This window comes from Pan paniscus, chromosome 7, assembly GCF_029289425.2.
Source record: "Pan paniscus chromosome 7, NHGRI_mPanPan1-v2.0_pri, whole genome shotgun sequence".
Lineage (NCBI taxonomy): Eukaryota > Metazoa > Chordata > Mammalia > Primates > Hominidae > Pan > Pan paniscus.
This window is the reverse complement of record NC_073256.2, coordinates 29,625,174-29,913,531: the sequence shown is the minus strand read 5'-3', so window position 1 is coordinate 29,913,531 and position 288,358 is coordinate 29,625,174. Positions and strand designations below refer to the sequence as shown.

The following is a 288,358-nucleotide window of genomic DNA, read 5'->3' as shown; positions in this document are numbered from 1 at the left end:
CACCTGCTATGTTCAATATAAGAAATACTGGAAAGACTTGGTCGCCAGGACCCAAGGAACCCAAATTGCATCTGATGGTTTGAAGGGTCTTCTGTTTGAAGTGAGTCTTGCTGATTTGCAGAATGATGAAGTTGCATTTAGAAAATTCAAGCTGATTACTGAAGATGTTCAGGACAAAAACTGCCTGACTAACTTCTATGGCATGGGTCTTACCTGTGACAAAATATGTTCCAAGGTTGAAAAATGTTCAACAATGATTGAAGCTCATGTTGATGTCAACACTACCGATGGTTACTTCTTTCTTTTGTTTTGTGTTGGTTTTACTAAAAAACACAACAATCAGATACTGAAGACCTCTTATGCTCAGCAACAGCAGTCTGCCAAATCCAGAAGAAGATGATGGAAATCATGACCTGAGAGGTGCAGACAAATGACTTGAAAGAAGTGGTCAATAAATTGATTCCAGACAACATTGGAAAAGATATAGAAAAGGCTTGCCAATCTATCCTCTCCATGATGTCTTCATTAGAAAACTAAAAATGCTGGAGAACCGTGGATTTGAAAGGCATGGAGCTTCATGGTGACGGTAGTAGTTCTGGAAAAGCCACTAGGGACGAGACACACACATGCTAATGTTGAATGAGGTGATGGATATGAACCACCAGTCCAAGAATCCGTTTAAAGTTCAGACTTAAAACAGTAGCAAATAAGAAGTCCTATTTGTGAAAAACAAACAAGAAACAACAATGAAAGAGCAAAATTAGGCTGGTGTGGTGGTGTATGCCTGTAATCCTAGCTACTCAGGAGGCTGAGGCATGAGAATCACTTGAACCCGGGAGACAGAGGTTGCAGTGAGCCAAGATTGCACCATTGCACTCCAGCCTGTGCAACAGAGTGAGACTCTCTCCAAAAGGAAGAAAAAAAAAAAAAAAGTATCCGGGCTTGGTGGCATGCGCCTGTAGTCTCAGCTACTCTGAAGGCTGAGACGGGAGGATGGATTGAGGCCAGGAGTAATTTGAGGCTGCAGTGAACTATGATTGTGACACTGCACTCCAGCCTGGACTGCAGAGCGGGACCCTGTCTCTTGTACATACACACACACACACACACACACACACATACATACATACATACATACATACATACCCAGGTTCTACCTCTGGTGATTCTGACTCAGTAGGGTGGGATATCCCCTAGGGATCCTGCTGTTCAGCCTGGTCTGGGATCCACTTTTCATTGGGAACTGAGACACTGGCTGTGAGCCTTTCTGTCCTGAGATGTAGAGGTCATGGCGATGCAGGTTCAAGCTTAAGGAGACCTGACTGTGCGTTAGGTATTGTGCTGAACATCATCTCTTACTCTCACAGCAACATCCTTAGAAGGTTAATGATGTATCCGTGCTCTACAGATGAGGAACTGATCTTTCAGAGGAGTTTAGCTTGTTTAAAACTTATTCTTCCTATTGGAAACTTCGTACCCTTTGACCAGTGTCTCCCATCCCCTCCCTTTCCTTCACCCCAGCCCCTGATAACCACTGTCCTACTCTCTATTTCTGTGAGTTCAACTTCTTTAGATTCCACATATAAGTAAAACCATGCAGTATCTGTCTTTCTGTGCCTGGCTTATTTCACTTAACACAATGTCTTTCAAGTTCATCTGTGTTGTTGAAAATGACAGGATTTCTTTCTTTTTTAAGGGTTAATAGTATTCCGTTGTGTGTATATAGTACATTGGCTTTATCCTTTCATCCACTGATGGACACTTAGGTTGATTCTATATCTTGGGTATTGTGAATAGAGCTGCAGTGAACATAGGAATGTAGGGATCCCTTCGACATATTGATTTTGATTTTTTTTTTTTTTGGTCTATATCCAGAAGTTGGGTTGCTGGATTATATGTTTTGAAATCTATAGCACAGCAGCGTGACTATAGTCAATAATAATGTATCTTTCAAAATAACTAAGTGGGCACATTTCAAATGTCGCATCATGAAAATTGTCGGTAAATTAGGGGATGGATGTGTTCATTAGTTTGATCTAATCATCCCACATTGTATACACGTACCAAAACATCACATACATGGGTACAATTATGATTTGTCAATTAAAATAACTTTAGTTAAAAAAATAACTTGTTCAAAGCCCCAGTTGGGATTGATGGAGCTTGGACATGCACCAAGGCTGTTGCTCTCAGGCCCACACAGTCATTTGTCCACGAATGTTGAAGCCCTACCTGAGATTTCTACTGAGATCAGTGTAGGGATTCAATGTCTCAGAATCATCCCATCCTCCAGGGCCCACAAGTCCATGACCGCTGCCTCTACCCCCGACCCTACTGACCTGAAATGTGGCCCCTGCTTTCATTTCCAGGAGCATACAACACTTACACCAAGCATTGATGGGTTTTGTTGATTTCATTTGAGATGTGGGGCCGTGGAGAGGGTCCCATGATCCTTGCTTGGTGTTGGCCAACTCATTGACTTCTCTCCTTTGACTTCACCCTTCCCTTTTCTACTCACCTCCTCTGTCATGGATTGCTCTGGGAATTCTGAGCCGTGGTTCCTTTATTTTGCAGATAACCTTCATTCTTCTCTGCAATGAATCCCAAAAGTGAGTAGTTGAGCTGACTGCAAGGTGCTTGACACGCAAGAGAATTTACAAATGGGATTCGGCCTCTGGAAAGTGGTGGTAGTTCCAGATTTATGTGGATGTTACTTTGTTTTTCCCTATAAGATCTATTCTTCAAACTATCAAGCTCTTGGCTCCTGGCTGCAGTCGTTTGCTGGTGGCAGTGGGCTGGGAACTGCCTCCGTGGAGAAATGCTGCCCACTTAGAGAAAGGGAAACTGGTTCTCTTTAAGAGGCATAGGGAGGTTTCCAGTGCCAGTTTGTTTGGAGGCAAAATGGCTGTTGTATTAAAATTTCCCAAACTTGGGCTGGTGCCTTGTGTGTTTAGAGCTCAAAGCCACGATTGTTTTCTTTTCTTTTTTTTTTTTTTTTTTTTTTTGGTGGTTGGTTTTCCATCTTTTTGCTTGGCAGGTTTCTGCTAATAGCTTCAACCTCAAGAGTCCCATTATACAGACACTAATAGCACCTACTATGTGTCAGTCTGTAGTGCCTACTATGTGCCAGGCATTGGAGATAATATAATGATGAACAAGATAAACATGGCATTTGGAAAAGAGAGTCTAGTTCCCACTCTCAGCCCACCCCAAAGAGAGGCCAGAATTGGGCTTCCAAAGATCTCAGATGCCCTTGCAGCACCTCCCTGAAGAGGACGGGTGAGGCTTTGGTGTCTGCAGAGAATTTGGCTGGACAATCCCTCAGTTTTGGAACGATGGGAAGGAGCTGCCATCTGTGTTTAAGATGAGAAGTGGGGGAGTGGCTGGATATCAGAGGAAGCCAAGATGAAGAGAAGGTTTTTGTGAGTTCCTATGCATAGTGGAGACCTGTTCTAGTGAGGGTCCCTGGGGCTGAGCCTGTGGGTCAGTGGAATGATGCTGTGAGGAGGGTCTTGCTATAGCAGGTGGCCCAAAGAAGGTTGATGGATCATGAGCAGCTGGAAGAATGGAGAGTTCGGGGGATGTAGTTCCTACTTGGCTTTCCAACAGTGTGTAAGCCCAGAATTCTTACATAAGCCCATGGAGAAGAAAAAGGAATGCTGGTAACGACAAGATTGAATTCTCCACCTGCCAGGCATCCAGGGACTCAGAGCAGATTTAACTGAAGTTACAGAAATAGGAATGTGACATTTCCTACATCCGGGTGTGCTAGAGCAAATGGATTCCCTCTCTGGTTTGTGGGGAAGGAGAATGCTAACATACAAGACTCCAGGTTTTCGCTCTTAAACCTGGTGCCTAGAGATGCATTTTCTACTGGATGCAGACAGAAGCTCCATATAGACATATCCATCGCTGCATCTCTCATGCCTTGTGTTCTCCCTAATTTTCCCTTTTTAACCCACAGAGGAAGAAAGTTCCAGCATCACTTCTGGCCTTTCAAGAGTGAGTTAGGTGGCCAGGTGGGGTTATTCATGCCTGTAATCTCATACTGAAGGGGTGGCCTGCCCCTCCACACCTGTGGGTATTTCTTGTCGGGTGGGATGAGAAACAGAAAAGAAATCAGACACAGAGACAAAGTACAGAGAAACAACAGTGGGCCCAGGGGACCGGCGCTTAGCATACTAAGGACCTGCACTGGCACCAGCCTCTGAGTTCCCTCAGTTTTTTATTGATTATTATCTTCATTGTTTCAGCAAAAAGGAATGTAGTAGGAGGGCAGGGTGATAATAAGGAGAAAGTCAGCAACAAACATGTGAGCAATAGAATCTATGTCATAATGGAGTTCAAGGGAAGGTACTATGACTGGACGTGCATGTAAGCCAGATTTCTGTTTCTCTCCACTCAAACATCTCAGTGGAGTAAAGAATAACAAGGCAGCATTGCTGTAAACATGTCTCGCCTCCCACCATAGGGCGGTTTTTCTCCCATCTCAAAATTGAACAAATGTACAATCGTGTTTTATACCGAGACATTCAGTTCCCAGGGGCAGTCAGGAGACAGTGGCCTTCCTCTATCTCAACGGCAAGAGTCTTTCCTCTTTGACTAATCCACCTCAGCACAGACCTTTTATGGGTGTCGCGCTGGGGGACCGTCAGGTCTTTCTCATCCCACGAGGCCATATTTCAGACTATCACATGGGGAGAGACTTTGGACAATACCCAGCTTTCAAGGGCAGAGGTCCCTGCGGCTTTCCACAGTGCATTGTGACCCTGGTTTATTGAGACGAGAGAATGGTGATGACTTTTACTAAGTATACTGCTTGCAAACATTTGGTTAACAAGACACATCCTGCACAGCCCTACATGCCTTAAACCTTGATTTCATACAACACATGTTTTTGTGAGCTCCAGATTGGGTCAAAGTGGTTGGGGCAAAGTGGCTGGGGCAAAGCTACAGATTAACAACATCTCAGCAAAGCAATTGTTTAAAGTACAGGTCTTTTCCAAAATGGAGTCTCTTATGTCTTCCCTTTCTATGTAGACACAGTAACAGTCTGATCTCTCTTTCTTTTCCCTACATATCCCCATTTTCGTTTTGACAAAACCACCACCATCATCATGGCCCCTTCTCGCTGGTCGCTGTCTCTCTGGAGCTGCTGAATACACCTGTAGACTAAAAATAGAAAGTACAGACATACAAGGATTAATACAAAATTTGCAATAGTGGAATTTCCGGTGGTTTTAACCCAAGTGACGGGGGCAAGAGGACGGTGTGGGTGCTGCGGCACCCGGGCAGTCTCCCACCTCCTTTGTGTCTTAGTTGCTGTTTCTCCTAGTTTTCAGTCTTTCTCCTCACCTGCTCACTCGCACCTTTTATCTCTTTGTCTCCCTTCTCTTACGGTCTCTCTCTCTCTCTTTAACACTATCTCTCTCCCCAGTCTCACTTTCTGTGTCTCTCTCTGATCTCTGTCTCTTTTTCTTTCCCTTCCTATCTCTGGCTCTCCACATATGCCGTTTCCTTGGTGGATTGTAACTTCATCTGTTCTGATATCACCATTTTGTTCACCCTGCGAGTCGATGATGCTCGATTGCGGATTTTCTGTCTCTGCAGAGGCACTTTCATTTGCATCTCTGATGGGTTCATTGTAGAACTTCAAATGTCTAGTGGGTATCCAAACAGGAAGCTGATTTTCTCCGGGTGAAACACAAGCAAAACCTCTCCCCCATGTTATCACCTTACCGATTTCCCATGTTTTGTTTTTGTTGTCTTTCCACCAAATCAGTTTTCCCTCATGTGGTCTATTCTTTTTACCAGTAAAATGTTCTGCAGAAGTAGTGGTCTGATTTCTATGTATGTCTAGAAAATCTAAAGTATAGAGTGTTAGATTAAGTTGCATCTGGGGAGTGCTATACTCCTTATTGTCTTTTTCCTTTTTTTGTTTAACCAATTGAGCTTTGAGTGTTCTAAGCAGGACAGGTAAGATTTGCGTCTGGCACAGTCAGCCAGGTCTCCTTACCCTGTGCTTCCCTTTCTGCCTGTGACTGAATGGGCATGTCAGGGTCGAGTAGGGGATCCAGGAGGAGGAAGCCTCATTAACTTCTATTCTGCAGCAATTGATGGACACCCAACTTGAACAGTGGGGGCTTATCACCTCATGTACTAAGACCAGAGATAGCTGATGCCAAGGTTGGCTAAATTAGTAGCTTGAGATGTTAGGTTTTTCATTTGAGGTTTCTATGCTGCTGTTGTCTTCTGCTCTTGGTCACAGAGGCTGCCACAATCCGCATGTCAAGTCCTCATGTGACAATATCCAGACACAGCAAGGAAGAGGTACAGTGTATTCCTGCATGTTTCTTAAAAAAATGTTTTTGATAGAGAATAATTGTACACATTTATGGGGTCCATGTGAGATTCTGGTACATGCATGCAATGTGTAATGATCAAATCAGGGTCTTTAGGATATTAATCACCTCAAACATTGATCATTTCTTTGTGTTGGGAATATTTCAAATCTTATTGCTATTTAGAAATACACAATAAATCTATTTATCAGGATACAAAATCTATGTACACATATCAGTAGCAGTGCTATACACCAACATCTACCAGGCTGAGAATCAAATCAAACCCTTTTATAATAGCTGTAAAAATAAAATACTTAGGAATATACCTAACCAAGGAGGTGAAAGACCCCTACAATGAAAACTACAAAACACTGTTGAAAGAAATCATAGATGACACAAGCAAATGGAAACACATTCCATGCTCATGGATGGGTAGACTCAATATTGTGAAAATGACCATACTGCCAAAAGCAGTCTACAAATTCAATGCAGTTCCTATCAATGTACCATCATCATTCTTTATAGAACTAGAAAAAAAGAATGCCAAAATTCATTTGGAACTAAAAAAGAGTCTGCAAAGCCAAAGCAAAACTAAGCAAAAAGAACCAATCTAGAGGCATCACATTACCCAACTTCAAACTATATTACAAAGCTATAGTCACCAAAACAGCATGGTGCTGGTATAAAAATAGGCACATGACCAATGGGACACAGTAGAGAACCTAGAAATAAAGCCAAATACTTAACAGCCAACTGATCTTCGACAAAGTAAACAAAAACAAAGTAAGAAAAGTACACCCTATACAACAAATAGTGCTGGGATAATTGGCAAGCCACATGTAGAAGAATAAAACTGGATCCTTATCTCTCAACTTATACAAAAATCAACACAAGATGGATCAAAGACTTAAATCTAAGGTCTGAAACCATAAAAATTCTAGAAGATAACGTTGGAAAATGCTTCTACACATTGGCTTAGGCAAAGAGTTAATGACCAAGAACCCAAAAGCAAATGCAACAGAAACAAAGATAAATAGATGGGACTTAATTAAACTAAAAGCCTCCTGCACAGCATAGGAAATAATCAGCAGAGTAAACAGAGCACCCACAGAGTGGGAGAAAATTTTCACAAACTGCATTTGACAAAGGACTAATGTCCAGAATCTACAGGGAACTCTAATCAGCAAGAAAAAAATAATCTCATCAAAAAATGTGCCAAGGACATGAATAGACAATTCTCAAAAGAAGATATACAAATGGCCAACAAACATATGAAAAAATGCTCAACATCACTAATTACCAGGGAAATGCAAATCAAAACCACAATGCAATACCACGTGTAAAATAAACAAAAAGAGGGCCGGGCGCGGTGGCTCACGCCTGTAATCCTAGCACTTTGGGAGGCCAAGGTGGGCCTATCACGAGGTCAGGAGTTTGAGACCAGCCTGACCAACATGGTGAAATCCAGTCTCTACTGAAAATACAAAAATTAGCCGGGGATGGTGGCAGTTGCCTGTAATCCCAGTTACTCAGGAGGCTGAGGCAGGAAAATTGCTTGAACCCGGGAGGCAGAGGTTGCAGTGAGCTGATATGGCACCATTGTACTCCAGCCTGGGTGACAGAGTGAGACTCCATCTCAAAAAAAACAAAAAACAAAAGACAAAACAAAACAAAAAAAAACAAAAATTGATGTTGGCATGGATGTGGTGAAATACAACGTTTTTACACTGATGGTGGGAATGTAAGCTAGTACCAGCACTATGGAAAACAATATGGAGATTCCTTAAAGAACTAGAAGTACATCTACCTTTTGATCCAGCAATCCCACTGTTAGGTATCTACCCAGAGGAAAAGAAGTTAATATATGAAAAAGATACTTTTGCACAGGTTTACAGCAGCAGAATTCACAGTTGCAAAACTATAGAACCAGCCCAAAATGCCCATCAATCAATTTGTGGATAAAGAAAATGTGTTATATATATGTATACCATAGAATACTACTTAGCCTTAAAAAGGAATAAAATAATGGCATTCATAACAACCTGGATGGAGTTGGAGACCATTATTTCAAATGAAGTAACTCAGGAATGGAAAACCAAACATTGCATGTTCTCACTCGTAAGTGGGAGCTAAGCTATGATGATGCGAAGGCACAAGAATGAAACAGTGGACTTTGGAGGCTCAGGGGGAAGGTGGGAGGGGGTGAGAGATAAAAGACTATACATTGGGTAAACGGCTTTGCTGATGGGTATGCCAAAATTTCAGAGATCACCCCTAAGGGACTTATCCATGTAACCAAATACCACCTGTTCCCTAAAAACTATTGAAATTAAAAAAAAGAAATATACAATAAATTGTTGTAGTCACTTTCTGTGATAATAAACACTAGATCTCATTCCTTCTATTATATATTTTTATACCTATTAATCAACCTCTTTTCAAACCCCTCCTATTCCCACCCTCTGGTAACTATCATTCTACTCTTTATCTCCATGATATCAATTTTATAGAGCTCCAGGTCACACAAGTCCATAACTGTGGTCTCTATCCCTGACCCTACTGACCTGAAACATGGCCCCGCTTTGATTTCCAGGAGCATAAGCTGCTCATATAAGTGAGAACATGCAATAGTTTTCTTTCTGTGCATGGCCTAGTTCACCTGACGTTATGACCTTTAGTTCCATCCATTTAGCTGAAAATGACAGGATTTCATTCTTTTTTATGGCTAAATACTATTCTATTGTGTGTATATTCCCATTTTCTTTATCCATTCATCCATTGATTGACATTTAGATTGATTCCATATCTTGGCTATTGTAAATAGTGCTGCAGTAAATATGGGGGTACAGGTATCCCGTTGATACACTGATATCTTTTTTTGGATATATACCCAGGAGTGGGATTGCTGGATCATATGGTAGATCTGTTCTTAGTTTTTTGAGAAATCTCTGTACTTTTTTTCGTAATGGCTGTACCAATTTACATTCCCACCAACAATATACAATAATTTTCCTTTCTTCACATGCTTGCCAGCATTTGTTGTGCTTTGTCTTTTTAATACCCATTCTAACAAGTGTGAGATGATATCTCATTGTGGTTTTGATTTGCATTTCCGTGATTATTAGTGATGTTGAATATTTTTTCATAAACTTGGTGATTTGTAGATTTTCTTTTGAGAAATGTCTGTTTATTTTTTCATAGTTTCTTTTGCTGTGCAGAAGCTCTTTCATTTAATTAGATCCCATTTGTCAAGTTTTGCTTTTGTGGCAATTGCGTTTGGCATCTTCACCATGAACTCTTTGCCCATCACTATGTACCGGGTGGTATTGCCTAGGTTGTCTTCAGCGTTTTTATAGTTATGAGTTTTACATTTAAGTCTGTAGGACATCTTGAGTTAATTTTTGTGTATGGTGTAAGGGAGAGGTGTTGTCTTTTCACTCTGTTGATTGTTTTATTTGATATGCAGAAGGTATTTAGTTTAATATAATCCCATTTGTCTGTTTTTGTTGCTTGTACTTTTTAAGTGTTAGCCATACAATCTTTGTTCTCAAGCGTTTCTCCTGTGGTTATTTCTAGTAGTTTTATAGTTGTGGCTGTTACATTTAAGTCTTTAATTGATTTTGAGTTTATTTTTGTAAGTGATGAGAGACAAGGGTATAGTTTTATTCTTCTGTGTTTGGATATCTAGTTTTCCTGGCACCATTTAATGAAGAGGGTGTCCTTTATTCAATGCATATTCTTGACAGCTTTCTTGAAAATCAGTTAGCTGTAAATATGTGGATTCATTTCTGGATTCTTTAGTCTGTTTCCTTTGTTTTTGTGTCTGTTTTAATACCAATACACGCTGTTTTGGTTACTATAGCTTTGTAATATATATATATGCATATATATATATATATATACACACACACACATATACTTATATATATACGTGTATATATACATATATACGTGTATATACACATATATACGTGTATATATACATATATGTGCATATACACATATATACATATATACGTATATACATACATATATACGTATATATACATATCTACGTATATACATACGTATATACCTATATACATACGTATATACGTATATACATACATATCTACGTATATACATACGTATATACGTATATACATACATATCTACGTATATACATACGTATATACGTATATACATACATATCTACGTATATACATACGTATATACGTATAACATACATATCTACGTATATACATACATATATACGTATAACATACATATATACATATATACATATATACACATATATATATTTTATTTATATATATATATATATATATATTTTTTTTTTTTTCTTTTTGAGATGGAGTCTTGCTCTGTCACCCAGGCTGGAGTGCAGTGGCGTGATCTCTGCTCACTGCAAGCTCTTCCTCACAGGTTCATGCCATTCTCCTGCCTCAGCCTCCCGAGTAGCTGCTGGGACTACAGATCTACAGATGCCCGCCACCACGCCTGGCTAATTTTTTTTTTTTTTTTTTTTTTTTTTTTTTTTTTTTTTTTTTTTTTTTTTTTTTAGAGACGGGGTTTCTCCGTGTTAGCCAGGATGGTCTCGTTCTCCTGACCTTGTGATCCACCCGCCTTGGCCTCCCAAAGTGCTGGGATATAGGCTTTAGCCACCTCGCCCGGCCTCTTTGCAGTATATTTTTAAATCAGGTAGTGTGAGGCTTCTAGCTTTGTTCTTTTTGCTCAGTATTGCTCTGGCTATTTGGGGTCTTCTGTGGTTCCATATGAATTTCAGGGTTTTTTTTTTTTTCCTGTTTCTGTGAAGAATATAATTGATAGGGATTATACTGAATCTCTAGATTGCTTCGGGTAGTATGGTCATTTTAACAGTATTAGTTATTCCAACCCACGAGCATAAGATGCCTTTCCATTTGTTTGTGTCCTTCTCAATTTATTTTATCAGTGTTTTGTGGTTTTCATTGTAGAAGTTTTTTGGGTTTTTTTTTTTCCTCATCCTTGGTTAAGTTTATTCCTAGGTATTTTATTTTTGTAGCTATTATAAATAGAATTTCTTCCTTGATTTCTATTTTAGCTAGTTTGTTACTGGTATATAGAAACATTACTGATTTTTGTATGTTGATTTTGTGTCCTGAAGCTTTACTGAATTATACATCCATTTTTAAAAATGTTTTTTATTTTTTATTTTTTGAGAGAGTCTCACTCTGTTTTCCAGGCTGGAGTGCAGTGGTGCAATCTTGGCTCACTGCAACCTCCACCTCTCAGGTTCAAGCGATTCTCCTGCTTCAGCCTCCCAAGTAGCTGGGATTACAGGCACCTACCACCATGCCTGGCTAATTGTATTTTTGGTAGAGACAGGGTTTCACCATGTTGGCCAGGCTGGTCTCAAACCCCCAACCTCAGGTGATCCATCCACCTTGGCCTCCCAAAGTGCTGGGATTACAGGCATGAGCTACCATGCCCAGCCTAATTTATTTTAAGAGTTTTTTGGTAGAGTCTTTAGGTTTTTCTGTTTACAGGTATAAGATTATGTCATTTGCAAAGTGAGACAATTGGACTTCCTTTTGTCCATTTGAATGCCTTTTATTTCTTTATCTTGTCTGATCACTCTGGCTTGGATGTCCCATACTGTGTTGAATAAGAGTGGTGAAAGTGGGCATCCTTCCCTTGTTCCAGTTCTTAGAGGAAAGGCTTTTCAATTTTTTCCCAGTGAGTAGGATGTTAGCTGTAGATTTGTCATATACGCCTTTTCTTAGGTTGAAGTGTTCCTTCTGTGCCTAATTTGTTGAGAGTTTTCATCATGAAGGAATGGTAAGTTTTACTGAGTGATTTTTCTGCATCTGCTGAGATGATCAGATAGTTTTTGCCTCTCATCTTGTCGATGTGATGTATCACATGTATTGATTTGTGTATGTTGAGCCATCTTTGTATTCCTGGGATAAATCCCAATTGATCATGGTATATTATCTTTTTCATTCATCATTAGATTTGGCTTGGTAGTATTATGCCGAGAATTTTACCATCTGTGTTCATTAGGAATATTGGTCTGTAGTTTTCTCCTTTTGTTGTGTCCTTGTCTTGATTGGATATCAGGGTAATGCTGGCCTTATACAATGAGTTAGGAAGAATTCCTTCCTCTTCAATTTTTGGGAATAGTTTGAGAAGAATTGGTGTTTGTTTTTCTTTATAAATTGGGTAGAAATCAGCATAAAAGCCTAGTCTAGGACTTTTCTCTTTTGGGAGACTTTTTATTACTGATTCAAACCTGCTATTCATTTTGGGTCAGTTCACATTTTTCTGTTTCTTCCTAGTTCAATCTTGGTAGGCTGTGTATGTCTGGGAATTTATCCCTTTCCTCTAGGTTTTCCAATTTGTTAGCATATGATTGTTCATAATAGCCTCTAATGATTCTTTTTATTTCTTTGGTAACAGTTATAATGTCTCCTTTTTCATTTCTGATTGTATTTATTTGGGTCTCTTTTTTTTTTTTTTTTTTTTTTTTTTTTTTTTGGTTAGCCTCACTAGTGGTTTATCAATTTTGTTTAACTTTTCAAAAAACCAACTTTTATCTTGTTGATTCTTTGCATTTTTTTGTCTCTGTTGCATTTGGTTCTGCTATGTTATTTATATTTTTTTCTTTCTACTAATTGTGTGTTTGATTTGTTCTTGCTTTTTGAGTTCCTTGAGGTGCATCATTAGGTTGTTTATTTGAAATCTTTCTACTTTTTTCGTGTAGGCATTTATTGCTATAAACTTTCCTCTTAGTATTGCTTTTGCTGTATCCCATAGGTTTTGCATGATGTGTTTCCATTTTCGGTTTAAAAAAAATTTTTGATGTCCATCTTAATTTCTTCATTGACCCAATGATTATTCAATAGCATGTTTAATGTCCATGTATTTGTACAGTTTCTAAATTTCTTCTTCTTATTGATTTCAAGTATTATTCCATTGTGGTCTGAGAAGACACTTGATATGATTTTAGTTTTTTAAATTTTATTGAGCCTTGTTCTGTGTCCTAACCTATGGTCTATCCTGGAGAATGTTCCATGTGTTGATGAGATGATTGTATATTCTGCTGCTGCTGGATGAAATATTCTGAAAATAACTGTTAGGTCCATTTGGTCTAAAGTGCAGCTGAAATCTAATGTTTCTTTGTTGATTTTATGTCTAGATGAACTGTCCAATGCTGAGAGTAGGATGTTGAAGTTCTCAACTATCATTGTATTGGACTCTATCTCTCCATGTAGATTTAATAATATTTGCTATATGTCTCTGGATGCGCTTGTGTTGGTTGCATGCATATTTGGAATTGTTATACTTTGTTGCCGAATTGATCCCTTTATTACCATATAATGACCTTCTTTGTCCTTTTTACAGTTTTTGACTTAAAGTCTGTTTTATCTGGTGTAAGTTTAGCTACTCCTGATTATTTTTTATTTCTGTTTGTGTGGTGTATCTTTTTCCATCCCTTCACTTTCAGTCTGTGTGTGTCTTTACAAGTGAAGTGAGTTTCTTGTAGATGTTGTGGGTCATTTTTTATCCATTAAGCCTGTCTCTATCTTTTAGGTAGGTAATTTAACCCATATTCGAAGTTATTATTGATAGGTGAGGACTTATTCCTGTCATTTTGTTCATTGTTTTCTGGTTATTTTGTATATCCTTTTGATATGGTTTGGCTGTGTCCCCACTCAGATCTCATCTTGAATTCCCATGTGTTGTGGGAGGGACCCAGTGGGAAGTAGTTGAATCATGGAGGCAGGTATTTCCCATGCTATTCTTTTAATAGTGAATAAGTCTCATGAGATCTGATGGTTTTAAAAGGAGGAGTTTCCCTGCTCAAGATCTCTCTTTGCCTGCTGCCATCCCTGTAAGATGTGACTTGCCTCTCCTTGACTTCCGCAATGATTTTGAAGCCTACCCAGCAATGTACAACTGTAAGCCCATTAAGCCTCTTTCTTTTGTAAATTTCCCAGTCTTGAATGTGTCTTTATCAGCTGTGTGAAAATGAACTAATACAGTAAATTAGTACCAGAAGTGGGGTGTTGCTAAAAGATACCTGAATATGTGGAAGTGACTTTGGAACTGGGAAACAGGCAGAGGTTGGAACAGTTTGGAGGGCTCAGAAGGAAACAGGAAAATGTGGGAAAATTTGGAAAAGATTTTCTAGAGACTTGCCCAAAATGCTGATTGTTATATGGACAATAAAGTCTAGGCTTAGGTTGTCTCAGATGGAAATGAGGAACTTGTTAGGAACTGGCACAATGGTGACTCCTGTTATGTTTTAGCAAAGAGACTGGTGGCTTTTTGCCCCTGCTGTAGAGATTTGTGGAATTTTGAACTTGAGAGAGATGATTTAGGGTATCTGATAGGGTATTTGAACTTGAGATATAGGGTATCTGATAGAAATTTCTAAGCAGCAAAGCATTCAAGAGATGACTTGGTTGCTGTTAAAGGCCTTCAGTTTTATAAGGGAAGCAGAGCATGAAAGTTTGGAAAATCTGCAGCCTGACAATGCAATAGAAAAGAAAATCCCATTTTTTCAAGAAAAATTCGATCTGGCTGCAGAAGTTTGTTTAAGTAACGAGGAGTCAAATGTGAATCCCCAAGACAATGGGGAAAATGTCTCCAGGGCATGTCACAGGTCTTCATGGCAGCCCCTCCCATCAAAGGTCCAGAGGCCTAGGAAGAAAAGATGGTTTTGTGGGCTGGACCCAGGGACCCCTGTTGTGAGCAGCCTACGGTGCCTGAGTCCTAGCCACGCCAGCTGCAGCTAAAAGGCACCAAGGCACAACGTGGGCTGTGGCTTCAGAGGGTGCAAGCCCCAAGCCTTAGCAGCTTCCACATAGTGTTGAGCCTGTGGGTGCACAGAAGTCAAAAATTGAGGTTTGGGAACTGCTGCCTAGATTTCAGAAGTTGTATGGAAATGCCTAGATATCCAGGCAGGAGTTTGCTGCAGGGGCAGGGCACTCATGGAGAAACTCTACTAGGGCAGTGCAGAAGGGAAATGTGGGGTCTGAGCCCCTACATAGAGTCCCTACTGCAGCGCCACCTAGTGGAGCTTTGAGAAGAGGGCCACCATCCTCCAGACCCCAGAATGCTGGATTCACTGACAGCTTGCACTGTGTGCCTTGAAAAGCTGCAGACACTCAATGCCAACCCGTGAAAGGAGCCAGTAGGGGGTCTAAACCATACAAAGCCACAGGAGTGGAGCTGTGGCCTTTTTTCTCCCAAGGCCATGGGAGCCCACCTCTTACATCAGCATGACCTGCATGTGAGACATGGAGTCAAAGGAGATCATTTTGGAGCTTTGAGATTTCACTGCCCCACTGGATTTTGGGCTTGCATGGGTCCTGTAGCCCCTTTGTTTTGGCAATTTTCTGCCATTTGGAATGACTGTATTTACCCAGTGCCTATACCCCCATTGTATCTAGGAAGTAACTAACTTGTTTTTGATTTTACATGCTCATAGGCAGAAGGGATTTGCCTTGTCTCAAATGAGACTTTGGACTGTGGACTTTTGAATTAATGCTGAACTTAGTTAAGACTTTGGGGGACTGTTGGGAAGGCATGATTGGTTTTGAAATGTGAGGATATGACATTTGGGAAGGGCCAGGGGCAGAATGATATGGTTTGGTTGTGTCCCCACCCAAGTCTCATCTTGAATTCCCACATGTTGTGGGAGGGACCTGGTGGGAAGTAATTGAGTCATGGGGTCAGGTCTTTCCCATGCTGTTCTCATGATAGTGAATACGTCTCACAAGGTCTGATGGTTTTGAAAAGGGTAGTTTCTCTGCAGAAGCTCTATCTTTGATTGCTGCCATCCATGTGAGACATGACTTGCTTCTTGCCTTCCAACGTGATTCTTAGGCTTCCTCAGCTATGTGGAAGTGTAAGTCCATTAAACCTCTTTCTTTCGTAAGTTGCCCAGTCTCAGTCAGGTATGTCTTTATCAGTAGTGTGAAAACAGACTAATACACCTTTGTTCCTTTTTTCTCTCATTATTTATGGTTGCAGTTTGGTGGTTTTCTTTAGTGGTGATGTTTGAATCCTTTGTTCTTTTTGTGTCTGAACTACCAGTGAGTTTTATAGTTTCATGTATTTTCATGATGGTAGATATTGTTCTTTCACTTCCCAATGTAGGACTCCCTTAAACATTTCTTGTAGGACCGCAACAAACAAGACACAAACAAACAGTCTTTTGCTTATCTGGGAAATACTTTTTTCTCTTTTATTATTACTATTTTTTTTTTAGCAATGGAGTCTCACTCTGTCACCCAGGCTGGAGTCCAGTGACATGATCATAGCTCACTGCAGCCTTGAACTCCTGGGATCAAATGGTCCTACTGCCTCAGCCTTCTGAGTCTCTGGAATTGCAGATGTGAACCACTATGCCAGTCTCCTTCATTTGTGAAGGATAGCTTTGCTGGGTATAGTATTTTTGGCTTACATTTTTTTATTTTTATTTTTTACTTGTAATATACATCCCCTTTTCTCCTAGCCTGTAAGGTTTCTGCTGAGAAATTCCCTGTTAGCCTGATGGAGATTCTCTTATAAGTGACTTGATACCTTTCTCTTCCTGTTTTTAGCATTTTCTCTTTGTCTTTTGACAATTTTACCATAATGTGCCTTGGAGAAGACCTTTTTGAGTTGTATTTACTTGGTAATCTTTGAGCTTCCTGCATTTGGAAGCATTCAGGAAGTTTTCAGTTACTATTTCATTAAATAGGTTTTCTATGCCTTTACCAATCGCATCTCCATCCAGAACTCCCAGAATTTCAGTTTTTTGTCACATATGTTTCCCATATGTCATGTAGCCTTGCTTCATTCTTTTTTCTTTCTTTTTGTCTGACTGGATTATTTTAAAAGACCAGTCTTCACGTTCAGAAATTCTTTGTTTTGCTTGATCTAGTCTATTGTTAAAGCTGTCAATTATCTTTTGTATTTATTTCAATGATTTATTCTCTTCCAGGATTTGTGTTTGGCTCTTTGTTATGCTGTCTATCTCTGTTGAATTTGTGATTCAGATCATGAATTGTTTTCCTGTTTTCTTTTTCTTTCTTTTTTTTTTTTTTGTATTCATTATCTGTGTTCTCTTGTATCTCCGTGAGTTTCTTTAATAACATTATTCTGAAATTTTTTCAGGCATTTCATAGATTTTCTTTTCATTGGATCTGTTGCTGGAGAATTATTGTGCTTCTTTGGAGATGTTATGTTTCCTTTTTCATATTTCTTGCATCCTTATGTGACTATCTGTGCCTCTGACATAACAGTCATTTCTTCCAATTTTATGGATTGGCTTTTATATGGGAAAGACCTTTTCTTACAGCTGTATCTACAGTGTTCATTGGATATCACACTTTGGCTTTGATTCTGGGTGGGTACAGTGGTATAGTCTGCACATGATTCCTTCAGCTGTAATTGGCATGAGTGGTGCCTGTGAGTCATTCAGTGGCTTAGACTGCAGTGTTTTTTTTTTTTTTTTTTTTTTTTTTTTTTTTTTTTTTTGGTTGTTGAGATGGAGTCTAACTCTGTCACCAGGCTGGAGTGCAGTGGCACAATCTCAGCTCACCGCAACCTCTGCCTCCCGTGTTCAAGCAATTCTCCTGCCTCAGTCTCCTGAGTAGCTGGGACTATAGGCACATGCAACCATGACCAGCTAATTTTTGTATTTTTAGTAGAGACGGGGTTTCACCATGTTGGCCAAGCTGCTCTCGAACTCCTGACCTCGTGATCTACCCGCCTCGGCCTCTCAAAGTGCTGGTATTACAGGCGTGAGCCACCACACTTGGCCAGACGGCAGTTGTTATTGGAGGCTGTGGTGAGGCTTTGCTGAGGATGGGGATGCCAGGAAGTCTTGTCCTTCAGCATCAGTGGTAGTGGCGGTGGACCAGGTGTGTCAATACTAGGGACCATGGGCAGCGTTTGTGGGCACTGATGATAGCCTGTCTGTGTGAGCCAATCCCTGGGCCTCCAGGTGGCTTCTTTGGTTGCTGGCAGTGGCAGCACTGGGCCAGGTGGGCAGGTGCACCACTGGGCTCCTGGGTGGTGTGTGTGGCAGGCTGATCTCTAGTTCTCCAGGTGACCTATGCAGGTTCTGGTGGTGGGTAGGCAGGTGTTTCCGCAGGCCTCTCAGTAGTAAGTGTGAGCACCAGCTGTGGAGGCAGGGGAGTCAATCTCCAGGCCCCCGGATGGTACATTCAGGCACCAGCATATTCCTATGCATTTCTAGATAAAAGTATTTTTCAGAAAACCTGAGCGTATGTCCTATTAATACAACTTACCCTCATCAGCTCTGCATGAGAAGAAGGGGGAATTCCCTCAGTAGAACAGTCAGAATGGAATTACAGACTTGTTTTGAGCCAGTCACTGGTGAGGGTGGGTAGGATAAAATGATAAGCTCAGAATCTAAACCTCAGATAGGGAATGGCAAACTTTCTCCATAAAGAGGCAAACGGTAATATTTTAGGCTTTTGGTCTAAATAACCTCTGTTGTAGTGACGCAGTGGTGCCATCGTAGCCTAAAAGCGTATGTAGACAATGGATAAATCAACGGACCTGGTTTTATTCCAGTAAAAGTTAATTTATACAGTCAGAGGGCCAGATTTGGCCCTTGGTCTATAGTTGTTTAGAGCAGTCAAAATTTATTCCCTGGGGCTGGGCCAACTTTTTCTTAAAAAAAAAAAAAAGAAAGAAAGAAACCCACTGTCAGAATAAAATAAAGTTTCTATTTAAAAAGAAGAAGAGGCTGGGTGTGGTGGCTCATGCCTATAATCCTAGCACTTTGGAAGGGTGAGGCAGGAGGACTGCTTGAGGCCAGGAGTTTGAAACCAACTTGGGCAGTATAGTGAGACCCTCTCTCTGCAAAGAATAAAAAAATTAGCCAGGCATGGTGGCACATGTCTGTAGTCTTAGCTACATAGGAGGCTGAAGGGGAAGATCACTTGAGCCCAGGATTTTGAGGCTACAGTGAGCTCTGACTGTACCATTTGTACTCTTGCCTAGGCAAAGAGGGAGAACCCAAAAACAAACAAACAAACAAAAGGTTGGTTGGGGCAGGTTGGAGAAGAAAGTATTTCTGAATTTCTGGGTAGGTTACTGGTAGTGTCAGGCCAAACTAGCTCTACAGTCATATTCATTATAAATAAAGGCAACTAGAAGATCTCCATCTAGCTATTAAAATTGGTTAAAATCTACAGAGATAAAGGACAGTGACCCTTGTGTCAGTTAGTTGTTTTCACAAAATGCTGCATAACAAGTCACTCCAAATCTCAGTGGCTTAATACAACAATCGTTTATTTTCATGGATCTATGGGTCAGCTGAGGATTGGTCAATCTAGCATGAGCATGTCTGGGAAGCTCGACTTTGCTCTTGGTGTCTCTTATCTTCTGCTGGAAGCAGCAGTCTGGCCTGGGCTTGTTGTCATGGTGATAGCAGGAGTGAGTGAGCACAAATGAATGCACACTTTCCAAGTTTTTGGTCATACAGATTAATATTCCAGTGGCCAAAGCTAGACACATTACAAAACCCAACATTAGGGACTGGAGAAATATACTCCGATTCTTCAGTGGGAGGAACTGCAGAGACAAATGGCAGAGTCTTGGATACTGGGAGGACATGGATCCATTAATGTACCTTAATCAATTGCAACCCTCTAACCACCAGTACAATTAAATAAGTATTTGTTGAATGCACTTGTGCCTGAATGCTTCTGGTTGCAGCCCAGGCAATGGGGGCCTGACTGGGGAGGGACCATAGCAGGAACTCGATATCATGCAGGTCTGCATGTAATTGTGCACGGCCGACTCCACATTGGTCATAGCGGACTTGCTTTATCCTGCGTCCCCAAGGGGCAACGATTGGCTGACTATATTTCTGAACAATTTTGACAAAGTTGTTTTCAGGAGCCCAGGAAGCAAATCAGTTGTAGATTTGAATTTTTCAGGGGATCAGAATTGTTGAATATATATATAGTCTTTTACATGCTGATAATTATTTCCACATCACAGAGAAGGCTGGCTATTAGGAGGCTGCTGTTCAATTCCTTTGCCCCGTGAACTCATGAGCTGTGTCTATGTGGGGGGCACTCAGTTGTTAGAGCTGTTTCCCTTCATAACAACATCAGCCAACATTCTAAATAAATGCAGGAAATTAAATAGTCTTCCCCAGACAGGTACTTTACCCTTCTAAAGTGAATTACACATTCTAAAATAAAACACAGTCACATTAAAAAAACAAAAGGTCTTTGTGTCAGGTTGGTCTGGCTTCAGTAAAGATAATATTTGCCTCCAGAGTAGAAGATCCATGAAATCCACGGTATTGCATATGGCAGCCCCACATCTTCTTTCCTTTTCTTTTTTTGTTTTTAACTGAAAGAGTTGTCAATTTTATTTTCACATTTCCCAATACAAATGAAAACTGCATCTTTTTTGGTCCCACTTCTCCCCTCCAAAACTATTCTCTTTGATAGGGCAAGGGGGCAAGTCTTCCTTACGCTGTTAAGAAAACCCGACATCACAGCAGCATGATCTCCTGGTGAAGGGAACAGGTAAATATAAAATTCATATAGTCCAGGCGCAGTGGCTCACACCTTTAATCCCAGCACTTTCAGAGGCTGAGGCGAGCGGGTCACGAGGTCAGGAGATTGAGACCATCCTGGCCAACATGGTGAAACCCCGTTTCTACTAAAATAAAAAAAATTAGCCGGGCATGGTGAACACGCCTGTAGTCCCACACTACTCAGGAGGCTGAGGCAGGGGAATCGCTTGAACCCGGGAGGTGGAGGTTTCAGTGAGCTCAGATCATGCCACTGCCCTCCAGCTTGGGCGGCAGAGGAAGACTCTGTCTCAAAAACAAAACAAAACATTACAAACAAAAAAAACACAACAATAACAACAACAAAACAATACTGATGCAATGAGGCCTCCCCTCTATCCTTATCTGTCTGGTCGAGTCATTCTGGGCTGACTGGGCACCATCATGAGACGGGCAGGAGGTCTTATCATTGGGCACCCAGGCATCACAGGCATGTGGCCTCCCATGGGCGGCCTCATTGCAGGAGCAGGTCCCACTGGCATCATCCCAGGAGCAGGAAGGCCCATCATTGGCATCATGGGCGGGCCCCCCATATGGGCTGCTGCCATCATTCTGAAATGTGCGAGAAGTGTCAAATACACATTAGATTGTGAGGACTTAATATAAAATGAAAGCAAAGTATTTTGTTATTGTTAAAAAATTTTATACATGTAGACCTGGTATTTTGGATAGATTTGTTTACATCTGTGATATTATTCCAATTACCTTCACTTCTTTTGTTTTACTTTTAAAAATGTGGTTGTTACAAAATGCAAATGTAAATATGTGGCTTGCATCATATTTCATCACATTTAGTGTGGACCCTGAGGATCTAGGGGAGTTATGAGCCTTAAGTTGAGGGTGACCCAGGTCAACGTGAATTGCTCTGAAAGAGAAGCAAAGGGCTTAAAGAGAACATATAAATGGAGAGAGGGAGCTCAGTCTCACAGGGTGAGGAAAGGCTTTCTTTCTTACACAGTCTGGCACTTCTTCAAAAGCTTAAACACAGAGTTCTATGACCCAGCACTTCCACTCCAGTTTATGAAAGAAATGAACATATATGTCCGTCCAGAAACTTGTACACAAATGCTCATAGCAGCATTATTCATAATAGCGCCAAAGTGAAAACAACACAAATGCTTGTCTACTGATGAGTGGAGAAATAGAACATGGTTTGACTATGCAATGGAATATTATTCAGTCATCAAAAGGAATGAAGTACTAACACGGGCTACAACACGGATGAACTATGAGAATATTAAGCTAAGTGGAAGAAACCAGTCACAAAAGGTCACATATTCTAAGATGTCATTTATATGAAGTGTCCAGAACACGCAAATCTACGAAGATAGAAACCCTGACTCTACTAAAAATACAAAATTAGATGGGCATGGTGGCACATCTCTGTAATCCCAGCTACTCGGGAGGCAGGAGAATTGCTTGAACCCGGGAGGCGGAGGTTGCAGTGAGCCGAGATTGTGCCACTGCACTCCAGCCTGTGACAGAGACTCTATCTCAAAAAAAGTAGATTGTCAGGGCTTAGTGGGAGGAGGAAATGGCAGGTACCTGCTCATGGATACAGGGTTTCCTTTTGGGGTGATGAAAATGTTTTAAAATTGATCATAATGGTGGTTGCCGAGCTCTGTGAATGCACTGAAACCACTGATTTGTTCACTTTAAATGGGCAAATGATACGGTACCTGAATTATATTTTAATAGTTATATTAAAAAAGTAAAATCTTCCTTGAAGTGATGACACTTAAGGAAAGGCCTAGGGTGTGGGATGAGTTCACTATGTAGAGAAATGAGGAACAGCATTTCAGGGTGAGAAACAGCATAGTGAAGTCCCTGAGGTTGATAGGCATAGAGCAGATTTAAGGGACTTTTTTTGTTGAGACGGACTTTCACTCTTGACGCCCAGGCTTGGGTGGAGTGGTGCGATCTTGGCTCACGGCAACCTCTGCCTACCGAGTCCAAGCGACTTTCCTGCCTCAGTCTCCCGAGTAGCTGAGATTACAGGTGCCATCCACCACACCTGTCTAATTTTGGGATATTTAGTAGAGATGGGGTTCCACCATGTTGACCAGGCTGGTCTCGAACTCCTGATCTCAGGTGATCCAGCCGCCTCAGCTTCCCAAAGTGCTGAGATTACAGGTGTGAGCCACTGCGCTCAGCCAGATTTAAGGGACTTTCAAGAAGTTTGTGTGGCTGAGGCCTGCAGGCCAAGCGAGAGAATCAGGAAATGAGGCTGGAGAAAGAGAGGGGCTAGGTCATGGAGGGTCTCACATTACTGTGTGGAAACTTCACACGAGTGGTCCCACCTTGGGCATCCCACCTAACTACTCTGTGTCCCAGCTTCCCCACTGGTGAAATAAAGGACTGATGTAGGGATGGAATGAGATAGGGTGGGCTCAGTAAAGGTGACCTTTTATCATTTTTTTTTTTCTTTTTTTTGAGATGGAGTCTCACTCTGTCGCCCAGGCCGGAGTGCAGTGGCGCGATCTCGGCTCACTGCAAGCTCCACCTCCCGCGTTCACGCCATTCTCCTGCCTCAGTCTCCCAAGTAGCTGCGACTACAGGCGCCCGCCACCACGCCCAGCTAAAATTTTTGTATTTTTAGTAGAGGCGGGGTTTCACCGTGTTAGGGAGAATGGTCTGGATCTCCTAACGTAATGATCCGACCGGAGTGCAGATTGTCACAGGACCAGGGGAAGACAGAGGCCAGTGAGGAGGCATTTGCAGTCAAACAGTTGGAGGTGATGGTGGCTTGGTTTTTGGTGGTGTCAGGAGAGTGGCTGAGCAGTGAACGGATCTGAAAAGATATAGGAGGTAAAACCCACGTGACTTGGTCACTGAATGTGGGTTGGGTTGGCTGGAGGGAAGGTAAGAAAGAATGAGAAGAAAAACATACTCAAGTGGGCCATCCAGCCTAAGGTTACTTGAGGTCCCTTTGTGAAGAGGAATGTTTGTGTTTATGATGAAGATGTCTAGACTTTCAAAGGCCATTTGCAGTATTTTTTTTTAACAGCCAACAACTCCTCCTTCCCTATGCCCTAAACATATGAATTTTTTTTTTTGCCCTAACTTATCACAGAGGGATGGATGTTTATTTGCTTTAATGAAAAATGCAGAATGCCAATAAGAAAGCATATTAAATTAATCTGGATTGCTGGGAGTGAGTTAAAGCTGTTTAGATGTGCACCAGTGTTACTATACTAGTTTGGTCTAAACCCATTTCTGGCCTGCGGTTGCAGGAGGTTGACTCCCAGCTTGCTTTCATTTGAAAGATCCCAGCAACAAGTACACTTGGCATTTCCAGCCAAACCCACTTTGTGCAGCGAAGGAAAAGTTGAGGAGTGCCTCTGTTGTTTTCCCCCAAATCATTTGGCAGAAATGTGGCTGGGAGCTTCATTGCTGATTTTTTCAGTTTTAATATTGCTGTGGAAAGCCTGTACCAACACTCAGCCATGCTATTCATCCACAGCTCCAGTCTGGGCTGTGATTTGTTTTTCGTTTGAGTGACACAACCTTTTTTTCCATTAAGACTCAATGAAAATAGACACTCAGGCACCATCACCATAACTCCCCCTGATTGGCGGAGGGAAGTCAGTGGAATGATTCTAGTTTGGTGCTCATATCGGAGGGTTTTATTTATCTATGTTGAGACGGAATCTCTCCTTGTCGCCAGGCTGGAGTGCAGTGGCGCGATCTCGGCTCACTGCAACCTCTGACTCCCTGGTTCAAGCGATTCTCCTGCCTCAGCCTCCCTAGTAGCTGGGCTTTCAGGCAAGTGCCACCATGCCCGGCTAATTTTTTGTATTTTTAGTAGACACGGGGTTTCACCATGTTGGCCAGGATGGTCTTGATCTCCTGACCACGTGATCCGTCCGCCTCAGCTTCCCAAAGTGCTAGGATTACACGCGTGAGCCACTGCGCCTGGCCTGGAGTTGTTTTTAAAAGCATATTTCTCTCAAATTAACTCCGGGGTGTCCCACTGTGACTTGGGAAAAGGTTGGATTTTCTGGAGGTGGAAAGTCAAACTTCAAATACAATTTGGAGGCTGCCACTGTGGCTCATGCCTGTAATCCCAGTACTATGGGAGGCTGAGGTGGGTGGATCATTTAAGGCCAGAAGTTCGAGACCAACCTGGGCAACATGACGAGACCTCGTTTCTACTAAAAATACAAAAATTAGCCAGGCGTGGTGATACATGCCTGTAATCCCAGCTACTTAAGAGGCTGAGGCAGGTGTTATTGCTTGAACCTGGGAGGCAGAGTTGTCCTGTGTCCAAACCCCATGAGGCATATCAGCTGGCTGAAGATAAAATCGGTCACGCAGTGTTGGGATTGGGGTTGCTGTTATCATACCTCATCCCCATCCCTGCTAGGCATCCACAAATAATCATCTTCAATGAGACGTCCCTCCTGCCCCTGGCTGCCTTATTTCATCTGCACCCAATCATATCCATTGCTTGTCAGGGGGTCTCAACCTTGGCTGCATCTTGGAATCTCCTGGGGAGAAGAGACAATACCAAGGCTCTCTCTCACTTAGCATGATGTTTCCAAGGTCCATCCACATGTAGTAGGCACCAATATTTCCATTGTATAGATACAGCACATATTGTTTGTTCATTCGTCAACCAAATGGCCATCTTGGTTGTTGTTACCTTTTGGTTATTATATATATTGCATGATTCCATTTATGTGAAAGGCCCAGAATAGGCAAATCTATAGAGGCAGAAAGCAGGTAAGTGGTTGCCAGGAGCTGGGGGAAAGGGGAGGGGATGGAGAGTGCTTGATGGATGCAGGGTTATTTTTTTGGGGGGCGGGGGTGTTAATGAAAACGTTTTGGAACTAGACAGAGATGATGATTGCTTAATATTGTGAATGTATTTAATGATACTGAAGTGTATGGTTTCATACAGGGACTTTATGTTATGTGAATTTTGCCTCATTAAAAAAATACTGCTAGGAGCAATGGCTCGTGCCTGTAATCCCAGCACTGTGTGAGGCCAAGGCGGGCAGATCACCTGAGGCTGGGAGTTCGAGACCTGCCTGGGCAGCATGGTGAAACCCTATCTCTATTAAAAAAACAAAAATTAGCCAGGCTTGGGGGTGCACACCTGTGATCCCAGCTACTTGGGAGGCTGAGGTAGGAAAATGGGTTGAACCCGGGAGGCAGAGGTAGCAGTGAGCTGAGATCGCACCACTGCACTTCAGCCTGGGTGACAGAACAAGATTCCGTCTCAAACACACACACACACACACAAACCAAAAATACTGATGCCCATGTTTCATCCCCAAGAGATTCTGTAATAATTGATATGGGCTGCAGAGCCCGGGCACTGGGGTTTTAAAATCTCCCCAGGTGATTCTGATGTGCAGCTGTCATTGAGAATCTCCTTCAGGAATGAACTTGTTCATGTTTTACTTGTGTTGTTTTCTAGCCTGCCAATGTCTTTCTGTTTCCCTTCACATCTTTGGGTTGTAATTTTTACAATTCAGTCTTAACAACCAGCTGCCTCAAAATGCACTGTGATCCCTCGTAACCAGGTAGCTCCCCATCTCTAACTCTGACCTGCCAAGACAGAATCATGTGCGTGGGGCCCAGGACTGTACATATTGAAACAGGCAATGACCTGGGAACTATCTCTGAACACCCCTAGGTTTCCCCTGTGTTTGCCCTTTCCTTTCACATTTGGACCCCTTTGTGTGCTGACAACTGGGCTGTTTCACATGGACATAACATAAAAAAGACAGGCCAGGTGCATTGGCTCATGCCTGTAATCCCAGCACTTTGGTAGGCCGAGGTAGGTGAATCGCTTGAGGCCAGGAGTTCAAGATCTGCCTGGCCAACATGAGTAAACCCCGTCTCTACCAAAAATATGAAATTAGCTGGGTGCGGTGATGCACACCTTTGATCCCACCTACTCAGGAGGCTGAGGCTGGAGAATCCCTTGAGCCCAGGAGGCAGAGACTGCAGTGAGCCGAGATCGCACCACTACACTCCAGCCTGGGTGAGAGTGAGACTCTTAAAAAAAAAAAAAAAAAAAAGAGACAGAGATGATCCTTCCTTTATGGAGCTCTCAGTAAAACAAGAAAGCTCACGATGTCCTGGCATTTGTCAGAAATACATTTGGTATATGTAGCTGGGGTCACATGCTTGACATGCCTATTGAAAGCTTCTGGGTAGGAAGAGAACAATCATCACAGCATCACAGCCTGGCATAACTGTCTCCCAGGACAGGTCTCCCTGGGGAGACTGAGACCACAACTCTGAAATCAGAGCTTAAATCCAGGTCCTACATTTCACTCAGTAATGTACATGATGTAGGACAGTTTTTATATTAGTTATCTATTGCTGTGCAACAATATTACGGCAAATTTTGTGGCTTGAGACAGCACACAGTTATCACTACGTGGTTTCTGTGGGTCAGGAATCCAGGCGTGACTCAGCTGGGTTCAGTGCAAGGCTGCAACCATAATGTCAGCCAGGGCTCAGTTCTCATCTGGAGGCTTGACTGGTGATTGATCTGCTTCCCGTCTCATCTGGTTGTTGGCAGCATTCAGTTCCTTGCAGGCTGCTGGAATCAGGGCCCCAGGTTCTTGCTGTCCTCAGCTTCTTGCCACATGGGCCTCTCCATCTGGCCACTCATGACATGGCAGCTCACATCTTCAAAGCCAGCAAGATAACCTCCTACCAAGACAACTTAACATCCTATCTAACATAATCACTACATCCCATCACCTCTGCCATATTCTCTTGGTTATAAGAAAGTCATAGGTCCCTTTGTCAGACGAGTTGATTGCAAAAATTTTCTCCCATTCTGTAGGTTACCTGTTCACTCTGCTGGTAGTTTCTTTTGCCGTGCAGAAGCTCTTGAGTTTAATTAGGTCCCATTTGTCAATTTTGGCTTTTGTTGCCATTGCTTTTGGTGTTTTAGACATGAAGTCCTTGCCCATGCCTATGTCCTGAATGGTATTGCCTAGGTTTTCTTCTAGGGTTTTTATGGTTTTAGGTCTAACATTTAAGTCTTTAATCCATCTTGAATTGATTTTTGTATAAGGTGTAAGGAAGAGATCCAGTTTCAGCTTTCTACATATGGCTAGCCAGTTTTTCCAGCACCATTTATTAAATAGGGAATCCTTTCCCCATTTCTTGCTTTTGCCAGGTTTGTCAAAGATCAGATAGTTGTAGATAATGCGGCATTATTTCTGAGGCCTCTGTTCTGTTCCATTGGTCTATATCTCTGTTTTGGTACCAGTACCATGCTGTTTTGGTTACTGTACCTTGTAGTATAGTTTGAAGTCAGGTAGCCTGATTCCTCCAGCTTTGTTCTTTTGGCTTAGGATTGACTTGGTAATGCCAGCTCTTTTTTGGTTCCATATGAACTTTAAAGTAGTTTTTTTCCAATTCTGTGAAGAAAGTCATTGGTAGCTTGATGGGGATGGCATTGAAACTATAAATTACCTTGGGCAGTATGGCCATTTTCACGATATTGATTCTTCCTACCCATGAGCATGGAATGTTCTTCCATTTGTTTGTATCCTCTTTTATTTCGTTGAGCAGTGGTTTATAGTTCTCCTTGAAGAGGTCCTTCACATCCCTTGTAAGTTGGATTCCTAGGTATTTTATTCTCTTTGAAGCAATTGTGAATGGGAGTTCACTCATGATTTGGCTCTCTGTTTGTTATTGGTGTATACGAATGCTTGTGATGTTTGCACATTGATTTTTATCCTGAGACTTTGCTGAATTTTGCTATTTTAGTAGAGATGGGGTTTGCTGAATGCAGCCCCCAGTCACGTACTCCCTTCTTTGTCAATCGATCACGACTCTCTCATGATCACGACCCTCTCATGTGGACCCCCTTAGGGTTGTGAGCCCTTAAAACGGACAGGAATTGCTCACTTGGGGAGCTGGGTTGTTAGAGACGTGTGCCACCACTCCCAGCTAATTTTTGCATTTTGATTAGAGATGGGGTTTCCCCATGTTGGTTGGCCAGGATAGTCTCGATCTCTTGACCTCGTGATCCGCCCACCTCGGCCTCCCATAGTGGTGGGATTACAGGTGTGAGCCACTCCACCCAGCCCAGAGAAGGCTTTTCATACTTGCTTGTCAGCCTCCTGCATCCTACTCCAGCACCTGGTGCTCACAACCTGTGGGCTGCTCTCATCCGTGATCATCTCTCCCCAGGCCTGCTGTTCCTCGAGAAAGGAAGTTGTAATGGGCAGAGTTCTAGGACAGCCCCCAAGAGAACCACTCCCTTATATCTGCTCCCTGTATCATCTCTTCTTGAGTGTGTGCAGAGCTTGTGATTTGGCCAAGGGGAAGGAATTTTGCAAATGTGATTATGGTCACGCTTGCTTTGTTAAGCACATTTGCTCAGCTGACTTTGAGTTCATCCAAAGCAGGATGATCTTAGGTGGGCCAGACCTAATCAGGTGAGTCTTTTAAAGGTGAAGTTTCAGAGATTCAACCCTTAGCCTCCAAGGAGACATAAATGGCCATGCTGTGAACTGTCTTTGGAGGTGGCAGCTCTAGGAGCTGAGGGCCTTCGTTCAACAATTGCAAGAAATTGAATTCAGTCCACAAACTGAATCAGCTTGGAAGAGGACACTGAGCATCTGATGAGACCCCAGCTGACACTCTGTTTGCAGTATTGTGACCCTGAATAGAAGACCCAGTTAAACCCTGCCCAGACCCTTGGCTCATGGAAACAGATAATAACTGGGTGGTGTTTTAAGCTGCTCAGTTTGCACTGGGAAATCCACCAACAGGAAAGTAATATAGAAGTTAAATGGGCCAGGCATGGTGGCTCATGCCTGTAATTCCAACACTTTGGGAGGCTAAGGTGGGTGGATCACAAGGTCAGGAGGTCGAGACCATCCTGGCCAACATGGTAAAACCACGTCTCTACTAAAAATAGAAAAATTAGCCAGGCGTGGTGGCACGCACCTGTAGTCCCAGCTACGCAGGAGACTGAGGCAAGGGAATCACTTGAACCCAGGAGGTGGAGGTTGCAGTGACCCGGGACCATGCCACTGCACTCCAACCTGGGCAACAGAGAGAGACTCCATCTCAAAAAAAAAAAAAAAAAAAAGAAGTTAAATGAATACTTTTGACCATTGATGGAAGTTGCTTTCATTCCCTCTTACTTAATCATCTTTATGAAAGAGGGATGCTTTAACCCCATTTGTAACAAGTGAGGCTGAGGCTCAGGAAAGTGATAGAATTTAGCAAAGTCCACCTTGCTACCTGGTGGCCCCAGCTAGAACTCTGCCCCAGGTCCATATACCTAAAGTCATTACAGCGTCCACTAAAATTTTGCCCCTCTCTCGATGCCTTCCTCTTTAGAAGCCTGTTCCTTCAGGGATAGATCCCAACTCAGTGTTACAAGGTACTGAACTCTGATTTTCACAAAATATAATAACTGCCCCCCAAAATTAATAATAGTATTTTTGAGCTGGGCACGGCGGTTCATACCTGTAAACCCAGCACTTTGGGAGGCTGAGGTGTGCGGATCATGAGGTCAAGAGATCGAGAGCGTCCTGGACAACATGGTGAAACCCCGTCTCTACTAAAAATACAAAAATTAACTGGGAGTGGTAGCAGGCATCTGTAATCCCAGCTACTCGGGAGGCTGAGGCAGGAGAATCGCTTGAACCCAGCAGGCAGAGGTTGCAGTGAGCCGAGATTGCACCACTGCACTCCAGCCTGGCAACAGAGCAAGACTCCATCTCAAAAAAAAAAAAAAAAAAAAAAAAGTATGTTTGAGTCCTTATGTGTCAACCACTGGGCTATCCCAACACCAATAGCTATTATGATTATGATTAGTTTTTCCATTTTATTAATGAGGAAACCAACACATAGAAAGGTAAAGGAACTTGCCAAAAGTAACGGTCACACAGCCAAAGAGCTGTAGAAGCAGCACAGGAATCCCAGCAAACTCACAGCCAAGCTCTGCTTTTCACCTTCCCATCATACAGTCCTCAGACTAAAACCCTAACTCTGAACTTCCAAATCAAAAATCATACTCAAGGCCAGGCGCGGCGGCTCACGCCTGTCATCTCAGCACTTTGGGAGGCCGAGGCAGGTGGATCACCTCAGGTCAGGAGTTCCAGACCAGCCAGGCCAACATGGTGAAACCCCATCTCTACTAAAAATACAAAACTTAGCCAGGCGTTGTTGTGGGTGTCTGTAATCCCAGCATTTTGGGAGGCTGACGCATGAAAATCACTTGAACCCAGGAGGCAGAAGTTGCAGCGATCCATGATCATGCCACTGCACTCCAGCCTGGACAAGAGGGTGAGACTCTGTCTCAAAAAAAAAAAAAAAAGAAAAAAAATTGTGCTTAATAATAGCTTGGAAGTGCACATATCTTCTGTGAAGTTTGATGGACTACAATTAGCTTCAAAACACAAATAAGTAACTGTGTTTAAATGAGGCCTTCTGTGTAATATCTAGGGAAAATCAATGTGGCTATTCATATTTTGTTTCCCCTTCCAGGCACAGAGAAGTTGCCCATGACTCTGTGATCCGTTTTATCCAATGAACCATGAGCAGCAGCAACTTGAGTCACCTCCAGGTGGAAGTGTTAAGAGGCTCTATGATCCACCACATTCCCTTTCCCCTGAAGTGGTGATCAAGGACACATGCAGAGATGGGGCTTTTGTCAGCCTGGATCCCTGAGTGAACACAATGAACAGACCACCCCACAATGCCCTAACACAGCCCAGACATGCAACGTGACCAAGAATAAGCCTCACTGTGGCCAGGCATGGTGGCTCATGCCTGTCATCCCAGCACTTTGGCAGGCTAAGGCGGGTGGATCATTTGAGGTCAGGAGTTCAAGACCAACCTGGCTAACATGGTGAAATCCTGTCTCTACTAAGTACAAAAATTAGCCAGACAGTGGTGGCATAGGCCTGTAATCCCAGCTACTCAGGAGGCAGGAGAATCACTTGAGTTTGGGAGGCAGAGGTTGCAGTGAGCTGAGATTGCACCACTGCACTCTAGTCTGGGTGACAGAGTGAGACCCTGTCTCAAAAACAAACAAACAAATACCTCACTGCATGAGGCCACTGAGATTTGGGGATTGCTGTTACTGCACCAGAACGCAAATCATCCTGACCGCTAGGGTGTCCTAACTAGGGTTTCTTACCAAAAGCAAAGGCATTTTTAAAGTTTGTGACATTTAAACAAAAGAGCAAATACCAATATCTACCACTTTGTCAGGCTAACAAACCCAAAGCCAACAGCCAGAAGTTAAAATAAACAGATCATTAGGTTGAAAATAGAACTGTCAAAACAGGAACAATTGAATTCATTTAGTGATTGCAAAGAACATCAGGCAAGACACAGGTATGGTCATCATAACATTTATCACATGCTTAATTGGACATGTTTGACTAAGAAAAACACAAAGTATTTAAGCTCATCTGTAGTTCAAAGTGCCTATCCGTGTATTTATCTATTCATCCTGATTTATTTATTGAGCAACTCTTTTGTGCCAGTCACTGTGCTGTGTTGCGGGAAGTCAGGGACCCCAAACGGAGGTACCAGCTGAAGCCATGACAGAAGAACGTGGATTATGAAGATTTTATGGACATTTATTAGTTCCCCAAATTAATACTTTTGTAATTTCTTATGCCTGTCTTTACTGCAATCTCTAAACATAAATTGTAAAGATTTCATGGACACTTATCACTTCCCCAATCAATACTCTTATGATTTCCTGTGCCTGTCATTACTTTAATCTCTTAATCCTGTCAGTCGAGAAGGATGTATATCGTCTCAGGACCTGTAATAATTGCGTTAAGTACATAAATTGTACAGCATGTGTGTTTGAGCAATATGAAATGTGGGCACCCTGAAAAAAGAACAGGATAACAGCAATTGTTCAGGGAATTAGAGAGATAACCTTAAACTCTGACCGCCGGTGAGCCGGGCAGAACAGAACCATATTTCTCTTCTTTCAAAAGCAAATGGGAGAAATATCACTGAATTCCTTTTCTCAGCATGGAACGTCCCTGAGAAAGAGAATGCGCACCTAGGGGTAGGTCTCTGAACTGGCCCCCCGGGGCGTACCTGTCTCTTATGGTCGAGATTGCAGAGGTGAAATAAACTCCAGTCTCCCATAGCACTCCCAGGCTTATTAGGAAGAGAAAATTCCCGCCTAATAATCCTTGGTCAGACGGGTTGATCTCAAAACCCTGTCTCCTGATAAGATGTTATCAATGACAATGGTGCCAAAACTTCATTAGCAATTTTAATTTCACTTCGGTCCTGTGGTCTCGCCCTGTCTCCACTTGCCTTGTGATATTCTATTACCCTGTTAAGTACTTGATGTCTGTCACCCACACCTATTCATATGCTCCCTCCCCTTTTGAAACTCCCTAACAAAAACTTGCTGGTTTTTGTGGCTTGTGGGGCATCACAGATCCTACCAATGTGTGATGTCTCCCCCAGATGCCCAGCTTTAAAATTTCTCTCTTTTGTACTCTGTCCTTTTATTTCTCAAGCCAGTCGACGCTTAAGAAAATAGAAAAGAACTTACGTGATTATCGGGGCAGGTCCCCCGATATCTGGCGCCCACGTGGTCTTTCTTTTTTCCTAAGTGCATGAGGGAACCGGATTCGCTTTGGTAGGTGCGGTGTAACGTCAATCGGCTTGGTCCACAGATAAGCGTGTTCGACTCCCCGACGAGTGGTGAGTAATCTGTGTAAGGTCTGGGTTAACTATAGGTCATGTGTAATCTAACAAACTCCTGTTAAAACCGGTAACCATGAAAAATATGATCACTCTATTCAAGGCAGTAGAAAAATACTGTTCTTGGTTTCCTGAAAAAGGAACGGTGTGTATAAAATTGTGTGATTGTGTCCGTAAAGCATTCCGAAAACTGGTCTCGGCCGGGTATTATGTTCCCATCACTGTTTGGGGTGCTTGGTGCGTGCCATCTTCGTGGCTTGCCAATCTCGTGAATCCCTGCAGTTGCCGCAGTTTTCTGCCTTTTCCTCAGTTTCTCTGCCTTTTTCTCAACCTTCCTCTCCCACATGGCCTTCGTTCAGACTCTCCCTTCAGCTACTCCTCCCCACCCTAACGATTCTGAAAATTTGATTTCTAACTGGTAACTTTGGCTTAAAGTTTCCCCCTACTTTTCTTACTTCTTCTCACGAAAAGCCAGTACTTCAAACTCCTGCGGCTGTGACTCACAAAGCCCGGTACCATAAATATGCTAATTCTTCTCTCTTCAAACCTCCAGCATCAAATAATGGCTCTGGGACCAAACTACAATTTACCTGTCATTCTCCAGGCCCTCCCCCATCCACTACAGCCCCTCACCCTCCTGTCATTTCAGTTCCTCAACCAGTCTGCGTCGATATGCGCCGCTCAATCTTACCTTTTTAAAAACAATTTAAGGATGCTTGTACTCAGTATGGTCCTACGTTTCCTTATGTTCAAATGGTATTGCACACTTTTTATACTGAGGTCGTTTTGCTTCCTTCAGACTGTGATATTTTGGCAAAAAGCTGTTCTAAGTCCATCTCAGCCTGGTGGTCAGAGGAGGCCTGTTTACAGGCTCAGCTAAATCGGAGTAATGACATTCTAATTACTCAGGTTCAGCTCACAGGCTCCGATAGTTTCTCTGATGCTTATGCCCAATTAAACTTTGATACTCTTACCACAGAACAAGTAACAAAAGTGTGTATGAGAGCTTGGGATAAATTACACTCCCCAGCCCAAGCTCCTGTTTCTTTTACTACTGTTAAACAAGCTCAATTGCTTTTACTACCTAATATCCTTTTAAACAAAGGAGATAAGACAAGTGGCCCTGGGATTCAGCAGTGGCCGCTTTCTAAAGAAAAACTGGAGGCTTTAAATCAATTGGTTTCTGAGCAGTTACAACTTGGAAATGTGGAACCTTCTCTTTCCCCTTGGAATTCTCCTGTGTTTCTAGTAAAAAAGAAATCAGGCAAATGGCGGAAGGTAACCGATTTAAGGGCCATTAATGCTGTAATTAAACCTATGGGGGCCATCCAACCCGGCATGCCTGCCCCTGCTTTAATACCTAAAGTTTGGCCTCTCATACTTATTGATCTTAAAGAGTTTTTTTTTCATATAGCTTTATATAAATCGGATTGTGAAAAATTTGCTTTTACTGTACCATCTATCAGTAATCAGGAGCCTGTAGCTCATTATCAATGGAAAGTACTTCCTCAGGGAATGCTAAATAGCCCTACAATCTGCCAGCTTTATGTTGGACAAGTGCTTTCACCAGTTTGAGCCCGATTTCCCGAGGCCTCTATTCTTCATTATATTGATGATATTTTAATTTCTGCCCCCACTGATAAAAAATTAATTGACTGTTACCAAATTTTGAGCCGCTGTGTTACAGAGGCTGGGTTATACATTACTCAGGATAAAATTCAACAGACCACTCCTGTTCAATATTTAGGAATGGTGGTCGATAAACAATGTATTCAACCTCAAAAAATTCAAATTAGGAGAGATTCTTTAAAAATTTTAAATGACTTCCAAAAACTTTTGGGTAACATTAATTATTTAAGACCTACTTTAGGCATTCCGACCTATGTACTGGATCTGGAATTTGTAGAGGAAACAATCCAGACTGCCCAGTTATCTAGAGTACAGACATTTCAGCCTTTTCAGCTTCTGGTTTTTGCTTCATTACACTCTCCTACTGGACTAATAGTTCAACATAATGATTTAGTGGAATGGTGTTTTCTTCCTCATTCTGTGTCAAAAACTTTATCTAGACCAAATAGCCATATTAATTGGACAGGTTCACTGCAGAATACTTCAAATTTCTGGATTTGATCCAAGTGTAATTGTAGTTCCTTTAAATCAGCTCGAAGTTCAAGCTGCCTTTCAACATTCTGTACTGTGGCAAATTCACTTGGCTGATTTTATTGGTGTTATTGACAATCATTATCCAAAAAAACAAATTGTTTGATTTTATAAAAACAACGTCTTGGGTGGTTCCTCCATTAACCAAAAATCAACCCATTCCTGAGGCCGTTACAGTATTCACTGATGGCTCTGGTAATGGCAATGCTGGCTATATAGGTCCTGCAGACAAACTTCTTTCTACCTCTTATACTTCTGTTCAAAAGGCGGAGTTAATTGCTGTGATTACTGCCTTACAGGACTTCCCCAAACCTTTAAATATTGTCTCTTATTCTACTTAACGTGGGGAAGAGGATATGCTTGTGTTTCACCAGGAGATCATCAATCCCCTGTCTGGGTACCCACCAGAAGACTCAAGCTTCTTGTGAATACTGACAATCAAAACCACAGTGAAGAGACGTCTGTGTCAGAGACTGCCTTCAGATGTGGTGAGATCTGTGCCGACTCCTCAGAAACAGGCACACCAAATCACAATGGGTGTAAATCAATCCTCCCTGATGACAGTGGAGACCCATCTAACTAATCACACTTCTCCTGATTACCTTTCTTTTTCTCCTTACAAACCTAAATATCTCACCATTTCTATTAGCCTGAAAATAACATCCCTCTGTTCTTCTCTTTCTCCTTCAGCACTCCATCTCGCTTACACTCGGTTTTATTTAATGATTCTCCTCCTAATACTTTCTGTCTCACGAGTTTCCTCTCACACTGATTTACCTGCTACACACAATTATTCTTCTTGGGCTTAGGTGCCTTTTCCTCCACTTATTCGCCCTCTCACCTGGATAGATGCTCCCGCAGAAATCTACACTAACGATAGTGTGTGGATGCCTGGAGCCATAGACGACCCTTACCCTGCTCAACCAGGAGAAGAAGGCACTGCATTTAATGTTACCATGGGTTATAAATACCCCCCTCTGTGCCTCGGACATGCACCTGGTTGCATCCATCTAGAAACTCAGTTCTGGGCTGCTTATCTTTCAGAAACATCAGCTACAGATAAAATGGGACATTTGGTCTGTGGCCTCTCCCTTTCTCCTTTACAACAAATGAAAGGAGGAGTAATGGGAGGTACCCCATACTTTCAATATAAACCTGCAGGAAAACCATGCCCTAAACATTTTGAGGGCCCATCTAAAACTTTAATTTGGGAAGACTGTGTTAACTCACATGCAGTAATATTAAAAAATGACTTATATGGTTTAGTAATAGACTGGGCACCAAAGGGCTATTTAAAAAACAATTGCTCCTCTGTGGAAGGGAATGCCTGGAGGCTACTTATTTTATTTCTTATCAGGAGAAAGAGAATCATCATTCTACTTTGCATACCAGATCAGCTCATTCTTTCCCTTAAAATGGGAAGATAAAGGCATTACCCCCCCCACCAGGCCTCCTATGATACTCCCTATTCTGAGCCCAGAACACCCAGAACTTTGGAAATTGGCTATTGCCGTGTCTGGACTGCGAGTATGGGAAGGAAAAACTATTTTGACTGTTTTTCCCACTACCGTCCCACTCTCTCAGTATCAACGTAGACCCAGACATTCTGCTTTACTTATCTCCAACCTGACTGTTCCCATACAGAGTTGTGTTAAGCCTCCTTACATGCTATTGGTAGGAAATATCAAAATTTGGATGAATAATCAAACTGTCCAATGCGTCAATTGTCATCTATACACTTGTATTAACTCCCATTTTGACTCGAGGAAAAGTGCAATGTTGGTTCGAGCTCGAGAAGGAATCTGGATTCTGATAATTTTACCTAGACCTTGGGAATCCTCCCCCTCAATACATTTAATTAATGAAGTGGTACAATGAATTCTAAAAGGACCTAAGATATTTGTTTTCACTTTAGTCGCTGTTATCATGGGCCTAATTACAGTCACTGCAATGGCCACCACTGCCGGAATGGCATTACACCAGTCTATTCAAACGGCTCATTTTGTTAATGATTGGCAAGCCAATTCCACCCAAATGTGGAATTCTCAACAAGGCATCGATCAAAAATTGGCAAATCAAATTAATGATTTAAGACAGTCTGTTATTTGGCTTGGAGATCGGGTAGTGAGTCTAGAACATCGCATGCAAATGCAGTGCGATTGGAATACTGTGGATTTCTGCATCACCCCTATTCCTATAACGAGACTGATCATTCATGGGAAATGGTCAAAGGACACCTTCTAGGTAGAAAAGATAGTTTAACATTGAAAACAACTAAATTAAAAAAACAAATTTTTGAAGCCTCCCAAGCTCACTTATCCATCGTGCCTGGAGCTCAGGCGTTAGATCAGGTGGCAGAAAAGCTTTATGGATTAAACCCCACAACTTGAATTAAGTCTATTGGGGGCTCCACTGTAGTAAATTTTGGAATTATGTTTCTCTGCTTAATCGGCAGGCTTTCAGTGTGCCGTACCAGTCAAATAATCCTGTATCAAAATCGAGAGAATGAACAAGCCTTCATCGCCATGGCACATTTATATAAAAAGAGAGGAAGAGAGGTTGCGGGAAGTCAGGACCCCAAACGGAGGGACTGGCTGAAGCCATGACAGAAGAACGTGGATTATGAAGATTTTATGGACATTTATTGGTTCCCCAAATTAATACTTTTGTAATTTCTTATGCCTGTCTTTACTGCAATCTCTAAACATAAATTGTGAAGATTTCATGGACACATCACTTCCCCAATCAATACCCTTGTGATTTCCTATGCCTGTCATTACTTTAATCTCTTAATCCTGTCAGTCGAGAAGGATGTATATCGTCTCAGGACCTGTAATAATTGCGTTAACTATACAAATTGTACAACATGTGTGTTTGAGCAATATGAAATGTGGGCACCCTGAAAAAAGAACAGGATAACAGCAATTGTTCAGGAAATTAGAGACACAACCTTAAACTCTGACCGCAGGTGAGCCGGGCAGAACAGAACCATATTTCTCTTCTTTCAAAAGCAAATGGGAGAAATATCACTGAATTCCTTTTCTCAGCGTGGAAGGTCCCTGAGAAAGAGAATGCGCACCTAGGGGTAGGTCTCTGAACTGGCCCCCGGGGCGTACCTGTCTCTTATGGTCGAGATTGCAGAGGTGAAATAAACTCCAGTCTCCCATAGCACTCCCAGGCTTATTAGGAAGAGAAAATTCCCGCCTAATAAACTTTGGTCAGACGGGTTGATCTCAAAACCCTATCTCCTGATAAGATGTTATCAATGACAATGGTGCCAAAACTTCATTAGCAATTTTAATTTCACTTCCATCCTGTGGTCCTGTGATCTCACCCTGTCTCCACTTGCCTTGGATATTCTATTACCCTGTTAAGTACTTGATGTCTGTCACCCACACCTATTCGTATACTACCTCCCCTTTTGAAACTCCCTAATAAAAACTTGCTGGTTTTTGTGGCTTGTGGGGCATCACAGATCCTACCAATGTGTGATGTCTCCCCCGGATGCCCAGATTTAAAATTTCTCTCTTTTGTACTCTGTCCTTTTATTTCTCAAGCCAGTCGACGCTTAGGAAAATAGAAAAGAACCTACCTGATTATCAGGGCAGGTCCCCCGATAGTGTTGGGTGGTGGTAATGCAATGATGAAGATGGCAGGCCTGCCTCTGCCCTCCAGGAGTTTCTAGGATACAGAGGGGGACAAATAAAAAATAAGTAAATCCATGAAAGAAGTATAGGTGGAACCTGCCCTCAATATTTCAATGTAGGTTCTTTCTATTTTCCATAAGTGTCAGCCAGCTGAGAAATAAAGAGAGACACTACAAAGAGAGGAATTTTACAGCTGGGCTGCTGCGGGTGACATTACACATCAGTAGGACCGTGATTCCCCCTGAGTCTCAGATGAGCAAGTTTTTATTAAGGGCTTCAAAAGGGAAGGGGGTGTAAGAACAGGGAGTAGGTACAAAGGTCACATGCTTCAAAGGGTAAAAAGCAGAACTACTACTAAGGGTCTAACAAAGATCACATGCTTCTGAGGGAACAGGACAAAGGACAAAAGCACAACTACTGATAAGTGTCCAGCAAAGATCACAAAGCAAAGGGCAAAAGCAGAACCACTGATAAGGGTCTATGTTCATTCACGCATGTATTGTCTTGATAAACATCTTAAACAACAGAAAACAGGGTTCAAGAGCAGAGAACCAGCCTGACCACAGATATATCAGGGTGGAGTTTTTCTCCACCCTAGTAAGCCTTTGGGTACTGCAGGAGACCAGGGCGTATCTCAGTCCTTATCTCAACCGCATAAGACAGACATTCCCAGTGCGGCCATTTATAGACCTTCCCCCAGGAATGCATTCCTTTCCCAGGGTATTACTATTAATATTCCTTGCTAGGGAAAGAATTTAGTGATATCTCTCCTACTTGCACATCGGTTTATAGACTCTCTGCAAGAAGAAACATATGGCTCTTTTTGCCCAAACCTGCAGGCAGTCAGACCTTATGGTTGTCTTCCTTTGTTCCCTAAAAATTGCTGTTATTCTCTTTTTCAAGGTGCACTGATTTCATATTGTTGAAACACACATGTTTTACAATCAATTTGTACAGTTAACACAATTATCACAGTGGTCCTGAGGTGATGTACATCCTTAGCTTATGAACATAACAGAATTAAGAGATTAAAGACAGGCATAAGAAATTATAAAAGTATTATTTGGGAACTGATAAATGTCCATGAAATCTTCACCATTTATGTTCCTCTGCCATGGCTCCAGCCAGTCCCTCTCCATTTGGGGTCCCTGACTTCCCACAACAAGAAACAATAAGGTTAAGGTGGAGAAGAGCAGGGAAGTCCACTTCGTAAAAGGGTCAGGGAAGAACTGTCTGTGGAAGCACCATTTTAGCTAACACCTAAAGGATGGCCTAATTTGGGGAGGTGCAGAGGAATATCATTCCAGGCTGAAGCAGCAAGTGCAAAGGCCATGTTGTGGAAAAAAGTTTGAAAGTCCAAGAAAACAAAAGGAGGCCATAGTGGCTGAAATAGAGTAGGCCAAGGGCAGGAGATAGGAGAGGGCTGGAGAGGTGGCAGGAACAGGCAGAAGACTCGGGGTCTCGATTTTATTCTATGTACCATGGGCAGGAAAGACAGGGATGAGACTCAATGGACGCCTTAAGATCACTGAAGCTGCCAGGTAGGAAATGGATTGCTGAGCATGGAGAGCAGGTGCAGAATACCAGTTAAGACCAGTTAGGAGGTTGCTGTAGCCCAGCTGAGATAGCAGTGTCCTAGGCAAAGATAATGACAGTGAAGCTACAGAGAGTGGACAAGTTGGATAAAGTTTAGAATCACAGGACTTGCTGACTGGAGAAGAGGGCAAAAGCAGAGTTAGCACAACACATAAGTTATGACCACCTTTAGCAGCTCAGCAGGGGTGGTGCCATTTACAGAACAGAGATGGCATGGACAGAGCCCATGGAGAAGGAGGAGGAAAAAGAGAGTTTGGCTTTGGGTTTTTTTTTAAGACAGGGTCTTTGGATGTGTCACCTAGGCTGGAGTGCATTGGTGCAATCATAGCTCTTTGCAGCCTCAAACTCCTGGGCTCAAGTGATCCTCCTGCCTCAGCCTGCCATGTAGCAGGACTACAGATCCTACAGATGCATATCACCATGCCTAGCTTTTTTTTTTTTTTTTTTTTTGTAGATAGGGAGTCTCACTGTGTTTTCCAGGCTGGCTTCAAACTCCTGGCCTCAAGTAATCCTCCCACCTCAGCCTCCCATAGCACTAGGATTACAGCCATCACCTACCACTCCAAGCCATGAGTTTGGCTTTGGATGTAACAAGGTTGAGGTGTTCATGAGTTGACAAGTGGAAAAAACAAGAAAGAAGTTGAGTGTTTAAGACTGCTGTTTCAAAGAGAAGTCTAGCCTCAAGACAAAAGTTCAGGACTCATTAGCTGAGAAATGGCACTGAAAATTATGTAAATGGATGAGCTCAGCTAGCAAACAAGTCCAGAGAGAGCAGCACTGGGCTATGCACCTGGCCTAATGCCACCCCGCTCCTCCCAATCCCTGTGTAATGCTGGAGAGGGTTCAGCCTCTGGTGAGTTTCACCAAACCCCCACATCTCTTTCTTCTGAGACCTTCTCTAAAATCCCCTCTTTTATACTTAGTGAAATGGGATTCTCTTTTTCCCATCCAGCTTAAGCAAAAACTTTTGACTATGAGAAGAATGAGGATGCATTTAGTGTCTGTTCTGCATGGCTAATTCCATCAAAGATTTCTCATTATTCAGGCCTGGCAGTCTCATTTTCTTCTTTTGCCTCTAAGAGCACAGTCGTAGCCATACTTACTGACATTTTCACTCTTCTAATACCAGCGATTTCCCCCATCTCGGTTCTCAGGAAGTTCTGTTCACAGAATTATCTCCTGAATCCTCATCTGGAGATAGAAATTGTTCTCTGTGGCCATTTCTTCCCCCTCTAATTCTTATCAAAAAACTCAGTGATCTCTGTTCATCAAATATTAAACTCAAGCTCAACAGATCATGATTCTGGCTTGTCTCTCTCTCCGGCCTGTGGGTTAACAGGTATGCAACCTTTGCAGAGGAGACACCAAATTCTCAGGAGGCCAGAGTTTCCAAAGGTAGTGGTCACTCTTGCTCTCTTTCTCCTGCTCAAAATTCAGCACTAGAGAGTGTTACACCATTGCACCTGCAGAGGAGTTCATCTGACGTTAGGGACTACAGAGGAGAGAGATGGACAAACTAACAGGCATTCAGAAAATGACTACCACAATGGGGAAGAAAATGAAAGTCAAACCAAATAAGCAATGGTCAAAAAAAAAAAAAAAACCTAGAGGGCAGCTGCAGTGGCTCACACGTGTAATCTCAGCGTTTTGTGAGGGCGAGGCAGGTGGATCACTTGAGATCAGGAGTTCGAGACCAGCCAGGGCAACATAGTGAAACCACATCTCTACTAAAAATACAAAAATTAGCCAGGTGTGGTGGCAGGTGCCTGTAATCCCAGCTACTTGGGAGGCTGAGGCAGGAGAATTGCTTGAACACAGGAGGCACAGGTTGTGGTGAGCAAAGATTGCACCACTGCACTCCAGCCTGGGCAAGAGTGAGACTTTGTCTCAAAAAAAAAAAAAAAAAAACCTAGAGATGTCCATCCAGGCTGAACAGAATATTCCAGAGCAGACGCTGGGACACTATGGCCCATGGGCCAAATCTGACCTGCTTGCAGATGTGTTTGTCAATAAAGTTTTATTGAAACCCAGCCATGCACATTTGCTACATATTGTCTATGGCTGCTGGATTTGGCTGCTCTCATGCTATAAAGAAATACCTGAGACTGGGCAATATATAAAGAAAAGAGGTTTAATTGGCTCACAGTTTTGTAGGCTATACAGGGAGCATGACACTGACATCTGCTGAGCTTCTGTGGAGGCCTCAGGAAACTTACAATGATGGCAGAAGGTGAAGCGGGAGCAAGAGAGTAAGGAGGGAGGTGCTACACACTCGTAAACAACCTGATCTTGCAAGAACTCACTCACTATTGCAAGGACAGGACCAAAAGGATGATGCTAAATCATTCATGAGAAATCCACCCCCATGATCCAATCTCTTCCCATCAGGCCCCACCTCTAACACCGGGGACAGCTTTTATCTTGGCTTTTTCACTGGCAGCCCCTTCCTCAAGGACTTAACTTGTGCAAGCTGACTCTTAGCACATCGAAGAATGCAATTAACTGATAAGATACTGCGGGGCGAGCAATATCCGCAGTTCCCAGGAATTTGTCCGATTGATAATGTCTAAAGCCCCACGTCTATCACTTTGTAATAGTCTTAAAGTCCTTAGACCTAGAACTGTTTACTCTCCTGTAACAATTTATCCTTTTAACTTTTTTGCCTACTTTACTTCTGTAAAATTCTTTTAACTAGACCCGTTTCCCCTTTCTAAACTGAAGTATAAAAGAAAATCTAGCCCCTTCTTCGGGGCCAAGAGAACTTTAAGAGTTAGCCATTTCTTGGCCACCAGCTAAATAAGCAGACTCTTAATTCATGTGAAAGTGTGGCATTTTCTCTAACTCATTCAAGTACAACACTTGGAGGCCCCAGCGAGAAACGCCATCAGGCGAGACCCGGGCTCCCTCTGGGCTCACGGCCGGCTTGTAGGGGGGTGCCACCTAAAAAAAAATTTTCAGGTCCTCGAAAGGTGACCGTCTTCCAGAGGAGAGCTTATCGACAACCGTGTGGGTGCCCATAAAAATTCCACCTCTGAGTCCTCGACTTCTGACCCTGAGGTCACGTAGGTCAGATTTGACTTCAGTTCTAGTAAGAGGGAAGCGGCCCTGATGAGGGTGTCCCTCTTTCCACTCTACCTGTTTCTCTAGGACGCTAGAAGGTAGAGCCCTGGTTTTCTGTTAGGCACCTCTGTGTTTCTTTCTAGGAGGGAAGTGGCCCTGACAGGGGCCCTCCCTTGACTCAGTTCACATCCCAGGATGCTGGAGGACTGAGTCCTGGTTTCTGGCAGACCGGTCACTCTCTGTCTCTCTTTTTCTATCTCTCATCTTTCTCTTATTCAAGTTTCTTGAAGAATCTCCAAGAAAGAAAAAAAAAACTGTTATATACTCTGTGTGAATAATGAATGAATGAGGGATGACAAGGGCTTGCGCTTGTCCTGCAGTTTGTAGCTCCACCGCGAAAGCTACGGAGTTCAAGTGGGCCCTCACCTGCGGTTCTGTGGCGACCTCATAAGGCTTAAGGCAGCATCAGGCATAGCTTGATCTGAGCCGGAAGTTTATACCGGCCTGCCAATGCTAAGAGGAGCCCAAGTCCCCTCAGGGGGAGCGGCCAGGCAGGCACCTGACTGATCCCATCACAGGAAACCCGCCCCTTGTCTGTCTAAAAAAAAAAACAAACAAAGAAAGAAATTGTCATAACTGTTTACATGCCCTAAAGTCAATTGTTTGTTTTATATTGATTGTTCTGTTCAGTGTCTATTGTCTTGTTAGTAGTTGTCAAAGTTTTGCATGTCAAGACGTTGATATTGCCCAAGACGTCTAAGTAAAAACTTCTTCTAAGTCCTTAGTGCTGATTTTTTGTCACAGGAGGTTAAATTTCTCATCAATCTTTTAGGCTGGCCACCACAGTCTTGTCTTTTCTGCCAGAAGCAAGTCAAGTGTTGTTACAAGAGCAAGTGTGAAAAACATTTGCCTGATTAAGATTTCTAGCACCATGAAAGTTGTAAGTATTTAGATCGTCATACTCCACGTCCAAGTGATTAGACCTCCTCTAAGTTAAACCAGTAGTGAGTTCAAAACAGCCACCCTGCAGATTTCCTTGCTCACCTCTCTTGTCATTCTGTAACTTTTCCAGTGCCCTTAAGTAGAACACTGTGTAAAGAAATGTACGCCCGTACTGCTTTACTTCATTTAGATTCTTACTCTGTTCCTCTGTGGCTACTGTCCAATCTTAAAAATGATCCGAGTAGTCCTTTTCCGCCTTGTCCCTGCCCCCTATCCCGCACATCTCGTTTTACGGTGCGACAGCAAGTTTACCGTCTCCAGGACTTGGCTCTGCTCTTACTCTTTAAACCCTTAAAAGTAAAAGCTAAGTTTAAGCTATTTGCGTTTAAGTCATAAAGACACCAAAAGTATTTAAAGTACAGATCTAGAAGAAGAAGAAGAATGCCTAGATCAAACTGACCCAGAAGATCTCAGGCTGGCTCTAGTCCTCCTCCCTCAATCTTAAAGCTACAGCAATGTAGCAAGTAGTATTAGCTGTTGTAAGTTTTTCTGCTCTTTCTAGTCATATTGATTCTGTTCTTTCACTACGCCAGTCCCCCAAGAAATAAGTTTCTCTGTCCATGCTAAGTTTAATATCTATGCTCATATCTTATTAAATTGCCTTCAAAAAAAATAAAATAAAATAAGAAACACTTCCTCCCAGCCTTGTAAAGTTAAAGCCCTCTCCAATGTATGCTGCAGAATTTTTCTCTCAGTTCAGAGGATTATAAAGTCCGCCTTAAAAAAGGCAAGATCCAGACACTGTGCAAAATAAAATGGCCAAAGTTTAAAGTCAAGTGACCCCTGAAGGGTCATTGAACCTCACAATTGTTCAAGCTGTGTGGCAGGTTGTTACAGAAACTCCTAGCCACCCTGATCAGTTTCCCTACATTAGCTACGTTTAGTCAGGATCCACTCTCCATGGCTCCATTCATGCGCCATTCATGATTCTACCTCCAAGGTCCTCCTAAGCCAGACCGCGTTTTCGCCTCGACCCTCAGCCGGTTCAGCTCCCCTGTACTGCCTCCCTCTGAAGAAGAGGGGGTCTCCCTCACCCAGTCCCACCGCCTTACAACCAGCCTTCTCCCTTAAAGTTATACCATGTCTCCTCGACGACGTCCCCTGTAGGCTCGCCACCCATTGCCTCTCAATCATGACCGTGGTAGGAAGAAGTAGCCCCTCTACTACCACTGAGAGAGGCACAAGTCCCTCCAAGTGACGAGCGCTCAGCACCCTTCTTAGTTTGTGTCCCTTTTTCTACTTCTGACTTATATAATTAGAAAACCCATAATCCTCCCTTCTCTGAAAAGCCCCAGGCTTTGACCTCTCTGACAGAGTCTGTACTCCGGACCCACCCGCCCACCTAAGATGATTGCCAACAGCTGCTTTTAACCCTTTTCACCTCTGAAAAGAAGGAACGTATCCAAAAAGAAGCCAAAAACTACTTCCTCACATCAGCCAATGGACCGGAAGAAGAAGCTAGAGACCTCCTTGAGGATGTCTTTCCCTCTACCCGGCCTAACCAGGACTCACATTCCTCAAGTAGAAAGAGAGCTTTAGACGATTTTCACCGGTATCTCCTGTCAGAAACCCATTGAAAGAGCCTCTCAGAAACCCATAAACTTGTCTAAGACGACCGACGTTGTCCAAAGGCCCGATAAGTCACCAAAACGTTTTTAGAGCGCCTCCAGGAGGCTTATCGGATTTACACCCCTTTTGACCCGGCAGCTCCCGAAAATAGCCTTGCTCTTAATTTAGCATTTGTGGCTCAGGCAGCCTAAGATATTAAAAAGAACCTCCAAAAACTAAAAAGATTTTCTAGAATAAATATCAGTCAGCTTTTAGAAATAGCCCAAAAAGTTTTTGATAATCAAAAGCTTAAAAAAAAAAACAAGCAACACAGGCAGCTGAAAAGGCCGCTGTAAAGCATTCAAAAGACAGACAAAAATTTTAGTGGCAGCTATCCAAGAAGTATGGAATGAAATAGCCCATTAATTTAGCATTAACTGAAGCCCCTGCTTTAGCCCTCCCTAATATCTCCATAAAAGCCAAGGAGTTGCTAAAGTCGTGCTCACTCAGACTCTAAGACCCTAAAGCCGCCCAGTGGCCTATTTGTCTAAGAGGCGAGATCCTGTGGCCTCTAGATGACCAAGTTGTCTGTGAGCCGTAGCGGCTACAGCAAGCCTGGCCCAAGAAGAAGATAAGTTAACTCTAAGCCAAAATTTAACCCTTACAGCTCCTCATTCCGTAAAGACCTTACTACAAAATGCTTCTGGCAAATAGATGTCAAATGCTCGCATCTTGCAGTATCGAAGTTTACTGTTAGATCAGCCTCGTTTGACTTTCTCTTCCACAAAGTGTTTCAATCCAGCTACACTACTTCCTGACTCAGATTCCACTATTCCTGCTCATGACTGTCAAGAACTGTTAGAAACTATCGAAACTGGCCTATCTTATCTTCAAGCTGTGCCCCTAGAAAAGGCAGATGCTGCCATGTTCACAGACAGTAGCAGCTTCCTCAAGCAGGAAATATGAAGAGCCAGTGCAGCTGTTACCACGGAGACACATGGGTTATAAGCTCAAGGTTTACCAGCAAACACCTCAGCACAAAAGGCTGAATTGATCGCCCTCACTCAGGCTCTCCGATAAAGTAAGAATAAACGTATTAACATTTACACTGACAGCAAGTACGCCTTTGCTACTGTGCATGTACATAAAGCCATCTACCAGGAAAGCAGGCTACTCACCTCAGCAGGTAGCTGTGATCCACCGCAAAGGACATCAAAAAGAAAACACGGCCGTTGCCCATAGTAATCAGAAAGCTGATTCAGCAGCTCAGGTCGCAGCGAGACTTTCAGTCACGCCTCTAAACTTGCTGCCCACAGTCTCCTTTCCACAGCCAGATCTGCCTGACAATCCCGTATACTCAACAACAACAACAACAACAACAACAACAACAACAACAACAACAACGGGCTTCGGATCTGAGAGCCAATAAAAATCAGGAAAGTTAGTAGATTCTTCCTGACTCTAGAATCTTCATACCCTGAACTCTTAAAGAAACTTTAATCAGTTACGTACAGTCTACCACCCATTTAAGAAGAGCAAAGCTACCTCAGCTCCTCCAGAGCCATTTTAAGATCCCCCATCTTCAAAGCCTAACAAATTAAGGAGCTCTCCAGTGCACAACCTGCGCCCAAGTAAATGCCAAACAAAGTCCTAAACCCAGTCCAGGCCACTGTCTCTGAAAAAAGTCGCCAAGAAAAAAGTAAGAAATTGACTTTACGGAAGTCAAACCACACCAGGCTAAGTACACATACCTTCTAGTACTAGTAGACACCCTCTCCAGATAGACTAAGGCATTTGCTACCGAAAATGAAACCACCAACATAGTAGTTAAGTTTTTACTCAATGAAATCATCCCTCAATATAGGCTGCCTGCTGCCATAAAGTCTGATAATAGAGCAGCCTTCACCTCGCCTATAGCTCAGTCAGTCAGTAAGGCGTTAAACATTTAATAGAAGCTTCATTGTGCCTATCAACCCCAGAGCTCCAGGCAAGTAGAACGCATGAACCACACCCTAAAAAACACTCTTACAAAATTAATCTTAAAAAATCAGTGTAAATTAAGTAAATCTCCTTCCTTTAGCCCTACTTAAAGTAAGGTGCACCCCTTACCAGGCTAATTTCTCACCTTTTGAAATCATGTATAATAAGGCACCGCCTATCTTGCCTAAGCTAACAGATGCCAAATTAGCAGAAATATCACCAACTAATTGATTACAGTACCTAAAGTCTCTCCAACAGGTACAAGATATTCTCCTGACACTTGTTCCAGGAGCCCATCCCAATCCAATTCCTGACCAAAGTCCTGCCATTCGTTCCAGCCAGGAGACCTAGTGTTTGTTAAAAAGTTCCAAAAAGAAAGACTCACTCCTGCTTAGAAAAGACCTCACACCGGCATCCTCACGATGCCAAGTGCTCTGAAAGTAGACGGCATTCCTGCTTACATTCATCACTCCCGCATCAAAAAGGCCAAAAGAGCCCAGCTAAAAACATAAGTCGCCAGGTCTAAGTCAGTCCCCTTAAAACTGCACCTAAGTTAGGTGAAGCCATTAGATTCATTCTTTTTATCTACCCCACTTATTTGTTTTTGCCCGTTACATCCTCTGTGCCTTCCTACTCCTTTCTCCTCACCTCTTTCACAACAGGACGTGTATTTGCAAACACCACTTAGAAGGCCAGTACCTCCAAGGAAGTCTCCTTTGCAGTTGACTTATTTGTACTGTCCCCAAAGCCAGCCCATACCCATGAAAAGCAACACAATCTGCCAGTTCCAGGAGCAGGAAGTGTCGACCTTTCAGCAAGATTCAGACACTCCAACAGCCAAACTAAGTGTAGAAGCTCCAAAAGTGCAGAAAAAAGACTCCAAAATATTGACTTTTACCTCTGTCCTGGAAATCACCCTGATGCTAGCTGTCAAGATACTTATCAGTTTTTCTGCCCTGATTAGACATGTGTAACTTTAGCCACCTACTCTAAAAGATCAACCAGATCTTCAACTCTTTCCATAAGTCATGCTTCTCATCCTAAATTATATACTAGAAAAAATTGTAATCCTCTTACTATAACTGGCCATGACCTTAATTTAACTCAATAGTATCATGGCATGTCATGAAGATTAAGATTTTATATCCCAGGATTTAATGTTAAGTCTATGTTCACCATCCAAAAAAAACCCTAGTCTCATAAAGCCCACCCAAGCCAATCAGGCCTTTAACTGATCTAAGTAACCCTATGTTCCAGAAACACCCTGACAAAGTTGATTTAACTGTTCCTCCACCATTCTTAGTCATAAAAGATACACTCCAGAAAGTGCAAGAAAATCTAGATAAGCGCCAACAAGAACAAGAAAATAACATCCCCCAGTATCAAAACATGTTCAACTAGAACCCAGAGCTAACTATTCTAATTACTAAGTTAGACAGACCCCCTCCCCGTCCTACTATTAAGTTTTAATTTTTGGACCTTGTATATTAAATTAGTTTCTTAATTTTGTAAAACAACGCATAGCTTCTGTCAAACTTATGTATCTTAAGACTCAATATAACCCCCTTGTTATAACTGAAAAATCAACGATTTGATTCCCCAAAAACACAAGTGAGGAATGTAATGCCCAACCTTATTTTTACTAACCCTGTTCTTAGACTCTCCCTTTCTTTGAATCACCTAGCATTGTTTCCATCTGAATTGACTCTCCCTTAGCTAAGAGAGCCAGAGAGACTCCATCTTGGCTCTTTCACTGGCAGCCCCTTCCTCAAGGACTTAACTTGTGCAAGCTGACTCCCAGCACATCGAAGAATGCAATTAACTGATAAGATACTGTGGCGAGCAATATCCGCAGTTCCCAGGAATTCGTCCAATTGATAGCGCCCAAAGCCCCGCTTTTATCACCTCATAATAGTCTTAAAGCCCCTAGAACTAGAATTCTTTACTTTCCTGCAACAATTTATCCTTTTAACTTTTTTGCCTACTTCTGTAAAATTGTTTTAACTAGACCCCCCTCCCCTTTCTAAACCAAAGTATAAAAGAAAATCTATCCCCTTCTTCGAGGCCGAGAGAACTTAAAACGTTAGCCATTTCTTAGCCGTCGGCTAAATGAACAGACAATTTGTCTCAAAGTGTGGCATTTTCTCTAACTCGTTCAAGTACAACACATCCAGCAGGCATGCAATCCACTCTAAAATGCCATCCTGAGGTAGTGAAGATGATGTTGCTGGAAATATCCTGAAATGGCATGTGGATGAGTACCCCCAGAGGCATACATGTTGAGCTAAGTACTTTGCTGATGAAGGGTACAAGGTGAAGGGGTTTTGAAAGGCAGAGTGAGGTTCCCCAGAAGGCTGTTGCTACAGAAAGCCAGGAGGAGAAATTACATGGCCAGACAGAGTGGCATGACCATTGGATAAGAGCTTTTTGTTTGTTGGTTTTTGAGATGGAGATTTACTCTTGTTGCCCAGGCTGGAGTGCAATAGCACGATCTCAGCTCACCGCAACTTACATCTCCCAGGTTCAAGCGATTCTCCTGCCTCAGCCTCCTTAGTAGCTGGGAACACAGGCATGTGCCACCACGCCCGGCTAATTGTGTATTTTTGGTAAAGATGGGGTTTCTCCATGTTGGTCAGGCTGGTCTTGAACTCCCGACCTCAGGTGATCCACCCGCCTTGGCCTCCCAAATTGCTGGGATTACAGGCGTGAGTCACCGTGCCCAGCCTGGATGAGGGTCTTTAGCAAAGATGGAAGTTTTGGTACCTTGCAGTTTAATCTCTTCATTTATGTCCTCCTGAAATCTTCAGGAATAGCACTATTTTGTCAATACTTCTGGGGTCGTACTTAGGGGGACTTAAAGGAGATGTGATGTGGCAGCCTTTGGCTCAAGGGAGTATCATCGTAGCTCAAAGAGATCTGGGTACATGCCAGTTGAACCAACTCTTCTGAGGATGGGATAGATCCTGGGAGGCCACTCTGATCCTGCCAATCTTGAGGCCAGATGAGTCTTTGAAGAACATGGTTTGGCTTAATACCAGCACTTAGTCTAATACCCACCATGAATCTTGCTGAAGTGAAGCTATACAAATACCTTTTCAAAAGATTTTTCTTTTCATTCCAGATCCTTCTTAGAAATTCCTAAGGCTCAATACTGTGTGGAAGATTCTGAGAAAGAAAATAGTTTCCGATCTTTGGGATTCCCGAGATGGTCCAATCTGCAAAAGTTCATTGCCATTTCCATCAAGGACACTGAGAACAGGAGTCTTATCTGGATTGGATCCTGGGAAATGAGAAGCTTCAGCAGGTGGGAAATGCACCCTCCACAGGCTCACACCCTTGTGGGTTGTTTCAGTTACGTATTGCACCTAAAATTAGAAACTTTAAACCACCACAAGCCATTATTGCTCAGGACCCTGTGAGTTGCATGGGGACTTCCTGGCTGGTTTAACCTGGGCTCATTTGTGTGGCTACCTGCAGCTGGAGGGCCAGCTGGGCGGAGCATCCAGGACGGCCTCATGCATGTGCCTGTCAGTTGGTGCTGGTTGTCAGCCGGGGAACCTTGTTTTCCTCCATGTGGCCCCTTGCCCTCCAGAACCCCTCTCCAAATGTCCCTTTAAGCAGGATAGCCAAGGTTTGCTTGGTGCCAGCATCCAAGAGGGCAAAAATATAGAAACTACGAGAGGGCTCTCAAGGCCTAAGATTATTTGCACCCCAGAAATCTGAGGTCTCAGTTAATTCAGAAAGTTCGTTTTGCCAAGGTTGAGGACGCATGCCTGTGACACAGCCTCGGGAGGTCCTGACAATATGTGCTTAAGGTGGTAGGGACACAGCTTGGTTTGATACATTTTAGAGAGACATGAAACATCAATCAATATGTGTAAGATATACATTGGTTCAGTCTGGAAAGGCGGGACAACTCCAGGTGAAGGTGAAGGTGAGACAAAGGGAAGGGGTTTCCAGCTCATAGGTAGTTAAGAGACAAATGGTTGCATTCTTTTGAGTTCTTGATTAGCCTCTCCAAATGAGGCAATCACATATACGTTTATCTCAGTGAGCAAAGGGGTGACTGAATAGAATGGGAGGCAGGTTTCCCCTAAGCAGTTCCCAGCTTGACTTTTCTCTTTAGCTTAGTAACTTTTTTTTGGGAGGGGGGACAGAGTCTCGCTCTGTTGCCCAGGCTGGAGTGCAGTGGTACGATCTCGGCTCACTGCAATGTCCAACTCCAGGGTTCAAACAATTTCCCTGCCTCAGCCTCCCAAGTAGCTGGGATTACAGGCGCCTGCCACCACGCCTGGCTAATTTTCATATTTTTTAGTAGAGACGGGGTTTTGTCATGTTGGCCAGGCTGGTCTTGAACTCCTGACCTCAGGTGATCTGCCCGCCTCAGCTTCCCAAAGTGCTGGGATTGCAGACGTGAGCCACCGAGCCCAGCCTAGCTTACTGATCTTGAGGCCCCAAGGTTTATTTTCCTTTCACGGCTAGAAGTTGTTCACCATCACTTTGGCAGCATTCCACTGGCCAAAGCAAGTCATAGGCAGCCCAGATTCTTGTAGAGGAGTATAAACTCTACCTCTTAAAGGAAAGATTGGTTCAATTATACTGCACGAGCATTTGCAGAAAGTTGTACCCATCTTTGGAAACTACCACACACACACACACACACAGCTTTACATGCAACCCTCCCTTGAGGTGCATCTACTTCCAGGCAGAACCAAAACTTGACAGTACTCGACAGAAGAAAATTAGTGTCCTAAATGCCAGTTCTCTTCTTACTCAACTTCAGCCTCATTATAAGCAGATTCTAACAGTTTATGTGTCTTGAGAAACATTTTAATTAATCTTTGGAATTTAAGAATTTCAATTCATAGCAGTAGCCTGTGCATAGGAAATACGCATATTGTAAGTTTTTCCTTTCTGATAAATCATGCTGAGGGAACTACAATGTAACTTTTTTTTTTTTTTTTTTGAGGAGTCTCACTCTGTTGCCCAGGCTGGAGGGCAGTGGCATGATCTCAGCTCACAGAAACCTCCGCCTCCCTGGTTCAAGCAATTCTCCTGCCTCAGCCTCCTGAGTAGATGGGATTACAGGTGCACAAGACGTGGTTTCACCATGTTGGTCAGGTTGGTCTCGAACTCCTGACCTCTGATCTGCCCACCTTAACCTCCCAAAGTGCAGGGATTATAGGCGTGAGCCACCGGCTCACATATACTGTGACAGTATATTGAAAGTTTCTCTTTTTTTCAAATAATTAACAGGTTTAACAGAATGTATCTCCTGATCTATTCCTTTCACTGCAGACATCTATTGCCTTTTCAGCCTAGCAGCCCTCTCCTCTATAGAGACTCACACTTCCTACTCCAGTCATGTGGCTCTCATGGGGGCTGCCATGTTCTCAAATGACTCCACCCCTCTGTCCTCAGTTGATTGGTTCAGGGATGAGCATCTGACCTAAATTGGCCAATCAGAATTCTTTCCTTGAATATTTTTCGAAACTGAAACTAGACCAAGTTAATCATTCTCTGTGATGACAGGAATTGTGTGTAGTGAGAAATACAGGAGCTTTTGTGGCCACGTTTCCCGCCTTATGGAGAAAAGGCTTGAGTAAGAAGACATTAAGCCAGTATGCAGACAAAGCTAGAGACAGAGATAGAGAGAGAGATCTTGTGGTAAGCCCCTTGGTTTTCATCATTCTAGTACATGCTTGCTACTGCATACAACCAAGACTTTCACCTGAGGGCTTTCTCAAAGTCAGGCATAGAGTATGTCAGAAAAGCCACAGAAGCCAGGCGCAGGGGCTCACTCCTGTAATCCCAACAATGGGAGGCTGAGGCAGGTGGATCAAGAGGTCTGGAGTTCGAGACCAGCCTGACCAACATGGCAAAACCCCGTCTCTACAAAAAATAAAAAAAATTAGTGAGGCATGGTGGCAGGCACCTGTAATCCCAGCTACTCAGGAATACGAGGCAAGAGAATCGTTTGAACCTGGGAGGCAGATGTTGCAGTGAGCCGAGATCATGCCATTGCAGTCCAGCCTGGGTGACAGAGCAAGACTATGTCTCAAAAAAAAAGAAAGAAAGAAGAAGAAGAAAGCAAAGCCAGAGAGTTGATGCCCAGGGACCAGTCCACAGCCAGTGACGGATGGGAGCCAGGCTCTAAATGTTTCAATATCTTTGCCCCCTGGATGGAACAACTTTGAAATGTATTCCACATCACCTCCCAGAGGTCCCCAGTGGGGTCAAATCCTAGTTGCCTGGAGTGGTAAGCTGCTCATTGAAGCCCCCTGTGTGGCCTCCTGCCTTTCCATGAATCAATTCCTCCCTCCCCTATTGGTGATCCCTGGAATCATCTCCTAAATAATCCACTTGCAATCCTGTCCCTCTTTCAGGATCTGCTTGGGGTTGGGGTTGGGGAATGCAGAGAAAAACATGATCCCTTTTCCACTCCAGACTAGTAAGACGAGTTTCTGTCACTGACAACCAAGAGTTCTGACTATTACCTCCTTCTGAGATAATTCCTAAAAGGTATTTGGGAATTTCCCCACCTCCACCCTACTGCATATGTCATCAATATGTAGATTTCTTAACAAAGTTTAATGGTATTCTTTGATCAACCTCAAATTTCACAAAACACACTGCACTTTCATAAGGGCTCCCCATGACTGACAGATCAGCCGTTCAAAAGAAGGGAAGTGTCAGAGATGGCTCTCCTAGACTCGCGTATTTTTCAGTAGAATCTGGGTCAGGATGTTGTGGTCGGGAGATGCTTCTGGAGCTCTGGGACCCACAAGCCTGCGTGTCATGGTGGAGTATTAGGACAACTTGAAAACATAGTGGCAGGAGGAGGCTTCCTCTCTCCCCTTCAGTTCATCCTCCACCACACCCAATGTGCTCAATAGATACTGGTTAAATGAATAATGGGGCCGGGCATGGTGGCTCACGCCTGTAATCCCAGCACTTTGGGAGGCTGAGGCAGGTGGATCACCTGAGGTCAGGAGTTCAAGACCAGCCTGGCCATAGAGGCAGAAGAAGCACTTGAACCTGGGAGGCAGAGTTTACAGCACGCTGAGATGGCACCACTGCACTCCAGCCTGGGTGACAGAGCAAGACTCAAAAAGAAAAAAAAAAAATGGATTTATTCCTTCCAAACTGCAACTCACCAAAAGAAGACCAATACGTATCACAATGTTGTGGCCATAATCACCACAGTGACAATAATAAATATAATCAACTCTCGAGCCAGCCACCTCCACTAAACCTAGTGGATCACATCTAGTGTTTACTTTGGGGATATTTTAGTGGTCATGGTAGATTGTCGCCTGACTGCTGGCTTTTTCTACCATGTTTCAGGAATATAGAGATGTGTACAGATGGCCCCTAAAATTAATTAGTATGCAATTCTCAGAGCCAAACTGTACCCCAAAAGCTACTGGAATGAAAAAAAAAAGTTTTAATTCTCAAAGAGACAAACTAGATAGTAGAAGCATTTATGTTCCCTTGGAGAATCTTCCCACCAAGGACTCAAAGTTGTCTCCAGACCAGGGAATGCCTGGGGCCTTGGACTTTCCCAATTCTGGTATCACCTCCCATTCTCCTTTAGGTCCAGTTTTCTCAGAGGGTCATGCATTGCTCATTGCCACCAAGGGTATCCAAGGACACAAACTGAAGATAATAGTGCCTTATTGTCTCTCAGTCATCTTTCTCTCCCACATGCTGGAAGGAGAGCCGAGTCCAATTTATCCAATTACAAAATAGCAACATTGGCATCATGAGATCAGCTAATAAAACTTTCGAGGCAATCTAGCTTCCTACCGAAAGTAACCAACATCTGTGGAGCACTTACCATGACTAAGGGTCAACATAAGTGGTTTGCATGCTGCATGCATCAGGATGGACTAGGTTATGCTGCAGTAACAAATTAACCCCAGAGTCTCAGCAGCTTAGCAATCAAGGTTGATTTCTTACATTCCATGTCCACAATGGGTTGGCTGGGTATGGTGTGCTCCATATGACCACTCAAAGACCTAGAATGATGGAAATTCTACCATCTTAATGTAAGGATTCTCCCATAGTTACTGCACCAGGAGATGAAAGAATGAGATGGTTATTCCCAAGCCCTCAAAAGCTGAAGAGTAGAGGTGATATCAGTGACCTCCACTTATAGAGCATTGGACCCTGGCATGGATCCATCTAACTACAGGGGGCCTGGGGAATACGGGGAGCAGATGGAAATCCCATGAGCAGTAACCATTCCTGCCAGCATGCATTATTTCATCTGAACCTCACAACCCTATGGAATAGAGAACAGAGGCTTGGAGAGTTATGGGACCTGCCCCAAGGCATCATAGATAATGAGTTGCAGAGCTGAGATATGACCCTCGGCCTGGCAGGATTCAAACCACTATGCTGCATACTCATCACAAAATTCTATGAAATTCCTCATACAGCAAAACACCACACCAAGTAAAAAGAAAGCCAAGTTGTGCAAATACAAAATAGAACTCACCTGACACTTCACCTCCTCCCCAACCCCAACCCCACCGAAAGAATCAACCTACGCAAATAACTGGAATGAAATTCTCAGGCAATTTCAGCAGGGGAAATGGGGTTATCTCATCTGGGTCTCATCCGACCTCGTCAAGACAAGACCTTCCCTACACTTCACCTGAACACCTGGACCACCGTCATGTCTTGCCACTTCTTGTTACTGGAAATCCAATGATGATGTCTTTATACAATTTATAGGTCTTTCTATAAGTGCCAAGATAAACGTCATCTCTGTACCTGCATATCATTCAGAGATAGGCAAGCTTCTATGTAAAGTACTAGATAGTAAATATTATAAACTTTGCAGGACTCATCTGATCTCCATCCTATATATTTTTTTGTTTTTGTTTTTGTTTCACAATTTTTTTTTCTTTTTAGATAGGGTCTAAAAAGAAAATAAAACTTATCCATGTTGTGATATGGATGAACGCTGAAAATATGCTCAGTGAAAGAAGCAGACATGAAAGGTCATATATTGTAGAATTCCATTTATATGCAATGTTCAGACTAAGCCAATCGACAGAGATAAAAGTAGACGAGAGGTTTCCAAGGGCTGCAGGAGGGGGTATGCAGAGTGACTGCTGAATGGATATGAGGCTTCCAACTGAGGTGTTGAAAAAGCCCTGAAACTAGGTAGTGGTGATAATTGCACAACATGATAAATGTACAAAATGTCCCTGAATTGTACACTTTCAGATGCACAAAATGATAAATGTTGCATATATTATACCACAATTTTATTCATTTATTTTAGAGATAGAGTCTCACTCCATCACCCAGACTGCAGTGCAATGGCACAATCATAGCTCACTGCTGCCTTTACCGCCTGGGCTCAAGCAATCCTCCCACCTAGTCTTCCAAGTAGCTGGGACTACAGGTGAACCCTACCACACCCAGCTTTTTTAATTTTTTTATAGAGTTGCATTCTCGCTTTATTGCCCAGACAGGCCCAAACTCCTGGCTTCAAGTGATTCTCTCATCTCAGCCTCCCAAAGTGCTGGGATAACAGGTGTAAGCCATCAGGCCAGGCAATTTTTAATTCTTATGCAAAATTTTCAACTAATTCCTAGGATTAAAAAAAATGTCGATCAACATGCGGATTAGAGGAAAAAATAATTTTAAACAAGAGAAAAAGTTAAATGAGATGATGTATATGTATACAGTGCCTGGCCTCATGATCACCGAGTCCACTGCAGCTTTTAATTTTTTTTTTCCATACAGGGTCTCACTCTGTCACCCAGGCTGAGTACAGTGGCATAATCATGGCTTACTGCAGCCTCAACCTCCTGGGCACAAGTAATCCTCCCACCTCAGCCTCTCAAGTAGCTGGGACTACAGATGCACACAAACACACCTAGCTATTTTTGTTGTTGTCATTGTATTTTTTGGTAGTGTCAGGGTCTCACCATGTTGCCCAGGCTGGCATCTTGAACTCCTGGGCTCAAGCGATCCTCCCACCTCAGCTTCCCAAAGTGCTGGGATTACAGGTGTGAGCCACCATGCCTATCCTGTTGTAGCTATTTTAATAGTGCTGGTGAGCAATAATTTGCTCTCCCTCTAAAAACAGAACATACTAAGCCAAGGAAAGCACCAATCTAGTTTGTTCTCCCCAGATCTTCAAAATGTTGGAATTAGTATAAGAGTCCAAAATATTTCATGTGGTTTATTTATTTATTTATTTATTTATTTATTTATTTTGGAGATGCAGTCTCGTTCCATCGTCCAGGTTGGAATGCAGTGGCACAATCTCTGCTCACTGCAACCTCCGCCTCCCGGGTTCAAGCAATTCTCCTGCCTCAGCCTCCCAAGTAGCTGGGATTACAGACATGAACCACCACGCCTGGCTAATTTTTGCATTTTTAGTAGAGATGGGATTTCTCCATGTTGGCCACTCTGGTCTTGAACTCCTGATCTCAAATGATCTACCCGCCTTGACCTCCCAAAGTGCTGGGATTACAGGTGTAAGCCACCATGCCCGGCCAATTTGATTTTTTATTGTTGTAAAATACATACAAAATCTATTATTTTAGCCATTTTCAAAGGAAAAATTCAGTGGTGTCAAGTGCATCCACCACACTCTACAGCCATATCCCCCATCCATCCCCAGAATGCTTTCATACTGTCCTGCAAATATGCAGCACCTTGCTACACTCCAGGTTGTTGTCCCACAACAGAGCTGGGTTGAATTATTAATGTGGACTTTGTTCAACAACGGACTAAAGAGGGAGAAACCCAAGAACTCTGTGAGGAGTGCATGACAGGTGCTCGTGGGATGACATGGCTCGGTGCCCTCCAGCTGCTGCTGCCACCACCTGTCCTGCTGGGCGGCCACCCCCTCCCAGGGAAGAAGAGCACTCACAACTGCTGCCGATCTCCTTCCAGGGCTTCCGCTGGGACTACGATCAGGATGTGGACACCCCCAACAGGGACCGTCTGGCCGGGGAGGGCGTCAAGGCCAAGTACCTCATGCCGCCCCTTGTCACAATGACCTCCCCGTCCCACTTCACTGCCATGCCAGGTAAGCGTCACTCTGCCCATTTCACCCGATGCCCATCAAAGCCCCAGCGTCCGTCATTCCCTGTGATAAGAAGCAAAAACTCGGTCAGCTTTAGGGAGGCTGGGGCGGCTCCGGGGTCTCACTCTGTTGCCCAGGCTGTAGCTCAGTGGCATAATCACAGCTCAGTGGAGCCTCAAACTCCTGGTCTCAAGCAGTCCTCCCTAGCTCAGGCTCCCCAGTAGCTGGGGATACAGAGAAGCTACTATGCCTAATTTTCTCATTTTCTTAGAAATTGGGGCAGGGGGTGTCTCACTATGTTGCCTGGGCTAGTTTTGAACTCCTGGCCTCAAGTGATCATCCCGCCTCAGCCTCCCAAAGTGCTGAGATTGGAGACATGAGCTACCGTGCCTGGCCTGATCTTTTTTAAAAAAGTAAATAAGGCCGAGCATGGTGACTCACCCCTGTAATCCCAGCACTTTGGGTGGCTGAGGCGGGTGGATCACCTGAGGTCAGGAGTTCAAGACCAGCTTGGCCAACATGGTAAAACGTCGCCTATCCTAAAAATACAAAAATAAGCTGGGCGTGGTGGCAGATGCTTATAACGACAGCTACTCGGGAGTCTGATATAGGAGAATCACTTGAACCCAAAAGGTGGAAGTTGAAGTGAGCCGAGATCATGCCATTGCACTCCAGTTTGGGCTACAGAGCAAGATTTTGTCTCAAAAAAAGAAAAAGTAATAAAAATAAAAATGTAAATAACTAAAATCACTTTTAAATAATTGTATAAAAATAATAAAACATTGACATTTACAGAGCTCAGTTAGATGAGGTGACTCATACCCTCCAATGGTGTCCTGGTTCTCTTACATAAGAATTGAAATGTCGTTCTGTAGCCCAAAAGATCCCACACAGCCTGGCCCCTGGCCCATCTTCTGTCAGCCTCTCTCATCTCTCTCCCTCTCCTTCACTTCCTTCCGGATCACAAAGGCCTTTTGCCTGTGCCTTCTGCCCTGCTCCCTCCAGCCCCAGGGCCTTGGCCTGTGCTAGTCCAGTCCCTCCAGCTCACCAGGAGCATGCAGTCCAGTCGGGGAGACAGACACCAGACACCCAAACTGGCACATACATCCCGTGACAACTCAGGAGGCATCAAGGAGGAAAACAAGTTTTTCAGGCACAGACTACAGGGGTAAACTGCCTTCAAACTAGAGAGGGAGAAAGGGGGTCTCTGAGCATGGGGCAGTTGAGCTGAAAAAGATCTCAGGGGACCAGAGCAAGGAAAAGTGTTCCAGGCAGAGGGAAGAGCATGTGTGAGGTCTCTGAGACAAAGACCTGGTCGTTTCAGAATCCCAGTGGCCACTAAAATAGAGGGATTCCAACCTAAAATGGAGGAAGAGGAGGCTGCTGGAAAGCAAAGGACTCTGTGTAAGAATCATAATAGCGGGGGTGGAGCCAAGATGGCCGAATAGGAACAGCTCCAGTCTACAACTCCTGGCGTGAGCGATGCAGAAGACAGGTGATTTCTGCATTTCCAACTGAGGTACTGGGTTCATCTCACTGGGGAATGTCAGAAAGTGGGTGCAGGACACCTGGTGCAGTGCATCGAGCATGAGCCCAAGCAGGGTGAGGCATTGCCTCACCCTAGGAAGTGCAAGGGGTCAGAGAATTACCTTCCCTAGTCAAAGAAACGGGTGACAGATGGCACCTGGAAAATCGGGTCACTCCCACCCTAATACTGCACTTTTCCAAGGGTCTTAGCAAACGGCACACCAGGAGATTATATCTCACGCATGGCTCAGAGGGTCCTAAACCCATGGAGCCTCACTCATTGCTACCACAGCAGTCTGAGATCAAACTGCAAGGTGGCAGCAAGACTGGGGGAAGGGCGCCCACCATTGCCTAGGCTTCAGTAGGTAAACAAAGCAGCTGGGAAGCTCCAACTGGGTGGAGCCCACCACAGCTCAAGGAGGCCTGCCTGGTTCTGTAGACTCTACCTCTGGGGGCAGGGCATTGGCAAACAAAAGGCAGTAGAATCCTCTGCAGACTTAAATATCCCTCTCTGACAGCTTTGAAGAGAATAGTGGTTCTCCCAGCACGCAGCTGGAGACCTGAGAATGGACAGACTGCCTCCTCAAGTGGGTCCCTGACCCCCGAGTTGCCTAACTGGAGGCACCCCCCTGTAGGGGCAGACTGACACCTAACATGGCCGGGTACTCCTCTGAGACAAAACTTACAGAGGAACAATCAGGCAGCAACATTTGCTGCTCACCAATATCTGCTGTTCTGCAGCCTCCACTGCTGACACCCAGACAAACTCCAACAGACCTGCAGCTGAGGGTCCTGACTCTTAGAAGGAAAACTAACAAACAGGAAAGGCATCCACACTAAAACCCCATCTGTACGTCACCATCATCAAAGACCAAAGGTAGATAAAACCACAAAGATGGGGAAAAAACAGAGCAGAAAAACTGGAAACTCTAAAAATCAGAGTGCCTCTCCTCCTCCAAAGGAATGCAGCTCCTCACCAGCAATGGAACAAAGCTGGACAGAAAATGACTTTGATGAGTTGAGAGAAGAAGGCTTCAGATGATTAAATTACTCCGAGCTAAAGGAGGAAGTTCGAACCCATGGCAAAGAAGTCAAAAACCTTGGGAAAAAAATTAGACGAATGCCTAGCTAGAATAACCAATGCAGAGAAGTCCTTAAAGGACCTGATGGAGCTGAAAACCAAGGCACGAGAACTACGTGACAAATGCACAAGCCTCAGTAGCCGATTCAATCAACTGGAAGAAAGGGTATCAGTGATGGAAGATAAAATGAATGAAATTTAGCAAGAAGAGAAGTTTAGAGAAAAAAGAATAAAAAGAAATGAACAAAGCCTCAAAAAATATGGGACTATGTGAAAAGACCAAATCTACATCTGATTGGTGTACCTGAAAGTGGCAGGGAGAAGGGAACCAAGTTGGAAAACACTCTGCGGGATATTATGCAGGAGAACTTCCCCAACCTAGAAAGGCAGGCCAACATTCAAATTCAGGAAATACAGAGAACACCACAAAGATACTCCTCAAGAAGAGCAACTCCAAGACACATAATTGTCAGATTCACCAAAGTTAAAATGAAGGAAAAAATGTTAAGGGCAGCCAGAGAGAAAGGTCAGATTACCCACAAAGGGAAGCCCATCAGACTAACAGCTGATCTGTTGGCAGAAACTCTAGGAGCCAGAAGAGAGTGGGGGCCAATATTCAACATTCTTAAAGAAAAAAATTTTCAACTCAGAATTTCAAATCCAGCCAAACTAAGCTTCATAAGTGAAGGAGAAATAAAATACTTTACAGACAAGCAAATGCTGAGAGATTTTGTCACCACCAGTCCTGCCCTACAAGAGCTCCTGAAGGAAGCGCTAAACATTGAAAGGAACAATCATTACCAGCCACTGCAAAAACACGCCAAATTGTAAAGACCATCAAGGCTAGGAAGACACTGCATTAACTAATGAGCAAAATAACCAGCAAACGTCTTAATGACAGGATCAAATTCACACATAACTATATGAACCTTAAATGTCAATGGGCTAAATTCTCCGATTAAAAGACAGACTGGCAAATTGGATAAAGAGTCAAGACCCATCAGTGTGCTGTATTCAGGAAACCCATCTCATGTGCAGAGACACACATAGGCTCAAAATAAAGGGATGGAGGAAGATCTACCAAGCAAATGGAAAACAACAAAAAAAGGCAGGTGTTGCAATCCTACTCTCTGATAAAACAGACTTTAAACCAACAAAGATCAAAAGAGACAAAGAAGGCCATTACATAATGGTAAAGGGATCAATTCAACAAGAAGAGCTAACTATCTTAAATATATATGCACCCAATACAGGAGCACCCAGATTCAAAAAGCAAGTCCTTAGAGACCTACAAAGAGACTTAGACTCCCACACAATAATAATGGGAGACTTTAACACCCCACTGTCAACATTAGACAGATCAACGAGACAGAAAGTTAACAAGGATATTCAGGAATTGAACTCAGCTCTGCACCAAGCGGACCTAATAGACATCTAAAGAACTCTCCACCAGAAATCAACAGAATATACATTCTTCTCAGCACCACACCACACTTATTCCAAAATTGACCACATATTTGGAAGTGAAGCACTCTTCAGCAAATGTAAAACAACAGAAATTATAACGAACTGTCTCTCAGACAACAGTGCAATCAAACTAGAACTCAGGATTAAGAAACTCACTCAAAACTACTCAACTACATGAAAACTGAACAACATGCTCCTGAATGACTACTGGGTACATAATGAAATGAAGGCAGAAATAAAGGTGTTCTTTGAAATCAACGAGAACAAAGACAAAACGTACCAGAATCTCTCAGACACATGCAAAGCAGTGTGTAGAGGGAAATTTATAGCACTAAATGCCCACAAAAGAAAGCAGGAAAGATCTAAAATTGACACCCTAACATCACAATTAAAAGAACTACAGAAGCATAGAGCAAACACATTCAAAAGCTAGCAGAAGGCAAGAAATAACTAAGATCAGAGCAGAACTGAAGGAAATAGAGACACCAAAAACCCTTCAAAATATCAATGAATCCAGGAGCTGGTTTTCTGAAAAGATCAACAAAATTGATAGACCGCTAGCCAGACTAATAAAGAAGAAAAGACAGAAGAATCAAATAGACACAATAAAAAATTGATAAAGGGGATATCACCACCAATCCCACAAAAATACAAACTATCATCAGAGAATAGTATAAACACCTCTATGCAAATAAACTAGAAAATCTAGAAGAAATGAATAAATTCCTCGACACGTACACCCTCCCAAGGCTAAACCAGGAAGAAGTTGAATCTCTGAATAGACCAATAACAGGCTCTGAAATTGAGGCAATAATTAATAGCTTACCAACCAAAAAAAGTCCAGGACCAGATGGATTCACAGCCGAATTCTAACAGGGTACAAGGAGGAGCTGGAACCATTCCTTCTGAAACTATTCCAAAAAATAGAAAAAGAGGGAATCCTACCTAACTCATTTTATGAGGCCAGCATCATCTTGATACCAAAGCCCAGCAGAGACACAACCAAAAGGAGAATTTTAGACCAATATCCCTGATGAACATCGATGCAAAAATCCTCTATAAAATACTGGCAAACCGAATCCAGCAGCATATCAAAAACTGATCCACCATGATCAAGTGGGCTTCCTCCCTGGGATGCAAGATTGGTTCAACATATTCAAATCAGTAAACATAATCCAGCATATAAACAGAACCAATGACAAAAACCATACGATTATCTCATTAGATGCAGAAAAGGCCTGTGACAAAATTCAACAACCTTCATGCTAAAAACTCTCAATAAATTAAGTATTGATGGGACATATCTCAAAATAATAAGAGCTATCTATGACAAACCCACAGCCAATATCATAGTGAATGGGCAAAAACTGGAAGCATTCCCTTTGAAAACTGGCACAAGACAGGGATGCCCTCTCTCACCACTCCTATTCAACATAGTGTTGGAATTTCTGGCCAGGGCAATCAGGCAAGAGAAGGAAATAAAGGGTATTCAATTAAGAAAAGAGGAAGTCAAATTGTCCCTGTTTACAGATGGCATGATTGTATATCTAGAAAACCCCATTGTCTCAGCCCAAAATCTCCTTAAGCTCATAGGCAACTTCAGCAAAGTCTCAGGATACAAAATCAATGTGCAAAAATCACAAGCATTCTTATACACCAATACAGACAAACAGAGAGCCAAATCTGAGTGAACTCCCATTCACAATTGCTTCAAAGAGAACAAAATACCTATGAATCCAACTTACAAAGGATGTGAAGGACCTCTTCAAGGAGAACTATAAACCACTGCTCAACGAAATAAAAGAGGACAAAAACAAATGGAAGAACATTCCATGCTCATGGGTAGGTAGAATCAATATCGTGAAAATGGCCATACTGCCCAAGGTAATTTATAGATTCAATGCAATCCCCATCAAGTTACAAATGACTTTCTTCACAGAATTGGAAAAAACTGCTTTAAAGTTCATGTGGAACCAAAAAAGAGCCCACATTGCCAAGTCAATCCTAAGCCAAAAAAACAAAGCTAGAGGCATCATGCTACCTGACTTCAAACTATACTACAAGGCTACAGTAATCAAAACAACATGATACTGGTACAAAAACAGAGATATAGACAACTGGAACAGAAGAGAGCCCTCAGAAATAATGCCACATATCTACAACCATCTGATCTTTGACAAACCTGACAAAAACAAGCAATGGGGAAAGGATTCCCTATTTAATAAATGGTGCTGGGAAAACTGGCTAGCCATATGGAGAAAGCTGAAACTGGATCCCTTCCTTACACCTTATACAAAAATTAATTCAAGATGGATTAAAGACTTAAATGTTAGACCTAAAACCATAAAAACCCTAGAAGAAAACCTCAGCAATACCATTCAGGACATAGGCATGGGCAAGGACTTCATGTCTAAAACACCAAAAGCAATAGCAAGAAAAGCCAAAATTAACAAATGGGATCTAATTAAACTCAAGGGCTTCTGCACAGCAAAAGAAACTACCATCAGAGTGAACAGGCAACCTACAGAATGGGAGAAAATTTTTGCAATCTACTCATCTGACAAAGGGCTAATATCAAGAATCTACAATGAGCTCCAATAAATTTACAAGAAAAAAACAAACAATCCCATCAAAAAGTGGGCAAAGGATATGAACAGACACTTCTCAAAAGAAGACATTTATGCAGCCAAAAGACACGTGAAAAAAATGCTCATCATCCCTGGCCAGAGAAATGCAAGTCAAAACAACAATGAGATACCATCTCACACCAGTTAGAATGGCGATCATTAACAAGTCAGGAAACAACAGGTGCTGGAGAGAATGTGGAGAAATAGGAACACTTTTACACTGTTGGTGGGACTGTAAACTAGTTCAACCATTGTGGAAGTCAGTGTGGCGATTCCTCAGGGATCTAGAACTAGAAATACCATTTGACCCAGCCATCCCATTACTGGGTATATACCCAAAGGATTATAAATCATGCTGCTATAAAGACACACGCACACGTATGTTTATAATGGCACTATTCACAATAGCAAATACTTGTTACCAAGCCAAATATCCAACAACGATAGACTGGATTAAGAAAATGTGGCACATATACACCATGGAATCCTATGCAGCCATAAAAAATGATGAGTTTATGTCCTTTGTAGGGACATGGACGAAGCTGGAAACCATCATTCTCAGCAAACTATTGCAAGGACAAAAAACCAAACACCGCATGTTCTCACTCATAGGTAGGAATTAAACAATGAGAACACATGGACACAGGAAGGGAAACATCACACACTGGGGCCTGTTGTGGGGTCGGGGGAAGGGGGAGGGATAGCATTAAGAGATATACCTAATGTTAAATGACGAGTTAATGGGTACAGCACACCAACATGGCACTTGTGTACATATGTAACAAACCTGCACGTTGTGCACATGTACCCTAAAACTTAAAGTATAATAAAAAATAAAAAATAAAATAAAAACTTTGGCTGTTGACTCCAAATATCCTGCTTCATCATCTCTCCACTCCAGAAACTTTTCACATGCTTACAAAGGGTGTTCGTTTCTCCTCTAAGTATTTGCTCGCCAGCCCCACCTGCAAGAAGGTGGAAGTAGGGCCTCTGCCTGGGATGGTAACTCTCAAATGTAAGGCAAGACCTGTCTCTCCACCAATATCCCCAGGACTGAAGGACTGTGAAAGTCTGCATATTGATCAAGCTTCTCCCTCCCTTATCTGAAGGGACTTACTTCCTTCAAGACTCTTTTCCTCTTCTCACCTAGCTCCATGCCCCCATCCAGTCATCTTCCAACCCATCTCTCCCCACCTGCATGCCACACAAGAGGGGCGTGACCACAGCACCTGGAAGTTCCTTAAAGTTGAATGGTGTGTCAGGCCGGGTGCGGTGGCTCATGTTAGTAACCCCAGCACTTTGGGAGGCTGAGGCAGGCAGGTCACTTGAGGTCAGGAGTTTGAGACCAGCCTGGCCAAAATGGTGAAACTCCATCTCCACTAAAAATATAAAAATTAGCTGGGTGTGGTTGTGCTTGCCTGTAGTCCCAGCTACTTGGGGGGCTGAGGCAAGGGAATCACTTGAACCTGGGAGGCAGAGGTTACAGTGAGCCAAGATTGCGCCATTGCACTCCAGTCTGGGCGACAGAGTGAGACTCTGTATAAAAAAAAAAAAAAAAAAAAAAAAGATATCGAATGGTGTGATTAGCTTATGATTTTTAAAAAATGGAATGATGTATTCATCTTCTAAGCTGCATAACAAATCAACACACATTTAGCAGCTTAAAACACCCATCTATTACGTCTCCTTTCCTGTGGGTCAGGAGTCTGGGGGTGCAGCTTTAGCTGTGTCCTCTTGTCAGGTTCTTACAAGGTTGTGATCAAGGTGTCGGCTGGAATTAGTGTCTCATATGAGGCTTGGGGTCTTCTCCCAACCTCACATGGTTGTTGGCAGAATTTATTTCCATGCAACTGTGGAACTCATGTGGCTGGCTTCGTCAAAACCAGCCAGGCATGGTGGCTCACGCCTGTAATCCCAGCACTTTCGGAGGCCGAGGCAGGTGGATCACCTGATGTCAGCAGTTCGAGACCAGCCTGGCCAATATGGTGAAACCCCGTCTCTACATAACTTAGCCGGGCATGATGGCGCACGCCTGTAATCCCAGCTACTTTGGAGGCTGAGGCAGGAGAATCACTTGAACCCAGAAGGCAGAGTTTGCAGTAAGCCGAGATCGTGCCACTGCACTCCAGGCTGGGCAACAGAGTGAGACTCCATGTCAAAAACAAACAAACAAAAACCAAAAACCAGGAGGAAGGAGTCTCTCTCCTCCAGACCTTCATTGAAGATCTCACCTGAAGATGTCAGGCCCACCCTGAATAATCTCCCTTTTGATTAACTCAAAGTGAATGGATTCGGAGCTTAGTTACATCTGCAAAATCCCTTCAACTTTTCCATAGGTATAGATTAGAAGCAAGCCACGGGTCCTGCCTACACTCCAGGGGAGAGGAGATTACACCTGGCATTTATCCAGGGCAAGAACCTAAGGGGTCATCTCAGAATTCTGCCTTCCAAATAGATCCTCGGTGGAGCTTACATGCCTGGGCGAGCACCAGCCTTTGTTTAAAGGCAACGGAGAATGGTGTCCTGGCTCAGATCTCCCGCAAGCCTCCACAATGATGGTCCAGTATCTGAAGCCAGGGCCAAGGCAGCAGGAGCTTTGGGTGCACATGGGGGCTTCCCCCACTTTGAAGTGAGTCATCACATCCGTATTAGACCCTAGCTGTTGCTTAGGCGAAAATGATGATTTAGAAGAAGATGGAGAGAAGAGGAGAGTTAATTTAAAAGTACTTATATTCGGCCGGGCGTGGTGGCTCACGCCTGTAATCCCAGCACTTTGGGAGACTGAGGCAGGCGGATCATGAGGTCAGGAGATGGAGACCATCCTGGCTAACACGGTGAAATCTTGTCTCTATTAAAAATACAAAAAATTAGCTGGGCGTGGTGGCCGGCGCCTGTAGTCCCAGCTACTCAGGAGGCTGAGGCAGGAGAATGGCGTGAACCCAGGAGGCGGAGCCTGCAGTGAGCCAAGATCACGCCACTGCACTCCAGCCTGGGCAACAGAGCGAGACTCCACCTCAAAAAAAGAAAAAAAAGAGAAAGTACTTATATTCATTCCCTAGGGCTGCCACAACCAAGTACCAAAACTGGGTGACTTGAAACCAGAGAAATTGATTGTCTTGTGGCTCTGGTGGCCAGCAGTCTGAAACAGAGGTGCCAGCAGGGCCACGCTCCCTCCTGCACTTGTCGGGGAGTCCTGCCTTGCCTCTTCCTAGCTTCCTGTGGTCTCCTGGCAGTCTTCAGTGTTTCTTGGTTTGCATACGCATCAGTCCAATCTGCCGTCCAATCCGTGGTCTTCTTCCCTGTGTCTCTGTGACTTGGCGTGTCCTCTCCTCTTTTATAAGGACACCAGTCATTGACTTAGGCCCTCCCTACTCCAGGATGACTTCATCCTAATCAATCGCATCTGCAATAACCCTATTTCTTTTTCTTTCTTTCCTTCTTTCTTTCTTTCTCTTTCTTTCTTTCTTTCTTTCTTTCTTTCTTTCTTTCTTTCTTTCTTTCTTTCTTTCTTTCTTTATTTCTCTGTCTGTCTTCCTTCCCTCCTGCCTTCTTTCTTCCTTTCTTCCTTTCTTTCTTTCGAGACGGAGTTTCACTCTTGTTGCCCAGGCTGGAGTGCAATAGCACGATCTCAGCTCAATGCAACCTCCGTCTCCTGACTTCAAGCAATTCTCCTGCCTCAGCCTCCCGAGTAGCTGGGATTACAGGTATGCACCACCACACCCAGGTAATTTTGAATTTTTAGTAGAGAAGGGGTTTCTCCATGTTGGTCAGGCTGGTCTCAAACTCCTGACCTCAGGTGATCCGCCCGCCTTGGCCTCCCAAAGTGCTGGGATTACAGGCATGAGCCACCACGCCCGGCCCGCAATAACTCTATTTCTAAATAAGGTCACATTCTGAGCTACTAGAATTTAGGATTTCAACATGTTTTGAGGTGGACTCAATTTAACCCATAAGAATACTATGTGGGCCACACATGCTGCTTCACATCTGTTATCCCAGCATTTTGGGAGGTTGAAGCAGGAGGATCATTGGTCAGGGCGTAGGGGGACACCAGGAGCATAAGTCCATGGCGTTGACTGGTGTGGGGGCTCACACCTGCATGTTTGGGAAGCTAAGGCAGGGCGATCACTTGAGCCCAGGAGTTTGAGGCCAGCCTGGGTGACATAGTGAAATCTCACTTCTAAAAAAAAAAAATTAATTAGCTGGGCATGTTGGTACCCACCTACAGTCCCAGCTACTCAGGAGGCTGAAGCAGGAGGGTCGCTTCAGTCCAGAATATCAAGGCTGTGGCGAGCTGTGATTCCACCACTGCACTCCAGCCTGGGCAACAGAGCAAGCACTGTCTCAAACAAACAAACAAATAAAAAAATCATCTCCCTTTTCTTCTGATTCCCTGAGCTGTCATAGAAAGGAAGTGAAGCAGTGAAAGCATCCCCCCCAAAAGGGAGTTTTCAAAACCAGCCTAAGCAACATAGCAAGACCTTGACTTTAGAAAGTATTTAAAGTTGAAGGAAAAAAAAAAAAAAAAAGCAATACTATGGCACAGAGTTGACAGCTACAGGTGTGGCTACATCCAGGTCCTAAAACTATATCATCAGAATGACCCCTCACCCTCCCCCCGCTTTCCATTTTACTTTCTTAAGCATGAACATGAAATTTCCAAGACTGTTTCTCCTTTGGCTAATCTGCTTCTCAGACCCAATCACTGTGGCCAGGGTGGTGGAAGGATACTAACATCCAGGCTGGGACCACATGTCCCAGCTCCACATCAGGGTGGGGAATGGCCAGTCGCACACATGTCGTGGGGGACTAGTGACTCCTCGGTGGAAAATCGGGGACTGTCATTGGAAAGGAGCGATAGAAGAAAGGCTGAAGCAGTGCAATGTATCTCCTGCACCAGCCTGGGCCTCGATGTCTTGAGTACTGATGACCCAGTACTCAGTCTAGGGCAATCCCAACTCCATCTGTGGGGCTGCCCACAGTACATGGACCCCTCACTGGATTTGCTGACCACACGTGCAAACAGCCACTTCCCAGCCCCACTCCCCGCAGTCCCCCTGAACCCTGTCAAAATTCCCCTCAGTTCTCACCAAGATTAAAAGCAGTTCTGAGGGTGAGCGGCTCATTCTGCTAGTTTAACTCTCTCGATTCCTTTCCTCTCCAGAACTCTGTACTTACTGCTCCGTCACTGGTAATGACAATGAACATCTTCACAATCTCAGGTTTTATTGCAAAGTGATTGAGGACCAGTTAGAATAAGTTATGCTACAGAAACTAAAGAAATCCCGTCAAGCAAATTGTGTGTCATAGAAAGTCTTAGGGCAGCCATGTATATTTTCTCCCCCAATGAATCAATTGAAAATGAGAAGCTGTTACCGCCATGTTCCGGGCAGAAGCTATCAAAAGTATAAGCCATGATATTATAATTTGATTTTTCATCCGTCAAATGGATATGGCCCAGGGGTGAAAAGTGGATGCTCTGTAACTAGATGATGGTCAAGAGTTATAAAAATGAGGTCCTCTCTGTTCAACATTTCTCCTTTCTTGAAAGGATACTCAATGTCATGCTCAGGGCCTCCAATGGCCAGAAATAAAGTTCCTCCCAGTTCCAGAGCACCCCAGGACAACCCCAAAACCAGAACAACTGCTTATTGCCATGTAGACTATGTACTGTGCAATTCCTGGGGTGGCATTTTCATATATATGTGGGTGGCGCCCCCTGGAGGTATGCAACGCACAACTTGCACAAATGGTAAGTCATCGTATCCCAAAGTCCACAAAGAAGAGGTAAACAAAATTCCCATCGATGTTGCCATCAGTCATGAGTCTGCCTTTTCTTCATGGGACAGTAGCAAAAACAATTTGGCCAAGTGTGCTTGGATGATCTCTAAGATGGAATCAGGGTCTCTCACTTTCAGCACTATAGACATTTGGGGCTGGATCATTATTTTGTCTTAGTGGGAGTTGTCCGGGGCATTGTAGGGTGTTTAGCAGCATCCCTGGCCTCTACCCATTAGCTGCCAGTAGCACCACCTCCTCCAGCGGCAACAACCAAAATTATCTCCAGACATGGCCACATGTTGTCTGGGGGACAAAGTCACCCCCTGGTTGAGAAGCCCTGAAGAAAAGACATAATATGCAGATCACATGTAAGTAAGAGAGCCTAAGGGCCACACAGGTGATGCTGTACCCATGACAAAGACAGAGTCTTAAAGAGGTTAGAGAGGTGGAGAAAGAGAAAAGAAATGAAGTCCCAGCTGCCGAGAGCAACAGATGCTGACTAGATGTTGTTGATAGTCATCTTTAAACTGAGTTAAAAGATGCTGAGAAGCCATCAGCTCCCATCCTGCTCTCCAGGAACAACGCTCCTGAAAAAGGCCTGGAGATCAACAAAGCCCCAAACACAGGTGCACTGAGCAAAGAAACCAGAGATTGAGACAAAAAAGACATTCCCTCAAAGACTACTCATTTCCAAGAGGGGAGAAAAAAGTGGAGTCATGAAAAACAGTTGAGGCTGGGTAGAGTGACTCGCACCTGTAATCCCAGCACTTTGGGATTACTCCCAGGCTGAGATGGGAAGATTGCTTGAACTCAGGAGTTCAAGACCAGCCTGGGCAAAATAGCAAGACCTTACCTCTAGAAAAAGGGAAAAAATTAGCCAGGTGTGGTGATACATGCCTCTGGTCTCAGCTACTCAGGAGGCTGAGGTGGGAGGATCGCTTGAACCCAGGAGGTAGAGGCTGCAGTGAGCAGGAATCGTACCACTGCACTCCAGCCTGGGCTACAGATCCTCTCTCAAAAAAGAAAAAAAATAAACAAAATTAAGGCCGGGCACGATGGCTCATGCCTGTAATCCCAGCACTTTGGGAGCCCAAGGTGGGCAGATCACGAGGTGAGGAGATTGAGACCATCCTGGCTAACACGGTGAAACCCCATCTCTACTAAAAATACAAACAATTAGCCGGATATGGTGCTGGGTGCCTATAGTCCCAGCTACTCTGGAGGCTGAGGCAGAAGAATGGAGTGACCTCGGGAGGTGGAGCTTGCAGTGAGCCAAGATCACACCACTACACTCCAGCCTGGGCAAAAGAGCAAGACCCCATCTCAAAAAAAAAAAAAGAAAATTAAAAATTTCTTTGAGACCAAGTCTCACTCTGTCACCCAGGCTGGAGTGAAATGGTGCGATCTTGGCTCACTGCAACCTCCGCCTCCTGGGTTCAAGTCATTCTCATGTCTCAACCTTGTGCCTCAACATGACTACAGGCATGTTGTCACCATGCCTAATTTTTGCATTTTTAGTAGAGATGGGGTTTCACCATGTTGTCCAGGATGGTCTTGAACTCCTAGGTTCAAGCAATCTACCCACCTCAGCCTCCCAAAATGCTGAGATTACAGGCATGAGCCACCGTGTCCGATCTCTAACTTTTCATTATGGAAATTTCCCATATACACAAAAAGCAGGGAGAGAATTATACCATGAATCCCCATGCACCCATCATCCCACTGGAAGAACTTGTCAACATTTCTCCAATCTCATTCCAGTTCCCACTTTTCTTTTCCTTCTTGCTATTTTAGGATATTTTAAAGCAAATTCCAGACATTTCATTTCACCCACATCCATAACACACCAGGGTGCATTCTTGATGTAAGGATTTTGTTTTGTTTTATAATCCCCATGCCATTGCCACAGTTAATAGATTTAACATGAAGAAACTAAGATTCTTGCAGGTGGAGAAAAGATCTAATTACCACCTTAAAGCCTCTCCTACTAGCACTTCTCAGATCTGAACATGTATGCAAATAACCTGGGCATCTTGTTAAAATGCAGATTCTGGCCCAGAAGGTCCTTCCGGGTGAGCCCTGAGAGTCTTCAATTCCAAAAGCTCCCAGGTGATGCAATGCTAAGGGTCCATGAATCACACAAGAGGAAGGGTCGGCCAAACACCCACAACAACTGGGTGCAAAGTCCTGACTGTTCCTGACTGCAGGGCCTTCAGTGAACGGGGAAGCTGGGGACCATTTGGGAAAGAAGGGAGGTTTTTCGTATCAGCTCCAGGCCTTGTAGAACTGCCAGGGAATAACAGACAAAAGGTCAGCAAAGTCTAACCAACGGCACGAGTGCATTCATTTTCCACAACCACTGCAGCAAAGAACCATGAAATGGGTGGTTTCAAACAATGTCTGGGCCGGGTGCCGTGGCTCACACCTAAATAATCTCAGGACTTTGGGAAGCTGAGGTGGGTGGATCACTTGAGGCCAGGAATTCGAGACCAGCCTGGCCAATATGGCAAAACCTCATCTCTACTAAAAATACAAAAATTAGCCATGCATGGTGGCAGGCACCTGTAGTCCCCACTTCTTGGGAGGCTGAAGCAAGAGAATGGCTTGAGCCTGGGAGGTGGATGTTGCAGTGAACTGAGATCGTGCCACTGCACTCCAGACTGGGCAACAGAGCAAGCCTCTGTCTAAAAAAAAAAAAAAAAAAAAAAAAAATTGTCTGGAGGCCAGAAGTCCAAAATCAATCAAAGGTCAGCAGGAGCATGCTCCTTCAGAGGTTCTAGGGGAGAATCCATTCCTTGCATCTTCCAGCTTATAGAGGCTACTAGAATTCCACAACTTCTGGCTGCATGATCCAATCTCTGCCTCTGTGATCACCTTGCCTCATCTTCTGTCTGGGTCTCCTCCTCTGGAGGAAGAATGTCAGGACTCTGAGCCCAAAGCTAAGCCATCATATCCCCTGTGACCTGCATGTACACATCCAGATGGCCAGTTCCTGCCTTAACTGATGACATTATCTTGTGAAATTCCTTCTCCTTGCTCATCCTGGCTCAAAAGCTCCCCTACTGAGCACCTTGTGACCCCCACTCCTGCCTGCCAGAGAACAACCCCCCTTTCTCATTTACCTACCCAAATCCTATAAAATCGCCCCACACCATCTCCCTTCACTGACTCTCTTTTCGGACTCAGCCCACCTGAACCCAGGTGAAATAAACAGCTTTACTGCCCACACAAAGCCTGTTTGGTGGTCTCTTCACATGGATGCATGTGAAATTTGGTGCCATGACTCAGATTGGGGGACCTCCCTTGGGAGATCAATCCCCTGTCCTCCTGCTCTTTGCTCTGTGTGAAAGATCCACCTACAACCTCAGGTCCTCAGACTGACCAGCCCAAGAAACAACTCACCAATTTCAAATCTGGGAAGCAGCTTCTTTTTACTCTCTTCTCCAACCTCCCTCTCTATCCTTCAACCTTTCTCCTTTCAATCTTGGCACCACACTTCAATCTCTCCTTTCTCTTAATTTCAATCCCTTTCATTTTCCGGTAGAGACCAAGGAGACACGTTTTATCCGTGGACTCAAAACTCTGGTGCGGGTCACGGACTAGGGAAGGCAGCCTTCCCTCGGCATTTAATCATTGCAGGGATGCCTCTCTGATTATTCGCCAAGGTTTCAGAGGTGTCAGACCATGCAGGGATGCCTGCCTTGCTCCTTCAACCTTAGCAGCAAGTCCTGCTTTTCTGGGGGAGAAGCAAGAACCCCTCAACCCCATATCCTTCACCCTTAGCAGCAAGTCCCACTTTTCTAGGGGAGGCACAGGTACCCCGACCTCTTATCTCTGCACCCCGATCCCTTATTTCCATGCCCCGCCTCTTTTCTCTGTGCCCTGATCCCTTATTTCCACAACCTGACCTCCTATCTCTGCACCCCAACCCTTTATTTCTGTGCCCCAACCCATTTCCTGCTTTTCTGGAAGGCAAGACCACCCCACCCCTTCTCTTTGTGTCTCTACTCTCTCTTTTCTCTAGGCTTGCCTCCTTCACTATGGGCAAGCTTCCACCCCCCATTCCCCTTTCTTCTCCCTTAGCCTGTCTTCTTCAAAACCTAAAACCTCTTCAACTCACACCTGACCTAAAACCTAAATGCCTTATTTTCTTCTACATTGCCGCTTGAACCCAATACAAACTCAACAGTGGTTCCAAGTAGCCAGAAAATGGCAATTTCAATTTTTCCATCCTACAAGATCTAGATAATTCTTGTCATAAGATGGGCAAATGGTCTGAGGTGCCTGACGTCCAGGCATTCTTTTACACATTGGTCCCTCCCTAGACTCTGTTCCCAATGCAACTCATGCCAAATCTTCTTTCTTTCCCTCCCACCTGTCCCCTCAGTCCCAACTCCAAGTGTCAGTGAGTCTTTCTAATCTTCCTTTTCTACAGACCCATCTGACCTCTCCCCTCCTCGCCAGGCTGAGCTAGGTCCCAATTCTTCCTCAGCCTCTGCTCCTCCACCCTATAATCCTTTTATCACCTCCCCTCCTTACACTGGGTCCTGCTTACAGTTTCATTCCATGACTAGCCCTCCCCAACCTGCCCAGCAATTTACTCTTAAAAAGGTGGCTGGAGATAAAGGCATAGTCAAGGTTAATGCTCCTTTTTCTTTATCCCAAATCAGGTAAGATTTAGGCTCTTTTTCATCAAATATAAAAATCCACCCCAGTTCATGGCTCGTTTGGCAGCAACCTTGAGATGATTCACAGCCCTAGACCCTAAAAGGTCAAAAGGCCGTCTTATTCTCAATATACATTTTATTACCCAATCTGCTCCCGACATTAAATAAAACTCCAAAAATTAAATTCCGGCCCTCAAACTCCACAGCAGGACTTAATTAACCTCGCCTTCAAGGTGTACAATAATAGAGTAGAGGCAGCCAAGTAGCAACATATTTCTCAGTTGCAATTTCTTGCCTCCACTGTGAGACAAACCCCAGCCACATCTCCAGCACAAGAGTTTCCAAACGCCTAAAGCGCAGTGGCCAGGCATTCTTACAGAACTGCCTCTCCCAGGAGCTTGCTACAAGTGCCAGAAATCCGGCCACAAGGCCAAGGAATGCCTGCAGCCTGGGATTCCTCCTAAGCCATGTCCCATCTGTGTGGGACCCCACTAGAAATCGGACTTTTCGACTCACCTGGCAGCCACTCCTAGAGCCCCTGCAACTCCAGCCCAAGGCTCTCTGACTGACTCCTTCCCAGATCTTCTTGGCTTAGCAGCAGCAGACCGACACTGCCAGATCGATCACCTCGGAAGCCTACAGGACCATCACAGACGCTCTAGGTTACTCTCACAGTGGAGCGTAAGTCCATCCCCTTCTTAATCAATACAGAGGCTACCCACTCCACATTACCTTCTTTTCAAGGGCCTGTTTCCCTTGCCTCCATAACTGTTGTGGGTATTGACGGCCAGGCTTCTAAACCTCTTAAAACAACCCAACTCTGGTGCCAACTTAGACAATACTCTTTTAAGCACTCCTTTTTAGTTATCCCCACCTGCCCAGTTCCCTTATTAGGCCGAGACACTTCAACTAAATTATCTGCTTCCTTGACTATTCCTGGACTACAGATACATCTCATTGCCACCCACCTTAACCCACAAGTAGAAGATACCTCTACTCCCTCCTTGGCGACCTATCATGCACTCCTTACCATCTCATTAAAACCTAATCACCCTTACCCTGCTCAATGCCAATATCTCATCCCACAGCATGCTTTGAAAGGATTAAAGTCTGTTATCACACATCTGCTACAGCATGGCCTTTTAAAGCCTATAAGCTCTCCTTACAATTTCCCCATCTTACCTGTCCTAAAACCAGACAAGCCTTACAAGTTAGTTCAGGATCTATGACTTATCAAATTGTTTTGCCTATCCACCTCAAGGTGCCAAACACATATACTCTCCTATCCTCAATTCCTCCTTCCACAACCCCTTATTCTGTTCTGGATCTCAAACATGCTTTCTTTACTATTCTTTTGCACCCCACATCCCAGCCACTCTTCGCTTTCACTTGGACTGACCCTGACACCCATCAGGCTCAGCAAGTTACCTGGGCTGTACTGCCGCAAAGCTTCACAGACAGCCCCCATTACTTCAGTCAAGCCCAAATTTCTTCCTTATCTGTTACCTATCTCCGCATAATTCTCAGAAAAATCCACGTGCTCTCCCTGCTGATCGTGTGTGACTAATCTCTCAAACCCCAACCCCTTCTACAAAACAACAACTCCTTTCCTTCCTGGGCATGGTTGGATACTTTCATCTTTAGGTATCTGGTTTTGCCATCCTAACAAAACCATTATATAAACTCACAAAAGGAAACCTAGCTGACCCCATAGATCCCAAATCCTCTCCCCTCTCCTCTGTTCCTTGAAGACAGCTTCAAAGACTGTCCCCCGCCCCCAGTCTTGGTTCCCTGACCGGGAAGTGAGGTAATTGATGGAAAGTCGAGGCAGCCCGTTAGGTGGCTTAGGCCTGCCCTGTGGAGCATCCCTGCGGGGGACTCCGGCCAGCTTGAGAGACGCGGATCCTGAGAGCTCTCCCGGGTAGGCAACTGCCCCGGAGGAATGCCTCGTCAGAGCACTGTGTGGTAGGCCCCCATGGAAGATCAACACAGTGGCTGAACACAGGTAAGGAAGAGGCACTTGGAGTCTGGACATTTGAAACTTGGTAAAACTGGTCTTTGGAACTTGCCCACTCCATTTGAGTGGAAGCGTGGCCTGATCACCCACGGCTTGCCTGTACTGGCACTTTGGTTTGTGTTTTTGACTTGACTTGAATTGCTTGATACTTTGGTTTTGGATTGACCTGGCTTGGATTTCTGGATACTCTGATTTTGGTATTGATTCTGGTTTGGTGAAAACTGAAAAAGTGTATGTGTGCCCTTTTGACCCATTATTTGTTCTGTGGTGTGAGCTTGGTGTTTTGTCTCGAGGAAACGTGGGTCAGATACAAAGTAAGCCTACTCCGCTAGGAACTATGTTGAAAAATTTTAAGAAAGGATTTAATGGAGACTTTGGGGAACTTAGAACTTTGTGTGAAATAGATTGGCCAACATTAGAAGTAGGGTGGCCATCAGAAGGAAGCCTGGACAGGTCTCTTGTTTCTAAGGTATGGCACAAGGTAACTGGTAAGTCAGGACACTCAGACCAGTTTCCATACATAGACACTTGGTTACGGCTGATGCTAAACCCCCCACAGTGGCTAAGAGGGCAGGCAGCAGCAGTGCTAGTAGCAAAGTGACAGACAGCCAAGGAAGGATGCCGCTCCACCCACCGAGGGAAATCAACTCCTGAAGTTCTGTTCGACCCAACATCAGAAGATCCATTGCAGGAGATGGCACCAGTGATCCCAGTGGTGCCCTCTCCTTGCCAGGGAGGCAGGCTCCCCACTTTTGAGTCCACAGTGCTTGCGCCTCCACAAGACAAACATATCCCCAGGCCACCCAGAGTACACAAGAGAGGAGGTGAGGACTCGGTAGAAACCCTCCTTGGCAGCTCGTTTAAGACCCAAAACGGGGACACAAATGCCCCTGAGAGAGCAGCGGTATACTGGGATAGATGAGGATGGTCACGTGGTGGGGAGGCGTATTTTTGGGTACCAGCCCTTCACCTCTGCCCACCTTCTCATCTGGAAAAACAATACCCTGTCCTGTACCGAAAAGCCACAAGCTCTGATTGATTTGCTCCAAACTATTATGCAGACCCATAACCCCACCTGGGCTGATTGCCACCAGTTGCTCATGTTCCTCTTTAACACAGATGAAAGGCGGAGAGTGCTCCAAGCAGCAACTAAGTGGCCAGAGGAACATGTACCAGCTGATTATCAAAGCCCCCAAGAGTATGGAAGGACCCAGTTACCAGGAACTGACCCCCAGTGAGACCCACATGAAAGAGAGGATATGCAAAGGCTAAACAGAGACAGGGAAGCTCTCTTGGAAGGATTAAAGAGGGGAGCCCAGAAGGCCACAAATGTTAACAAAGTCTCTGAGGTCATTCAGAGAAAAGAAGAAAGTCCAGCACAATTGTAGGAGACACTGTGTGACGCCTATTGTATGTATACTCCCTTTGATCCCGATAGCCCTGAAAATCAAGGCATGATTAACATGGCTTTAGTTAGTCAAAGCGCAGAAGACATTAAAAGAAAACTGCAGAAACAGGCTGAGTTTGCAGGGATGAACACATACAGTTATTAGAAATAGCTAACCAGGCGTTTGTAAACGGGGATGCAGTAAGCCATAAGGAAAACCACAGAGACAATGAACGTCAGGCCCAGCGAAACACCGACCTGTTAGCGGCAGCAATCAGAGGGGTCCCCCCAAAGAGGCAAGGGAAGGGGGGCCCCGGGAAGGAAACTCAGCCTGGCTGCCAGAGCTTGCAGCGTAATCAGTGTGCTTATTGTAAAGAAATAGGACATTGGAAAAACAAATGCCCTCAGCTAAAAAGAAAACCAGATGACTCAGAGCAGGAGGCCCCAGACAAGGATGAAGGGCCCTGCTCAACCTGGCAGAAGGGTTATTGGACAGAGGGGGACCGGGCTCAAGGACCCCCAAAGAGCCTATGGTCAGGATGACAGTTTGGGGTAAAGACATTGATTTTCTTGTAGATACCGGTGTTAAACATTCGATAGTAACCGCCCCGGCCGCCCCATTACCCAAAAAGTTTATTGACATCATCGGAGCCACGGGAGTTTCAGCAAAGCAAGCTTTCTGCTTGCATCGGACTTGTACTGTAGGAGGACATAAAGTGATTCAGCAGTTTTTGTACACACCTGACTGTCCCTTGCGCTTGTTGGGAAGGGACTTACTCAGCAAACTGAGAGCCACTATCTCTTTTACAGAGCATGGCTCTTTGCTGCTAAAGTCACCAAGAACGGGAGTCATTATGACCCTTACGGTCACCCGAGAGGAAGAATGGAGACTTTTCTTAACTGAGTGGGGCAAAGAGATAAGACCAGCTCTGGCTAAGCGGTGGCCAAGAGTGTGGGCGGAAGACAACCCTCCAGGGTTTGCAGTCAACCAAGCCCCCGTACTTATAGAAGTTAAGCCTAGGGCCCAGCCGGTTAGCAAAAACAGGAGCCGGTCCCCAGAGAAGCTCTTGAAGGTATCCAGGTCCATCTCAAGCACCTAAGAACTTTTGGAATTAGAGTTCCTTGTCAGTCTCCATAGAACACTCCCCTCCTGCCTGTTCCCAAGCCTAAGACCAAGGACTACTGGCCGGTACAGGATTTGTGCTTGGTTAATCAGGCTACAGTGACTTTACATCCAGCAGTACCTAACCCGTACACATTGCTGGGGTTGCTGCCAGCTGAGGACAGCTGCTTCACCTGCTTGGACCTGAAAGATGCTTTCTTTAGCATCAGATTAGCCCCTGAGAGGAAGAAGCTGTTTGCCTTTCAGTGGGAAGATCCGGAGTCAGGTGTCACTACTCAGTACACTTGGACCGGGCTTCCCCAAGGGTTCAAGAACTCCCCCACCATCTTCGGGGAGGCATTGCCTCGAGACCTCCAGAAGTCTCCCACCAGAGACCTAGACTGCGTGTTGCTCCAGTACGTTGAAGACCTTTTGCTGGGACACCCCACGGCAGTCGGGTGCACCAAAGGAACAGATGCTCTACTCCGGCACCTGGAGGACTGTGGGTATAAGATGTCCAAGAAAAAAGCTTAGATCTGCCGACAGCAGGTACATTACTTAGGATTTACTATCGGAAAGGGGGAGAGCAGCCTAAGATCAGAAAGAAAGCATGTCATTTGCGATCTACCGGAGCCTAAGACCAGAAGGCAGGTGAGAGAATTCTTAAGGGCTGTGGGGTTTTGCAGACTGTAGATCCCAAACTTTGCAGTATAAGCCAAGACTTTGTATGAGGTCACAAAGGGGGGGGGGGGCGGAAACGTTTTGAATGGGGATCCCAGCAACAGCAAGCCTTTCATGAGATAAAGGAAAGATTTATATCAGCCCCAGCCCTGGGGCTACCCGATCTAACAAAGCCTTTTCTATCGTATGTGTCAGAGAGAGAAAAGATGGCAGTTGGAGTTTTAATCCAAACTGTGGGTCCCTGGCCGAGCCCGGTGGCCTACCCCTCTAAACAACTAGACGGGGTTTCTAAAGGATGGCCCCCGTGTTTAAGGGCCTTGGCAGCAACTGCCGTGCTAGTACAAGAAGCAGATAAGCTGACTCTTGGACAAAACCTGAACATAAAGGCCCCCCATGCTGTGGTGACTTTACGGAATACTAAAGGACACCATTGGCTAATGAATGCTAGACTCACCAAGTACCAAAGTTTGCTCTGTGAAAATCTCCATATAACCATTGAAGTTTGTAACACCCTGAACCCCGCTACCTTGCTCCCAGTATCCGAGAGCCCTGTCGAGCATGACTGTATAGAAGTGTTGGACTCAGTTTACTCTAGCAGACCTAACCTCCAGGACCAGCCTTAGGCATCAGTAGACTAGGAACTATACGTGGCTGGGAGCAGCTTCATCCACCCACAAGGAGAGAGATGTGCAAGCTATGCGGTGGTAACTCTGGACACTGTTGCTGAAGCCAGATCGTTTCCCCAGGGCACTTCAGCTCAGAAAGCTGAACTCATTGCTTTCATTCGGGCCTTAGAACTCAGTGAAGCTAAGAATGTCAACATTTACACTGACTCTCAATATGCCTTTTCAACCCTTCAAGTGCATGGAACATTATATAAAGAAAAGGGCCTATTGAACTCTGGGGGAAAAGACATAAAACATCAAGAACAAATCTTGCAATTATTACAAGCAGTATGGAGACCCCACAAGGTGGCAGTTATGCATTGCAGAGGACAGCAGCGAGCTTCCACCTTGGTGGGTTTAGGGAATTCCCACGCTGACTTAGAGGCTCGAAAAGCAGCATCTGCCCCCTTCCGGACATCAGTCACAGCCCCCATGCTCCCTTCAAGCATCTGATCTTGTACCTACTTATTCTACAGAAGAAAAGGACTTTCTCCAGGCTGAGAGAGCACAAGTGATGGAGGAAGGATGAATTCGGTTACCGGATGGGAGAGTAGCTGTGCCGCAGCTGCTAGGAGCTGCAGTTGTACTGGCTGTGCATGAAACCACCCATCGAGGTCAGGAATCACTTGAAAAGTTGTTAGGCTGGTATTTCTACATCTCGCATTTGTCAGCCCTTGCCAAAACGGTGACACAGTGGTGTGTTACCTGCCGACAGCATGATGCGAGGCAATGTCCAGCCGTTCCACCCGGCATACAAGCTTATGGAGCAGGCCCCTTTGAAGATCTCCAGGTGGACTTCACAGAGATGCCAAAGTGTAGAGGTAACAAGTATTTACTAGTTCTTGGGTGTACCTACTCTGGGTGGCTGGAGGCTTATCCAACACGAACTGAGAAAGCTCGTGAAGTAACTCGTGTGCTTCTTCGAGATCTTATTCCTAGATTTGGACTGCCCTTATGGATCAGCTCAGATAATGGGTCGGCGTTTGTGGCTGACTTAGTACAGAAGGCGGCAAAGGTATTGGGGATCACACGGAAACTGCATGCTGCCTCCCAGCCTCAGAGTTCCGGAAAGGTGGAGCGAATGAATCAAACTATCAAAAATAGTTTAGGGAAAGTATGTCAGGAAACAGGATTAAAATGGATACAGGCTCTCCCTATGGTATTATTTAAAATTAGATATACCCTTTCTAAAAGAACAGGATATTCCCCTTATGAAATATTATATCATAGGCCCCCTCCTATATTGCGGGGACTTCCAGGCACTCCCTGAGAGTTAGGTGAAATTGAGTTACAGCGACAGCTACAGGCTTTAGGAAAAATTACACAGACAATCTCAGCCTGGGTAAATGAGAGATGCCCTGTTAGTTTATTCTCCCCAGTTCACCCTTTCTCCCCAGATGATCGAGTGTGGATCAAGGACTGGAACGTAGCCTCTTTGTGTCCACGGTGGAAAGGACCCCAGACTGTCGTCCTGACCACTCCCACCGCTGTGAAGGTAGAAGGAATCCCAGCCTGGAACCACCACAGGTGTGTAAAACCTGCAGCCCCTGAAACCTGGGAGGCAAGACCAAGCCCAGACAACCCTTGCAGAGTGACACTGAAGAAGACGACAAGCCCTGGTCCAGTCACACCCGGAAGCTGACTGGTCCACGCATGGCCGAAGCATGAGGAAGCTCATCGTTAGATTCATTTTTCTTAAATTTTGGACTTACACAGTAAGGGCTTCAACTGACCTTACTCAAAATGGGGACTGTTCCCAGTGTATTCATCAGGTCACCGAAGTAGGACAGCAAATTAAAACAATCTTTCTGTTCTATAGTTATTATGAATGTATGGAAACATTAAAAGAAACTTGTTTGTGTAATGCCACTCAGTACAAGGTATGTAGCCCAAGAAATGACCGACCTGATGTGTGTTATGACCCATCTGAGCCCTCTGCAACCACCGTTTTTCAAATAAGAACTGGCCTTTTGCTAGGTGATACAAGTAAAATAATAACTAGAACAGAAGAAAAAGAAATCCCCAAGCAAATCATTTTAAGATTTGATGCTTGTGCAGCCATTAACAGTAAAAAGCTAGAAATAGGATGTGGTTCTCTTAACTGAGAAAGGAGCTAAAGAGTAGAAAATAAATATGTTTGTCATGAGTCAGGGGTTTGTAAAAATTGTGCCTATTGGACATGTGTTATTCAGGCTACTTAAAAAAAGAACAAAAAGGACTCGGTTTATCTTCAGAAGGGAGAAGCCAACCCCTCCTGTGCTGCCGGTCACTGTAACCCACTAGAACTAATAATTACCAATCCCCTAGATCCCCTTTGGAAAAAGGGAGAAAGTGTAACCCTGGGGATCAATAGGACAGGTTTAAACCCTCAAGTTGCCATTTTAATTAGAGGGGAGGTCCACAAGTGCTCTCCCAAACCAGTATTTCAAACCTTTTATGAGGAGCTGAATCTGCCAGCACCAGAACTTCTGAAAAAGACAAAAAAATTGTTTCTCCAATTAGCAGAAAATGTAATTTTCTTACTAAATGTTACTTCTTGTTATGTACGCGGAGGAACCACTATCGGAGACAGATGGCCTTGGGAAGCCCGAGAGTTGGTGCCTACTGATCCAGCTCCTGATATAATTCCAGTTCAGAAGGCCGAAGCTAGCAACTTCTAGGTCCTAAAAACCTCAATTATTAGACAATACTGTATAGCTGGAGAAGGGAAAGACGTTATCATCCCTGTAGGAAAGCTTAATTGTATAGGACAGAAGTTGTATAACAACACAACAAAGACAATTACTTAGTAGGACCTAAACCACACTGAAAAGAATCCATTTAGTAAATTTTCTAAATTAAAAACTGATTAGGCTCATCCAGAATCTCATCAGGACTGGACGGTTCCCGCTGGACTATACTAGATACGTAGGCACAGAGCCTACATTCGGTTACCTAATAAATGGGCAGGCAGTTGTGTTATTGGCACTATTAAGCCATCCTTTTTCTTATTACCCATAAAAATGGGTGAGCTACTAGGTTTCCCTCTCTACGCCGCCCGAGAAAAGAAAGGCATAGTTATAGGAAACTGGAAAGAGAATGAGTGGCCCCCTGATAGGATCATTCAGTATTATGGGCCTGCCACATGGTCACAAGATGGCTCATGGGGATACCGAACCCCCATCTGCATGCTCAATTGGATCATACGGTTGCAGGCCATCTTACAAATAATTACTAATGAAACTGGCAGAGCTTTGACTGTTTTAGCTTGGAAAGAAACCCAAATGAGGAATGCTATCTATCAGAATAGACTGGCCTTAGACTACTTGCTAGTAGCTGAAGGAGGAGTTTGTGGAAAATTTAACTTAACCAATTGCTGCCTACAAATAAATGATCAAGGACAGGTGGTTAAAAACATAGTCAGGGACATGACAAAGGTGGCACACGTGCCTGTACAGGTTTGGCACGAGTTTAATCCTGAGTCTTTATTTGAAAAATGGTTTCAAGCTATAGGAGGATTTAAAACCCTCATTGTAGGTGTATTGCTAGTGATAGGAAACTGCTTTCTGCTCCCCTGTGTATTACTCTTGCTTTTTCAAATGATAAAAGGTTTTGTAGCTACTTTGGTTCATCAGAAAACTTCAGCACAAGTGTGTTATATAAATCAGTATCGCTCTATCTCACAAAGAGACTCAAAAAGTAAAGATGAGAGTGAGAACTCCCACTAAAAAGTGAAAATGCTCAAAGGGGGGAAATATGGTATGAGACCACCACTTCTCCTGTTGTCCTTCCCAGTTTCTCCCCAACCTCCCCTTTTCCCTAGTTTGTAAGACAGCAAAAAATGGAGAAAGCAAAAAGTTGGAAAAAACAGAAGTAAAATAAATAGCTAGACGACCTTGGTGCCACCACCTGGCCCTGGTGGTTAAAATAACAATATTAACCCCTGACCAAAACTACTGGTGTTATCTGTAAATCCCAGACATTGTATGAGAAAGCACTGTAAAAACTTTTTGTTCTGTTAGCTGATGTATGTAGCCCCCAGTCACGTTCCTCAGGCTTACTTGATCTATTATGACTTTTTCACGTAGACCCCTTAGAGTTGTCAGCCCTTAAAAGGGCTAGGAATTTCTTTTTCAGGGAGCTCGGCTCTTAAGACACGAGTCTGCCGACGCTCCCGGCCAAATGAAAAAGCCTCTTCCTTCTTTTTTTTTTTTTTTTTTAAATTTTCATTTTTATTTTTATTGATCATTCTTGGGTGTTTCTCACAGAGGGGGATTTGGCAGGGTCATAGGACAATAGTGGAGGGAAGGTCAGCAGATAAACAAGTGAACAAAGGTCTCTGGTTTTCCTAGGCAGAGGACCCTGAGGCCTTCTGCAGTGTTTGTGTCCCTGGGTACTTGAGATTAAGGAGTGGTGATGACTCTTAACGAGCATGCTGCCTTCAAGCATCTGTTTAACAAAGCACATCTTGCACCGCCCTTAATCCATTTAACCCTGAGTGGACACAGCACATGTTTCAGAGAGCACAGGGTTGGGGGGTAAGGTCACAGATCAACAGGATCCCAAGGCAGAAGAATTTTTCTTAGTACAGTGCAGTGGCGTGATCTCGGCTCGCTACAACCTCCACCTCCCAGCCTCTTCCTTCTTTAATCCGGTGTCTGAGGAGTTTTGTCTGGAACTCGTCCTGCTACACTAGCTCTCCGTGACTCATCCCAACCCTTTTCATTACACACAGCCGAAGTGGAGCGCTGTGCAGTTGAAATTCTTACACAAGGACCAGGATCGCATCCTGTAGCCTTTTTGTCCAAACAACTTGACCTTATTGTTTTAGGTTGGCTGTTATGTCTCTGTGCAGCAGCTGCTGCCACCCTAATATTTTCAAAGGCCCTTAAAATCGCAAACTATGCTCAACTCACTCTCTACAGCTCTCATAATTTCCAAAATGTATTTTCTTCCTCATACCTGCCACATATACATTCTGCTCCCCGGCTTCTTCTGCTGTACTCACTCTTTGTTGAGTCTACCAGAATTACCATTGTTCCTGGCCCAGACTTCAATCCGGCCTCCCCCATTATTCCTGATACCACACCTGACCCTCATGACTGCATCTCTCTGATCCACCTGACATTTACCCTATTTTCCCACATTTCCTTCTTCCCTGTTTCTCACCCTGACCACACTTAGTTTATTGATGTCAGTTCCACCAGGCCTAATTGCTACACACCAGCAAAAGCAGACTATGCTATAGTACAAGCCACTAGCCCGCCTCTTAGAACCTCTCATTTCCTTTCCATCGTGGAAATCTATCCTCAAGGAAATAACTTCTCAGTGTTCCATCTGCTATTCTACTGCTCCTCAGGGATTCTTCAGGCCCCCTCCCTTCCCTACACATCAAGCTCAGGGATTTGCCCCCACCCAGGACTGGCAAATCAGCTTTACTCAACGTGCCCTGAGTCAGGAAACTAAAATACCTCTTGGTCTAGGTAGACACTTTCACTGGATAGGTAGAGGCCTTTCCCACAGGGTCTAAGAAGGCCACCAGGGTCATTTCTTCCCTTCTATCAGACATAATTCCTCAGTTTGGCCTTCCCACCTCTATACAGTCCGATAGCAGACCGGCCTTTATTAATCAAGTCAGCCAAGCATTTTTTCAGCCTCTTAGTGTTCAGTGAAACCTTTATATCCCTTACAGTCCTCAGTCTTCAGGAAAGGTAGAACAGACTAATGGTCTTTTAAAAACACACCTTACCAAGCTCAGCCACCAACTTAAAAAGGACTGGACAATACTTTTACCACTTTTCTTTCTCAGAATTCAGGCCTGTCCTCGGAATGCTACAAGGTACAGCCCATTTGTTGCGGGAAGTCAGGGACCCCAAACGGAGGGACTGGCTGAAGCCATGGCAGAAGAACGTGGATTGTGAAGATTTTATGGACATTTATTAGTTCCCCAAATTAATACTTTTTTAATTTCTTATGCCTGCCTTTACTGCAATCTCTAAACATAAATTGTAAAGATTTCATGGACACTTATCACTTCCCCAATCAATATCCTTGTGATTTCCTATGCCTGTCTTTGCTTTAATCTCTTAATCCTGTCAGCCGAGAAGGATGTATATCGTCTCAGGACCCTGTAATAATTGCGTTAACTACACAAATTGTACAGCATGTGTGTTTGAGCAATATGAAATGTGGGCATCCTGAAAAAAGAATAGGATAACCGCAATCGTTCAGGGAATAAGAGAGATAACCTTAAACTCTGACCGCTGGTGAGCCCGGCAGAACAGAGCCATATTTCTCTTCTTTCAAAAGCAAATGGGAGAAATATCACTGAATTCCTTTCTCAGCATGGAACGTCCCTGAGAAAGAGAATGCGCACCTAGGGGTTGATCTCTGAACTGGCCCCCCGGGGCGTACCTGTCTCTTATGGTTGAGATTGCAGAGGTGAAATAAACTCCAGTCTCCCACAGCGCTCCCAGGCTTATTAGGAAGAGGAAATTCCCGCCTAATAAACTTTGGTCAGACCGGTTGATCTCAAAACCCTGTCTCCTGATAAGATGTTATCAATGACAATGGTGCCAAAACTTCATTAGCAATTTTAATTTCACTTCGGTCCTGTGGTCCTGTGATCTCGCCCTGTCTCCATTTGCCTTGTGTTATTCTATTACCCTGTTAAGTACTTGATGTCTGTCACCCACACCTATTCGTATACTCCCTCCCCTTTTGAAACTCCCTAATAAAAACTTGCTGGTTTTTGTGGCTTGTGGGGCATCACGGATCCTACCAATGTGTGATGTCTCCCCCGGATGCCCAGCTTTAAAATTTCTCTCTTTTGTACTCTGTCCTTTTATTTCTCAAGCCAGTCGACGCTTAGGAAAATAGAAAAGAACCTACGTGATTATCGGGGCAGGTCCCCCGAAACCCATTGGATCTCCTGTATAGACGCTCCTTTTTGATAGGCTCCAGTCTCATTCCAGACACAAGACCAACTTGGACTCTGCCCCCAAAAAATTGTCATCCCTACTATCTTCTGTCTAGCCATACTCCTATTCACTGTTCTCAACTACTCATATATGCCCTGCTCTTGTTTACACTGGTGGTTTACACTGTTTCTCCAAGCCATCACAGCTGATATCTCCTGGTGCTATCCCCAAACCACCACGCTTAACTCTTAAATAATCTTTGCTGACAAGGCTATGCTGAACCTCCTTAGGCACTCTCTAATTAGATGTCCTAGGTCCTCCCAATTCTTAGTCCTTTAATACCTGTTTTTCTCCTTCTCTTATTCCGTTTAGTTTTTCAATTCATACAAAACTGTATCCAGGCCATCACCATAATTCTAAATGACAAAAGTTTCTTCTAACAACCCCACAATATCAGCCCTTACCACAAAACCTTCTTTCAGCTTAATCTCTCCTACTCTAGGTTCCCATGCCACCCCAATCCCGCTCGAAGCAGCCCTGAGAAACATCGCCCATTGTCTCTCCATACCACCCCCAAAGAATTTTCACCATCCCAATACTTTACCACTATTTCATTTTATTTTTCTTATTAATATAAGAAGACAGGAACGACAGGCCTCTGAGCCCAAGCTAAGCCATCATATCCCCTGTGACCTGCATGTACACATCCAGATGGCCAGTTCCTGCCTCAATTGATGACATTCCACCACAAAATAAATGAAAATGGCCTGTTCCTGCCTTAACTGATGACATTATCTTGTGAAATTCCTTCTCCTTGCTCATCCTGGCTCAAAAGCTACCCTACTGAGCACCTTGTGACCCCCACTCCTGCCTGCCAGAGAACCCCCCTTTTTCCTTTACCTACCCAAATCCTATAAAATGGCCCCACCCCTATCTCCCTTCGCTGACTCTTTTTGGACTCAGCCCACCTGCATCCAGGTGAAATAAACAGCTTTATTGCTCACAAAAAGCCTGTTTTGTGGTCTCTTCACACGGACGCGCATGAAAAAGGGTGTCCTTTTTTTTTTTTTTGAGATGAAGTTTCACTCTTGTTGACCAGGCTGGAGTGCAATGCCATGCCCTCAGCTCACTGCCACTTCCTCCTCCTGGGTTCAAGCAACTCTCTTGCCTCAGCCTCCCCAGTAGCTGGGATTGCAGGCATGCGCCAACATGCCCGGCTAATTTTGTATTTTTAGTAGAGATGGGGTTTCTCCATGTTGGTCAGGCTGGTCTCAAACTCCTGACCTGAGGTGATCCACCCGCCTCGGCCTCCCAAAGTGCTGGGATTACAGGCATGAGCCACTGCGCCCAGACAAAAGTGTCCTCTTATAAGGACACTTGTCTTTAGATGTGCAGCCTACCTAAATTACTCCAGGATAATCTCGAGATTCTCAACTTAATTACATCTGCAAAGACCCTTTTTCCAAATAATGCCACCTCCACAGATTCTAGGCACAAGGATCTGGATATATCTTGTGCAAAGCCACCATTCAGCTCACTACACTAGAAAGAGGAAAAACAACGAAGTAACAAAAGGCGCAGAAGAAAGAACAGATGCAGCTTGTGTGGCAGTGGCCATCAAGGCAGGCTGGGGTAAAACTGTGTTAACAGAACCCCCAGATGGAACTCAAGTGTGGCCGTCTACTCCCAGCTACTCACAGAGTACGTTTCTGTTTCTGACAGCAGAGTAAGAGAAGGGGTGGGAAGAGAGATAGCCCATTCTCTGTTGGCCTAATTCCTAAGGAATTGTGCCTCTGCCTTCGGGTCATTCTCAAGTCTTGTTCAAGGATAAAATGATTTATTGATGGCCATAAAAAGCAATGCCAACAGAAGCAGCCTCAACATTTTTCATTTGTACTTACACATGAGCGAGAGCAGTTTAGGGAAACGGGTGTCTTCAGGTTCTGTTTTCTCCATCTAGAAAAGGGCTGCCTTCGTGGAATGCTGGTCCTGGGGAGAAGCCTCATTTCTATAGCAGGAATTGATAGAGTTTTAAATTCCGATTGGTACACGGAGCTACCCGTCCTCATTTCAAGCACTTCTGGTTTGTTCTGGGTTCAGTGGGTGAGCAATGAGTAGAACTCTGGGGAGGAGGATTTGGAGTGAGCGTGGTTTTGATCCCCAGAGGGAGCTGTTTTTCCATCAATGTCTTGACTGTGATTCAGAATAGGCTTCTCCGCTCAAGATGGGATTACTGGGCTGATTTAAGGCAGGTGATTGACTTGATTTGGTGGCTACTTTTATACTAGCTGGTTAACGAGCTGTTTTCGTCATTAGTTTCAGGCATATGAGCGTAATGAAGCATTGGACCTCCCAAATTACAAGGAAAATACAGACATAGCTTATGTGGTAGGTTGAAAGGAGTTAGTGAACAAACACAGTAGGGACACAAATTATTGTTAAAGACATGAATGTATGAAAGTGTATCTATGTCCAAATGGACTCTCTGCAAGCATACTGTTCCATCTGAAAAATAGTAGATCGAAATTCAGCAAATGCTTGGACAGGGGATACTCTCAGAAGTATTCTGACTAAATAGCATGGTTTATTTTCATATCACTAAAGTAATTTCTTCTCAAATTGACTCTGGACTAAATCTTATGATACCTACTTATTCCGATTGTACTTAGCCACCTGCAAATAAGGTGGGGGCAGTGGTAAGAGGAGCTGTTGAATGAAACTAAACATTTGTTGGATGCCTGCTGAAGATAAAGCCCTATGCTTTGTGCCAGGGAGATTCCAGAGTAAATGAGGCACAGACCGACTCTCAGGAATCTTTTGCAAACTAATGGAGAAAACACATCTGCAGGCAATGACTTATGGTATAAGAGGAAATGGGGCCAGGTACGGTGACTCACACCTGTAATCCCAGCACTTTGGGAGGCAGAGGTAGGTGGATCACTTGAGGTCAGGAGTTCAAGACCAGCCTGGCCAACATGGCGAAACCCTGTCTCTACTAAAAGTACAAAAAAAAAAAAAAAAGAGCCAGGCTTGATGATGTGCACCTGCAATCCCAGCTACGTGGGAGGCTGAGGCACAAGAATCACTTAAACCTGGGAGGTGGAGACTGTAGTGAGCCGAGATCCCACCACTGCACTCCAGCCTAGAAGACAGAGCAAGACTCTGTCAAAAAAAAAAAAAAAAAAAAAAAAAAAGGAAATAAGATTGGTGTTGAATGGGAAATCTAAGCAGGATGGAATGACAGGAGAGCGCCCACTTGCCCAGCTCCAATAACACTTTTGACAGCCATGACAATATTGCAGGGACACCCATTCCTCATGGTATCTGAAGTCCCATGAAAGATTGAGTCTGGAGGCTGGTTCAGTCTTGACTTTAAGATAAGGGGATACAAGGAATGATTTTCATCTATCCCAAGCCAATTGTCCAGCCAAAAATCTAGGTCTGAGATGATGAGAAAAAGCAAGTCATCAACCATGTCAGCCATTTCATCATCATCATCATCATCATCCTCATCATCATCATCAAAAACAAAAGACAGACCTGTAACCGTCTTGTGTGCCTGGCTCTCATCTTAGTACAAAATATAGAAGTAAATTCTATGGCCAGCGAACAATGACCAAAATAGCTATCACTCTTGTCTGCCACCATGTAAGACATTCCTTTTGCCTTCCACCATGATTTCGAGACTTCTTCAGCCACATGGAACTGTGAGCCCATTAAACCTCTTTTTCTTTATAAATTACCCAGTCTTGAGTAATAAAATAGTGGTTTGCCCACAACATCAATGAACGATGCTGTTACCTGTTCCAAACACATATCATTTAAGAGGTTTGGATAAACAACAACCTAAAATAAATAAGCAGTAAGCAAACTCAGGGCTACATAATCCCTGTGGTGAGGTAACTCACAATGGGTACAACTGGGACACTTTACCGTTAAATCACCTCTATCTACACGTGCCCAAGCAGTGAGATACTTGGTTTTAATCCTAAAAAATCATGGTGCACGTTTACTCCTGCCTTCCAACTGGGCTCTAACGTCACCTCCTCAGAGAAGCCCGCTTTTCTGTGCTTCCACTCTGCTTTTTTTCAGCATTTAGTAGAGCATCAGTCACCATCCATATCTGGGAACAATGATTGTAAGTAACAGAAACCCATTTGCATGAACTTGAGGACAAGGAACACACCTTATCTCTAACAGGCAAACTCATGGGCACAAGAAACAAATGAGAGGCCATGAGAGAATGGAAACTGCAGTTACAGAAACCAAAATTCCTCTTTCTTGCTCTCAGAAGCCCATGGTCTCTTTTTTTTTCTTTTTTTCTTTTTTTTTTTTTTGAGACGCAGTCTCGCTCTGTCGCTCAGGCTGGAGTGCAGTGGTGTAATCTCAGTTCACTGCAAGCTGCACCTCCTGAGGTTAACGCCATTCTCCCACCTCAGCCTCCCAATTAGCTGGGGCTACAGGCACCCGCCACCACACCAAGCTAATTTTTGTATTTTTAGTAGAGATGGGCTTTCACCGTGTGAGCCAGGATGGTCTCGATCTCCTGACCTTGTGATCTGGCCATCCTGGTCTCCCAAAGTGCTGGGATTACAGGCGTGAACCACCGCACCTGGAAGCCCATGGTCTTTCTTATCAGCCCTGTGGACTTTCTTATATCTTCTTCTCACTCACAACCAATTTTCCCTTTTTGCTGGTGGCCCATCATGGCAGCCAGCAGAACCCACCACCAGCTGATCAGTCAGTTACTGGATATCTTGGAGAGGGAGGGAGGGAGGGAGGGAGGGAGGGAGAGAGGGAGAGGGAGAGAGAGAGAGAGAGAATGACAATTGCGCTTCTGGCCAACCAATTGAGTATAGGAAGGGGAAGTACCATGGTACAAATATGGCTCCAAGACCTGCTTTCCATCATGGCCAGTGAATAGGGAAATTGAGGGAAGGTACCTGCAGACACAGCAGACATCTCAGAACATGCTCTCTGTTCTTAGTTCTCTCTCCTGCCTTCTCCTAGATTGTAAATATCACAAGACAATCTAGGATAGTACCTGGCTCAAAATATTTGAGAAAGAGGAAAAGGAAGACATTGCATCAAACTGTAAACTACATGGTTTCCTAAATTCACTCTGCAAGTTTTTGGGTTTTTTTGTTTTTTGAGACAGAGTCTCGCTCTGCTGCCCAGGCTGGAGTGCAATGGCATAATCTTGGCTCACTGCAACCTCCACCTCCCAGGTTCAAGCAAATCCCCTGCCTCAGCCTCCTGAGTAGCTGGGATTACAGGCACACACAGCTACACCAGTTAATTTTTGTATTTTTAGTAGAGACGGGGTTTCAGCATGTTGGCCAGGCTGGTCTCGAACTCGACCTCATGATCCACCCACCTCGGCTGCCCAAAGTGCTGGGATTACAGGTGTGGGCCACCACACCTGGCCGACTCTGCAAGTATTTAAGTGAATGAATGTCAGTCCCTGAGAATCAGAATTTCTTCTGATTTAACGGCATTAAATCTCCGTTAGGTTTAATCCTGGTCAGCAGCTGTGGGGTGTCCTGGGTTTGGGATCAGTGGGATGAGGAACAAGCAGGTTCTCCAAAGCACCACTCAGGGAGGGGAGGTGTTAACTAGGCCAAAGATGATGGGTGGGGTATATGCCTGGGTTTCAAACAGCTTATGCCAGGCCTAAAAAACGACGCTGAGGAAGAAACTGTGTTAAGCAAATTGATGACACAATGGAGGAGGTCAAAAAGTTTAATATTGCTAAGAAGGTACAAATATTGATCATGCAATATGTTATTGTTATCACACCATCTCCTGCTACACGCCAGCTTTCCTTTACAATGAGATACAAGAGATTTGTGGATCTGACCTAACCCTCCAAATTATAAGGTCCCTGAGAGTGGGCTCATGACATTCATGTTTAATAAATGTGGCATAAAGGTTAATGCAGGCTGCCATGTGACCCAATGCCAGTTTGATGCTGCATTCAAAGAACCATCATTCCAGCATGCAGCACACTTAAAGGCAATTGAAATGTTTACCGCCGTCCCTCAAGACAAACACCAAATAAAAATTATTTTCAAAATGCGTAGCAACACTTCTTAAAATCTTATTTTCCCATCTCTTTCTCTCTCTCTACCACATTCCCAGGAGTTTCCCAGGAGCAAAACTGTCATAAAGACCCAGGAGCAAAATGATTAGTGACTTCACGATATCTGATTCTGATTTAGTTGGTTTAGAGTGGTGTCCGGGCATACGTATTTTTTTAAAATCTTTTTGGGCACAGTGGCACACACCTGTAGTCTCAGCTACTCAGGAGGCTGAGGCAGAAGAATCACCTGAGCCCAGGAATTTGAGTCCAGCCTGGGCAACATAGCAAGACCCTGTCTCTGAAAAAAAAGAAAAAAAAAGCAAAAACAAATCTCTCTCAGCTTCAGTCAGGGTTGATAACTAGTTGATCAAAAAATTGTGGTAACCATCCTTCACAATGGACCTTAATATTCCCACCTCCTGGTGTTATTCATTGTGGAATCTGTCTTATCTAGTCCTCAATTGGGTCTGGTATCCAGGCTTCACCTTGAGAGTCTAGTCCCACCTCCTACCCCACATATGGTTTTACACTTACTTTCAAGACTGGCCTAAAAATGTAAAATGTATTTGTTTTGACCTTGTTTCCAATGAAACAACTGTTCTAAACATTCATTTAGGATGGTTAGGGAAATTTGAACACTGGCTAAATACTAGAAGATATTTGTTTCAAAATAACCCAGATTGGTAATGAGATGATGGCAGCTGAGGCTGGTGATAGGCACACAGGGCTTCATTATCAAATAGAAACAGGTGGAAAAAACAGAACTTTTCCATAATACAAATATAAGGTAAACACGAAAATGTATTGAGTGCATAAAAAGAATCTATGGTCTCACAGGCATTCGCTTATAATTTGAACATCAAAAATAAAAGTGACGGCCAGGTGCAGTGGCTGATGCCTGTTATCCCAGCACTTTGGGAGACGGAGGTGGGTGGATCACTTGAGCCCAGGAATTTGAGACCAGCCTGAGCAACATAGTGAGACCCCCATCTCTAAAATAAATAAATACAAATAAAAGTGACTAGAATTGATTATAGAACATCAACTCGATTTGAGTCTATAAAGATTACTGGTGGAGGGGGGCAATGGGGAGAAGGAGGTGAAAAGAGCCGGGCGCATTCCTCAGCCCCGGGCTCAAAACAAACAAGCCCAGTACAAACACATCCCATCCTCCCATCCCACCACATATCACCATATATCTCTTAAACTTCCCCCGGGCTCAAAACAAAGAAGCCCAGTACAAACACCACCAGGAAAGTCTCCGATAAGGGGACAGATGAGGGGACAGCCGTTCAAAGTTTTACTGAAAGAGCGGGAACCAAAAGAATTCCTTTGTTCCCCTGTAACTTTCAGGCTATAAAAAGCAAACACTCGCATTGTTCAGGGCCCTCTTGTATGCTGTGGAATGGAGGGACCAGGTTCGAACTTGTAGTAAAGATCCTTGCCGCTTGGCTTTGACTCTGGACTCTGGTGGTCTTCTTTGGGGAACTAACGGTCTGGGCATAACAGAGGAAGAGAATATATTTGTGACCTAGATTATTTTCTTTAGTTTTGAGAGAATCTTCGGGTCTCCTGGGTCTTCTAGCCCAGTATTTATTTTTATTTTTTATTTATTTGTGTATTTATTTTTTTATTTTTTTAGATGGAGTCTCACTCTGCCACCAGACTTCAGTGCAGTGGTGCGATCTCGGGCCACTGCAACTTCCGCCTCCCAGGTTCAATCTATTCTCCTCTCTCAGCCCCCAAGTAGGTGGGACTACAGGTACCTGCCACTTCACCCAGATAATTTTTTTTTTTTTTTTTTTTTTTTTTGAGACAGAGTCTGGCTCTGCTGCCCAGGCTGGAGTGCAGTGGTGCAATCTCGGCTCACTGCAAGCTCCTCCGCGAGGTTCATGCCATTTTCCTCCCTCAGCCTCCCGAGTAGTTGGGACTACAGGCACCTGCCACCACGCCTGGCTAATTTTTTTGTGTTTTTAGTAAAGACAGGGTTTCATCGTGTTAGCCAGGATGGTCTCGATCTCCTGACCTCGTGATCTGCCCGCGTCGGACTCCCAAAGTGCTGGGAATACAGGCATGAGCCACTGTGCCCAGCCGCACCCAGCTAATTTTTGTATTTTTTGTAGAGATGGTGTTTCACCATGTTGATCCAGGCTGGTCTCAAACTCCTTACCTCAGGTGATCCGCCGGCCTTGACATCCCAAAATACAAGGATTACAGGCATGAGTCACCACACCCTACCTATTTTCCTTAGTTTTCAGAGAACCTTTGTGTCTCCTGGGTGTTCTAGCCCAGTATATCTCAAACTTTGCTGCATCAAGGACCTTGTTGAAATGCAGGTTCTCATCTGGGAGGCTCAGTGGGCCAGCAAATCTGCACTGGTTTAGGAAGCTCACCCTGAGTACCAAGCTTCAGTGAGGATCAGGCAGACCCCTGCCTGCCAACCCCCTCTCAGCTGGGCTTAACTCTGGCTCTCTCCTGCCAGGGTTCCTCCCCTCAAAATAGGAGCTATTTTCAAAAAGTCTCTTGGAAAAAGCCCTGTTTTAAAATTGGGGTGCTCAGGATTTGCCATCTGCTCACCATGGGGTTTTAAGACCTTTGCCCAGAACCCTGCAACCAACTTAGAACTGACATCTTTACTTTTGAAGGCCCCACTCCACACCATATTAAATTCATTAAAATCAACCTCCATTACAGGCATATCTCAGGCATCACGCCCTCAGAACGGAGTTGCAGCTGATCCCTTGACAGTGTTGTAAAGCATTAAACATGCATTCATTTCAGCCTTGCAGTTTGCACATTTAGGAGCCAATTGTCTTAGGTCTAAAGCATTCATGCCGAAGCATTGTTATGGGCCACAGACACTACGCTTCCCAGACTTAATGGCCTCTGCAATGCTCGTTCCTACTGGCCCACTCCTGGGTTCTGGCTGGCTAGCCCGCGCCACCTCACTGCTCCCCCATTCAAGTGTGCCTTAAATGTGTGGTTTCCAAACTCATCTACACTTTAGGGTCACCTGGGATTTTTTTTTTAAATCTTCCAAAATCCAGGCCACACCCAAGAACAATTAAACCTCAACCTCTGGAATGGGACATAGCATCCGTTTTTTGTTTGTTTTGTTTTTGAGACAGGGCCTCGCTCTGTTACCCAGGCTGGAGTGCAGTGGCACAATCATAGCTCACTACAGGCTCCATCTCCTGGGCTCAAGAAACCCTCCCACTTCAACCTCCACGGTAGCTGGGATCACAGGCGGGCACCACCACACCTGCCTAATTTTTAAATTTTTTATAGAGACAGTATCTCCCTATGTTCACCAGGCTAGTCTCAAACTCCTGGGCTCAAGTGATACTCCCGCCTCAGCGTCCCAAACTGCTGGGATTATAGGTATGAGCCACCATGCCCGGACATCAGCATCTGTATTTTTTGAAGCACAGACGAGTTTGGGAACTACCGCGCTAGACTGAGCTCGGATTCCTAGCCCTGTCTGACCGTAGGATTCGGCTGGGCTGCTTCTGAAAATAGAGCTCCCCAGGCTCCTTCCCAGGTGATTCTGATTCATTAGGTCTGGGGTGGACCCCGGAATGTGCATTTTTTATGAGATCCCTCTGGGTGAATCTGGCTAAAGCCAGTTTGGGATCTGAGACCTTGGAGATCATTCCCCAGCTTCCCTCCTAACCCAGTTCCCGGCTTGGCCCACCTCACCCAGGCTGTGTCACGTCTGACTTCGCAGATTACACCTGAGAGGGAAGCCCCAGCCATCACAATGTGAGAACATTTTACAATGACCAGGATATGCCAAATACATTTTAAGACTCATTCAGGATTAGCGTTCACCTTAAACTTGACAGACTCAGAGAACGGGCTGGCCACGTGCTGTGCACAACCCTTAGTGCCCTTCTGTGACTAATATTTGGATAATTGATTGTTGGAAGCTCAGGAAGCCTCTCTCTCTCAGAGGGGTTGAAGTTAACTTCTTTATTTCTGAGGTAGGGAAGAAAATGAGGATGTTCTGCCTTTTGCTAGACTGAATACTGTCCTCCAAAAATTCACATTCACCAGGAATCCCAGAATGTGACCTTATTAGAAAATAGGGGCAGGGCATGGTGGCTCATGCTTGTAATCTTAACACTTTGGGAGGCTGAGGCAGGAGGATCACTTGAGGTCAGGAGTTCGAGACCAGCCTGGCTAGCATGGCAAACCCTGTCTCTATTAAAAACATAAAAATTAGCTAGGCATGGTGGCGTGCACCTGCAATCCCAGCTACTTCAGAGGCTGAGGCTGAAGAATCACTTGAACCCAGGAGGCAGAGTTGAAGCGAGCTGAGATTGTGTCACTGAACTCCAGCCTGGGCAACAGAGCAAGACTCCATCACAAAAAAAAAAAAAAAAGAAAAGAAAATAGGGTCACTGCAGATCTAATTACAAATAGGTCATATTGGAATAGCGTGAACCTTAAATTGAGTAATAATGGCATCCTCATGGGAAGAGAAGAAGAGACAGAGACACACACAGGAGAAGGCCACATGAGAATGAAGGAAGAGAATGGAATGATGTGGCCACAAGCCAAGGAATGCCAGCAACCACCAGAAGCCAGAAGAGGCAAGGAAGGATTCATCCCTAGAGCCTTCAGAGGGAGCACGGCCCTGCCCGTTTCAGACATCAAGCTTCTGGAACTGGAGAGAATGACTTTCTGTTGTCCTGAGCCACCCATTTGGGGAACTTTGTTAGAACAGTCACAGCCAGGTCATGTGCTCCTGGATGCATCTCAGGCATTAATAAGAACTGTCCTGGTCAGTCAGGGTTGCTCACCCCCGTAATCCCAACACTTTGGGAGGCTGAGGTGTATAGATCACCTGAGGTCAGGAGTTTGAGACCAGCCTGACCAACATGGAGAAACCCCATCTCTACTAAAAATACAAAAATTAGCTGGGTGTGGTGTTGTGCACCTGTAATCCCAGCTACTTGGGAGGCTGAGGTAAGAGAATCACTTGAACCCTGGAGGCAGAGGTTGCAGTGAGCTGAGACTGCGCCATTGCCCTCCAGCCTGGGCAACAAGAGCAAAACTCCGTCCTCCCCCCAAAAATAATAAGTACTGTCTTGACTGTGGTCATCAAAAATATTTGATGAAGGGTTAGCTAGAAAGCCTGACCCTTTCACAGACGGACAGAAGGGCCAAAAGAAAATAGATTGTTTGCAGTGGGGTAAGAAGGATAAGAATCCTATGGGGGAAAAAAAAAAAAAAAAAAAAAAAAAAACAGAGGGATTTGTTTAATGAGCGCTGGGGAGAGGCATTTGTTTTCTTGCTTAAAAAAGAAACACAGGTTGGGTGCGGTGGCTAAAGCCTTAATCCCAGCACTCTGGGAGGCCAAGGTGGGTGGATCACCTAAGGTGAGGAGTTCGAGACCAGCCTGGCCAACACTGTGAAACCCCATCTCTACTAAAATGACAAAAACAAAGAAAGAAAGAAATTAGCCAGGCATGGTGGTGAGCGCCTGCAATCCCAGCTACTCGGGTGGCTAAGGCAGAGAATCACTTGAACCTGGGAGGCAGAGGTTGCAGTAAGCCAAGATGGCATCATTGCACTCCAGCCTAGGCAACAAGAGTGAAACTCTGTCTCAACCAAAAAAGAAAGAAAGAAAGAAAGAAAACCATAGTTTTAAGTCCACTCAGTGGAGTTTAAAAATACATTCCCATTGCACAGTGCTTTTGGAATCTTTTCTAAACTTCTGTTGCACATGGTCTAATTTGATCTTCATAGCAACTCCCTGAGATGGATAGGGCAGGCCTTTCTGAACACCTATTTTCTAGTTTGCATTAAAAGAACGGAATTGGCTGGGACCAGTGCCTCATGCCGATAATCCCAACACTTTGTGATACAGAAGGGAAGTGCTCAGAAGGGAAGAATGTGGTCCCTTTAAATGATATGGAAGTGAGGAAGGGAAGTACTGGGTAGAGGAGGGTGTGGTCCCTGGCTAGGGCTCCTCCTCCCCAGGGCCTGTGTCCATGGACCTAGGTGAGGACAGGCATTTTTGTTTTCCTGCCCAGATGTTGCATTTCCCAAGACCACCCTGGCTGCCACACCCCCATTCTGTGCCTATAAAAACCCTGACACCCTAGCAGGCAGACACACAGGCAGCTGGACTTCGAGAGGAGCACATCACCGGAGGAACACAAGGGTGCTGGACGTCAAGAGGAACGCACCAATGGGCACCGACACACCGCAGGCCACTAACTGCAGAACAACGCAGAGTTTGGCTGGGACGTTCGGAGAAGAGTCCGGCCACTCACCCAACTCCAGAGGTAAACCATCTCCCTTCTGGCTCCCCCATCTGCTGAGAGATACTTCCACTCAATAAAACCTTGCACTCTCAAGCCTGTAATCCCAGCACTTTGGGAGGCCGAGGTGGGCAGATCACGAGGTCAGGAGATCCAGACCATCCTGGCTAACACAGTGAATCCCCATCTCTACTAAAAATACAAAAAAATTAGCCAGGCTTGGTGGTGGGTGCCTGTAGTCCCAGCTACTTGGGAGGCTGAGGCAGAAGAATGGCGTGAACCCAGGAGTCGGAGCTTGCAGTGAGCTGAGATCGCACCACTGCCGGTACACCAAGGCAAGAACCCCGGGACAAAGAGAGCCCTCTCTCCTTGCAATAAGGCGGGGGTCTAATTGAGCCGACTAACAGAAGCTACCTACAGACGGCTAAACTAAAACAGCACCCTGTAACACACGCCCACTGGGGCTTCAACTATAAACATTCACCCCTGGACACTGCCAGGAGTCTCCCTGCCTGTCTGCATGCTCTCCTAGAGGTTTGAGCAGTGGGGCACTGAAAAATTAACGACACCCGCATCGCATGCCCTTCGAGGGGGACAACAGAACTTTTCCCATTTCATCTGAGAGGCCAAGGCAGGAGGATCGCTTGAGCCCATGAGTTTGAGACCAGCCTACACAACATAGCAAGACACCATCTCTACAAAAAAAAAAATAAGTAAACCAAAAAAAAAAAGCATTAAAAATTAGCCAGCTGTGGTGGCACACACCTGTAGTCTCAGCTACTCAGGAGGTTGATGTGAAAGGATTGAGTGAGCCCAGGAGATTGAGGCTGCAGTGAGCCAAGATTGAACCACTCCACTCCAGCCTGGGCGACAGAGTGACACGCTGTTTCGATAACAACAAAAAGAATGGAACAAAATAACTTCTCAAATAGCTAGCAGAGGCAGATCTGGTTCTCAAACGCAGGTTTTCCAGGTTTCATTTCTTGTTTCTAGCAGTATTATGGAGAAACATGATCACTAATACATGAAGGAGAGGAGGTTTCAAGTTCTGATGAAAAGATGGTAAAGAGAGGAAATTGTTGACTAGGAGTGACTAGGAATAGGAAGAAAACGCATGACACTACTTAGAGGAAAGAAGAAAAATAAGCATAGAGGTGACTGAGCAGACAGAAAGGACTTGGAAGAAGCGTGTTTGGCCCTGTCTCTAAATTTTTTCCCTTGCATTACTAACTTCCCTGATGACTTTGATGAATCTTCTCTTCCAGGGTACCTAGTGTTCTCTTTCTGTCCACTTCTCCTTTCCCAGGGCCCATACAGTCTGGGAAAGCATGCTCTGCAGGCTTCTCATATCTTTCCTTCCTTAATCCGCCCCTAGCATCTCTACATAACCCATATACACCTGGAGTTCCACATGTCCCAGTCTTTGCACTGCAGTGAATTCAAAGAATGGTAGACTCTAGCTGGGCGCAGGGGCTCACACCTGTAATTCCAGCACTTTGGGAGGCTGAGGCAGGTGGATCACTTGAGCCCAGGAGTTCAAGACCAGGCCTGGCCAACATGGTGAAACCCCATCTCTACTAAAAATACAAAAATTAGCTGGGCTTGGTGGTACATGCCCAGTAGTCCCAGCTTCTGGGGAGGCTGAGGCAGAGGTTGCAGTGAGCTGAGATCGTGCCTCTGCACTCCAGCAGACTGGGCAACAGAGCCCAGTCTCAAAAAAAACACAAAGACAAAACTAAACAAAAAAAAACCAAAAAACAAAAAATGCGCACACACAAAAAAACAAAGGTAGACTCCAATAGGAAAAATTCACACAAAAGCAAATCAAATGATTATTCAGTGAACCCAGTTCTATCTCAGTTCTTTATTATATATAGAAACTTATTCTGTCCATATTCCCTAGTTTTCTTTTTCTTATCTTTTTTGTTTTGAGACAGGACCTCACTCTGTCACCCAGGCTGGAGTATAGTGGCACAATCATGGCTCACTGCAGCCTCAACCTCCTGGGCTGAAGTAGTTTCCCACCTCAGCCTCCCAAGTAACTGCGACTACAGGTGCATGCCACCATGCTCAGCACCTTTTTGTATTTTTTCTAGAAACGGGGTCTCACTATGTGGGCCAGGCTGGTCTTGAACTCCTGGACTCAAGAAGTCCACCTGCCTCAACCTCCCAAAGTGCCAAGATTACAAGCATGAGCCACTGCATCTGGCTGATTCCTTAGTTTTCTTTTTCTCTTTGCCCATTGCCTGGATTCCATAAGCAGAAGGAAAACCCAGGGGCTGACTTTGTAGGCAAGACTCTTTCCTCTTTAAAACGTAAATTGGCTCAAGTGGTACCAAAACTGAAACATGTTTATAACTTAACATCTTTTCTTCCTACCCCTTCAATCTCTTGAGCAATGAGAAAAGGCACTGGGCTCTTTATTTGTGTAGGGAAAAGAAAGAGAGATCAGACTGTCACTGTATCTATGTAGAAAGGGAAGACATAAGAGACTCCATTTTGAAAAAGATCTATACTTTAAACAATTGCTTTGCAGAGATATTGTTCATTTGTAGCTTTGCCCCAGACACTTTGCCCCAACCACTTTGACCCAACTTGGAGTTCACAAAAACATGTGTTGTATAAAATCAAGGTTTAAGGGATCTAGGGCTGTGCAGGACATGCCTTGTTAACCAAATGTTTACAAGCAGTATACTTGGTAAAAGTCATTGCCATTCTCTAGTCTCAATAAACCAGGGGCACAATACACTGTGGAAAGCCGCAGGGACCTCTGCCCTTGAAAGCAGGGTATTGTTCAAGGTTTCTCCCCATGTGATAATCTGAAATATGGCCTCGCGGGATGAGAAAGACCTGACTGTCCCCCAGCCCGATACCCATAAAAGGTCTGTGGTGAGGTGAGTTAGGAAAAGAGGAAAGCCTCTTGCAGTTGAGATGGAGGAAGGCCACTGTCTCCTGCCTGCCCGTGGGAACTCAAAGTCTCGGTGTAAAACCCGATTGTACATTTGTTCAACTCTGAGATAGGAGAAAAGCTGCCCAGTGATGGGAGGCGAGACATGTTTGCAGCAATGCTGCCTTGTTATTCTTTACTCCACTGAGATTTTTGGGTGGAGAGAAACATAAATCTGGCTTATGTACATGTCCAGTCATAGTACCTTCCCTTAAACTTAATTATGATATAGATTCTTTTGCTCACATGCTTTTTGTTGACCTCCTTATTATCACCCTGTTCTCCTAGTATATTCCTTTTTGCTGAAATAATGAAAATCATAATCAATAAAAACTGAGGGAACTCAGAGGCCGGTGCCTGTGCATGTCCTTGGTGTGCTTAATGCCGGTCCCCTGGACCCACTGCTGTTTCTCTATACTTTGTCTCTGTGTCTTATTTCTTTTCTCCGTCTCTCATCCCACCTGACTAGAAATACCCACAGGTGTGGAGGGGCAGACCACCCCTTCATCTGGAGCCCAGCGTGGGGCCCTTCTCTAGGGTGAAGGTACGCTAAGAACGTGAGCATTGAGGACAGCGGACGAGAGATTCCCCAGTACGTCCACAGTCAGCCTTGCGGTTAGCTTGTGCGCTGGGAGGAATCCAGGGTAACAATGAGGCAAACTGAAAGTAAATATGCTTCTTATCTCAGCTTCATTAAAATTCTCTTAAGAAGACGTAGAGTTAAAGCTTCTACAGAAAATCTAGTTACGCTATTTCAAACAATAGAACAATTCCACCCTTGGTTTCCAGAAAAGGGAACTTTAGATTTGAAAGATTGGGAAAAAATTGGCAAAGAACTAAAACAAGCAATTAGGGAAGGTAAAATCATCCCACTTACAGTATGGAATGATTGGGCCACTATTAAAGCAACTTTAGAACCATTTCAAATAGAAGAAGATAGCGTTTCAGTCTTTCATGCCCCTGAAAGCTGTGTAATAGATTGTGAAGAAGAGGCAGAAACAGAGTTTAAGAAAGGAATGGGAAGTTCACATTGTAAAAATGCAGTAGAGCCTGTACTGGCTTGGTCAATGCAGAATGTTGACTATAATCAATTACAGGAGGTAATATATCCTGAATCATCAAAATTGGGGGAAGGAGGTCCAGAATTATTTGGGCCATCAGAGTTTAGACCACGATGGCCACCAACTCTTTCTCCCGCGGTTCAGATGCCTGTGATGTCACAATCTCAAATGCCAATCCAGGCACAGTATCCGCAATACCAGCCAGTAGAAAATAAAACCCGACCATCGGTAGTTTATCACCACCAGCCGCCAGCCGAATTTCACTATCCGCCGTCTCCAGAGGTTCAGTATGGATCTCAGGCAGTGCGTCCTGTGCCAAACAGCAAGGCACTATATCAACAACCCACGGCGATGGCGTTTGATCTTACAGTACCACCTAGTGGACAAGAATGTGCACTGCATGAGACCACTGCTACAACCAGAAAACAGAGAGATCTTGAGGCATGGCAATATCCGGTAATGTTACAACCGATGACGGCAGGGAAAGGGAGTCACGCAGGAGCGTCTGTCTGAACTGAGACTAGATATGAATCTCTCACCATAAAAATTTTAAAAGATATGAAGGAAGGAGTTAAACAATATGGACTTAACTCTCCTTATATGAGAACATTATTAGATTCCATTGCTCGTTGAAATAGACTTATTCCTTATAATTGGGAAAATTTGGCTAAATCTTCCCTTTCACCCTCTCCGTAACTACAGTTTAAAACCTGGTGGATTGATGGGGTACAAGAACAGGTACGAAAAAATCAGGCTACTAATCCTGTTGCTTATATAGATGCAGACCAATTGCTAGGAACAGGTCCAAATTGGGGCACTATTAACCAACAATCAGTAATGAAAATGAGGCTATTGAACAACTAAGAGCTATTTGCCTCAGGGCCTGGGAAAAGATTCAGAACCCAGGAACCTCATGCCCTTCTTTTAGTTTAATCAGACAAGGCTCTAAAGAGCCATATCCAGACTTTGTGGCAAGGTTGCAAGATGCAGCTCAAAAATCCATTGCATGTAACGCCCGAAAAGTTATTGTAGAAATAATGGCTTATCCAAACGCAAATCCAGAGTGTCAATCAGCCATAAAGCCATTAAGAGGAAAGGTTTCAGCAGGAGTTGATGTAATTACAGAATATGTGAAGGCTTGTGATGGGACTGGAGGAGCTATGCATAAGGCAATGCTATTGGCTCAAGCAATTACAGGGGTTGCTTTAGGAGGACAAGTTAAAACATTTGGGGGAAAATGTTATAATTGTGGTCAAATCGGTCATCTAAAAAAGAATTGCCCAGGCTTAAATAAACAGAGCAAAAAAAAAAAAAAAAAGAGCCACCTGGCCTGTGTCCAAGATGTGGAAAAGGAAAACATCGGGCTAAGGCATGTCGTTCTAAATTTGATAAAAATGGACAACCCTTGTCGGGAAACGGCAAGAGGGGCCAGCCCCAGGCCCCGCAACAAAGTGGGGCATTCCCGATTCAGCCATTTGTTCCTCAGGATTTTCAGGGACAACCCCCAGAGTAAATACCACCATTTCAGGGAATCAGCCAATTAGAATACGACAATTATCCCCTGCCACAGCAGGCAGTGCTGAAGTAGATTTATGTTCTACTCAAATGATTTCTTTACTCCGTGGAGAGCCCACGCAAAAGATTCCTAAAGGGGTATATGACCTGCTGCCACAAGGGATGGTAGGCCTTATTTTAGGAAGATCTAGTCTAAATTTGAAAGGAGTTCAAATTCATACTGGGGTAATTGACTCAGATTATAAAGGGGAAATTCAGTTAGTGATCAGCTCTACCGTTCCCTGGAGTGCCAATCCAGGTGATAGAATTGCTCAATTACTGCTCTTGCCTTATATTAAAATTGGGGATAGCAAAACAGAAAGAACAGGAGGGTTTGGAAGTACCAACACTGCTGGAAAAGCTGTTTATTGGGCTAGTCAGCTCTCAGAGAATAGACCTGCGTGTACAGTTACTATTCAGGGAAAACAGTTTGAAGGATTAGTGGATACTGGGGCTGATGTTTCTATCATTGCCTTAAATCAATGGCAAAAAAATCGGCCTAAACAAAAGCCTTTTACAGGACTTGTTGGTGTGGGCACTGCCTCAGAAGTGTATCAAAGTGCCAGGATTTTACATTGTCTAGGACCTGATAATTAAGAGAGTACATTTCAGCCTATGATTACTTCTATTCCAATTAATTTATGGGGCCGAGACTTATTCGAACAGTGGCATGCAGAGATTACTATTCCAATCTCTCTATACAGCCCCACGAGTCAAAAAATCATGACTAAAATGGGATATCTCCCTGGCAAAGGACTAGGGAAAAATGGAGAAGGCATTAAAGTTCCATTTGAGGCTAAGGGAAATCCAGAAAGAAAAGGACTAGGGTATCCTTTTTAGGGGTGGCCACTGTAGAGCCTCCAAAACCCATTTCATTAACTTGGAAAACAGAAAAGCCTGTATGGGTAAATCAGTGGCCACTACCAAAACAAAAGCTGGAGGCCTTACACTTATTGGCAAAATAACAATTAGAAAAGGGACATATTGAGCATTCATTTTCGCCTTGGAATTCTCCTATGTTTGTAATTCAGAAAAAAATCAGGCAGATGGCACATGCTAACTGAATTAAGAGCTGTTAATGCAGTAATTAAACCCATGGGGCCTCTCCAACCTGGGCTGCCCTCTCCAGCCATGATCCCCGAAGATTGGCCTTTAATTATAATTGATCTGAAGGATTGCTTTTTTACCATTCCTCTGGCAAAACAGGATTTTGAAAAATTGGCTTTCACTTTACCAGACATAAATAATAAAGAACCAGCCACTAGATTTCAGTGGAAAGTGTTGCCTCAGGGAATGCTTAATAGTCCAATTATTTGTCAGACTTTTGTAGCTCAAGTTCTTCAACCAGTTAGAGACAAGTTTTCAGACTGTTATGTCATTCATTATGTTGATGATATTTTGTGTGCTGCAGAAACAAGAGACAAATTAATTCACTGTTACACATTTCTGCAGACAGAGGTTGCAAACGCAGGCCTGACAATAGCATCTGATAAGATTCAGACCTCCACTCCTTTTCATTATTTGGGAATGCAGGTAGAGGAGAGAAAAATTGAACCACAAAAAGTAGAAATAAGAAAAGACACATTAAGAACATTAAATGACTTCCAAAATTGCTAGGAGATATTAATTGGATTCAGCCAACTCTAGGCATCCCTACTTATGCCATGTCAAATTTGTTCTCTATCTTAAGAGGGGATCCAGACTTAAATAGTAAAAGAATATTAACTCCAGAGGCAACTAAAGAAATAGAATTAGTTGAAGAAAAATTTCAGTCAGCAAAAGTAAATAGAATAGATCACTTAGCCCCACTCCAACTTTTAATTTTTGCTACTGCACATTCTCCAACAGGCATTATTGTTCAAAATACAGATCTTGTGGAGTGGTCATTCCTTCCTCACAGTACAGTTAAGACTTTTACATTGTACTTAGATCAAATGGCTACATTAATTGGTCAGGCAAGACTATGAATAGTAAAATTGTGTGGAAATGACCCAGATAAAAATCATTGTTTCTTTAAACAAGGAACAGGTTACACAAGTCTTTATCAATTCTGGTGCAGGGCAGATTGGTCTTGCTGATTTTGTGGGAATTATTGATAATCATTACCCAAAAGCAAAAATCTTCCAGTTTTTGAAATTGACAACTTGGATTTTACCTAAAATTACAGAGAAAAACCTCTATAAAATGCTCTGACGGTGTTTACTGATGGTTCCAGCAATGGAAAAGTGGCTTACACTGGGCCAAAAGAACAAGTCATTGAAACTCAATATCACTCAGCTCAAAGAACAGAATTGGTTGCTGTCATTTCAGTGTTACAAGATTTTAATCAGCCTATTAACATTGTTTCAGATTCTGCATATGTAGTACAGGCTACAAAGGATGTTGAGACAGCTCTAATCAAATATAGTATGGATGATCAGTTAAATCAGCTGTTTAAATTGTTACAACAAGCTAAGAAAAAAAATTTCCCATTTTATATTGCTCACATCCGAGCACATACTAATTTACCAGGGCCTTTAACTAAGGCAAATGAACAAGCTGACTTGCTAGTATCATCTGCCTTCATGGAAGCACAAGAACTTCAGGCCCTGACTCATGTAAATGCAACAGGATTAAAAAACAAATTTGATATCACATGGAAACAACCAAAAAATGTTGTACAACATTGTGCTCAGTGTCAAGTCTTACACCTACCCGCTCAAGAGGCAGCAGTTAATCCTAGAGGTTTATGTCCTGATGCATTATGGCAAATGGACGTCACACATGTACCTTCATTTGGAAAATTGTCATTTGTCCATGCGACAGTTGATACTTATTCACATTTCATATGGGCAACCTGCCAGACAGGAGAAAGTACTTCCCATGTTAAAAGACATTTATTATCTTGTTTTGCAGTCATGGGAGTTTCAGAAAAAATTGAAACAGATAATGGGCCAGGATACTGTAGTAAAGCATTTTGAAAATCCTTAAATCAGTGGAAAATTACACATACAACAGGAATCCCTAATTTCCAAGGACAGGCCATAATTGAAAGAACTAATAGAACACTCAAAGCTCAATTGGTTAAACAAAAAAAGGAAAAAGTAAGGAGTATAACACTCCCCAGATGCAACTTAATCTAGCACTCTATACTTTAAATTTTTTAAATATATATAGAAATCAGACCACTACTTCTGCAGAACAACATTTTACTGGTAAAAAAGAACAGCCCACATGAGGGAAAACTGATTTGGTGGAAAGACAACAAAAATAAAACATGGGAAATAGGTAAGGTGATAACATGGGGGGGAGGTTTTGCTTGTGTTTCACCAGGAGAAAATCAGCTTCCTCTTTGGGTACCCACTAGACATTTGAAGTTCTACAATGAACCCATCAGAGGTGCAAGGGAAGGCTCCTCCGCAGAGACAGAGAACACGCAATCGAACATCATCGACTCGCAGGGTGAACAAAATGGTGATATCAGAAGAACAGATGAAGTTGCCATCCACCAAGAAAGTGGGGCTGCCGACCTGGGCCCAGCTAAAGAAGCTGACACAGTTAGCTGAAAAAAGCCTGGAAAACACAAGGGTAACACAAACTCCAGAGAATATGCTGCTTGCAGCTTTAATGATTGTATCAACGGTGGTAAGTCTCCCTATGTCTTCAGGAGAGGCTACAGCTAACTATACTTACTGGGCCTATGTGCCTTTCCCACCCTTAATTCGAGCAGTCACTTGGATAGATAATCCTATTGAAGTATATGTTAATAACAGTGCATGGGTACCAGGCCCCACAGATGACCGTGGCCCTGCCCAACCTGAAGAAGAAGGAATGATGATAAACATTTCCATTGGGTATCATTATCCTCCTATTTGCCTGGGAAAAGCACCAGGATGCTTAATGCCTACAAACCAAAATTGGTTGGTAGAAGTACCTACTGTCAGGGCCACCAGTAAATTTACTTATCGTATGATAAGTGGAATGTCACTCGGGTCACAAATGAATAATTTACAGAATTCTTCCTATCAAAGATCATTAAAATTTAGGCCTAAAGGGAAACCATGCCCCAAGGAAATTCCAAAAGAATCAAAAGACCCAGAAGTCTTAGTCTGGGAAGAATGTGTGGCTGATACTGCAGTGGTACTACAAAACAATAAATTTGGAACTATTATAGACTAGGCCCCTCGAGGCCAATTATATGATGACTGTATGGGCCAGATCCACTCATGTTCACAGGCTCCATCTGTCTGGCCCACTAATCTGGCCTATGATAGTGATTTAACTAAAAGGCTAGACCAGGTTTATAGAAGGCTAGAATTACCCTATCCATGGAAATGGGGTGAAAAGAGGATTTCATCACCCTGACCAAAGTTAGTTAGTCCTGTTGTTGGTCCTGAACACCCAGAATTATGGAAGCTCACTGTGGCCTCGTACAACATTAGAATTTGGTCTGGAAATCAAGTTATGGGAACAAGAAGTCATAAGCCATATTATACTATTAACCTAAATTACAATCTGAAAATTCCTTTGCAAAGTTGTGTAAAACCCCCTTATATGCTAGCTGTAGGAAACATAGCTATTAAGCCAGATTCCCAAACTACAACCAGTGAAAATTGTAGATTGTTTACATGCATTGATTCAACTTTTGATTGGCAGAATGGTATTCTGTTAGTAAGGGCAAGAAAAGACGTGTGGATCCCTGTGTCCAAGGATCGACCGTGGGAGGCTTCTCCATCTGTACATATCTTAAGTATTAAAAGGAGTTCTAACTAGATCTAAAAGATTCATTTTTACTTTCATTGCAGTGATTATGGGTCTTATTGCAGTCACAGCTACTGCTGCGCCTGCTGGAATTGCTTTACACTCCTCTGTTCAAACTGCAGAATGTGTGAATAATTGGCAAAACAATTCCTCAAAATTGTGGAATTGTGAGACTCAAACAGATCAAAAATTGGCAAATCAAATTAATGATCTTAGACAAACTGTTATTTGGATGGGAGATAGTCTCATGAGCTTGGAATATCTTTTTCAGTTACAGTGTGACTGGAATACGTCAGATTTTTGTATTACACCTCGAGCTTATAATGAATCTGAACATCACTGGGACATGGTTAGACGTCATCTACAAGGAAGAGAAGATAATCTTACCTTACACATTTCTAAATTGAAAGAACAAATTTTTGAAACATCAAAAGCCCAGTTAAATCTGGTGTCAGAAATGGAGGCAATGGTAAAAGCTGTTGATAGTTTCACAAATCTTAACCCTGTCACTTGGGTTAAAACCACTGGAAATTCCACTATTGCAAATTTTGTATTAATTCTTGTATGTCTGTCCTCTCTATTGTTAGTCTACAGGTGTATCCAGCAGCTCCGGAGAGACAGTGACCAGCGAGAAGGGGCCATGATGACCATGGCGGTTTTGTCAAAAAGAAAAGGGGGAAATGTAGGGAAAAGAGAGAGATCAGGTTGTCACTGTGTCTATGTAGAAAGGGAAGACATAAGAGACTCCATTTTGAAAAAGACCTGTACTTTAACAATTGCTTTGCTGAGACGTTGTTCATTTGTATCTTTGCCCCAGCCACTTTGACCCAACTTGGAGTTCACAAAAACATGTGTTGTATAAAATCGAGGTTTAAGGGATCTAGAGCTGTGCAGGACGTGCCTTGTTAATCAAATGTTTACAAGCAGTATACTTGGTAAAAGTCATTGCCATTCTCTAGTCTCAATAAACCAGGGGCACAATGCACCGGGGAAAGCTGCAGGGAGCCCTGCCCTTGAAAGCAGGGCATTGTCCAAGGTTTCTCCCCATGTGATAGTCTGAAATATGGCCTCGTGGGATGAGAAAGACCTGACTGTCCCCCAGCCTGACACCCGTAAAGGGTCTGTGCTGAGGTGGATTAGTAAAAGAGGAAAGCCTCTTGCAGTTGAGATGGAGGAAGGCCACTGTCTCCTGCTTCCCCTGGGAACTGAATGTCTTGGTGTAAAACCTGATTGTACATTTGTTCACCTCTGAGCTAGGAGAAAAGCTGCCCTGTGGCGGGAGGTGAGACATGTTTGCAGTAATGCTGCCTTGTTATTCTTTACTCCACTGAGATGTTTGGGTGGAGAGAAACATAAATCTGGCCTACGTGTACGTCCAGTCATAGTACCTTCCCTTGAACTTAATTATGATATAGATTCCTTTGCTCACATGTTTTTTGTTGACCTTCTCCTTATTATCACCCTGCTCTCCTATTACATTCCTTTTTGCTGAAATAATGAAAATCATAATCAATAAAAACTGAGAGAACTCAGAGGCCAGTGCCCGTGCAGGTCCTGGTGTGCTGAGTGCCAGTCCCCTGGACCCTCTGTTGTTTCCCTATACTTTGTCTCTATGTCTTATTTCTTTTCTCCGTCTCTCATCCCACCCGACTAGAAATACCCACAGGTGTGGAGGGGCAGGCCACCCCTTCAATTTGGTGACACATAGCCTGTGGCCTCAAAGAACACTGACACCCCGGTAACATCCATTCGAAGAGCTTCTCCGTACCTCCCCTCCTTTATCCCGAAGGTCTCTGGGTCAGAGATCACTGAGTCATTCACAACATGATGTTTAACACCGAGATGCTCTGGAATTGCTCCGTCAAGACGACTCAGAAGAAGACCCAGTGCTGAGACAATCGTGTTCTCTCTCTCTCTGGATCACCGCCCAGAGACAAGGACTGCCAGAGACCCTGGCTTCCCCGGCTGCTGCCTCCCATTCCTGCGCCTGTGGGATGAGAGTTCAAAGCTGTGTGATCTTGACCAAGTTACTTACCCTCTCTAAGCATGTTTCCCTAAATGTGAAATAGGATGATGGTGATGTGTTTATTTCACAGATTTGATAGAAGGATTAAATGAGAGATGCATCAAAAGCAGTGGGCACAGGTTCAATGCTCAGTGAGCTTTCTCTTTTCTTATCAATAGACAGGTCTCCATGAGGACAGAGACTGGCTTCATCTCGACTGTAGCGTCAGGGCTGGCCACTGTGTCTGCACCCAGCAGGACTTCAGTAAATATCTGTTTAGACACTAACCACAGACTTAGGCATAAAAGCCCTTTGGAAGAAAGTTGACCATTTCATGCACCTTCAGACTATGAAGAGCAATGATGACAACTTCAGCTCGAGAGGGTCTCAGTGCCCATTCATCACCACTATGAAAAGGCAGAAACCAGAGCTGTGTGTTTAACTCCCAGCCCCAAAACCTGTTGGCTTTGCTTTATCACTATGAGCTTCCAATGCCATCCCTTTAGAATGGGACCTCTCTCTTCTTCCCCAAGGCACCAGCCTTCACCCCAGACCTCTCCTTATTAGCTGGTTCCTCCTGTCTGTACTCTGAGCCCATGCTGTGCTCGTCAGATAGCAACATGGGAGAATACAACAGCCCAGAATGCAGGCTGCAGAGTTAGATCCCCAGAACAGGATCTCAGCCGGCTCCATCCTTCCTCAGCTGGGCGACTGTGGCTATTGGCTTCCTCTCTGTGCCTCAGTTGCTCCATCTGTGAAATGACGATTGTCATAGTCCCTGCTTCAAAGAGTCACTGGGAGGATTAACTGAGAAAATGCAGGGAAGGTGCTTGGAACTAAATGCTCAAAAAAAGTCCATCTGGCCAGGCACGGTGTCTCACGCCTGTAATCCCAGCACTTCGGGAGACCGAGGCAGGTGGATCACTTGAGGTCAGCAATTCAAGACCAGCCTGGTCAACATGGCAAAACCCCGACTCTACTAAAAATACAAAAATTAGCCAGGCATGGTGGCAGGCACCTGTAATCCCAACTACTTGGGAGGCTGAGGCATGAGAATCTCTTGAACCTGGGAGGCAGAGGTTGCAGTGAGCCGAGATGGTGCCACTGCACTCCAGCATGGGCAAGAAGAGCAAAACTCTGTCTCAAAAAAGAAAAAAAGTCCATCATTCTTATTAATGGAGGACAAATCATCTCAGTGCCTCTTTGGCTGATCAGTACCCTCAAAGCTAGTGTTATCCAATAGACCAGAGGTCCCCATCCCCCAGACCACAGACCAGTAGCGGTCTGTGGCCTGTTAAGAACTGGGCTGCACAGAAGGAGGTGAGCAGTGAGCTAATGAGTGAAGCTTCTTCTGTATTTACAGCTGCTCCTCACCGCTAGCGTTACCACCTGAGCTCTGTCTCCTGTCAGATCAGCAGTGGCATTAGATTCTGATAGGAGCACCAATCCTATTGTGATCTGCATGTGCAAGGGATCTAGGTTGTGTGCTCCTTATGAGAATCTAACGCCTGATGATCTGTCACTGTCTCCCACCACCCGGAGATGGGATTATCTAGTTGCAGGAAAACAAGCTCAGGGCTCCCACTGATTCTACATTATGGTGAGTTGTATAATGATTTCATTATATACTATAATGTTCATAACAATAGAAATAAAGTATACAATAAATGTAATGCACTTGAATCATACTGAAACTTCCCCCAAAAAATACATGGAAACTGGTCCTTGGTGCTAAAAAAAATTGGGGACAACTGCAATAGACTATTCAGTCACGGTCCAATCAAACATTCTGCAATGGCGGGCTTGCTCTACTCTGCAATGTCCAACATGGGAGCTGCTAGCCACCCACATGGGCTGTTGAGCCCTTGAAATGTGGCTGGTGAGAATGAAGAACTGAATTTTCAATTTTCTCTTAACTAATTTTTTTTTTTTTTTTTTTTGAGACAGAGTCTCACCCTATCCTCCAGGCTGGAGTGCAGTGGTGCAATCTCGTCTCACTGCAACCTCCATCTCCCGGGTTCAAGCAATTCTCCTGCCTGAGCCTCCTGAGTAGCCAGGATTACAGGAACCCGCCATCATGCCCGGCTAATTTTTGTATTTTTGTAGAGACGAGATTTCACCATGTTGGCCAGGCTGATCTTGAACGCCTGACCTCAGGTGATCTGCCCAACTTGGCCTCCCAAAATGCTGGGATTACAGGTGTGTCACCATCCCCGCCCTTAATTCATTTCTAAATCACAAAATCTAAACAACAAGTGGCTAGGAGCTACCATAGTGTACAAGGCAGCTGTAGAATCACAGGAAATTGTCAATGACCCTGTCCTGCTTCAAGCTGACTTTTCCCCCTCATGGTGACACTCTAGATTCTTTCCTCTCATATTTTTTAGACTTTCAGGATTAGACCATGAAAATAAGTTCTGTCCTTCCAAGAAAATAACGTTCATTACACTTACTGTATACCAGGCTGATTTCAGGGCTTTACATGTATTAATTTACAACAACTCTGAGGCAGGAGCTGTGATTATGCCCATTTAACAGATGACAAAACTGAGGCACAAAGCAGTGCTGGAACTTCTCAAAGTCACACAGGTAGCAGGAGGCAGAGCTCGGATTTGAACTCACTTTGGGTTCAGCAACTCACAGCTCTCATCTATGACATAATATTACTTCTGTGGTCAAAACACTTAGACCTGGATTTCACAGGAATCTTGTGCTTGCCTGGCTGCTAGGGAGGTTTTCCTCATCTTCCTTATCTCACGGTTCAAAACCCAGGGCCTCCATGCTCTTGTTATGGTGGCCGTTCACTGGCAGGAGGCTTCTGGGAAAGTTCTTCTTTTCTGTCATTTTTCTTATTCCTGTTTTTTTTTGTCTCATTGGTGTTTATCTGCAGAACTTTGTTTCCTTCTGCTCAATTCATAATCAGAGTGCTTTTCCTCCTGGCTCAATTCATAAGTATTTGTGCAAAAAGAGGTTGGCGCAGAGCCAGGTGACTGACGACACCCGGCTCGTCTGGCAAGTGGATATCAAATTGTTGTATCTCATTCTGCCATTCACAGCTCCTGCTATGGGGCTGGGTCATCTGCCAGCTCTCCAAGGAGCTGGCGGGAAACCGCTGCAATCAGAGCGAACCCACGGCCCGGGTGAGCTCGCCTCCGCACAGCACTCCAGCTGGCCCCCAGTGCCTTTTGGGGACACATCTCCATTGCCAGGCAGGGCTGTGGGAGGGCCGCCTGCCTCCTGTCCATCACAGGGAAAACCTACCCTTATCCCACGTCCCTTCCAGGCAGCCTGTGTGGAGATTGCTGCGTTCACCTTTAATATGGCTAAAATGTTTTCCTTCAATGACAGCAATGCTGCCAGAACCCATCAAGACACCCAGGAACTGATGTCCCTTGGCAGATGATGCTGGAAAGATGGGATTCCCGGCAGCCTTTGCATCTGTTGCTCACAGCCCACGAGCATCTCCACCGTCCAGCAGGTCAGGGCACGGTCTCTCTCTCTCTCTCTCTCTCTCTCTCTCTCTCTCTCTCTCTCTCGGTCCTCTCACGGTCTCTCTCACGGTCTCTCTCACAGTCTCTCTCTCTTACGGTCAGGGCAGAAAGAGAGAGAGTCCATCTGGAGCAGACTCGGATTTTAAATGAGTGTCCCTGATAATTTAACATGATCGATGGCTCACGTATTTCACCAAGTTCAGGAGTCCCAGTTCTCAGAGAGAAGCAGCCAGCCATGACTGTAAGACCTGAGCAAACCGTACAAATCAGACAGCAGGTCTCACCCCTCCCCAGAGAGCTCCAGAGAGTATCAAAGAGTGAAACAGCAGAGGGATGGTCTGGGTGGGGTCATCGTGGCTGGCAAGGGTCTGTGACAGCACCTTGTTAGGCTACTCCCAAGAGGAAATTTGGAGAGAGGGTGGGAGGGCAGCTCTCAGTGCAAGCTATGTCTCCTGGAAAGTAACTTCCAAACTTTGGAGGATTGTGAGCAAGATGGAACCAGCAACTTCTACCTAAAAGAATGTTCATAGCAAGATAACTCATCCTAATATTGGTCCAAGCTAGGTCTTTATTGTGCATCATAAGGCTCTGAGAATAACAATGTAACCTCCAAAAGGGCTGCGGGCTTTGAGGAATCTCAGGCAACTCGCTTCCTTCTGCTCAGTGACTCCCCCGGAGCACAGTAAGGCAAGGAAACACTTAGAGCCAAGCTTGAGTTCTGAATTTCAAATACAGGGAGTCCATCTCTTTCTACCCAATTGTTCCCTAGATGAGTAACTAATTCCTTCCCCTTAACTGCACATACTTCCTTCCAAAGCACAAGAGTGATGGGCTGTCCATGAGCCTCCCCAAAATATGTGCACCTTGTGACATAAATTCTGTCACCGAAAGAGACCAGACAAAATGTAAAACCAAAGTGGAGGCTTTCCTTGAATTATAGCTTCTAAAGAGTTTTGGACCCTCTACAAAACCCAAGAGTTAGGAATTGCCTGTAAGAAGCACCAGCTCTTGTTTTAAAGAGGCAATTTAAGAATAATAGCCGTGCTGATGCCACACTACGCTAAGGGAGAATAATGAACCTAATAAAACTAGCGATTTTTCAATTGCTTTTGCTGCTGGAAACACTGATTATGCTAATTAAAGGGTAGAATAGTAAATAGCCACTCTTTTGCATCCAATTAAGTGTTCAAATTATTTCTCAGAAGTATTTGTTGAAAATAGAACTTCTGATAATCATGGGTCCCAAATAAACAGAGTCAAGTGTGGTGTGGTTCATGTGTGTGTGCACACATGTGTGTTTCTGGAGCTCATTTTATGGAGATCCCGCATAGCTCCCCAAATTCCTATCAGACCAAATAAGAAAAATCACAGTTTCCTAAGACTACAGTTTGGGATATCTTTGGAAAAGGTGTGTATTGAGAATACAGCATATGGAAACTATTTCACGTTGGCAATATCTGTGATTTAACATTGCAAACATTAGAAATACAACTGGTTCTTCAGAGCCACCTAAGTCCCTCATAATGACAATATTAGCTTCTTCTAAATAATAAATTAGCCGGTCAAACTATGGTCTACAGCATGTTAGAAGTTTCATCCTTCTAGTCAATGTCACATTTCAAGGCAAAGTCGAATTATATGTACGTTAAAAAAAGTGCTGTCACTGAAAATTGAGAATTATGTCTAATGCCAATCAGAAATGGAAAAAATAAGTATTAAAGGATTTGCAAGTTAAAGCAACCATAGAAATGTTATCATCAGGAAGGAAAATGTATTACCTGCAGAGGTTACAGAAAAGACGCTAGAACCCAGAAGAGAAAGAATCTCTGTAAATATTTCCATTAAATTAATCAAGAGTGGCTGGGTACGGTGGCTCATGCCTGTAGTCCCAGGACTTTGGGAGCCCAAAGCAGGTGGATCACAAGGTCAGGAGTTCGAGACCAGCCTGGCCAACATGGTGAAACCCTGTCTCTATTAAAAATACAAAACATTAGCCGGGCGTGGTGGCATGCACCTGTAATCCCAGCTACCCAGGAGGCTGAGGCAGGAGAATTGCTTTAATCCAGAAGGCCGAGGTTGCAGCAAGCAGAGACCACATCATTGCACTCCAGCCTGGGTGACAGATCATGGCTCCATTTTGAAAAAAAAAGAAAGCAACAAAGAAAGAAAAAGTTAATCTGGGCGAAAATAGGATGAGTTTTTCACCCACAAAGGGAGATGAGATTCATGCATTCTTTCAACACGCATTCCATCAATAGTGAGCACCTGCTCTGAGCTAGGCCCATTCTAGATCCCAGGAAATGGGTAACCAACCAGACATGGCCCCTGATTTGGAGCTCACATTTTAGAGCAGCTAAATGGACAGTAAACAAGTAAGCAAATTAAGATCTTCTTAAATTGGGGGAAGTTCTTTAGAGAAGCACTTCCATAAAGCTCAATCGCATCATAGACTATGACTGCCAGGGGGTAGGGAAGGTAATATCTCACCTGCTTGTGGACAGCAGAGCTTCTGACGCCTTGCAAAGTATTTAGTACCAACATTTCTGTCTTAGGTCAAGTTCCCTAAAAGCAGATCCTGAGGCAGGGATTGAGTGCATGTAATTCATTCAGGAAGAACTCTCAGGAGATAGGAGTAAAGAAAACAGGATATGACAGGGAAGGAGCTAAGTGAGATGTGGTCTCCGTTGGAGACTGGCTCCAGTCTGATCTCACAGGGAGCTCCAGAGTGTGAACTGCACCACCATGTTATCCCAGCCTAAGGTCTTTTGTTCTCCTGTGTCAGCCGGTCCCTGGCCCAGGGCTGCAGACTCCCTTGGGGCCCCAGCAGACTGGAGAAGGAGCATGGTCTGTGGTCTACTCTTGGTTGTGCACACCCACCCACCTCTTCCCCAGCTGACACTGCTGGAGGACGAGAGGGAGAGATGTCATCTCCTCCTATGGCAACCTGTGTGATGGCAATGGCCCTTTTCCTGTTGGGCATAATCTGCTGCCGTCTCTTGCTGTCTGCAGCCTGACACAGAAGGGTGAAGGTCACCAGGTTCCACTGACAGGGGTCTTTGTCTCAAGCAGCAACCATAGGACCGAGGGTCCCTTGCAAGATTCAGCCACATTTCATGACTGTCTGCAACACACCCCATGCCTCTGATGGAAGGGACACAATGCCCCATGCTGCACTCATTTCTGCCAGACTGGGGTCCCTGATCTCAATTTCCCTCTGCAGTCCCCATCTCTGGGGTCTGCAGACACATTTCAGATCCCTCCTTAGTACCTCCCAGGAGGCAGAAGCCAGAGGAAATAATCCTTGTCCCAATGCACCTGACCATGCCACCTCACTGCATGCTCTTTCTCCCTCTCCAGGAAAAATCAAGCTTGTTGAATACTTACCAATATGTCCACATGCATTTAGTCCCCATAACCACTTATTGGGGCAGCATTACCATCCCCAAGTTACAGATGAGGAAACTGAGGAGAGCATTTATATAACATGCATCTAAGTGGTGAACAAACGATCTAACCAGGCAGTGCGGCACCAGAGCACACATTTTTGTTATTCAGAGAGATGGGGTCTCTCTCTGTCCCTCAAACTGAAGTGCAGTGGCCTGATCATAGCTCACTGTAGCCTTGAACTCCCAAGCTCCAGCAATCTTCCCGCCTTAGCCTACCGAGTAGCTGGGACTAGAGGCATTCACCACCAACCCAGCTAATTTTTAAAAAATATTTTTCTAGAGATAGGGTCTGATCCCAAACTCCTGAATTCCAGCGATCCTCCTGCCTCAGCCTCCCAAAGTGCTGGGATTGCAGTTGTGAGCCCCCGCACCCAGCCCAGAGCACACTTTTTTTTTTTTTTTTTTTGAGATGGAGTCTCACTCTGTCGCCCAGGCTGGAGTACAGTGGCAAAATCTCGTCCCAGAGCACACTTTTAACCACCATATCATTCTGCCTCTGGGTAGGTTAGTCAAGCTCTGTAGCTGATCAGATGTCTGTAGAGAGAAAGAGACATCAGTCTCCACTTCTTCCAAACACCCCCAAATTTTACAAGTGATTTTCTCAGATCCCTCAGCATCAGGAATGGGGATGAGCAGGACATCCTGTCCCCTTCCCAACAGCCCAGCAGATATCCCAAGATTACATCTCATTGGCTCTGACTAGGACATGAGCCCAAAGCTGAACCAGTTGCTGTAGCCATGGCATGCAGCATCCTCGGTCCTCTGGCCAGGCCAGAGCTACATCCCACCTCTGGATCCTCAGGTTGAGTCAATACATCTTGAACCAGGCACGAACTGAAGCTCAAGGGGGAGTCAGAGTAATGTGACCCTGCCACCAGGAAGTGGGGGCTGAGCAGGCAAGCTTTCATCACCCACTGCACACACCAGGGAAGGCTTGTGGTGGCTTAGTCCCACCTGGGGGCAAAGAAAAGAGTGCCTGCTCCGCGCCAAAATGTGATGCCCAACACTATATCTTAAAGCTAGCTGGCTTTGTAATCCCAGCTACTTGGGAGGCTGAGGCAGGAGAACCACTTCAATCCAGGAGGCGGAGGTTGCAGTGAGCCAAGATCACGCCATTGCGCTCCAGCCTGGGTGAGAAGAGAGAAATTCTGTCTTCAAAAATAAAAAATAAAATAATAAAAATAAAAAGCTAGCCTGCTTAATCCTCACAAAGATGCCATCTACTTTTTGGCATCCTACAGGTAGAAACATTGAAACACTGAGACACTGGGAGATTTAAAAACTCACCACCAGCCAGGCACGGTGTCTCATGCCTGTAATCTCAGCACTTTGAGAGGCTGAGGCAGGAGAATTACTTGTGCCCAGGAGTTCAGGACCAGCCTGGGCAAATTAGTGAGACCTCATCTCTACAAATATTAAACAAAACAAAAATTAGGGCTAGACGCGGTGGCTCACACATGTAATCCCAGCACTTTGGGAGGCCAAGGCAAGTGGATCACTTCAGCCCAGGGATTCGAAACCAGCCTGGCCAACACGACAAAACTCTGTCTCAACTAAAAATACAAAACTTAGCTGGGCATAGTGGCACATGTCTATAATCCCAGCTATTGGGAGGCTGAGGCACAAGAATTGCTTCAACCCAGGAGTCAGAGTTTGCAGTGAGCTGAGATTGTGCCACTGCACTCCAAACTAGGTGACAGAGTGAGACCGTGTCTCAAAAAAAAAAAAAAAAAATAGGTATGGTGGCACATGCTTGTGGCCCCAGCTACTCAAGAGGCTGAGGTGGCAGGATCAGTTAAGCCCAGGAGTTCAAGGGTGCAATGAGCTATGATTGTACCCCTGCACCACTATATATAAATATATATATGTATCTATATATACACACATATATATACATGTATATAAGTGTGTATATATATACACACACATATATATACATGTATATGTGTATATGTGTGTGTATATATATATGTGTATATATATAAAAAACACACATGCACAAATTCACCACCACCAACTCAGAAATTACCGTCTCCCTCTATTCTAAGGAATTATTTTTCATTTTGCCATCTCTGAAGTTGGAATATACCTTACAATCCCTGGAATGTCACGGTCTCGTTGGCAACATTTTTCTGCTTAGTAGCGCATAAAATAATAGCACATCTTGTAACTAACAGTGTTGTAGATGCTATGAGATCCTGGGGAAGCCCAGAATCCTAACTCCACCCTGTCTGACTCCAAAGACCACATATTTCCTATGCCTTTGGAATGGGGCACAGATGTAGACAAGTCGAGCTTTGTTGATTGTGAGAAAGGTATGATAAATGGCCCTGATGGAATTTTCTTCTTGTACTTGCAGGGGAACAAAGTGGCATCATTCCACTATTCCAGGGGTGGTGCTAAATACGAGGGTGAGGCTGTCAAGCGGACCCTGGTGGAGTCCTACACTCACCCAAACAGCAACGAGACAGAGCGGAGGGAGAACATCGATACCGTCATGAACTGGTTCACCAAGGAAGACTATGACTTTGTGACTCTGTGCTACAGAGAGCCAGATAACATGGGACATCGATTCGGGCCACAGGCAGAGAACAGGAAGTTGATGATTCAGCAAATCGACAGGACCATCGGGTATCTGGTGGGAGCCACTGAGAAGCACAGCCTGCAGAGCACCTCAGCGTCATCATCACATGAGACCGTGGGATGACCACCGTGAAGAAGAGACCCAATGTCAACAAGATCCCCTTGTCCAACTACGTCAAGTTCAGGGACTTGGTCAAGTTTGATATTGTGGGCTACGGTGGCTTTGGGATGCCCCTGCCCAAATTGGGGCAAGAGGAAGCCCTTTACCAGTCACTGAAGAATGCGCACCCTCACCTCCACATCTACAAGAAGGAGGAGTTTCCAGAACACTTCCATCTCGCTAAACATGACCGGGTTCTGCCAATCGAGATGTATGCCAACTCTGGTTACAGTATCAATGGGGTAAGTTCATTCTAAAATGAATAAAGTCACCTTGGATCTAGGAGACAACCATTAGGGAAGGGTGGTTCTGCAAAAATCAAACATAAGTGCACAGCCGGGTACTGTGGCTCACGCCTATAATCCCAGCACCTTGGGAGGCTGAGGCAGGTGTATCACCTGAGGTCAGGAGTTTGAGACCAGCCTGGCCAACATGGTGAATCCCCATCTCTACTAAAAATACAAAAATTAGCCGGGTGTGGTGGCACGCATCTGTAGTTCCAGATACTCTGGAGGCTGAGGCAGGAGAATCGCTTGAACCTTGGAGGCAGAGGTTGCAGTGAGCCAAGATCATGATACTGCACTCCAGTCTGGGAAACAGAGTGAGACCCTGTCTCAAAAAAATATATATATAATATAATATAATAAAACAAAACAAAACAAAATAAAATAAAATAAAATAAGTGCACACACTACGAGTTGTAGCCCACAGGGTCCTAAATGTTCCCCACCCCCCGCCCAACCAATGCTGCCCCAAATTACCGTTATACAAGATTAATGACCAACTCAACTTTACAAGGCTGATTTAAAAATACAAATAAGACTGGCCATGGTGGTTCACAACTGTAAACTCAGTGTTTTGGTAGGCCAACACAGGAGGATTGCTTAAGGCCAGGAGTTCAAGACCAGCCCGGGCAACATAGGGAGACCCCATCTCTACAAAAAACAAACAAATAAATAAATAGCCAGATATAGCGATGCATGCCTGTAGTCCCAGCTTCTCAGGAGGCTGAGGTGGCAGGATTTCTTGAGCCCAGGAGGTCAAGGCTGCACTAAGCTGTGATTGCACTACTGCACTCCAGCATGAGCAACAGAGCAAGACCCTGTCTCTAAAAAATAAATAAACAAATAATAAAACATAAACACCAACTTCATTATTCAAAATTGTGCATTGCGCTTCACTAAACATTGAGTAGCAGTTCTTTCATTTTTGTCTTCCCAACAACCCTATAAAATAGATGCTCTTACTTCCACCATTTTAAAGAAGAAATCAAAACCTAGAGAGAAGTGACTTGAAATTAAAAATGTAAGGTTGGGCTGCGTGCAGTGGCTCACACCTGTAATCCCAGCACTTTAGGAGGCTAACGTAGGTAGATTGCTTGAGCCCAGGATTTTGAGACTAGCCTAGGCAACACAGTGAAACACCATTTCTACAAAAAATGCAAAAAATGTAACTGGGCGTAGTGGCATGTGCCTGTGGTCCCAGCAACTCAGGAGGCTGAGGTGGGAGAACTGCTTGAGCCCGGGGGTGTGGAGTCTGCAGTGAGTCATGATCATACCACTGTGAGATAGGAGGCAGGACTTGACTCCACAGGCAGGGCTTGGACACCAGACCAAATTGAGGACTACCTAAAACAGGGCTGGGGCAGAAGCAGCTTTCCATCAGACATGCCCACCAGTGTGCCATGTGAGTTTACTATTGCCAATGCAGCACCAGGGAGTTACTGCCCCTTTCCATGGCAATGACCGAATGACTCAGAAGTTTCTACCCATTTTCTTGAAATTCCTGCATAAACTGCCCTTTAATCTGCATGCAATTAAAAGTGGGTATAAATGTGATTGCAAACTCTCTGTCGCTACTCTCTGCCTCCAGGGTAGCCCTGCCCTACAGGAGCAGTCACAGGGCTGTAATGCTGCCTCTTTAATAAAGCTGTTTTCTTCTAAACCTCCGGCTTGCCCTTGAATTCTTTCCTGGGTAAAGACAAGAACCCTCACGTGCTATTGAGAGGTGACAGCATGCTGGCAGCCCTCGAGCTCTCTCTCGGCGCCTCCTCTGCCTGGGCTCCCACTTTGGTAGCACTTGAGGAGCCCTTCAGCCCACCGCTGCACTGTGGAAGCCCCTTCTTGGGCTGGCCGAAGCTGGAGCCGGCTCCCTCAGCTTGCGGGGAGGTGTAGAGGGAGAGGTGCGGGCAGGAACCGGGGCTAGGCACGGCGCTTGCGGGCCAGCATGAGTTCCGGGTGGGCATGGGCTTACGGGGCCCCGCACTCGGAGTGGCCCGCTGGCTGCACTGGATCCAGGCAGTGGGGGGCTTAGCACCTGGGCCAGAAGCTGCTTTGCTCAATTTCTCACCAGGCCTTAGCTGCTTCCCTGCAAGGCAGGGCTCAGGACATGCAGCCCGCCATGCCTGAGCCTCCCCCAAACCCGCTGTGGGCTCCTGCATGGACTGAGCCTCCCCGATGAGTGCCGAGCCTCCCCTATGAGCACCGCCCCCTGCTCCAGAGCGCCCAGTCCCATTGAGCACCCAAGGGCTGAGGAGTGCCAGCACAGGACATGGGACTGGCAGGCAGCCCCACCTGCGGCCCCCGTGTGGGATCCACTTGGTGAAGCCAGCTGGGCTCCTGAGTCTGGTGAGGACTTTGAGAACCTTTATGTCTAGCTAAGGGATTGTAAATACACCAATTGGCACTCTGTACCTAGCTCAATGTTTGTAAACACACCAATCAGCACCTTGTGCCTAGCTCAGGGTTTGTGAATGCACCAATCGACACTCTGTATCTAGCTTATCTAGTAGAGACTTGGAAAACTTTTGTCTAGCTCAGGGATTGTAAATGCACCAATCAGCACCCTGTCAAAACAGACCAATCTGCTCTCTGTAAAACAGACCAATCCGCTCTCTGTAAAATGGACCAATCAGCAGGATGTGGGTGGGGCGAGATAAGGGAATAAAAGCAGGCTGCCCCAGCCAGCAGTGGCAACCCACTGGGGTCCCTTTCCACACTGTGGAAGCTTTGTTCTTTTGCTCTTTGCAATAAATCTTGCTGCTGCTCACTCTTTGGGTCCACACTGCCTTTATGAGCTGTAACACTCACCTCGAAGGTCTGCAGCTTCACTCCTGAAGCCAGCGAGACTATGAACCCACTGGGAGTAACAAACAACTCCAGACGCGCCACCTTAAGAGCTGTAACACTCACCTTGAAGGTCTGCAGCTGAACTCCTGAAGCCAGCGAGACCACAAAACCACCAGAAGGAAGAAACTCTGAACACATCCGAGCATCAGAAGGAACAAACTCTGGACATGCCGCCTTTAAGAACTGTGACACTCACCGCGAGGGTCCGCGGCTTCTTTCTTGAAGTCAGTGAGACCAAGAACCCAACAGTTCCGGACACACTATGCTCCACTTCGGGGCTCCCCTGCCCTGTGTCAACTGCACTCTGGCCTGGGTGGCAGAGAGAGAGACCCTAACTTTAAAAAAAGAAAGAAATGTAAGGTTAAGTGCTGCCCCCAAGCCTGAGTGGATGATCATTATACAGAGTACACGAAGATCACCAAAAATGTCACCACAGAGGCCCCCTGCCGCTGGTTCTCATTTGCCCATATCAAAAAACATGCAAGCCTCTTCATACAAAGACACACACAGATGCTCGTAGCAAAACTATTCATAATTGTCAAAAGGTGGCAACAACACAAATGCCTATCAACAACAGACGAATGGGCAAACAAGTACAGTCTACCCGTGTGATGGAACATTAATCAGCCAAAATATGGAATGAAGGGCTGATTCATGCTACAACCTGGATACACCTTGAAACCATTAGGCTAAGTGAGAGAAGCCAGACAAATATTAGATGATTCTACATACATATATATATATATATATATATATATATATATATATATGCCCAGAATATGAAAATCCAAAGAAACAGAAAGTAGATTAATGGTTGCCAGGAGCCAGGGGTGGGGATAGTCGGGGGGAAATAAGGGGTGACTGCTAATGGATACAGGGTTTCTTCTGGGGTAATTAAAATTTCTAAAATTGATGGTGATGATGGCTGCAGAACTCTGTGAATATATTAAAAACCACTCAATTATACACTTTATTTATTTATTTAGAGACAGGGTCTGGCTCTGTTGCCCAGGCTGGAGTGCAGTGGTGCAATCTCATCTCACTGCACCCTCCACCTCCCAGGCTCAAACCATCCTCCCACTTCAGCCTCCTGAGTAGCTGGGACTACAGACACACACCACCATGCCCAGCTAATTTTTTTGTATTTTTGGTCGAGACAGGGTTTTGCCATGTTGCTCGGGCTCATCTCAAACTCTTGGGTTCAAGTGATCCTCCCACTTCAGCCTCCCAAAGCACTGGGATTACAAGTGTGAGCTACCATGCCCGGCCAAATGATACACTTTAAATGGGTAAATTGTATTGTACGTAAATTATCTTTCAATAAAGCTGTTATTAAAAAGCAGCTTTAAGGGCCAGACATAAGAGCCATGCCTGTAATCCCAGCATTTTGAGAGGCCAAGGCAGGAGGATCACTTGAGCCCAGGAGTTCAAGACCAGCCTAGACAACATGGCAAAACCTGGTCTCTACAAAAAATTTAAAAATTAGGCTTGGCGTGGTGGCTCACGCCTGTAATCCCAGCACTTTGGGAGGCTGAGGTAGGTGGATCACTTGAGGTCAGGAGTTCAAGACCAGGCTGGCCAACATGGTGAAACCCTGTCACTACTAAAAATATTTTTTAAAATTAGCCAGGCATGGTGGTGGGTGCCGAGCCTGAGGCAGAAGAATCGCTTGAAGTCGAGAGGTGGAGGTTGCAGTGAGCCGAGATTACGCCACTGCACTCCAACCTGCTGGGCGACAGAGAGAAACTCCATTTCAAAAAAAAAAAAAAATTAAAAATTAAAAATTAGCCATCGGTAGTGGCTCATGTTTGTAGTCCCAGCTACTCAGGAGGCTAAAGTGGGAGGATTGCTTGAGCCCAGGAGGTTGAGGCTGCAGTGAGCCAAGATTGTGTCACTGCACTCTGGCCTCAGCAACAGAACAAGAAATTGTTTCACAGTTTTAAAAACAATTAAAAAACAAGCCTAAAGAAAACACAAAACCAATGCTAACTGTGAGACATAAATGAGGTGGTCTATATCTTGTTAACTACCAACTAACAATTCATGGCAGAAACAAAGTTTAAATGATGCTATAGCCGGGCGCTGTGGCTCACGCCAGTAATCCCAACATTTTGGGAGGCTGAGGTGGGTGGATCACCTGAAGTCAGGAGTTTGAGACCAGCGCGGTCAACATGGTGAAATCCCGCCTCTACCGAAAATACAAAAATTAGTCGGGTGTGGTGGCGGGTGCCTATAATCCCAGCTACTCGGGAGGCTGAGGCAGGAGAATCGCTTTAACCCCGGGGGGCGGAGGTTGTAGTGAGCCAAGATCGCACCATTGCACTCCAGCCTGGGCGACAGAGCGAAACACCGTCTCAAAAAATAAATACATAATTAAATAAATGATGCTATAAACCTCATGTGAGGGAAGACTGCCCCAGGTACAGCTTGAAGAACCTTTGCTGTGAATAGGAGCCAAATGCGATAATTATGTTCGCAACTTGGTTCATGTTAGCTTGTTGCAACTCCAGAGTGTAACAGGTATGAGAAAACTCATGGGGTTAGTGTTTAATGTTGGTGGAAATATTCACATTAAAATACAACAGTTTATCATCTAAGGTATATTTTATCCCTCAAGTGGCCTGGAACACTGTGATTATTGCACACCAATCGCAATCCCATAGCTAAGGCCTTGCCAAGGAGAAATTCCACAGTCACCTGACCTATTTGTAAACCTGGTTTATGATGTTTTGTAACAGGATATCTTGACAGTAGCATGAGGACATTTAACGAGACAAGAACATTCCCCACTGACCAACCAGATGGTTTGAGGGAACAGGATGATGTGCTCAGTTTAATCTTCTGCTGCACCGACCATTAGGCAGAAAATCCTTTGGGTCAATGCCTCTCACTGAATCCACTTCTCAGATTCCTGTCCACCTGCCTGCTTTGCAGTACAGAGTAAAGTGGGCCTTCCTTGACTCTCTTCAGGGACCAACGTGCTTGAGGCCATCATGAAGACATTCATTCTTTTTTTTTTTTTTTTTTTTTTTGAGAGTCTCGCTCTGTCACCCAGGCTGGAATGCAGTGATGTGATCTCAGCTCCCCACTGCAACCTCTGCCTCCCAAGTTCAAGTGATTCTCCTGCCTCAGCCTCCTGAGTAGCTGGGATTGCAGGCACGCATCACCAGGCCCAGCTAATTTTTCTATTTTTTGTAGAGACAGGGTTTCACCATGTTGGCCATGCTGGTGTCGAACTCCTGACTTCAAGTGATCCACCTGCCTCGACCTCCCAAAGTGCTGGTATTACAGGTGTGAGCCAACGTGCCTGGCAGAGGGCTTTCATTCTTGATGGACTGCTCCATAGCCTCAGAGACAGTCCGACTGGTTTCTTCAACCAGAGCGGAGCAGACAGGCAATTTCTGTATGCCCCAGGCCAAATATTAGACCAGCTCTTCAATGTACAGAGAGCATCACATTTCTTAGATGCTACAATATCTGTTGGTCTAAAATATAAATAAATAGTATTGTAGCCAGCCACAGTGGCTCACACCTATAATTCCAGAGCTTTGTGGGGCTGACGCAGGAGGTTCACTTGAGGTCAAGAGTTCGAGACCAGCCTGGGCAACACAGCAAGACAGCCCCACCCCCACCTGCCATATCTATAAAAATTAAAATAATTAGCTGGGCATAGTAGTGTGGGCCTGTAGTCCCAACTACTTGGGAAGCTGATGTGGGTGGATCGCTTGAGCCCAGGAATTTGAGGCTGCAGTGGGCTATGACTGCATCACTGTACTCCAGCTAGACCTTGTCTCAAAAAAAAAAAAAAAAAAAAAAAAAGTGTTGCAATTGAAATTACTTTATCATTTGAAAAGAGGGACAGACAAGAAAGGTATTTGCCATTTACCAAGCAATTACCCAGAATCCTCATCCCATCCTACACCCACCCTTCCCCTAAAAGTGTATGTATATGTATTTATACCATAAAAAATACATCTATTTGGCTCTGGAACTAGATTGCTTGGGTTCAGTTACCTGATCTAGCATTTGTTCCTGATGACTCAGTGCAGAAAAGCTCTGTAACTCAGTTTCCCCAGCTGTAAAATGGGGAATGGCGCCTTTACTGGGCTGCCGTGAGGGTAAACGAGGTAACATATATATATAAAGCATTCAGAACAATTCATGATACATAGTAAGCTCTATATATTTGAGCTTATTATTGCTGTCAGTACGATTATCATCATCCTGCTGTTTCCAATGGGTATGCTTTCTACATTCTCTTTCTTAAAGACCTTTAAATCCTTTGTATTCTTTCCACCACCTCAGAGAGCAGTGTCCTTGTAGTTTAAATTTTCAAAGACTTCATGGATCCAATAATCATGACATTAACTAAGGGACAGTTTTCTTTCAGTGGATTGGAATCTAAAATGGCTTTATTGTTATTATTGCCCAGGCTGGTCTCGAACCCCAGACTTCAACTGATCCCGCCACCTCACCCTCCCAAAGTGTGTTGAGATTACAGGCATGAGCCACCATGCCCGGCCCTCATTCTCTTCTTTTATAAGGACACCAGTCATTGCATCTGCCCCCTCACCAGCAGCCCCCAATCCAGGATGACTCATCGTTACTTGATTACATCTAGAAAGACCCTATTTCCAAATAAGGTCACATTCCTCGGTACTGAGGATTTAGATTTCAAATTTTTTCCCTGACTAAATTTTTTTTTGAGTCACGGCCTCACCCTGTCACCCAGGCAGGAGTACAGTTATGTGATTATAGCTCACTGCAGCCTCAAACTCCTGGGCTCAAGGCATCCCCTGACCTCAGCCTTCCAAGTGGCTGAGACTACAGGCGCACACCACCATGCCCAACTAATTTTTTTGTTTTTTTGTGTTTTTTTTTTGTACAGGTTAGGTCTCACTCTGTTGACCAGGCTGGTCTGACCTCAAGCGATTCTCTTGTCTTGGCCTCCAAAGGCAGTGGGATTACAGGCGTTATCCCATGCCTGACCCTCTTTCTACATTAAAATCATTGTATCATTAGCCTGAGCTGCCCATATTCCTTATTCTGCCCATCCCTGACCAATCTCCTCCTTTAACATAACTTCCATCTCGATATCATGGGGCCTGCTGGGCACTGCAAACAGCCTAAGGAAAGTGGAAATTTTACTTAACCTTAAATTCTGTTACAAAGTCCATATTGAACTTAATTTATATTTGAACTATAAAAATGTTCTGTAAGTTGAAACATGACCTATAAAGGTCTCTACACCCTGAAGCAACGTTTTAGAAAGAAATCAATTGGTCCTTTTCTGCAGAAACCATTAACCATAGGAGAGATAAAGGAAAAACTTCAATGTACTGATTGAACTTCCATGCTCATAGCTTAACTTCTAAAAGGCAACCATTCCATACTGTTAAACTGCCTTAGGTTGTTGATACTGTTATTAAAGAGACCCTCAAAGCCAGAAGTTGAATCTTGACTGTAGTTCTTGCACGTACACGCACACTCTTGCCACTGAAACCACTCAGTTTGTCCTAATACTGCTACCCATAGCAACACTACCTGGAATTTTACGTTTGTTTTTAAGCGTCAGTCGTAATCTTCACTTGCTCCTGAACACAGCGCACCTGTGAGAGCCACGTGACATTAAAAAAATGCCTTCAGTGAGGCCGGGCATGGTGGCTCACACCTGTAATCCCAGCCCTTTTGGAGTCCAAGGCAGGTGGATCATGATGTCAAGAGATTGAGACCATCCTGGCCAACATGGTAAAACCCTGTCTCTACTAAAAATACAAAAATTAGCTGGGTGTGGTGACGCGTGCCTGTAGTCCCAGCTACTCGAGAGGCTGAGGCAGGAGAATCGCTTGAGCCCGGGAGACAGAGGTTGCCGTGAGCTGAGATCGTGCTACTGCACTCCAGCCTGGCAACAGAGGGAGACTGTCTGAAAAAAAAAAAAATTCCTTCAGTGCCTTGATCCTTCCAGATTCAGATCCAAGAGAGATGACATTTGTCCATCACCAGACACTGCACACCAAGATAAAGATTTCTTCTGGCCAGGCGCGGTGGGTCACGCCTGTAATCCCAGCACTTTGGGAGGCAGAGGCGGGTGGATAACCTGAGGTCAGGAATTTGAGACAAGCCTGGCCAAGGTGTTCAAACCCTGTCTCCACTAAAAATACAAAAGTGGCCCGGCAGGGTGGCTCACGCTTGTAATCCCAGCTACTCGGGAGGCTGAGGCAGGAGAGTCGCTTGAACCTGGGAGGTGGAGATTGCAGTGAGCCGAGATCGCACCATTGCACTCCAGCCTGGACAACTAGAGCAAAACTCCGTCTCCAGAAAAAAAGAAAAAAAGATTTCTTCTGTGTGCATGGCTCAGCTCTGTGGTCCGCTAGTGTCCTTCCTCAATCTGCTTCCAATCTGTGGACTCAGGAAAGACTGAACCAACCTAGATTTATTAATATTTTAGTATAACATAATACAATGTTACTTACTATGACATTGACCGTATATGCCCTTTTGCTCCTTGGAGGAAAGACAATTAATAGCTATTATGTGAGTTAATAAAATAAGCCCAGGATTTATGAGTATAACTAACCTGTTCCCATTGGTTTTCCTTGTCTCCTGCAGGCAGAGAGCTGATCAAAACAGCAAAAGCAAAGCAGTGCCCCTGGCCCAGTTCTGAAGCCAATCTTCCTTAATCACCCAGACCCATCCCTGGTTAGGACTTGCTGTGGATTCTCAGGTGACTCCCTCTCAGGATACAGGGACTGAGAGGGTGTATGCAACATCTCAGACCCAGAAACCGTTGATTCTGTCTAAAAACACAGCAATAACCACATCTCATCCTCTTGATTTAAATGAAAGTGTTTGGAGGAATAAAAGATGAATCTTTTTTTTTCTTTGTCAGATCTTGCGCTCATTTGGTTCTGGTGTGGAACAACAGCTATAAGAGAACAAGTGTATTCAATTAGAATTAATTCCCCTCTCTTATTCTCATAGCTGAGCAGGGCTCAAGTGCCTCTCATCTGAAAGAGGTAATAAGATTTTATCTGTCTCCTCATCTACCTGTTGCAAGTATACTTAACAAATTCGCTCTCGGGACTCTTCCAAATGGAGTTTTATGAGGAATTTGCTAAGGTAAACGTTTTAGACTTTGAACACAGTTCAGATTTCAGGGGCAGTACTGAAATCTAAACTGTGTTGCTAACTGCCCTGCCTTTCAACTCAAGACACAATAACTTTGAACTAAAATAATTATATTTTTGTTGTTTTCCACTCTGTCCCCACGTCTATATCACCACCATCCCCAATCCCACCCCGCAGGAGCTAACTCCTCCTTCCTGTCCCTGCAAGATCAAAACTCCTCCTGCAAGCCCCACTAGCTCTGTCTGCTCACCTTCGTGGTAGATATCGCTATCGTACTTTTATCCTCATTTGTGTGATAAGTACTTCAATGTCCACTTCTTCCACGAGCCCCTGAGCCTCTGAAGGGCCTGGACCACACCTAGTTTTTCTCACCATTACATCTCCCTTGTCAGGCACATGGTAGGCGCTTAAAAAGTATTTGATGAACAAATGGCTTGTTTGGTGACAGTCCAAAGGCTGGGGGACAGAGGGAAAGCCCCTCCTTTCGGGCCCCAGACGGGTGGCGCTGATGGAGAGGAGGCTAGGATAAGGCCTCCAGGACCGAAGCATGCACCCGTAAGGCCCCTGCTAAAAAGACCTTCCGAAGGCGGAGGAACTGCGAGAGTGCCTACGTTAGCCCAAGGCCTGACCCGACGATCCCAGGGACCCTCGCCCTAACTGGCCCCGCCTCCCGGGCCCCAAACCCGGACTCGGCCCCGCCCGAAGCTCCAGATCCTGGGGCCCGCCCCCGGCCCCGCGTCGGAAGACCATGGGCTCGCTCCTGGGCCTGCCTCAAACCCTCCGCAGGTAACGCCTCCCGAACTTGAGCCACATTCCGATCCCCTCCTCAAATCCCTCCCCGTTTCCCACACCCTGGACCCCTTGCTCCGTCTCGGCCCCGCCCCAAGCCCAGCTAGGTCTCGGCCCCTGAGCCCAGCCCCGACCGGCCTCCCAGTCCCTGGGTCCCTCCCGACACCGGCCCCTCCCTAAGCTCCGCCTCCGAGGGCCCGCCTCCTGAGCGCAGCCCAGCCCGGACTCGTCCCCGCTTCCCGGACCCTGGGCTCCTCCCCACGTGGGCCCGTCCTAAGCTTCGCCTCCCAGAGTCCACGCACCGCCTGGCCAAGTGCTACGACATAGTCAACGCCCCGCCCCTGCCCCGCCTTCTGAGACCTTCTCTGGGTCTGGCCTTCGCCCCGCCCTAAGACCTGTCTCCTGGGCTCTGCTCTGAGTCCCGCTTCCTGAACCCATTGGCGTTTATCCCCGCCCTAATGCCCGCCTCCAGGACTCTTATCCTGCCCCCACTCAAGGCACCGCCTCCAGGACGCCACTAACCTGGACGCTTCGGAAGCCCAGCTTCCAGGATCGCCCTCTCCTGGCCACGCCCCAGGAACCGCCAAGCTGGACTCTACCCAGGACCTGCCGCGACGTCGCTTATCCTGGCCCTACCCCAGGCCCCGCCCCCCTAACGCTCATCTTGGCCCCGTCCTAGAGTCCGACCCCAGGACGCACCTCCTGACCCTATCCCCAGGCCCCGCCCCCTCTCTGCCCCCGCGCACTGCCCTCGGCCCGCCCCCTCTTCAGTCCAGGCCCGGCTTCCTCCAGGTCTCCCGGCAACGCTGCGGCCCCACCCACGTCATGGCGCCCGAGGAGAACGCGGGGACCAAACTCTTGCTGCAGGGTTTCGAGCGCCGCTTCCTGGCGGCGCGCACACTGCACTCCTTCCCCTGGCAGGTGGGCGGCGGGGCGAGCGGAGAGGCCCGCGGGGCGAGCGGAGAGGCCCGCGGGGCGAGCGGAGAGGCCCGCGGGGCTCGCGGGAGTCCAGGGGCAGACGGGATGGGTCTCCGTGCTGAAACCCCCGGCGCTCCGGCCACGTGAGTTCCTGGGTTCTCCCCGGTCAGGACCGCGAGAACCGGTCCCCGTCCCTAGGGCCTGGCCAGAGTCGCTCGCACCCCTTCTGCCCCGCGAGCTGGCGGCGGAAGCTGGGGGTGTCTCCACCGCCTTGGGGGGCAGACGCGCGCTCGGTGTGGGGTACAGTTCACGATCATTTTCACGACTTTTTAAAGGCAGTAATCGTTCTGGTCACTGGGACACAGCTGCGCTCGCCCATTCTTAAAAGTCAGTGCCCTCAGGCCCGCGGGTAACCACCTCCTCCTGAGCACGGTGACCAGGTCACAGGCTGTCCCTCGTGCTTCAGTGTTCTCATCTGTATGTCGAGCACTGCACACAATCGGCTCATGCGCTGAGGCTTTCACGCCTGTGATGGAAGAGACAGAGAAGGTGGTGGCCTCTCCTCTCCCTGGGGACCTGCCATTCTCAGCACAGGCACATGGCAGGCCGCAGCCTCCCTTCTGCCAGCAGAGGGGCTTAATGCACCCCGCCCCATTTGGAATTCATGTGCAGTGAGCTCACTGGGATGAGTCAGTTTGGATATATATTCCTCCCTGGGTCTGCCCCATTTTATGGGGTGTTGCTTAATCATTTGCGTTATTCCATTGACATGAAATATTTAGCACTCAGAGATCATTTCCAGTCAGGAGAAATTTGTGCATTTTTAACCCAAAATAGAAACCTTCATAAAAGCATCATAGGTCTCCATTCAATATTGACTATAATTGTTCACATGCCCACACTGAATGCTAACTTGTGCTCACCCTCAACACCCACGAGGTGGGTACTATTACTATCACTCACATTTGACCAGAGGGATTGTTTGATTATGGTGAAGTAGTTGAGAGTTCAGACCCAGGAGACAGCCTGCCTGCTTCGAATCCTGGCCCAACCCCTGGCCCTGTGTGACCTTGGGCAAGTGACTGCATCTCTCTGTGCTATTGTTTTCTTATTAATAAAATGGGGGATATAATGATACCTACCTCTTAGGGTTGTTGTCAGCGTTGAGTACAAAAGCCTGTGGATCAGTGCCTGGCTCATGGTAAATGCATGTCGGTGTTAGCTAGTGTTTTATTCAGTCTCAAAATGTTTAATAAATGCCTTCCGTGAGCCAGGCACCATGGCTCAGCAGTACCCATGATAGATGAGGCTCTGCTTGCATGGGAGAGCCAGAGACTAAACAAATAAATGAATAAACAAGAAAAGACCAGATGAGAGTGGCTTTAAAGCCAAGAAAACAGGGAAATGGTGAATGGAGCAACTGGGGAGAAGTGTCACCAAAGTCAGGGAATCAGGGAAGCCTTCCCCAAAGAGGTGGCATTTGAACTGGGGCCTGAGTGGTGAAGCAGCCAGCCATGGGAAGGGTCTGGGGAACAGGATATGCAAAGGCCCTGTTGTGGAAATAAGCCAGTTGTGGTTGAGGAACAATAGCAAGGCAGCCAGTGTGGCTGGAGTGGAGTGAGCAGGGTGGGCCAGAGGTGAGGGACAACAGGCCAGAGAGGGGGATTAGCAGCAGGTCTTGTAGGGCCTTTTATGGCATAGAAGAAGCTCTGAAGCAATGAAGTGCCTTGCCATGTGTCACATACCAGCCGAGACAGTCTGCCTAACTCGGGAGCCAAAGCTCGCTGCTGGGCTTGAGGCCCCTGTAAGAGGACAATGTAACCCAGGCTGGTATGGGCACATTCTGCATTTCCACTTAAACTCAGATGGCAAGCCCATCAAACCTTGGTGCCATGGCTGCCCTGGTAATTCCTGGCTGACCAGTGTAACCAGGGAGCTGGCCCATGACCTGGGTGGCAGCTGAGTAGCCAGGACTAATGCGACCAAGAGTCAGCCTTCTTCCTGTGACTCATCCAGGTGCATCCTGAGACATCTGAAGGTCAGGCTTTCAGCCGCTGTGGCTTCCACTTCCAACTGGCTCCACGTCCCCAGGGAGGGATCACATAGAGCTTTGCCAACACACTCTATTGCGTGTTTAATGTTCCTGTGAATGGGCCCTTGAGATTTCTCTCTCTCCCGTCCACACAGAGCTTAGAGGCAAAGTTAAGAGACTCATCAGATTCTGAGCTGCTGCGGGATATTTTGCAGAAGGTAAGAATCCCAGAGTCCCTGGGACTCATGACCCTGCCTCCTGAAGCTCTCCGGAAGACCTGAGAGAAGCAGCACAGGTGTGCTTGTACCCTTTAAAAACAGCCCTCTTCAAAGAACAAAACCATTGAGTCAGCACTTCAGGAGGGTGTCAGCACCTCCGACAGCTCCTAAGCTTTCGTTTTCTATCTATGACTTAGACAAAGACATCAGAATATACAAAAATCTGCAAGGGGGGGAAATCTACAGAATGTTTTTTAAACCATCCACAGCAAAAAGAGAGATGACAGGTGCAAAACAGCTTCTAGCATTTGGTAGATGCTCAGAGACTTTCTTTTTTGCATTCATGAGGCCTGTCCCGCCCACTCCTGTCTCTTCTAGACCTAAATGGGCCCCTGCTTTGCCCAGGGTGGGGTTTGGACTCAAGTGCATCTGCATGCAAGTGAGAGCCAGGATCACCACCCGGCCCAGCCACAGGCTGACCTTGGCCTTGAGGGCCAAGTGCAGATCACCCTGCATCCTGGGTCTTCACCTTCAAAGGGCCATGGGCCCTTCTGAAAAGACAAACCAATAGACTCCCTCCCAGAAAGAAGTGCACCAGAATACACTTTCCATACAAACTCAGGGGAGGCAGACATCCTCCACCCCCACCCACCCGGCCCATCCTAGGAGCCCCGGTGAAGAATTCCTGTTCTAGAGGTGAACCAAGATTATCCACGTGGAAAAGATGCAGCCACAGCAGGGAAGACTTTCAGGGCAATACAGTAGGTCAGGGCTTCAAGCATGGAGATACCTGAAGTTATCTCGCACCTTGCTCTGAGTTTCCCCCTGAGCCTCACTCTTGTAGGTGGTGAAGCATGAGATGTAGGGAGAGCTGCTTTAAAACCCAGCACAAGGCTGGGTGCACTGGCTCACACCTGTAATCCCAGGACATTGGGAGGCTGAGGTGGACGGATCACCTAAGGTCAGGAGTTCAAGACCAGCCTAGCCAACATGGCAAAAACCCATCTCTACTAAAAATAAAAAAAATTAGCTGGGCGTGGTGGTGCACACCTATACTCCCAGGTACTCGGGAGGCTGAGGCAGGAGAATCGCTTGAACCCAGGAGGCAGAGGCTGCGGTGAGCCACGATCAGGCCACTGCACTCCAGCCTGGGCAACAGAGCGAGACTCTGTGTCAGAAAATATGAAAAACCAGCACCAGCATGAAGAGCCTGTGTATTGCGTGGGGTACTTTGCTGCCCTTGGGCAGAATCTGCATCCCTCCCAGCCAGCAGGCGCTGCGGACTGTCTCCTCCCTCTCCTTCCAGGCTCTTGTTTTCCCACCGTCCCCACTCCTGCTGCACCAGTCCCTCTGCCCTCCTTTCCAAGTGCCAGCCCGTGGCCACCTCAGAGCTTGCACAGACTGTTCCCACTGCCTGGAACTTGCTCATCCTGCACTTGGCTTCTCTCAGCTTTAGCTGGAGTGTCACCCTGAGTGTCCCCTCCCCTCCATCCTGTCCCCAGGGACACACGCTCCAAGAGAGCAGTTGCCGAGTGGGCCTTCCCGCCTCTTCCATAGAGCCAGATAGTTGGCGACTGTCCTTACTGCAAGCCCTGGTTCACACTGGCTCCCCTGGGAGGGAGGTTGTTTGGGCCCACATGCCCTGTGTTCCTGCTCAGAATGGGCATTAGAAATGCTGCCATAGCCTGTGCCACTGCAGTGGAAGCATCTTTAGGAAATGACTTATATCTTAAGACAAACTGCAGATGCTTGGGGCCAGAACGCCGTGTCCATCTACATCTTTGCTGAGGGATCGGCTAGCCTGGAGTTTGCCCTCTGCTGTATTGGCTCTCGAGCAACCAACGTTCTGTTCTTTGCCGTAGACTGTGAGGCATCCTGTGTGTGAAGCACCCGCCGTCAGTCAAGTATGCCCGGTGCTTTCCCTCAGAACTCATCAAAAAGGTCAGTAATGGGCAGTGTCCACCCAGTAGCCGGACAGCATAGCCACCTGCGTTCTGGAGCCCCCATCCTTCCCAGGCCCTGGGCCTGCTTTGCAAACCCCAGCATGGCAGGGGCCTCCCCAGGCAACTGGCTGCAGCTGAGTGTGACCCATGGGAGACAGTGCAGGGCGGGAAGAAGGGGAGGCCAGCGTCTCTCCCTCACTCTGCCTCCTGGGGTTTCCACAGCAGCTGCTTCTCTGGGGCCCCATCTCCTAGCATATGGATTCTCATTCCTACCAGGCTGGTCCAGCCCACAGCACTGGAACCCTCACTCACACCCTCTGTCCTGCCCACCGAAGGGTTTGGAGTTTCCTGCTCTTGTCTGTCTCTGGGTTGCCCCATGGGCCCCTGTTGGAAAATTTAGCTCTTGCCATACCTTTGGAACTAGTTCCTCTGGTGAATTCTCTGCATTGATCCTGCTGGAATGAGCTCTTTCCTGACTGATACAGGATGGATTTTATTTTTTACTTATTTATTTACTTTTTTGAGACAGTCTCACCGTGGTGCCCAGGCTGGATTACCGTGGCACAATCTCGGCTCACTGAAACCTCTACCTCCTGGGTTCAAGCAACTCTCGTGCCTAAGAAGCTGGGACTACAGGCACATGCCACCATGCCTGGCTAATTTTTGTATTTTTAGTAGAGACAGAGTTTCACCATGTTGGCCAGGCTGGTCTCGAACTCCTGACCTCAGGTGATCCGCCTGCCTCAGCCTCCCAAAATGCTGGGATTACAGGAATGAGCCACCACACCTGGCCTAGGATGGATTTTAAAGATGGGCCCGAACATGCAGGGTTTGACATGAGGATGTCGAGAGGCCTTTCCTTAGTAGGCAGTAGCAGACCTGCTGAGTGAAAGGGCCACACTTTTAGCAAATAAACAATCCCCTGCTTCTCCAATACCTGCTTTCTCCCTAGTCCTCCCCAAAAGGGTGCATCTGTAGTCTCCAGCAGGTCTGCCCTGTGCCATCACGAGAGGGCAGCAGTCACCCAGTGTACCCTGCTGCTGCCCTGTGAATCCTAGGATGGGACCAGCTGTGGAAAAGCAGCCTGCTGACAGCCACAGCCTGCAGCATGGGCCGCCCTCACAGTTCTGCCTGGGCTCACTTAAAAGCACCTTTTGTTTTCCTCCTCTCTGTGTTTGATCTAAACACAGAGCTCTCTGTCATGGTCACGTGGCAGCTCTCACGGAATCCTTGTCTCCTGCCCTAGACTACACCTAACCCTACCCTCTCAACACCTCTTGTTGAAGGCCCTCCCTTCCAGGTTGCCCTACCAAGTGAAAATTTTTTTTAGAGACAAGGTCTCTTGCCCAGGCTGTCCTCGAACTCCTGGGCTCAAGCAGTCCTCCCATGTCAGCCTCTAGATTAGCTGGGACTATTCGGCACACACCACCACGCCCAACGAAGTGAATATTTTATGCGCCAGCTGTCCGGTGTTACACCATTCCATCCCAAATCTCCCCTCTAAACTTGGTGAAAATCATCTGGCCATTTTTACAGATTAGAACGAAAGCAAACAAGCTCTCACTCTCTTTGCCCGCAGCACGAGGCTGTCCACACGGAGCCTTTGGACGAGCTGTACGAGGTGCTGGTGGAGACCCTGATGGCCAAGGAGTGCACCCTGGGCCACTGGAGCTATTTGCTGGTATGAGAAGGGCACCCTCCTCCCCCTCACAGCCCAGATACCCTTCCTGCACAGACAAAGTGAAAACGTGGGTGTGGGTTCAAATCCTGACTCACCCATTCTGCAGTCTTAGACATGAGGTCCATTAACCTTCTTTAGCCTCAGTTTCCCTGTCTGTAAATCAAGCACTTCAACAACAACAGCATGTCTCGTGGGGTTGTTGGGCATTTGTCCAATAGGTGACACACACTACCTGCCTCACAAGGACCTGGTGCCCAGTCCTCAAAGAATATTTGACAGGGCTGCACATGGTGGCTCAAGCCTATAATCCCAGCACTTTTGGAGGCCAAGGCGGGTGGATCTGAGGTCAGCAGTTCGAGAACAGCCTGGCCAATATGATGAAACCCTATCTCTACTAAAAATACAAAAATTAGGCCAGGCGTGGTGGCTCATGCCTATAATCCCAGCATTTTGGGAGGCTGAGGCGGGGGGAATCACCTGAGGTCAGGAGTTTGAGACCAGCTTGGCCAAGATGGTGAAACTCCATCTTTACTAAAAATACAAAAATTAGCGGGGTGTGGTAGTGGGCGCCTGTAATCCCAGCTACTCGGGAGGCTGAGACAGGAGAATCTCTTGAACCTGGGAGGTGGAGATTGAAGTGAGCCAAGATCGCGCTATTGCACTCCGGCCTCAGCAATGAGAGCGAATCTTTGTCCCAAAAAAAAGTACAAAAATTAGCCGGACATGGTGGCACATGCCTGTAGTTGCAGCTACTTGGGCAGCTGAGGCTGGAGAATTGCTTGAACCCAGGAGGCAGAGGTTGCAGTGAGCAAAGATCATGCCACTGACTCCAGCCTGTATGACAGAGCTCAAAAAAAAAATAAGATAAAACATAGATACAGAAAACCACAAAGGAAAAACATAGCATATTGAATCATCACGATGCAGCCACCCCTTCATAGCCACACCTGGCCCCTGGCCACCACTGACCTGTGCTCCATCGCCAGAATTCCGTTGTCTCAGGAATGTTCGATGAATAGAATCCTGTGTGGCCTGAGATGAGTGTCTTTCATGCCACGTGACACCCTTGAGGCCCGTGCAAGCTGTTGGTATGTCAACAGTTAGCTGCTTCTCATTGCTGAGTGGCGATTGGTCCTGTCATGCTTTATTCAGCCATGTGGTGGATGGCTACTTGTCTTCTAAGCCACTTGTTTTCTGATTGCTGGACTTACTGTCTCGCCCTCTCTTGGTGCAGCCCTCGGAAGGGTCGGTCACATTCTCCGAGAGCACAGCCATCATCTCCCACGGTACCACAGGCCTGGTCACATGGGATGCCGCCCTCTACCTTGCAGAACGGGCCATCGAAAACCCGGTAGCCTTCACTAACAGGTGACCTCGGGGCACAGGGCAGCCGCAGTCTACCTTGCAGAATGGGTCATCGAGAACCCGGCAGCCTTCACTAACAGGTGACCTCGGGGCACAGGGCAGGGCACCGAGGCAGGCTTACCCTGGTGCAGTCGAAGACACGGTCCCCTTTCCTCCCGCCAGGACTGTCCTAGAGCTTGGCAGTGGCGCCGGCCTTACAGGCCTGTCCGTCTGCAAGATGTGCCACCCCCGGGCATACATCTTCAGCGACTGTCACAGCCGGCTCCTCGAGCAGCTCCGAGGGAATGTCCTTCTCAATGGCCTCTCATTAGAGGCAGACATCACTGCCAACTTAGACAGCCCCAGGGTGACAGTGGCCCAGCTGGACTGGGACGTAGCGACGGTCCATCAGCTCTCTGCCTTCCAGCCAGATGTTGTCATTGCAGCAGGTAATGCCCAGCCCCGGGCATCCTGTGCAGGCGGTGTCCTTGCAGCTCTACCCAGCTCTTGGCTCTGGGAAAAGGGAACAATGGACCCTGTCGGGCATGGACATGATGGGGCTTCCAGAAGAGTTACTCTGGGCCTCCAGGGTGGCATCAAAGGACAGGGGTGCCTCTTAAGGTGACCTTCAAGCCACAGCCCTCTTGTTGGAGACAGGCATACTCCCGTTACAGTCGTCACCACATGGCTGTGTCCCAGAGCCATGCCCTGTGTCCTTCAGAGACCACAGGAGGAAAACAACCAGTTCTGGGATGAGGCCAGGGCCCTTGAGAGAAGGTGGTGTTTGGCTGGGCCACCGAAAACCCCTCACCCCTGCCAGCACACTCAGTCCCCTCTCTGGTGGAACAGAGCTCTGCCTGTGGTCCTGGGTCCCAGCCCTGAAACCCACAGGTCCAGCGGTGGCCAGGGACACAGGTCCACCCCTGCAAGCCAGCAGACCAATCGGCAGACACCTGAAACACGAAGTTCATGGCAGGGTCAGGCTTTCTGTCATTCACAGCCCCCTAGATAGGCCGAGAACCAGAGCTGGTTTTTTAAGGAACACCAGTGAGTCTGGAGATTTTTTTCTTTTGCTTTGGTCTTTTGCAGCTTTCTCTACTAAGGGTTCTCCTTTTTCACCCAAGTAATTGCCTTTCCGTCTAATGGCCCAAATGGTCAAGTGGCATCTAATAGTCTCATAGGACCGCTGCCTCTCTGGCCTCGCCCTGCTGCTGAGGTCAGCATGAACTGGAACTTTCCACTTGTCCCTTTCAGTAACCTGAAGCTTTCACCGTAGACTTGCTGTATTGCCCAGAAGCCATCATGTCACTGGTCGGGGTTCTGCGGAGGCTGGCTGCCTGCCAAGAGCACAAGCGGGCTCCTGAGGTCTACATGGCCTTTACCGTCCGCAACCCAGAGACGTGCCAGCTGTTCACCACGGAGCTAGGTGAGCCCCGACGCCCACCCGGGCCTGCATGGTCCCCGAGCTGTCCCTGCAGGACTCCAGTGAAAGTGAAAGAACTGGGTGCCGGGGAAAAGCTAGGATGCCCCACACTCCCACACCATACGGGGAACTCGGGCAGAGGCTGGTGAGCAGGGTGGGCTCGGGGCGTTGGGGGCTTGCGGCAGGAGGAGGGCAGGTCAGCACAGGCAGGGAGGGTCTGAGCCCAGCAGCCCTACTATGTGCTTCAGAGCAGGGTTCTCTAAGCCCTTGGGCCTCGGTTTCCTCATCTGTAAAATGGAGGTGGCGGGAGGGGCAGTTGGGGTCAGGGCTGGACACAGCTGTGGCCTGCAGGATGCTGGAGCACAGGCTGTACAGGCGGATCCTCCACGCCACTGTCCTGAGCACCTAGTTGATGGAAGACGAGCAGGGTGACTATAGAGAAGGGGAACGGGCCCCCTAATGGGCCAGCCACTGTCCTGAGACCTGACATTGGTCAGCCCCCGGCACCTGTGAAGGTGTGCTGTCATTGTCCCATCTCACCGACAAAAACACTAGGACACACAGAGGCCAAGCGACCCCCGAGCTCCCACAGACTGCATCCAGACCACGTGGCTCTCGTGCCTCTACACTACACCCAAGCCCCCCATTGCCACCAGCCTCTGCCCCAGCTCCCCCTGAGCACAGCCCCTCCTGGCAGCCATGTGCACAGATGCACCCGCAGCAGCCTCTGCCTGCACACAGACACACGGACGACCCAGTGCCTGTCCATGTGGGGCAGCCCGTGAACTACAGAGTCAACAAACAAGCCAACACACGAAGGCATACTGGGTTCCACGACAGAGTCCCGCACAACCTAACACAGGAGGCTGGCTGGGCGCGGGGCTCAGACCTGTCATCCCAGCACTTTAGGAGGCTAAGGCAGGAGGACTACTTGACCCCAGGTGTTCAAGACCAACCTGGGCCACATAGTGGGACCCCATCTTCACAAAACATACAGAAACTAGCCAGATGTGGTTGCACACGCCTGTAGTCCCAGCTACTCGGGAGGCTGAGGTGGGAGGATGGCTTGAGCCCATGAGGTGGAGGCTGCAGTGAGCCCTGATCTCACCACTGCACACCAGCGTGGGCAACAGAGCGAGACCCTGTCTCAAAAAAGCAAAAAAAAAAAGGAAGTCTTTTTTCAGATACTTACGTGAAAAAAAACCTGCAATATCTTTTAAGTGAAAAAAAACAGTGCCAAGCAGAACACATAGTATAAGCCCCCACCAACCTTTATTTTTTATTTTTTATTTTTATTTTTTTTTTGAGACAGAGTCTGGCTTTGTATTGCCCAGGCTGGAGTGCAGTGGAGCCATCTCGGCCCACTGCAACCTCCCACCTCCCAGGTTCAAGCTATCCTCCCATCTCAGCCTCCTGAGTAGCTGGGACTACAGGTGCGTGCTACCACGCCTGGCTAATTTTTGTATTTTTTGTAGAGTCGAGGTTTCTCCATGTTGGTCAGGCTGATCTTGAACTCCTGACCTCAAGTGATCTGCTGCCTCAGCCTCCCAAAGTGGTAGGAATACGGGCTTGAGCTACTGCGCCCAGCCCCATTTTTGTTTAAAAACTAATAATAATCACCCACACGTGGTAATGAGTACCTATATTCCAACTACTCAGGAGGCTGAGGCGGGAGGATGACTTAAGCCCAGGAGTTTGTGGCCACCTTGAGCAACATAGCATGACTTCATCTAAAAAAAAAAATGTATCAAAATAATCATTTTCACATAGGTATACCTATAGGGGAAAACCTAGAACATATATATAGCAGGCTTGTCCAACCTGTGGCCCAAAACAAATCTGTAAACTTTCTTAAAACAATATGAGGATTTTTTGTGATTTTTTTTCTTTTAGCTCATCAGTTATTGCTAGCTTTACTGTATTTTATGGGTGGCCCAAGGCGATTCTTCTTCTTCCAATGTAGCGCAGGTAGGCCAAAAGATTGGACATGCCTGATATACACGTTAACAGGTGCCATCCTTGGATGGCAGGATTATAGAGATTGCTACACGTTCATGTCTATACTACTTCATTTTTATAAATACGCATTTTCCACTCGTAACAAAAAACCGTGATTGAAAATCATCCCAGGTCACAGTGTCTCATGCCTCTAATCCCAACCCTGTAAGAGGCTGAGGCTTTGGGAGGCAGAGGTGAGCAGATCACCTGAGGTCAAGAGTTCAAGACCAGCCTGGCCAACTCGGTGAAACCCCACCTCTACTGAAAACACAAAAATTAGCCAGGCGTGGTGGTGCACACCTATAATCCCAGCTACTCGGGAGGCTGAGGCAGGAGAATCACTTGAACCTGGGAGGCGTTGAAGTGAGCTGAGATTGCGCCACTGCACTCCAGCCTGGGGAACAGCGTAAAACTCAATCTAAAAAATAATAATAAAAGAGGCTGAGGAAGGAGCATCACTTGAGGCCATGCGTTCAGGACCCCATCTCTACAAAATAAAAAAAATACTGGTATGGTAGCATGCACCTGTCATCCCAGCTACTCAGGAAGTGGGAGGATTGCTAGAGCCCAGGAGTTGAGGCTGTGGTGAGCAATGACTGTGCCACTGCACTCCAGTCTGGGTGACATAACAAGATCGTATCTCAGACAAAAAAAAAAAAAAAAAAAAAAGAATCATTCTGGCTAATGGCTCTTCAGACACCTGTGCTTATGAGAACATCAGCCCCTTCTAAGCTTGTGTGTGTGTGTGTGTGTGTGTGTGTGTGTGTGTGTGTGTGTCTGTGTGTGTGTGTGTGTGTGTGTTTTGAGATGGAGTCTCACTCTGTCACTCAGGCTGGAATGCAGTGGCACAATCTCGGCTCACTGCAACCTCCGCCTCCTGGGTTCAAACAATCCTCCCGCCTCAGCCTCCCAAGTAGCTGGGATTACAGGCACCCGCCATCGTGCCTGGCTAATTTTTGTATTTTTGTAGAGATGGGGTTTCACCATGTTGGCCAGGCTGGTCTCGAACACCTGACCTCAAGTGATCCGCCGGCGTTGGCCTCCCAAAGTGTTGGGATTACAGGCATGAGCCAGTGTGCCCGGCCACTTTCTAAGCTTTGTGAAGAGTGAGTTGACTGAGCAGCCAGGTAGATGTGGGTTCAGATCTCTGCTTCGGTCCTGCTGTGCCAAGTGCTGGGGCAGACGTGGGCAGAGAGTGGATAGCGGCATGGTGCCTGCTGCTAGCCATTTCTATGCAAAACCAGATTTCCGGTCCCATCCTGGAGGCCAATTCTAGGTACGTGGGTGGGCCTGGGAACCTGTGAAGCAAGTAAACTGACTTAGACACCCCCCACCCTGCCAGGCCTGTCCTAGCAGCCCCACACAAAACGCACATGTCCTGTCCCCAAACACCGCCATCCTCAAACACGTGCTCTGTTTCCAGGCTGGGCTGGGATCAGATGGGAAGCGGAAGCTCATCATGACCAGAAACTGTTTCCCTACGGAGAGCACTTGGAGATGGCAATGCTGAACCTCACACTGTAGGACTCACACACGACTCCAACGGGATTGTGAGAATCAAGTCACTCTCGTGGGAAGAATTTTTATATGAGAAAGGGGATAAAACTTTCATTGGACTGGAATGTTTGGAGAATGTTAAATTCCAAATCAGGAACCACAAACTGCCCTCTAATAAGACATCGGCTATCTAAGCGTGTGGGTGCCCCGTTTCTGCCAGCAGTTCTGGTTCTTAAGAAAATCACCATAAATCAGACATGAAAATTCTGGCTCCAAAAATAGCATTTTCTTTGTGCAAATAAAAACGTGTGTATCAACTATGACGTTCCCCCACGTGGACACACTCGGTTCCTCATAAAACCAAGCCTGCTGCAGCTGCCACATCCCTGGACACATTCGATTCCTCACAAAGCCAAGCCCGCTGCAGTTGCCACATCCCCGGACACACTCGGTTCCTCACAAATCTAAGCCCGCTGCAGCTGCCACATCCCTGGGCTTATGGTGCAGCAGGTGCTTTTTTCAAGACAGGAATCAAAGTGTTAGGAACATGGAAGAAAGGTGACACCTGGAGACCAAATGCAGGATTGGGAGTACTGCAGAGGTCACAGGGAAGTCACAGAACAGTAATATGCTAGCAGGGGCATGGGGCGTGAAGAACAGAAGACAGGAAGCGTTTCGGAGACTCCAAAGAAGAAATCAGGGCCAACCACAGCTTCCCGGGTCATTCACCAGGTGGCACCACTGCCGTCATTTCAGCTTCTGGCCACTGGGAGGCGCTGCTCGAAAGGGTTTGCCCTGAGACTCCAAGAAGAAGCTGTGGGAAGGACAGCAGGGGCCCTGGGGTTTTAGCCTCTGGCCCAGGAGTTATGTGTCCATAACCAAAGGGAGCACAGTCTGCACCCAGCTCTCATCCCATCAGAGCTGCTGAGACTCCCACAGGTTCTTCCAGAACTGGTTTAGCTTGCCTGCAGGATCAGGAAAGTTTGAGAAAGGCATCTGCAAAATACTAAAGAGCAGAGCTTACCTCATTGCCTGTCCCCACCCCATCCCAGGTCACCACCTGGATGACCCCAGCTCCCCGACCCAACAACAACCCCTCCCAAGTCCCTAACTCCCTCACTTGGACTTGAGACCCTTCACACCCCAGCAGCGCTCCGCCTCCAACTTGATATCATGCTTTCTGGAAACTTCCCCGTATGTCCCACTTTCCCACACTTGGTGCGCTGGAGCACCTTCCGGCCTCCACATGCTGTACGTTCCCCTGTGAGCACCGTCCTCTCAGCCTCTGGCCAACACAGTCCCACCCATCTGTGGGTAACAAGGGGGTGTGGGTGTTCTTTACAGCCTTGCTAAACTGTCTGAATCAAGGATCACAAACTACAGCCTGCAGGCCAAACCCAGCCCACAGCCTGTGTTTGTAAATAAAGCTTTGTTGGAACAAAGCCACACCCCTTATTCTACAGATGATCTGTGGCTACTTTCGCACCACAACAGAGTACCATGGTTCTGACAGAGACTGGGGGACCCAGTCTAAATGACTTCTGACCTGGACCTTTACTGAAAATCCTCCCAATCATTCTGTTGTCAAGAATGATGTATTACTTTTTGCAATAAGAAACAAGTAAGCTTTGCAGAATTCCACCCACCTTTCAAGGCTTGTCCCAGAAGTTCCCTTTGCCCACGCACCTACCTGATCCGATCACTTCCTAAACTGCAGCCCGGCCCACCCGGCTCCAGCATCATTTGTGGAGTGTCAGCTCCATAAATCCAGAGGGCAGGTGGGGTTGTGTCCTAACTTTCCCAAGCCTACTGTACCGAAATGGGACAGCAGAGTAGGAAGCCTCTGTGACTTCTGCTCCCTCCCTAGCTTTTCCACCAGACCCCGCATGGTCCCACCCTGGCTGTGTGAAGCAGGGATCAGGGAGCGTGGCTCGGTGCCAGTCTCCAGAACCCTGCCCACCCTGGCGTGGTGGCAGACATGGCTACCTGCAGCTAAGCTGCCAGTTCCTCTGAGTCCTCAAAGACCAGACCATTTTCTTCATGTTTCACCAGCTCATGTAAACTGCAGAGAGAACAAAGGGAGCCCGAGAGCTTCCTGGAGAAGACACCAGACCCCTGGGGTGCCCAGCTGGACTCCCACCCACCCCACGCTCAAACCAGGCTGGGGGTTGGAACAGGGTGTGTGGTTTCTGGGAGGTGGTTCTTAGATTTGGCATCTGAAGAGTATAAAAGCCTGGGGGGGTGCACATCAAAATGGACAAACTGATTTGAGGAGGGAGCCTTAAGGAAGGTTTGTACCTTCTGTGCTGGATGCTCTTCAAGGACTGAAGAATTATTTTTGCATGTTTTTCTTAATTCCATGGCCATGGAACAAGTAAAGGCAACCCCCTGGGGACAGGCTCAGCACATAAAAGATGACTTTTCTAGGACACCAGATTTGATCCCGACATTCCCTGAGCTCAGCTCACACGAGGGGCTCGCATCCCTGAATCCCATCCAGGGGCCGGCTCCTGAGCAGGGGCCAAGGGCTCAACGTTTGCTGGGGCTACTGCTTCTAGAATCTCCTCTAACTCCACCCTTCCAAACACCCGTCTATGCTGGGTGGAGTCAGGCCACAGCATGACACTCATTTAACTGATTCAAGCCCAGCACGTGAGCTTGGCCAAAAGGGACATGGTGGGAGAGAAAGAAAGAAAGAAAACCATGTAAGCCTGCAGGCAATTCCCGCCAATTCTACTCTGGGAGCAAAAGCCCCTAGTGGAGTTCTGGTATTTAAGGTGCTTTTTTTTTTCATATTGGGTTGCTGCAAAAGTAATTGCCATTTTTAATGGCAAAAACCGTGTTTACTTTTATGCCAACCTAAATATAACATGAGCTCTAAATGGAAGCAACTACTTCAGTGAGGCTCAGCCCAGACACAGTAACCGCAGGGCTCCTCGTCATGGCCTCCAGTGTGTGCTGGACTGACCGAGGGGCAGGGCCTCACTGTGGGCAGCTCACTCTGCACTGCTCCCCCGCAGTGGTGGATCTGTGAAGCTATCCCCAGAAAGATTCGGGTTCTGCTCCTACCACTTGAAGTTCACGGCACACGCAGGCAAACAGCACCTGAACATGTCCACCACCTTCATAGGCAGGTCCAGGCCACTGGAGGACTTGTCCAGATAGACACCCAGGTCCACCGACCCTGCTAGGCAAGAGGGGTGGGTCAGAGCGCTGGTCTCTGCCCTGGGAACACAAATCCTTCCAGCACAGTGAGGCAACATCCCCCGAGGGGAGTGAAAATTGGATAAGGCCCCCGACAGCCCCAACCACAAGTGGCTTAAGCTGGCCAAGCAGCCACACGGCCTGTCTGGGACATCTGAAAATGTAAGTTGACACTTTTTCTACGTAACCACAATTTGATTTTTTTGCTGTTGTTGTTGTTTTGTTTTGTTTTGTTTTGAGACAGAGTCTCACTCTGTCACCCAGGCTGGAGTGCAGTGGCACAATCTCAGCTCCCTGCAACCTCCAACACCCAGGTTCACCTCCCGCCTGTAATCCCAGCATTTTGGGAGGCCAAGGTGGGCGGATCACCTGAGGTCAGGAGTTCAAGACCAGCCTGGCCAACATGGTGAAACCCCATCTCTACTAAAAAAAAAAAAATACAAAATTAGCGAAGCGAATTCGTGGCAGGTGCCTGTAATCCCAGCTACTCAGGAGGCTAAGGCAGGAGAATCGCTTGAACCCGGGAAGGCAGAGGTTGCAGTAAGCCAAAATCGCGCCATTGCACTCAAGCCTGGGCTACAAAAGCGAAACTCCGTCTCAAAAAAAAAAAGAAATAATAATAATAATAATAATAAACCACAGCACACCCACCGCAAACCAGCTGTCAGTGTGAAAATAAGCCAAATAGCTTAACATTTCTAAAGACTAGCTGGGGCCAGGCATGATGGGTCACGCCTGGAATCCCAGCACTTAGGGAGGCCAAGGCGAGAGGATCACTTGAGGGCAGGAGTTCAAGACCAGCCTGGACAACATGGTGAAACCCTGTCTCTCCTAAAAATACAAAAATAAGCCAGCTACTGTGGCGGGCTCCTGTAATCCTGTAATCTACTTGGGAGGCTGAGGTGGGTGAATCGCTTGAACCCAGGAGGCGGAGGTTGCATGAACTGAGATTGTGCACTCCAGCCTAGGCAAAGGAGCAAGACTGTCTAAAACAAAGACTAGCTGGAGAATCCTGCCAGGAAAAGGCCCTCAGCCTCCAAGTACTCTGCTCACTCGAAGCTGGAAGATGCGGCTATAGAGACGCATCAGGACCAAGCCATGACTCCCCACTTGGAGAAATCAACGGGGAAAGAGACAGAGGCAAAGGAGAACCATCTCACTGGGAGAGGCGACGCTGTTTGACACATCGTCCCTGTACCTCCCAAAGCCACTGCCCTCCCACACCTGGGCAACAGTGGCCCCAACCCCAGGCCCAGACTTCCTGCAGGAAGGAAGAGGACTGAATGGAGGGCGTGGCAGACTGAAAGGACGTGGCCTCCTCAAACCCCTTGGTAAAGGGCCTCTGGGGCCACCTGGCAGGAAGGGGCTGGCACACCAGGAAGTAGCCTCCTCCCGGGAGTTCAGCCAGAGCCCAGGTCCTGTCCCCAAGTGGCCTCCAGAGCCACCTTTTCAGAAAAAGTACATCCTGCCCACCCCTGCTCCCCCTGCTTAAGGCTCCGTCTCCTCCCTGAGCCTCCTGCTGGCCTCTCACCTAGAAGCAGGGGTAGTCCTCGGCCCTCCAGCCAGGGGGTGCAGACCTGGATGTGCTGGAAATGCTTCTGGTGGATGAGGCGGCTGTAATACTCCCTCAGAGGCCCTTTGCCTTCACAGAGAAGAGCAGACACTGCCATGCACCCGTATCTGTCCCTGCCACGTGGTCCCAGGCCCAAGACACTCCCCCTAGGAGGAATCCTTTTCCCAGAAGCTCCACCCCTCAGCAGCTCCAGTCAGGCCCCATCCGGGCCCTTCCAGAAGCAACCCAGGAGCCCCAAGACCTGCAGGGATGTGTTCACCCTGACCCCTGACGCATAGCCCTGCACCTGCAGCCAGCTGGCCTCAGGCTGCAAACATGGCGGGGTAAGCACTGGCCTGGCACCTGACCGCCCACTGGGTGGACCCAGCCTTCTGTCTGTGTTGTGCGCCAGGGACACAAGGACTCCCGCTGCCCTGGCACAGCCCCCAGATCACATGGTGCAGGTTCCAAGCCGTGCCTGCCCTGCCACAGCCTCCAGAGCACATGGCGCAGGTTCCAAACCACTCCTGGGAGCCTAGAGGCCAAAGGAGGGAGGAGAGCAGGATCAGCAGCTGGCCCAGACCCCGCCTCTTCCCACACTGCTTCCGCTTTTCCTCCTCCACAATGAGTCACCTGGAAAGGGCTCAGCAGCAGTAACTGTGGGACAGGGGCTCTTCCGTTTGAAAAATTAAAAGAGGCTTGGTTAAGGCAACAATGACATGGCCGGGCACAGTGGCTCATATCAATAATTCCAGCATATTGGGAGGCCAAGGCGGATGGATCACCTGTGGTCAGGAGTTGAAGACCAGCCTGGCCAACATGGTGAAACCCTGTTTCTACTAAAAATACAAAAACAAACTGGGTGTGATGGGCACCAGTAGTCCCAGCTACTCGGGAGGCTGAGGCATGAGAATTGCTTGAATGTGAGACGCGGAGGTTGCAGTGAGCTGAGATCACACCACTGCAGCCCAGCCTGGGCGACAGAGACTTTGTCTCAAAAAAAAAAAAAAAAAAAAAAAAAAAGACACCAATGACGAAACAAGAAAAAAAAAAAGATGCTTGGAAATTACTGAAAAACTAGAAAGCTTGTTATCTACAGATTCACATCTGGGCTCCCTGCCCTGCTGTGAAACCCTCTGAGCCACAGTTTCCCACATGTAAAGCAGTATAAGACCCTATGGCAGAGAGCTGCAGTGAGGATTAAGGAGACAAGATCGTGGCAAGCACACGGTAAAGGCGGGGTATCCCTCCCTGGACTCAAATACCTGGAGTCGCAAGACGAGCTGAAAAAGCAGCCAGGCACTGAAGGACAAAGCGGTGCTGAATTTCTTCATCTGTGCTTCCCAGTGCGGTCCAATTCACGGTGGTTTCCGAGCGCCTCCTGGAGGAGAAAACACATGAGGGTGTGGTTAGGGTTCTCTGCTGACAGACCTACCGTGGGGAAGAAAGAGAAACCCTAAAGATGGATCATGGCCGTGACTGCATGTCAAGGAGAATCTCCTTGATGACACTGAGGCCTACGTCGAGATAGAGTAAATCTGGTCCAATTAAAAGGTGTCTATTTTACCACATTTTTTAAAACAAAACAAAACAAAACAAAACAAAAAGATGGAAAAGAAGACAGGGGTACAGGCACCAGTGTTACATGTCTGACGGGGAGCATCTATTCTTCAAAGCTTGCAGCTGTACACGTAGGTTTTAGAATGTCTGTCAGCAGTGGACATGATCTTAGAGTGGGCTGTGCAGATAGACCTTTCCAGGTCATGTAATTGGATTAAGTTGATTGTAATTAACCTACATGTAACTGATTAGGTTAGGGTACATTCCACGTCAGGTGACCAGAGGCAGTATAAAAGGAAGCCTGGAAAGCAGAGGTCCCTCTCCGCCCCTTCCTCCGTCGTCCTGGATGCTGCATCGCTTCCAGCGGGGCTGCTCAAGCACCTGCCCATCTCAGCGCCAGCCGGGGAAAGAAAGTAGACGTGCAATTTCAGGTTAGTTTCACTGAACAGTTGTTTGTTTCACGCAATCCCTGAGGGGTGGGGGGGAAAAGAGACAAAGGAGGCCGAAAGAAACCGATCACACTGGGGCTTGCTGATGGGGTAGGGTGTGCTCTCGTTACTAGTAATTCTTGGAACAGAAAACGAGAAAGCATTTCCGTCTCCATGTGTGGGATAAGACCAAGGTGGGAATGCGAAAAGAAATGTACTGCAGCATGCTGAATTGGTGGGTGAATGGAAAAAGGACTTTGGAAAAAAGGGTGGTTTGCCCTTCAGCCATGTAAGACATCGATACGATATGGCACTTGTTCACTGTTTGTTTAGATGAATTCATGTGGCATGTGTAAAATACCAGAAAAATAAATAAAGAGGGGCTGGAGCTAAAGCCAAACAGATAGAACAGGAAAGACCATCACCTGCTAGTGTGGTAGAGAGGAAGATAACTTCTCTTTATGAATTTGTGTTTGGAAGTTGCCTAATGAAATGGCAAGAGTAGCGATTCAAGTTGTCACAGGAAGCATCCCTTATCTCAGATTTCAAACAGACCAGCCAAAGGGTGACACACGCCATGCCCTGTGGCTTTGATCATTCTGTCTGTCAAGGGAGATAGAGTCATCGTGTCTTCTACCGGAGTGAATCGTGATAGACATAAGTCCGGTCTCCAGAATCAGTTGCTTGTTTTGGGTTGAAAGGTCAACTCCCCATACCTAGGCCACGGGCCCTGTGGCAGGCGAGGTTTACTCTCGGACTAAGTAATCATGGCAGAGGAACACACAATATCTGAGGATGCACACAGCACATTGTGTTCCACAGATTTGACCGACTGGTGGTGAGGTCTCCTCATGACCACACCGGCAAGGATTTAGCGGGGGGCTTCCTGTGGGTGTGTGAATATCCAATGTGCTTAACCATCGACATGTGTGTGTTTGTGTGTGTTTCAGGTGACCCAACAATCAACCCCTGAAAAAGCCGGTCATAAAACCCACAGGATACGAAGATGATGGCACGTCATGATCCCAAACCTGGGGCAAACAGACTGGTGAGAGCCCAGACCCTCCAGAAGCAGCGGAGCACCCCAGTTGGGCCAAGGTCTCCCCTGCCCGATGAAGAAGATCCAAGGGTAAGTCTAGAACTGGATCTCTTGGGTATTGGGGTGGGGGCGGGGGCGGGGGGAGGGTGTGTCACACGGTCCTCAGAGACTGGGTTGGATTCCAAAGAGTTCTGTCACCACCACCCAGGTTGCTTTTCCCATCCAAGGTGGGCGTGGCTTGGGACCTCCTCCCCGGCCCGATAGGCCTCTTGAGAGACTCTTGGGGGCAACCTCCCTTTCTACTTAGAGTCCTGTGTGGCCACGTTTGGTTGTGTTGTTGACATCGGGTTCACCATCGTGCCCCTTAGAACCTTGAGTCCTGCCTTTTAGAGTTCCTCCGTCACATGGGCTTTGGGAGGGAACATCGCATCCGAACTCTCCCAGCACTTAACGGCCCCCATGCCGGTGTCCCCTTTGGAATACTTATTCAGCTCTGAATTCACAATCCGTCTCAATGTTGACGTGGGATCGCTGCCTGTGGCTTCAGCTCACTCACTGACATCACTTCCTTTCCACCCACAGCTCAAGTGCAAAAACTGCGGGGCCTTTGGCCACACGGCCAGAAGTACCAGGTGCCCCATGAAGTGCTGGAAGGCAGCCCTGGTTCCAGCGACCTTGGGGAAAAAGGAAGGGAAGGAAAACCTGAAACCATGGAAGCCCCAGGTTGAAGCCAACCCGGGGCCCTTGAACAAGGATAAGGGAGAGAAGGAAGAGAGACCAAGGTGAGCAGTGGGAGGGGTTTTCACCACTCTTAGGGTACTGCCTCCTAAGGACATGGTGTCTCTGCACCTGCACACCGTGTGCCTTTCCGTCTCCGGGCCAGGGAAGGAACGCTGCAGAGAAATAGACCTGAGCTCCGTGTCCTCCAGGGTTCCACACCCAGGAGCTCCTTTGGCTCTGGGAGATTCAGGGACGGGGAGAGGCGGGGGCGCTTCGTGCAGGTTCCCCACGACAGGGGGAAAAGCGATGGAATCCAAATCACAGTCCTTAGTTGGGAAGACTAGAGGGCCACATGGAGGATGGGAAGGTTGGCACGTGAGGGAAAGTGCTGAGGCGGAAAGGGCACCAGACGTCCATTTCTGTATCACAAAACACGGAATGGGACTGGGCCCCAGACAGGGTTCTCCCTGTCTCCTTGGGAAAACCAGGGGGCACGACCTGACCTTTTTCTGTTCTGCAGGCAAGGAGACCCGCAGAGGAAGACTCTCCTCCACATATTTTCCGGGAAACCTCCAGAGAAGCCGCTGCCAAATCGAAAAGGATCCACGGAATCTTCTCATTATCTGAGGGTGAGAGTCACCCTGGGCCCCTGGCCTTTTTCTCCTCTAGGTCAACCTGGTTGATTTCCTTTCAGCTTCCTGTCTGCGGGAGGGAATCGGGGAACCCCTCTTTCTTGCCTTCTTGGGGTCAGGGACTCCACGATCCTTCCAGGTCAATTTGATTCCAGGCCAAGGCATCTGAAGATGCCGTATTTCCTGTTGCTTTCTTTCTGTCCAATTATGGCAAGCCTGCCAACAACATGTTCCTAGCGGCATGAGGAAATTAGGTCCTCAGAGGCCCCAAACGTGGAGAAGGCTAAACCCAGGAACATGCATGTGTTCAGAGAAGAAGTCCTGAGTACCCTTGAGCCACCAACCTGCCTTCGGAAGGGCATTAGTCCGTTCCACTTCATGGAAGAGTGAGTGGAGGCGCTTTGGTCCAGCTAATGCCCAAGACGCGATCTTTTGAACAATGGTGTGCTTAGGTCAGCAACACATAGCTCGAGAGCGCATCTTTCATGTGTCTTGTCCTGATCAGCACTCAGGTGGAGGGTCTGTCCCTACTTCCAAGGACCGCCTGTCGATACTGTACTAAGAATTTCATGGCGTGTGCACCTTGTCTTTGGATGTGCTTGATTTTCATGTTGGCTCCATGCGGAGGAACTTCTAACCTGTGTTGTTTCCTCTCTTTCAGGTTGCAAGCGGGCCAATGCCGGTCCACACAACCAGTAAGAGGCCGCGCGTGGACCCTGTCCTCTCTGATCGCTCAGCTACCGAAATGTCTGACAGGGTCTCCATCTTGGCTTCACTGTCTCCCCTCAGAAAATCCAGTCTGAGCTCCTCCTCAAGTCCTGGACCAAAGGAAAGACAGACAGGGGCTGCGGCCGACATCCCTCAGCCTGCAGTCAGGCACCAGGGCCCCGAGCCTCTCCTCGTGGTGAAGCCGGCACACAGCAGCCCTGAGGGTGGCTGCCGAGAAGTTCCCCAGGCTGCCTCCAAAACCCATGGCCTGCTCCAGGCCATTAGACCCCAGGCACAAGACAAACGTCCTGCGGTGACCTCACAGCCCTGCCCACCAGCCGCCACACACAGCTTGGGCCTAGGCTCCAATCTCAGCTTCGGGCCAGGAGCCAAGAGACCTGCCCAGGCTCGGATTCAGGCTTGCCTGAACTTCCCCAAGAAACCGAGACTGGGTCCCTTCCAGATCCCCGAAAGCGCCATCCAGGGAGGTGAGCTGGGGGCCTCGGAGAATCTCCAACCTCCGCCAGCCGCAACCGAACTTGGACCAAGTACGTCGCCCCAGATGGGCAGGAGGACACCCGCCCAGGTGCACAGCGTCGACCGGCAGCCTCCGCACAGCAGACCTTGCCTGCCTACTGCCCAGGCCTGCACCATGTCCCATCACCCAGCGGCCAGCCATGATGGGGCCCAGCCTCTCAGAGTGCTCTTCCGGAGACTGGAAAACGGACGCTGGAGCTCCAGCCTCCTGGCGGCACCCCCATTTCACTCTCCTGAGAAGCCGGGAGCCTTCCTCGCTCAGAGCCCTCATGTGTCAGAGAAGTCTGAGGGTCCCCGTGTTCGTGTCCCACCGAGCGTCCTCTATGAGGACCTTCAGGTTTCCTCCTCCTCAGAGGACAGCGATTCTGACCTGGAGTGAGACTGCAGGTGGCAGGGGCTCCTTGGCCTCCAGCTCCCGTGACTTGAAGGGGAATGTGGGACTGAGGTACGGAGAGCAGAGAGAAGACTCTGTGCGGTGACTCCGAAGCTCCCCGGCTGTGGCGCTTCTGTGGATGTGGGAGCCCAGGCCAGGCAGGGAGCAGATGCAGGGACTCTGCCTCATTGAATTCTGGTGAGGGACATTGTAGTTCGCATGGTTCTCCGGAAACGCGCCAGGAAAAGCTTCCGTGCCAGAGATTCGTTGCCTCAGAAACTGCCTGATGCACAGGAGTCAGAGTTCCGCTGGGACGTCAGTAGGAAACTGGGGAATTACTGTGTATTTGCTCTCTAGATGACTGAATAAGGGAAAAGTTAGGGAACCCTGAGAGGTGCAGCCCTTCCGCTGTGCCCCGCCCTGAGAGCAGTGTTTCGGACGCTGGGAAGCGTGCTGTGCAGAGCGCTCTCGGGGTCTTTCCTCAGCCTCGAAAACTGGGCTGTGGAATGCCTTTGTACATATGTGTGTTGAATTTGTTTAGAAGTGAATAAAATTCTCAAAAAGATGACGTATTGTCTTTTGACTCTCATTCCGTGTTTGTGTTTAACTGATTTTCCAAGTGAAGGGGTGGCCTGCCCCTCCAAACTTGTGGGTGTTTCTAGTCGGGTGGGATGAGAGACGGAGAAAAGAAATAAGACACAGGGACAAAGTATAGGGAGACAACAGTGGGTCCAGGGGACCGGCACTCAGCACACCAAGGACCTGCACTGGCACCAGCCTCTGAGTTCCCTCTGTTTTTATTGATTATGATTTTCATTATTTCAGCAAAAAGGAATGTAGTAGGAGAGCAGGGTGATTATAAGGTGAAGGTCAACAACAAAAAAAAACATGTGAGCAAAATAATCTATATCATTATTAAGTTCAAGGGAAGGTACTATGCCTGGACGTGCACGTAGGCCAGATTTATGTTTCTCTCCACCCAGACATCTCAGCGGAGTAAAGAATAACAAGGCAGCATTACTGCAAACATGTCTCGCCTCCCGCCACAGGGCAGCTTTTCTCCGAGATCAGACTTGAACAAATGTACAATCGGGTTTTACACCGAGACATTCAGTTCCCAGGGGCAAGCAGGAGACTGTGGCCTTCCTCCATCTCAACTGCAAGAGGATTTCCTCTTTCACTAATCCACCTCAGTGCAGATGCTTTACGAGTGTCAGGCTGGGGGACAGTCAGGTCTTTCTCATCCCACGAGGCCATATTTCAGACTATCGCATGGGGAGAAACCTTGGACAATAGCCTGCTTTCAAGGGCAGAGGTCCCTGTGGCTTTCCACGGTGCATTGTGCCCCTAGTTTATTGAGACTAGAGAATGACAATGAGTTTTACCAAGTATACTGCTTGTAAACACTTGGTTAACAAGGCACGTCCTGCACAGCCCTAGATCCCTTAAACCTTGATTTTATACAACACAGGTTTTTGTGAGCTCCAAGTTGGGTCAAAGCGGCTGGGGAAAATTGGCTGGGGCAAAGCTACAAATGAACAACTTCTCAGCAAAGCAAATGTTTAAAGTACAGGTCTTTTTCAAAATGCAGTCTCTTGTGTCTTCCCTTTCTACATCGACACAGTGACAGTGTGACATCTTTCTCTTCCCTACATCCAAGGGCTTGAAAATTTCTTGACTTGTTAGCAATCCAAATCGTTATGTCTCCGAAACAGACTTGACTGAGGGGACCGCAGGGCTGGGCAGGACCTTTGACTTCGTATACAACCACAGGAGCAAGAAAACCTCAGCCCCGCTCTACCAACACGCACCTAGTAAAATTCCGCTAACTGAATCTGACGCACGCTAACACGTGGGGAGCGTTGCTTGCACCACGAGTCCCCATTTGGCTCAACCGCCGATGTCAAGTGTGTGGTTCCGGTTGCGACGGCCCCCCGTGAAGTGGCTTCCGGATGTGCGAATGAACCAGGCAGAGTTTCACTGGTCAAATAGACCCCAGCAAAGCTGAAGTTAACTCCGACATTTGGGATGTACTTCAGCGGTAAAACATTCATCCCGTCTTCTTTCCGGATGTCTGACACCATGGTTCTCCCCCTGATCCTGAGAGTAGCTGAGGTAGAGACTCATTGAAAGATCTAGGCAGGGATATCCCATCATGCACAGGCTCTCTCCATTCTCTGACCTGGGAACAACTCTGAGCAGGATTCCACATCTAGGAGGCCTCGGAACTGAGCGGGATTTTCTGAGACACACCAAACGGCTGCTCCCTTTCCGCCGCTGTTGAGGGTCGTTATCTTGATTATCCAGATCACCTAGAAAGTATCCGTATCCAGAATCAATAAGATCAACTCTCTGCTCCTCTGACAGCAGGAGCAGGACACAATGAACCAAAGAGCGTGGAAGGAAACGATATGACCGGAAAGCTCAGAGAATGGCCACAGGGGGTCGTCAGCAGGCCTTCCCACCTGAATCATGAATAATTAATGAAGCGCAAATCAGAGGGGACTCGAGTTTCCGCAGGTGCAATTCATCCAACGAGAGATCGCCGGAGGGCCAACAAGATTGAGAAACTGGGAGTCGGGTGCAGTGTCAAAGGGGACGCGACTGGTTCCAAAGCTCAAGAACACCATGGGGTCACTTGGGCTACATGAGAAAACGCCCCAGTGTGCTGGTTCATCATTCCGACTCCTGCCTGTCTCTTCCCGTCCAAGAAACATGGACCCTAAGTCGTGCAGGTGCAGATGAGCATGGGCAGAATTAGGGGACGTGGCACAAAAGTTCAGGGACACGGGAGTTCCACAGAAAGTCCGGTGGATCTTCGCAAATCCAGAGAAATGGCAATGGGACCCAGGGAATTAGAGCCTCACAGGCGTCCGGGAGACTTTTCAGGCATAATGCCTGGAGTCGCAAGACGAGCTGAAAAAGGAGCCAGGCACTGAAGGACAAAGCGGTGTTGACTTTCTTCATCTGTGTTTCCCAGTGCAGTCCAATTCACTGCGGTAGAATTCATGTATTTATTTTACATCGTCTTGTAGTTGCAAACTTTTGATGTTATTGATTTGTGGTTGGAGAGTTTCCCTTTGAAAAAGTAGATATTCTGAAGATGGAGGTTGTCCAAGATTGTATCTCAAGGTGAGTCTACTTGATGCCAGCGAAGCATACTTTGACATATAATGCATATGTTTGAATTATATTTGGTCTTTTTTACCACATTTTAAAAAATCACTTCGTGAAATATGTCAGAGTTAGATACACCAATGTTAAATTTCTCATCACATGTCCAGAGGCAGTGTAAAATGCAGTCTAGAATGCAAAATTCCCAGCCACTTCTATGTGGAACTTTCTGCAGAGTGGGATTGTATCCAGCGTTTTCAGGGGGCGCTGGTGTGGTACGAGCTGGTCCTTGGCTTCCTGCTGAAGTTGGAATCCTGCAGATTGCTTAGGGGCGGTTTCAGCCTGTCCCTTCTTTCCAGGTCGTCACTAACCTTTCCTGAGCCCCCATGGGGACTCAGAACTTATCTAGAGTCACAGGCCGGCCTGGGATGCTGCCCTTGAGCCTTGGTGCTGTCCATGATGGTTCCATGCCACTGATCTGCTGGGAGACATTCTGCAGAGGGATGGGCTGGCATGAGCTGTCCCTGCCTTTCTGTAAATCACAGAGATTTCTGCTGTCTGAAGCCACATAGAAATATCTGTGGAGTCTCAGGTAGGCCAGGGATGCCATTCACAGGCTCCTGTTCTTCCTCTTAATGGTAGCAAGAGTGATTTCTGAGTTTCCTAATTGACTTCGAAATAATTTTGTTGATTTCGTTGTAACAAAGACCACTCCTCTTTCTGTGGCATCCAGTTCACCTGTAGGGTTTTTTGGGATTATGTGGAAACTCTTGCATTTTTCCAGAGCCTCACTTCATCCTGGATGTTCTCAGGAATGCACGAGCTGATCCCTGCCTTGGTGGCATCTTGGAACATTGAGGGAGGCCCCTTAGGTCCAGGAGGCATTAGGAGGTCCATCAGGAATTGAGAGGGCATGCGTCTGCCCATCTGTAGCTGGAACTTCTATTTGTCTTCAGAATGCAGATTCTTCCTGAACTAATTATCTTCATCTTGGTGTAAGTAGCCACAATATAATAATTCATAGTAACTCTATTAATAAAAATAACTGAATATCAACAATGAAGATAATAATGACAATGTTAATTATTATAATATTAATAGCAAAAATAAAACAAAGGCATTAGGGATTGGAGATTCCCCTAAGTGAAGGACAATGTACAGATATAGGGACACATGAGTTGTTTGGATTCAGAGTCAAATGAAACGTGTTCCTCAAAGGCAAAGGACAAGCAGCATAAGAAAAACACAACGTTCATGGATGATCACATGGGCTACCTTGGAACTCATGTGGAAAGACTGCAGGCAAAGTGTACCTGGTACAGGGACTCCCCACCAGCCAGCCCCCACCCACCTTCATGAGGTAGGACAGCAGGATAATGGGGAAGGGGTCCATGCAAGGGATGCAAGGCTCGTGTCACACCTGATTCAAAGAAGCACTGCTTCTGACAGATGTTTATCTCCTAACACTGTGTCACCTCTAACTGCCTGGCTGCATGTCTGCCATCTGTTCTTCTTAGGTCACAGGAGGGACAGACATTACTGTCCACCTATCTGCATACAGAGCCATTGGAGGCCATTACCCTTGTTGCTTCCTCTTTGGAAAGGGGCAGCATACATGGCCAATGACATTCTCTGTCTCTTTGGAAATCTTTGTCAGCACATTTAAGGTTTTCTTCAGCCACAGAAAGCCACCTGCTTCAAAGTCTCATCCTCCACAAGTGGCAAGCACACAATCATTAATGGAGGCAAGGGGTACATAGGCTTTGCCATTTGATTCAGTTGGGACAAATAGGGGAGGACTTCTTAGCTCTACAGCTCTGTCCGTGTGGCCAGGTGACAATGTCAGGCTGCACTGCCATTAGACTTGTCCCTTTGCACATAAGGCTTCCCTCCAATCCTTTCCACAGATGTGGATCCTCACATCACTTCCTAATAAACATCCTGCACACTAAACTTCATCTATATCCAGTTCCCTGGGAACCAAACCTGTGACAAAATTGAAAAGTTTCTAGGGAAAATAGGGTTTCCTCATCAGGCAGGAATCAAATTCTGCTGAGCTAGAAAATAAAGTAAAGTCTGACGCCATCTCATGATTTTTTTTATTAGGACATTACCACTGCCAGCAAGAATTATGTGCATCAATTTGTGGGGACAAACATCATACTGGAGTGGGATGAGGTTGTTGTGAGTTGAGGAGAAATGCTGACGAATGGACTTTACCCTCAACTTGGATTCAGGAGAGGACATAAAAACAGCTGGAAATAAAAGGTGTCTGAAAACATTTTTCTGGTTTTTCAAAACTTCCAATTTCAGGTTGGGAGACACTCTATGTTTAAATTCTAAAGGGATATAGCATACTGAGAAGACATAAGTATAGACAAATTGTCCATTTTATGAATAATACAATTTATGGTATGACAGGAGACCAAGGGACATAACACAAATTTGGAGTTGAAGAAATTAACAGACATTCTCGATAATTCCTCAGCTATTATGGCAGAGATGCTGGGACAATGGATGTCCATGTAGCGTACTTTTTTTTTTTTTTTTTTTTTTTTTTGCGGTGGGGGACGGAGTCTCACTCTGTAACCAGGCTGCGCTGCAATGGCGCAATCTCAGCTCACTGCAACCTCTGCCTCCTGCGTTCAAGCAATCCTCCTGCCTCGGCCTCCCGAGTAGCTGGGACGACAGGCACACACTACCACACTCAGCTAATTTTTGTATTTTTAGTACAGATGGGGTTTCACCATGTTGGCTAGGATGGTCTCAGTTTACTGATACCGTGATCCACCTGCTTTGGCCTCCCAAAGGGTTGGGATTACTGGTGTGAGCCACCAGGCCTGGCCCTTGTAGCAGTACTTTTGAACTTAATGGCTGAAAGCATCCACCTCCAAACTTATGTATTATATCTGCAAAAGAGTACAAACCATGTGATGAATTTTAAAGGGAAGACAAGCCTGTGGGAATTCAACAGCCATGGCAATGTTTTGAACTTCTTTTTATTAAACATGTAAGAAGTAAGTGAAGTTCAAGACCTAACAGAATTGCCAGGAATTATCTGAGGAATTACCAAGATGACCATAGACACTATGAAATCCTTACGATGCCCTCTGCTGGAGTTTCCTCCTACAGCCAGTGATTTTAAGCCGGAAGCAAATGTCTCTGCAGGCACAAGAATTCAACCCAAATGTGCTATTCAATTTTAAATGAGATGACAATGAAATTATGTGCTATATAGCAACAACTTTTTTTTTTTTTCTTTCAGACAGAGTCTTTCTCTGTTGCCTAGGCTGGAGTGCAGTGGGGCACTCTTGGCTCACTGCAATCTCTGCCTCCTGTGTTCAAGTGATTTTCCCACCTTTTTCACAATGTATCCTTATCCTCAAACTCATCCTCCTAAGTGGCTGGGATTATAGGTCTGTGCCACCATGTCTGGCTGATTTTTGTATCAGCAAAATTATTTCTGGGGTGGAGAGTTAGGAATCTTTTTTCTCCCACACCCAATAACATGTTATCCAAATGATCTGTCAATAGAAATAACTGATACCTATATTTCCTAACCTACCTTTTTCTTTCTTTAAATTCAGAACTAGAGTGTGGAAAAGTGATATGAAGAAGGTTCTCTTAATTTTCAACACAAGTTTTGGGCTAGGCACTGTGCTATGTGCTACAGATATGCACTAATATACCCACAATAGTTTTGCCTTATTGCCTTCTATGTTCTAATAATGCACCAAAGAAAAGTATAGATTAGCTTTTTATTTTTTTGAGATGGAGATTAATTCTGTCACCCAGGATGGAATGCAGAGGCGGGATCTTGGCTCACTGCACCTTCTGCCTCCTGGGTTCAAGTGATTCTCCTGCCTCAGCCTCCTGAGTAGCTGGGATTACAGGCACGTGCCACCACACCCAGAAAGTTTTTGTATTTTTCAGAAAGACAGCTTTCCTCATGTTGGTCAGGCAGGTCTCAACCCCCTGGCCTCAAGTGATCCACCTATCTTGGCCTTCCAAACTGCTGGGATTACAGGCATGAGCCATAGTGCCCAGCCAAAGAGAGTAGCTTTAAATAGAAAATATGAAACTAAAAGAAACGTATGCTCATCAATTTTATACTGTATTTGGCCAGGTGCAGAAGATCGACTTGTACTAATGTAAGGGAATAAGGTCAATTCACATCTAATTGTTTGGAGAAGTCACCAGAAATCAAAAGTTGGAGGAGTTGTATCTTTTGAGGTGGGTTGCACAGGCAAGCAGCAAGTTGCTATCTCTCCAAAGTCCTAAACTGTTGTATTTGTCCTACTGTGGAAAAATGAGTCTTCAACTTGATTTCAATTTATATAGGAAAATGCTCAATAAAACTAATAAGGGCTACATTCCAGGACACAGCCAGACCACACATATACTGAACCTTGATTCTAGAGACACCTCCTGTTCAATGTAATTGGATTTTCAAGACAACAAATATATAACCCTGACACAATATTGGAGAGCCAAAAGGAAAGGACATTTTGGGTTGAAATTTTTTCTTTTAAAAATGTGTCCTTGAGTTCTATTAACAATAGCAGAAGCCTGGGAATAGCTCAAATGTCTATTGAGAGGAAATTGATAAATTATATGCATATTATAGAGTAATATTTATCAATAAATGGGAATAATCAACTCTATGAATCGACATCATGATCATGGATCAATATAATCTTTCTAACCCCGAGTGGGGAAAGCTAAGCTAAAAAGTGTCCTATAATATAAATAAATGTATACAAAATTCTAGAACAGACAAACCTAACATAAGCTAAAAAAGTTCAGAAAAGTCAGGTGCACTGGCTCATGCCTGTTATGTCTGCACTTTGTGAGGTGGGTGGATCGCTTGACCTCAGGAGTTCAAGACCAGCCTGGCCAACATGCTGAAGCTACCCCATCTTTACCAAAAATACAAAAATTAGCCCAGTGTGGTGTGGTACGCAGGAGCAGAAAACCAAATACTACATATTCTCATGTATAAGTGAGAGCTAAACATTGGGTTATACACTGTTCAGCTCTCACTTATATGGAAACAACAGACACTGGAGATTCTTAGATGGAGGAGGGAGGGTTGGGTACAAGGCCTGAAAAACTACCTATTGGGTATTATGTTCACTACATGTGTGATGAGATCATTCATACTGTAAACCTCAGCAGCACACAATACATCCATGTAACAAACCTGCAGATGTATCCTCTGTGTCTAAAATAAAAATTAAAAACGTAAAAAATGAACAAAGACATATGAGCAGTCATTTGTCAAAAAAGGAGATACAAACGGACAACATATATATCAACAATTCTTACCCTCTCTAGTCATCACGGGAATGCAAATGAAAACAACCAAGAAATACTACCTCACACCTGTTAGAATAGCTATTATCAAAAAGATGGACGATAACAAGTGTTGGTAAGGATGTGGAGAAAAGGGAACCTCTGTATACTGCTGGTGGGAATGTAAATTAGTATGGCCACCTTGGAAAGTAGTATGGAGGTTTCTCAAAAAATTAACAATAAAAATACCATTTTGTTCCAGCAATCCCACTTATTTTATATGTATTATATATATCATATATGTATAAATATTTATCTATGAAGTCATTGAAATCAGTATGTGAAAGAGATATCTGCGCTTCTATATTCCTTTCAACACTGTTCACAATAGTCAAGATCTATGAAGAAGACATACATGTTATCATTCATTCATGGACGGCTGAATTAATGTTATACATATATATATATATATGTACAATGGGATATTATTCAGTATTATATAATAATGAAACCCTGTCATTTGTGACAACATTGATGGATCTGAAGGGCATGAAGTCATGTGAAATCAACCAAACACAGAATGACAAATACTGTATGATTTCACTTGTATTTGAAATCTCAAAAAAACAAACTCAGAAGCAGAGGGTAGACGCCAGGAGCTGTGGTGCAGGTAAGTGTGTAGGTGTGATTACAGTACAAAGTTTTAGATATACCACATAAATAAGTTCAGGAGGTCTAATTTACAGCTTAGTGCTTATAGCTATGAATACCGTATTGCATACTTAAAATATAATAGGAGGGTGAATTTTATGTTAATTATTCTTACCAATAAAAATAATAATTAGAATGGGAGGGAGAACTTTGGGAGTTGATGAATATGTTTATAATCTTGATGGTAGTGATGCTTTCACAATGTATCCTTATTCTCAAACTCACTGAGATATACACATTAAATAGGTACAGCTTTTTGAATGTAATCATGTCTCAACAAAGTGTTTTTAAGGGGGGTTGGTTAAAAATTTTAAAAAGGAAGGGTAGATGTTCCTTTGCCCTTCTCTCATGCCTTTTTTCTCCCTGCTGTCTAGAATTCAGAAATAATAGGTGGGAATTTAGCAGCCAAACTAGGACCTTTTCTAAAGTATAGCAGAGCAGAGAGCCGGAAGGCACCTGCATCCCTAATGATATAAGAAAGTATCTGTTCTAGCCCTGAATGGTATAACTACAGGTTAATTTTAAGTGAAAAAGAAATCAACTTCTGCCTTGTTTAAGCAAACTTATTCAGGCATTAATTTTATAAACACGTAGAGAATACATGCTCCTTATGAGCAGAAACAATGTTTATGCCATATGGTCCATGATGGGTGTTCAATAATGTGTGATGATAATAATGAAGACAATAGTGATAAATAAAAGAAAATAAAAAGCAGTGAAACAAAGTGGTTTAATAGCTATACATAGTTACTTTGTTGAAAGATTCTGCTGCTAATATTATTCAATATTTTTGTATGCTGGTGCAAGTAAGGAAATTTACATTGTCTAATAAAAATTATTTATCAATTTATAAAACAGTAAAAATTTCATAGAATGGGGCTAAGAATCTGCATTGCAAACTAACTCTTTCAGTTGATTTTATGCACAGTAATTATTGAGAATCCCCTTATCTACATCCAATGGATCTGGACCTACATAGGTGCTGTCAAGACTTAAGGAAGAAAATTTGCCTGACTCTATCCATACCTCCAGTTAGTAATAGATCTAGAGATTTAGAACTGAAATCCAGACCTCCTGCTTCCATGTTCAGTGACCTTTCACTGTCCTGTTTTGCTTCACTTGATGAAGAGGATTTGAGAATAAATGACCACATGATTCAACTCCTCCTCGGCTCTGGGGAATATAGCCCTGTCCTGGCAAACAAGAAGCTCCTGCAGTAGTAGAGGGGGCAAATATATGTTCACTAATCTAACATACAAGGCAGTAGGCACTGTACCATAAACAAGGCACTGTGGGGGTTCAGACCAGCGGCAAAGTGGGGATTAATAGGGCAAGTAAAATCTGGGAAGTGTTCACTAACGAAATGTCTAATCATTAACTAAACAAAAAGGTTTCTCAACATGGCCTAATTAATTGTAACTTAACATAAATCGTTGTTTGTTCATAAACCTTAATCTTTTGCCAAAATATTTGTAGCTTATGTTCCCATTTAACAAGGTTTTCTGGTCAAAACTGTGCACCCACATCATTCTAATGAACTTAGTGTCCAATAAAACATGGACTCTCAGTCGTCTCATGAAGGTCATTTTGTGTGCATAGTACATCTCTGTGAATATGCCTAATGAGGTATGGAAGGACAATTATTATCCAAACAGAGACATTCCACTGGTGCTAGAGAGCCACAGACGGAAGTTTTCTCTGCCTACTGGAAATAAAGCCAAGCTTTCTTCTTTCCTCAGCCATGAGGATTGCTGTCCTCCTCTTTATCGTTCTCTCTTTTTTTTTTCTTTTTATGAGCCAAGCTCCACCAAATAACAAGATAAACTTTGTGTAAGACTTGGTAAGAGTAGAGTGTCTGACACCTTATTGTGCTATAATACTCAAAGCAAAAGCAAAATCGCCTAGGACCAGAAAAGGGAGTCACATAGGAAATCTAGAAGACCTATTGGCTGAGAGACCTGCAGCCTCATAGTTCATTAGCTCTCCATAGCACCTCTCACATGAAATGAGGTCAGTGGTGTTTCAAGTGCTTGAAACCCTCTTTACTCTACTTCTAAATGTGAATTAATTAGGCAAGTTTACTAGCAGTTACTAGACCTCAAAAGCAAAATAATCAGGCATTATTCTACTAAATATTGGTCTCCATAACTCCTCTATTTTCTTTTGGAAAAGTTAGTTAGTCTAAGACATTTGGCATAAAGGCTATGCCAAAGCTTTGGTGGGGTCAGCCAGGAAGGATTCGTGGGGCCTCCTTGAAAATACTGCAATAATCTAAGAAATCTTCAACCTATTACCCCTCAGTACTGTTATTCCCCTGTACTGGACTTTTCCCCTTAAGTTTGATTCCATTTCCTAACATTATCCTTCCCTCTTCCTCCTCAGCAACTAGTCTTCTAAATTAGAACTTAAACACAATGACCAGATATGACCCTGCAACAGAGCATGCCCTTCTGCATTGAGCATGCAATCATGAATCACAGGTATAAGACCCCTTGAACCGACATGGTTTTGGTGATTCTGTGTAGGACTTATTGCTTTTACCCAAGAAGATGATCAGGCATTCTAAGTAGATCAGAAAATTTTCTGGAGTTCTTGAATGTGCATAGGCAAGAAAGATTAAGCAACCTGTTGGCTTATATGAGGCAAACTATCTTCTCATATTTTCTTTTGAATTCAGGATTTCAAGGTTGGGGAAGGAGTGGGAAAGTAGGCATGTATATGTGAGAATATGGATGATCCTTGTACATTGTCAGGGATGGTCAAATTCTATGCTTCATGTTGTTTGCTAAAAGACAGTTTCCAAAGTTTTCAACAGAAAATATGGTGGCACACATGCCTATTCTTGGTGAACCCAGACTTTTCTATCTAGTCTGTGATAGTAAATTTAAAAGGACGGCTTAGGGTAAATGAATCCTTCAAGTTATAAAGATGAAGGGCAGTTTTTGGACAATTCCCATTTTGCTGTAGGAAAACTAACCTGGAAGAAGTAAAAGGGAGAGATTGAAGTGGAGAGAACGGAGATGGAAAATGAGTTCAGTTGATCAAATTTTTGTTAAGCGCCCACTGTATATGGGGCCCTTACAAGGAAACAAGCAGACAAAGAACAAAAGCATGTGATGGCCTTGCTCTTAAGAAGCCAGAGGCCAGTCACCTGGATTGCTACATACCAGGAAGACGTCAACAAGCCCCTACAATACAGCACTGGCATAGGAGGAAGAAGAGATTTCTTTCTATGAGATAAATAGCACACAACCAAAAAAGAAAGCCAAAAGATACACAAGGCTCGAAAACCTAAGGCATCAACCCTTAAGAGATCTGATTGTTAGTGGGAACTTTGGCAGGAAAATTATTATTAGGATTTTTTTAGTACTAAGAGTTTTGAGCTGTCTATCCAAGATTGTCATCTGCACCTCTGCCTTAGGTAATACTGTGTGTGTGTGTGTGTGTGTGTGTGTGTGTGCGCGCGCGCGCGCGTGTGTGTGCCTTTGCATGTGTTTGAAATATATTCTGTATCCCACACTCCACATAGGTTTGGGGCTGATCTGAAACTATACTCTTAGGGATGGGGTTAAGCTACTCTGTCACATTGTGAAGAGTTGACATGTAAGAGACTCTTAACCTTTTATAAATTACCTTTAAAATGTTTCCTTTTCTGTGAAGGGAAGGATAAGAATTTGTAAACAAATGCAAAAATATCTTTAACTAAACAAAAGAACAGTTCGTTAGCCTTGTTATGATTAGCAGAGAGGATAGCTGCAGACACTGTAAAATCACTCAGCAACAAGACTTGACAAAACCTTAAATATGGCTCTATTTTTCCTGTTTTATAGAGGAAAATATTAAGGCTCTGGGAACTAAAGTGCTTTTCCCAACAGTGGAGTAAATGTCAGAGTCAAGGCTGGGTTTTACATCCCAGCTTTCCCTATACATTCCACCCTATGGTTCTGTTGTGCTGTTCCTTTGTGTGACTCCCTAAAGCCTGCTTAAAGGTGATCCCATATCAAATTGCATTAACTCAGTAGCACATAACACCAGGGAATTGATTTATATGATGTTTATCCTTGTGGCGTTGCTGAAGACCCATCTGATTAGTAGTTATCAAGTAGTCATCCTGGCTAAATATATGGGTTTGATTTTTAATTTTGAAAATGAAAAATATTTTAAAATATATGCCTTACATCCATATCCCGGGAAATTCTAATCAAGTTTTAAAACTTCCAAATTTAGATAAACTAATGGTTTTTTTGTTTTAATTTTCTCTCAATGAAAATAGAAGAAACTAACTGGATAGAACAGCACAGCAGAAGCATTACTTATAGCCAAAAATGGGATACAACAAGACTGAAGAAGAAAATGCAAGACAGTGCTTAAAAAAGCAGTCTAATGAAAAGTGAGGTCTCCTCTGGATGTCCTTAGGTAGACATTGCAGCAGAACTGTAAAGTATTTCTGGAAGGCTGGGGAAGAGAGGAGGAAACAGAGAAGGGGCAAGAGGAGAAAACAGAATGAGGCTCTGAATACCAAGCCTTAGTGCTGTCTCTATCGCCTTCCTCGCTAGATCACTGGGTGATCCTGGGCAAGTTTCTTCCTTTCCCTCAGCTCATTTCCTCATCTGTAATGTAAGTGACTAGACAAGATAGCCTATGATGTTCATTGTAACTCTAACTTTTCTTCCCAAAGCAAATAGCTGGAAAAGACACTGTGCTTACAATATGCAACAAATAAAAACAAAAGATTTTTAAAAACCCCTAGTGTAACTTGAATTGTTACAAATAAGCAGTGGTACATCATAATTTAACAAAGCCCTTTTGTGATTTCGTTTTTTAAAATCACGTCAAGTTTTATTTTACTTCATAATAAGATAATGGGAGATAAGTGTTAAATGGGTTCATAAAATAATGTTTGTAAAAGACACAGTAATCCAAAATAGGTAATTTTTATATTAGTAGTTCCCTTTACTGGGGGGGAACAGATAAAAGAGTGTTAGGAAAAGCTTCATAAAGTGGATTATATAGAATGTGCTTTAAAAGACTTTGGTGTTTTACTGAGTGAGGAAAGAGCAATATGGGGAGTTATTGTTCAAGGGTTAAAGCTATACAAAATGAGTCAATTACAGAGATAGGCTCCAAAACATAGTACCTATAGTTAACAATGAGGTATTTTGTATTTAACAATTTGTTAAGAGGGTCGATCTTAGGGATTCTGACAACAACAACAGTAAAGGGACGTAGGAAACATTTGGAGGTGATGGATATATTATTACCTGGATATTGGTGTGGTAACAAGATAATATATATGTGCAAACTTGCCAAACTATATCCATTAATTATGTACTGTTTGTGTATAACAGTTTTACTTCAGTTCCTACTATATTGCCTGGCAAACAATAGATGTATAAAGTGAGATCAATGATTATTGCATGTGCATGTCAAAAATAATAAAGAAAGCAGGTGACAATAAAGACATCCTGAATCTTTGGGAAATAAATAGCATTCACCTGCTTTCTATTCCATTGAGATATCACCACATTTATGTACTTGTGTGTCCCTGGAAGTTTCCTGTGGGAGATTTAGTTATTCTCTTTTCGTTAGGCTCTTCTGACCAAGAACAAATCACAGACTCAGAGAGCATCATAAAAAGGCCCAGACCCACAATGCCCAGAGAATCCAGGCTCAACCCACATTGATGCTGGCCCTTCAGCCGTGAGACTCCATTTGCTTCTCCTTATTCTCCTTCTTTTTTCAATTCTCTTATCCCCAGGTAATTTGGTAGCTGATTACTATAAGGTTCTGCAGATGAGAAGGCTATATCCCTGGCCAGACAAGATCCTAGAATCAGTCCTGTGGGTTCAAGAACCTAATATTTACAGCTTCACTAGGATTATAATAGGGAAAAATAGAAAAGAGACTCATTTAGCAGTAGCTCCTGTTGATAAGATTCCATCCATGTCTTTTGACCTAGTGAGTGGATATAATAATGGATGCTGCTGAAATTCAATCCTGTGAGAGGAAACTGCCTGCATATAAATTTCCATGCCCCACCAAGCATCTCAAGATACAAAGTAAGGATACAACAGGACATGACCTCAATGAGATGCCTTTGCGGGACATGGAAATTTATATGTAGGCAGTTAAATCTGACAGGATTGAATCTCTGTGGCATCTATTATTATATTCACTTACTAGGTCAAAAGAGATGGTGGAATCCTATCAATAGGAGCTACTGCTAAATGAGTGTTGACAAATCTGAAAGTTTCATTCTAAGAGACAAATGGAAAAATTATAATCCTAGAATAAGTGAAAATTTTATGAGAGACTTTTCAAAATAAATTATGATTTATGTGGTTATGAATAAAAAATGATTTGCAAAGTGAAACTGAGGACCAGAAAGGAGAGTTAAAGGAACTTCAGACAAGTGAATTAATAAGGAGCAAAGACACCAAGAAGTGCTGCTCACGGTATATTACAGGTAACCACACAGAAATGGGTAACATAACTTTCAATACAAAAATGGCTAAAATTTAATGGCTAAGCATGCATTTTGGGGGCTTTTGGAAAAAAAACAGCATAATAACCCTAAAGAAGATAAAGGGAAAATTATAAATACAAAATATAAATTAATGAAATAAATGAGAAAAAACTAATATTTTAAAAAATGTTTTTCAAAAAGTCTAATACACTTTATAATAACCTGGCAACGCTGAACAAGAGAAAATGAGAACATGCTTAAAATAACTATTGCAGGAATGAAAGGTTAATATCAAAACAGATGTTTCAGAGATTCAAATAATTTTTAAATTTGTGCATTATATTCCCTCTTCACTGTGTACTTGGGGATTTTCCTGTTGCAGTTCACTATATCATGACTGTGTCATCAATTTTGATGCTAGTAAATGATTACCATCAGCATACAAATATGCTGTTGTTTTTCTGATCTAAGAAAAAGAATGTCCTTGCTTTTCTTCTGATGACAGCTGTCATCCCATTTTTTGCTCTACTTTTCAGCAAAACATCTTAAAAGAGCTGTCCATACTCTCTGTCTTCAATTCCTCTCCTCTCATTGTTTCTTAAATATATCCCAATCAGGCTCTCTCCCCCTTTTTCGATCATGATATTGACACCACTTTTGTCAAAGTTACGAATAATCTCCACATTGCTAGATCCAGTAATCATTTTTCACTACAACTTTAATTGGCCTATTAGCAGCATTTGACACAAATAATCACTTCCTTCTTCACAGTATACTTTCTTCACTTGGCTTCCAGGACAGCACATTCACTTGAGTCTCAGCCTATCTCACTGGAGCTACCACTTCGGCTTCCTTTGTTTCTTCCTCATCTTTTTGCATCACACCTCCTATTGGAGAGCTCCAGAGCTCAGTTCCTGGTCCTCTTCTCTTCTCCCTCACCACACACTCTTTGGAGGGGCTCAGCAAGTCTCATCCCTTTAAATTCTCCTTTTGGACCTCCTTCTGAACTCCAGGCTTATAATAAATTATCCAACTGCATAACTGATATATCTACTTGGACACTTGATTTCAAAAGTAATATATATCCAAAACTGAACTCATGATTTTCCCTCAGAAACCTCTACATACAGATTTTCTCTTCTTGCAGAGTGCCATGGTCAGCATTGGAGCTTCTCTTAGCTTTCCTGTCCACTTTCATCCTCAGCAAGCCTCTATCTCTGCACCTCAAGAATCTCTCAGGGCTCCCATCCCTTGCCCAACCACGGGCAGTAGCTGCCTCACACTCAGTGAAAGACCAGAGAATCTACTTCTCTCAGCTACCTGCCCTCCCCTGCCTTCAGACCTCATCAGGCCTCTCTTCTTATGCACCTGTGAGAAAAGAGAGTGAAGGGGGGATTCTCTCAGCTCCCCAACCCACTCCCCAGTAACAGAGGATTTTCCCGATTCTCACAGTGTGACCTTTACCTTTCTCAGACCTCAAATTGCAGCAGTTCCTACATGCCTGTCCCTCAAAAGTGTCTCAGGTAGTTCACCTGCTCTCCATCTGATCTTACCTAGGAGCACACAAGATAGGTCATGAAAAAACCATTAGTGGGGCCGGGTGCGGTGGCTCACGCCTGTAATCCCAGCACTTTAGGAGGCCGAGGCACTGTAATCCCAGCACTTTGGGATCACGAGGTCAGTGGCCAACACGGTGAAACCCTGTCTCTACTAATACAAAAAATTAGCAGAGTGTGGTGGCACGTGCCTGTAGTTCCAGCTACTCGGGAGGCTGAGGCAGGACAATCGCTTGAACCCTGGAGGCGGAGGTTGTAGTGAGCCGAGATCATGCCATTGCACTCTAGCCTGGGTGACAGAGTGAGACTCCGTCAAAAAAATAAAAAAAAAAAGGAAGAAAAGAGAGAAAGAAAGAAAGAAAAGAAAAGAAAGAAAGGAAAGAAAGAAAGAAAGAAAGAAAGAAAGAAAGAAAGAAAGAAAGAAAGAAAGAAAGAGAAAGAAAGAAAAGAAAAGCATTAAAGCATTAGTGAGTGAGTGAGTGTGTTTGGGCCCCTACAGATGCTAAACTATCACAAGCCCACATTCAGCCTTTCAACATTTGCTTGAGGTTCACTTGTTTCCTTCTTATCTCCATCAGGGGCAGCTTCCTCCTGCTTCTGCTGCTGCAACTCAGGTACACACAAATCATCTGTGGATCCGTTCTTTTTTCAGTAGGGCTTCATTACTCTGAATTTAAGTTAATTAGCTTTTTTTGAGACCTCAGCTCTGTCTTTTAAAATGAAATCTATGATCTATAGATTATCCAGCTTATTCTCTTTGTCAGGGCAAGAGCATTTTTCTATAGCTTTCTAAACTTTAAACAAAAGTAAAAGTTTGCTTCTTTTCAGAATCCCCCCATGTCAGAAAGTATTGCTATTATCATCAGTTTAGTGATATTTATGGAATTCCAAGTTGACTCTGAGATCAGCTTTTGGGTTAAATTCTTTCTTCCTGATATATAGCCTTTGAAATTTTATTTGCTGCAGATCTCTTGATAGTGAACAATTTTAGTTTTTATCTGTCAATTTCATATTGTTACTTTTGTTCTTGAAAGACAGCATTACTGAGTACCCAATTCTATACTAACAGTTATTTTCTCTCAATATTTGTTGATACTAGTTTACTCATTTTTAGTTTTTGCTTTACTATAATAATCAGATAAATATTATTTCATTATAAATTGTCCTTTTTTCAATGTTTATATGGTCTGGTCTTTGGTTTTAATGTTTTATAATTTATAATTTAAGTAATGTGGATTTATTTTTATATCATCTGTTAGAAATACGGTCTTCGAATCCATGGATTTATACTTTTTCCTAATTTCTTTTTGAGAATCTCTTGAAACGCTGAATCCTCTTACACCTTTCTCCCCCCATATTTGAATTAAATAAATGTTAGACCTTGTGTTTCCATGCTACATTCTGGGTATATCATTTAAGCATTTTTTTCTTTACTAATTATCCTGTTACCTATATCTAATATATCATTAATAACTTGCATTAATTGTTAATTTTTTTTAATTCAGACCTGCCTTTTTGTTTTGTTTTGTTTTTTTGGAGACAGAGTCTCACTCTGTTGCCCAGGCTGGAATGCAGTGGTGCAATCTTGGCTCACTGCAACCTCCACCTCCCGGGTTCAAGTGATTCTCCTGCCTCAGCCTCCTGAGTAGCTGGGACTACAGGTGCCCACCACCATGTTCAGCTAATTTATATATATATAAACACTTTTTTTTTTTAGTAGAGACAAGTTTTCACCATCTTGGGGGTGCTGTTCTTGAACTCCTGACCTCGTGATCCACCTGCCTCGGCCTCCCAAAGTGCTGCGATTACAGGCATGAGCCTTCACGCCCAGCCAGACCTGCCCATTTTTTCTATCATCTATATTGTTTTACTATTGTTTTTACTTCTTTGTAAGAGTAGATTGTTTCTTTAAACAATCGATACACAGCTGCTTAATTATTTCTCCACATTGACAATTTCAATACATTTAGTTTTCAAGGATTTAAATGTGCTATTCATTTCATTAAGTTTTATTCATGGTGTCTTGCTTACCTGATCATTTTTAATACTGAACTCGTGGCTCATCCTTAATCTGCCATCATTCTACGGTCTGAAATGAGAATGCTATTATCCAAACTTCCTATGTGAAACTGACTCAATGCTTTATCTCAATATAGAAGTTCCAGGATTAACGAACTGGAATTTCTGATGGCCCAAGAGTCAGTAGTACCACCATTAGCATTGCTGATAATAGCAGATCTTCCCAGAAGATCTGGGAAACCCTCACACCCCTCCATCAGCTAGCCAATACAAAGTGCCCAGTGCTCAAGCTCCAGTTCACAGTCTATTTTTGTGTTTGAAAGAGGAGATATTTTAAGAACTTGCCTAACCGTTTTCAAGAATAGAAATGTTTCAAAGAGATCTCTAAAATGTATTTGTTCGATAGCAGCAGTCATTTGAGAGCAGCTAACTTGCAGTCATGGCCAAAAGCCTAAATCTTTCTTTCATTCTAATCACACCTATTTTGTATCTTTTGGAGATATCTCAGATTCAGATGTATTCATACTGTTCTATGATTTGGGACACTGCTATAGATTCTTCAAAATGTTACAACATTCCAATGGTATTTTGGGAGGTATAGAAGGAGAGGGAAAACAATGGGCTCAAGTCTCCCCTGACTTCTCTTCTTACAACCTATTTCATTGTCCAAAACTTTTAGAACTATATTAATACAACATTGACAGTGGGTATTCTTCTTTTCCTTCTTATTTTAATAGGATTGAATGAAGTGTTTTGCTATTAAATTGCTATATGAGTTGTAATCAGACAAATTTTGACTTTGTAAAGGCAATATTCTTCTCATTATTTTAAAATGTTTACCAGGATTCACAGTATTATTTTCAATTCTCCCCGTTCAAAGGCATATTTAAATAACTTGATGAAAGGAGAATATTATATATGTTACTCTGCTATGGAAACAGAAAATCCACCACCAAATTGTATTCTAGATACTTTGTACACCAATTGCACCATCTTTTTTTATCTAAGACATTCGATTCTTCCACAGGTGGGAGCACATGAATTATTATCATTTACTACTTGTAGTTTTCACTACAGACTTTCAGACTTATGGTGCCTAAAGGAAATAGAATGCTTCTAGCTGGGTTTAAAAGCTACAAATAAACAGAGGAAATATACACTATTTTGAAAGTACCACTTGAGTGTTATGTATGTATTTCAATATTATGTTGCTAATTTTAATTGTTCAAGGTTAAGGAGCTTAAACCTCCTCCTCATGCATTCCTGAATCATCCATTACTCCCACACATACATTGTTTGATACAGCATAATCCTAAGTAAGTAAAGATGCGGCAAAATGAAAAAAAATAAAATAATGTTATACCATTCTCATCTAGGAATGGCATCAGTAGACAGATGTGAATAAAAGTAATGTGATTATAATTCTAAAAATCATATTTAATAAGATCCATTTATTATTAAATGAACATTAAATTATTTAATGTATAGTAAATCCTTAACACAATGAAAACTCTTAATGCACAGTGAGACCAAATTGAAGGTATTAACTGTTTTCTTCCTAATCCTTGCTTTAGTTGTTATTTCCACCAGACCGTCACTTTATTTTAAGGATATTGTAATAGCACAAAGCCATCAGCTTTACCATTAGAGAGATCTTCATTAAATTATCTTTGTTGTAATAAAGGTCATCTGGAGGAAATACTGGTCTGAATACAATAACAAATGTTAAGCTTTCTAGCATTTTCCACTTTTAGATACAAATTGAAAGAATCATTTATAATGTCAAAAACACTTTTTTCTAACTAATCTATTCTATGACTAAGACACTATTAGCAATAAAAGTAGATAGAGCAAATCTAAATGTGGAGAGAAAAAGTAATTTCTACTTATGTTTAAACAGATGAAAGCATGAATAGATTGAAAGCCTGAAATACTAGCTTGGGGGAATAATGTCACTTTCGGGGAGCAGGAGCAGGATATACCAGCCTTTAGCTCTACACACTCCCCCCAAGAGAAAAAATATATAGATAGTTATGTACAAACCAAAATAGCCCTGGGAGGGTTCAAGGGACCATTTAAGAAACTATGGCAGCACAGTGAAGCCAAAAAAAAAAAAAAGAGAGAGAGAGAGAGAGAAAGAGAGAGTGAAAGAAAAAAAATAGCCATATAGAGAAAACAGCTGCTGAAATCAGCATACCTGAGATGCGAGAAACATCTTTTTTGGCTAGAAACAAAAGCAGAAAGGGACTATCTGTATCAGCCACAAGGTGGAACCACCATGGCCCTCAGTAACCCACTCTGGCAGAAGACACTGACATTTTTTGCCACTGGAGTAAGCAACATCCCTTTCTGACAGAAAACCCAGAGAAAAAGATGAAGATGTACCATCTCCTCCACATCCCTTTTCCCCACCAAAAATGCACTGACTGTTGGGCCAAACCAGGATTGGAACTGCTACCTTTCTTAAACTGCATGTGTCTCTGACATATGAGCAGCAACCATTTCAAGAGCTCCCACATAAAAATGCTCATACTAAATTTATTCTGTTACTTAAGAGTGTTTATGGATTTGCATTCCATTTGTGGACTAACTATCTCACTGGATCTTCTTTCCTGCAGTAAGAGGTGGTTTGGGTCCTGCGGAAGGTCATTGTCTCAATTTGTCTGGTGTTTGCAGAAGAGATGTCTGCAAAGTAGTAGAAGATCAAATTGGTGCCCGCCGAAGAAGGATGAAGGGCTGTAGAGCTTGGTGGATTTTAATGCCAATTCCAACAACACTTATCATGTCAGATTATCAAGAACCCCTTAAACCTAAGTTGAAATGAAACTGAGACAGAATAAAAATACATCAAAAGTGCAGTTATTTGCATCTAAGAATATTAAAATATATATATTAAGTACTTCCATCTTGATAACCGTCTTGCATTTTCACGTATCAACATAAATGAATAAATCCTAATTTCAAATATACCCAAGTACTATTTCTTTGTGAATCATTAACAGATCTTAACAAAACTTTTAAAAATGAGAAAATCATTACTTTTGTTTTCCAAGATGGTGGATTGAAGGCATTGTTAGTGTGCCTCTTGCACTTGGAAAGACAAAATGGTGTGTAGAGACTCACACTGTGAACTTTCTTTGAAGAAGCTACACAGGAATTTAACAGGAAAATTGAAATAAGCCACAGACCATTTGAAAGAAACAGCAGGATGCAGCTTACACCATAAGCTAGGCAGAAAATTGTAAGTTTCCAGGGTGTGACAGGAGGGTAAACTGACTCTAAGATATACACTTCCACTGGGAAACCTATCAATCCAGGCCGTGAGGGAAGGCCTTAACCCTACTCAGCGCTGGAGCTGATTTAGGGAAGAGTGGTGAGTATATGAGGAGTGGCATTGGGATGTGCTTTGAATCTCCAGCACATTCCCAGTTTCTGGTAGAATGGAGGGAAGCCATTTCTGATTCTACCTTAGACAGGACCTCCTAGAAGTCTGCCAGCTAACTCAGATGGTGGTCACAGGTTGAGACAACCTCCCAACTGAAATGTGTGATATAATCTTGACTGGGGACAAACTCCCCAGGCCAGAACTGAGAGGTGAGTGGGAAGTGTGCTGCAGCAGCAAGCACAGCAACTGGGGGCCCCTGCTCTGCAGGTGGATCAGGAAGGGTGTGGCCTGAAGGTTGCAGTTGCTGTCTCCATAGGGGAGACTTACAGTATGGGCCAATTTTGAGTTCTGAGCTCAGACTTCTTGAAACTTAGCTAGCTACTCCCATTGGAACACTGTGGGTGTGAGATCTGCCTTGCCAAGTGTGTGGGAGCTGGATGGGGCTTACTACCAAGCTGCTACTCCCCATTCTTCACATGGACTCTCCTTGTACAGAGGCAGAGACAGCTTCACTTCTCTCTGGAGAATTACTCCAGTGGCCCAAGAACTGCCTTCCAATTCCCACTGGAGCCACTGCTTGTCCCACACATAGAGAGCCAGAGCATCACCTTACCTGACCTAGTTCCCACCTGGCTTTGCTCAACCACCTACCCTGGTAGATTAACACAAATAACAGAAGAAACTTTTAGAAGCTCTATGGCTCCACCTATTTCCTGAGACACCAGAGTGCCTCCCATGGGTAACATAAGGCAAGTCCAAATCTCACCACTACCATCACAGCTGGCAGTCTTTTGGAAGCACCACCTCCTGGCTGAAGGCCTACTGACAGTCCTTTACAGCATCTGCAGGTAGAATAACATAGCACCCAGGAAGGAGAAAAGTTGTGAGTGACCACAACTGTTACCATTGCTTGCATCATTCTGGCTAAGCAGGAGGCCCTGAGTCTGTCCATGTGATGAGTTCATTACTACTACACCTGGCATTTGAGAAATCCAATACACAACACACTAGGACTATTTATAACCGAGGAATCTTTCAGAGTCTACATCACTCCCCTGCCATCCCCATCTGATCAGCTGCTGATACACACTGCTGTGAGACTTGAGGACAGATTATATCACTGGATCCATTGCGGACATTCTTGAGCACCAGCCTGGTGTGCGGCAGCCCCACTGGGTAGCTAGACCCAGAGAAGCAGCAGCAGCATATGCAGTAATCTGAATTTCAGGGCCTCCCACTCTGAGGAAAGAGGAAGTGCACCACATCAAGGGAGCACCCTGGGGACAAAATAATCTAGATGGCCTTGAGTCCCAGAACATTCCACTTGTGGGAAGTTGTTTGGTGGTTTGTTTGTTTTTGTTTTTTTTCCAGCAGAGGAACATGTGCATGCTAGGCTCAGCGAGGAAAGTCTGTAGCTATATCTCAACAATCAGGCAGCCTTCATGCTCAAGAAGAGTCTTGGAGAATGGAGACTTATTTTCCATCTCATACACTACTGCAGACACAATAGTACTGTACTCAGAGCCAGTGTACTGAGGTGAGTGGCCATAAAACCTACTGAGACACCAGCCAGGACACCTAAAGGAGTACTTGCATTACCACTCCCCCAACCCCAGGCAGCACAGCTTGCAGCTCCGAAAAAGACCGCCTCCTTCTGCTAGAGGAGATTAGAGGAAAGAGTAAAAAGGACTTTGTCTTGCATCTTGGATATCAGTTGAGCCACAGTAGGATAAGGCCCTGGTCAGGGTCATGAGGTCCCCATTGTGGATGTAACTAACTTTGTGTTTGTTTTTTTTTAATTTTATAGGCTGATAGGCAGAAGGGACTTATCTCAAATAAGACTTTGGACTTGGAGTTTTGAGTTATGCTGGAATCAGTTAAGACTTTGGGGGACTGTTGGGAAAGCATGATTGGTTTTGCAATATGTATAAAAGACATGAGATTTGGGAGGTGCCAGGAGCAGAATAATATGGTTCGGCTCTGTGTCCCCACCCAAACCTCATCTCAAATTATTATCCCCACACATCGACAGAGGGACCTGTGATCGCCATGTGTCGAAGAAGTTTACTTCATGCTATCCTCATGATAGTGAGTGAATTCTTAGGAGATCCGATGGTTTTAAAAGTTGGAGGTTTTTTTTTCTGCTCACTCACTTCTCTTTTTTGCCACCTTGTGAAAAAAGGTGCTTGCTTCTGTCTTGCCTTCCACCATGACTGTAAGTTTCCTGAGGCCTCCCCAGCGATGCAGAACTGTGAATTAATTAAACACCTTCCCTTTGTAAATTACCCAGTGTGGGGTAGTGTCTTTACGACAGTGTAAAAATGGACTAATACAGGTTCCCTGAAATATTCTGAGTCCCTTTGGAGGCAAGAATCTCTTTATACCAGCATGGTATACTGATGAAGTACATCCTGATCTCATGGGCTGAGAAAGAATTTATACATACCCTTTATGTGTCAACAACTCTATGTGCAGGCTTTTGATCCCCAGAATGGGCTTTCTTGCCACATCTAGTCTATCTAATATTTTTCTAAGCCAACTCAATGTCTTTCATCCACACTGGGATAGGTCCTAAATTGCTGTCTGTTGCCCACCTGAGATAATGAGAAGTTGTTAAATTAGGTGTGTGTGACCCAGATACGTCTATCTGGAGTGGCAGGAGAGGGTCTATCTGTTCACAAGAGTCTCTGCAACATTTTCCAAGTCAGTTCAGAAGCTTATTGATTCACCTTTGCAGGCAATGTAGCCATGAGAAAGGTCTCCAAAAATTTCTGACCTTCTGGAAATTTTAAAGTCTCTGCAGGTGTCCAGAGGTGACTGTAGCTGTACAGAAAGTCACTGCCTGGATAACTGGCCTGTTAAAGCAAAAGCAAAATATGCTAAGCCCACTAAGGATACCCAGAAGCCATGGTGTTCAGTTAATTTTTGTCTTTCTTGCAGGTGGAAGAATACTGAGGATTATGCCCTCCTATAGCCAATGAAGGTTACTCCAGTGCCTAGATGTACCAGTCAAGAGAGGCCATGGGAGAGCAGATGGCAGAAGGGCAGCCAGGTCCTTTCGCTGGGGTTTACTGCTTGTCATGAGCTCTGCTGCTGGGCAGCATGTGTGATTTCTGACTCCTGCCATGTCCTCAAGAAGCCTTGCCACATCAGCCAGCTGTCCTACCTCCTGAAAGCTGGTGCATGTTTGTTAGCATGGAGATCCAGAGCAAGAGTCACTTTAGTATTTATCCATAGAGTCCCCATATGTGCACATGCCTACCTGCAGTTTGTTTTTCCTGTTTTTCTGAATGTTAATCTTTGCCTTCTGGAACTCAATATTACCCCATTTGGCCAAATATGGGATAATTGTCAGGGGAAACTGCTCTTTAGGTCCCAAGTCCACAGGGTTAGTAGTACTATCAATATTAAAATTATTAATTATGGATATTAGTATCATAATAATCATCATCATTCCTGTTAATACTCATCAATATGTTTATTATTACTATCATTAAGATGGTTTATTAATGTTATTATTCAGTAATAAATGTTTAGTTTCTCCATTCACTCAGTCGAACTGGAGACTGACTCCAGATATGACGATGGATATGACTGCATATGACTATGAGGGTTACCCTGCAGATATAGACATGAACAGCTGTCCCAGAGACAGCTCTTGCAGCCACCAATTGCTCTTTCATAGGATGAGTTCCTTACAGGAGAGAAGGGCTGATCTCCATGATGTGGTTTCCTCAGGGTCTCATTAAGGGCTGGTGATACAAGAGCACTGCCTACCCCTCTTCCTCACGTGGGAGTGGTACATTCTCTGTTGCCATGGCTGAGATGGCTCCATCTTGAACATATAAATTCCAGGTTGTAGAAGCAAAAAAGCAAAAGATGCATTGGATCTGCATAGGGAACTGCAAGCCATCCTGCAACCTCAGGACACAGTCAGAAACAACCACGCGGACCACATCACCCAAGCTCAGCTGCATGGCTCTCCGTTGGGCTAGGACGAGGACCTCTTCCACCAGGCTCAACTGGAGTCCTATCCCTGGTCCCAGGACCACAAGGAGCATCTCTTTTTTTGGAATCACACTGCTCCATTCGAAGGACAGCCTTCAGTTCTCTGTCTTCAAAAGAGGCTGCAAATGGTGCAGATTGGGAGGGAGCCACCAGCAGCATCACCCTCTAGAACTTTAAAATAAAAATGTCTCCCAGAGTGCGATATTATGCTGACCCTACCTAAAAGCACATTCCCTAGATGTTGCTTGTTGCCTGGAGTTTGAACAGCATTGTCTGAACTTTGCCCTTGAAAAAGGAAACTTACCTGGGGTAGTTGCAGGTGTAGGCCTAAATCCAGGTGTGAAGATCCTTGAACTGGGGGTGTTTCTGTACCTGTAGAGATTGCAGACTGGGAAAGGTATGGCTCTGTTCCTGCCAGACTCTCTAGAGGTTAAGAATGTGATCTGCAGAAAGACGTGAACTAGCACAGGCAACTGTAGAACATCTGCCCCCAAGAATCATAAATGCCTTTTCACTCATCCTGCAGAATGCACTCTCTACTTTAATGATAGTGTGGGATGTGACTTTAATTTCTAGGCATGGGGATTGATCTTAAGAAAAAGCAGGGAAGGTGCCTTACCTGTCCTGGGACTCTGCTCCACTTGCCAACACTTGAATGGATTCATTTGTGTGGTAGTCAAGCTACAGGAAATAAAGGGACCAGTCAGTCTTCCACACAATGACACAGAGGCCAATTATCACAAGTCCAAATCTCCATTTGTCATCCAGCTCACATTGCCGCTGTGGCACAAGGTCACATGCACTCGTGTCCAACTCCAAATAGTAGCTTCACATAGTATGTCAGCACTCTCCCATCCATCACCTCTTTTAGAAGGTCTTCCTCTGGATTGGAAATGGCCTGTGAGAAAAGATAATGACCACAGGAAGCAGTTGTTTTTTTAGGATCTGATCCACATGAGAAGGTAGGACATCTAATTTGGTCTGAGGACTTTAGCTATGCTAATATTTCAGGTAACTGACCCCTGTGTCTATAGATTTACAATGGGAATGGAGTGAGAGATGATGAAAACTGTTTCCTTTCCTAGTGAGTATGAGGCAGAACCCTTACATCATGCTCTAAGTTGTCTGTTCTCCATACAGAACCATCTCCCATTTAGAGAGAAGACATGGATTGTCAGTGGGAGCAAGCCTGAGACATGCCCGCTGGCAGCTCCCAGAAACCCCTGAAACCTGGCCACATCATGAAGTTTCCACTGTGGGTCTCATGCCTCTCTTGGTATCTTGAATTCAGAACATTTAATGTCATGGCAGGCCAGGGAACCTCCTCTGCTCTAGTTTGGCTCTCTATCGCATATTCACACACACAAACACACACACACACAAAGTCACACACACTCACACATCAACCTACTGGCAAACCAAGGTAGACACATACACACACACATACTTGCTCAATCCAGGCCAATATCCCTGACAACAACAATGCAAAAATTCCTAATAAAATACTAGCAAACAGAATCCAGCAGCACATCAAAAAGCTTATCCACCACAATCAAGTCGGCTGCATCTTTGGGATGAAAGGCTGGTTCAACATACACAAATGAATAAATGTTATTGATCACATAAACAGAACCAAAGACAAAAACCAGACAATTATTTCAATAGATGCAAAAATGCCTTTGATAAAATTCAGCATCCCTTCATGTGAAAAACGCTCAGTAAACTAGGTACTGATGGAACATATTGCAAAATAATAAGAGCTATTTATAACAAACCCACAGCCCACATCATTTTGAATAGGCGAAAGCTGGAAGCACTCCCTTTGAAAACTGGTACAAGACAAGGATGCCCTCTGTAACCACTTCTTTTCAACATAGTATTGGAAGTTCTCACCAGGGCTATCAGGCAAGAGAAAGAAATAAAGGGTATTCAAATAGGAAGAGAGAAAGCGAAGTTGTCTCTGTTTGCAGATGACATGACTTTATATTTAGAAAACCCCATCATCTCAATTCAAAAACTTCTTGAACTGATAAGCAACTTCACCAAGGTCTCAAGATATTAAATCATTGTGCAAAAATCACAAGCATTCCTTTACATCAACAATAGTCAAGCAGAGAGCCAAATCAAGAATGAACTCCCATTCACAATTGCTACAAAGAGAATAAAATACCTAGGGATACAGCTAGGAGTACAAGGGATGTGAAGGACCTCTTCAAGGACATATGTAAACCACTGCTCAAAGAAATAAGAGAGGACACAAACGAATGGAAAAACATTCCATCCTCATGAATAGGAAGAATCAATATTGTAAAAATGGCCATACTGCCCAAACTAATTTATAGATTCAATGCTATACCCATCAAGCTACCATTGACATTTTTCACAGAATTAGAAAGAACTATTTTAAATTTCATATGAAATCAAAGAATACCCCGTATAGCCAAGACAATTGTAAGCAAAAATAACAAAGCTGGAGGCATTACGCTACCAAACTTCAAACCATACTAGAAGGCTACAGTAACCAAAACAGCATGCTACTGCTGCCAAAACAGACATATAGACCAATGGAGCAGAACAAAGACCTCAGAAATAACACCACACATCTATGGCCATCTGATCTTTGACAAACCTGACAAAAACAGGCAAGGGAGAAAGGATCTCCTATTCAGTAAATGCTGCTGGGAAAACTGGCTTGCCATAGGCAGAAAACCAAAACTGGACCCCTTCCTTACACCTTATACAAAAATTAACTCAAGACGGATTAAAGACTTAAATGTGAAATCCAAAACCATAAAAACCCTAGAAGAAAACTTAAGCAATACCATTCAGGACATAGGCATGGGCAAAGACTTCATGACAAAAATGCCAAAAGCAATTGCAACAAAAGCCAAAATTGACAAATTGGATCTAATTAAACTAAAGACCTTCTGCACAGCAAAGAAACTATCATCAGCATGAAAAAGCAACCTACAGAATGGGAGAAAATTGTTGCAATCTGCCCATCTGACAAAGGTCTAATAACCAAAGTTGACAAGGAACTTAAACATATTTACAAGCAAAAAAACAAACAACCCCATCAAAAGTGAGCAAAAGATATGAACAGAAACTTATCAAAAGAAGACATTTATGCAACCAACAAATATATTTTTAAAAAGCTCAACAACACTGATCATCAGAGAAATGAAAATCAAAATTACAGTGAGATACCATCTCACACCCATCAGAATGGTGATTATTAACAAATTAAGAAACAATAGATGCTGGTGAGGCTGAGAAGAAAGAGGAACGCTTTTACACTGTTGGTGAAACTGTAAATTAGTTCAACCATTTTGGAAGACAGTAGGTCGATTCCTCAAGGATCTAGAACCAGAAATACCATTTGACCCAGCAACCCCATTACTGGCTATGTACCCAAAGGAATATAAATCATTCCACTATAAAGACACATGCACACGTATGTTTATTGCAGCACTATATACAATAGGAAAGACATGAAACCAACCCAAATGCCCTTCAGTGCTAGATTGGATAAAGAAAATGTGGTACATATACACCAAAAAATACTATGCAGTCATAAAAAGGAATGAGATTATGTCTTTTGCAGGCACATGGACGAAGCTCGAAGCCATCATACTGAGCAAACTAACACAGGAACAACAACAAAAAAAAACAAATACCGCATGTTCTCACTAATAAGTGAAAGTTGAACATTGAGGAAACAAGGACACAGTGAGAGGAACAACACACAACACGGCCCGTTGAGGGCTGGGGGTGAGGGAAAGAAACTTACAGGATAAGTCAATAGGTGCAACGAACCACCATAGCAAAGGATACCTATATAACAAACCTGCTCATTCTGCATATGTATCCTGTAATTTTTAAATTTAAAAAGAGGAAATAGATACATACATACATACATGCATACATACATACATACACAAGTACATACTTTTGAAAAACGTCTATACAGCTCGGATCTTCATTCCTGGTAAGCCAAGGAACCTGGAGAAACACCAGAATTCTGTCCCTCTGAGAATGCCGGACAGGTTTACCTTCATCAGCATAAAATTTTGGAACAAATGTGGTAACTGCAGGTTCTCCCCACAATGAGTAACTGAAAATTGAGGCAGTATTTCAGATCCTAAAAAAATTAATGAAGTAATTCGCCACACATTTGGGTTGTTTTTGCCTTTTCCTACTATGAAGAGTGCTAGTAGGAAGAATGGTGTACAAGTATCTGTTTGAGTCCCTGCTTTTAGAATCCTTTGCTTGTTTGTGTGTTTGTCTGTTCTTTCTTGAGACAGGATGTCACTCCAGTCAGCCAGGCTTTTCCAGTGTGTAATTTTTGTTGTTTCCTTTTGTCAAGTTTTAGAAGTTGTTATTTTATTTCTATTGAATTTTAAGGCATTTTTAGATATGTATTAAAACATTATCACACATGCCGTGTGTTACATTGCAATTATTTTCATCGTTCCTTTAAGAAACAAAAGTTTTTACCTTAGATATCTTCCAATTTGTGAAGCTTTTCGGATTTTGACTTTTTAAAAAATTCTGTCATATACAAGAAACCCTTGGATTAAAAATGCCATGAATATTTCTCTTTTCTTGCAGTCATAACTTCGGTGGATGTCATCAATTAGTCTCTGGGTTATAGCATGTTTTCTTGAAAGTGTTTCACAATCTATTTTGGGCATTGAGAATTTCAACAAACTTAAGTGAATGTTTCTACATTCACTATTGGGGGGAATAGTCCCATTTGATGCTTTATTATTTGCATATCTTGCTTCCACAAGACCATTTCATGCAAAGACTTGTCTTCTCCCCAATGCCAGATCATTACAACATGATATGGAATCAACTGGCCAAAAATGGGAAGGTTATCTCTGGAATGTCTATTTGACTCCATTGATCTCTCCATCTTAATTAAGACAAAGTATATGCTGTATTAATTACATAACATTGCTGCAAATTCTCAAGTCAGAAAGTGTAGTTATAACTTCTTGTCATTTAGTCGGTGAAAGAATGATTTATCTCACAGATGCACATGCTTGGAAGTACTTCTCAATGCATACACACACATCCAGAAACAAACACACAAATACACACATACACACAAACTGTTTAATATGTACACAATTGTTAACTAGCATTGTTTCACATGAAATAAGGCAAATATTTAGCCCCTATCCTAACCCGGTTCCACTCCTATCATATTTGACCATAATACTGACAAGTAAATCTGCTTCAAATCTTCCATAATCACAATGTAAGCTGTGTCCATTAAATTCTCTGAGGAATGCAAGAGGATACAACCTAAGACAAAAAAATTAATTGAATCCTGATATTTCATTAGTAAATAGGGTAATTGAGGGATAAATGTAATGGTTTCTGTGGGTGGACAGTAGTTAAATAAGGGCTGATGCAGCAAGATACTTAATTATTTAAAGGTATTTGAAAGAAATTGAAACACAAGAGTGGGTGTATTCAACTAAAACAAAATCAGAAAGCCCTGAAATAAATCTTATTTTGGGGGTAAAAAAATGGCATTAGAGGAGATTCTTGGTCAATCATCCAGCTGTGAAAGTTGCATCTTGGAAGCAGGATCCCTGTAATGCAACGACACTTGTTTATCAGTGGTGGTCTTTCAGTGGAAAAGATTTTGAAGAATGGCTCCTTCCTTTTGTGTATTTGACGATTAGATTTCATGCCAAATCTTGGGTTTTAAACTCTATTTAAACTTTAACAGAATTAAATAAAATGGCGAAAAACCAAGAGACTCTTTGATTTGGAATCATCACATATGCATTTCTTGTTAGGTACAGTTATCAAAGATGACCTACTGGAGAGACACAATTTTGGAGAATGGCCCTTACTTTTGTATATTTGTTGATTAGATTTCATAGTCCATTTCTCATTAGGTACAGAGATCAAAGTTGACCTACACAAGAGTAGAGAGGTCCAGGACAGAACTCAGGGCTCCATAGAACCACAGAATCTTGGGTGCAACTTTGCTCAAGAACAAAAATGTGCTTATTCAGAGTGTTTCTGTGTGACATGTGTGTGAACTACAGTGCAATGAGCATGACACGCAGGCAGGATATCAATTCGGCTCACCTCAAAAGCAGTTATGAGCATTAAAGGACACCAATGCCCAGGTCCCGGTTAAAGAGATGAGACTCTCCCACACCAGGTGTGAAGCCACTACATCTGGATTGCTCATGCTTCTGGGGATCATTCTCCTGAAAATGGTGGCTCCTTTCTCCCTGTGGAGCATCTTTCTAAGCAGTGCCCTTTCTTCCCCCGGGACACTTTACATCAGGCACAGGAAGCCTTCTGATGGAGCACACCTGGCCCATGAAAAGACAAGGGAAAGAAACGGGGCCAAAGGACACAGTCCTCTCATTCCACCATCCTCCTTAAAATTATCCTAATTTCATGGGCCCTGAAGCCAGGGCTGTTTCTTTACACCTCGAGGCCTTGGCGCCGGGCCTCAATTCTGCCCTGTTCCTTACAGTCTAAGACATGTTGGGAAAATCCCTACAGCCAGGATCTTCATTCCTGGTAAGCCAGAGAGCCTGAAGACACACCCAAATTCTGTCCCTCTTACTTCAGGGAACATGTCCACTTTCGTCAGCATTACAATTTTTGCACAAAATGTGCCAACTGCAATTCCAGCATACAATGCATAACTGGAAATGGAGGGAACATCTCAGATCATGAACAATCGATTCGAGAATCCAGGAGATACACGGCTTATTATTGCCTTTTCCCACTGAAACAAGGGCCAGTATTAACAATGCTGTGCTGTCCTCTGTTTCACTCCCTGCTTTTAAAAGTCTCCGATGTTTCTTCTTGAGACAGGGCCTCACTTCCGTGTCCCGGGCTTTTCTAAGTTATAATTTTCGTTGTTTCCTTTTGTCAAAATTAGAACTTTTTATTTCATCTCTATCAAACGTTGATCCATTATCACATACGTATGGAAATAGTATCACCCATGCTGTGAGATACGTTGTTTTTATTTTCGTCAGTTCTTTAATAAACAAAAGGTTATAGTTGGGATACCTTATGATTTCTCAAGTTTTTTGTTTCATGTTTTCTTAAACTGCCGTCGCACGTCCGAAAACACTCCCTATACAATGTCATGACCATCTCTCTTTTCTGGCAAACATAAATTTGCGGAATGTCATCAATTAGTCTATCGGTGATTGCATGATTTCCCCAAAGACTTTCACACTCTACATTGTGCGCTGAGTATCTCTTCAGATTTCAGTGCATGTTTCTACCACTTGGTGCTTTATTACTTGGCAATCTAGCTTCCACAAGAGCATTTCATGCAAAGACTTCTCCTGTTCTCCACTGGCAGGTAATTTCTCTCGGATATAGAGTCAATAGGCTGAACGTGGAAAGGTTATCGCTGGAAGGTCTGTTTGATTCCACGGATCTCTCCTTCCTTATTAAGGAAAAAGATACACTGTGCTAATTACTATACTTCAATGACTATTCTCAGGTCAGAAAGCGCACTTCAGACTTCTTGTCCTTCCGTCGCTGAGAGGATGATAGTAGCTGCCAAAAGTACATACTTGGAAGTACATCCCAGCACAAACACACACACACACACGTACACAAACACACATACTCACACGGTTTCATAGGTAAAGATTTCTTCCCTGACATTGTTTTACCTAAAATAAGGCATCTATGCGCCCACTGTCCCACCCGGTTATACTCATATATGTGCCTATCATCCTGAGGAGTAATTTGAAGCAGGTGTTCTAGAAATCATGATGTGGGCTGTGTCTGTTGAATTCCCAGCGATGCAAGTGGACACACCCTGTGACTCATTCCTTAATTGAGTGCTGATATTTGATTGGTTTATCGTGCACCTGATGTGTGGGTAGGGAGTTCGCGGTTGGTGGGGGTGAGTTATGGAAGGGCTGATGCGGCCAGAGAGCTCGTCATTTGAAGACTCTCTCGGAAGAGACAGCGTCTTTCTGCAACCTGCGGTCCCAGCAGAAAAACCTTGTGATCCTTGTTTCAGGCAACATGGAGGACGACTCACTCTACTTGGGAGGTGAGTGGCAGTTCAACCACTTTTCGAAACTCACATCTTCTCGGCCAGATGCAGCTTTTGCCGAAATCCAGCGGATTTCTCTCCCTGAGAAGTCACCACTCTCATCTGAGACCCGTGTCGACCTCTGTGATGATTTGGCTCCTGTGGCAAGACAGCTTGCTCCCAGGGAGAAGCTTCCTCTGAGTAGCAGGAGACCTTCTGCGGTGGGGGCTGGGCTCCAGAATATGGGAAATACCTGCTACTTGAATGCTTCCCTGCAGTGCCTGACATACACACTGCCCCTTGCCAACTACATGCTGTCCTGGGAGCACTCTCAAACGTGTCATCCTCCCAAGTGCTGCATGCTCTGTACTATGTAAGCTCACATCACACGGGCACCTCCACCATCCTGGTCATGTCATCCAGCCCTCACAGGCATTGGCTGGTGGCTTCCATAGAGACAAACAGGAAGATGCCCATGAATTTTTCATGTTCACTGTGGATGCCATGAAAAAGGCATGACTTCCCGGCCACAAGCAGGTAGATCATCACTCTAAGGACACCACCCTCATCCACCAAATATTTGGAGGCTACTGGAGATCTCAAATCAAATGTCTCTACTTCCACGGCATTTCAGACACCTTTGACCCTTACCTGGACATCGCGCTGGATATCCAGGCAGATCAGAGTGTGAAGCAAGCTTTGGAACAGTTGGTGAAGCCCGAAGAACTCAATGGAGAGAATGCCTATCTTTGTGGTCTTTGTTTCCAGAGGGCGCCGGCCTCCAAGACATTAACTTTACACACTTCTGCCAAGGTCATCATCCTTGTCTTGAAGAGATTCTCCGATGTCACAGGCAACAAACTTGCCAAGAATGTGCAATATCCTGAATGCCTTGACATGCAGCCATACATGTCTCAGCAGAACACAGGACCTCTTGTCTATGTCCTGTATGCTGTGCTTGTCCTCACCGGGTGGAGTTGTCACAACGGACATTACTTCTCTTATGTCAAATTCAAGAATGCCAGTGGTATAAAATGGATGATGCCGAGGTCACTGCCTCTGGTATCACTTCTCCCCTGAGTCAACAGGCCTATGTCCTCTTTTACATCCAGAAGAATGAAATTGGAAGACCCAGTTACAGTGTGTCCATAGGCAGGGAACCAAGAGCTCTTTGTGTTGAAGACAAGTGAATTGTGTGTGAAATAAAATGTCATGAATAAATCTTGCAGCAGAGTATTTATTTGTCTCACTTTTTAATCAGTGAATGAGCTTTAACGAATATCAATGCCTAGTGCCTACCCTCCAGAGATAAGAACTTCCAGTCTCTCATGTGTAACCATGGCACCTGGATTGCTCATGATTCTGAAGAGAATTCTCCTGTCCCCCAATGTTTCAGAATCACTTCAGGTGGTGGAAACAGATAACTCATCAGTCCCTTTCTCTCTCTTTTCTCTTCACTCGAGAAAACTCTCACTGAGTTCAAGGAAAATCCTATGGTTTACTAGGGAGGAAGAGTTTTTTCAGGAGTGAAAATGGTGGCTCCTTCCTCCCTGTCAAATCTCTTCCTCAGGATTTCCCCTTTGTCTCTTCAGGACTCTGCTCATCAGGCCTGAGATGCCCCCTGGTTGCGCATACCTGGCCTATGAAGGAGTATGGGGAAGGAATGGTTCCAAAGACCAGACTATGCTCACTCCGCCATCACCTCTGACACTATGCTGACTTCATGAGCGCTGGGTCAGAAGCTGTTTTCTTTACACCTCTAGGCCTTGCCTCATGGCCTAAAAACGTCCCCATTTCTTATATCTCATAAATTTTGACAAAACCCTCATGGCCTAAATCTTCATTTCTCATAAGCCAAAGGGAGATACACCAGAATTCTCTCCCTCTGAGACTGCAGGACATCTCAGCTTCCATCAACATGAAATTTTGCACCAAATATAGTTACTGCAGTTCCACCTCACAATGAGTAACTGGAAGTTCAGACAACATCTCAGACTCTATACAGTTTCTGGCCAAGCTCATTTGGTTTGACAATGCTTTTACTCTATAAATCAGCAGTGAGAACACTTAGGATTCATATTATTTAGTCTTTTAATCAGTCTGTTATTATTTTCAATGTATTTACTAGACTTTAGTTTAATATTTCTGATAAACTTTGATGCAAAAGTTCTCGATATAAGAGTGGCAAACCATATCCAGCAACATATCAAAAAGCTTATCCACCAAGATCAAGTCAGCTTCTTCCCTTTGGTGCAAGGCTGGTTCAACATACCCAAATCAATAAAAGTAATTCACCTTGTAAACAGAACTAAAGACAAAAACCCCAAGATTATTTCAGTAAACTCAGAAAGGATCTTTGATAAAATTCAACATTCCTTTATGTTAAAAACCTCATGAAACTAGGTATTGATGGAACATATCTCAAAATAATAAGAGCCATTTTTGACAAACCCACAGCCAATATCATATTGAATAGGCAAAAGCTGGAAGCAATCCGTTTGAAATTCGGCACAAGGCAAGGATGCCCTCTCTCACCACTCCTATTCAATATAGTACTGGAAGTTCTGGCCAAGGCAATCAGGCAAGAGAAAAAAATAAAGCATATTCAAATAGTAAAAGAGGAAGTTGAACTGTCTTTGTTTGCAGATAACATGATCCTATATCTATAAAATCCCATCATCTCAGCCCAAAGATTATTAAACTTATAAGCAACTTCAGTAAAGTCTAAAGATACAAAATCAATATGCAAAAATCACAAGCAATCTTATACACCAACAATAGACAAGAAGAGAGCCAAATCACAAATGAGTTCCCATTTACAATTGCTACAAAGTGTATAAAATACCTAGGAATACAGCTAACAAGGCAAGTGAAGGACCTCTTCAAGGAGAACTACAAACCACTACTCAAGGAAATAATAGAGGATACAAACAAATGGAAAAACATTCCATGCTCCTGGGTAAGAAGAATCAATATCATGAAAATGCCATTCTTCCCAAAGTAATTCATAGATTCAATGCTATTCCCATAAACTACCATGGACATTCTTTACAAAATTAGAAAAAACTACTTCAAAATTCATATGGAATGAAAAAAGGGCGCATATACCCAGGACAATCCTAAGCTAAAATAACAAAGTTAGAGGCATCATGCTACCTGACTTCAAACTATATTACAAGGCTACAGTAACCCAACAGCATGGTAGTGGTACAAAACAGACACATAGACCAATGGAATGGAATAGATATATCATAAATAAGATTGCACATCTACAACCATTTTATTTTTGATGAAAACAAGCAATGGGGGAAGGATTCCCTATTTAATAATAAATGGTGCTTCAAAAACTGGCTAGACATATGCAGAAAACTAAAACTGTACCCCTTCCTTATACCTTATACAAAAATGAACTGAAAACGGATTAAAGACTTAAATGTAAAACCCAAAACTGTAAAAAATCCAACCCCATATAAAAGTGGGCAAAAGCTGGGTACAGTGGCTCATGCCTGTAATCCCAGCAGTTTGGGAGGGTGAAGTGGGCAGATAACTTGAGGCCAGGAGTTCAAGATCAGCCTGGCCAAGCTGGTGAAACCACGTCTCTACTGAAAATACAATAAATTAGCCGGATGTAGTTGTGCGGGCCTGTAATCCCAACTACTCTGGAGCCTGAGAGAGAAGAATCGCCTGAATCTAGGAGGCAGAGGTTGCAGTGACCCGAGATTGTGCCACTGAACTCCACCCTGAGTGACAGAGCAAGACTCTGTCTTAAAAAATTAAAAATTAAAAATTTCAAAAGTGGGCAAAGGACATGAACAGACACTTCTCAAAAGAACACATTTATGCAGCCAACAAACATGAAAAAAAAGCCCAACATTATTGATCATTAGAGAAATACAAATGAAAACCGCAGTGAGATACCATCTCATGCCAGTAGAATGGTGATTATTAAAAAGTCAAAAAACAACAGATGCTGGTGAAACTGTGGGGAAATAGGAACACTTTTACACTGTTTTTGCGAATGTAAGTTAGTTCAACCACTGTGGAAGACTGTGGTGATTTTTCAAAGACCTAGAATCAGAAATACCATTTGACCCAGCAATCCCATTACTGGGTATATGCCCAAAGGAATATAAATTCTTGTATTATAAAGATACATGCATGCGTATGTTCATTGCAGCACCATTCACAATAGCAAAGACATAGAATCAACCCAAATGCCCATCAATGATAGACTGGATACAGAAACTGTGATACATATACACCATGGAATACTATGCAGCCATAAAAAGGAAAGAGATCATGTCCTTTGCAGGGACATGGATGAAGCTGGAAGTCATTATTCTCAGCAAACTAATGCAGGAACAGAAAACCAAATATACATGTTCTCACTTATAAGTGGGAGATGAACAATGACAGAACATAGACACAGGGAGGGGAACAACATACACCAGAGTCTGTCTGGGGGTGAGTGAGGAGGGAGTGCATCAGGATAAATAGCTAATGCATGTGGGCTGAATACCTAGGTGATGGGTTGATAGGTACAGCAAACCACCATGGCACACATTTACCTATGTAACAAACCTGCACATCCTGCACATGTATCCCAGAACTTAAAATGAAATAAAATAAAGTTTTAAAAAACTTTATTTTTTCTAACCTTCCAAAATGCAGGGATTACAGGCATCAGTCACCATGCCTGGCCCAGTTTTAACATATCTGAACAAGATTTAAGACATCAGTTTGAAAAGAGCCCCTCTATGGCAGCAACATGAATTCTGTCAAACCTGAAGCAAGAACAAACATCAAATTTGCGGTGAAGCTGGGGTACAAAAAATGGTGAAATAAATTATTCCTTATGAAAAGTCTATGGGAAAAATGACCTGAAGAATCAATCATTTACAAATGGATACCTTATTGTAAGAAGAGATAATACAATGTTGAAGATGAAGTCAACTGAGGAAGGACATCCATACTAATTTTTGAGAAAAAAAAATCGTTTGTATGCCCTAATTGAGGGAGATTGATGATTAATAAGAGATATTATAGCCAACACCACAGAGATCTCAATTAGTTCAGCTTACACAATACTGACTGTAACGTGAAAGTTGAGAAACTTTACATTTGATGAGTCCCAAATACCCTTGTGCCTAGATCAGCAGTGGACAAAAGCAGAGCTATTAGTGACTGTTTTGAGCAAGTGGAATCAAGATCCTGAAGCATTATTTTGAAGAATTTTAACAGGGAGTGAAACTGGCTTTATCAATAAGATCCTGAAGACAAAGCACAATTCAAGCAATGGCTACCAAGAGGTAGAAGTGGTCCAGTCAAAGCAAAAGCAAACTTCTCAAAAGCAAAAGCCATGGAGGTTTTGGGGATGCTCAAGTCATTTTGCTTGTTGACTTTCTGTAAGATCAAAGCACTATAACATCTGCTTACTAGGAGAGTTCCTAGAGAAAACTAGCAAATACTTTTGCAGAAAAGCGCCCTGTAAAGCTTCACTAGAGAGTCCCTCTGCACCACAACAACACTTCTTTTCCTTCCTCTCATCAAACATGGGTAATTTTGTAAGAGTTTTCATGGGAAATTATTAGGCACCAACATTACAGTCCTGATTTGGTTTCTTCTGACTATTTTTTCCATAATCTTAAAATAACTGTAAAGGGCACCCATTTTTCTTTAGGTAATAATAGAAGACTGCATTGACACGGTTAAATTCCCATCACCCTCAGTTCTTTAGCAATGGACTGAATGGCTGGGATCATCCCTTAATGGAGTGTCTTGATCTCAGTAGAGCTTATATTGAGAAATAAAGTTTATATTTATATTTTTATTGTTAATTCCATTTTTCACTGACATTTTTAAATCCCTTCACAATTCACGTTTTTCTCAAAGGTATTTAAATTTAGAAATCATATCAAGTGTGAAATAAAGAAAATTATATAGACAGAGGGAGAACAGAATCTATAAATATGCATGTTTGTGTACATACATCCATATACATACATATGTGTGTGCATGCAGTAATTTTATTCTCCTAAAGCAATGCCTCTGCCTTCCACCCTCACTGCACATGTCCTAGTCCTGTGATGTCCCTGGAACTGAGCACCTGATTTCCTTCTCTGCCTCCCACATGAACAGGGAATAGAAATGGAAACCACGCTCTGTGGTTGCTGTTGTGAAAATCCATGTTCCCCACAGGCTGAGTTTGGCATCTTACATTCTACTTCCCACTGTAAAAAAGCAAGCAACAAACAAAAACTACAAAAGAAAAAATGAAATAGTTGAAAGTCTAGAGCCACAGAGTTTCCGGATCCACCCACCGCCCACGGTGACCTCCACAGTCCTCCAGGCCTGAGGACAGTTATGCCTGAACAGCCTGCCTCTTCACCATCCACACAGGAAAGTGACTTTAAACTTCAATAGCTATTACTCTGTTCCACAAGGAACCAGGTCAACATTCAAAGTCAGTGGTCTGACAACTCTAAGCTTTGGCCAGAAAGTATTGGAAACCTTTAACGTGTAGTCGATGAAGCGGCCCGGCCCCACTGCACACAACACACTCAAAGGGACTCAAAGGAAGAGACTCAGGATCCACTGGGTGGAAGTGAGGACAGACGCAGAAACACAGGGGGTGGGAGGGGGTCAAACCAGGAAGGCTCAGGACCTAACCTCCTCCTAGGCCCTGCCCCTCCAGAACTTGCAGTTTTTTCTGACCCAGAAGGGATTTCACTGGTGGAAAAGAAGTTCAGTACTTCTGGTCCAGCCCAGTAAGCTGCTCCCGTTGCCCAGCCTTCCACACCCCTGCAGACGTCACAATCCCTGCACCCACTAACCTGACAAGGGAGCTATGCATCACCTGGAGACAGTCCTAGGCCTACACTCCTGTGATGGGGTCCAGGGTCTGTGTCCATTTCTGGTTAAAATTGCTGTAAGGCTGGTCGCTGTCTTGGCCTTCCCTGCTTCCTCTCTGTTCACTTCTCCCCTCCTCACTCCATGTGAAGTTTTTACTCAGGAGATGGATTATCACCCCTCTTGCAACATCAAGGACAGTGCCAGGACACCGCACCATCCTCTTGACCCTGGGATTCTGTAGAACTCAGTCTTCTCCTGAGGTCCCCTCCCTCCCTACCTCATTTTTTCCACACTTCTGGGGCTTGGGCCTGCTACACCTCAGGCTTCCTCTTCACAGTCACAGAGTGAGGGAGCCCCCTTCATCCTTGGGCTCTGGCCACAGCTCACCTGCCGCAGGACACTCAGCAGCTTTCAGTAGTTCTTCCAGACATCCAGTTGGAATTGGGAGTTCATGGAAGGAAAGCAGGAACCCAGAATTACACTGAATTCTAACACCAGGGCCCAGATTCCCCTTCTGCATGGGACACTAAGCTGCAAACACTACATAGGCACTTAATGCTCAGCTGTCCTTCTAACATCTGGTCCAATTGTGTCCCTCCTCCTTGGAATATCTCAGAAAATGTATCTCCACCTAGAGTTGTTTGAAAGCATCATCCTATGTGATTCCAGACCATCAAGGGGTGCAATGGGTCCTCACCAGTATTTCCACTCTGCTTGGAAGACTTAGAAAATCCTGAGGCTGCTCAGAGGGTCAGATTCCCATCTCTGCGTTTCAGTAAAAGTTCAGTCTTCCCCGGACAAGTGAGGAGACAGAAAATGTCTATTCTCTGGCACATCTTTTGCAAGCAATGGCGGCTCCCAGGAATCAAAACTATGAACGAATATATTTTTGAGACTCTGGTCAAAAGAAGTGTCATCCTGCAATTTCAGGTAGGATGGAGTGGTTCTGCGGCTCCTGAGGTGATTTTGAAAAATCTTGACTCTCAGAAGGACCAAGGAGGACATTTCTGGCATTTCCAGACCAGGAAGAGTGACTGATGGACCTCCAGTGTTACTTCGGAAACTTTTTGTTGGACAGCTTTGTAATAAGAGGATCTTGCTTTGGCTTTCAGGCCTTCACATAGGTTGTTTAGATCATGGAAGTGTTTCTGCATTTCTGCATAGGCTCAGGATGCCTTCTCAAGTCGTCCCTGCAATTATGAGACAGTTGCTTTCTCCAGAGGTCACTTAGAATAATACAGGAGGCTTCACCCTCAAAGGGACACCAGACAATATAGCCACAGTCCAGCCAAGATTATCTGTATTTACTTACCTGTAAAGTAACACTCCTAGTTATCTCCATTAACTTGGATATCTTTCATGAATAGGGAAACTCTAGTGATTGTTATAGAACAGCTGCCACAAAAATTAACCAATAAAAACAAATGATAAATGAAAAATAATTAATAATCATGATAATGAATGCAATGACCTAAATAGTACGAATTTTAATACTGGTGACAATATGAATATAAGGACACAAAAATTAATGTGGAGCTTCCCCTAAATATATGAAAACTTCACAAACTGTGTCCTCCTTGTGTAATTTGGAGTCAGAGTCAAAGAATTTCTCTATGAAATGTGTTCCATGATGGCAAACATCAAAAACAGGAGGTGAAAGAAAAGCAAGCCGCAGGAGGCCATGGGCTAATATGAACATTTGTGTGCAAACCTCTCTCATCAAGAACTACCAGCCAGAGGTGAAGGGACTGTGATTTGTGTCTTGCCCACCACTGGGCACACAAAAGCTTTCAGTAGTGCAACCAGATGGCTGGTTTGGCCTGGCTCCCTGCAAGGAAGACACGTCTCTGATCCCTACCAGCCCATCAGTCCTGGAACTCAGAATCCTACACGCAGTAAACATGAAGCTCCAATTCCATAGCTGACTTTACCTCCTTACTGTCCTTCTGCATTCTGGTGTTTCAGGTGCTCTCCAGATCTGGACTTCTTGGCTCCCCTACCTTTACCAAGTGAACTCAGGATGTATAATTCTCAGTCTTCTCCTGCCAGTCCAAAGTGAAACTCACCAATATAGGCATACCCTGGATGGGCTTCCTTGGAATATTTCGAAAACAATGAGCTTGCTCGGGGTTGGTGTGAGCTCTAGGATTAGAGTTACAGTCTCCCCTGGAAGCCTGAGAGGACTTAGAATAGTCCCAAAGGCCTAAGCAGTCCAATCTGTCCTGGAAACATCAGGAATGATATACTCGGTCTTCCTGAGGCTCCAAAACTTTTCTAAATAAACTCAGAGGTTACAGAACCATTTTTCTCTTGGGAACTGAAATGGAGTTATTTGCCTTCTGCCAGCATCTCACTTTTTTTTTCTCTAAGTTAGCTTTTGAGCCCAGAAGTAGATATTCCTTCTATTTGATTTACACAGGGAGCTTCCTAGAATGCCCGTGTCTCTGGATAGTTTCTGCATTCACTCAGGTATTGACAAAATGCTGCAGTTCTACTGAAAATCTCTGAGATGACCATTTGATCACCTGAGTAACTTTAGAATGTGTCTTCTATGGAAGCCCTGGAGCCTCCCTTCTGGTATTTCATACATTGCTGGTACCAAGTACCCAGGGTGAAACCCTCCATCAGACATTGTTGGCAATTCCAGTATGGAGATGACACTAACGTGATGGGGCTCAAGAATCAGATGGTAGAAGACCAGCTGGGAGGTGAAGTCTCAGTAGGCTAGGGGCTTAATGTTCGATGAACACCAGAATTCTAAGACTCAGGAGGTGGGTGTGGATGTGTCTGCCTAGTGCCTCTCATCTACAGCCTGGACCAGCTATTTCTTGGGGTGAACTACTGAAGGCTTTTGTACGACCTGTGTCAGGCAAGACTCTGGCCAGACCATTTGCCATAGTGCATTTGTAATGTATTTCCACATGGCACAGGTATCTCCACTTTTGCCCATGTTCTCATGTGGCTCAGAATTATTCTCCCTGCTGCCACTCTTCTTTGCCATCACAGAATATATTTCAAGATGTGGCCCTAAGCTTCTCCATCTAATCAATAACATGAGGGCTAGTATGGGAACATTGTCACAGGCTTACAGGAATATGTTCTTAAATATCTGCTTTTTTATTACTCTCTTCATTAAATTGACATTTGTATCATCACCATTATGATTGTTATTAATGTTATTATTATATTGGTACAGTTCTTTATCCTGGATATATTTGTGGTCATTTTTATGCAATGTTGAATAACTGTTTCATGTTCCTGAAGACTGTTGAATTTGCTGAAGATGATTAAAAGACAACCTTAAAACATAAATACCACAGCAACCCCAGGACTCCTACTGTACTGCCTGGTGTCCTGTAGAAGAATGGGCTTCCTGAATTATTCTTTTATTTTTCAGGCAAGTACCTATTCATACCAGCATAGGAGACTGATGAAGTGCACCCTCATCTTGCCATGGGCTCAGAAAGAATTCATATATATGCTTTATGTGATAGCAACACTATGTGTAGGCCTGTGAGCCCTAGAATGCACTTTCTTTCACCAACTAGTGCACCTAACAGTTTTCTAAGTCAAATCCCCTCTCCATGCTTGGATAGGTCATGAATGGCTTTCTGTTACCCACCTAAGATGAAGGGATATTGCTAAATCAGGTTTGTGGCCAAGAAACTTTTACCTGGAGTGGCAGGAGAGGGCTTACCTGTTCACCAGAGTGTCTGCAACATTTTCTTTTTTCTTTTATTTACTTATTTATTTATTTTTATTTTATTTTATTTTTTATTTTTTCAGATGGAGTCTCGCTCCGTCCCTCAGGCTGGAGTCCAGTGTCGCGATCTTGGCTTGCTGCAACCTCCAACTCCCAGGTTCAAGCGATTCTCCTGCATCAGCCTCCTGAGTAGCTGGGATTACAGGTGCGTGTCACCACGCCCGGCTAATTTTTGTAGTTTTAGTAGACAGGGGGTTTCACCATGTTAGCCAGACTGGTCTCAAACTCCTGACCTCATGATCCGCCTGCCTTGGCCTCCCAAAGTGCTGGGATTACAGGCATAAGCCACCGCACCTGGCCTCTGCAACATTTTCTAAGTCAGTATAGAAGCTCTTTGAACCACCTTTTCAGTCAAAGAACTCATGAAAAAGTCCTCCAAGAACTTGTGACCTTCTGGAAATTGACAAAATCTCTACAGGTGTCCAGAGTCATCTAGATCTGTATTGCAAGCCACTGACTGGGTTCTACCATTATTAAAGCAAGTGCCAAATATTCCATGCCCACCAAAAAAAAATCCAGAAGCCATGGTATTTAGCTGTTTCCATCTTTCTTGCCTCCTGCAGGTGGGAGAGTTCTGAGTATCATGCCCTCCTGCAGCCTCTGGAGGACATGCCAGTGCCTAGAGGTACCAGTAGAGAGGGGCCATGAAAGAGCAGATGACAGCCAGGTGGCTGGGAATGACATTGTCCTGGGGCTTATTGCTTGTCATGAACTCTGCCACTGGGCAACATGTGCAGGTGTGAACCCGTGCCTTCTCTGGATCCCTGCCCCATCAGCCAGCTGTCTTATCTCCTGAAAGCTGGTAGGTGTTGGTCAGCATGGTGTTCCAGGACCAGGGTTATATTAACATTCCCTCTTAGGCTGAAACACCAGAAGTTAACACAGGAGTCCCCACGTGTGCACATACTAACCTCCAGATTGTTTTTCTTCTCATTCTAGATGTTCATCCTTGCTTTTTGGGACTTGAAGTAAATCTACACAGCCAAATATTTATGCCTATTATCCACTTATGGAAAACTTATATGTCCCAAGTCCATAGGGTTAGTATTATTATCAGTATTAAAACCATTAGTACTAGTATCATGATGATCATTATTCCTGTTAATATCCATCAATATTTTTATTACTGCCATTGTTAATATGGATTTTTCATGATTGTACAGCAATGAATATAGTTTATCCATTCACAAATGGTGTTCAGTTACCAAAGGTGACTACAAGGCATGTTCTACAGACATATACACACACAGCTGTCCTGGAGGCCCAGCTTTGCCACCAATTGCTCTTTCATAAGATGAGATCCCTCAATACCCACCAGTTTTTCAGGACTCGACCTGAGCTGGCTCAGCTAGACCTGGAAAAGTTTCCTATGCCCAAATGTACTTGGAAAAATTTAAAAGTCTCTTCAGAGACCCAGTAATAGCTTTTGGCAGCTTCTAAGACCAGGGAGGGTTTCTTGGCCATTCAGAGCCATTCAAACATTCTGAGTAAACTCAAGGATCCAGAAACCCCACTTGCAGTCATGAAATACCAGTGAATGGCCTCTGTGAGTCTCTTCAAGGTTTTCAAAGATGACTGCCTGGGAAGGCTGAACAGGAAGTCACCCAAGCCCAACCTTCTGCAGGATGTTCTATATCAGCCAGGGACCCAGTGAATTGCCATTGAACAGAAGGGAGGAACAGAGACAGCATGCCCGAGCTTCTGGAAACATTCTAAGTGTCCTTGTTGGCCCAGAAAAGACTGGTGCTACCATATGAGGCACAGACTTGGCAACCTACCTACTCCAGGAACCACAGAAGGTTTAAAGGTTCCCAGGAAGTCCCAGGAAGGGCAGTCATGGCCCTTTAGAGCCATCAGATTTTATTCTAAGTCTACATGGGAGACAGTGCTCTTAGCTTCATAAAAACACCAGTGGAGGTGCTAACACTTGCCCCAGTATCCAGTCTTTTCTACCTCATCTCAGAGCCAGGCAGCCACTATTTCCCAAAGCTGCTGTGCAATGAAAGGGGAATATTCTAGGTGCTCTCCTGTGCCCACGAAATTCTGTGGCTGCGCTGAAAGGCAGGAGATGTCCTCCGGAATTCTCTTCAGAAATCTGACAACACTGGTCAAGATTAAAGAAGCTCAATTCAACGTCATACAAAACCAATCCCACCCCCCCAAAAAAAATGCATAGTGAGACAAAATGATGAACACACCTGCTAATAATCATAAATGACAATAATAACAACAATGATGATCTTAGTGATAATGCCACCAACACTGTTAATGGCAATAACAATAAACCTGAGGTAATGAGTGTTAGGGTCCCGATTCACCGATGTGAAGGATGGCGACAATTTCTGGCCTCACAGAAATAAAGGAAAATAAACACCTGGAGGAGGAGGAGGTGAACCTGGAGCTGCCGCCGGCCTCTGGGCGCTCCTTGGTGGAAGGAGAGGGACTTGGTCCTGAGCCTGCCCCGGATCCACCTACACCACAACCCCGGAGTCCCAGTCCCTGGATGGGCTCAGTCCCACCCAGGCCAGACGCCCCGGAGCCCCGTAGCCCGGGTCCTCAAGCCCTCGCTGCCGCCGCTTCTCCCGGAGCCGGCCTCCCCCCCGCGCCACCTCAGCCTCTGCGGGGCTCTGGGAGGGCAGCGCCGAGGATGCTCCGGGCCCAGCGGTGGCATCCGGCCTCAGGCGGATACTGACGCCCTGAGGGCGTGGAATAGGGCAGCCTGCACAGGGCCCGCCGTCTCGGGCCTTGCAAAAAGAGCGGCCTCTCCAACGCCCCTACCGGAACCTCCCCGGAGGCCCCAGCCCCAAAGCCAGGGCGATGGCGCCTCCCTGACCATGGGTGAAGAAAACTCAGGTCCTCCCTGGAGACCCGGCCCGCCGCGGGAGGCAGAGCGCGCATGCGCCCTGCATGGCCGGAACGATGGGTTTCATTGCCCTCTGCCGGCCATGAGGTGGCAGCACAGGACGTTTGGTCTTAGCGGTGGACCTGAGTCTGAATCACTGAAATTCAGGTGTGGATTATTCAGTACTTTTCTTTTGGAAGATCAAATGGAAATTGAGTACGATATCTTGTGCTTTAATTAAAGAAGATGGAAATAAAGAAGCAAATTCAAGAGTCAGTATACAAAAGTCGATTGATTCCCTCTATGTGGAGGGAAGACGAGCTTGAATAAGACAAGCATTCTGTGTTACACTTTAATAATGGCTGGAGATCTGCCACCATGCATTTGTCAAATCCCATAGAATTTCACAGCACAAATAGTACATCTTAATGGGGCTCAGGAGTACATATAAGGTCAGCCACAGTTTGTGGGTAAATTACATATTTAATTAAATAGATTAAACAATAAATAATGATATGAGCTCTGCCTGGACACAGTCCTTGCCTCTCCAACCAGTTTGCCAAGGGCTTGAATTTCTTGCTCATTATCCTCACACTTGACATAAAGCCTGGCTGCAGAGTAAAATCAATTACTCGTGGAGATTTTTTAATATTATGATGTGTCAATTTCAACCATGGACAAAGCCATTTAGCCTTAGTAAGGCCGATCGTATTAAGATTGTGCCTGTTTGGCAAAATTTCAAGTCATCCCACTTGATATTCAGGAAACATTTTCTCTTGAGTTTTAGGTTCAGTGGTGAGGCTCCTTCACGGAGAATACATTTTCCAATTCTGAGGACAAGGCAGAGGAGGGCCTCTCTGTGAGAACTTTCATTTTGCTTCGGGAAAAGTACATTGAATCAAATATAGGAAAGGCTTGCAAGGTGGCTGACAGGTTCGGCTGTTTTATCATGCTGGTGTTTTATCTTCTGGACTGCAGTAAAAGGAACACAGCTGTGTCTGTCTCTGTGTAATAACTCAGGACTCACCTGAATAAAATGTGGGGTGTTATGAGATGAACTGCTACTTCCAGTTAGGCTCCAGGGACAAAATTTCAAGAGCCTTCTGAGGGATAGAAGAGAAGAGCTGCCTTATTCTCTGATCCCAGGTAACTGCTCAGAGACAGAGGCAAGAGCTGGGGACACCCAAATGCATATACTAGGGGTCTTTGATACAGCCTCCATTTCCCTGCTAAATCTATGCAATGACACACTGAGAAATCTAGCAAGTGGGGCTGAAGATCCCTGGTGTGTCAACTCGAGGGTTGGATGGAAACAAGTGGTTTTGGTGGACGTTGAAGTAAAGGGAGGTGAGCTGTGAGGAAAGAGCTGTTGAAGACTGGGGAGACTCAGAAGTTGGGGTAGAATCTCGACCAAGAATCTCACCCAAGGAGTGCAGATGCAAATCAATTTGTTAGGGCTGCATAAATGAAACAAGGGCTTCGCCAACATACTAAGTTTTTTCAACAACAGATTGTATTCTTTCAATATTTGTAAGTATTGATCTTTTGGAAAAGTTTAATGAGATTTCTTATATGATTCTGCATTCAATTTATTCCTTGGTCACTTTGCTATTATGCATTTACATGCCACATTTTTATGAATAGATATTTTCCCAAATTTCTGAATTATTTTGCTAAAGTGTGTGTTAAGAGTTTTTTCTAGGGGTCCACCTTCTTGACTCACTTTTCTGATGAGAAATCTATCAGGTTTCTCCACAGTGATTTTCAAGTTTGATAGCTCCTCAATGTGAGAAACTCAATGTCAACTAAGAAATGAATTACCACTAAAGAATTTTCTCCTTTCAAGATGCTAACCATGTTTTGTCCAGTGAGAAATCTCACATGTGCCACAAGTGTTGCTCTATGAAGAAAGGATTGCTCATGATTTTTCATTGCATAACTTCTCCAGTAAGAAGTATTTGGTATTCCAAGAGTATTCGTTGCCCTTGAAAAGACTTTCCCTTGTTATTTAGCTTATGAAGGCTTTCCTCTCTTATTTTCCATTTTAGCAGCATTTTATCACTGTGTTTTCTTGTGAACATCAAGCCTGGTGCTTGGCTGAATGTTTATTCACAGAAAATACAAATAAAGGGTTCATCCAAGTAAAGTTTTCTCATGTTATTTGACAATAAATTGCAAATAAAAACATTTTCACACTGAATGCAGAGTTAGAGATTCTCTACCTGAAAGTCCCACATGTTTTAAGTTAAAGCTGTTGCTGAAGACTTTTAGTTGATTATGTTGACAGTTTCAGCTCTCTCATGTCATTTATGCTCAGATCACTAACAAGTCTTTGGTACATACATGTCATACAATTTCTCTTCCATATGAATTTATTGATGTGGGCTGGAGAATAAAGGTAACTGAAGTATCTTCCATGTTGATTACAGTATTTCTTCAAAATGTGAGTCTTTTGGCATGTTTAGATGCTACAACTACAGCTGAAGTCTCTTCCACATTCCTCACCTTCGTCATTCCTAACACCGTGTCATCTAAAGTCAGAATATGTTCTGAAGAAGTTTATAATTTTCTCTCCTGGGTGAATTTTCTGATGCTATTTAAGATTAGTACATTGACTGAAGGCTTACTCACATAAATGGCATTCATATGCCTTTTCTCCAGTGCGTGTTCTCTCATGTCATCTAAGGTCAGAAGACAGACTGAAGGCCTTCCCACATAGAAGGCAAGCATGTGGTTTCTCTCCAGTGTAAATTATTTTGTTTCCTCTAAAGCCAGAGTTTTCACTAAAGGCTTTCCCACTTTTATCACATTCATAACACTTTTTCCAAGGTGAGTTCTCTCATGTCTTCGAAGGTTAAAGGATTGAATAAAGGCTTTCCCACATTGATGACACTTATATGGCCTCTCTCCCGTGTGAGTTTTCTCATGTCTTCTAAGGTGAGAACACTGAGTGAAGGCTTTTCCACATAGATGACATGAATATGGCCTCTCTCCCGTGTGAGTTTTCTCATGTCTTCTAAGGTGATAACACTGAGTGAAGGCTTTTCCACATAGATGACATGCATGTGGCCTCTCTCCAGTGTGAGTCATCTTGTGCCGTCTAAGGTGAAAGCAATTAGTATAGGCCTTTTCACATAGATTACATTGATATGATTTACCTTTAGTATGAATTTGTCTATGTGGTTTAGGGGACAAAAGATTACGAAGGGATTTTCCACACTGTTTGCTGACACAGGGTTTCTTTCCACTATGAGTTAACAAACACTGAGTTATTGTGGAACTGTCAGTGCAATCTTCTCCCGAATCATTACATTCAAAAGGATCCTCCAGAATGAGAGAGTTCTCCTTTGGGACAAAGATTAAAAGCTCTTAATGGTTTACCCACATATATCTATACATTCATTTCACTACCTTTGAATCCTAGACCAAATATTCAGTGGTAGACCCCTGTTGAAATCTTTCCAATGTTTCTTGTGTGAAAGGAAATTAAATTTTGGGACCCCAAACTCATTTAACCAAAGGGAAAAATCAAGCTGGGAACTGGGTCACACAAACCTGCCTCCCCCTTCTGGTTCCTAAATAATATGGCTACAAGATGAAAAGCTATAAGCCTCCCCCATATTTTGCCCACAAGGAAATTCCTCATGAGCTGTTAAAATTACACCATGGCAATGCAAACTGATAACTTGTCTTTACAGGTGCAGTCATCCCCAGTTCACCAGACACAAATGCATATCTGATTGTTTCCCTGCCCCATGTTGCCTATGTTGTCTTATGTAAAAATGCAGCTTTCCTGCATTATTCCTCTGCCTCATTTGTTTATGTCATGTTATGTAAAAAAATCCAGATTCACTAAGCCAGAAAAATGCATGAATGACTATTTTTTCTACCCACCTTTTACATGAAAATTGTATACTTCTCAATATCCCACCCTTTCCCCTTTAAATTTGGAGCCTTCAAAATCATCTTTGGAGAAAGGCATACACCTGTACCCTGGATGCATGTCCTTAACTTTGGCAAATAAATCTCCTAAAATGATTGAGACTTGTCTTGTCATTTTTCTCGATTGACATTTGCATACACATTATCTCCTGCAGACACAGATATGTTCTCTTCTGTAACATCTCAACTGTAGAGTTATTGCATAATTGTGATGATATCAATATCTTTCAATGTCTGGGCATGAGCAATGTATATGCACTTGCTCTATTTTAGAGATCTCATGTTATGGTTTAGAACACAGGTCAATGTATTCACTAAATTCAAAGTCTCCAGTTTTTTTCTTTGCTTAGAAAGCACTTAATGCCAGCCTAATTACACTCAGGTGATTGTGCTTCATTACTAACTTAACCCATTACCATGTCTTTAACTTAGATGACTGGTGTACACAGCTATAAAACTTACCATTGTCATACTGGTGGATACATCTTTTCTGATGATAGGATGCATGGATATCATGTGTTTTTTCTTAAGGGCACTTTCCCTGTCTGAAATAATTGAAAAATAAATTGTTACATTGGTATTATGGTAATAAAATTGTTTGAAAAGCCCCAAGGCCCATTTACTTTTTTTCAAAAATTGACACTTAGATGTGGCAAGTGTGTCAAATGAAGAAACTACTTGAATAGAAGAAATAGATTGTACAGTGTCAGAAATTAGAAAAGATTTTTAAAATTAAAATGTGAATAGAGTTAAAATGGTGATGAGATATCAGGCAAGTAAATAGAGGGATAGTCTTCACAGGGATATCAGGGAAAGAGTCAGCATATGAAAGTTTAACCCCAGCCAAGTACATGAATTATCTTTTTCCCAAAATTAAAAGAAAAGAAAAAGAGGAGGACACAAGAGTAGCATCTGACACAAGAACAAAATGATAATAACATCTAAGGAATTCTGCTCCAGTAGCCTAACCTACATTTTAGAAATCATCACTCATTTAATAAAACCACTAATTAATATTCAACTGATATTATTCATTGACAAAGCAACTCCTCCTATTAGAGCACAGGACCCTGTTGCTTACCTGGATTCTGGTCTTGAAGAAATTCTCTTCCTTCCCGCCACAGCTCTTTTCCTTGCTCCAGCTGCAAAATTATATAGGATTTGCTTATCTGGTACCCTGTTAGTGGAAAGAATACATGTGTTTTGAGTTCACTGTCAATAAATGTGCATTATCACCAAGTGTAAGGCAGGCTATCAAGGAAGAATAAAAACAGTGAAGGTCAGCTCAGGCCACAAGACCTAGAACACAGAAAACTCCCCAGGATTTTTCTGACCCAACGTGAGACTAGAAAATAAATCCAAACCAAAGGGCCATCAGGAAAAGGAAATTCAAAATAGTCAGGACCTATGAAGGCTGAGTCCATGCCTAAGTTCCAAGACACAATGCATAATACACAATCTTTTCAGAAAGAGAGTAATTAAATCTCTGCACATTGTGTTTATTATTATTCTCACGCAGAACAAAAAAAAACATTCTATTTACAAAAATAATTGGTGTTCTATATGGAAAACATATTGCTATTGTTTTCACTAATTGGTCTCAGCTTAAGCATAGACTAAAGCAGAAGAGTTATTTAGAAAATATTTAATTTAATACATTGAAAATATTCATTATGTTCCCAGGTCTGTTATGAGTATTAGAGACTGAGTACTAAAGAAACCATGAAATACTTGTCAAGATTACATTCTAATTGAGTGACAAGCTAAATAAAATAAAATAAAAAGACAGATATTCATTTCAGATAGATTTAGAGAGTTCAAACTTTTTTCAGATGAGATCTGTGAGAGAATCAGAGAAGAGATTAGAGTGAGATATGGGGAAGCTGTTCTAACACTTATTGAATGAATGAGAGAATGTGTGTCTACATATGTACGTGAATGTTGAGGGACTCACCGAGGGGCACCAGGTGACTGATATTTTCCAGCATCACATCTCTGTACAGCTTTCTCTTGGATGTGTCCATCATGGCCCACTCTTCCTGGGTGAAGTCAATAGCTACATCTTCAAAAGTCACTTTCTCCTAAAACGTCACAGACATTTTAGTTTAGACAGAGAAATCCCTTTCAATGTCTGGAAGAGGAAGGCTGAGATGACATAGCTAGGAGCTGGGTATTCAGAATACTCAGTGTTTTTGGTTCCAGCCAGTTCATTCTCAGTACTAAGCTGGTATCTGCCTTTCAGATTCACTCACAGAGATATACCCACTCTGAATCCATTAAAGTTTACTATAAAGAAATATCGCATGAGGTGTGGCATAATATAACCCAGATATTTTTCAGTAATCTGTTAATCACCTCTACATAACTGATTATAAAATTTTCACTTGAACATTCATAAATAAAATGAAATTTACCATGAATTTCAAGTAAATTACAGATTTGTCACAAGGCAAATAACCATGATTTACTACTTTTTAAACATGACTGTGATGAAATAAATTATTTATCTAGATGAACCACGGGTTTCTCACCAATCAAATTGTTAAAAGACCTATGATGTGTTTTGAATAATCTAATGAACTAATAGAAAACATGTTTCCTATCTAGCAAATATTTATTAAATATAAGTCATTGGTCCCTTATTCATTAAAAAGTTAGAAAGTAATGAACCAGACTCCAGCATTCTTCAGAACTGAACAAGCTTTATGCAGAATATAGGATTCAATTCATACATATAGTCTCTCTAATGTTATATAATTCAGGTGTTCATGACAAGGCTTAAAGACAGTGTAGCAGCACAAGACAAGACCGCTGAGGCTGCTATACTGAGGAAATCTTAGTCCGATGATTCCTGTGATATGAAGCCTCCTGTTCTCAACTTTCTCTCGGCAATCTAAACATCAGTTATCATTGTTTCTCTTTTAAATTTACCTTCTCACTTCACTTGTTCAAAGATTAAAAAAGCCTCTTCATTGTTTTTTTTTTTTCTAACCAGCCCTTATAAAGCATTTCCACAGAACCCTAAATTGTACTCTATCTACTATATTCCTTCTTCTGAGTGTGCAACCATAATTAAATAATTATATTTCTTATATGTTACTTTCAGTTACCAGAAGGCAAAAAGGTTAATTACCAAAAGGTAAAATGAATGGGGATAAGAATAGTAATGACTTCTTTAGTTGTCCTTTCACAAAGTTTTTAAAAGCTCAAATATATTTTATCAAACTCTTCTTTTCCCTCAACACTGCACAGCTCTTGCCCAAGTCCTATCACACTGGATTTATTGAACTCAGCTGCTAGAACATCAGACTCATTGTTGGGCTGTGATGTTCTGCTCTTCACTCATTTCTGTCGCCTGCATTCATCACAATCCTAAGTCTATTTCAGCCAACAGTACAGTTAATGGGTCAATTATTTCCCTATGAGATTATAGGATGGATAGAAGAAAAAGAAATATATAAATGAAACCTCTAATATCTTTTTTTGTGAATAGTCTTAATGAGGGCTGGAATAAAGTAGTGCAATATTAGAAATTATATTGATAATTTAGGAGTCTTTGACACACGATACCCAACCTAGAGTCCTGAGAAAACTTAATTGGAGGCCAGATACCTGAAAGCCTCCTGACTGCATTTGGAAGACTCAGGCTGGGTGGATTTTACATCATAAAAACAAACAAAAAAAGAATAAAACTGAAACACCCATGCAAATTGGAGAAAACTGTCCATTTGCCAGCAATATGGGTATAATTTCAGTAGAAAGAGGCATCCCCTACTCACTAGTGAGTGCATTGTCAGGAACTCAGTTTCTCTCTGTCTTCCTCTGGATTTCCACTTGCAGACACCTTAGGCACTAAGAAAAGCTGAGGTTGGAGAAAGAACATGTGAGACACCAGTCTTGTGCACAATTTTCAGATCAACCTGTGATGAAAAGCCAGACTTTCACTGAAGTGTGACACCAGCTGCACCACAGCCTAACCAACAGACACAAACATGCAGAGGCCTCTCCTCTTTTCCTGTGGTCAAAATTAGGAAGCCTATGACTATGGTTGCTAACCAAGAAGGAACACAGATATCTTCTGAATGAGAACATCAAAAGCACGGAGTTTTGTATGTTAATTGGCACAAGTCCAGATATTCAATTCCCTCACTGATTTTAAAACACAGGGATCCCTGACTCCATCCACATGTGGAATATGATTTCCACCTATAGATAAACCCTGGGATTCTCAGATTTTATTATCCTAGCTTTATGCCCTAGCAATGTTTCTCCAACACCCACCACAGCCTTCTGAAGCCTTACTCCACTTTTACTTTCACTCAACTCTGACTTTTGTATTTCCCCTTGGAACGTGGAAATAATCAAGTAAGAATCTGTTTTAGGGTCGAGTGCGGTGGCTCACGCCTGTAATCCCAACACTTTGGGAGGCCAAGGCAGGTGGATCACCTGAGGTCAAGGGTTTGAGACTAGCCTGGCCAACATGGTGAAACCCCGTCTTTACTAAAAATACAAAAATTAACTGGATATGGTGGTGCTTGCCTGTAATCCCAGCTACTCAGGAAGCTGAAGCAGGAGAATCTCTTGAACCCGGGAGGCAGAGATTACAGTGAGCCGAGATCCCACCACTGCACTCCAGCTAGGGCAACAGAGTGAGACTCTCTCTCAAAAAAAAAAAAATCTGTTTTAGGATGGGGATAATCAATTGAGGGATTTATTTCACTTAGAGGGTCAACACTCCCATCCTGCTAATCTAGCCCTTAAAATCTCCTGCATCGGAAATTAGCAGGAGTACCCTGAGTCATGGTGTTTCTGTCCTGTGTATACAGTCACAATCCTCTAGGATGCTCAGAAAATACAAAATGACTTAGGGGTGGGAGAAATTTAGCAGCTCAATCTGATGTTTTACTAACATGGTATCTAAAATTCTTGCAATCATGGTTTATATTACTCTTTGTTAGCTGCAATATCTCTGATTATCATGATACATATTTGCTGAGAAATACCGATGTCCATGTATATATTCGTACATAGATATGTAGGTATATAGGTGCATATGTTTATATGAATGTATGTGTTTGAGACAGGGGGAAACAGGCATGTATTATTTCCCTGCTAAAAATATAAAAATAATTAAATATATTTTATGTGCAAGTGATAATTATGTGTCATAAACAAAAAATTTACTGACCCATTTGTACATGAAGTCCAGGAAAAATAAAAAGGGTAACTTTGTATTAATTGTGACATTGTGCTTACAGATGTACATATATTTCCTTATTTAACCCTCATAATAACCCTGCTGATTACAGTTTATTTACCAATTTAATAAATGATCAACAGGGTTTGAACAATATGACAAAATTACAAAATTAGAAAATGGCCCAGCAATACTTTTAATTATATTCTGCCTGTCACTGCCTCTTCTTGCTTTTTGACAAAATTACTCCCCTAACCAAGGTTCTCTATGATTCTGGGGACTCTGGCATTTAGACCCCAGTTCCCAAACATCATTGTGTCTATTTTTACTGCCACATTTAATGCACATTTACAGACTTCAACAAGCACTTTTCAATATCAACTTTTTTCTTATTCCTTGGACTATTTTCTACATCTGTTCATCAAGACTCCAGTAACATATGACTCCATCTGCCTGTCCCTTCCATGAATGTACCTGACAGTACATGTATTATGTAGTCTATAATTCAAGCAGAACAGATATTCCTTCAAAAAAAATAAGATATTAGAGAATGCCGACAAAGCTTCAGTGTAACCAGCTGTAACCCTTAATATTATTACCAAGTAAACTCTTCCTCGAATATCAAAATAAGATTTGGGCTTTAGAGAATATTTGTGTGTAATTATAACCCAAACATGAACTAAAAGTAATTTAACTGGTCATATACAGACCGTGCCAGGGACAAAAAAGGACAAATATTATAAGAAAGTTAAAGCATACTTATTTCATAAAGGATTCTTGTGTGGAATCTATAAAAACTATTTCAAGATGTAGAGATTAAATATATTTTAAAACACATACATACACAAGCAATCTTTAGGAGAAACTTTTAAAAACTCATGTTATGAGTCTAAAATTTTCATTAATTCATGGAAAAAAATGTATTGACAAACTTTTCACCAGAGCAGAAATAACAACTTATGTATTTGGTGACTTCAAGATGAGAGCCTGCACAGCTTAGTATCTCCCTCCAGATGTCTCTCTCTCTCTCTCTCTTTTTTTTTTTTTTTTTTTTTTTTGGTAGAGTTTCACTCTTGTTGCCCAGGCTGGAGTGCAGTGGCATGATCTCGGCTCACCGCAACCTCCACCTCCTGGGTTCAAGCAATTCTCCTGCCTCAGCCTCCTGAGTAGCTGGGATGACAGGCATGCGCCATCGTGCTCAGCTAATTTTGTATTTTTAGTCGAGACGGGGTTTCTCCATTTTGGTCGGGCTGGTCTGGAACTCCTGACCTCAGGTGATCCGCCAGTCTCCGCCTCTCGAAGTGTTGGGATTACAGGCGTGAGCCACCGTGCCCAGCCCAGATCTCTTAAAAAGTCATGAGGAATGAGCCATTCTGCATCCTCAATATTACCTTAATATTTTAAGGGCACCCGTAAAAATTAAGAGGCCGACTTGTGACTTCTTAGCCCTTTCACGGCTATTTAGACACACCTTAGTGAAGTATTAGGAATGCGGTATTAGGTCTCAAGTTCCTGGACAACAAAACCATGTTCTCCAACAGATCTTCAGTAAAAATAGCTGATGTCTATATTGTTTTGCCTGTCCTTTCCCTTCCTTTTAATTCAGAACTGCAGTCTCGAAAAGTCCTACTATTTAGTAGATTCTCTCAATTCTCAACACCAGTGCTATACAATGTTGAATGACATCTCAGGTGCTAGGGAAACAGCAAGCTGACATTCTAGCAATGAACAAATAGAAAAGCAGAGATCACCACAGAGTAAAAGAGAATAGATTTTTTTAAAGTATGAAACCAAAACGAATATATGTCAGATTACACTATAAATGGAAAATCCTATTATCTTGATGGGATTGCAAGTCAGATTACACTATAAATGGAAAATCCTATTATCTTGACAGGATTGCAAGCCTCTCATGGCTTCCAACCTCCAATATATTCAAAGCAGTTCAGGAATGGTGAAAGTGGAATGGAATTTAAAATTATTCTAAGGTTTTATGTGTGAAAGCACCATGCCCTGAAACAAAATATTTATTTTTAAAGTGCATAATGAACACTGCATACAAAGTTTGTGTAACAGGAGAGAGGAAATATCTCCCATTTTAAAAAAAGGAATATGCAACATATTTACATACAATAAAATTAAATTAAATTAAAATACAGCAATGGAAGACAGAATCTAACATCTGAAAATCAAGGGATAAATCTATTTTAAATAAATTTGGCACAATTTTTAAAGTACGTTATGAAAAATAATAATACCTGAATATAGTACGTAAAAGTACCAATACAATAAAGCTAAAACAATATCGATGGAAAAATTATTTGCTGTGCATTATTTTAAAAAAGTAATCTAAGTACTTACCTCAATAAGGTAAATGAATGAAATTTAAAAATTGCTTGAGAAAATCTGTGAAAGGAAATGAATATAGAGAAGCAGAATATAATTTAACTATAAACCACACAAATAGAATTTAAAAATAAGTGGTAGCCAACATGCCCAACATGATTTTCTGTGATGAAAAAAATTCTCTATATCTGCATTGTCCATTTAATTATAATTAATTTACAGTTTATAGTCACATGTGCCTAGTAGTTACTATATTGGTCAATACAGATCTAGAATCTTGGAGGAGGCAGTTAAAATAATGAGATATGGCCAAAACAAAAATGGAAAAGGCACACAAATAGTGAACACAGAATATGAGAATGTGAAGTAACAATTCACACAATAAAATGTAATAATGAGATGCTGCCTTGATGGGGCAAATGTCTAATGATATACAAGGCTTGTCTTGCTACAGGTAGAAGAGCATGAGCAGGACAGGAGAGGACTCTTCCCCTACCCACTAGAAATGTCAGGTGATGGCCTGTCAATTATCACATTGCCTCTCTAAAAATGATAATTAGGCAGCACCAGAGAGAGGCCATTTCCTGATGGTCTACACCTGTTAACATCAAAAATGTTAATTAAATGCAGACCCCAGGAAGAAGCAACTTCTTGGGCATGCATGTTAAGAGACAAAAATGGCAAAGCATAATCTTCTGGGGGCACACTCCACCGGAAAAGGAAAGAAAGCTTCAGATGGACATGCATATAACTCCCTAAACACACCGTGCATGCTCAGTTTCAAAGGGTAAGGAAAGCACTGTGCATGCCGGAAACTCTCCCTAAAGGAAGAATCATGGAAAAGAGGTAAACCCATCGCAGGATCAATGTTAAAGACTCTTCTCTTTTCTTTCTTGGACCTTCAGGCATCTTCTCGGGTCTCTTCCAAGAGAATTTTCCTCTCCTTCCTGTTCTAAAGCCTTTTTAAATAAACTTCCACTCCTGCTCTGAAACTTACCGCTCAGTCTCTTTTTCTGCTGTATGCCCTTCAGTCAAATTCTTTCTTCTGAGGAGGCAAGGACTGAAGCTGCTTATGGACCCATGCAGATATGCTGCCAGTAACTGGAATCTCTTCTACTGGTAACAGTATCATTGTAAGGGAATGAGGCCAGTTCACATCTCAGTGCTTGGAGAACTCACCAAAAATAAAAAGTTGGAGGATGCAGTGAACTTATCTACCTTCCAAGGCAAGTCCCACAAGCAAGCAGCAAGACTCTCTTTCCCCAAGGTCTTAAACTCTTCAGATGCTCCTTCTCTGGGAAAATGCATCCTCTGATTGGCTTCCCCTTATATATATAAAAAATTAATAAACCGAATCACCACTACATTCCAAGAGACATGTCCCGATTGCACAGACACGGAATCTAATCAAAAACTTCATTCTGGAGACACTCCCTGTTCAATTTGATTGGATTTTTGAGATTACTACTAAAAACCCTCACATAAAGTTGGAAACCAAAGAGTTAAGTCTATTTTGAAGGAAAAATGTGAAGATTAATTCCTTTTTTTTATTCATAAGTACTTTTGAGTGTATTATATGTACTAGAAAGCATTCGCAGTCAAGGGATACAGCAAGAAACAAGACAAACTAGAATCTTCTGGAGACTCTATATTCTAAAATTCTTTGGAGGTAAACTGGACTTGAAAACAAATGGAAGGTGAATAGATATAAAAAGTTTCAATGTTCATGATGATGTAAAAAAATAAAATATATTGCAGAAATGAAGTCAGGAAGTGTTATAGGGGTCATGTAGTACTTGTAAGACCACTGGTATTGTCTGAAATTCAAGCAGGCTGCAGAAATTTGGGTAACTAAAAGGAAAGCAGATGCTAATAGAAGACAATGAAGAAAGGGCCTCAAAGACATTTCAGAGACCTTGGCTGGTGGCAGCCCCTCCCCTCAAAGGCCTGGAGGCCTAGGAGGTAAGAATCGTTTTGTGGGCTGGGCCCAGTGCAAGCACAGGACAGTGCTCACAGCATTCTAGGTCTCAGCCACTCCAGCTCCAGCCATGGCTAAAAGGGCCCCAGACATAATTTGGGCCAGCGCTTTAGAGGGTGCAAGTCATAAGCCTTGGCAATTTCCATGGGGTATTAAACCTGCAGGTGCACAAAGTACAGGAGTGCACTGCTGATAAAGATATACCTGAGACTGGGCAATTTACAAAAGAAAGAGGTTTAATTGGACTTACAGTTCCACATGGCTGGGGGGAGGCAGAAGGCAAAAGGCATGTCTTACATCACAGCAGGCAAGTGAGAGAATGACAGCCAAGCAAAACTGGTTTCCCCTTATCAAACCATCAGAACTCGTGAGACTTATTCACTACCACAAGAACAGCATGGGAGAAACTGCCCCCCATGATTCAGTTATCACCACTGTGTCCCCCCACAACATGTGGGAATTATGGGAGTACAATTTGAGGTGAGATTTGGGCGGGGACACAGAGCCAAACCATATCAGAAGACTTCGCCTGGATTTCTAAAGATGTATGGAAAAGCCTGTATGTCCAGTAGAAGCTGCTGGGATGGAGACTTCATGGCGAATGTCTACTACAGCAGTGCAGATGGAAAATGTGGGGTTGGAGCCCCCACAGAGTCCACACTGGGGCACTGCCTAGTGGGGCTCTGAGAAGACAGCCACCATCCTCCAGACCCTAGAATGGTAGATCCACTGACAGCTTGCACCCTGAGCCTGGAAAAGCTGCAGGCACTCAACACTGACCCTTGACAGCAGCCATGGGGACAGACCCTTATATCCAAAAGAAAATAAATTGTTCTACCATAAAGAAGTGTGCACTCATATATTTATTATAGCATTATTTGCAATAGCAAAGACATGGAATCAACCTAGATGCCCATCAATGTTAGAGTGGATAGAGAAAATACAGTATATGTACACCATGGAATACTACACAACCATAAAAAAATTATGTCCTTTGCACCAACATGGATGCAGCTGGAGGCCATTATTCTAAAATTATGCAGGAAGAGAAAACCAAATACCATATGTTCTTAGTTATAAGTGAGAACAAAGCATTGGTTACACATGGATGTAAAGATCGGAACAACAGATACTGGGGACTACTAGAGGGGGAAGGGAAGGTGGGGACAAAGGCCTTAAAAACTGTCTATTGGGTATTATGTTTTCTATCTGGGTTACAAGATCATCCATACTCCAAGCCTCAGCATCACACAATGTGCCAATGTAAAAACCTGCACATGCATACCCTGAATCTAAAATAAAAGTTGATTTTTTTTTAAATGGGCAAAAATCTGGCTAACATGGTGAAACCCTGTCTCCACTAAAAAAAAAAAAAAAAAAAAAATTACAAGAAATTAGCAGGGCATGGTGGCGGGTGCCTGTAGTCCCAGCTACTTGGGAGACTGAGGCAGGAGAATGGTGTGAACCTGGGAGGTGGAGCTTGTAGTGACCCGAGATCATGCCACTGCACTCCAGCCTGGGTGACAGAGCAAGACTCCATCTCAAAAAAAAAAAAAAAAAAAAAAAAAAGGGCAAAGATCTGGATAGACATTTCCCAGAAGAACAGATACAAATGGCCAACAAATATATGAAAAAATTTTTACCATCTCTAATCATCAGGGGGATGCAAATAAAAACCACCATGAAATATCATCTGATACCTCTTAGAATAGCTATTATCAAAAAGATGTATAACAAGTATTAGTGAGGATGTGGAGAAAAGATAACCCTTGTATACTTGTGGTGGAAATACAAATTACTATGTCCATTTCAGATAATAGTATGAAGGTTTCTCAAAAATTTTTTAAAATAAAACTACCTGCTGATGAGGCTGTTGAGATATAAGAACACTTACACTGTTGGTGGGAATGTAAATTAGTTCAACTATTGTGGAAGACAGTATGGTGATTCCTCAAAGACCTACAACCAGAAATACCACTTGACCCAGCAGTCCCATTACTGGGTATATACCCAAAGGAATATAAATCATTCTATTATAAAGATACTTGCACACATATGTTCATTGCAGCACTATTCACAATAGCAAAGACATGGAATCAACCCAAATGTCCATCAGTGACAGACTGGATAAAGAAAATGTGGTACATATACACCATGGAATACTATGCAGCCATAAAAAGGAATGAGATCATGTTCTTTGCAGGAACATGAATGGAGCTGAAAGCCATCATCCTCAGCAAACTAACCTAGGAACAGAAAACCAAACACTGCACATTCTCACTTACAAGTGGGAGCAGAACGGTGAGAACACATGGATATTAGGAGGGGAACAACTCACACTGGGGCCTGTTGGGAGGCAGGTGGAGGGAGAGTATCAGGATAAATGGCTAATACATATATGCAATGGAATATTATTCAGTGTTACATAATAATGAAACCCTGTCATTTGTGACAACATGGATGGACTTTGAGGGCATGACGTTATATGAAATAGGCCAACCACAGAATGACAATTACTATATGATTTCACTTGTATTTGAAATCTAAAATAGACAAACTCACAAAAGCAGAGAGTAGAATGGTGGTTGCCAGGGGCCGTGGTGCTGGGGAAATGGGTAGATGTGGTTAGAGTACAAAGTTTCAGATATACCGCATAAGTAAGTTCTGGAGGTCTCGTTTACAGCATAGTGCTTACAGCTAAGAATACTGTATTACATACTTAAAATGTGCTAAAAGGGTAGATTTTGTATTCTTACAAAAATTTCTTACCAAAAAAAAATAATAATAATAATAAAGCAGGGGGACTTAGGGAGGTGAAGGATATGTTTATAATCTTGATGGTAGTGATGTGTTCATGGTGTATACTTATCCCCGAGCTCACTGAGATGTACACCTTAAATATGTACAGCTTTTTAAATGTAATCATAGCTCAACAAAGTCTGTTAAAAAAAAACAAGAGGGGGTTGCTTAAAAAATTTAAAAGGAGGGGTAGATGTTCCTTGTTTTTCTCTCTTGGCTTTCTTCCTTCCTGCTGCCTGGAATTCAAAAATGATAGGTGGGGATTTAGCAGCCAAACTAGAGCCTCTTCTAAAGTATAGCAGAACAGAGAGCTGGAAGGGGCCTGTGTCCCTAATGAATTTGGCAGGTATCTGTACTAGCCATGGTAGGTAGAACTATAGATTTAAGTGAGGGAGAAACAAACTTCTGCCTTGTTTAAGCCACTTTGTTCAGACATTAATTTTATATACATATAGAGAACATATGCTCCTTTATGAGTAGGAAAAATGTTTATGCCATATGGTCCATGATGGGTGTTCAACAATGTAGGATGAGGCTGATTATGATGACAATGATGACAAATAGCATGAAATACTAAGCAATGAAAAAAAGTGGCCTAATAGTTGTGTATGGTTACTTTATTTAAAGATTCTGCTGCTAATATCATTCAATGTATTTGTATGCTGGTGGGAGTTTTATTAGATGTAGACTAAGAAAGTTTACATTATTTAATGAAAAATACTTGACCAATTTAAAAAAAAATAAAAGTATCATGAGATGGAACTAAGCATCTGTATTGCAAAGGAACTCTCCCAGTTGATTTTCTGCATAGTAATGATTGAGAATCCCCTGATCTAGATCCAACAGATCTCGACCTTTATAGGTGCTATCAAGGAAGCACCTAAGGAAGACAATTTTCCTGACTACATCCATACCTCCAGTTAGTAATAGATCTAGAGATCTAGAATCCAAATCCAGACCTCCTGCTTCCATGCGCGGTGGTCTTTCGCTGTTGTTTTGTTCCACTTGGTGAAGAGGATTTGAGAATAAATAGCCACATGATTCAACTCCCTCCTCAGTTCTGAGGAATATAGCCTTGTCCCAGCAAGCAAGAAGCTCATACGTTAGTGGATGAGGCAAATATACATTCACTAATCTAACATACAAGGCAGTAAGTACTGTAACATAGACAAAGCACTTTGGAGTTTCAGACCAGGAGCAAGTGGGGTGATTAATTCTTAGGGCTAGTAAAGTCTGGGAAGTGTTCACTAACAAAATGTCTGGTCATTAATGAAACCAACTGATTTCTCAACACAGTCTAATTTATTGTAACAATATAAATGGTTGTTTCTTCATAAACTTTCATCTTTTGCCAAAATGTTTGTAGCTTATGTCCCCATTTAACAAGGTTTTCTGGCCAAAACTGTGCACCCACATCATTCTAATGAACTGGCTGTCCAATAAAAAAAGGACTCTCAGTCTTCCCATAAAAGCAATTTTGCATGCATAGAACACCTCTATCTATGAATATGCCTAAGGAGGTACAGAAAGACTCTTATTACCCAAACAGAGACATTCCACTGGTGCTAGAGAGCCACAGACGGAAGTTTTCTCTGCCTCCTGGAAATGAAGCCAAACTTTCTTCTTTCTTCAGCCATGAGGATTGCTGTCCTCCTCTTCACCATTTTCTTCTTTATGAGCCAAGTTCTACCAGGTAACAAAATAAACTTGGTAAGAGTAGAGTGCGTAACACCTTACAGGGATTCAAGACTCAAAGAGAAATCACCATCACCTATGACCAGAAAAGGGGGTCTAATAGGAAATCTGGAAGACTCATTGGCTGAGAGGCCTGCAGCCATCTAATTCGTTAATTCTCCATAGCAACTCAGTTAAATGAAGTCAATGGTGTTTCAAGTCTTTGAAACCCTCTTATTCCATCTCCAAATTAGGCAAGTTTACTAGCCTCAAAAATTAAAAATCAGGCATTATTCTACTAAATCTTGGTCTCCAAAGCTCCTCTAGTTTCTTTCGGCAAAAGTTAGTTATCCTAAGAACTGGCATAAGAGCTATGCCAAAGCTGTGGTTGGCTCAGACAGAAGGGATTGGTGGAAGAAGTCTCTTTGAAAATATTATTATAATCTATGAAATCTTTAACCTATTGCTCCCCAATACTGTTGGTCCCTGGGGCTTGACTTTTACCCTTAAGGCTCCATCTCCATCCCTGGCTGTCCCTCTTCCTTCTCAGCATCTAGTCTTGTAATGTAGAATTTAAACACAGGAACCAGGGATGACCCCACACCAGAGCATAGCCTACTGCATTCAGCATGTGAACATTAATCACAGGTATAAGGCCCCTTGCACAGACATGCTTTGGAGAAGTGTGTATAGGACTTCTTGGATTGGCCCAAGGTGATTACCAGACACCAAAAGTAGATCCAAAAATTTTCTGGAACTCCTGAACATGTGTATTCAAGGATGAATAAGCAACTTATTGCCTCTATTTCTGCTGTTTTATAGAGAAAAAAATTAAGGCCCTGGAAACCGAAATGCCTTTCCCAACGGTGGGGTAAATGTCAGCGTCAATGCTTTATTTTAGTATCCTGGCTTTCCCATACATCCCACTCTGGAGTTCTGTTGTGCTGTTCCTCTCTGTGACTTCCTAAAGGCTGAAAAAAGGAGATACCATATCCAATTATATTAACTTGGTAGCACACAACATCGGGGACTGACTTATAAGATTATTACCCTTGTGGCATTACTGAAGTTCTGTCTCACTAGTACTTGTTAAATAGTCATCCTGGCTAAATACATGGGTTTGATTTTTTAATCAGTTAAAAATATTTTAAAATATGTGTCTTACATATATAACCCCAAGAAATCAATGCTTTTAATCAAGGTTTAAAAATTCCAAATTTGGATAAACAATTTTTTTTGTTGTTTTCACTGTCACTCAATCAAAATAGAAGCAACTAATTGGATAGAACAGCACAGGCAGAAGCATGACTCACAGTCAAAAATGGGATGCAACAAGACTGGAGAAGAAAACACAGGATGGTGCTAAAGAATGCAGCCTAATGAGAGGTGGCATCTCCTCTGGATGTCCTTAGGTAGACATTGAAGCAGAACTGCAAACTTTTTGTAGAAGGCTAGAGAGGAGAGGAGGACACAGAGAGAGGGCAAGAGTGGAAAATGGAATGAGGCTCAGAATACCAAGCCTTAGTGTTGTCCCTATCATCTGCCTCCCTCGATCACTGGGTGATCTTGAGCATGTTTCTTCCTTTCCATCAGCTTATTTCCTCATCTTTAAGGTAAGTGACTAGACAAGACAGCCTATGATGTTCATTGTAACTCTAGCTTTTGTTCCTAAAGCAAATAGCTGGAAAAGACATAGTGTCCACAATATGCAATACACAGGGTTTACAAGCAAAGAACAAATGAAAACAAAAGATTTTTAAAATCCTTAATGTTACTTGAATTCTTGCAATTGAACAATGGTACACCATAATTTTTAAAAGCCCTTTGTAATTTCAATTTTTTAAAATAATTTCAACCTTTATTTTAGATTCAGGGAGTGCATGTGCAGATTTGTTACATGGGTATATTGTGTGATATTGAGGTTTGGGGTATGAATAACTCTGTCATGCAGGTAGGGTGTACCCAAAGGGTAGCTATTCAGACTACTCCCTCTCCCTCCCCTCCTGGTAAGACCCAATCTCTCTTGTTCCCATTTTTATGTCCATATTCACTCATTGCTCAGCTCCCACTTATAACTGAGAATATGTGGTATTTGGCTTCCTGTTCCTGAGCTAATTTGCTTAGAATAAAGACCTCCAGCTGCATCCATGCTACTGAAAAGGACACAATTTTGTTCTTTTTATGGCTGCATAGTATTCCATGACATATATGTAATAGATTTTCTTTATTCAATCCACTGTTGATGAACACCTAGTTTGATTCCATATCTTTGCTACTGTGAATACCACTGTGATGAACATACAAATTTAGGTCTTTTTACAAGACTGATTTATTTTCCTTTGGATATACACCCAGTAGTGAGATTACTGGGTCAAATGGTAGTTCTGTATTAAGTTTCTCGAAAAGTGGTTTGAAAATGTAATGCTCAATAGACTCAGGTATAGTAAAATAGTACACATGATTCAAAGACCTGTGAACTCAGAGTAACAACAAATTTCCGCACAAACACATTGCAAGTTAGAAAATAGCTGTATTTTAATCAATTATTCCACAATCATTTACTGAATAGCTATTATAAGCCAAGACTTTAATCAGATTCTGGAATATACATACAGAGGAGCACAAGATATGATTCCTGCCCTCAAGAAATTCATTATAAAGAATTGAGGTCAGATGGGAAAACACCACCCGTAGTAGAAGGCAAGAAGTACTACCACAGAGGGATGTTCAAGAGTGATTTATCACATATCACAAGACAGGTCAGTGGTTCACCCTCTACACTATACTAATCTCTTATGACTCTTCCAGCTGCAAAGGGCCAATTTTAGCAGAAAGCCAGTGGGCTTGGGTACTACTATACGTAGTAGCTGACTACTTACAGATAAAAGGAAGAGATGGAAAGCTCAGGGATCAAAAAACTCAGATTTCAGCTTGTTTCTACCAAGTGGTCAACATTTACAATTACCATTGTCTTCAGAAAAGCATGACCTTTATTTCCCAATTTGCATTACAGATATAAATATGATATTACATATATTTGGTCTTCACATCAATCCACTAACTGCTTTGTGACCATTGAAAAGTTAAATGGAATCTAATACATTTGGATTTCAGTTCAATTAAATAGGCATTTATTGAATGTTTATAAAAATTGCTGTACTGATTGAAAGCTATTCTAGAATTGGCTTTTGTGTTCCAGAATAGAAAAAAAAAAAGGGCTGGTTTTTATACCTCCCTTATTGCCAAGAAGTTGTCATGGAAAAGGTGCTCTGTGTTACATACAAAGACTGCTCAGAATTAAAACACTTTTCAAACTAAATACCTCAGTGTGTGCAGCCTATTCCCAGAGCAGTGATATCTTCGGACATAAATGAAATACTATTCAATGTTTTCAACAAGTATAGTTTTTGAGCCTAAGAAGGCCTTGAATGTTTCACTCTTAATATATGCCATGGTTTCTAGAGAAAAATTGCAACCTCAAAGACCAGTGCCAGAGATATAAGTAGTGAGTGAAGTCTCAGGGTGTACCAAGTACTGGCACAGATATATTTGTGTATTAAACACATAGGAATATTGTTCCCTTCCACAGGAAAAATATCCTCTCTAACAATTAAAGTATATTATCTTTTAGGTCTATATTTCAGTTCTACTTATGAAAGATACATCTATTATAATCTATCATATAGAGTGTGTGTGTGTGTGTGTGTGTGTGTAGAAATAAAAAGAGATAAGCCAAAAGAGATTTTCTTCTCTTTCACTCCAGGAAAATCCATAGTAGAAGACAATAAATTTTTTAAAAAGGCTGAAATATCCCATCAGTGTTAGAAGATAATAAGGGAGAAATAAACTGAAACTTGCATGCTCTAGAACTTGTAAAGGGGAGCGGGCTACTCACCTCCAGCCTTTTGTCATGTAGGTGCACCCAATATTCTCAGATTTTTCAAGAACACCAAAAAATCCAAATTTTTGTGTGACAGCAGATTTTTAAGTGTTTAAGAAATCAAATAACACACACACACACACACACACACACACACACACACACGCAAATCCGCACGAGATTATTTTCAGGCACTGCCCCCTACATCCATGTAATTCAATACAAAGTAAAGAAAGACTGATGAATGGTTACAATAACCCTCTTCTGCATGTAGCCAGGGGCAAATTCAAGGAGATCTGTGAATGTCCAAATGGCTCCTGTCGGGACTTTTGCCTCGAAACAGAAATCCATGTTAGGAGATGTTTAAATAGCTGACCCTGCTGTCTGCCTCTGGGGCATCAACCAAGAATTGAGAGCACTACACCCAAAAAGGACTGAAGCCTGTTGTTTTCTGGAGGTTTTAGGTTCTCTTTTTTCTCTCTCCCTCTCCCTGTCTCCCTGTCTCCCTTTCCCTCTCTCCATTTTCCTCACAGGGATTTTTACTGAATCCTCAAAAAAGAATAAACCAAAACCAACCAGCACAAAACCTCTTTTAAAAGTTTATATTACTGGCTGGGTGCGGTGACTCATGCCTGCAATCCTAGCACTTTGGAAGGCCAAGGTGGGTGGATCATGAGGTCAGGAGATCAAGACCATTCTGGCCAACATGGTGAAACCCTGTCTCTTTTAAAAATACAAAAATTTAGCCAGGCATGGTGGCGGGCACCTGTAATCCCAGCTACTCAGGAGGCTGAAGCAGAATCTCTTGAACCCATGAGGTGGAGGCTGCAGTGAGCCGAGATCCTGACACTGCACTCCAGCCTGGGCGACAGAGCAAGACACTGTCTCAAAAAAAAAAAAAAAAGAAAGAAAGAAAAAAATAAGTTTATATTACGTGTTATGACTTGATTACTGTTTGGTTTCCAGTATCCTTCTATCCCATCTGGATGACCTCTTAGTTGAAAATGACCTACAGCAGGGTGGGGGAACTTTCAACCATACCTATTGCTTTTGTTTCACACTGTAACCCTTCACCCTGCGTGTGGGAAGACCACTCCCCTTTTTTACTGGGAAAATGCACCATCCTATTCCATGCAGCCTTGCAGGGGTCTGTCTCTCCCTGATAAAGGTGCAGCACATGGGAAAAATGCACAATCACGTCAGCCAGACTTCACCAGAAATCTAAATTATAAAAAGAGGTGCACTCAGATTAAAGGCAATTTGTTCAGCACTCTTTTCAAAGGCAATTCCCTGGGTCTGTACATGTATGTCTGGCCAAGATTCAGGGAATTCCTTTAGTTACCACCTTTCTCTGGGCATAATCATTCAGCATTTTCTTCCATCTTTTAAAACACTGCATGGGCTTCCTATGGCTGCTATCACAAATTACAACAAACTTAGTGGCTTAAAGCAACACAAATGCATTATCTGACAGCTCTACAGGCTGCAGGTTTCAGATGGATCTCAGTGGGCCAACATCAAGGTGTCAGCAGGGCTGAGCTTTCTTCTGGAAGCTCTGCAGTTTTCTTCCTGCACCTTTATCCCAGCAATGGCAGGTTACTCCTGGGCACCATAGCTTCCTCCATCCATTTTCAAAGCCAGCAAAGGAGCGTTGAGTCCTCACATTCCATCATTCTGAATTCATCTTCTCCCCACTCTTCCATTTTTTAGGACTCATGATTACATTGGGCCCACCTGGAAAATCTAAGATAATCTCCCTATTGTAAGGTCAGCTGATTAACAGCCTTAATTTCACATGAAACCTCAATTCCCCTTTGCCTTACAAGGTGGCACATTCACAGGACCCAGGAGTTAGAACGTGGATAGCTTTGGTGGGAGACAGAGGGGACATTATTCTGCCTACAACAGCCACTGAGTGCTTTTACCACCTGTCACAATTTTGCTCCATTTAGACACAATTTTAGTGGCTTTGTGTGATGAGATTCTGATTCATAGAGTTTTCTTTTCTGTGTAAAGTAGTGGGGGGCCTCCCCTTGGTCATTGAAAGAGTATAGAATTAAGATATTTCAAAGTATATTAGCTGGATTTTATTTTTCACTATGACTGATTTGGGCAAGAAACAATGTTAAGTTATGTCACATGGACTACTCGAAATCTCAAAAAGTTCAAAACATTGGGTTCAAAATCTCACAGATTGAGATATATTCCAACCAACTCAACCCTGTGGAAGTGCCAAGTTTTCCTCAGTGTCACTCTTGAAACTACATCACCAACTGACCCTTTAATATATTTTTGCACTATATAACATTTATTTCTTAGAGTAAGTGCTTCCCTAGAAAAGAAGCAGTTTGGACACGTATATTAAAGCCGTCACATAGAATATTATCCTCTCATTGCTAGGAGGTGGCCTTCAAGATGGCTGACTAGAGGTACCAGGCACTGTGTCCTCCGAAAGAAAGACCAGACCAGCAAGTAGATAATCATACCTTGAAGAGGGCATGAAAGAGGGCACTAGAATTCAGCAGCAAAGTGACGAGGAACCTCTGAGGTATGGAAGGAAAGGAAAATGAAGCAGCAGCCCAGCCAGAATCAACTTAAAGCCAGGACAGCCTCTCCAGGGTGGTGAAAAGGTAAAAAAGAGAGCCCTAGTGGTCCATATTCCCACTGTGGACACTGCAATCCTAGCCAAGGGACAGTCTCTCAGCCCTCGCAGGCCCTGAGACTACTATAGGGAGCTGCCTGGAGTCTATGTGATGGTCATTGTCCCAGAGAAGGAGTTGGCACTGGATCGTCTGCACCCACCCCCAGACACAGGCAGCTGTGGCACAGTGCCAATTTGAGACCCCAGCCCCCAACAGACTACATCCTTCCCTGGGGCCCAACAGCCCCTGCATCTCCACATTTCTGGACCCCCCGTGACATTCCCTCATGTCCATCCAGAGGCCTGCAGAGTCACAATACCAGCTGAACTCACCAGTGTAGCTTGGTCCCCATCACTCTAGCCTACACAGTGTCCTACACTCCAGGGAACTGGCAGTGCCATTCACTAGAGAGGCTGCCCCCAGAACAAAGGGAGCTGAAGCAGGCACTCTTCACAAGTGGAGAGTCACCTTCACAGGACCACTGACACTGACAGCAATCCTGACCCCCAGGAGCAGGGCCACTGCACACCTGCAGGCATCCTCAGGGGACCTGGGGACTTGCCTTCCTGGGCACTATTCCAGGGCCAGAGCACAGGCCCATCCCACCCATTGCTGTCGCTACCACTACCCAAGCTCGTTGTCCAGGAGGCTGGGGATCAACCCACACTGCTCTCTGTCATTGGCACCTGTGCATGCCTTCTTGTGACCTGAGTATGAGCCCACCTAGCCTGGTGGTGCCTGTGCACATTGTCTGGGAGCCTGGGGATTAATCCACCATGTCTATCACCATCAAGTACCTGTGTGTCTCCTGAGAGCCTAAGGATAGGACTTCCCAGCCTGCCATCACCGCTGCCACCAGTGCCCACATATTTGCACAAGGTGAAAGCCTGAGGACTACTCTGTCCATCATGTTGCCACGACTGTTGGTGTCTGCACATGCCATCTGGGGTCGCAAGAGTTGACCTGCTATGACTACTGCAATTGCTGATGCTACACATGCCTCTCAGGGTCTTGAGGGCATGCCTATCTACCTAGCTCACCACTGTCACTGCTGGCACTTGAGAAAGCCACCTGACTCATGCCTGTAATCCCAGCATTTTGGAAGGCTGAAGGGGGCAGATCACGTGAGGTCGGGAGTTCAAGACCAGCCTGACCAACATGGAGAAACTCCATCTCTACTAAAAAATAATAATAATAATAATAATAATAACAATAATACAAAATTAGCCGGGCATGGAGGTGCATGCCTGTAATCCCAGCTACTCGGGAGGCTGAGGCAGGAGAATTGCTTGAACCTGGGAGGCGGAGGTTGCAGTGAGCTGAGATCACGCCATTGTACACCAGCCTGGGCAACAAGAGTGAAACTCCATCTCAAAAAAAAAAAAAAAAAGCCACCTGAAGGCCCAAGGATGGCCTGCCTGAAACTTCAACCACTAGTGCCCACGTTCATCACCCACAAGTTCAAAGACCAATGCAACTGGTGCCCAAGGACCAAACTGCCTGGCTTGTCTTTCCCCAGCAAAATCTCACCACAGCCTCCATTAACAATGAAGGCTAAGACACTGAGGAGCTCACAGACATCAGTGATGCTGATTATAGCTGAAGAAATCATAGAAGTCTAAACTACTGAACCAACCCAGAACTAAAGGCAAAGTGTCTTGCTGATTCAACAGTATAGATACAGCTACAGAAGTCAGTCTTTTACTACCAATGCCAATCTATAAAATTAGAAGAAGCAACTGTTTTACCAGATATTCAAATATCATTGTAAGGGCATAAGAAACATTAAAGAGCAAGGAAACATAGCATCTCTGAAGGAAAACCAATAATTCTCCAGCAACAGATTTCAATCAAACAAATCCATAAAATGAGTGAAAAGGAATTTAACAGCTGAAATGGAATAATTCAATAAATAAAATAAATAATACAATTTGAGAACCTCAACAATAGACTAGATTAAGAAGATGAAAGAATTTCTAACCATAAAGATCGGTCTTAATATGCAGGATTAAATGGATTAAAGACTTAAGTGTGAAACACAAAACTATAAAAACCCTGGAAGACAACCTAGGCAATACCATTCAGGACATAGGCATGAGCGAAGATTTTATAACAATGACACCAAAAGCAATTGTGACAAAAGCAAAAATTGACGAATGGGATGTAATTAAACTAAAGAGCTTCTGGGCAGCAAAAGAAACTATTAACAGAGCAAAAAGACAACCTGCAGAATGGGAGAAAATTTTTGCAAGCTATGCATTCGACAAAGATCCAATATACAGCATCTATAAGGAACTTAAACAAATTTACAAAAAAATAAAACCTTTAAAAAGTAGGCAAAGACATGAACAGACACTTCTCAAAAGAAGACATACATGCTGCCGACAATCATATGAAAAAAAAAGCTCAAGGGTCATGAGGGATTATGACAGACAGGAGGCAGAACTAGATGGCAGCTCTGGACAGAGCAGCATGCGGAGGCTTGCATTGTGAATTTTAGCTCCAGATGGACTGCAAGAACAGATCAGCAATCCTGACAGGACCCACAGACCCTCCGAAGGAAGCAGACTGCTCTTGCAGGACCTGGGAGACACCCCAAATACTTTAAGTCCCCTAACCACGGAAATGGGAAAGGGAGACCCTCGTCTCATGAACACACACCCCCACTGGAGAAGCTGAAAGTCTGTTTGTGGGAGAAGTTCGTGACTTTACCTGGAGCTGAGCCAAGTTAGAGAGCCAAGCTGAGCAACATACAGGAGTAAAGGAAGTAGCACAAAGGCACTGGAAGGCCGCTGGATCCCCAAGTAGCCCATTCCTGCCTGACACCACAGGCATCCATCAGGAGGGTGGCCAGAGGAGCAGGGGGTAAAACTTCACAGGGAGAAGGACTTCTCTAGCTGAACTTTGTAAAAAATTAAATGGGGCTGGAAGCCTCCTGGCCAGAACTCGGGGGAGGGCGTGAATCCGGCTTGCAGACTTCACAGGCGGGGTGAGAACTGAAGCCCATTTCTTTGTCAGTCGGGAGGCAGAAAGCCTCAGGTAAGTTTTCAAGCCAGATTAGCCTTCGGCCTGGAAACAGACTCCGGGCTATCACAAGGGGCATTGTGGGAGTGAGACCAGCCTTTCGGTGTGCGTGGAAGCTAGCTTTCCCCCACTTCCCTGACAACCTGCATGACTCAGCAGAGGCAGCCATAATCCTTCTAGGTACACAATTCCACTAACATGGGAATCTGAACTCCATCCCCCACAGCAGCGAAAGCAAGACCCACCCAAGGAGAGTCTGAGCTCGGGCACGCCTAGCCCCACCCCCACCTGATGGTCCTTCCATATCCACCCTGGTAGCAGAAGACAAAGAACATACGATCTTTGGAGTTCTGGAGCCCTGCCCACCACTGGTCCCTCTCCACAGTGTCCGGAATTGGTGGGTTCTTGGTCTCGCTGAGTTTAAGAATGAAGCCGCAGACCCTCCTGGTGAGTGTTAACAATTCTTAAAGATGGTGTGTCCAGAGTTGCTTATTCCTCCCAGTGGGTTCGTGGTCTGGCTGGCTTCAGAAGTGAAGCTGCAGACCTTCGCAGTGAGTGTTACAGCTCTTAAAGGCGGCAGGGACCCAAAGAGTGAGCAGCAGCAAGCTATGTTGCAAAAAGCGAAAGAACAAACTTCCCACAGCATGGAAGGGGACCCAAGCCTGTTGAGCTGTGGCCTCCGGTGGCCTGCTTTTATTCCCTTGTTTGCCCCCCGCCCCATCCACATCCTGCTGATTGGTCCATTTTACAGACAGCTGATTGGTCCGTTTTGACAGAGTGCCGACTGGTGCATTTACAAACCTTTAGCTAGACACAGAGTGCTGACTGGTGAATTTAAAATCCTTTAGCTGGACACAAACGTTCTTCAAGTCCCCCACCGGATTAGCTAGACCCAGAGCGCTGATTGGTGCATTTACAAAGTTTTAGCTAGACACAGAGTGCTGATTGGTGCGTTTACAATCATTTAGCTAGACAGAAAAGTTCTCCAAGTCCCCAGCGGGCCCAGAAGCCCAGCCGGCTTCACCTCTTGATGGCACTCGCCAGACAGGACTTTGCAGCACCCAGCCCCTGCACTCCAGAAGCCTAGAGAGAGCTCATCCCCCGGTCAAGCCCAGCAGGCACCGGCCATCCGCCCCAAGTGTGGGGCCCACTGAGCCCGCGCCCACCCAGAACCCGCGCCAGCCCACAAGGGCCACACACAGCCCCGGCTCCCACCAGGGCCTCTCCCTCCACACCCTTCGAGCAGAGGGAGCCGGCTCCGGCCTTGACCAGCCCCAGAGAGGGGCCCCCACAGTGCAGTGGCGGGCTGAAGGGCTCCTCGAGTGCAACTAGAGTGGACGCCGAGGCCAAGGAGGCGCTGAGAGCAAGCGAGGGCTGCTAGCATGTTGTCATCTCTCAACACTACTATAGCGGATGCTTTCTGGAAAGCGCCATCTCCCAGCAGGAGGCCCATCAGCACAAAAAATAGAGCCTTAAACCACCAAAATGGTGGAAGCAGTTTGAAAAACAGGTTGGCAGTTCTCAAAGAATTAAAAATAGAGTTACCATATAACCCAGCAATTCCACTCTTAGGTATATACTTAAGAAAAAAGTTTGTACGTAAGAGTTGAAAAATTCTCAGTGAATTCTTATAGCAGCATTATTCATAATAGTAAAAAAGCTGAAATAACCCAAATGCCCATCAGCTGATAAATATATAAACACATTGTGGTATATTTATATAATACAGTATTATTTATTGATACAAGGAATGAAATAGCTATATATCCTACAAAGTGGATGACCCCCATGGAGTCATCAAAACACCACCATCATTCTTCAGAGTTAGTAAAAACAATTCTAAAATTCATATGGAACCAAAAAAGAGCCCACATATCCAAAGCAAGACTAAGCAAAAAGAACAAATCTGGAGGCATCACACTACCTGATTTCAAAGTATGCTATAAGATCATAGTCACCAAAACAGTGTGGTACCAGAAAAATATATACATCAAAATATGTGCACTTCAATAACATAGCATCAAATTTATAAAACAAAAATTGAGCAACCTACAAGGAAAAATGAAAAAATTCCAAACTGTAGAGGGAGATTATAACTTATTTTTCTTAGTCATTCAAAGAAAAAGAAGACTTTAAACATCAATAATACATTGGATGTTAATAAAAATTTACTATTTTTGTGAAGGGAATAATTACAAAGAACTTCATTCAACAACTACCGAATACAATTTTAATAGGACATATTGAATATGCACAAATATTGACCATATAACGATTTGTTCTACATGCCAAATCTTAACAAAAGTCAAATAACTGACACTCTACAGAAAGTGTTCATTTATCCCACTGATATGAAATTATAAGAAACTGTTCTAAAACCCAGTTAATTAAAGAAAAAAACTTAGTGAAAAAATAAATATATTGAAATTAAAATATTACTTATTAAAACTTTTTGGATTCCATTGGTATATTATTAAAGAGGAAATTCAGAGTCATAAATGCTAATATTAGAAAATAATAATGGTGAGTCTTTGGCAATACCATCATGAACACTCCTGATCTCATCTGATCTCAGAAGAAAATAATAATAGAAAACAGAAACATCTCAGTCTTTGCAGTATGAATTACAAAGAAAATAAAATGCACAAATAAAAGTAACAGGAAAAAAGGAAGCATCTTCAAATATGCAAAAACATTAAAGAAACTTGACAAAATTAACTCAAGATGAAACAGAAAATAAGAATGTTTTCCTGAATTAATAAAGCAACTAATTCTGTAATCAATAACCTCCCAAAAAAGAGGGCACTTAACTTATATTTTCAACCACATTTCAGAAATTTAAACAATTGTAATTATATCCAACTCTTCTAAGAAAAAAAAGAAAAAGGGACACTCCAAAACATCGTATTTGTCAAAACAATTTTTATTAAGATAATATTCACACAACAAAATATTCACTATTTCAACCATTTTGATTTGTTTAATTTAATAGATGTTAGTATATTTACAATGTTGTGCAGCCATCACCACTATTTAATTCCAAAACCTTTCCATCACCCCAAAAAGAAACTCCTTCTCTAATCCCCAGAAACTACTAATTTGTTTTCTATCTTTATAGATTTGACTATTCTGGACATTACATAACTGGAATTATAAAATATATACCCATTTGTGTCTGCCTTCCATAACTTACCATAATTTTTCAAGGTCATCCAAGTTGTAGGATATATAGCTATTTCATTCCTTCTATCAATAAATAATACTGTGTTATATAAATATACCACATTGTGTTTATATATTTATCAGCTGATGGGCATTTGGGTTATTTCAGGTTTTTTTACTATTATGAATAATGCTGCTATGAGAATTCATTGAGAATTTTTCAATTCTTAGGTAGAAACTATTTTCTTAAGTATATACCTAAGAGTGGAATTGCTGGGTTATATGGGAACTCTATTTTTAATTCTTTAAGAACTGCCAACCTGTTTTTCAAACTACCTCCACCATTTTATGTTTCCATCAGAAATGTATGAGAATCCAATTTCTCCACATTTTCCACAACACTTGTTATTTTCCATCTTTCTTGATGATAGTTATTCCACTCGATATCAAATGGTATCTCATTGTGGTTTTGATTTTCATTTCCCTTTCATGTGCTTATAGCCCACTTAAATATCTTTTTCAAAAAACTATTCAAATCTTTTGATCATTTCTTAGATCATTTGTGTTTTATTGTCGTTGTTGCTGCTGCTGATTTGTAGTAGTTCTTTATATATTCTGGATATTAATCCAATTTTCAAATATTTTTCTCATATTCAGTGGGGTTTTTCCCCTTCCTTGGTAGTATCCTTTAATACACTCAAGTTTTTAACTTAAATGAAGTCCAATTTAGCTATTTTTTGTGGCTATGTTTTTGGTGTCATATTTAAGAAAGCATTGCCTAATCTAAGGTCACAACTATTTGTACCATTTTTTCCTGAACATTTACAATTCTAGTTATTACATTAAGGTCTTTGGTCAGTTTTGAATTAATTCTCATATACAGAATGAGGTAGACAAATTTTTCCTTTTACATGTGGATATCCAGTTGTCCCAGCACCATTTGTTGAAGTCTATTCTTTCCTCATTAAATGGTCTTGGCACCCTTGTTGAAAATCAATTGCATGTAGATGAATGGGTTTATTTCTGAACTTTAAATTTGATTTTATCAGTCTATATGTCTATTCTTACACCATTATCACACTGTTTAGATTACTGTGACTTTGAGGTAAGTTTTGAAATTGAGAAATTTGAGTACTCCCACTTTGTTCTTCTATTTCAAAATTGTTTTGGATATTTAATCGTCTTTTCATTTCTATATAAATTTTAGAATAATTTTTTCAATTTCTGCAAAAAGACAGAATTTTGATAGGGATTGCATTAAATCTATAAATCAATTTGGGAAGTATTTTCATTCAAATTATATTAAATCTTCCAACTCATGAGCATGAGAAATCTTTCCATTCACTTGGATCTTCTTTTTCTTTCAAAAATATTTTGTAGACTCAGCGTACAAGTCTTACACTTCCTTCATTGCACTATTTCCTATGTATTTAATGTTTTATGCTATTGTAAGTATCATTGTTTCTTCATTTAACTTCCAAGTTGTTCATTGCTATTACAGAAAAGAAATGCAGCTGATTTTTGCATATTGATCTTGTATCTTCAAACTTTATTGAAATTTTTTATTAGCCCTAATAGATTTTTGTGAATTCTTTTGAGTATTCTACATGTAATATCATTTCATGGCTTAATAGAGATAATAATGCTTCTTCCTTTCCTCCGAATGCCTTTAGTTTCTTCTTAGCCTAATTGCCTTTGCTAGAACTTTCAGCACATTGTTGAACGGAAGTGTCAAGGGCAGACATTCTTTTCTTGTTCCTATTTTTAGAAGAAAACCTTTTAGTCTTTCACTATTAGGTATGATGTTAGCTACACTTTTCTTATCGATGCTCGTTACCAGGGTGAGAAAATTGTCTTGGATTTATGGTTTCTTGAGTGTCATCATGAAAGGGCACTAGATTTTGTCAAATAATTGTTTATGTCTTTTGAGACGATTGTGGCTTTTTTTCCCCTTTATTCTACTAATATTGATTGATTTTGCATATTTAAAAAAACTTTTTTTTTTTTTTTTTTTTTTTTTTTTTTTTTTTGAGACAGGGTCTTGCTCTGTCACCCAGGCTGGAGGGCAGTGGTGCAATCTCAGCTCACTGCAGCCTCTGCTTCCCGGGTTCAAGCGATTCTCTTGCCTCAGCCACCGGAGTAGCTGAAATTACAGTCGTGCGCCACCGCGCCCAGCTAATTTTTGTATCTTTAGCAGAGATGGAGTATTGCCATGTTGGCCAGGCTGGTCTCGAACTCCTTGCCTCAAGTGACCTGCCTGCCTTAGCCTCCCAAAGTGCCGGGATTACAGGCGTGAGCCACCCCCCACAAGCCAATTCTTAAAATAAATTGCACTTGGTTGTGGTGTATAATCCTTTTAATATATTGCTAGATTCCATTTTAAAGTATTTTGTTAAGAATTTTTGTATCTTCATTGATAAAGAATACTGGACTAGTTTTCATTTCTGGTAATGTCTTTGTCTTGCCTTCATATCAGGGTAATACTGGTCACATAAAATTAGTTTGGAAATGTGTCACAATTTTTTGAAGATTGTAGGAAAGATTAGCCTTCATTATTCTTTAAACGTGATTAAATTCACTAGTACAGCCATCTGGTCCTGGATGATTTTTTTGGAAGTTTTTAATCACAGACTCACTACCGTCACTTGTTATATGTCTATCTGTATTTTTTATTTCTTCTTGACTCAGTTTTGGTAGTTTATTTGTAGAAATTGTCCATCATTTTATTTAGGGTATCTAATTTGGTGACATACAATTATTCATAGGGTTCGCTTATAATTTCTTTTATCTGTGTAAGTTTGGTAGTAGTATTCCCACTCTTTTTTTTTTTTTTTTTTTTTTGAGACAGTCTCGCTTTGTCGCGCAGGCTGGAGTGCAGTGGCGCCATCTCCGCTCACTGCAAGCTCCGCCTCCCGGGTTCACGCCATTCTCCTGCCTCAGCCTCCCAAGTAGCTGGGACTCCAGACGCCCGCCACCACGCCCGGCTAATTTTTTGTATTTTTTTAGTAGAGACGGGATTTCACCATGTTAACCAGGATGGCCTTGATCTCCTGATCTCGTGATCTGCCTGCCTCAGCCTCCCAAAGTGCTGGTATTACAGGCGTGATCCACCGCGCCTGGCCTTTATTTTTAATTTTAGTAATTTATGTATTCTTCCTTTTTTGCTTGGTCGGTATAGCAAAAGGCTAGTGAAGTTTCTTGATCTTTTCAAATAATCAACTTTTTTTGATGTTGATTTCTCTACTATTTTGTTATTCTCTATTTCACTTTGCTCTAATATTTACCATTTTATTTTTCCTGCTTGCTATGAATTTAATTAGTTCTTCTTTTCCTGGGTTCTGAATTTAGAGTGTTAGCTATCTATTTTATTCATTCTTTTTTAAGGTAAGAGTTTACATCTATAAATTTTTATCTGAGCTTAGCTTTTGCTGCATCCCTGATTGTATTTTCATTTTGGTTCTTCTCCAAGTATTTTTCAATTCCCTTTGTGATTTCATCTTGGACACATGGGTTATGTAGGGGTATGGTGTTTAATTCTCACACATTTGTGAATTTTTCTGTTTTTTTTTTCTGTTACTGATTTTTAGTTTCATCCCACAGTGGTTGGAGAAAGTATTTTGTATGATTTTAATATTTTAAAATTTTCTGAGATTTATTTTATGGCCTAACGTGGACTATTCTGGAGACTGTTTTGTGTTTACTTAAGAAAAAAATATGTATTCACATGTTGTTAATTGGAGTGTTGTATAGATGTCTGTTAGTCTACTGGTTTATAGTGTTGCTCAAGCTTTCCATTTTCTTACCGGTCTTCTATCTAGTTATTTTGTATTATTAAATTTAGAGTATCAGAATATCCTTTTGGTTATAAAAATTTTGTCTTGAAGTCTATTTTCTCTGACATTAACATAGCTATTTCTGCTCTTTTTTGGTCACAATTTGCATGAAATATTATTTTCCATTCTTTTATTTTCAAACTACTTGTGTATTTTAATCTAAAATGAGCCTCATAGATACATATAATTGGATCATGTTTTTAAATATATTCTCTCAATCTCTGCCTTTAATTGTAGAACTTAATTCATTTACATGGAATATAATTACTAACAAGGAAGGATTTCTGCCATTCTTCTATTTCTTGTCTATATATCTTACACCTTTTTTGTTCTTCAATTCTTTCATTCCTCCATTATTGCCTTCCTTTGTATTAAATATTTCTAGTGTATCATTTTAATTATCTTGTTCTTGTACTACTTCTTTTTAATTTTTTCATTTTACTTTAAGTTCTGGGATACAAGTACAAAACGTCTAGGTTTGTTGCAAGGTTTACCTGTGTCCTGGTGGTTTGCTGCTCCTAGCAACCCCTCATTTAGGTTTTAAGCTCCACATGAATGAGCTGTTTATCCTAATGCTCTCCCTCCCCTTGCACCCCCATCCCCTGACTGGCCCTGGTGTGTGTTGTTCCCCTTCCTGTGTCCATGTGTTCTCATTGTTCAACTCCCACTTATGAGTGAGAACATGTGGTGTTAGTTTTTCTGTTCCTGTGTTAGTTTGCTGAGGATGATGGCTTCCAGCTTCATCCATGTCCCTGCAAGGGACATGATCTCATTCCTTTTTATGGCGGCATAGTATTCCGTGGTGTATATTTACCACATTTTCTTTACCAGTCTATCACTGATAGGCATTTGGGTTGGTTGCATGTCTTTGCTATTGTAAATAGTGCTGTAATAAACATACATGTGCTTGTGTCTTTACAGTAGAATGATTTATGATTCCTTTGGGTATATGCCCAGTAATGGAATTGCTGGGACAAATGGTATTTCTGGTTGTAGATCCTTGAAGAATCGCCACACTGTCTTCTACAATGGTTGATCTGATTTACATTCCCACCAACAGTGTAAAAGCATTCCTATTTCTCCAGAGCATCACCAGCATCTATTGCTTCTTGACTTTTTAATAATCGCCATTCTGACTGGCATGAGATATTATCTCATTGTGGTTTTGATTTGCATTTCTTTAATAATCAGTGATGTTGAGCTTTTTTAATGTTTCTTAGCCGCATAAAAGTCTTCTTTTGAGAAGTGTCTGTTCATATTCTTTGCCAACTTTTTAATGGGGTTGTTTTTTCTTGTAAATTTGTTTAAGCTTCTTGTGGATTCTGGATATTAGACCTTTGTCAGATGGGTAGATAGCAAAAATTTTCTCCCATTCTGTAGGTTTCCTGTTCACTCTGATGATAGTTTCCTTTTCTGTGTAGAAGCTCTTTAGCTTAATTAGATCCCATTTGTCAATTTTGACTTTTGTTGCAAATGCTTTTGGCATTTTCGTCATGAAGTCTTTGCCCATGCCTATGTCCTGAATGGTATTGCCTAGGTTTTCTCCTAGAACTTTTATGGTTTTGGGATTTACATTTAATTCTTTAATGCATCCTGAGTTAAATTTTGTATAAGGTGTAAGGAAGGGGTCCAGTTTTAATTTTCTGAATATGGCTAGCCAGTTTTCCCATCACCATTTATTAAATAGGGAATCACATCATCTGCAAACAGAGACAATTTGACTTCCTCTCTTCCTATTTTAATACTTTTATTTCTTTCTCTTGCCTGATTGCCCTGGGCAGAAATTCCAATACTGTGTTGAATAGGAGCAGTGAGAGAGGGCATCCTTGTTTTCTGCTGGTTTTCTATCTCTGGTGGAATTCAGCTCTGAATCAGTCTGGTCCTGGACTTCTTTTGGGTGGTAGACTATTAATTACTGTCTCAATTTCACAGCTTCTTATTGGTCTATTCAGGGATTCACCTTCTTCCTGGTTTAGTCTTGAGAGGGTGTATATGTCCAGGAATTTATCCATTTCTTCTAGGTTTTCTAGTTTATTTGCATAGGGGTATTTATAGTATTCTCTAGTGATAGTTTGTATTTCTATAGGGTCAGTGGTGATATCCCCTTTATCATTTTTATTGTGTCTATTTGATTCTCCTCTCTTTTCTTCTTTATTCACCTAGGTAGTGGTCTATTTTGTTTATTTCTTCAAGAAATCAGCTTGTGGATTAATTGATTTCTTGAAGGGTTTTTTGTATCTCTATCTCCTTCAGTTCTGCTCTGATCTTAGTTATTTCTTGCCTTCTGCTAGCTTTTGGATTTGTTTGCTGTTGCTTCTCTAGCTCTTCTAATTGTGATGTTAGGCTGTCATTTTTGAGATCTTTCTAGCTTTCTGATGTGGACATTTAGTGCTATAAATTTCCCTCTTAACACTGCTTTAGCTGTGTCCCAGAGAGTCTGGTATGTGGTCTTTGTTCTCATTGGCTTCGAATAACTTCTTGATTTCTGCCTTAATTTCCTTATTTACCCAGGAGTCATTCAGGAGCAGGTTGTTCAATTTCCACGTAGTTGTGTGGTTTTGAGTGAGTTTCTTCATCCTGAGTTCTAATTTGATTGCACTGTGGTCTGAGAGACCGTTTGTTATGTTTTCAGTTCTTTTGCATTTTCTGATGAGTGTTTTACTTCCAACTATGCAGTCGATTTTATAATATGTGTCATGTGGCACTGATTAGAATATATATTATGTTGATTTGGGGTGGAGAGTTCTGTAGATGTCTGTTAAGTTCACTTGATCCAGAGCTGAATTCAAGTCCTGCATATTTTTGTTAATTTTCTGTCTTGTTGATCTAATATTGACAGTGGGGTGTTAAAGTTTCCCATTATTATTTTGTGGGAGTCTAAGTCTCTTTGCAGGTGTCTAAGAATTTGTTTTATGAATCTAGGTGCTCCTGTATTGGGTGCATATATATTTAGGATAGTTAGCTCTTCTTGTTGAGATGATCCCTTTATCATTATGTAGTACTCTTCTTTGTCTTTTTTTTTATCTTTGTTGGTTTAAACTCTGTTTTGTCAGGGACTAGAATTGCAACCCCCGCTTTTTTTGGCTGGGATTACAGGCATGGGCCACCATGCCCAGCTAATTTTGTATTTTTGGTAGACACGGGATTTCTCCATGTTAGTCAGGCTGCTCTTGAACTCCTGACCTCAGGTGATCCGCCCGCCTCGGCCTCCCAAAGTGCTGGGATTACAGGCGTGAGCAACCGGGCCCAACCTAAATCACATCTTTATACATCGTATGATCATCAACATAGGTTTATATTTATTGCTTTATGCATTGACTTTCTTTTTATTGTATTTAAGATATACAATATTATGTTTGTGTATATATACATATATATGTAGTGCAATGATTGCCATAATCAAGCAAATTAACATATCCATCATCTCACATAGTTACATTTTTGTGGTAAAAGTATCTAAAATCTACTCTGGGCAAATTTTGGAGTATGATACATTATTAACTACAGCTCTTGTGTTGTACGTGAGCTCTCCGGGCTTATTTATTTTATATAGCTGAAACTTGTACCCTTTGGATTTCATCTTCCATCTTCCACACACCTCCCACCTCTTTCTAACCTTTCTATTTCTTAGGGCTTTTGTGGGGCTTTTTTGTTTAGGGTCTACCTATAAATGAGATAATGCAGTATTTTTCTTTCTGTGCCTGATTTATTATTAGCATAATGTCTTCTAGGTTCATCCATGTTGATGCAAATGAAAGAAACTTCTTACAAAACTGAGTGATATTTTATTATGTATATAATTCCTTTATCCATCTGTTCATAAACACTTAGGTTTTTTCAATATCTTGGGTAATGTGAGTAATGCTGCATTGTGATGTGCAGTTTTTTTTAAATCAGAAGAAAAGAGGATATTGCTTATATATACTAAAGTTACCTTTATTAAAGATACACACACACACACACACACACCCCAGCATTTTTACTCCTTTATGTGTTTGAAATTACTATTTACTGTTCTTTCATTTAAGCCCAAATAACTGCTCATAGAATTTATCATCCCACTGTATTCTTAAAAGAGGTCAGCTGTAAATTTACTGTGAATCACTAATAACTAATCTTCCCTTATCTGCAATTTTACTTTCCATGACTTCAGTTACCTATGGTCAACTTTCACCTGAAAATATTAAATGGAAAATTTCAGAAATAAACAATTCTCAATTGCATGCCACTTGAGTAGCATGATGAAATCTCATGCTATCTGGCTTCATCCCACTTGGGAGGTGAACCATCCCTTTGTCCAGAATATTCATCCTGTATATGCTACTGACCCATTAGTCAATTAGCACCTATCCTGGTTATCAGATTGACTGTCACACTATCACAGTCCTGTATTCAAGTAACCCTAATTTTACTTAATAATGGCCCCAAAATGCAAGCGTATTCCCCCTAATTTATACATTAAAATTATCAAATTTTAAATTTTGATTAAATGTTATTGTAAGTTTTATTAAAAAACATAATATGTGTATGATTCAATACTATCCATGGTTTCAGGCATTCACTAGGAGTTTTGAAATCTATCCCTCATGGATAAGAAGGAACTACTATAAATGATAAGTCTCTTCTCTCCTACTGTTTTCAAGATTTACTCTTTGGCTTTGGATTTGAGCCATTTGGTTATGATATGTCTTCGGGTGGTCTCTTTGAGTTTATCCACCTAGAGTACATTGAGCTTATTGTACATGTAGATTAAATTTTTCATAAAATTTGGTAAGTATTAGACAATTATATCTTCAAATATATTTTCTGTACCTTTCTCTCTCTCTTTTCTTTTTGGAACTTCCATTATGCATATGTTGATATCTTGATGGTGTTCCACAGGTCTATTAGGCTCCATTTATTATTCTTCATTCTTTTCTCTAAGTGAGATTTTCTCTAACTGGATAATCTCAATTGACCTATTTTCATGTTCACTAGTTTTTCGTACCTCCTCAAAACTGCTGTTTAGCCCTCTAGAGCATTTTTCATTTCCATTATTTTATCTTTCAACTCGAAAATTTCTATTTGGTTTCTTTTTAAAAGAACATTATAAAATAAATAATTTTTAAAAAATATTGATAGTCTCTATTTTGTGAGATATCATTCTCATGTTTTTTTTTAAATTGTCTCTTGTTGATATTATCTATTTTTGTGAGATATCATTCTCATGTTTCTCTTTAGTTCCTTAGATGTTGTTTCCTTTAGCTCTTTGAACATATCTAAAATAGTTGATTTAAAGTCTGTTTCTATTAAGGCCAATGTCTGGATCTCCTCGGGGTAGTTTTTATTAACTGCATTTTTTCTTTTCCATGTGCCATACTTTCTTCAGTTTTTTCTTTTTGTATGTCTCATACTTTTTTTGAACACCAGACATTTTAAACATGATAATGTGGCCACTCTGGAAATAAGATTCTCCCTCCTCCCCACGTTGTACTCCTCGTTGTAGTTATTTGTTTGTTTAGTATCTTTTCTGAATAAACTTTGTGGTCTCTATTTTTTGTCACCTATGTCGATTAAAATATTTTTTTCCATTAGCTTAGAGGTCAGCTAATAATTTGACAAAGATTTCCATATGTGTTTGGAACTTGCAGAGCAGCTTTGTGTATGTGTTGGGCCCTGCTTTCAACACTCAGCCAGACAGTTTACAACTCTGCCTTGGCCTACACTTTCTGCTTGTGCAGGGAAGGTAGAAATTTCCCAGGTTTTTACTGAACATGCACACAGCCTTGACATACACAGTTTGCAAATTCTCAGAAATACGTTGAAGCTTTTCAAAGCCCATATTCCCCAAAGCATCTCATTCCCAGTACTTTCTCTCAAGATTTTTGTTTAGTCTATTGTTTTCCCCAGTGTTCATGCAGCAGTATTTATGTTTTTCTGTAAATGTTTTCTAACACCGCCACACACCAAGTAGCAGCTTTACCACTACGTGAGGTCCAGATTAGGTGAAAAAACAAGGCTTTTGAGAATATATTTGAGGGAGTCAACAGGGAGATCAATTTTTCATGAATGAGGTCCATTCTGTTTCTTCTGGCATTGGTATTAAGAATCTGGGCATTATTTTCAAGCCTGCTGCTTCTCTGAGAAGAGTGGAAACAGGGTAAGTTAAAAACCACAAATCGATGTTCTTACTGAGATGAGATATTTTGCTAGAATTAGCACTCCCTAGGTTGCTAAAAACCTTAGGTTAGTTTTCAGAGTTCTAAAAAGCTTTATTTTGACAGTTGTTGCCAGCTTTTTAGTATATTTTATAAAGAGATAAAATTTTGAACATTTTTATTCCATTTTTGCTGCTGTCACTACACCACAACCTTGTTATTATACTATTTGTACCATATAATTTATTCATTATACTATTATTAGTACTTACTAGTCACAGCAATTCCCAATATTAAAAATGAAGGACATTAAAATTCTGGCAATTTTAGTCAAGAGCATAATGGATTGAACCACGTAAAATTGACATTTGTGAAACTGAAAAAAAAATATAGCTACAGTGGCACATTGTGTTTTTCAAAAACACATTTCCAAAAGTTGTAGTTTTCTAAAAATATGTATTCCATCCCACAAGAACTTTTTATAATGTAACATTGATACTCCTCCACTGAGAGGTGAAGTCTATGTTCCCTCCGCTTGATCTGAGGCAAACCTTTGTAACTGCCTTAACTAACAAATACAGTGCTGATGATGCTTTCTGCCTTCTCAGGCTACATAATAAAAGGTTATATGACTTCTGTTTGTATCTCCCTCTCCAGAACCACTGGTTGAAAGAGTGGAAATCTTAGCCAGAGCAATAAGGTAAGAGAAAGAAATAAAAGGCATCCAACTAGAAAGAGAGGAAGTCAAACTATCTCTCTTCAGAGATAATATGACTCCATAATGAGAAAATTCCATAGTCTCTGCCCAAAGGCCATAGACCTGATAATCAGTAAAGTTTCGGGATGCAGAATCAATGTACAAAAAATCAATATTATTTCTATACACCAAGCTGTGAGCCACAGCAAGAGCAAAATCCCATTCATAACAGCTGGAAGAAAAAATAAAAATACCTAGGAATACAGCTAACCAGGATGATGAATGATCTCTAAGTGAGAATTACAAAACAATGCTGAAAGAAATCAGGGATGACACAAACATGAAAAAACATTCTATGCTCATGGATAGGAAGAATCAATATTATTAAAATGACCATACTGCTCAAAGCAATTTACAGATTCAGTGCTATTCCTATCAAACTATCAATGACATGTTTACAGAGTTAGAAAAACTATTTGAAAATTCATATGAGACCAAAAAAAAAAAAAAAAAGTCTGATGAGTGAAGTAATCCTAAGCAAAAAAGAACAACACTGCAGGCATCACATTACCTGACTTCAAACTATATGACAAAGCTGTAGAAACCAAAACAACATGGGACTGGTACAAAAGCAGACACATGGGCCATCGGAACAGAATCTCTATTCCAGAGATAAAGATTGTTGTAACACAGAAATAAAGCTGCGCACCTATAACCATCTGCTCTTTGACAAAGTGGACAAAAATAAACAATGGGGAAAAGACTCCCTGTTCAATAAATGGTGCTGAGATAGCTGGCTAGCCATATGTAGAAGGATGAAACTGAATGCCTACCTTTCACCATATACAAAAAACTAACTCAAGATGGATTAAAGATTTCAATGTAAGACCTCAAACTTTAAGAATTCTAGAAGAAAATCTAGGAAACATCATGGTCGACATTGGCCTTGGGAAATAATGCATGACTAAGTCCTCAAAAGCAACTGCAACAAAAACAAAAATTGACAAGTGCAGCCGAATTAAACTAAAGAGCTTCTGCAGAGAAAAAAAAAAAAAACTATTAACAGAGTAAACAGCAAACTACAGAATGGGAGAAAACATTTGCAAACCATGCATCTGACAAAAGTCTCATATCCAGAATCTATAAGGAATTTAAGTCAACAAGCAAAAACTAAAACCGTTATTCAAAAATTTGGAAAACATGGACACTTCTCAAAAGCAGACATACAGGGAGACACCCAACTTATTTTTAAATATGCCCAATATCACTAATAACTAGAGAAATGCAAATCAAAACCACAATAAGATCCCCTCTCACACCAGTCAGAATAGATATTATTAAGTCAAAAAATAACAGACCCTGGTGAGGCTTTGGAGAAAAGGGAATGCTTATACACTGCTAGCGGAAATATAAATTAGTTCAGCTATAGTGGAAAGTAGTCTGAAGATTTCTCAAAACACTTAAAATAGAAGCACTATTTGACACAGCAATCCCATTACTTAGTATATATCTAAAGGAATATCAATTATTCCACCATAAAGATACATGCATGTGTATGTTCATTGCAGCATTATTCACAATAGTAAAGACATGGAATCAACCTAGATGCCCATCAACAGGGGGCTAAATACAGAAAATTTGGCATATATGCGCCATGGAATACTATGCAGCCATGAAAAATAAAAAATCATGTCCTTTGCAGGAGCATGGATGCAGCTGGAGGCCATTATTCTAACCAAATTAACAGAGAAACAGAAAGCCAAATACCATATATTCTTACTTAAAAGTGGAAGCTATTGGGAGGCTGAGGCAGGCAGATCACGAGGTCAGGGGATTGAGACCATCCTGGCTAACATGGTGAAACCCTGTCTCTACTAAAAATACAAAAAATTAGCTGTGCGTGGTGGCACACACCCGTAGTCCCAGCTACTCAGGAGGCTGAGGCAGGAGAATCGCTTGGACCTAGGAGGCGGAGGTTGCAGTGAGCCGAGATCATGCCGCTGCCCTCCAGCCTGGGCAACAGAGCAAGATTCCGTCTAAAAAAAAAAAAAAAAAAAAAAAAAGTGGAAGTTAAACACTGAATACACATGGACACAAAGAAGGGAACAACAGACACTAAGGCCTACCTGGGGGTGGAGGTTGGGAGGAGGGTGAGGATTGAAAATCTACCTATTGAGTAATATGCTGAATATCTGGGAAAATTATCTGTATACTAAACCCCCAGGACACACAATTTATCCATGTAACAAACCTGCGCATGAACCACTTGAATTAGTTACATAAACAAGAATGAGGGCATAAAAAAAAAAAGACTTTACTTAGCACCTTTGTCAAAATCACTGAGCATGGATAAATATATATGGTCTTACCCATATACAGACCATTCATATGATGGTCTTATCCTTGACTCTCCATTATGTTCTGTTGAACTATATGTCTCTCCTTATTCCAGTATCACAGTGTCTTCATTATTGTAGCTTTGTCTTAAAACAAGGTAGTCTAAATTCTCTGGCTTTGTTCTACTTTTCAAAAAATATTTTGAATATTAGTCTTTTGGAACATTTATGCAAACCTAAAATTATTAAGGCATAAATTATTAATGAAGAAATAAATAAACAAATGCTTATAAATACATCAGCTAACATGAAAATGATCAAAAGTAGTCAAATAAAAGCTATATAAAAGTTATATTATATATGTATATATAATTTTTCAGAAAAGACTGACACCATATATGAAAGTTTACAAATTTAAAAAAACATCAATTCAGGGAAATATGCCAATAAGAAATTGAACAGAAGGTAAATTTGTTTTGGGTAAGTTGGATCTTGGTCAATTGATTCTTGATTAAAGGCAGGCTCTTAAGCTTTCAATATTTTGTTGCTATGTGGTGGGTTAGGGTGAAAGGTTAGGGGAATCTCTTTAAGCTGTAGACTCAGAGTCTTTTGACAGGAGCTGCGCACTTTACTCTGTCTTTTATCTTTCAACTCTCTTGATCTTACTTGTCTTGTTGTATGAGATAATTATACAAAGGATCCATAACGATGAAAAAAATCTGTTGTCAATGCGAATTAAATGTATCCACCATTCAGATGTGATTAAAACCACCTCAGGGCAGGCCGCAGTGGCTCACGCCTTGTAATCCCAGCACTTTGGGAGGCCGAGGTGGGCGGATCACGAGGTCAGGAGATGGAGACCATCCTGGCTAACACGGTGAAACCCCGTCTCTACTAAAAGTACAAAAAATTAGCCGGCTGTGGTGGCGGGTGCCTGTAGTCCCAGCTACTGGGGAGGCTGAGGTAGGAGAATGGCGTGAACCTGGGAGGCGGAGCTTGCAGTGAGCCGAGATCGTGCCACCGCACTCCAGCCTGCAGCCTGGGCGACAGAGCGAGACTCCGTCTCAAAAAAAAAAAAGAAAAAGAAAAGAAAAAAGAAAAAATACCTTTTCATAAATGGACCTTAGACAATACTCTTGTCCTTCTTGTAAAAAAAACAAAAAAAACAAAAAAAACAGTGTATTATGGAAATGTTTCCTTACAAGCCCTAGGACTTTTGCAATAAGGATGTTCTGTACCGACATGGCTTTACTTCTTGGCCCCATTCAAAAAAGCAAATTAACTACAGGTATTAATTAACCTCTGGTGAAACTGAGAGCCATAGAAAAAGGAAAGGGTTAGCCATCTGCTTTCCTACAATTAGGTTAATTTGTCACCAAACTTAGAGACCTTCGAGTTTGGAAATATTCCAACGGAAGCTGTTTTATTTCCTTTCTGTTAAGCTTCACTGAGCAAGAGGAACCTCAGGCCCCCAGAATTAAATAAAAGCCCCTGTGTTCCACCAGCCATGATCACTCACCTCTCTATTGGGCACTCAACCATGAAACTCCATTCCCTTATTTCTGTTCTCCTCCTCTTTGTGACTTTAATACCAAAAGGTAAGATGGTGAATGATTGTAGAAGTCTATTGGGACGCCTAGACCGGAGGAGGTCTACTGAGATAATTATACTGTGGCCATCCTAACTCAGACCCCAATTCACAGCCTTAGGAATTCAGAAATCCAACATGTTTCTCTTCTTTGGTACTAATGAGGCCACAATTGAGAAGCAGGACAAGGAGTTATTTCAACAGAAAATGGGGGTTCAAGAGCTCAATAATTAGAAAATGGGGCCGAAATAGAGTTAGGGGTATAGAAGCTTTGATATGTGATTTAAAGGTTAGTAAATAAAGCAAACAGCTATCATCAAGGCTTCACTCTCCAAAAAGGAGAGTGAAGATGATAGCTCTTGGTTCCAACTCGGTAGTGGATGGAAGTGATGTAGAGTCTATTGGTGAGGAATATTTGTGAAGGGTAGCAGTTAGGCAAATAAGACAGAGTTCAACAAGAAAATTTTGCGTCTAATTATAAAAGACCAATAGAAATTTGGGAGCAAGGGAATTTGGAAAAGAATAAACAGTGGCATGAAGCTTTAATGGCAAAATTTTAAGCATAAGACAAATAGTACAGAAAACACTTCAAGACTCGTAGTTGCATCCTTAGGGTCCATGATTCAGAAGTTTCAATATCGAAATGTAGCATCAAACTGAAAAGGGAATAAAGAATCAAACATCTTCAGGGTGTTTCATCCAGATCCTGATAAGATACGGTAAAATTATTATCTCGACTGTTAATAGTGGGATGTTCATATCCCCCAAAATAAAGTGTGTGGTCAATGAGCAAAGATCTCTTCCTCCCTTTATCTCTGAGATTATTTTTTAAATAATTTCAACTTATATTGTAGATTCAGGGGGTACATGTGCAGGTTTGTTATGTTGGTATATTTTGTGATGTGAGGTTTGGGGCATGATGGTAATCCCATCACTCAGGTAGTCAGCATAGTACCAAATAGTTTTTCAATCCTTGTTTTCCTCCCTCCCCACTGTAGTAGTCTCCCATGTCCCATCTTTATGTCCATGAGTATCCAATTTTTAGCTCCCACTTATACGTGAGAACATGTGGTATTTGATTTTCTATTTCTACATTAATTTGCAGTCCTCCAGATCATCCATGTTGCTACAAAGGATATGATTTTGTTCTTTTTTATGGCTTCATAGAATTCCATGGTCTATATGTACCACATTTTCTTTATCCAGTCCACCATTGATGAGCACCTGGGTTGATTCTTTGTCTTTACTATTGTGAGTAGTTCTGTGATGAACATAGGAGTGCAGGTATGTTTTGGGTAGAATTATTTGTTTTCTTTTGGACGATATACCCAGTAATGGAATTGCTGAGTGGAATGGTAGCTCTGTTTTAAGTTCTTTGAGAAATCTTCAGACTGCTTTCCACAGTGGCTGAACTAATTTACGTTCCCACCAACAGTGTATAAGCACTCCTTTTCTCCACAGCCTCATCTGCATTTCTGTTATTTTTTGACTTTTTAATAATAGCCATTCTCACTGGTATAAGATAGTTCTCATTGTGGTTTTGATTTGTATTTCTCTAGTGATTAGTGATGTTGAGCTATTTTTCATGTTTGCTGGCTGCTTCTATGTCTTCTTCTGAGAAGAGTCTGTTCATGTTTTTCATGTCTTTTCCCCACTTTATTTGTTTTCTGCTTGTTGATTTAAATTCCCTGTAGATTCCAGTTATTAAATTTTTGTCAGATGCATAGTTAGCAAATATTTTCTCCCATTCTGTTGTTTTCTGTTTACCCTGTTAATAGTTTCTTTTTCTCTGCAGAAGCTCTTTAGTTTAATTCGGCTCTACTTGTCAACTTTTGTTTTTGTTGCAATTGCTTTTGAGTACTTAGTCATAAATTATTCCCCAAGGCCAATATCTAGAATGGTGTTTCTTAGGTTTTCTTCTAGGAGTCTTATAGTTTGAGGTCTTACATTTAAATATTTAATCCATCATGAGTTAATTTTTTGTATATGGTGAAAGATAGGCATCCAGTTTTATTCTTCTGCTTGTGGCTGGCCAGCTATCCCAGCACCATTTATTGAACAGGGAGTCCTTTTCCTATTGTTTATTTTTGTCAACTGTGTCAAAGAGCAGATGGTTATAAATGTGCAGCTTTATTTCTGGGTTCTCTGTTCTGTTCCAGTGGTTCATGTGTCTGCTTTTGTACCAGTCCCATGCCATTTTAGTTACTGTAGCCTTATAGTATAATTTGGAGTCAAGTAGGATGATGCCTCCAGTGTTGTTCTTTTTGCTTAGGATTATTTTGGTTGTCTGAGTTCTTTTATGGTTTCATATGAATTTTAGAATAGTTTTTTCTATTCTGTGAAAAAAGTCATTGGTAGTTTGATAGGAATAGCACTGAATCTATAAATTGATTTGGGCAGTATGGCCATTTTCACAATATTGGTTCTTCCAATCCACAGCAGGGAATATTTTTCTATTTGTGTCATCCGTGATTTCTTTCAGTAGTGATTTGTAGTGTCCCTTGTAGAGATCTTTCACCTCCTTGGTTAAATGTATTCATGGGTATTTAATTTTTTGTGTGGCTGTTGTAAACGGGATTGCATTCTTGACTTGGTTCTTGGGTTGAACATTGTTGGTGTATAGAAAGGCTACTGATCTTGTACATTGATGTTGCATCCTGAAACTTTACTAAAGTTGTCTATCAGGTCCAGGAGGCTTTCAAAGAATCTTTAGGGTTTCTTAAGTGTAGAATAATATCATCTATAAAATGAGGTAATTGGATTTCTTCTTTTCCTATTCGAATGCCTTTTATTTCAAAAGGCTGATTGCTCTGGCTCGTATTTCCAGTACTATGTTGATTAGGATGGTGAGAGAGGGCACTCTTGTTTTGTTCCAGTTCTGAGATTCTTTTAAGTGCAATCAAAGCTACTCAATTGTTTGATCTTTACCTAATCTGTGGACATGTTGAGATCCACCTCACATATGATTGCCTCCTTCTGAAGGAGCTTATGCAATTCTCATTTGGTTCTCAGCTGTGGTCAGAAGATACCATTGAGGTCAGATACACTTGTAGTGACATGTGATATGAAATTATATGATTGTAATAATTTCAAATTAAAATAAAATTTAGTGGCAGTTGTTTTTATTTTAGAGAATAAAACCCATGTACAGATAAAGAACGTGATTTTACTCAGATCACATAGGTACTAGCAACATTGCAGCTAAAAGTAAATCTCTTTAATCTGGGTCAATGTTGTTTTTAATCAATCCATAGGTGTAGATATGCATACAAAAATGATAACTCTGATTTCTGCCAGACTTTTTTCTCAAAATCTTCTAATTATATATTGAGGAAACTAAGGAGGTTTTCTACTCTATGTGACAACATGGATGAACCTGGAGGACATTATGCTAAATGAAATAAGCCAGTCACAGAAGACAAATACTGCCTGATTGCACTTCTATGAGTTACCTAGAATAGTCAAACTCATGGAAACAGGTAGCAGAATGGTGGTTTCCAGGGACTGGGGAGGGAGGAGGAAATAGGGAGTTGCTATTTAATGAGTAAAAGTTTTCAGTTTTATTAGATGAATAAGCTCTAAATATCAACTGTACAATATTATATCTATAGCACTTACAAATTTCTTAAGAAGGTAGATCTCACTTTAAGTGTTATTACCACAATAAAATAAATGATGCAGAACAAGAGGTTATTTGAGGTTGAAAGCTGAGTTAATCTCCCCACAAATACGACAATAATCCTTCAGAGGCAGAGGCCTGCCTTTCAAGCTGTGACATCTTCATGGAGGAATAGAAATATCAGCCCTTCTTTCTTCCTTCCAAATCAGTTATACCAGGAAGAAGGATTAAACAAAGGTCCTATAATTCTGCACAGGAGGGAATCACTTTTGAATAGCCAGGTTTCTTGTGAGCAGAGGATATTAAAACCATACATAAAGGTCAAAATGCCTTACTTGTGCATATTGAGATGTTCTTGGACACATTATGAAGTGGGACCCAGAACACTCAGGTCGAAAAATAGGAATTTCATTATCAGTTTTGTATGGTCTCCTAGTACTGAATAGTTAATTGCTGAGCTGTCTATACAATTTAATAATACTGCACTCCAAAAATTCTGATCTTAATCTCTGCTGTGACTGTTGGGCATGTAGAATTTATCAGGTGTCTAGAAGCATTCTGATAATCTTAGAAATTTGATAACTCCTATATAACTTTTATGTCATAAAATTTATTTTAAGAAAAATTGAGTGGCTAGATCATGAAGAGTTTTGTTAAAGATATTTTTACACCAAAAAAATCCAATTAAGTAAAAAAAGTTATTGTTTTCATGAAAAAATTTCTCCAAAGAAACTACATAATCTGTAATATTAGTTTATCAGCTTAATGTCTGATGAATATTAAGTTATAGCTACTTGAATATATGTTTTTATATATCCTTATATTTAATCCAAAAAGAATCCATGGTATCCTATAAAAAATTGGAATAGTTCATATAGATTTATATGTACACATAAACATACATATATATGCTGGGAATATGAGTCTAAAGAGGTTAGAATGGCATAAATCTTGGATTGCTGCATTAGCTGTCTGAGAATTAAGAAAATTATAGCATTCTTCTTACACTGACTGTGGAGAATAACATAATATCTAAATACACGACATTGGATAGGAGCAGAAGACAGCTTGAACTCACATTATGTAGAGAAATGGAAACTGCACTTCTATTTTTTGATTGATAAAGTTCCAGGCAGAGCCTGTTCCATTTAAATCCTCTACATCATCCAAAAAAAAAACTTAAAAGTTACTGACTCAATGAGTTCTAATGCTAAGAAAGTTATATCCTTTTAGAAAGTAGATGAATGTGCTATTAAGGGTCTTTTCCAGTGTGATTCTAAGTCCTTCTCACTGCATCCACAGAAATTAATGTTGTGATATAATATGAAGTGAACATCTAAATTGTTTCTTTTTCCAAAGGCACTTATTAAATATGCATCCTTTCCTCAACTGCTGTGTGATATAACCATTATAACATATTAACGTCAAATAAATTCTAAAGTGTATTAGAGAGTGCCTCTCTTCTTTTGCTCTACATGTATATACTTCTGTCAATAAGTCTGAAAATAAATGTGAATATCTGGGAAGAAATTTCCTTCCTCATGAATGAGGAATATGAATCTGAATATGAATTAAGTAATTTAATCTTATCTTTTTGACTTAAACTAGTGCCCTTGGCATGAGGATATGTCACAGTCATCGGTAAAAAGGGAGATTATAACTCTTTGGCTTCATGCTCAAAGCATACCTCCTTAAATTAAGCTTCCCATGTAGCAAGAAGCACATCACTGGTAGGATGAATTGTTCCACTCCTTTTGAGTGAAGCAAGGGACATCTCCCAAATAGAGGAATTGGCACTGTCTTAGGCTACATGCTGTGTCAGTAGGCTGAACTTTACCGTAGAGTGGGTTATGCATCCTACTGAGAGGAAGTTCACTCTTTTGGCTTCAGCTGAAGATTCACATTCCACCTCATTTTGCATGGGATGCCTCTAAGTTCACACGCATAGGCCTCCTTGATGCCATACTCTGCCTCTGACTATATCTTTCCCAGTACTAATAACCCCTGATTTTAGCTTCATTTAAAAAGTCTGACAGTGTTGCCAGATGTTAAATGTATGGATGAAGTTATCAGGGAAAAGACCAACAGTTAGCAACAGGTCTGCTATGCTTCTTAGCATGAAGCCTGTGTTCTGTGTAGACAATGCAGTTGAACCAGCGCCTTCCACAACTGGCCGGGGAGACTTCAGGTCTCTCTCTGAAAGTCAGCCACTTTCTCTTCCACAATAGTCTTGGAAAAAAGAGAGAATATTACAAGATATTACCCAACTCCCCCATCGTGATATTCTGTTGTGCACAGAAACCCTGAGTTTATGAACTGCTAGTCTGACAGTAGAGTATAATACCAGACTGCACTAGGTTGAAGCTTCTAACAAGAGTGGAAGACAATCTTGCATAGGTTATGAGCATTCAGTTCCAAAAGGCTGCATTGGTTTTTCTGGCTATGGATCTATTTCTACAGAGTAGAGAAACAACAATGATAGCCTAGTTTAAATACAAAACAATAACAAGCAACAACAAAAAGACTGAGAGCTGAAATGGCCACCAAACTGTTACTCATCTACAGAAGCAAAGAAGCCAGAGGTAGTATATTAGAGGCCAGTAAAAACAAAATAAGATCCAGGTGTGTTAACAGGCTGGTTCAGGAACTAATGTCTGTTAATGAACATCAGCAAAAGTGTTTTTCTTATATAACATCTGCAGTGATATACAGTAGGAAAAATAAACTATGGTTGTGCTGAGAAGGCAAGAGAAAGGATAGTAAGCATAGAGAAAACTACTGAATTAGAGCACACCCTTAGCCATATGCTTCTCAACAACCAGATGAATTAAGAGAACATGTGGATACACTTAAGGGAAAATACCTTTTAGCTCTGTGAGTAATTCTCTCCAGGTGTCTGTCTTCTGTCTATCTATCTATCTATCTATCTATCTATCTATCTATCTATCTATCCATCCCTCCATCTATCTATGAGGTATTGAGCAACATAGGAAAGGTATTTCTTACATAGTCCTGAAATGAGGAAATTAGTTTAGATAAAATCTAAAGGATTGATAGGCTTTCTATGAAAGGAGATGAAGATATGAACATGAACCATTTGATAGGGACGATGTATGCACAGATGGGAATTTGGAGGGACACATACTTCCTTTGAAATTGTTTCTTAGTGGTGGCATTGTTGGTGTTTGGTGCAAGACAATTCCTTAGGTGAAAAATTTAGCAATGCTGTGCTATCTGCTAAATACAAAAGACACCTTCCCTAGGCATGGTGGTAAGAACAAATGGTCCCACACATTCCAAAATGTACTGCGCTAGGGGAGGACAATCCCTTTAAAGGATTTTAGAAATTGGCCTATTTCCTCCAGGGTGTATATAATCTACAATCTTAGCTCCCTTCCCATAAAAAGGCACTATTTCTGTCTACGGGTCTCATCCTTTCATATAGACAATGTTTTCTTTCCTATCCCAAAGCCATTCTTCTGGGGGTTTATTCTTTTATGTATATTTTCAATAGTGAATTAATGATGTTCTTAAATCTCTTCCTGTGTAGGAAAGACTGGCGTTATTCCAGGACAAAAACAGTGTATTGCTTTGAAAGGGGTGTGCAGAGACAAACTATGCCGCACACTAGATGATACCATTGGTATATGTAATGAAGGAAAAAAATGTTGTAGAAGGTGGTGGATACTTGAGCCCTATCCAACTCCGGTTCCCAAAGGAAAATCTCCTTAGGTGGGAGCAAACGTTAAGCCCTTTGAACTCCAGAATGGATGGATAAATTTTGCAGACTCCTGTTTAACCCAATTTCTTATTCTTCCTTGACTGGAAATAAACGTTGTCCTAATCCCACGTTTACTGACTGCCTCCTGGAGCATTTCTTCTTGATGCACATGCAAGCCTCTTAAGAACTATAAGAATAAAATAAATAACAGAAGAATCTCATACCCTATAGGTACTTATAAAAAATATGTTTCTAAGAAAAAAAGATAAAAATGTTAAATATGTGAAACAATAAGAATATGAAGTATCAGTAGGCAGTGTTTGATTATTTGAAGTGCAATGTCCGTCTTCTTCCTCATCCAGTTCTGAACAAATATCATTTTCATTACTAATAGAGACCTACTTAGATAATATGGGTTAAAGCCTGCTAATCATGTGACCTTGCTAACATTGCACCTGAGAATTAGGCGCATGACCATTCCAGTCATTCCAGCACTTGAAGCAGGTCTCCCCTCTACTGCCCCCTGCCCCTAGAAAAGTGGAAAAGAAGACCCGCTTTCTACAAGTAGGCTCACTAGGAGGAGCTGTAGAGCTGAAGAGTTGCTAACTCAGCATGCCTGGTTAGTTCTTTCCAAACTCTCCATCAGATAACTCCATTTCCTGGGGCCAAGAAAATAAAAGGACAGGGAGGATACCAGGAGTATGACATGGCATGAGTGTCACAAAGATGGAAAACATCTAGAATGAGGCTAAATTACCCCACAAACAAAATTCAAGTGTTTGTATTTTTTTAACCACAAAGCTTATGGTCAATGAATCAGGGGAGGATGGGTTATCTCCCTATGCAGAGGAGATGTCAGGAGTCTATTAAAATAACTCTAATCTCATCTTCATGGATCTGTTTCTTCAATACTAGTCATTACTTTTTCTATATCTTCTCAGAATCACTCATGAACGGCATATTACTCTGAGATCAGATTCTAAGCTAATCTCAGAATAATACACTAATACAATTTCTACCATATACATTTTACACAAGCTGAAAATTAACATCTTCTCTTCTTTCTTGTCTTAAATTATGTGTCACTACATTATCCAGCGTAGCACATTAGAGATTCTTTGATAATTAAATGACATTAAGAGACTTTAAAAGTCATAAATACCCTCCTATATTAAATTGCTAAAAAAGAAAAATTTCCCACATTTGAATATAAACAAGTGTTCTTATAAAATTTCTAGGCATAAATTGAAGTTCAAAGATTGAGTCTCTTCAATCTCTGTGTTAATGCCCAAAGACATTAGAATCCAAATGAATTACTGCCTGAAACGAAATTATCTTCCCCTTGTTAAGTCCAAATTTTTCTATTAAATGTAAGCAAAAAAAAAAAAAAAGAAACATCACTCATTTCTTATTCTCCGTCTTAGTGAATTAGTGAAAGTTTCTTTAGAGACTTGACATTGAATTAATATAACATCTCAACTCACTGAAGCAAAAAGAACATTTTTTTTTTTTTCTTTTTTGAGACGGAGTCTCACTGTCACCCAGGCTGGAGTGCAGTGGCGCGATCTCAGCTCACTGCAAGCTCCACCTCCCAGGTTCCCGCCATTCTCCTGCATCAGCCTCCCAAGTAGCTGGGACTTCAGGCGCCCGCCACCACGCCTGGCTAATTTTTTGTATTTTTAGTAGAGACGGGTATTCACCTTGTTAGCCAGGATTGTCTCGATCTCCTGACCTCGTGATCCGCCCGCCTCAGCCTCCCAAAGTGCTGGGATTACAGGCGTGAGCCACCGCGCCTGGACAGAACGTTTTTTATCTCTGAGCGAGAAGAAAAAACAGGTAAGGGAAATGAAAAAGATAAGGAACAAAAAGAATCAGTCCAGAAAATCTAATTTCTTTTTTTTTTTTAAGTGAGAGAAAGTTTATTAAGAAAGTCAAGGAATAAAAGAATGGCTATTCCATAGGCAGAGGGGCCTCTAATTTCTAATTCTGATTGCTTTTCTTAATTTTCTTTCTGATGATACTCTCGATTTTACCATACAATATTGGCCATTTAATAAAGAAGTTCAGGGACAGACAATAAAATATAAAGTAGAGCAATGTGTCTGATCTCCAGCACTGTCAACATTTTGAGAAGAACAATTTTTTTTTTGCTGTGGGGAGCTTTGCTGTATATTGTAGGATGTTTAGCAGCCTCTCTTGCCTCTAAAACCTTTCTCCCACCTGTGACCAAAAAATAAATAAACAAACAAACAAACAAAAATCTCTACACATTACTAAAAGTCCTCTGAGGGCAACATTGTCCCTAGTTGAAAACCACTATAGTAAAGAAATTATCAGTTAAAGTTGAAAGTAAATAAAGTTAGAAAATTCACTCAAGTAGAGACCTTTGCCTGTAAACTTTCAAAACGTAAGACAGCTTCACATATAAAATAATAGATCAGAAAAGTCTTCTGACAATCCAAAGATGAATTATGTCTCTTTATCTGAAAGATATAGATCTAGAGATAACCCCTTTGGTTTTTTTACTGCTGTGCTAGTTGTTACAAATACCTGACCATATCTTAACCATTGAGATTTTAGGGCAATATTGCTCTGATATCTCATCCAGAGGTGCAGAAATCCACGTTTTAGGGACATTTAAAATATTTCTGGGAAAAGGCTGTCTGTGCCTTTTGATAATAAGACTGGGTGAATTACATGCAATCTGTTGGAGTACTTGACTATATCTTCTGGAGAAGGCCATGTTTACTGTATACAATGATATGATTCTGTGCATGGAACATATTATATTGATACTAATTTATGAGGGCATAGTTGATAAACCCCAAAGGAGTTAATTTTATTGTTATATAAAGGCAAAGGCAGGCCGGACACAGTGGCTCACACCTGTAATCCCAACACTTTGGGAGGCCGAGGTCAGGAGTTCAAGACCAGCCTGGCCAACATGGCAAAACCCCGTCTCTACTAAAAATACAAAAATTAGCCAGGCATGGTGGTGGTTGCCTGTAATCCCAGCTACCCAGGAAGCTGAGGCAGGAGAATCGCTTGAACCCAGGAGGCAGAGGTTGCCGTGAGCCGAGATTGCGGCACTGCACTCTAGCCTGGGTGACAGAGCGAGACTCCATCTCAAAAAAAAAAAAAAAAAAAAAAAGACAAAGGCAATACTATATATCATGAAAGCTTGAGGTACTCTCAGACCTTTGACAGTTGTACATTTAGAAGTTTGTTTTGTTCTTTCTATCTTTCTGGAAATTTTGATATAATCGAGACAATAGAGATTCTGAATAAATGGCAAATCACCAAATACTTGAAAATAGTCCAAGTAAAATGGATTTTACTATCACTAGAAAAATATTGCAATTTCCATATTCAAAATACAAAATAAAATATTTTTGCTGCTGTAAGAACCATAGCTCATATAACCTTGAAAGGATTTTATATTAGATGTAAAGTAGTATGACACCCAATGATAGACTGTGATGGGTTAAAAAGCAATACTATGAACATTAAAGCAACTCTTAAATAACACAACAGTTTAATAAGAAAAAAATTTGAATAATCACAATGACGCAACTACTTGAAAAAAAGAAGAAAAAGAAATCAAAAAACAAATGAAACAGAATATCTGTAAGATGGCTAAGTAGAAGGTCCCCAGCCTTCATCCACCCACAGAACACTGATTTGGCAACCATCCATGGATAAAATGTCTTTGTGGGAACATCAGGACCCAGTCAGGAGCTCATGACAACCCACTAGAGCCCAAGACCAAGGAAAACTGCTTTGAGAAGGCAGGCCCATGTCCCTGGGAGTAGGCTCACCAATCAGAGACCTGGCCATGAACACAGAAACACCGCCATCTGCCTGTGGACCCTGCTGCAGCCCTGCTTACATGTGGTTCCAGATGTAGCCTCAAAAGTCATTCCCAAAAGTCATTCAGGAGCAGGTTGTTTAATTTCCATGTAATTGTATGGTTTTTAGTGATTTTCCTAATATTTATTTCTATTTTTTACTGGGATGTGGTCAGAGAGTGTGGTTGGTATAATTTCGAGTTTTTTGAATTTGCTGAATATTGTTTTATGGCCAATCACATGGTTGATTTTAGAGTGTGTACCATGTGCAGATGAGAAGAATGTCTATTCTGTTTTTGGGTGGACTGTTCTGTAGATGTCTTTTAGGTCCATTTGGTCAAGTGTTGAGTTAGGGCCTAAATATCTTTGTTAGTTTTCTCTCTCAATGATCTGTCGAATGCTGTCAGTGAGGTGTTGAAGTCTCCCACTACTACTGTGTGGTTATCTAAGTCTTTTTGTAGGTCCCTAATAACTTGTTTTATGAATTTGCGCACACTTGTCTTGGGTGCATATATATTTAAGATAGCTAAGTCTTCTTGTTGAATTGAACCCTTTACCATTATGTAATGCCCTTCTTTGTCTATTTCTATCTTTGTTGGCTTAAAGTCTGTTTTGTCTGAAATTAGAATGGCAACCCCTGCTTTTTTGTTTCCCATTTGCTTGGCAGATCTTTCTTTGAGCCTTTACTTTGAGCCTATGAGTGATGGGCTCACATGCAATGACACTGAAGACAGCATACAGTTGGGGCTTGCTTCTTTATCCAACTTGTCACTTTGTGCCTTTTAAGTAGGGCATTTAGTCCATTTATGTTCAAGGTTAATAGTGCTATGTGTGGAGTTTTTCCTGTTCTTGTGTTGTTAGCTGGTTATTATGCAGACTTCATTGTGTGTTGCTCTATTGTGTCAATATCTATGTAATTAATTGTGTTTTGTGGTGGCCGGTACTCTTTCATTTCCATATTTAGCACTCCCTTAAGGACCTCTGCCCTTAAGGCATGTCTGATGGTAACAAATTTCCTTAGCATTTGCTTGTCTGAAAAGGATTTTGTTTCTCCTTTGCTTATAAAGTTTAGGTTAGATGGATATAAAATTCTTGGTTGGGATTTCTTGTCTTTAAGAATGCTGAATGTAGGCCCACAATCTCTTCTGGCTTATAGAGTTTCAGCTTAACAGTCCACTGTTAGCCTAACGGGATTCCCTTTGTGGGTTACCTGCTCCTTTTCTCTAGCTGCCTTTCATAAGTTTTCTTTCATGTCGACCTTGGAGAATCTGATGACATATGTCTAGGGGATGGTTGTCTTGTGTAGTATCTTGCAGGGTTCTCTGCAGTTACTAAATTTGAATCAACCTCTCTAGTGAGGTTGGGGAAATTTTTATGGAAGATGTCCTCAAATATGTTTCCCAAGTTGTTTGCTTTCTCCTCTGCTCTTTCAGGGATGCCAGTGAGTCATATAGCTGGTCGCTTTACATAATTCCATATTTCTCAGTGGTTTGTTTATTTTCCTGAATTCTTTTTTCTTTATTTTTGTCTAACTGAACAAGTCTTCAATCTCTGAGATTCTTCCCTCAGCATGGCCTATTTTTTTTTATTATTATTAGACTTTAAGTTCTAGGGTACATGTGCACAAAGTGCAGGTTTGTTACATATGTATACATGTGCCATGCTGGTGTGCTGCACCCATTAACTCGTAATTTATACTAGGTATATCTCCTAATGCTATCCCTCCCCCCTCCCGCTACCCAATGACAGGCCTCAGTGTGTGATGTTCCCCTTCCTGTGTCCAAGAGTTCTCATTGTTCAATTCCCACCTATGAGTGAGAACATGCAGTGTTTGGTTTCCTGTCCTTGGGATAGTTTGCTGAGAATGATGGTTTCCAGCTTCATCCATATCCCTACAAAGGACATGGAATCATCCTTTTCTTATGGCTGCATAATATTCCATGGTGTATGTGTGCCACATTTTCTTAATCCAGTCTATCACTGATGGACATTTGGGTTGGTTCCAAGTCTTGCTATTGTGAATAGTGCTGATATAAACATACGTGTGCATCAGCATGGCCTATTTTGCTGTTAATACTTGTGATTGTATTATTAAATTCTCATAGCGAGTTTTTCATATTGATCAGATCAGTTTTGTTCTTTCTTAAAAGGGCTATTTTGTCTTTCAACTCATATAATTTTATTAGATTCTTAGATTCCTTGAATTTGGTTTCAACTTTCTCCTGAATCTCGATGATCTTCATTCTTATCCTGATTCTAAATTATATGTCTGTCATTTCAGCCCAGTTAAGAACCATTGGTGGGGAACTACTGGAGTCCCTTGAAGGTGAGAAGACACTCTGGCTTTTTGAGTTGCCAGAGTTCTTGTGCTGCTTCTTTTTAATCTGTGTAGACTGATGTTTCTTTAATCTTTGGTGTCGCTGTCTGTATTAATCTGTTCTCAAGCTGGTAATAAAGACATACCAGAGACTGTGTAGTTTATAAGGAAAAAGGTTTAATTTGCTCACAATTCCACATTGTTAGGCTGGGGAGGCCTAACTCTCATGGCAAATGAGGAGCAAAATTACGTCTTACATGGTGTCAGGCAAGAAAGCTTCTGCAGGGGAATTCCCATTTATAAAATCATCAGATCTCATGAGAGCTCACTCATGGGGTAACCACCCCCATGATTAAGTTATCTCCATCTGGTCCTGCCCTTGACACATGGGGATTTATTCAAGGTGACATTTGGGTGGGGACACAGAGCCAAACCATATCACTGTCCTTTGGATGCGGTGTTTGCTCTTATATTCTTTGACACATTTGACGGTTTGATTGTGGAATAAGGTGGGTTCCATTGACTGGCTTCATTTCTGGGAAACTTCTGGGGGCCAAGGCTCAGCTCATTACTCCTGGACTGTGTGCCCTAATCCTGGGAAGCTGGTACCAGTCTCCTGGCTTTGTTCTCTTGTCCCTTGAGGTGAGAAACCTGCTGCACTTGACATTGGACATTTTAAGTTCTAACTTAAAGTTCTAACTTAAGTTCTAACCACAAAAGCACAGACAATGCAAGCAAAAGTAGACAAATTCGATTATAATCGAAATAAAAAGCTTATGCACACCAAAGAAAACAATTAAAGAGACAATCTACAGATTGGGAGAAAATATTTTCAAGCCATACATCTGATAAGGGGTTAACAGAGAAAATTTATAAGGAACACAAACAACTCTACAGAAAGAAAACAAATAGACCAATTAAAAAATGGGCACGGGAGGTGAATAGACATTTCTCAAAAGAAGACATATAAATGACCAATAAACTTATGAAAAAGTGTTCAACATCACTAATCATTAGGGAAATGGAAATTAAAACCGGAGTGAGATATCACCTCACACCTGCTAGAATGCCTACTACCGAAAAGAGGAAATGTAACAGGTGTTGGAGAGGATGTGTAGAAAAGGGAACACTTGCACACTGTTGTAAGAATGTAAATTAGTGTAGCCATTATGGAAAACTTATAAGTTTCTCAACAAAAATAAAAATAAAATTACATCTGACCTAGCAATCTCACGGCTGGGTATTTACTGAAAAGACTTGAAATTTGTATATTGAAGAGATGACTGCATTTCCATGTTCATTGCAGCACTTTTTGCAATAGTCAAGTTTTGGAATCAATCTAAGTGTCTATCAACAGATAAATGGATAAAGAAAATATAGTATATATACACAGTAGAATACTATTCTACCTTAAAGAAAAGAAACTTTTTTATTTGCAGCAACAAAGATGGAATTGGAGAATATTATGCTAAGTGAAATAAGCCTGGCACAGAAAGACAAATATTACATGTTTCACTTATTTGTGGAATCTAAAACAATCAAACTCAAATAAGCAGAGAGTAGAACAGTGGTTACCAGAGGCTGGGGATGGTAAAGGGATGAGGATATCGTGGTCAAACAGTACAAAGCCTCAATTGGACAGGAGAATAAGGTTTCTTTAAGATATACTGCACAGCATGGTGAATATAGTAAAAAATGTATTATACATTTCAAAATTGCCAAGAGAATACATTTCAACCATTCTCAAGACAAAAAAATCATGATTTTAGGTGATTGGTGTGTTAATTACCATGATCTAATTATTCCACATAGAATTCATAAATCATAACATCACTTTGTACCCAATAAATAAGACAACTATAATTTATCAATTTATTGTTAGTAATTTGTTAATTAATAAGATAACAGGCAAAAGATTTGAGTACACATTTCACCAAAGAAAGTATGTGAATGGGCATAAACACATGAAAAGATTATCAGAATCGTTAGTCATTAGTGAAATGCAAATTAAAACCACAATGAGAAGCCACTTAACACACACTAGAATAACTATAATAAAAATGACCAGTGATAAAATATGTCCATGAAGATGTGGCTAAATGAGGGCCCTTTACAATGCTGATGGAAATATAAAATAGTATCACCGTTTTGGAAAATAGTTTGGCCTTTTCTTAAAACTGATAAATATGAATATATCATGCAATTTAATGACACTATTCTTAGGTTTCTATCCCATATATTAGTATATGGATAAACAAAATGTACCATATCTATATGGAGAAATAGTATTTCATAATAAAAAAGAACAAATACTAATACATCATACATCATGGATGAACTTCCACAACATTATGCTGCATGAAAAAAGCCAGTGAATGAGTTTACATATAACCCCCACACTCCCAGTCTTCAGAATAAAATGTGGCCCCAGCTGACCGCTTTTGTCTGTTACCTCAACACAGACCTTTAGCCAAAAGCACCCAGTTAAGCCTCATCCCACAGAAACTTGTGATAATCAGTTTGTTGTTTTAAGCCACTACATTTTGGAATACCTTGTTATGCAACAATAACTAATACACTACCCCTCTGAAATTTCTATATTGTGCTTATTCTCTTTCATAAAATGTGTTGAGTAACCACCTAGCTCAATCTGTAATCTCAATTATTCTTACGAAATAGGAATTATCACACTTTGGGAGGCCGAGGCGGGTGGATCATGAGATCAGGAGACCGAGACCATCCTGGCTAACAGGAGGAAACCCCATCTCTACTAAAGAATACCAAAAAAAATTAGCCGGGTGTGGTGGCGGGCGCCTGTAGTCCCAGCTACTCGGGAGGTTGAGGCAGGAGAATGGCGTGAACCTGGGAGGCGGAGCTTGCAGTGAGTCGAGATCGCGCCACTGCACTCCAGCCTGGGTGACAGAGCAAGACTCCGTCTCAAAAAAACAAAAAAAGAAATAGGAATTATCTATTCCTTCAGGATTGTACATAAAATCTTGCTAGTTCTAGCACCTTTTGGATGTAAAAGGATAGAACATTGACCACTTGTAAGTTTGTTTTGGTCAATATTATTCATTTGTATTTTCCTAAAAGTGTCCATTTCATTCACTTATTCAGGATAGACGGTTTAAAGGATTCTGTCATGATATCAAAGCTCTTCTCTATCTGTAGTTTATGTTCCTTTTCTTCCCTGTATTATTATTTTTTCTCTTTTTCTCATGATGTTTTCCTAAGACTCAACTAATATATGAAACTTCCCTTAAACTACCTAGTGGTCTTACTGAATAACTCTACAATGTTTCCTGCTTTGTTTTGTTTCTTATTTATGTGTGATATTATTTTTGTTTATTGCTTCCTATTTTGTTTCAGTTTTTTCTTCTTTTTATTTTGTTATTTATTTCGATTCTTCAGTTGAGCAGTATGCTGCTTTCATATTTTCATGAATTCTAGTAAATGTCTTGAAGACCATAAATGACGGTTTTTGTACCACTTTGGCTGCATTCCACAGGATTTCATTTATAGTGCTTTCCGTTTTTTCAGATCTAATTATTTTGTATTCATTTTTATGTATGCCTTAGCCCAAGTGTTATGTAGGAATGTGTTGTGTTTTAATATCTCTGTGTATGAATCTGGGAATATATCTTATTGTTATTGATTTCTGATATTAGCAACTTGCTGCAGGGAGCATGCCCTTTTCGATATCAATTTTCTTTTAGAATTCATTCAATAATCATGGAAAGCCTCTCTGAGATGGTGACACAGGAACAAAGACTGAATGAAATAGGGGGACAGAGTTTCCATAGGAATATTTCAGAAAAGAATAATCCTTGCAATGGTAATAGTAAAAACAGAGGCTATGAGGTAGAAATGAGTTTGAAATGTTTATGGAAGAGCAAGAAAACTAATATGTGTGGAACAGAATGAAAAGAGGGAACAGTAGCAGGAAAAAAAAGATCGGAGAAATATTCAGCAACCAAATCAGGTAGGACATTATGTGCTATGTAAACAGACTGGATTTATTCTATGTAGTTTTTTTAAAAAACGTAATTAGATTTTCAATAAGGAAATAATTTGACGCAATTTGCATTTTAGAAACATATCTCTGGTGTCTGAACATAAATTAGAGTATGCAAAGCTCTCATAGAAACATAGAGACAAGTTAGAGGGCTCTCTCCAGAGACACTAGTGACTTGGACAATGGTGCAATGACAGAAGAAGTGAACAAAGGTTGGATTTAAGACACATTTTAGGCCGGGCCCAGTGGCTCACACCCATAATCCCAGCACTTTGGGAGGCCAAGGCAGGCGGATCATCTGAAGACAGGAGTTTGAGAACAGCTTAACCAACATGGCGAAACTCCATCTCTACAAAAAAAAAAAAAAAAAAAAAAAAAAAATACAAAAATTAGCTGAGAATTGGTAGCTAGTACCTGTAATCCCAGTTACTCAGGAGGCTGAGACACAAGAATCGCTTGAACCTGGGAAGCAGAGGTTGCAGTGAGCAGAGATCACACCATTGCACTCCAGCCTAGGTGACAGGGTGAAACTCTGTCTCAAAAATTTTTAAAAATAAAAAATAAAAGAGATATTTTAAAGACAGAACTGGGCTTGCTAATGGGTTGTAATTATGAAATGAGAGAATCAAAGGTAAGCTCAGAGTTTGTGTTCGTTTTTGTTTTTTAACCTAAACAACTAGGTACATGAGCCCATCATTGAGAGAACAAGACTAAGGGGAGTGTGAGCATTAACAGAGAAAGTGGTATGAATCAAAAATTCATTTTGGATTTCTTGAGTTGCTTATTAGACATCCAAAATAGATGTCAAGTAAATAGTTGAATTTTTTTATTCTGAAGCTTATAGGGAACATCCAGGCCAGAGCTAATACTTCATTTACACAGAGAGAGACAGCAACCTTGTGCCAATATGCTTCTCATAGCTATGAAGAGAATCTATCTATAGACTTGATCAACTCAAGTGCAGAAAGAGAAAAAAAAAATTGCCTCCTAACAACTGATGGAGTGATTTGACTCATTTCGTTTGACCTTATGTCTATCATTTATTTTTGCCTTATTTTCTATCTTTTTCTCTTATTTTGCTAGTTGAACAAAGTTATTATCCATTTTTTACCTCTACTGGAAACTAGTCTATACTAAGATTCTCCTTTCAATTAACAACGTATTGAACTAAAGGTTTCACTCGCTCCATATAAGTTAAGCACACCTGCAACTCCAGCGCCACTTGGGTCAGGAGACCTAGCCAGAAATTGATTTGGAAATAGTAGAGAAGCCCCTTGGGACAATCTCATAACATTTACATAGTGAAAGTAGAAACACAAAACAATGCCCAACAATGAAAGGGTGATTACATAAATATATTATGAAATATCCATAATATGAAATATTATGCAGAAAGTAAAAATTACTCTTTTGGAGTATTTGAAAATAGTATAGGAAAATATTTACAATAAAGTAATACTTATTAAATAAATAAAGCTATAGGTGAATCACAAGAATAAGAGAGAGAGAAATTTAAGGGAAAGTAAATAAACTAAAATAGTAATGATCGTTTAAGTGATCAAGTAATTTCTTATATCTATTATCATGATAATCTTATTTTTTCCAATTTTACATGAAATAATATTTAGGAATCAATAAAAATAAAATATACATATAGGATATAGGCATATATGTGTTTGTCTACTCTTATACAGAGAAAAACTTGTGAGTGATTTAGCAAAAGTATATTCAATGGAAAGCTGAGGGAAAATGTCAGCCACGTGTGGGGTAAGAAGTGAATGAAAGATAAAATGGAAATGAAGCATAGAGACTATGATTTTCCTGAGGGGGAAAGGGAAAAACTAGGACATTCATTAAAAAAACAAACTAAATACAGGAAAGACAATTTTGTGTTTTGTTTTTAACATGGGAGGAACTTGAGGATATTGAAAGACTTAAAATAAGGAAAACAATGGATTTAGAAAGCTGGAAGCAGCCGGGCACATAGCTCACAGCTGTAATCCCAGCACTTTGGGAGGCAGAGGCAGGCAGATCACTTGAGGCCAAGAGTTCAAGACCAGCCTGGCCGACATGGTGAAACTTCATCTCTACCAAAACTACAAAAATTAGCTGGGTGTGGTGGCACACACCTGTAATCCCAGCTACGTGGGAGGCTGAGGCAGGAGATTCACTTGAACCTGGAGGTGGAGGTTGCAGTGAGCTGAGATCACGCCTCTGCCCTCCAGCCTGGGCAACAGAGTGAGACTCTGTCTCAAATAAATAAATAAATAAGAAAAAGAAAACCGGCATCAACAAGAAGAAAAATAGATAATTAATGCATCAAAGTCCCCAAAGCTGTCAGTACTGCTGAAGGCAGGGAAGGAAATTAAACAAGGAATACTTGATTATAAATTGTTTATTGAAAATCTGGTGCCTTCCTGGAGAGTTATGTGCAATAAAATGCTATAATTTCTAGGTCAAATTTAATTATCTAATGGTAAATTGCCTTCTTCCTTCTTCTACTGTGACAGCTTATATTTGATAGGTTGATAGCTATCTGATTTTCTTCTTGGTGTTCTTTTAAGGAAAGTCATTGGTCAGAGCACTTTATCTTTCTTCGCTGAAGCCCTCTGCAATCTAAGCCATCTTTCAATGCTCATCTGGTACCTACTGGTCCACCCCCAGCATGCAATGAACCTTCGTCTGACCCTTCTTTGATATCCCTGATTGCTAGCCCATGGATTGCACAATGTTCTTGGGCTTCCTGGACAGGATTCCAAGCCTGCCTCCTGGCTCCAAATCTCTTAGGTTGGTGCAAACGTAATTGGGATTTTGGCCATTGAAAGAAATGGCAAAAACCGCAATTACGTTTGCACCAACCTACGTCAGGCTGACAAACAAATGTTCATAGAAAATATCAAGCAGTGAAAATTATGCCCTTAGTGTTCCATAAAGGATTTCAGTTATTTGTTCTCATAAATTGTATTGCTTTGCAGTGTAAACTGTACTTCCAAAGCTTTTCCTCGTGATCAAGAAAGAAATAATTCTCAGAGAGGTGAGAAAAATTAGTAAATTCTGGATCCTTGATCAGAGATGCTAATGATCCTAGGCCATTCTGGCTTCAGTAAATGGAACATTCAGCAATAACCAGCACAATGACCCTAAGATCCCCCTTTGAGTTTCTAGGGTGCTGGCAGAGGCTTGTGTCCAGGCACCGCTGCCCCAGCAACTCAGGAGGAAGGACCTGAATGGAGGTTTAGGTAAAAACATCCCCAGAGCTTTCATGCCCCTCACTGGCCCTTCTTAGGCTAAGACTTGGGAAGTTTGCCTCTCCCAAGACCTCCCCATCCCTGACTCAAGATTTCATTTTCAAAGTCTCTAAAGTCAGGTAGGACCTGCTGAAATAATGTAACCACGTGTTCCATTCACTAACACTCTGAAGTATTATAGAAGTAGCACCAAGAAGAAGCCATGGCAGAAAGAGAACTTCCGTCTTGGTACTGAGAAAAGTTACTTCACCTGTAGTGAGACCATCTAGAAAGGAATGAAGGTCAAGTAAGACCAGGAATGTGCATGTACTTTGCAGTTTCTGAAGTTGATATTCTGCCAGACGTGGTGGCTCACCCCTGTAATCCCAGCACTTCGGGAGGCTGAGGCGGGTGGATCACTTGAGGCCAGGAGTTCGAGACCAGCCTGGCCAACATGGCAAGACCCTATTGCTACTAAAGATATAAAACTTAGCCAGGCATGGAGACGTGTGCCTGTAATCCCAGCTACTCGGGAGGCTGAGGCAGGAGAATCACTTGAAACCGGGAGGCAGAGGTTGCAGTGAGCCAAGATCGCACCACTGCACTCCAGCATGAGCAACAGTGTGAGACCCTGCCTCTAAATAAAAAATAAATAAATAAATAAAGTTTACTCATACCCTCTTTAAGCATTCCCTACGGCACCCAAAGTATTCTGGTGTTTATGTTCATTTCCTTAGTGCCTAAGAAGTAATTTGTGCCTCTTTGCCAGAAATATGCTAGTGTTGCATTGCCATTTCTTTGTATATATTATTTTCTTTCCGAAGTGTATTATAGGTTCCCTAAGGCCCACTCTTCTTTCTTTAATTTCTCTAAAATTACACATAACTGATGTGCAAACAATTTGTGTTAACTTAGATTTCAGTATAAAAATTAGATTATCTCATTTGATCGATTGGACAGAAAGATAATCAAATAAAAGTTTTTCTGTATCTCACTAGTCTGTTTATAATTTCATATTTAATTCCATAGCTTAAGCATGCTAACACACGGTGCCAAAATAGTAATAAATAGGCATGCTGTTGTATTACGTGCTTCTTCCTATTATCAGAAAAATAAAATGAATGCTTTTCCTCTATAACTGCTTCCTTAACTTTTACAGTTCCTCCAGAATGCATAAGACAATGCTGATATTTCAAGTCTCTCTCCTGCCTTTGCCATGGCTGTGCTTTCTACTACCTTTGCAGACATTCTGTTGACCTTTGATAAATGTACTTTAAATGACTGATAGTCGTGATGATTGCATGCTTTCTCCTGATATAAAATCTCCTTGAAACACAGAAATCTTCTTGCTCCTGAAAGGTTCAATAATCACTCAACAACTCACCTCTTCAGAGGACTGAATGTACACAGAAGTCCTCTTCATCTCAGCTACTGATTCCCTCTAACCTGCTTTACCTATTCAAACATGAGGGTCTTGTCTTTTGTCTTTGGAGTCCTTTCCTTGATGTTCACAGTTCCTCCAGGTAAGACAGAAACTTTTTTATTCCAAAGTTCTAAAAATATAAGTAAAAGAAAATGTAAGGTCTTTCAAGAGTCTGAAAATAAATTAGGCACGGGCAGATTTTACTGTACCATGAAGGCTGCTCAGAGGATTGAAGAGTTGATACTAAAGAAATAAATAAGGTGGTTCACTGCAGTGATTTAACCTATGATAAACTCACTTGAGGCCGGGCACAGTGGCTCATGTCTATAATCCCAGCATTTGGGGAGTTTGAGGTGGGTGAGCTCAGGAGTTCTAGACCAGCCTGGTGGGGGCAACAGGGTGAAACCCCATCTCTACAAAAAAAAAAAAATACAAAAACTTAGTCAGGTATAGTGGCGCATGCCTGTGGTTCTGGCTACTCAGGAAACGTAGGCAGGAGGATCGCTTGAGCCTGAGATGTCAAGGCTGCATTCAGCTTAGGTCATGCCACTGCACACCAGCCTGGGCAACAGAGTGAGACCCTGTTTCAAAAAATAATAATAATAGAAAATAAACTTACTTGAGAGTTGTGTTTGATCAAAAGATGGTGAGAGGATGCACACAGAACACAGGAAATTTAAAGAATTGGAAAAATGAAAAGCGAATGATGACTAGAAGAAGGGCTAGAGGTGACGAGGTGGATACTCCACCATAACGCTTGGTTCACAGGATAAATTCACCACTGATCCAGGCAAGGAGCTAGCTTCTGTGTTCCTTTAAAGTTGAAGAAAACTCATATGATATCATTTAATGTATATGGAAATTACTTTTTGTATGGTGAGAGTTAAGATTCCACCTTAATTTTTAACCACATAACTAGCCAATTATATATAAGCATATTTATTAAATAATCAATATGACTTTCCCTAATTAATTTTAAAATTCATCAATACCCCATAATAAAAACATATTAAACTGTGGTTTATACCCGAGATTTAGATTACTGGTTGACTTATTGATCATTTCTGAAGCACATTTTAATACTTCACGATTCAAGATTCCCTCATTTATATAATACTGCATGATTCAAGATTCCCTTATTTATATAATTATAAATAATTATGCCTTTCCTCCATGAATGTTAGTGGGTTTTTTTATATTTTTATTGATACACAATTTACCTAACATTCATTGCCTTAAAGTGTTCTATTCAGTGGTTATCAGTGTATTCTTAAAATTGTGCACCCCTCACCATTATCTAATTCCAGAATATGTTTATAAGCGCAAGAACAAATCTCTCCTCCTCCCAGTCCCTAGCAACCACTGATCTCATTTTTGTCTCTATGTATATTCCTATTCTGGACATTTACTATGAACAGAATAATAAATATGTGATCCTTCATGTCTGCCTTCTTTCATTTAGCATAATGTTTTCAAGATTAATCCATGTTGTGGCATATATTCGTACTTCATTCCTTCATTCATTGGTCATCAGTATATCCCACTTTAAGAATCCACTGATACTTACTAAATGGAACACTCTAAAGGAATGAATTTTATAGTAAATTCTATCTCAATAAAAATATAAAACACCAACATTCATGGAGGAAAAGTATCATTCTGTATAATTATATAAATGATGGAATCTTGAAATACATTTTAAAATATGCTCTGAGGTAATATGCGCCTCAGAAAAGATAAATAAGTCAATTGATAATCTAAATCTCAGGTATAAACCACAGTTTAATATGTATTTATTATAAAGTATTGGTGGATTTTAAAATTAATTTGGGAAAGTTAGATTGATTATCGGTGTTGGTAAAAAAAAATTTCATCGTATGGATTATTTAGCATATGGTTGCTTATAACAGACTCTAATGATCCATTGTGTTTCTTTTATATCAGTTGTAATGTCTCCTGTTTTATTTCTGATTTTATTTATTTGGCATTCTCTCTTTTGTTCTTGGTTAGTCTAGCTAGCAGTTTATAAAGTCTGTTTATCTCTTCCAAAAGTCAATTTTTTGTTTCATTAATTCTTTGCATTTTTTAAATCTCAAATTCACTTAGTTCTGCTCTGATTTTTATTATTTCTTTCCTTCTCCTAAGTTTGGATTTCATTTTATCTTGTTTTTCTTGTTCCTTGAGGTGCATAGTAGCTTGTTCATAATCTTACTATGTTCTTGCAGTAGGCATTTATTGCTATAAAATTCTCTATTAGCACTGTCTTTGTTGTATTCCATAGGTTTTGATATGTTGTGTTTCCATTTGCATTTATTTCAAGAACATTTGTTATTTTCTTCTTAATTTTCTCATTGACTCAATGGTTGTTCAGAAGCATGTTGTTTAATTTCCGTGTTATCTGTATAGTTTCCAAAGTTCCTCCTAGTATTCATTTCTAGTTCTATTCTATTTTTGTCTAGAATATACTTGATATAATGTTGATTTTTCAAAATTTGTTGAAACTTGTTTTGTGTCTTAACATGTGGTCTAGCCTGGAGAATGTTCTATGTGATGAGGAGAAGAATGTGTACTCCACTGCTATTGCATGAAATATTCTGTAAATGTCTGTTAAGTCTATTTGGTCTGTGGTACAGATTAAATTCAATGATTATTTGTTAGCTTTCTACCTAGATGATCTGTTCAATGCTGAAAGTGGGGTATTGAAGCCCTCAGTTATCATGATGTTGAGGTGTATCTCTCTCTTTAGCTCTAATGACATATTTAATATATCTAAGTATTCCACTAGTGGGTACATATATATACATATTTGGAATTTTTTGTATCCTCTTGTTGAATTGGCCCTTTTATCATTATATGATGGCCTTCTTTGTCCCTTTTTATGTTTTTTCACTTAAAGTCAATTTTGTCCAATATAAATATAGATGTATTAGGCCATTCTTGCATTGCTATAGGGTTATCATAAGAAAGTACCACAGAATGGGTGCCTTAAATAACAAAAGTTCATTTTCTCACAGTTCTGGAAGTTATAAATCTGAGATCAAGATGTCAGCACATTTGGTTTCTCCTGAGGCCTGTCTTGGCTTGCAGCTGCTTGCCTTCTTGCCATGTCCTCTTATGGCATTTTTTCTGCGCACATGCATTCCTGGTGTCTCTTCCTCTTCTAATAAGGACATCAGCCATATTGCACGAGGGCCATACGCTGAGAGTCTCATTTTAGCTTTATCACTCCTTAAAAAAAAAAAAAAAACTTATCTTCAAATATGATTACATTCTGAGATACTGAAGATTGGGTCTTCAACATACAAATTTTGGAGGAACACTTGTTAGCCCATAATGATGAATTCATCAATAGACTGATATGATCAAGGAAAGAATCAGTGAGCTTAAAGAAGTTTAAATAGCAACTTCCAAAACTTAAAAGCAAAGAAAAAAGAATTAAAAAGAACAGAATATTTAATAAGCGTAGGCCAATTACAAAAGGAACAATATATGTGTAATGAAGTATCAGGAGGAGGAGAAAGAAAGGAATAGAAGAAATATTTGAAGAAATTCTGATTGAAATTTTCCCAGAATTGAAAATAAACAAAATGTACATATCTAGGAAGCTGAGAGAATACCATGCAAGATAAATACAAAAAATTTAAACATAGGCATATTATATTGAAACTGCCAAAAATCAAAGACAAAAAAAAATCTTAAAAGAAGCCAGGAGGGGAAAAAATCTTTTTCTATGGACAACCAAGGATAAGATTACATCAGACTTCTCTAAAACCACATAAGCAAAAAGAGAGGAAAGTGAAATATTTAAAATGTTAAAAAAGAGAAAAAAAACACTATCTTAAAACTCTCTACTTAGCAATATTATCTTTTTTTTTTTAGACAGAGTCTCACTTTGTCACCCAGGCTGGAGTGCAGTGACAGTGACCTTGGCTCACTGCAGCCTCTGCCTCCTGGGTCCAAGCAATCTCGTGCCTCAGCCAGCCACCACCACGCCTGGCTAATTTTGTATTTTTAGTAGAGACTGGGTTTCGCTAGGTTGGCCAGGCTGGTCTCGAACTCCTGACCTCAGGTGATCCGCCCGCCTTGGCCTCCCAAAGTGCCAGGATTAAAGGTGCAGGCCATCGCACCCAACCTACCCTTTAAATTAAGGTAAAAATCCATAATTTCCTTAGGTAAACAAAAATAGAGTTTGTCACCAGTAGTCCTACCTTACAATAAAAGTAAAAAGAAATTCTTCACTCATACTCAATGGTGAAAAACTAAAAGCTTTTCTTCTAAGATCAGGAACAAGGCAAAAGTTCCCCTTCTTGCCACATTTATTTAACATGATATGAAAAGTTCTAGCAAGAACAATTAGGCAAGAAAAGGAAATAAATGGCATCCAAACTGTTGAGGGGTGGGAATGAGTAAGATTATCTATTTCCAAATGACATTTTTTTTTGTAAAAAACCCTAAACTTCACTCCCCCAAAATTATTACAACTAATAACAAATTCAGTAAAGTTTCAGGATAGAAAATCAACATACAAATATCAGTTGTGTTTCTATAGCACTAACAACAAGCAACTGGAAAGCAAGTAAAGAAAATCCCATTCATAATAGCAAGAAAAAGATAAAATACTTAAGAATAAACTTAACCAAAAAGATGAAAGACTGGTACATTAAAAATTGCAGACATTCATGAAAGAAATTAAAGAAGACACAAATCAGTGGAAAGATATCGTATGTTCATGAATTGGAAGACATAATAATATCAAAATATCCATACTATTCAAAGCAATTTATAGATTATATACAATCCCTATCAAAATCCTAATGGCACTCTTGACAGAAATAGGAAAAAGAATCTTAAAATTCATATAAAACCACAAAGGACCCAGAAGAGTCAAAACAATGAGCAAGAAAAACAAAGCTAGGGGCATCACATTTTCTAATTTCAAAATGTATTATAAAGATAGAGTAATCAAAACTGTGTGCTACTGGCATAAAGACAGACATATAGGCCACTGGAAGAGAATAGAGGGCCCAGAAATCAACCGACACTTATACAGTCAACTGGCCTTCAACAAACATGCGAAGAATATATAATGGGGAAAAGACGGTTTCTTCAATACATGGTACTGAGAAAACTGAATATTCACATGCAAAAGAATAAAATTGGGCCTGTATCTTATACTACACACAAAAAGCAACTCAAAATGAACTACACATTTAAACATAATTACCTGAGACTGTAAAACTTGTAGAGGAAAACATAAGGAGAAACTTTCATGATGTTGGTCATGGCAATTATTTTAACGTATAAATTGTAACAAAAGGATTTGGGAAGGACTGGTAGGTTTAAAGGGAATATTTATGGGAGATTATGGGTTATAGGCTCCTGTGCATATCTCAGTAACTTCCTCAGTAAAGGAGACATGGCCTTGAGCCCGAATACGCTGGGAAGCTGGAACTAAGACTCAACTCCTTCTGACCCCTTCTCTCAATTAAGGATTCTTTTTTCTCATTTCACCAAGAACAGAGAAGCAACCAAAGATAGCTTTTCCACTTTCCCACCACCATATCTCTTCACATAGTTTTATCGTTATCCATAATCTACCTTCTCTTCACTCTCTCATTCAAGGCCAACCCCTCCACTTACACTAGATTCCATCCCCAATGACTTTTTCAAGAATTTAACTCCAGAAGTTAAACATTATTTCCTGCATTATGAATCTCTACACCACCCCCAAGCAGGATAATTCATTTTAGGTAGAAATATGTGGTAATAGTTCTCATTGAAAATTCTATACATTTCCAGCTACTGCCTCATTTACTACTCTCTTTACAGAAGAAAGCATCGTTTGTCTTGATTCAGCATCTCCACTTTTTCTCTTGCATTCTTTTGCTGTTGTTTTGTTTTTCTGGGAAAGTTCTTTAATGTTTTTAATTTATTATAAAACATTTCAGACTTTAAAAATAAAAAGTAAGTATATTGTGTCATATAATTTGTCTTCTCCTCTTAAAGCCGGAAGCTTCATTTCTAATGATGAATGTCCTTCAGAATATTATCATTGCAGACTGAAGTGCAATGCTGATGAACATGCAATTAGACACTGTGCTGACTTCAGCATCTGCTGCAAACTGAAGATCATTGAAATTGACGGACAAAAGAAGTGGTGAAAATGCTAACTCCATCTTCTTCAGACTCCAGGAGCAAACACATGTCTTAAACTCTCTTATCTATGAATAATTAACATGATGGATGAAAATTATTATAATTGCATGTTTAGATGGTCAGGTGAAAATGAATATAAATTTTTTAAATGCTTACACTCTATTTTCATTTGTGCATTTTAACATTTACTCCCTTAATTTACATCCACAGCCACATTGTTGTTTCACCCATAGTACTATATCTGATGTGGGGAGTAAGAGCCAGCCCCTTTTGCCCCCTGGCTCTGAGGAACACCATCGCAGTTGGGTAAGGCACCCACGGCGATGCCGTGAGTAACAGCCAGCCCTTCTTGCGCCCCTGGCTCTTAGGACCCCCATCGCACGGGGGTGAGGCGCCCTCCGCGATGCGGGGAGTAAGAGCCAGCCCCTCTTGCCCCCCTGGCTCTTAGGACCCCCATCGCACGGGGGTGAGGCGCCCACCGCGATGCGGGGAGTAAGAGCCAGTCCCTCTTGCCCCCCTGGTTTTTAGGATCCGCGGTGGCCTCACAGCCTGTTTATCATATTGTGAGTAATATCATCTCCGCTCTGGAGATTATGAACTGTTTCACAAACCGGTGTACACCCTGGGTATACAGAGATTGTACAACCGTCTGTATTGGGAGTCATATCATCCTCTTCCTCCCTGAATATTAAGAACAGTATCACAGGGGTGTTTCTACTCCCTGGTATATCGGGTGTCATATCCTCCTCTCCCATGTTGCAATTAGAAACAATATCATTGGGGGTGTGTCCACCTTCTGTGATATTGAAAGTAATATCATACTCTTCCCTCCAGGATCATGGGAACAACATCCTTGGTGGTGTCCATGTTCTGCCACATATGTAGTCCTATCACCCACTCCGCCTTGGAATGTTATTAAGGACCATCTCACACAGGGGTGTACACTTCCTGCGATGTTGGGAGTAATAGCATTGTCTTCTTCCGTGAATATTAGGAGCAAAATCACCAGGTGGATGCACACCCAGTGCTATATTGGGAGAAACATCATACTCCACCCCCTGGAGATTATATTCTGATCAATATCACCGGCTCTGTGTACACCTACTGCGATATTGAACGTAATATCATGCTCTCTCCCTCCCTGGACATTAGGAGCAATATCACAGGTGGGTGTACATCTACTGAGGTATTAGGGCGTAATATTAGTATGAATTATACCTCATTTATTATTAACATCAATATGAATGACGGATATTAATATTAATATTAAGAAATAATTGCTAATAAAAAGTTTTCAGACTATTAATATTAATATGAATTATTAGAAGTTAATATTACTGTTTTCTAATGAATAAGATCAATATCAGTTATTAATATCCGGCATCATTAATCATTAATATTAATCATGTATTGTTATGGTTAGTATAACTATTTAACATTAATTATCATTATTATCGGTATTGATTTTAAAAATTATATTATGGGTTATTAGTATTGATAATTATTAATAATTGAGATTATTAATTGTGGTAAGTCGCATTGCGCCATTCCACCCCTCCCTCGGCAGCTCGTTTACGACCCAAAAAAGCTACACAAATGCCCCTGAGAGAGCAGCGGTAGACTGGGATAGATGAGGATGGGCACGTGGTGGAGAGGCGTGTTTTTGGGTACCAGCCCTTCACCTGAGTCGACCTTCTCAACTGGAAAAACAATACACTGCCCTATACCGAAAAGCCACAAGCCCTAATAGATTTGCTCCAAACTGTTATCCAGACCCACAACCACACCTGGGCTGATTGGCACCAGTTGCTCATGTTCCTCTTTAACAGCGAAGAAAGGCGGAGAGTCCTCCAAGCAGCAACTAAGTGGCTAGAGGAACATGCACCAGCTGATTATCAAAACCCCCAAGAGTATGGAAGGACCCAGTTGCCAGGAACCGACCCCCACTTGGACCCACATGAAAGAGAGGATATGCAAAGGCTAAACCGAGACAGGGAAACTCTCTTGGAAGGATTAATGAGGGGAGCTCAGAAGGCCACAAACGTTAACAAGGTCTCTGAGGTCATTCAGGGAAAAGAAGAAAGTCCAGCACAATCCTATGAGAGAGAATTGTGGGAAGCCTATCGTATGTATACTCCCTTTGATCCCGATAGCCCTGAAAATCAGCGCATGATTCCCATGGCTTTAGTCCATCAAAGCGCAGAAGACATGAGAAGAAAACTGCAGAAGCAGGCTGGGCTTGCAGGGATGAATCCATCCCAATTACTAGAAATAGCTAGCCAGGTGTTTGTAAACAGGGATGCAGTAAGCTGTAAGGAAAACGGCAAAGAGAACGGAGGTCAAGCCCGGCGACACGCCGACCTGTGTGTCAGATGCAGCAATCAGAGGGCTCCCCTCCCAAAGAGGCAAGGGAAGGGGGCCCCTGGGAAAGAAACTCAGCTTGGCTGTAAGAGTTTGCAGCATAACCAGTGTGCTTATTGTAAAGAAATAGGACAGTAGAAGAACAAATGCCCTCAGCTCAAAAGAAAACAAGGTGACTCAGAGCAGGAGGCCCCAGACAAGGAGGAAGGGGCCCTGCTCAACCTGGCAGAAGGCTTCTTGGACTGAGGGAGACCGGGCTCAAGCCTCCCAAAGAGCCTCTGGTCAGAATGATGGTCGGGGGTGGAGACATTCACTTTCTTGTAGATAGCGGTGCCGAACATTCGCTAGTAACCGCCCCGGTCGCCCCCTTATCCAAAAAGACTATTGACATCATCGGAGCCACGGGGGTTTCAGCAAAGCAAGCTTTCTGCTTGCGTTGGACTTGTAGTGTAGGAGGACATAAAGTCATTCATCAGTTTTGGTACATGCCTGACTGTCCCTTGACCTTTTCAGGAAGGGACTTGCTCAGCAAGCTGAAAGCCACTATCTCTTTGACAGAGCACGGCTCTTCGCTGCTAAAGTTACCCTGAACGGGAGTCATTATGACCCTTATTGTCCCCCGAGATGAGGAATGGAGACTTTTCTTAACTGAGCCAGGCCAAGAGAGAAGAACAGCTCTGGCTAGCCAGTGGCCAAGAGTACGGGGAGAAGACAACCCTCCAGGATTGGCCAGTTAAGAATGGGGCCCTGCCAGTGAGGCAAAAACAGGAGCCGGTCCCCAGAGAAGCCCTTCAAGGTATCCAGGTCGGTCTCAAGCACGTAAGAACTTTTGGAATGATTGTTCCTTGTCTGTCTCCATGGAACACTCCCCTCCTGCCTGTTCCCAAGCCACGGACCAAGGACTACTGGCCGGTACAGGATTTGCGCTTGCTTCATCAAGCTACACTGACTTTACTTCCAACAGTACCTAACCCGTCCACATTGTTGTGGTTGCCGCCAGCTGAGGACAGCTGGTTCACCTGCTTGGACCTGAAAGACGCTTTCTTTCCTATCAGATTAGCCCCTGAGAGGCAGAAGCTGTTTGCCTTTCAGCGGGCAGATCCGGAGTCAGGTGTCACTACTCAGTACACTTGGACCGGGCTTCCCCAAGGGTTCAAGAACTCCCCCAACATCTTCGGGGAGGCGTGGGATTGAGGCCTTCAGAAGTTTTCCAGCAGAGACCTAGGCTGCGTGCTGCTCCAGTAGGTTGATGACCTTCTACTGGGACACCACACGGCAGTCGGGTGTGCCAAGGGAACAGATGCCCTACACCGGCACCTGGAGGACTGTGGGTAGAAGGTGTCCAAGAAGAAAGCTCAGATCTGCTGACAGCAGGTACGTTACTTGGGATTGACTATCCGCCAGGGGTCAGAACGCAGCCCGGGATCAGCCGGGATCAGAAAGAAAGCAGGTCATTTGCCATCTAGCGGAGCCTAAGATCTGAAGGCAGGTGAGAGAATTCTTAGGAGCTGTGGGGTTTTGTAGACTGTGGATCCCAAACTTTGCAGTATTAGCCAAGCCTTTGTATGCAGTCACAAAGGGGGTGGGGACAGGGAACCTTTGGAATGAGGATCCCAACAACAGCAAGTCTTTCATGAGTTAAAGGAAAAACTTCTGGCAGCCCCAGCCCTGGGGCTACCCGATCTGACAAAGCCTTTTCCATTATATGCATAAGAGAGAAAAGATGGCAGCTGGACTTTGAACCCAAACTGTGGGGCCCCGGCCGAGGCCGGTGGCCTACCTCTCTCAACAACTAGACGGGGTTTCTAAAGGATGACCCCCCTGTTGGAGGGCCTTGGCAGCAACTGCTCTGCTAGTACAAGAAGCAAATAAGCTGACTCTTGGGCAAAGCCTGAACATAAATGCCTCCCGTGCTGTGGTGACTTTAATGAGTACTAAAGGACATCATTGGCTAATGAATGCCAGACTCACCAAGTACCAAACTTTGCTCTGTAAAAATCCCCGTATAACCACTAAAGTTTGTAACACCCTACACCCCACCACATTGCTGCCGGTATCAGAGAGCTCTGTCGAGCCTGATTGTGTAGAAATGTTGTACTCAATTGACTCTAGCAGGCCTGACCTCCGGGACCAGGCTTGGGCATCAGTAGACTGGGAACCATACGTGGATGGGAGCAGCTTCTTCAACCCCCAAGGAGACAGAGGTGCAGGGTATGCAGTGATAACCCTGGAAACTGTTGTTGAAGCCAGATCACTGCCCCAGGCCACATCAGCCCAGAAAGCTGAACTCATTGCTTTCATTGGGGCCTTAGAACTCAATGAGGGTGAGACTGTCAACATTTACACTGATTCTCCGTATGTCTTTTTAACCCTTCAAGTGCATGGAGCGTGATAGAAAGAAAAGGACCTTTTGAACTCTGGGGGAAAAGACAGAAAATATCAACAAGAAATCTTTCAATGATTAGAAGCAGTATGGAAACCCCACAAGGTGGCAGTTATGCATTGCAGAGGACACCAGCGAGCTTCCATCTTGCTGGATTTGGGGAATTCCCGCGCTGACTCAGAGGCTTGAAAAGCAGCATCTGTCCCCGTCTGGGCATCAGTGCACTCTCAAGCACCTGATCTTGGATCTGCTTTTTCTAAAGAAGAAAAGGACTTTCTCCAGGTAGAGGGAAGGACAAGTGATGGAGGAAGGATGGATTCACGTACCAGTTGGGAGAGTAGCTGTGCCATAGCTGCTAGGAGCTGCAGTTATACTGGCTGTGCAAGAAACCACCCATCAAGGTCAGGAGTCACTGGAAAAGTTGTTAGGCCGGTATTGCTACATCTCGCCTTTGTCAGCCCTTGCCAAAACGGTGAGGCAGCAGTGTGTTACTTGCCGACAGCATGATGCGAGGCAAGGTCTAGCCGTTCCGCCCGGCATAGGAGCTTATGGAGCAGCCCCCTTTGAAGGTCTCCAGGTGGACTTCACAGAGATGTCAAAGTGTGGAGGTAACAAGGATGTACTAGTTCCTGGGCGTACCTACTCTGGGTGGGTGGAGGCCTATCCAACACGAACTGAGAAAGCTCATGAAGTAACCCCTGTGCTTCTTCATGATCTGATTCCTAGATTTCGACGGCCTTTAGGGATCGGCTCAGACAACGGGCCTGCGTTTTTGGCTGCCTTGATACAGAAGACGGCAAAGGTATTGGGGATCACACGGAAACTGCATGCTGCCTCCCGGCCTCAGAGTTCCGGAAAGGTGGAGCGGATGAATCGGACTATCAAAAATAGTACTATTGTCTTCCCCGCTGGATATTTAAAACAACACAGCAAGGGGCGTCAAACCAAATGCTAAATTTGAGGGAATGTTATCCTCTCCCCCACTCCCCCAGCCCTGGATATTAGAGACAATAACACAGGGGTGATGTACACCCACTGCTTTATTGGGAGTAATATCATCCTCTCCCTTCTTGGATATTAGGAACAATATCACACTGTGCGTGTAAGCCTGTCACGAAATTCAATGGAATGTCATCCTGCGCCTCCCTGGATATGACGAACAATATCACGGGGGATGTACAACTTCTGAGATATTGGGAGTGATATTATCCTCTCCCCTCTGGAAGTTAGGGACAATATCACAGGGGTAGTGTACACCCTCTGGGATGTTGGGACTAATATCATCCTCCCGCCCACTGGATATTAAAAACCATAGCACAAGGGGCGTGTACACACACTTCGATATCGGTATGAATACCATCCTCTCCCTCTTTGGATATGCGGTGCCATATTTCAGGTGGGGTTTACACCACCTGCAATATTGGAAGTAATATGATTTTCTCCCCCCCTGGATATCAGAAACAATATCACAGGGCGTTGTGAACAACCCCTGAGATATTTGGAGTAATATCATCGTCTCCCCTCACGATTATTAAGAACAATATCGTAGGGGTGGGGGATGTACACCCACTTTCATATTTGATATCATCCTCTTCCCCCCTGGATATTAGGAACAATATCAGGAAGGGTTGTACAGACCCTGCAACCTTTGCTGTCATGGAATTATCTCTCCCCTAGATAATAGGAAAAAATGTCCCTGGGGATGTGAACAGCCCTGGGATATTGAGAGTAGTATCATCCTCTGCCCCGTTGCATATTGGGAACAACATCACGGGTGGGGTGTCCTGCCTCTGTGATATTGGGAGTAAAATTTTCCTCTCTTCCCCTGGACATTAGGAAGGGTATCAGAGGGGGAGGGTGTACATTCCCTGCGATATTCAATGTAATTTTATCCTCTCCCTCCCAGGGTATTCAGAACAATATTACAGGAGGGGTGTACACCCTCTGCGATATTGAGAGTCATATCATCCTCTTTCGCTCTGGATGTTACGAACAATATGATAGGGTTGTGTACACCCCCTGCGATATTGGGAGTAAGATCATCCTCTCCCCCCAGGAAATGACTAACAAGGTCACGGGGGGGTGTACTCCCCCTGCGATATTGGGAGTAATGTCGTCCTCCCCAACCCTGGATGTTAGCAATGAGATCACAGAGGGGCTGTACACACCCTGCGACATTGGAAGTAACATGATCCTCTCCCCACCTGGATACTGGGAAAGATACCACAGCGCGGGTATACGTTTCCTACACTGGTGGGAGTAATATCATTCTTTTCCTTTCTGGATATTAGGAAGAATATCACAGGGGTGCTGTACAATTACTTCCATATTGGGAGTAATATCATCCTCTATTTTCCTGGATATTGGGCACAAAAACACAAAAGGGTGTACAACCCCTGCGATATTGGGAGTAATAGCATACTCTCCTTCCCTGCATGTTAGAAAACAATATCATCAGGGCTGAACACCCCCCGCGATAATGGGAGTCATGGTTACTCTTTCACAGGCCATTTGGAACCATATCACAGGGGGTGTTTACAAACAGGGGTGGTGTACACCCCCTGTGAAATTGGGAGTAACATCATTCTCTCCACCTCCAGATACTAAGAACAATATCCCGGCGGGAGGTGGTACAGCCCCAGTGATATTGCGAATAATGTCATCCTCTCCTTCCCTGGATATTAGGAACAATATCACAGGCGGGTGTACACCTTCTGTGATATTGGAAGCAATATCATCCTCTCACCCGCGGGATATTAGAAAAAAAATCACTCACGGTGTACACCCACTGTGATATGAGGAGTAATATCTTCCTAGGGTATTACGAATAATTTCACAGTCCGTACACACATGGTGTACACTCACTGTGATATTAGGAGTAATATCTACCTGCTAGATAACAAATAACATAGCAGGGTGTACACCCACTTTGATATTAGCTGTAATATTTTTCTAAGTTGTTACAAATAAGATCACATTGTGTACCAACATGGTGTACACTCACTGTGATATCAGGAGTCGTATCTCTGTGATATATTATGAATAATATCACAGGGTGCACACCCACTGTATTATTAGGAGTAAGATCTCTGTAGGATATTACAATTAAGATCACAGGGTGTAGAGCCACCGTGATATTAGGAGCAATATCTTTCTAGGATATTACAAATAATATCACAGGGTGTACGCCCACTCTACTGTCAGGAGCAA

The 288,358-nt window shown here is 43.0% G+C and overlaps 6 protein-coding genes, 2 long non-coding RNA genes and 3 pseudogenes across 8 annotated transcripts; 8 read left to right on the top strand and 3 right to left on the bottom strand.

Annotated features, from left to right (window-relative positions):
• The first annotated feature begins 52,826 nt into the window (after nucleotides 1–52,826).
• On the top strand, nucleotides 52,827–112,967 carry LOC129398555 (endogenous retrovirus group K member 6 Env polyprotein-like; annotated as a pseudogene).
• Nucleotides 112,968–114,239: 1,272 nt separating this feature from the next.
• Nucleotides 114,240–135,481, bottom strand: LOC134728413 (uncharacterized). Its single transcript, XR_010113104.1, has 6 exons — nucleotides 134,434–135,481; nucleotides 133,633–133,980; nucleotides 131,070–131,131; nucleotides 127,252–127,390; nucleotides 119,517–125,035; nucleotides 114,240–118,250 (listed from the first exon to the last, which is right to left on the bottom strand). It is a non-coding gene; the product is annotated as an uncharacterized LOC134728413 (long non-coding RNA).
• Nucleotides 135,482–135,782: 301 nt separating this feature from the next.
• Nucleotides 135,783–148,305, top strand: LOC129398565 (protein-lysine N-methyltransferase EEF2KMT-like). The gene is given in 9 exon segments (XM_063607067.1): nucleotides 135,783–135,893; nucleotides 138,078–138,140; nucleotides 140,003–140,016; nucleotides 140,018–140,081; nucleotides 141,663–141,764; nucleotides 142,999–143,132; nucleotides 143,292–143,557; nucleotides 144,385–144,534; nucleotides 147,953–148,305. Coding segments are annotated over 9 exon segments (990 nt in total). The 5' UTR covers nucleotides 135,783–135,797; the 3' UTR covers nucleotides 148,054–148,305.
• A 591-nt stretch (nucleotides 148,306–148,896) lies between these two features.
• LOC100978344 (ALG1 chitobiosyldiphosphodolichol beta-mannosyltransferase like 2) lies at nucleotides 148,897–206,103 on the bottom strand. Its single transcript, XM_063607064.1, has 9 exons — nucleotides 203,936–206,103; nucleotides 200,626–201,109; nucleotides 186,107–186,231; nucleotides 185,953–186,014; nucleotides 154,048–154,163; nucleotides 152,762–152,872; nucleotides 151,096–151,210; nucleotides 150,013–150,088; nucleotides 148,897–149,032 (listed from the first exon to the last, which is right to left on the bottom strand). Exons 2-8 carry the CDS (start codon nucleotides 200,756–200,758, stop codon nucleotides 150,019–150,021), a joined length of 732 nt encoding a protein of 243 aa, XP_063463134.1. The 5' UTR covers nucleotides 200,759–201,109; nucleotides 203,936–206,103; the 3' UTR covers nucleotides 148,897–149,032; nucleotides 150,013–150,018.
• LOC134731049 (uncharacterized) lies at nucleotides 154,160–156,480 on the top strand. Its single transcript, XR_010113109.1, has 3 exons — nucleotides 154,160–154,773; nucleotides 155,721–155,899; nucleotides 156,392–156,480. It is a non-coding gene; the product is annotated as an uncharacterized LOC134731049 (long non-coding RNA).
• LOC134731015 (beta-defensin 109-like) lies at nucleotides 173,534–180,764 on the top strand (the record flags this gene model as incomplete). Its single annotated transcript, XM_063607036.1, has 2 exons — nucleotides 173,534–173,657; nucleotides 180,559–180,764. Coding segments are annotated over 2 exons (330 nt in total), but the record flags the coding sequence as incomplete, so codon positions are not given.
• Nucleotides 206,104–209,520: 3,417 nt separating the features above from the next.
• On the bottom strand, nucleotides 209,521–214,576 carry LOC129395883 (zinc finger protein 705D-like). Its single transcript, XM_063607063.1, is given in 7 exon segments — nucleotides 209,521–209,666; nucleotides 209,669–209,829; nucleotides 209,914–210,188; nucleotides 211,248–211,330; nucleotides 211,867–211,962; nucleotides 212,740–212,866; nucleotides 214,565–214,576. Coding segments are annotated over 7 exon segments (900 nt in total).
• Nucleotides 214,577–224,740: 10,164 nt separating this feature from the next.
• LOC134731042 (beta-defensin 108B-like) lies at nucleotides 224,741–230,313 on the top strand (annotated as a pseudogene).
• Nucleotides 230,314–250,854: 20,541 nt separating this feature from the next.
• Nucleotides 250,855–260,160, top strand: LOC134731040 (beta-defensin 130B-like). The gene is made up of 2 exons (XM_063607066.1): nucleotides 250,855–252,088; nucleotides 259,248–260,160. The coding sequence occupies exons 1-2, from the start codon at nucleotides 251,998–252,000 to the stop codon at nucleotides 259,427–259,429; spliced, it is 273 nt and encodes a 90-aa protein (XP_063463136.1). The 5' UTR covers nucleotides 250,855–251,997; the 3' UTR covers nucleotides 259,430–260,160.
• A 13,821-nt stretch (nucleotides 260,161–273,981) lies between these two features.
• On the top strand, nucleotides 273,982–280,409 carry LOC129395887 (beta-defensin 131A-like). The gene is made up of 2 exons (XM_055107319.2): nucleotides 273,982–274,348; nucleotides 280,255–280,409. Exons 1-2 carry the CDS (start codon nucleotides 274,291–274,293, stop codon nucleotides 280,407–280,409), a joined length of 213 nt encoding a protein of 70 aa, XP_054963294.1. The 5' UTR covers nucleotides 273,982–274,290.
• Nucleotides 280,410–287,225: 6,816 nt separating this feature from the next.
• Nucleotides 287,226–288,358, top strand: part of LOC134731041 (putative gustatory receptor clone PTE01) — a 2,824-nt pseudogene continuing 1,691 nt past the window's right edge.

Bases quoted from the DNA above. Each gene is read 5' to 3' on its own strand.
- LOC100978344 (XM_063607064.1), bottom strand. From the start codon at position 200,758: ATGCAGAAGGGGAATCTGGGCCCTGGTGTTAGAATTCAGTGTAATTCT. The intron at 186,015-186,106 runs GTGAGCTGGATG...TATTTCCTGTAG, and splicing joins CCTTGTGCCACAGCGGCAAT to CTTGACTACCACACAAATGA. The intron at 152,873-154,047 runs GTATTTGAGTCC...TTCTCTGTGAAG, and splicing joins AGCTCGTCTTGCGACTCCAG to GCAAAGGGCCTCTGAGGGAG.
- LOC134731040 (XM_063607066.1), top strand. From the start codon at position 251,998: ATGATCACTCACCTCTCTATTGGGCACTCAACCATGAAACTCCATTCC. The intron at 252,089-259,247 runs GTAAGATGGTGA...CTTCCTGTGTAG, and splicing joins TGTGACTTTAATACCAAAAG to GAAAGACTGGCGTTATTCCA.
- LOC129395887 (XM_055107319.2), top strand. From the start codon at position 274,291: ATGAGGGTCTTGTCTTTTGTCTTTGGAGTCCTTTCCTTGATGTTCACA. The intron at 274,349-280,254 runs GTAAGACAGAAA...CTCCTCTTAAAG, and splicing joins GATGTTCACAGTTCCTCCAG to CCGGAAGCTTCATTTCTAAT.